This window comes from Panthera leo, chromosome D1, assembly GCF_018350215.1.
Source record: "Panthera leo isolate Ple1 chromosome D1, P.leo_Ple1_pat1.1, whole genome shotgun sequence".
NCBI classification, from domain to species: Eukaryota; Metazoa; Chordata; class Mammalia; order Carnivora; family Felidae; genus Panthera; species Panthera leo.
The window spans coordinates 11753845-12042202 of NC_056688.1; the positions used below are offsets into that span (position 1 = coordinate 11753845).

The following is a 288358-nucleotide window of genomic DNA, read 5'->3' on the forward strand; positions in this document are numbered from 1 at the left end:
TCATGCTCTGTCTCTCTCTCCCCCTCTCTCTCAAAAATAAACATTAGGAAAAATAAATGTACTTAAGTCAATTTAGAAATATGAACTGTTGAGCAAAAGTTCAGAGTCACGTAGGCCCAAGGGTATGAAGCAACACTGGGATTTGGGAAACCCAAGGCCATGGGTGGAGGTGGGAGAGAGGAGCACCGAGTGTATGTGAGTGTGTGCGTGTGTGTGAGAGAGCGTGCACGTGGGTACTTGCGTGAGCACTGGGTGAGTGTGTGCGTGTGTTTCTGTGTGTGTGTGTGTGTGTGTGTGTGTGTGTGTGTGTGTGCTGGTGAGCACGCACATGCACATGCACGCTGGGGGGGCTTGCTCTTCGAGGGCAGGTGCTGTAAAGAAGCAGCCCTGGAGCCCGGACACCAGGTTCGGGAAGCATGTGCCGTGTGACCTTGTAGAGCATCCCTCTCCTCACTAAGTGTCACTGTCCTTGTCTGTATATACCTGTCTCATCTACCTGTCAGGGTTGTTATGAGAGTTGAAGGAAAGACATCTGGAAAACCATGTAGCATGTCACGCTGTGGCATGGGGACGGGGGAGGGGCGGTCTGTTGGTAGATAGAGCAGCCAGGAGCTCCGCTGGGGACTTGGAGGCAAGTCCCGCTTGCAGCCCAGCTGCGAAAAGGGCCAGAACCTTTGTCCCCAAAAGCGCCTGCGCAAGCCTGGGTGAAGCTGAGGTCCAGGAGATGGCAGAGCTCATCCGATGAACTGAGTGTGTTAAGGTTTACAGCGCTGGGCGGGAACTCAGAAGGGAGCTCACCTCTCAGGCGTCCCAGGGCCTGCCCCGCTCCCTCCACGGCCCGCAGCCTGTTCGTTCCTGGACGGTGCCTCACCTGAGAAGTTGAGCGGTGTCCGGAGATGGAGGAGGGCGACGTCGTAGTCGTGATTCTGGGTGCTGTAGAGGGGGTGAGGGATGATCCTCTCTACCACAGCCCCCTGGTGCAGCCTGACGGCACTGTGGCTCACCAGCCCCGTGTACACCCGCCAGCTGGACAGCCGGGACAGCCTAAAACTACACACAGGAGCCGTGCTGAGCCCAGGGAAGGGAGGGGCAGAAGAGCCTGACATAAGCATGCCGGCGGATGGAGGAAGCTGGCCGGAGAAACCATTAATGGAAGCCCCCATCACCAGGCTGGCCACTCGCAGGACCCAGGGGCTAGGCCTCTTAGTATCGTCGCAGCAGCTGGCAAGATACTGGGCACAAAGTAGGCGCTTAATAAATATGCAGAACGGCCAGAGACATGAGACACTAGGGGTCATCTGCAACCCCCCAGCCCCTCTGTCCTGAATGAGTCCCCTCCACATTTTGTAACGAACATCAAAGGGGCTTGTGTGACCTCCTAACTCTGAGTCAGAAAAAGTTCTGGGAGTCCTGCCTCTCCACTTACTACCTGTGACCATGGGGAAGACACCTCACCTCTCCCAGCCTCAGTTTCCTCATTGTGAAGTGAGGAGTGCGCTACTGCCCTGCCCGCCGCCAAAAGAAGAGGTCCAAAGAGCTCATTTGCTCATCATTCATCCCTTCCTTGCTCCAACCAGTATTTATTACGCACCTATTGTATTTCAGGACTGTTCTAGGCCATGGGGACATGGCCGTGGACAAATCAAGAAAGAGACCCAGGGGTAAACAAGACTGAGAGTCCCTGTTCCTGGGGAGCTTCCAGTCTAAAGGGGAGGAGAGACATTAAGCAAATAATTACCCGGAAGGTGATTTAATGACACTTGTGCTAAACATTAAGAAGCACAGAGCGCTGTGAATATGAAAGTATTTTGAAAACTTCAAAACTGAGCCAGCACAGAGAACCAGTCTTTGTCTTACTGCTGCTACTCATGCAAATTGTTCTTGGCACTGAACGGGGAGAGCACTTCGCAATCCGTGCCCCTGAGGACGCACATGGGGAGGCAGACTGTTCGACGTGGACTTTTTTTTTTAATTTTTATGTTTGTATTTATTTTTGAGAGAGAGAAAGACAGAGTGCGAGTGGGGAGGGGCAGAGAGAGAGGGAGACACAGAACCCGAAGCAGGCTCCGGGCTCCGAGCTGTCAGCACAGAGCCCGACGAGAGGCTCGAACCCAAGAACCATGAGATCATGACCTGAGCCACCCAGGCGCCCTCGACATGGACATACCAACGGCCAAACGGAAAAGGCAACTGAGGCCGTGTCCTCCCCAGCAGCCCCCGAGACTTGCCTGTGCATGCAGTGTGCGGCCGTCATCACCCAGCGTGGGGCCAGCACAGAGCCCCCACACGTGTGCCGGGAGCCCAGGGCCACACTGGCCTGCCAGGGCCAGCGCCCGGGAGCCACGGTCTGACCGCCAACTATCCGGGAAGCCAGGGGCCTCGTCCCACACTCTGCAAACAGGAAAGCATGAGTGAGATGGTGACTAGGGAAGAGAGGTGGGTGATAGATTGGTCCTAAATCTCGGGGAGCACGGTCCAGTGTGGACAGCTCTGATTTATTTCTCCCGACCCTGAATTGGGGGTATGAGAAGGCAGAAATCAGTCTGCGAGCTCATGGAGGCCCACACTCAGGCCTGCATTGTGTGCAGAGCCCCGACACCTAACCAAATGCCTGTCCCACAGGAGGGGTCAGAATGTTGGTGTGTAGAGGGATGCATGCAACAGGAGAGGTGAAGACACAGACGGATGACTGGGGTCACACGCAAGGAGCTCTGCAGACTGTCTCCCATGCAGCCCCTGGTTTACCACCTTCCTTAGTCTCCTAAAGTTGCTAACCGGTTAACGGCCTATAGTAATCCCCCTAGGGGCTCTCCAGAGGAAAGCGGGAAGGAGCCTCAGAAGTGAAGACAGATAGTGCTAGGAAGAGAAGCAAGATCATCCAACCAGATCGGTGGCTGGTGGGGGACACGACAGAGGAGTGGACGGGGCTCTGTTGAGATGGAACTGTGTCTGCAAGAAGGTGACCGGCAGGCAGAGGGGAAGGTGGGCAAGGAACCCCATCCCACACCCACTCTGTGTGGCTCTCCACACTCAGGACAGTGGGGAGACCCTTTCCTCCCACTGCCGCCTTCCTGGACTGGACACATGACTCACCAGAGCATCTGAGGGAAACGATTTGACCAGAAGCGCAGCTGTCCCTGCAAAATGGAGATGGCAGCAAGAAGCTGGACAGGGGCCCACCCGAGGGCATGGAGGCCAGGTGGAGACAGAGGAGGCCTCCGGTGCAGCCCCCCTCTGTTTCCCACCCCCGCCCCAAGCTCCAGGCCCCTCCTCATTCACAGGCCCCCAGGACAGCACTGCTACCCTGGCCCATTGCCCCACCCCGGGGTACCAGCGGAGGTCATGGCCCTTGAGGGTTGTCCTAGACAGGGCCCCAAGTTACAGACAAGAAAGTCCAACTGTGCCCGCTAAGAGCCCCCAAATGGACGTGTTTTCGGTGGATGAGCGGATAAGGGACTGAAGGAAGAACAGGGAGCTTTGTACCATGCCCCTCCTGGGCTTACTCTCTCTTCTCTATCCCCCGCCCTTTGCTCTCCTCTCCCCCTCCTCCTTCTTAGCAAACCTCCATTCCTGATGGACCAAAGCCCTCTTCTCTCACCTGCTCTTACTGGCCCCAGCAGCCTAATGCCTCGATCGTTCTAGTGTCTCAAACCCACAGCATCCCGGCTCTCCTGGCAGAGTGAATCCCCACTCATGGGAACGGAGTTTGTGATTTCAGACTGGGAAATGTTCCTCTGTGTCCTATATCATACGGCCAATGTCTTTGCTACCAGCCTCCCATGACAGGAAGATTTCTGCCGGACTGTTCACCAGGAAGTAAGGGACCCCACTCAATCTCCTCAGAAGCCCTACCTGGGCTGCCACACTTCCTCCAGGAAGCCTCCCAGACCTGGAGAGAGCTGAGCAAACCCCTGGGAGCTGTTGAGCTGGATGTCAGACAGGTTCACTCCCTTGTAGTGAGTGAGTCTTGGCAGAAGAGGGGAACAGAACGGGAGGAAATCGGTTTACACTGTAGCACAGGAGATGGCAGTTAATCATGACCGGGATATACGTGATATACAATCCACCCAACAGTACCCTCACTGAGCAAGACTTTGACAATGACTTCTGGGATTTATATTTGTTAAAAAGCAGTATTGCTCAAAGGAGAGAAACAGGCTGGGGTACCATCGTGTCCAGAGGCCAGAAGATGGCCAAAGTGACCTCTTGCCAGTTCCTGAGCACTTTGATGGGGACGGGCAGATAGAGGTCTCCAACTCCCCCTTTCCTACCACCAGCCTGCAACCCTCCCCGGGCCCCTAGCCTGGCCCCAGTTACCTGAGATGTCCCAGGCTCTGGCAGATCCGCAGCCCCAGGGCAGAGCTCCAGCCCTCGTGGCAGACCAGGAGCCAGTCTGGCCGAGCCCTCACCTGTACTGCCAGCAAGAAGCCCTCAGGGTTGATTCTGAAAGATACTGAAGGCACAGCATAAAAGTCACATCCTACCTGCTGAGGGGTAGAGGGGCAGAGTGGCCAGGGGGAGCTGGACCTGGCCGTGCGGGGACCCAAAGAGGCCTTAATGACCCCTGTCTGTGCCTCGGCTAGAGGTCAAAACAGTCCCCAGGGTGTGCTGGATGCTCCGAACCAGAGATCCACTTTTTGAGGCTGGACCATGCCACTCCCTTCCCACCAGAGGAGGAGACCCGGATGCAGGCAGTGGATTCATGGCCTTCCATTTTGGTCCTCTTTGCCCCTGGCCAGAAGTGGGGAGCCCAGAGCTCTGAAGGGGCTCAGGGCTGAGAAGAGGGCAGTCTTGCTGCCTTGGGGGTGTGGCCCACCTGTTCTGGGAAGCGAAGGGAGCAGGGCTTCCTCACCACTGGCCTCTGAGCAGCTCAAAGGCATCTCCTCATCCTGCAAGTTCCCGGGAGATGGCTGAGAGGCGGCTGGCCACAGATACAGCACTTCAGAGGACAAGGACAGGGAGAGGTCACAGAGAAGAGGCTAGGAGAAGGGAGGGATTCCCAAGGAGAGGGCCAAGGGGCAGAACAAGACCCCTGCAACAGAGGGAGACAAAAGCAGCTGCCTGGGGACTCACGTACCACCCAGCCTTAGGCGGGTCCCCCAACTAACACCCCGAGGAGAGCACACTCTGTCTGTCCCTGTCTCCGTCTCTCTCTGACTGGGAATGATTTCTAGAAAACGTCTGCCCTGGGCCTCCCCGGGTCATCCATTCAAGTACCTTACACTTCTCGCTGTAGGACTAAAACATTCTTTACGCGGAGCCTAAATCCCTCCAGCTGCAAATCCATCCCTTCTCCCTTGCTGTCAGCTCTGGGTAGATCAGAAAGACGCTCTTCCCGACTGCCCTTTACACCCGCTTGTGTCTTGCAACAAGGATCCCCCAGATCCTGTTCTCTAGCCCTCCCCAGAGCACCGAAGGGCCCCAGCACTGACCGAGAAGCCATGAGCCGACGCTCACACCAGCCAGCAGCGCCAGGGCGCCCAGCCCCACGCAGCCGCGCCGCCTTGAGCACCAGCGCCCCGCCCGAGAGGCTGTGGGAGAGGGCAGAGGAGTCTGGGTGCCCCGCTCCTGCCTGCCAGCCTCACTCTGCCCTGAGGCACCTCCACGGGGCACGGCAGCCACTGGGCTGTGGCGGGAGTTTGCTCCCACTGTCCCTGCCCACCTCCCCCTGCCCCATCACCACAGAGCCCACTCAGTCCCCAAACTGGGAAACGGCCAAAGCGGTTCCGGGAGGAGCAGTGAGGCTGCCTCTCGCCATCGGTAATTTGGGACTGGCCCATGAAGGGTCTGGGGAATGTGGACAGCTTATCCACTCACTGTCTCCACCCTATCATTCCCCATAGCCCAATTTCGCCTACTGGGCTGCTGCTGGGCCTCAGGCCTCCTCAGTGGGTCTCCTGGCTCTGCTCTGAAGATCCCAGGTCCTGGACCCTCCTCTGCATACTGAGGCTCCATGTGGGCTTGGCCATCCGGCATCAGGCTCTGGGAAAATAACTGTCGGTCACTCAGGATCCCCACACCACGGTAAGAAGTCACAGCCCACTACGAGCCCCCACTCTCTAACCTCGGCTGTGCACTCACTGCCTTTTCTTCATCTTAGACACTCTCTCTGTCTTCCCACCAATGCCGATGCCCCTCCAGGCCTTCTCCGCTCCCCTGGATCCCCTAACCTCACCCACCTTATTCTTACAAGGCCAGTAAGCATCAGAGCGGGTATTCAAACCCAGACTGGGCTGACTCTGAAACCCAGACTCCTCACCACCCACTCCCCTTGCCTCCCACAGCTATCAAGGGCATCCACTGAGTCTCTCCACATCCCTCCTCAGGCCTCCAGACCCCAGCCTTCTTCTTCCCCTCCTGTGTCAGAGTAGGAAGTGCCCCTGCACAATGCACCATATTTAGCCCAAGTGGATAGGCCACAATGGGGGACACTGTAGGGAATTCAAAATCAACCAACATGGAACACTCCCCAGCTGCCCCCAAAGAATCTGCAGTGGAGTCCTGACAATAGGTCATGTAAAAAAAGCAGAACATGTTAAGTGACAGAAGGGAAGTTCAGTTTCACCACCATTGGCATTCAGAAGCAGAGCTTACTTCTCACCGGGGAGATCAAAAAAGGCTTCCCAGAAAAGGCAGCCTGAGACAGGCCCTCGGAGACGCACGGGGCCTACATGGACATATATGGGCATTGGGTGTTCTAGGCGACTGAAGAGGCAAAAGCATGAGGGTGGAAAAGCACAGAGCAGAGTAAGTTATATGTTTGCCTGAAGTTCATGTGCCGTGAAGAAGAGTAATGGAAAATAAGATCTTAGGGGAAATACTGGAACAGCAGTTCAAAGCTAGGTCTGCAGCCTAACACCTCTCCAAACTTCAGTTTTCTCATTTGTAAAATAAGAGTGATCACCATTACTACCCAACAAGTAATCTCCCTCCTCTAGTTCTTGTCTCCATTCATTCTCCATGTCAGAGCAATCCTAAAATTCAAACATGAGCAAGTTAATCTCATCTTTAAAGGACCCAATGAGAGGCGTCTGAGTGGCTCTGTTGGCTGAACGTCCGACTCTTGATTTCAGCTCAGGTCATGATTCCAGGTCATGGGATCGAGCCCTGCTCAATCATGGGCTCCTCCCTGAGTGTGGAGCCTGCTTAAGATTCTCTCTCTCTCCCTCTGCCCCTCTCCCCCCACCCTCTAAAATAATAATAATAATAATAATAATAGTAATAATAATAATAAAGTACCAAATGAATCTCTGTAGTCTGATAAATCCTAAGTCCTAAGACATGGTTCACAAAATCCCCTGTGATCTCACCCTTCCTCACCTCTCCATCCCCAGCTGCCAGCATGACTCCCTCCTCAGTGGAATTCAGGATCATACTAACACACATGCCAGTCCTCCAGGCCTTCACGTGCTCTCACACCACAGAGACTTTGCACTTGCTGTCCTTTCTCCCATGTAGCTGACTCCTAGGACCCTTTAAGACATAGCTAGACATCACTGCTCTAAGAAGTTTCCTTCAACCCATAAGGCACCTGTTTTGGCCCTATATTGTGCTCATTTACCTCTCTCTCTCTCTCTCTGCCTTTCCTCACTGGTCTAGGCATCCCTAGATGCCCTGTGGGAGAGAGAGAGAGAGAGAGAGAGAGAGAGAGAGAGAGAGAGAGAGACCAGGTCAGGGATAGCACAGATGTAGGTACAGCCTTACCATTTGGGTCAGTGGCACCAATGTAAAGCCTCAGGGTCTGCTAGTCAGGTTTCTGCTCCTGTTCTTGGATCAGCATTGATTAAATAGCCCAGCCAACTTGGTTGGAGGGTGAGGTTTCCCTAGTTCACATAGGGCCCCTCCCTTTATCCTCCCCCCACTACACACACACACACACACACACACACACACACGTGCGCGCACGCGCGTGCCAAAGAGACAATAAATCTGCTCAGAAACCATGAATAGACCCCTTGTTGCAGGGAAAGGGGCCAAGGGCTGGGCTGGGCTGGGCAGCCTCAGGCCCTCCCATCTGCTAACTAGAAGCTTAGAAACAGAGAAAAAGGTTATAGGGAGGAGGGGAGGCCAGCTACTGTTGCTTAGCAACCAGGTCCCTTGTGCCAAACAGTGTGCCCCGTGCATGCTAGCACATTCCCCCTTCCTGCTGACAGGGCTGTATTGGAAAGACTGATATTAGCATTTGTTGAAATGTTTCTGAGCCCTCTGGATTACATCTCATCTCTGTGTGGGTTGGCTTTCCCAGCAGTGTGGGGCTGTCACCATGTTGGAATTGGGATGATAATGAGGAATCTTAGTCGTTTCTCTCCTCAGGGCTACACCTGTCACCCCAATGCTGAGGTAATGGGGCCTCTCCCCCCAGCTGCCCTGGGGACCAGTTACTACAGGAGCCCCCAGTGCTATCTTGCTTCAAAGCACAAAGCGGCCCGGCTGAGCTGAGCACGCCTGGGAACCACAGCTCTTCAGAGAGGCAGAACAGGTCCCAAGGAAGAAAAAAGACTTGTGTGGCTTCCCCTGTTCCAAATGCTTCCCACGGACCCCTCAGATAGAACAGTTAGGAATACGGGCTTTCACCTAACCCCAGATCTGCCACTTCCCTTACTGTCTCACCTGTAAAATAAGGAAATAGTACCCACCTCATGGGACTGATGTTTGAAATGAAGGAGATACTGAATGTAAAGCTCCTAGCCTGATATCTAGCATAGAATCTACTCAGTAACTATTAGCTGCTATCACTATTATGATTATTACTGTTGAACCTCATCCACACAGCCTTTATTTTTGCTATTTTCCTCTTACATTCAGTGTGTCCACTCTGAGCTTATGGTAGTCACACACAGCACCCCACACTTCTAATACAATGAAGAGACAGAGGTCAGCTATGAATCACAGAAGGAGGAGGAAAGAACTGGTGGCGGGTGCTGAGAATTCCCTGGCTAGGCTCTGAGATCCCCTAAAACAAATACCCCTCTGCCTACATAGATGAATAGTTACTGTGTGTCTGGAATTAGTTTGGGCATGGAGAATGAATACGTCACAAACTAGGAAACTGCAGGCTGAGGGAAGACACAGGAACAGGTATAAATAATTGTTATTTGTGAAAAGTGAAATAACAGGGGCATCAACATAGATGTATAGGAAGATAAAGAAATAACCGAGTCCTTTGCCCAGAGGACACAGAAAAGGCTTTATAATAGAGGAGACATTTGAGCTGTGTTTTAAGAAATGAGAAGGCAATCACAGAGAAGGGCATTTCAAATATGTTACAGGTGATGTCAGTGAAAATGCCAGAGTAAAGCCCTCTGAAAATTCTCTTCTTCACAAAAGCAAGGAGAAAACTGACAAAAAATTATCAGAATCAACTTCCTCAAAAGTCTGGAAATTAACCAAGGGCTTAATATGGAAAGTGTTTATTCAAGAAAAAGGACACAATCTTGGTAAGAACAGTGAGCCTTTATGGCATTTTAATGTTTATTTACTTTTGAGACAGAGAGACAGAGAGACAGAGAGAGACAGAGTGTGAGCAGGGGAGGGGCAGGGAGAGATGGAGACACAGAATCCAACGCAGGCTCCAGGCTCTGAGTTGTCAGCACAGAGCCCGACGTGGCGTTCGAACCCACAAGACGTGAGATCATGACCTGAGCCAAAGTCGGACGCTTAACCGACTGAGCCGCCCAGGCGCCCTGCTTTATGGCATTTTAATTTGCTCTGATTCCATCACCCTCTCTCCAGCGCTGAAGTAGCCTTAGGAACCAACATCCCATGATCACAGGGAAAATCAGCAGCTTGGTAGTCACAGGTAGAAGAGGGTTGGAGCTCCTTCAAAAAGCCTCATTTCCAGAGAGCAGTCATTATTTGAAGTGTCTGGAAGATCCCTTTTGCAAGGCCATCTTACTTTGACTGGACTCTGAGCTTGCCCAGGATGAAGAGCTTTCCCTAAGGAGGTCTGTTGAAAACAATCAAAGACAATCGTGGGCCTTTATGGCTGCCTGAGGCAATGGATAACAGTTGGGGCAAACAATAAGCTAATCAAAAACCTTAAAATAAAAAGCTGGGGAATAAGGTGTCCATAAGGGGATTTTGAAATATTCCAGAGAATCTAGAAAGCATGCATATGCATAGGAATGTGCGCGTACCCAGGGCTGTGTACTTATTTAGGAAAGACTTCAGGAAGGTCCTAAGCTCTCATCTCTGGTTAACCTTGATGCTCTAAAAAAGTAGGAAGTGAAGGCTAAGGCAGAGTTGTAAACTTCCTGGCTGATTGTTGAAGGCCTGCCCCAACATGCCCCTAGAGCCTCTGCAAAGACTGACAGACTTATTGGTTCTAGGCATCTAAAGCAAATCTCTGTCCAGTCTTTAGCTGACTACTAAGCTGACTGAGCAGAGACTTCAGTGGCCACACATGACAAAGAATACATAGACATTACAGAATTTGTTCAGAAAAGTCACTAAACAAACAACATCAACAATAAACACCAGGGAAGAGGGAGAATCTGATTTCCAGAGTTGATGTGTTATATCATTTAAAATCCAGTTTCCAACAACAAATGGTGAGGCATGCACACACACACACACACACACACACACACACACACACACACACACAATAAGAAAGTATGGCCCATATTCAGGGGGTAGGGAAGCAATCAATAAAGGGGTTCTGGTTCAAGATGATGATATACAAAAAGCTCCTGAACTCACTTCTTTCCACAGACACAGCAAACCTACAGCTACACACAGAGCAATGGAGCTCATTTCCAAGTTCCTTCCATGGAAGGCCTGAGCATCTTGTTCACCTTACAACTCATGTAAGTTATAATACAGTGACTGTAGTTTATAACACTGAAACGTATGATTAGATTTTGCTAAGAGTATATAACTTAAATGTTCTCACCAAAAAGTAAGTAAACAAATATGTCTACAAGTAAGTAAACAAATATGTCTAAAACAGGTGATAGATGTGTTAATAAACTAGACGAGAGGAACCCTTTCACAATGCACATAGACATCAACATCATTAAGATGCACACTTTAATTTTACAATCACAAGTTTGTCAATCATAAGCCTCCATAAAACTGAAAAAAAAAAGTGTGGGTTTTAGATTACACTGAGACCGGCCTCTTCCTGGCCATCCTTCTCTGCTCTGCTACCTAAGAAGGCTCCCTTCTCTTTCTCTCTGCTACTCCTTCCTTCCCAGATGAGCTATTCTGAGGGCCCTGGCTGTTTCCCTGGTTTGGACAGAATACCACCACCAGGGTAAGGCAGCAGGAGCCTACGGTTCAAAGTGTAAGGAGGTAGTCACTAGCAAGCGGAGTGTTAGTACCTGACTACTCTAAGAGTGATGCCTCCTTAAATTTTGTGCCATAGGGTGAGCCATCTGAAAACCAGCTGAAGCGTGACCCCTCTGCACGAAGGCCCCGGGATCTCTATTTTTACCATGGTGATTCAAATACAGCCTCATCCTAGTTCTGACCCTGCTCCTCTACTTTCTTCCCCCTGACAACTCCCTGACTCCCAGGACCATGTCTATGGATAAGCCTTAACTCATGAACCTTGAAATTTTGCTTTCTCTCCTCCTTCAGTCACTATTCTCAAAAATATCGGCTGTCCTTCAGAGGGGCCCTGGCACTTTCAGACAGAGAAAAAATACCTAAGTTCAAGTTATACAGAATTCTCGGACTTACAAACTTTGTTGAAAGAATCTACCATTGAATCTACCATTACTGCTACAGGAAACTGGAGGTGGCCCAAGCCCAGGTCTCCTGACGTCTGGTCCAGGGTTTCCCCCCACTCCTACCACATACATGCCCCACACGTCATGTCTTCACAGAACATGTGGGCTCAGCGAGAAGAAGGTCCCCCTGTGGACCACAGCTCTGGCCAGCGCCTATGGAGTTCTATCCTGCTCCTGATGTCCCCTTCCTGTCTACCGGTGGGTGACAGCTTCAGCTTTTGTTTGTGAATTTAAGCCTGCCTATGATCTTCTGTTCCAGACTGCCTGCCCTACCGATTTCAGACTTGCTGAGATGGCCCCCATAATCACTCTCTTTCTTTCCCAGAGGAAGAAAGTCTGGCGCTCTCAGTGTAGGTCATGAGAGCACACATGGGGGGAAATGCAGGATCAAGATTTCGAGAGGCTCTGTACGTCCCCTTCAGTGTCATCTCATGCCCTTCTGTTGCTTCATCTGTACCAGGAATGCCTCTCTCGCTCTCATCCAGCCTCTATCTGTTCATGATCCATCTGTATCTACAATATCCCCAGATCCCCTTAAACAACTCCCACCCCCTCCCAGTTCAGTTTGGCTCATCCCACTGGGGTTAGTTCAAGCCATCGGACCCTCTAATGCCATCCCACAGTCTAACGAGGCCCAAGGGCATACCTCCTTCCACCCAACCCTCTGCAGAGTAATTTTCTCAATGAAGAAATTAATGATACCTAAATCTAATAAAAGAAAGCTTTAGTGAGTGAAAATTGGGAAAATGTGAGATCCAGTTAACTTATTCTAGACCATTACTGCATATTAATAGGCAGCCAAGAAACCCTGACTGTTGCCACTTTGCTTGCATTGAATACAAAGAAATGGATAAAAGTATATTTAGAAGGAAAAGAATAGCTATGTGATCTCATATAGTAATCGGTTGTTTATTCATTAGCACACTGCTTTCTGAGTACTCTCTTACATCTTGTTACTCTGACCAAAATCTAAAGTAAGGGATGCCTGGGGCACCTGGGTGACTCAGTCTGTTAAACGTCTGATTCTTGATTTTGGCTCAGGTCATGATCTCACAGTTGGTGAGTTTGAGCCCACATTGGGTTCTGCACTGACAGTACAGAGTCTGCTTGGGATTCTCTTTCTCTCTCTCTCTCTCTCTCTGCTGCTCTCTCTCTCTCTCTCAAAATAAATAAATAAAGTTAAAAGAAAAAGACCTAAGTTAAATGTCCCTCCACCTCCTCCAACAGCCTCCACATTGGATAGCCCCCTCTTGTAGTTCATGCATCACATGCATATGGGACATGGCTGAGGGCTAATTGGTGGTAAGCCCTCAAGACCAGGGACACTGTCTCTTCTTCTTCGTCTTTTCAGTTGCACACAGTGACTGGCATGTGGCAAGTGCTCAGTAAAGTCTGTTGACGCAATCAATCAACATGTGCACTTGCCAGTCTGTTTTATTTCCTCTCTTCTACCATCCTGTCCAGTCAGGGACGTTTCACCCCCCTGCCTTAGTTCAGACTCCTATCATCTCTTGCTTTCTAAACAATCTCCCTGCCTTTCTTCTCAGCCCCACATAGCACATCCTCCACATGGCTATCAGGATTCCTCCTCTTTTTGGCCTCATGTTTCATTGCATCCTCCCCCTCCATACACACACCCCGTAAACTATATTCCAACTATAGTCAAATTTCTAGAATATTCCTCAAGTGGATGCCATTTCCACTCTTCACTTAGGCTGTGCTCTCAGGCTAGAATGTCCTTCCCTCATGTTTTCATAATTAGAAAGCTTCTGATGCTTCAAGATATGGCTCAGCTGTCAACCCATCGCAAAACTTCTCACTGCATCCCCCAAATCCAAAATTACTGGCTTCTTTTTGTACAGGCGCACCCTGGAGGCATTGCTGGTTCAGTCCTAGGCCACAGCAATAAAGTAAATATTACAATAAAGTGAGTCAGATGAATCTTTTGGTTTCCTAGGGCATATAAAAGTTATGTTCACACTATACTGTAGTCTAGTAAGTGTGCAATGACAGCATTATGTCTAAAAAGGCAATATACATGCCTTAATTTTAAAATACTGTATTGCGCAGGGCGCCTGGGTGGCTCAGTCGGCTAAGCCTCTGACTTCAGCTCAGGTCATGATCTCACTGCTCATGGGTTTGAGCCCCATTTCAGGCTTTGTGCTGATGGCTTGGACCCTGGAGCCTGCTTCAGATTCTGTGTCTCCCTCTCTTTCTGCCCCTCCCCCCCCATTCATGTTCGGTCTCTCCCTCTCTCTCTCTCTCAAATAAATAAACATTTAAAAAATACTGTATTGCTAAAATATGCTAACAATCAACTGAGATTTCAGCAAGCTGCAATCACTGATCACAGGTCCCCCTAACAAATACAATCATAATGAAGAAGTTAGAAATATTGCAAGAATTACCAAAATGTGACATTACAAACATGAAGTGAACAAATGTTGTTAGAAAAATGGTGTCACAGACTTGCTTGATGCAACGTTACCACAAATCTTTAATTTGTAAACAAAACAAAACAAAACAAAAAACACAGTCTGCAAATCACAATAAAGCGAAGTGCAATAAAACAAGGTATGTCTGTCTGCATAGAGTTATTCCTAGTACTTTGCCCAGTAAGCAGCACATCATAGTTCCCAAATTAGAAAAAAAAAAAAAAATTAGCTCCATTCTGTCCTGCCCTGCACTCCTGTTGCATCAGCCACTAAGGCAGCCATAAAAAGTGGGAAGGACAAAAAAAAAAAAAAAAAAAACAACCAAAAAACAAAAACAACTCTCTCGTCCCCACACAGGAGCATGCATTCCCAAGAGGATAGGGAAACAAGGCCTCCCTTGTTCAAATATTCAGACAAAAACTTACCCAAGTTGTATTCTAGGAAATGATTTCTAAGCCTACAAGGAACTATATCCATGGTTTCTGGACGACTTCTCAAGCTCAGGGATAAAATATGAAGTTTATAATTTACATACCATAAATAAAAATACCACCCCAAATTGTTCATTTTGTTAAGCAACTACGTTTTCCTTTTTTAACTTTGTTTAAAAGCCGTTTACTTTGGGCGTGCCTAGGTGGCTCATTCGGGTAAGCATCCATCTTTGGCTCAGACCATGATCCTGTAGTTCACCTGTTCGAGCCCCGCGTCGGGATCTGTGCTGACAGCTCAGAGCCTGGAGCCTGCATCGGACTCTGTCTCCCTCTGTCTCTACCCCTCCCCTGCTTGCGCTCTGTCTGTCTCAAGGAAAAAAAAAAAAAAAAAAAAGGTCAACTTTGGGAGTCATTCAAATTTCTAAAGACAAGTTTGTGGAATACTCAGTCAAACATAGACTACGAGGAGATTTCCCCACATGGTGAATCAGTGGTGTCACTATTGGACACAAAGGGCATTTTTCACCTGCTTTAATTAAGACAAAAAGGAGTAGCAAAAGATATCAATCATGTGGTTGATTAAAAATAACTTCCCAAACATCTGCTCTAGTTCAGCAATAGCCACCTGACATTTTAAATCAGTATCTAACAACTGATATGACTGTAAAATCTTTGTGACCCAGAGAAAATCAGTCACTCTCTCCATGTGCAATCTTCTCAGATACCCACTTTGTCATCCACTGGTCTTTCCTTTCTTCTCCAAGACTTGCTCTCATCAGTCACCCAAAGCCCATTCGTGCCTGTCAGTATATGGTGCAGGGTCGGGCACTGCACAAGGTGCTCTGCTTTCTGGGAACTCAGTCCAGGTCAGACACACACATGCAGAACACAGAGACCACACCATGACCCCGGTAATACGGCGGATGGTAAAATCAACATAAGCAAAGTGAGAGTTTTGTTTTCACATCAGCTTGTGTAGGGGCAGTGTCTTTGATGTTTATTCTGTCTTCACGACCATCCCAGAAGGTGAGCAACACAGGAATTTCTATCTCTGGTAAGTGACCAGGCATAGAGAGCAGAGGAGGTAACTGTTTTGCCCAAGTTCACACGGCTAGGCCAAGTGACAGGAGCAAGGAGAAAATCATGTCTTCTGATTTTACATCAGCGCTCTCTGCCCACCCCCACACCTCCAGGGCTGCCCCCTGCAGATCTGGGAAGACCAGTGAGAGACTGCCAAGGTCAGTGGTCCCTGGAGCGAGAGGCAAGCCGAAGACTGGGGTTGAGGTGGGGGAGACAGGGAGAGGTTTGAGGAACCATGCCAGCTCGGACAGGTGGGGTGGAAGCAGCTGACAAAACCAGCATTAGCCCGTGAAGTTTCCGTGGCGGCGATTTTCAGAAACCCTCCAAATTATGGGAGAACTGACTTGGTATGTGGCAAGATGAGGAAGGAGGGGCACGAAACCACAAGGGTCTTTCCTTTTATTCTGGTTCTCATTCAGTTTTAAAAGATATACCCAGGCTAGAAAAATGCTAATGCCACTTCAGCTCCCCTCTCTTTTCCTGCCGGAACAGAAGCAAAGTTCCGAGGGCCCTGGGGCCGCATCAGGGATGCCTGGAATCAACAATGAGCTCTGCCAGTCTTGTCTCTGTCCTCTGCCAGTCTGCGAACCAGGGTTACAAAGCAGCTGCCACAGTAACTTGACTAATTAAATTAGAGCCCACTGAATGCTTTATTGACCTGAGACTCACTCCAGTGAGCAGGCCCACTTCAAAGGTGACTATGTTCATGGCTGTTAGTTAACAGATTAAATAAAATAGACAAAGACAATGATGGGCAATAGGAAAAGTCCTGTTCCTGTAAACAAAGCGTCTAAAGCACAGCTGCTAGAGTGTGTGACCTGCTATGGGGAGAGTTGTGTGTTCTCTCTACCCAGATACACATGTTGAAGCCTTAACTCAGAACGTGACCGTATTTATGGGGGTGCCTGGGTGGCTCAGTCGGTTAAGTGTCTGACTCTTGGTTTCGGTTCAGGTCGTGGTCTCACGTTTCATGAGTTCAATCCCCGCATTGGGCTCTGTGCCAATGGTGCAGAGCCTACTTGGGATTCTCTCTCTCTCCCTCTCTCTCTGTACCTCCCTACCTTGTTCTCTCTGTCTCTCTCGAAATGAATAAACTTTAAAAAAATTTTTTAAATAAAATAAAATAAAAGTAACTGTATTTAGAGACAGGGTCTTCATGGAGGTATTCAAGTTCAAAGAAGGTCATTAGGATGGGCCCTAATCCAATATGACTGGTGTCCTTGAAAATAGGGGAAATCTGGACAGAGACGCAGAGAGAAAAGATGATACAAAGAGACAAAGAGAAGACGGCCGTCTACAAGCCAAGGAGACAGGACTGGAACAGACCTGATCTTGGACTTCCAGCCTCCAAAACTGAGACAATACATCTGTGCTGTTGAAGCCTCCCAGTTTGAGGTACTCTGTTTTAGCAGCTCTGGCCAACTAATACCTCTGGACACATATGAGAGGCAGGAAGACCCCTGGGGGAAAGGACTTTTCATGAGAACAGTAAAAACAGCACCAGCTCTGGACTCAAAACAAACCTGGGTTGGGACCCTGACTTTGTATTACCCACTGTGTGTATCTAGGCAAGACAGTTGACCTGTCCGTGCCTTGACGCCTCGTCTGCAAAAGGGACACATATCTTCTTCAAAGGAGCGGTTTTAGGAGTAAATGTGGAAACACACTCTTTGGCTTATCCAGGTCCAGGCTGCACAGATCCAGCCCCTCAACAAGTAGGCAGAGCCGCCAGTGGAACTTCTGACCACCCAGCAAATACTGACGGTGATGACCACAAGGCGCTTTTGTAAAGTACCTGCAAAGTGCACAGTCACCTGATTATTACCACACCATCTGTGGGATTCTGTCAACATTATGATGAATGTTTCCCTTCACTCGGTTCCTTCTGCCCCACTGAATTTATTGCACACTTGCTCTTTGTCTCTCCAACAGGGGACTTCAGCTCTCTGCTTAAAAGTCCCCTCCTGCATGGGGCGCCTGGGTGGCTCAGTCGGTTGGGCGTCCGACTTCGGCTCAGGTCAAGATTTCACAGTCCGTGAGTTCGAGCCCAGCGTCGGGCTCTGTGCTGACAGCTCAGAGCCTGAAGACTGCTTCGGATTCTGTGTCTCCCTCTCTCTCTGACCCTCTCCCATTCATGCTCTGTCTCTCTCTGTCTCAAAAATAAATAAACATTAAAAAAAAAAAATTAAAAAAAAAAAAAAGTCCCCTCCTGCATTTCTGGTGGCAGCCTTGGAACAGAAGGGGAGTGTATTCAGCCCCCAAGGCCTCCCTCTCTCTTATCGCCTCCCTCTCATGCTCACTCCTGGAGACAGCCATATAGACTTCGGGGGGAAAAAAAAAAAGCTTCTTACTTAAATCATCCCACCTCCACCCAAAAATAATCATCATAACAAAACCAAATGGAAAACCACTTCCAGTAGCATTTCATATAATAAAGCCCTATCTGTACAGAATTATTGGCAAATTGGCTGTTTTGGTTAACTGCCTCTGCTATTTAAAAGCCACCCCATGAAGAATTAGATGTCAATCATGTATGCTAAACTCCAAGTGCATTGGGATGGTTTGATCCTCACCAGTTTGAAAGTCTTACAGAATTTGGCAGTGTTTCAGGGACTCTGTCAGGGCTATAGTTGGTGCTGAAGACTCTTGATAACAAGAACTGAAGACAATTTGTGTCTCTAGGTTATATAAATTGTAAACATGTTTTAAACATATACATAAATACAAATATCCACACATAGCCAAGGGAAGAAGTTCCCCTGGGTCCCCAGATCAATTCCTTCCCATGTTAGAGGCCTCACAGGTTACTTACAAGGACACTCCAGCGGGTGTCTGGGTGGCTCAGTTGGTTAAGCATCCTGACTTTGGCTCAGGTCATGATCTCTGTTTGTGGGAGCAAGCCCCATGTTGGACTCTGCTGACAGCTCGTAGCCTAGAACCTTCTTTGGATTCTGTGTCTCCCTCTCTCTGCCCCTCTTTCGTTTGTTCCTTCTCTCTCTCAAAAATAAATAAAATAAAAACTTTAAAGAAAAAAAAATGACACTCCAGCTCACACAGCAAAGGTGCCTCCCCACCCCCCCTCCCCTGCTACTCTCTTCAGGTGGCTTACAATGTCACACATCGTGTGGGGCTGACTTCAAACCACTGCGTGAATATTCAGCCTTACTCTGCCCAGCTCCATATCAAGAAAAGCATTAGACACCATTCTTGCCCTCAAAGGAGTTCCAGTTTAGTTGGGGAACTGCCTACAAAATTAAATCCTAAATTGGGTGCATTGAGTTCAAAGCACTGAACACTGGAATTAACAGGTCTGTGATCACTATTCGGGGCCAGGTCCTGTGCTGTGTACTTTGCATAGATTAAGTCACTTCATCTTTTTCGCAAGCCCGTGAGCTCAGTCACACGATTGTCCCCACTTTACAAATTCTGAGTCAGAGAAAATACATAATTCGTGCAAGGTCACAGAGCTGAGAAAGTGCAGCCCTGGGTCCCTGTGACCCCGCAGCCTGTGCTAGCCCTCCACCCTCCAACCAGGCCCCTTCCACCCTTCCTTCCTCCCAAGGCCAGCTGGCCCAGCTGGCCACCGAGAAGATCTTCCAAAGGACCAGAATGGAGTCCCTTTCAGTCTTTCTTCCCTGCCCTTTTTGTCCCCATAGTTCCTGCTAGTCTTTCCCAAGATAAGATGATGAAACCAAACACCAGAAATCTCAGCCCGGAGGCTTTCTCAGGAGCCCCTTTCTTTTGCTCTAAAGCAAACTCCAAGGCAAAACACACTTGAATACAAATTTTCAAAGATGTTTACTTGTCTTCGCTTCGTGTTAGAATAGCATTGCTTTCCTAATGAGACTGTGGCTTTGCCTTTATGAAAAGAAAGCTGTCATATAGGTCTGCTTCTCCTCTAACTGAACTATTCTTTCCTTCTTACTGTTTTGCTGGCAGAAATTGGTAAGAGACAAACAACAGCCAAAAGTTAAGATTCTGTGGAGTTCTCAGGGGCCCCAAGTTAAATTATCATAGGTTGATAAAGTGAACGTTAAGCAACGAGGCACGTGAGGTAAAGGGAAGCAGAAAAAGAATAAGTAACATTGCTGCCCCCAGCCAGATGGAAGAGGTGGCTGGTATTCTTCTAAAATGAACAAGAAGTTGACACAGGGCGGTAGGGGATTTCAACTCTCCCGTAAGACTCCCAGAAGCCCCACTCTGCTAAAACCCAGAATGCCCAGTGTTTTGTTTTGTTTTTAACTATTAGCATTGCTAATAATTGCTCTTCAGAAAGTCAAAGAAGCAAACAGGCACTTTTTATCCAAAACGTCAGAAAGAGGACAATTGCAAATTTCACATCAGGCGAGGAAGAAACGATGTGGTCTAGGCATGGGCCCTGGCTTTAGGGAAGCGTATTTCAGAGATCACAGACAGTTGCCAGAAATGATCTCACGGCCAAAGACTTTAAAAGAAAGACATCACACTATGGATGAAAGAGGAGGAGGAGGGAGTTCGAAAGTGAAAATCTGACAATATAATAAAATATGATGATATCACAAAAAAAAAAGCAGCAGTTTGGCTGCAAATGGAAACCAGCAATGAGTTCTACAAAACAACAACAAACAGGGGCGCCTGGGTGGCTCAGTCGGTTGAGTGTCCGACTTTGGCTCAGGTCATGATCTCGCGGTTCGTGAGTTCGAGCCCCGCATCAGGGTCTGTGCTGACAGCTCAGAGCCTGGAGCCTGCTTCGGATTCTGTGTCTTCCTCTCTCTCTGCCCCTCCCCCACTCATGCTCTGTCCCTGTCTCAGAAATAAATAAACATTAAAAATTTAAAAACAACAACAAACAGGCCCTTCATAAGCAAAAGTATCAGAATGGCCTGGACACAGAAAAACAGCTTCAGAAAGATCAAAGCCCAGAATGTGCTGAAGTTTATAAGAAACATTATTTCAAGGAGCTTGGGGTGGGGGGGGGGGGGGCGGGGAGGAAGTATAGTCCTTGAAAGGAAAGAACCGAAAGAGCTCAGCTCCACTGGGAGCTGATGGTGTGATGTTGAAAACCATTCCAACACTGTTATGCTTCCATATTCCCTATCAAGGAGAATGATCTTCGGCCTGGAAAGGATAGAACAGACATCGTTGAAAGGAAAATGAAGCCAAAGACAGGTGAGAAGACAGAAAAAGCAAAGCTGGGTTTCCAGTGAGCTCATAATTTCAGACTCGGATGAATTCTACCCCCACGGGACTTAAAAATGAAAGTGCACATGTAATCCCAAACCCATGCTATTATTTGTGAGCAACAGCAAGGGCCCCAACTTTGAAAAAGGAGGCAAAAGATCTACTGCTACTTTGGACCAATGCCATCGAAGTTAATTTTACAAAAGATCCCAGGACACCTTACTAGATAGTTGGTGAGCAAGAAGTCCTAATTTTTTCATTTCAAGTAATAATAATACAGATACAGATGTGGCAAACGATTTAGGCTTTACATTTAGGAACACAGCTTGGTGTTGAAATGAAATTAAATTTATAACAAAGTTAATCTGACATACTTAATGTCATGCATCATTTTTATCATCTTCCATGTTAATCAAGCATAAATGGAGCCCTTCGTGCAAACGAAAACAATTACTATTCTTTTAAAGTCAGAGAACGGGAATGGGAGACAGAAACCTGGCAGTGGCCACTCTACACCCCACACTCCACCAGGCAGACCTTAGGGAAGAGGGTTGCCCTGCCTTAAACCAAACCAGTTGCAGACTCCAGCCAATACCCCGTCCTTGGACCCAATAGCTGGAGCTACGTCACCATGTCTGTGAAGACAATCTCTGTGGAAGAAACCCAGGAAAATCCGGCTCTAAGAGGGTTCTAAAATCTGGTTCATCAGAGGATATCCTCTCTGATGAAACAATCAACAAGTGGAAGGTCTTTGCTGGGCACCCTTAGAACCCAGAAACTACAGGATTAGGTTAGCTGGAGCAAGCGGCCAGGGCAGAGAGGAGGCTCAAAAGGGAAGTGATGGCATGAGTCAGCCGTCAGGCGCAGTTAGGTGTTCATCTCACAGCCAGTGTTCAGGGAACAGGAGGAGCCTGAGTGGAGAAGTAAGGTTGGGGAAGCAGGGAGGGTGGCAGGCAGGTGCGGGATCCGCCTGCCGGCAGAGGAGACGGGGAATGAGGAGAGGCGAAGGATGCAAACAAGAAAAAGCTTCAAAGGAAACAAGAGTCAGACTTTACATAGAAATGAGCCCTGGGTTTGAAATGAGAGGCTGCCTGGCATTTGCTTCCACATTCAGTGTGTTTGTGGGAGCAGGGAGGATGGAGGGGTACAGATGATCAGAGCTGTTGCGTTGCCTGGGTGACCACAATTGTTGAAGATGGGTGATGGGTACCTAGGGGTGTAATATTTTCTATACTTTTATAATTTGTTCCCCCTTTTTTTTTTTTTTGAAGCTACTAAAACTTTTCCATTTACTAAGTTAAAAAGGGGGAGGGGAACCACCCAAATCCTTATAATAATGGCCAACACAATCTTACCTTCTCCTGTTACTTTGCTAACCTCCCCGCCTCCTACTCTCTCCCCCCTCTGCTATTCCTTGAGTTCACCAGGCACGCTTCTCCCACCTTAGGGCTCTGCAAGGGCTGCTCTCTCTGCTTAGAACTACCTGCATCTTGTAGCCACACAGCTTACTTACCGTCTCAAGGAGACTTGCTCTGACCACTCTATTTGGAATGGCAGCTCACTCCCCTTTCCCCCCTTCTCTGGATCTCCAGTGGAGTTTACATTTTTCACTCTACGTGTATTCTTTACACAGCACTTAAAATCTTCAGACATATTGCCTAATTTACTTTGTTTCTCACCCGTCTTTGTCACTAGAATTTAAATCGCCAGAGGGACAGGGCATTTTTGTTTGGTGGGGGGAGGTTGTTCAGTGACTAGGGCAATGCTTGACACCCAATAAATGTATGAGTTTTAGAACTGCACAGAGGGCTGAGACCAGGGAGGGGGCAGGTGTCTCTCTCTGGTCTTGGTACCAGTCCCCCATGGTGCTCTTCCCCACCAAACAAGAAATCTAGGGCACCCGATTTCTGAGGAGGAGTGAAGAACTCATACATAGCTCATCAGGTTTATTGCCCTCCTCCCAACCTCCAGGCAGATGTTTCATAACTTGGTTTCTAAGGCTATTCCCGGGTTGTATCACGTGCCATCGCAAAATCCTTAACCAAACTCCTCATGACAAAGTGAGGAATTCGGTCTAAACCGTATGATCATTGAACAACTCAAAATTGGGGCTTTGTAGCTTTCAGGAGATTTTAGGCTGTTAGCACGATGAGTATTTTTAGGAGGGAGTCATCACAAAACAAATGTTCAAAAATCAAGTCTATGATTAGGAAGAATGTGGGCACCAAAACCCAATTTTAAAGGAAGAGTGCTTTGATAATCTCCAATAGCTTTATCCACTTCCGGCATGTAGAACTATCTCCCTTTACAAGGCAGTTACTCCTATACACAGCTTCACATATCCATGGCACAAAGTAGCTGTGGAGCTGGGGCAAACATCTTTGGGCTGGTTTTCTTATGACAAAACTATGGTGTGTGTGTGTGTGTGTGTGTGTGTGTGTACACGTCATAACTTTCAGTGGACAGAATCTTGGGAAATCAAATAAGCAACACAATGAAACCCCAAAAAAGGCTGGGAATCATGGCCTTAAGTGACAGCGTAAGTATCCACCAGCATGAGAAGTCAATTATCCACATCTTCCTTAACAATGGTATTGATCAAAGAAAATACCGTTTGATCTATTCACGAGTGATCGCTTGGCGACATTTTGCAGCTTACAGGACAGATGCTGTTCACAGTCTGGATGACCTTCGTGGGCTAACCCAGGCCAGGACACAAGCGCAGGGCAAAATTTCCACAGACCAGACCTAGCTGCCTTGCGATGCTCGCAGGCATGAGGTGACAGTGCCATCTGGAGGATCTCCCTTTGAAAGAGAAACCCTTGTGCAAAACTGACATGGAGCAAGTCCCCAACAATTCAGGATCCAAGTGGGGACAGAAGCCACGATCAAGTGGATTCAAGCTGTCTGCAGTCTTGCCTTTTTAACAAAAACTTTCCTTTTTCCTAAAAGCCTGGGGACCCTTTTATGAGTGTCATTCTTAGGAGTCATTTGGATAGTTCTGATTGTTATGTGGGAAGAGGTTCCTTCTGGGGGGCCCACGGAGCCCATTAAACGAGTCCTCAAGTTCCCTTCCTCCCATCACCTGCGTGCTCTCTCCAAAAGAAGGTTCTACTCACTTCCAGCTCAGGTTCCCAATCAGAACAGGTACCTTCAAGGTCCCTGCAAGAGCTGCCAGACAACCCCAGCTCCCACGTGCCTGATCAAATGGCTCAGCTCTCACCAAAATGGACATGCACTTCATCATCCACCAACCCCAGCCCTGGCCAGGGAGGAAGATGGACTGTGCCTGCTCTGTGTGCCACGGTCTTCAAACTATTCATGAGGGGACACAGTCCTGACACCGTCTACACAGCCTCAGGAGAACTATAATGCGATTTTCTGTGTTATTGAGGAGAGGGAAAGAGTGAGAAGTGCTTTTCAGTTACAAGAGATCCCACCCCCAAATTGCAGTACCTGTCAAGCGACGTAATAGCTTCTACGAACAAAAGAAATCTGCTATTCTGTGTAATAGTCCTGGGATGCATTTATTTCAGTTCTGTCCTTAGTTCCCCATTCTCTCGACTGCGGAGAAAAAAGACTGCTCCCTGAAATTGTACGAAGTTTCCAAAGCAGGTATTTTTTTCACCTGTGAAAATGGCTCCCTCTCTCAGGAGAGACAACTCCTTTGTTCTCAAAAAACTAACATGGGTTCAGGCCATTCCTTTTTCTGTGAGCTCTCATAGTAGGACCTGCTCAGCAAAGACAAACAGCTTATCACTAACCAGCCGATTTCTCTTATTAAGAACAGAAACAGGCTTCTTTCTTATTCATTATCCTGTGACTCTTCTAGTAGGTAAAAGAAACACTACGCAACCAGAATGACGAGGAGCTGAACCAGAAGTGAGGGGGTGAAGGCAGAACACTTGAAGACAGGAGGAAAAACTAATTGTTCTTGTGTGCCAGGGATCAAGGGCTTAAGGCCTCAGGAACCATGCCCAATGGACTGAAAACTTCTTCCAGGCAGCATCTGCTTCAGCAGCACCTAAAAATCACACCCTTCACCCTCTTTTCATAAGAGGAAACAGTATTTCAGTATGAAGAATAGCAAGGACTGCAGAGGCCGAGGATAACTTTGATACGATACCTCCGTCCGATGGCTGAAAAGAGTTAGAAACAGATGAAGCCGAACTGAAGAATTACCTATGTCCAGCAAATAAAGGGCTGGGCTCCAGAGCCCAGAGTTAGATCTCAGGGCATATATACATGCCGAAGGAACATTATCAATTGAAAACCTCTGTCATTTGGTAGGGTACAGAAACAGTGGAGCTTAAGAAGGTGGGGAAAAAAAAAATCCAACCAAGAAAACAGAATTCAGTTGAAATAGCAGAAAGGGTCAAAAACTTATACTGAAAGGAAGTCCTAGGATTTCTACGCCTTCCAAGAAAGAAGCAAGAAGATGATACATCAGGGAGTCCTCTGTGAGGATCATAAATGTCAATAAAAAGAATGGTGTGGAAGACAAAAAAACTTGTTGGTGTCTTTTGTCAAAGCTCACCATGTTATTAAAGACACTCATCCTGAACTCTGAAAAGCATTATTTATTGGAAAGAACTATTAAAGGAAGTCTCCTTAATTCCTCCAAGGACAAACACAGTTCCCGTCTCCCAAAACATACGTACCATTTGCTCACGAGTTCTTTACCCTGACTCATGGAATCCCCTGGATTCTCTGATCCAAGACCAGGCCTTACATTCACAACAGACACAGTCCCCAGAAGGCCCAGAAGCAACATGGATTAGTGCTACCCTACAGCGTCTTATCAAAGGAGGATGGCTAGGAAGCCAACAAGTTGAGGTGCTTCACTTGACAGCTTATCTTAACATCCAGTTCTTCAACAAAGCCTCATACAAGCCAGGAGGTAAGGCGTTCTTAGGTGAAATCAGACTTCCACGATATACTTGGTTCACCAAAACTAACAGATGATTCCAAGAAGTCTTTAAAGGAGTCATTATGCCAAGAGAGGAATCCAAATACTCAAAACACGGCTTTCTTGGGAAGATACAGCTATTTAATCTTAGCAAGGGCAGCTGCTCTTCTTTCTGTGTTCTGGAACAAGGCACGGATTAAAGCTTTTACTTCAGTGGAAGAGAATGCAGCTGCCAGGGGCCCCTTTCCATCTGCCCACCTGCAAAATAAAAGATAAAATTCTATTTCCTGTTATGTCTCTGGATAAGCAAGATTTTAAAACTGCTTACTGGATCCCAAATGCTAGTTGGTTTTAAATGGAAGTAAAACAAATGCTGGCATCCTTCCCCTTCTTTCTGGATCCTCCACTCAATCTCTTTAACTCCCGCTTCTTGGCTGCATTTTGCTATCAGCACAGTCAGATGAAGAGACCAAGTTAGGAAGGTAAGACTCTTCCCCATTATTCTATACTAAGTCCTGTCTGAACTTGAGAATTATGGCCACATCCTCACATGGTTACATGGAGTCTGGGGATCTGTGACTATTTTAAAAAATGAGCCACAGGCAACAAATTTTAACCAACAAAGGATTGGTGTAAAAAATACACAGTGAACTCCCATGAGTCAATAATGAAATCACAAACAACCTCGTAGAATAAAGGGCGAAATGTGAACAGGTCATTTGCGACAACAAAAGAAAAACAAATGATCCATAAAAAGATTCTCAACATCATTAGAATTTAGGGAAATGTAAGTTACAGTGACAATGAACTACCATTTCACACTAACTACAGTAGCAAAACTTCTGAAGTCTGACGATACCAAATACTGGTGAAACCATGAAGCGGCAGGACTCAATAATGAGATATCTGTAAAACAGAACACGCTACAGCTCTGAAGACAAACATGCACGCAGCCCTGTACACAGTCATGAGTCAGCTTCAAAAAAACCCAATATTGACCGAAAGAAGCAACTTACAGACGCTTCCGTTTACAGAAAGTTCAAACACGAGCAAGCCTAAACTTTATACTGTTCAGAGACACATGCAAAAGCGGCAAAACTATGAAGGAAAGCAAAGGAAATAAGGAAGGAACACAAAATTCGAGACAGTGGCTGCCTGCGGGGACAAACATTTGGAGAGGGGAAACACAGGAGTCTTCGCAGGATCGGTAATATTTTTCTTATATTAGGTAACAGGTACATGAACATTTTAGTTGTTTTCTTTTAAGTGTAAATACGTCACATACTGTATTCCTTTGTATGTTTGTTTTATGATTTTAAAGCATTTAAACTACACAATCGGAGGTACATTCTTCAGTAAAAAATGTTCCCAGTTAACTACTATCCTCATGTTTACTGAAACCTCTAGGAGAAAAATTCTTCCTAGGCAGAAAAAAAAGAAGATACACCAGTATTGTGACTGTTTTCAACACAAAGAATTCTTATTAGGCTGCGGCAGCAGAAAGAAACTTTCTTATCTGCTGCCCTCTGGAGTCTTACCTAAAGACATCTTATTACCCACTAAGGACTTGTAAATAACAAATACATTAAATCTTGTATTAATGAGGTTGGAAGTATTTTGATGTGACTTTTTTCAGGTGGAAATGTCACTTTCTTTGTTTTAGAATGAACAATATATGCTGAGAAAAACTCAGACACATCTGGGGTGACTGGTCTAATACAACAGGGCACCTGTAATACACTAAAGAACCAGGCTAAAACAGGCAGACAAGTAGCTATAAGGATGGGGAGAGACCTTGAGGCCTATTCAGGGATTCCCTATGCAAGGTATGCATACTCTGATTATTAATATCTACCAAGACAATAATAAAAGCATCCATGAATGTGTAACTAACCTGTGTCTATCCTTTTTTGTGCAGCATCAATGACCTCTGCATACTAAATATGATACAATAAAGCATACAGTTACCCCACACAGCAATGTTAACTAATGGTGTTTGGTGTCAGGGGGTGGGAAAAACATCATCTGCTACATTTAAGACAAGATGAATCCTCTCTATGTGTATGATGCTTAATCTCTAAAACCACTGTACTCCCTGCAGAAAAACTGCTGGTCCATCAAACAGTGGTTGATGTGGAATATTCCATACAAATAAAAGTCAATTTCTGTTAGCGAATCAAAGCCAATCGTAAAATGTATCCACTGTGGGTTAAAACAGGCAACACTTCCCATCCAGGTATCAGAAGGTTGTACTTCTTACAAATGAAAGACCATCTGTACAGCATGCCAAACAACATGCTGAAGACTAAAATAGTATGAAACAAGAAGTCTTTATGTTATCAAACAGGAGAAGGTGGTAATGGGGAGCCACACGATTAGAGACCATGGCAAGGCTCCAACTACTGTTACTCAACATGAAACTCTTTCCTGAGCAACTGGTTAAGAAACAGAGAAAAGCACTGCTCTCAGTGGCACTCGCACTCTGTAGCTATCTTTGGAGAGACACATGCCTTTGTAAAAGGGTAATACCTACCGATCCCCAATTTCTTGCAGGCTGGCTTGTAACATCATCATCAATTCCTTGAATGGCATCCATTTGGGCACATAGACTGGAACCTCTTCTTGGTATTTCTTGTTCTTGCTTTCTTCAGAGAGAGGTGCAAACACTTGGGGTCCCTCGTCCACCACCGTTTTGCATAAGGAATACAATCTATCACCATCTTCAGTAGAGATGTCCTGGTTTTGCACAGAGGGAACACAAAATAGAATTGGGCCACCTTAGTAGTAAGGAAAGGGCAAATCTTTAGTGCATGCTGTTTAAGCGGTCAGCTGCAGCAAGGTGTTTTCCAAGCAATTTAGCACACCTTATTAGACATGAGATTTCATCAGCTCTGACAATACTCCTGAAGCTAGAATGACACAAAGTATGTTTCAACACATTGTCAATAATTTAGTGTGCCTGCATGAAAGAGCCCATTTATCCAGAAGAATGTTGTACCGCTTGCTGAAAAGCAGGGGATATTTTTATAAACAAGGATTCAGTCAATCAATGCTTTGGAGACATCAGCTGGCAGAGCCTGGGCCCCTTGCCTGTAAACTCACGTATATAATCTCTACTACCACAGTGCGCTGGAAAAGGGGCTCCTGCGGAAGGCTGCGTTTCTCTTTAGTAAGTTACTGAGCTCACTTGCAAATTAAATAAATACATAACTTCATACTTTACAATACATCTAAGGGCTACCCAGTTTCCGGCCTCTTCGTTCATAATCTACACAGATGCTACATGGAGAAGCAGGATCGTCCTACTCTTAGGTACACGTAAAGGAGCGACATTAGCTAGTCACCGGCAAAACAGAATGAAGGCAAAACTAAAAAAAAAAATAACCCTACAATGAGTTAGACAGGAAACATGAACAATTTCTTCTACCATCTATGTTGACTGAAAATGAGATACCAACATCATTTGCTTAGAAGAGCAATAATCGGAGACAGGAATTGCCATCCCAGGCCTGGTGAGGCATCTAACGGTCCTTACCTCGAGAGCAGTGATTCTGCCAATGATCTCAGAAACTGCTGTATTGAGTAAAGTCCCCATAGCCTTACAATATATATTCACTGGCAGGACATCCTGCCACACAATTCCAAGTCTCTTCAGCTGGTGTAGAACCTGTCAGGAGGATACAGCTGTTGACACGAAAGAGAGACTGTCGCAACTCCTATTTTCTACATTCACGTGCATCATTTGTGTGTGTTTGGGAGAAGAGGCATTATGAGAAGCGGAGGTAAAGTGATCACAAATATCAGCTTCTTGACTATTAAACCCTAGTGGATATCCCTGCTCGATGAAAAGCAGAACTTAAGCTGAGGATGGGAAAACCACTGTGAGAAGCTAAACCAGGAGCACGGAGAAATGCACAAAATTGTGGAATTATAATATATTGTACACCTGAAACTGATATAACACTGCATGTTCATTTTTACTTCAATAAATAAAATAAATACATAAAAACCATTTGCTCATTTAAAAAAAAAGGATAAATCATGTAGGAGAGAGGGGCACTGAGGTAAAAGCTAATGTTTCAAATTTCCCAAACTCAAGTTCACGGGTCAAAACCTTGCCATGACAGACTTATTAATAACTAGTCACCTTACTGGGTGGATGGAAAGATAGCCTGCTGCTGGCTTGGTGGGGCAAGGAAAGGGCAAGTCTGTAAACATTCCTGTTGAAGGTATCCATATTTTCCACTGGGGGGGGCGTGGGGATTAATAGAGCTAACTGCTACATGTTCTTTGGTTGTGGGGGAGCAAGGATGGGGGGGGCTCATGTACAAAAGGAGTACAAATCACAGCGCCAGGAGCAGCTGCCCACCTGCCGGACTGCTTTACTTGCTGCAGAGTAATTCTCTTCGTCGTCCATGTTGGAAAAGTTTCTAGCACTAGATAATCTTTCCAGAAGTTCTCCTTTCTGTGCCCGCATCTGGGCCAGGAAACACTCTGTCCCTGGGGTGGAAAAACAGAATAGAGAATTGCCACTGTTGTCCAGTTACACAGTACAAAGCCAGGGTGGAAGGAGAGAGGCAAGCATGAATCACGCATCAGCCTGCTCATTTGAAAACAACTGCTTGCAAGATAACATCATAAAGCTGCTGTGAGGTCACCAGAAATGATAGCTTCTAATACATCAGCCAGTCCCGGCAAACCCAATCTCAGGATAATGTCTTTCCCCATAGTCTGTCCAGGGTCAGATAAGAAACGTCACTTACTCAAGAGCAGCAGCTACTTATTTTTTGACTACATCAACACCACCTAAGGGGAAAGTCAGGAAGTAAAAAACTAAGTGAATCATATGGGTCCTCTGCTTTTCTTAGGCTGTCATTATGGTAAACATATTGACTTCTTCCACATTTCATTTCTTTTCATTTTTAATAACCCCAAGTAAAGCTAGGTGGAAGAGCGGGGAGCTATCTTGAGGTTTTGCAAAAGAACAGGCACTTACGTTAGTAAGCTCTTACCGACAATGCTAACAGAATTATCACAATACAAATCTTATTATGTGTCACTCTACTGACATGACTCTGATTTGGCAAATTCACCGCACACCAGCAATGCAGTTTGGAACTCTGACGTACCATGAAGTCATGTCATGGAAAAGTAACACTTCCACAAAGACTGCATTCACTTTAGCAAATTAAGTGACGGGGAACAACTGCTAACGAAATGCTCTCCCACTTTCCAATACAGCTCAGGACCACCACCTAATTTCTAGCTGCCTTGTTCATGAATTACAAAGATACTAGGCCGAGGGACTGCATAATCAATACGATTTCCTGAAGTTAAGGATTCCGTTACCAAGCCTCCTGAAGCCAGGGACCAGATCCACGAAAGTGGTAGTGCCATCACAAAGAATGGGGGCGAGACGCAGTCTGAACTGATGTCCGAGGGTCAGCAGGTGGTGAGCAATGTACATACAGTTGTTGTGGTGAATGGCGGCCAACTGGGGCAGTTTTTGAAGGTTCTCCCTATGCCAGGAGGAGGGGTAGAAAAAGAAAGAAATCACAAGTTACTGGGATCGAGGTGGAGGAAATGTTACTTCTCTTTTAAGGTACTTCTAGGCTTTAATAACTGTCTCCTGTACAACTGCATAACAAGATGCGGCCTCATCACCCTGACTCTGTTCAGAGTGACAGCGTCCCGCCTGAGTGCAGCCTGATCCAGTAAGACTATCCCAGGGAGTAACAAAAAAGAGCGAGCCAGGGAATCCAGTGTTGACCTGTGTCGACTCTGGATGTAAACCTAGCACACATGTATATAATAATTCCCTTGAAGGACTCACCTGCCCTTCCTCCAAATTCCTTTTTCATCTATGTAATGAAGCACTAAACTCTTTTCTAATGCTCTAGTTTTCAAATTGGCTACAGTTTAGAGTCACCTGGGAAATTTTTAAATATATAGATGTTTAGACTTTTATTAACAAATGACCAATATTCTTTAAACATTTTTTTTTAAATGGCTTACTGCATTTAATTGTGAATTTTAGTAACCAAAATATTTTTGGTGGAAATATAAAATGACTGGTTTTAGTCCAACTTACGGGGGCACTTACTTGTGATATGTTGGCACGACATCATGGAACAAATGGAAGATATTCCTCACTGAGTAGAAAAGCTGAACAGCACTAATAAAAAACAGTTCCAACAGAAATGCATAAGGATAGTGGCAATGAGAAAAGAAAATTCAGGTCAAGTGCACATTAGTCATCACCTAAACACCTGCCTTGGTCACTGTTGAACACACCATTAATCTAGATGCAAATATATTCTCAACCAGTGTTTACTAACTAGATTGCAGTTGTAAAAACCTTGATCTGCTAATAATTTCAAGAAGAACAGCATTAACCCAAAGCCTCTTTCCCATTATCAATCTGCCGGTACCCAGACCATCCCTTCAGTAACAAATGGAGCTAAGCCTCAAGCAAATGTCACCTACTCACGGACGCACTCTGCAAAGGGCAAGGTGTCCATAAAGGCATTCACTTGTTCTCTTAGAATCAGTCTGACTGTCAGCTTTCACCTTTTCTCCTTCTTACTCCAATGCAAGGAGATGAATCAACATTTCTAGGACAGAATCCAACCTCAAATTTTTTTTGCCCTTTAAATCTGGCCTTAGAATACCTAAAGATTATTATTAAAATGCACTTGAGCAAATATAAAGTCTGGACGGCTTACTTCCACATAAGAATATCTTAAACTATGTACCTTGAATACAAAGGAATTCCACAAATATTTAGAAAAACAAGTCATGGTTCCTACACCCCAAAACACGGTTACTACTCGATTACTACAATGACCTGATGAAGTTATGTCATTTCATTTTTGCCCCACGTGTTGCTATTCAAGGTCTGGTAATGGGGAAGTGAGTTGTAATGGAGTTGTGTTTCTGTATGTCCTGTTTAAAACCATTTCTTTTAGAGGAAGCAGTGAGTACACAGACACTCATTGTTTATAGTGTTCTGTATTATCAAAAAACTTAGGAAACACTGCCTTGCAGCTCTAACTTCTGTTTAGTATATTTCATTCATGTGACAGCCATGTGACAAAATAGTTACTCCAAAATTCATTTTGCCAAAAGAGTATGTACTTTTCGTTTGTATTTTTCTTCCTACTTATATTTAGAACCAGATGGACCTGTGAACATCACAATTCATTGAAGTCATGGAAATATCTTAGTCAACATGTTCTTTCTAGAGCAGAATAAAATCAAAGGGTCTGTTTGCACGTGGAGATAAGAAGGAAAACTCTGGAAGCCCACCTGAGATATGGTGTGGCTGAGGCAGGCCCTAACCAGGACTGTTCTCTCCCGTGAGGAGGAGATAAGGCGCCGCTACCCACAGACAAACTAGGAGGCTTCTGCCAGTCTGCTCCGCAGCTCGGGCTCCAGCATGCCGCGTCCTTCTCCATTTAGTAAGAGAGGAGCTCGCGGAGCAGAAAGAGTTCGGTATGAGATGCGGACTCGAGGGTGAGGCACCCCGAATATGGTGTAGGTTAAGAGAAATCACCTACAAAGGGTAAAATGAGATCTTCGAACATTCCATGCTTTTCCTTCTACCTTGGCCTTCCAACAAACTACTACTGCGCTAAAAACAAACATTTAAAGTGTAAATTAATTATAATTAGGGCCTGGATTTCACAAAAGGCAAAACGAATGTTCAGCTAAAAGGCCAGGGCAGGCTGGAGCAGACGGCATAACTACCACTGCTACCACCACCGTCGGTAATAACAGACGTTTGAGTATTGATGATTTTTCAGATAGTATTCGAAGTTCCCTGCAAGTGCTTCCTCACGTAACATCATTCAACTCAAATAAAAAGTAACAAATTAAACAGAAGTTAAAGAGTTTTTTGTAAAAAAGTGATTAACAACTTTAATGCCAAAGAAACTCCATTCGTCCATCCATGCACACGCTTCCATTTCCTAGATATGCTATAAGAAGCATGCGTCATTACAAATAAAAGTTAATTATCGATATAGGTCTCTGTGTTACACTGTTTTTCCAGGAAAAAAAAAACGCTAATGGGATAGGAAAACCCAAAGATAATTTTCTTAATAAACGTCTAGTTTAGATACGCATTTAACCAAGTCACTGCCATTTTCAGAACTCTTACCACTGATCACTGCTGGTTGTGGCCTCTAGTAAAGTCTGATAGGCGAGTTCCATTAACTGCTTCACAGACTCACTGATGCGGCACGTGGGCAAAGAAAAGGAATGTTGGTCCAGTGTATTTTCAGGCTCTAAATTCACCACCTCGTTGTACTGAGTTGTGGACATTTTCTGTACTGCTGACTTGTCATCCTTCTGAGGACTGGGTAAGTCTGGCACACTTATCTTAGAATCAGCAGTAATCTAAGATTGAAACATAAAACACAGAAAAAGCACTGTCCTCAGAACAATTCAAACGAAAGCATCAGAGAAGGGCAACGTGGTTGCTTGCACGATGATAGAGTTGTAGCTCTACAGGGGCTCCCGGGTGGCTCAGTCGGTTAAGCATCCAATGTTGGTTTCCGCTCAGGTCATGATCTCAAGGTTTGTGGGATCAATCCCCGCATCAGGCTCTATGCTGACAGTGCAGAGCCTGCTTGGGATGATCTCTCTCCTTCTCTCTCTGCCCCTCCCGTTTGTGCACTCTCTCTCTCTCTCAAAATCAATAAATAAACATTTTTAAAAATAATAATAATAAAGCTGTGGCTCTACAGTAATCAAAGGATTTGAGGAAATACAGCAGTATTTTAATGACTACTCAATCTTGGGTGAGAGCATGTCATAAGAAATAAAGAATCTCCTTTCCTGTGCAATTCTTCCATTTCTTCTGTGTATTCTTAATCTTGGTGGAAAGAGCAAAGCTCTGAAACTGGCCCAAGATTTCAGGTAAATGAAAGGACCTTAAAAAATCATCTTTCTCAGGGGCACCTGGGTAGCTCAGTCTGTTGGGCATCTGACTTTGGCTCAGGCTGTGATCTCACAGTCCATGAGTTCGGGCCCCACATTCAGCTCTGTGCTGATAGCTCAGAGCCTGCAGCTTGCTTCGGATTCTATCTCTCTTTCTCTCTGCCCCTCCCCTGCTCATGCTCTGTCTCTCTCTGTCACAAAAATAAGAAAAAATATTTAAAAAAAATTTTTTTAAGTCATCTTTCTCAGAGGCACCGGGGTGGCTCAGTCTGTTAAGTATCCGACCCGGCTCAGGTCATGATTTTGCAGTTCATCAGTTTGAGCTCCGCATCAGGCTCGCTGCTGTCAGCACAGAGCCTGCTTTGGATCCTCTGTCCCCCTCTCTCTTGCCCCTCCCTCACTCTTGCTCTCTCTCTCTCTCCCCCAAAAATAAAAATAAATATATTTTTTTAAAAAATCATCTTTCTCAGACTAAACTCTTAGATTATTGCAGACCTGTATAATTTTGTGTTCCGTTGTCTTAAATTATTTCCACCAAGAACACGTGTTGGCTTAGTCAAAGAAATAACCGATTCAGGCTAGCATATCCTCCGGTAAACAAAACAAAACAACATTTATACAGAATGAAAACTCCTAGTCTCATCAAGACTAAATGAAAGAGCACTAGGCTGCTAGTCTGGAAACATCAGTAACATTTTTTTACCCTAACTTTTAACAAAACCATTTAACCTCTCTGGACCTCAATTTTCTCATTGTAAAATGAAGGAATTATACTACAATAATGGTCTTCAAACCCTGCTTCCCAAAGATGCCACAGGGGCCAAAACATAATGAAGTTCCACGGCAAGAGCAGCGGTCCTGCTCCACACACACTGGGTTTCCACACCGCACTGCTCACAGGAAAAGCTCTGAGTCTCATACAAACGTTTAAACACCAATTGTGCCCTCCTAATCTATACACCGGTATATAATATTATCTACCTCAGAGGGCGATAATGAAGTTTAAACGAGAATACAAATGTCAGGGAACTCGCAGTCAAATTTATGACTAAGATCAGAAAGTAGAAGAAAAATATAAAGATGATTTAAAAATGCTGATGTTTGTCTGAAAAATAATGGGCCCAAAATACACAGGACTCAAAAAAACGTTGACTTCTTGAGGAGAGTGAGAGAACCCCAGACAGAAGTATGGAAGATCTAATCTGGTAACCGGTCAGGTCAAAATGTTCAAACAGAACCAACGTCAGCAACAAAATGCATCTTTGGGGAAAATAGTGGGTACACACAAGCAGTTGTCTAGAGACAATTTAGATGAAGCCCATGAAAGGCAATTAAGCTGAAAATGGTTTTTAGAAAAAGAAAGAGGATCTTTTTAAAGTTGGGCAGTTTAGAAGATCTAATCCCACGGCCTAGATGCCCAGGGAAAGAACCAGGATAGAGTCTAGACCAGTGGTTCACAGGTAGGGACAATTTTGCCCTCGGGGGAACATCCGGCAATGTCTGGAGACATTTTTCGAGTCACAACGGGAAGACAGGCATCTAGTGGGCAGAGGCTACTACTAAGCATCCTACAAAAGAGCCCCCCACAGCAAAGAATGACCTGGTCCCAAATGTCAACAGTGCCACTACTGAGAAACCCTGACCTAGAGGAAGCCACCACTAGGATTTGAGTTCCTGAAGATAATGCAGTCTTTTTAAAATTTTTTAAATGTTTATTTATTTTTGAGAGAGAGAGAGATTCAGAGTATGAGTGGGGAGGGGCAGAGAGAGAGAAGGAGGCACAGAATCCGAAGCAGGCTCCAGGCTCTGAGCTGTCAGTAGAGAGACCGATGCGGGGCTCAAGCTCACAAACCGTGAGATACCTGAGCCGAAGTTGGCTGCTTAACCAACTAAGCCACCCAGGCGCCCTGAAGATAATGCAGTCTTACAGGATGTCAGAACGAGCTGAGTAGGGAGCTCAGAGATCAGCTGGTTCAATTCTGTCACATGACAGAAGAGGAAAATGAGGTCCAACAAGGTTAAAAGATTTAGCCTGGAGTCACAGAGCAATCCACTGACAATCCTATTTACATCAAGGAGTTAGGAGACAGGAAAGTGGGACACATATTAACGCATTTGCCAAATATTTACTGAGCACTAAGTACACAGTACCATGTGCGGGTATCTTCTTGATGTTGGAGATACAGCAGTAGTCAGAAGAGGGGGGAGGGGAAAAAAAAGTCCACATGGAGCTAATTTTTTAGAGAGAAAAAAAATAAATAATTCATACGGAATGTTTGTTGATAATAATACGAAGAAAAATAAAGAAGGAAAGGGTGAAGGAATAGGAGGAAGTTACAATTTTAATAAGACTTGCCAGGAAACACAACAAGTCATGTAGGTATCTATGGTAAAAATGTTCCCAGGGGTATCTGGGTGGCTCAGTCGGTTAAGTGATCGTAAGTCGGTTAAGCTCAGGTCGTGATCTCGCAGTCCATGAGTTCGAGCCCCGCGTCAGGCTCTGTGCTGACAGCTCAGAGCCTAGAGCCTGCTTCTGTCTCCTTCTCTCTCTATTTCTCTCAAAAATAAACATTAAAAAAAAAAAAAAAAAAAGATTTAAAAAATGTCCCCAGCAGAGGGAACAAGAGATTCAAAGGCTCTGCCACAAGGAGACGGGGAGAGAAGGCAATGTCAGGGCAAACCCTGCATGATCTTGGAGGCGGCTGTGAGACTATAGGGTCTCATTCTATAGGAGATGGGAAGCCACTTGGTTTGGGGCAGGAGTTACATAATCAAGTGATATTTATGTAAAAAAGTAAATAAGACCCCACAGCACAGTTCCTGGGACCGAGTGAATTGCAGCTCCTTAACAATCCAAAATACCTCAAACTGTGTTAAAATCTGTGCACCTCTAATGGCTAATTAACTGTTTTTCTCAGTGGACACACTGAGTGGACTACCCCCAAGGAAAAGGGAGGATGGTAAAAGGAGAAACAGAGGGAGGGAGAGCCTAATCCCTACCACTGTGACAGGAGAAAACTGGCTGAGGAATTTTCCATCAAGGGACTACTTTCATTTACGTTTTACTTTAATCTAAGTAATACCTTCCAATTACCAAATATTATTTTATATGTGTAAAATATGAAAAAAAAAAAACAGAAAAGAAAATACACAAAATTATCTAAGGTCAAAGGGGTAAATTACCCCTTTATGCAAATTAAAGAGTCCACTGACTGCGGATAATTGTCGATGCCCTAAAAAGATTCTTTCTTGTTTGTTTTATTATCTTGACTTCAAAACTAGGGCCGCTGGTAGCCTCACAGATGAAGTCAACATGTTCACAACAGGGTATAATCTCTGGACATAATGAAGCCCAATTACATGTGTCACAAAATTGTGTACTAAAATCTCAAGTAATAAAGTTAAGAAAAATCTACATGGGTTGATATACTGTCTAATTTCAACAAAGGTAATTAATCTACACGGGCTTTTCCATGTATACAATGCTTTCGGGTGCACTACTTATTTGGGCCTCACAGCATTCCATGAGAGGGGCAGAGAGCAGGACCACTTGAAAGATGAGAACTAATGTCAGAAGATGAGTAACTTCTCCCAGGGAGCTCAGCAACTGTCGTGCTCTGTTCCACTCTGCCAAATTTCTCTCAAAAATGAGCGGCTTCCTAAATACAATGTAATACAAGATAGCCCCAGTACCTTCACAGTGTTGTGAATTTCAGAGGTCATTAGATTTCTAGCTGCCACGATCACATCCTGACATTTCTTGTTAGCAAAATGAGAATTGATGTTACGGGCATATTTCAGCAAATCAGTAGTATCTCCTTTCAAAAACCTCATCTCCTTTAGGGCATTTTCAAATTCTTCAGTGGACTGTATGATCTGAGAAAGAGAGACATGGGGGAAAAAAGAATTATATACACATATTCCATTCCAATATTAAAATTTCAAATCCAATGTACAAAAAGTAACAAGGACAGGCTGGTCATTTAAGTTTTAGAGCAGACCAGCACTTAGCAGGTATACATATATCATATATTTTTCCAGCCTTAAATTCACTAAGAATAGTACCTTCAATATAAATTTCTTACTCTACTTAGTAAAAGAGCAAAGATCTCTAAAACAAATACACTTATTTTAGTGTTCACAGAAACACTAAAAAGAAGCAAAAAGGTACAGTGTCACATAAGAGCTACTAGAGCTGATCCAAGTATAAAAGAACAATTGTTTTTCAAAAGTATCTCACTAAGAAAATATACCTAAAAAGAAAACCCACTTCCCAGTCGAAAGGTAGAAAGCCCGGAGAGAAATGAAGTAACAAGAAAAGCTGCTTCCACCTCGTATTATAATTTCCTTAAAGATGTCTCTGAAGAGCAAAAAGTCTCTAAGGAATTACGAAAGACACCGACAGGCACCTACAGTCTCTGAAAACCTTGTGTGACGTCTCTGTACTTACCTCCTCGTACTGCTGTAACTTGCTGCTATTAGTTGGGATAGAATAAACCAAACAGTTTTTAATGAGGCACTCAGACAAGTCTTCCCAGATCATGTCACCGAGCAGCTCAGCCAATATGATCTCAGATGGTTTTTCATTTTCTAGATCAGTATCAAGAGGTAAATCTGCATCATAAGAAAAAGTTTTAAACAAGAAGCCACTCACAGTCCAGATTATTCTCAAGTTCCCTCGTTTTCTAGAATTCTTTCATTTTAGGATGAGGGGGAAGAAAACAGCACAGATAATCCTACAGCCATCTCAACTGCCTACGTGGGACACAGCATGGCATACAATTATTACTTTACTTCCACTGCTCAACTGGACAGTCTGCACTGTATTACTGCCTGTACTCCACAACAGTAAAGTATTCAGCCATCTACATTATACAGTAACCATCTACTGCTAATCTACTGATCTGATTACATGACAAGCACTCAGAAGTTCTGCGTATCAAAGTTGAAACTCATTTAGAATAAAATCCCAGGCCCTTAATAATGAATAAACATCCTCTGTCATCTCTGCCTAGGATCTGCGTGTTTGTCCTAAGTAAAATATCAGCAAATGCCTTACATTACAGCGTAATATCTAGCCTAGCAAACAGAATACCTCAATACCTCTCTGAAGTGTATCGTGGGGGTTTTAATGGGGTTGTATTTAAAATAAACTATTAATTAATTAAATAATAGTGAAGAATCAGGAACCAATGTAGAGAGAAGAGGAACCAGAAAAGAGACCAGCTATTTTTAACCTAGTTCTGATTCACCAAGGAAGACCTTAGGGGATAAGAACCTTAAAAGAAAGTGAGCATATTATCTTAGAGCCTTGAGAACCTTACAATGTCTAAAGTCTAGGCCTGTACTGCCCAATATGATAGCCACCAGCCACACTTTGCTGCTGAGCACTTGAATGGTGGTGTGACTGAGGAAATAATTTTTTTTTTAATTGATTTCAATTTCAGCTTAAAAATGGAAGCAAGGGTGTGTCATTATAAAGGGGTCGCCCAGAGCAGCCTGTGGCAAAAGCAGAGTGCCGTATCTTGATTGTGGGGGTGGCTACGTGGATCCACACGTGATAAGACTGCACAGAACTATACACACATACAAATGACTACAGGTGAAAACCGGTGAAATGTGAGTCAGCTCTGTGAATCGGACCACAGTCAATTTGCTGGTTTTGATATTGTACTACAGGTATACAAGATGTTAACACCAGGGAAGATGGTGGAAGGGGACATGGGACCTCTGAACATTGTTTGAACAAAAATTTTAAAGTTAAAAAAAAAAGTGTAGTTTTCCATTAAACACAACTTTGTTGTTTTGCTAAGACTTCATTTCACTTTAACCATTGCACCGCGTCAGCTATTGTCACACTTGCTGTGTCTGTGGCGGGCACACGGATCCCCTCCAGCACCGCACACACACATGACCAATCCACTTGGTGTAAACAGATTCATTCCATTCCAATTATTTGTTGACTATGCACCAATGTGACACCGTAATGTTTATCTGAATATTTATGCATACAGCACAAGTTGCAATGATACCTATATAAATTGTAAAAGGCAATTAAGTCAAAATAACTATTTTAATTATGACATAATTATTTCTCTAAGTTTAAAGGAGATAACTATGGACAAGGTATACTACCGATGCAGGATTAAGTGAAGATGCAAAAGCCAATAGAATCATTGGAACAGTAAAGGGAAAACAAAGAGAGACTGGAGAAAATACGTCACAAATTTCACAATAAATGGTAACTGCAATTCACTAACACAAAGCAAAACAAACGAACCTGCTTTTTTTTGAAGATAATAAAACAGACAAGAGACATTTTCAGCAAATATCATAAATATTTCGCCACACTATTAAAAAGTACTCTATTCTTATTTTACTTAGTTTTTTATTAGGAAAGGGTACTGAATTTTGTCATAATGTTTTCCATATCTAATGATATAATCCCTTTTAATATGCTGATATAATAAACTGGTTGATAGGTTTCTTATGCTAAACTACCTTTGCACTCCTAGAATAAACAATGTGTCCTTTTTAACAGTAATGTTGGCTTTAACTTACTATATTTTGTAAATGTTTGCATTTATAAGCCAAAAGTAAAATCATTTTATAGTGTTTTCTCTACGTGTAAACTATCACCAAATGTACATTTTCGTATTACGTTTATGCTGGCTTTTAAAAAATTAAGTAGGACATAATCATCTTTTTCTATTGACCAAAAGGGCTTGATTAACAGGCATTATCTATAATTTGAAGAATCCACAGAATTTTTAGCCATAAACTTTCTGTGCCTGATGGTAGCCTTTTTAGTGGCAAGTCTTTAACAATCTTTCAAATTTCTTCTATAGTTATTTGTATGTTCAGAGCTTCTGCTCCTTGGTAGAAATCTGTAGTTGACATTTTCTAGAAAATCATCACGGCAAAAGCAAAACTTGCTTATTATGACAAGCCCCAAACCACCAAGGTTTATAAAGAAAAAGCCAAATCTTCCCTCTCCATATCCACAAGCTTCTCTCTCCACACCCAAGTGACCAACATTAAGTTTGGTTTGTCTTCTTCCTCCCTTACATTCATACTACATATATTTATATATGAGTTGCCAAATACACACACATATATATGAATCAAACACACACACACACACACACACACACACATCTGAATTGCCAAATGCACACACACACAGTTGAAATGGACTGAATTGTACAGAACTGTATACTCTCCCCGTTGATAATTCATATGTTGAAGCCTTAACCCCCAATATGACTGGATTTGGAGATAGGGTCTGGCCTTAAAGAGGTAATTAAGGTTAAATGAGGTCATAAGGGAGGGGTCCTCATCCAGTATGACTAGTGGCCTTATAAGAAGAGAAGAAACACCAGGATGCACACTTACACAGGACAGACCGGTAAGAGGCTGTCTGCAAGGTAGGGAGACAGGGCTCAGGAGAAACCAAATCTGCTAATACCTTGATCTTGGAACTTCTGGCCTCCAAAACTGGGAGAAAATTAATTTCTGTTGTTCAAGCCACACAGCCTGTGGCATTGTGTTAGCAAACTAACACAATCCTCATATAAGGGACTGCTTTCTTTTTTATAAATTGGGTTCATGCCAACAACAACAAAAAAGGATTCATGCCATAGATTTTACACTTAACTTTTTTATGACTTCAAAGTAGACCATGGCCATCTCTTAAGTCAACATATCTAGGTCTCCTTCATTTCTTTTTCATGGCTACATAATGCACCATAGTATGGCTCAACCATTCTTCAAACGATGGGTGCACAGTCCAGTCTGCAAGTATATAATACTACTCACACACACAAAGATATAACCGATTGATATCACTTCCGTAAAGAATTAAAAATTGAAATACAGGGGATGCATTTTTTGGATTTTACTATACATATACTATAATAGAGCTTTGTAATATTTTACAAAGTACTCCAAAAAGCAATGAAGGAGACTACTTTTCCACTTTCTTGTCAGAGTGTTTTACACAGACCTTTTAATGTCAGCCCTACGGATGAAAGTTCTACCTTGGTGGTGTGATTTCCGTCCCCCCACTAGGGAGATTAAGCAACACATTTTTTTATGTTTATTATCAAATTGCACCTTTTCTTCCATGAATTGCCTATTCATATTTTTTGCCTATTTTTCTATTATTATGTTTTCTTTTTCTCTGGAAAAAAGTCCTTATACTAACACCTTGTCTGCCAAACCTATTGCAAGGACTTTCCCCCAACCAGCTACTGTCTTTTGACTTTGTTTATGGTATTGTTTACCACACAGAACTTAACATTTGTATGTAGTCAAATTCATCCATCCTTTCCTTTATGCATTCTGAGCGTCCTCAGACTATTCACATCTCCTAAATTTTCTTCCAACGTTTTTATTGGTTTTGGTTTTTTTCATAAAGGGCTTTAATTCATCTGGAATTTACATCTGTGCGGAGTATGAAGCAGGAATCTAACTTCGTTTTACTGCACAGATAGCCAATTTTGCTAGCACCATTATTAAATGAACTATCTATAGTCCCACAAAACTGAAACGTGACTTTGATCAAACAGCAAGTTCTCATTTATTCTTGGCTCTACTTCTGGACTCTTTTTTATTCCACTGATTTCCTTGTACCAAGAACAGTTTTAATTTTAAAATTCTCCCACTAATGTCTTTTAAATCTTTATTGGCAATCCTCCAAACTATTTTTTTTTAATGTTTATTTCTTTTTGAGAGAGAGACAGACAGAAAGAGTGTGCACAAGCAGGGGAGATACAGAGAGAGGGAGACAGAGGATCCGAAGCAGGCTCCATGCTGACAGGAGAGTACCTTGATGTGGGGCTCAAACTCACAAACCATGAGACGGTGACCTGAGCCAAAGTCAGATGCTTAACCGACTGAGCCACCCAGGCGCCCCCAAATCTATTTATTTTTTAATTTTTTTTTAATATTTATTTTTGAGAAAGAGAGAGAGAAAGAGAGAGAGCATGAGCAGGGGAAGGGCAGAGAGAGAGGGGGAGACACAGAATCTGAAGCAGGTTCCAGGCTTTGAGCTGTTAGCACAGAGCCCAATGTGGGGCTCGAACTCAAACCATGAGATCTTGACCTGAGCTGAAGTCGGCCGCTTAATCAACTGCACCACCCAGACGCCCCCAAATCTATTTTTGATGTAAGCTTTAGAGTTTGTTGAGTTTGAAAACATATAATGGGTATTTGACTGGAAATGTATTAAATTTATACATTATTTGGAATGAACTGACAATTTTATGAGGCTATCTTCTAATCCAAGATAGCCTCCCTTTTATTCAGGTCTTATAATCTCGAAAATTTTATGGTTCTCTTCACATATGTCCTCTCCTTTCTTATTAAGCTTAACTTTAAAAATATTATAGATTTTGTTAGCATTATAAATTTCTTTATATTTAATTTACAAGTGATTATTACTAGTACAGAGAGAAATTATCAATTTTATATCTTCATACTAGTATCTATACAACTATTAAGTTTCATATTAATTATTAAAGTTTTAGTAGTCTTTTGGTTTCCTAGGTATGAGATTATATCATTTATATGTAAAGATAATTTCTTCTAATATACATACTTATTTTCTCTTCTTTGCATTAGCTACAACCCCTAAAACAATACCAAAGAATATTAATGATAATGTGCATTCCTGACTTACAACTGATTTTAATGGAAATAAAGTTTTTTTTTTGTTTTTTTTTTTTGGAAATAAAGTTTTTAATCCTTTAATAGAATGCTTGTTGTTAGCTTTTTAGAAGCAATTAGTTTTAAAACCAATCATTACTTTAAAAAAATTCAATACAATAAACCATACCATAATTATGCAAAGTGATCTACTACATAGCTATATAATTTACTTTGTAATTTCCCTATTCTTCAAGATTTCATTACTTTCCAGTATTTCAGTATTATAAGTAACATTATAATAACCTTATACACAAATATATGGTAATACATACACAAATAGTTTCATATATTTAAAATTATTTCTGCTTCTATTAAGAGGATCATGTAGTTCTTATCCTTTCTTTTATTTACTTAAATATTTTTTTAACATTTATTCATTTTTGAGAGACAGAGAGAGACACAGCATGAGTGGGGAAGGGGCAGAGAGAGAGGGAGACACAGAATCCGAAGCAGACTTCAGGCTGTGAGCTGTTAGCACAGAGGCCGACGTGGGGCTCAAACTCACGAACTGTGAGATCATGACCTGAGCCAAAGTCGGTCGTTTAACCGACTGAGCCACCCAGGCACCCTTTTATCTTTTATTAATGTGATGTATCACACTGATTGATTTGAGGATATTGAACCATCCCTATAGCCCTGAAATAAATCCCACTTGATCATGGTGAATAATTCTTTTAAGGTATTGTTGAATTTGATCTGCTAGTAACTTGTTGAGAATTTTTGCATCCATGTTGGTCAGGGAAATTGGTCTGTAATTCTCCTTTTTAGTGGGGTCTTTGGTTTTGAAGGTAATGCTGGCCTCACAAAATGAGTCTGGAAGTTTTCCTTCCATTTCTATTTTTTGGAACAGCTTCAAAAGAATAGGTATTAACTCTTCTTAAATTTTTTTTTTTTAACGTTTTTATTTATTTTTGAGACAGGGAGAGACAGAGCATGAACAGGGGAGGGTCAGAGAGAGGGAGACACAGAATCTGAAACAGGCTCCAGGCTCTGAGCTGTCAGCACAGAGCCCGATGCGGGGCTCGAACTCACGGACCGAGAGATCATGACCTGAGCTGAAGTCGGCCGCCCAACCGACTGAGCCACCCAGGCACCCCAGATATTAACTCTTCTTTAAATGTTTGGCAGAATCCCCCCTGGGAAGCCATCTGGCCCTGGATTCTTGTTTGTACTGATTCAATTTCTTTACTGGTTATGGGTCTGTTCAAATTTTCTATTTCTTCCTGTTTCAGTTTTGGTAATTTATATATTTCTAGGAATTTATCCATTTCTTCTGGATTGCCTGATTTGTTGGCACATAATTACTCATAATATTCTCTTATTATGGTTTGTGTTTCTGTGGTGTTGACTGTGATCTGTCCTCTTTCATTCATGACTTTATTTATTTGGGTCCTTTTTCTTTTTGATAAATGGAACAGAACAGAGAACCCCAGAAATAGACCCACAAAAGTATAGCCAACTAATCTTTGACAAAGCAGGAAAGAATATCCAATGGAAAAAAGACAGTCTCTTCAGCAAATGGTGCTGGGAAAACTGGACAGCAACACGCAGAAGAATGTACCTGGACCACTTTCTTACAGCATACACAAAAATAAACTCAAAATGGATGAAAAGACCTAAATACAAGATAGGAAACCATTGAAATCCTAGAGAAGAAAACAAGCAACAACTCTCTGAAATCAGCTGAGCAACTTCTTACTAGACACATCACCAAAGGCAAGGAAAACAAAAGCAAAAATGAACTACTGGGACCTCATCAAAATAAAAAGCTTCTGCACAGCAAAGAAAACAATCAACAAAACTAAAAGGCAACCGATGGAATGGGAGAAGATATTTGCAAATGACATATCAGATAAAGGGTTAGTATCTAAAATCTATAAGGAACTTATCAAACTCAACACCCAGAAAACGAATAATCCAGTGAAAAAAGGGGCAGAAGACATGAATGGATACTTCTCCAAAGAAGACATCCAGATGGCTAACAGACACATGAAAAGATGCTCAACATCACTCATCATCAGGGAAATACAAACCAAAACCATGATGAGGTACCACCTCACATCTGTCAGAATGGCTAAAATTCATAACTCAGGAAACAAAGATGTTGGCAAGGATGCATAGAAAGGGGAACCCTCTTGCACTGTTGGTGGGAATGCAAACTGGTGTTGCCACCCTGGAAAACAGTATGAAGGTTCCTCAAAAAGTTAAAAATAGAACTACCCTAAGATCCAGCAATTGCACTCCTGGGTATTTACCCAAAGGATACAAAAATACAGATTTCAAGGGATACCTACACCCTGATGTTTATAGGAGCATTATCAGCAACAGTCAAACTATGGAGAGAGCCCAGATTTCCACCCATTGATAAATAAAGATGTGGTGTGTGTGTGTATGTATGTGTACATATGTATGTATATATGTATGTATGTGTGTGTGTATATATATACATACACACGTATGTGTATACATATATGTATATGTATACATGTATATGTATATATACACACACACACACAATGGAATATGTGCACACACATACACATACACAATGGAATATTACTCAGAATATTCAAAAAGAATGAAATCTTGCCATCTGCAACAATGTGGATGGAGCTACAGTGTATTATGCTAAGTGAAATAAGTCAGTCAGAGAAAGATAAATATATGATTTCACTCATATGTGGAATTTAAGAAACAAAACAGATGAACATATGGTAGGGGGTGGGAAGAGAGGGAAAACAAACCATAAGAGACTAGTAAAAATAGAGAACAATCTGAAGGCTGATGGATGGAGTAGGGTGGGGGATGGGCTAGATGGGTGATGGGTACTAAGGAGGACACTTGTGATGAGCACTGGGTGTTATATGTAAGGGATGAATCAGTGAATTCTACTCCTGAAACTAATATTGCACTGTATGCTCACTAGAATTTAAATAAAATTAATTTCTTAAAAATTAAGAAATAAATGGGGCGCCTGGGTGGCTCAGTCGGTTAAGCGTCCGACTTCGGCTCAGGTCACAATCTCGCGGTCCGTGAGTTCGAGCCCCGCGTCAGGCTCTGGGCTGATGGCTCAGAGCCTGGAGCCTGCTTCCGATTCTGTGTCTCCCTCTCTCTCTGCCCCTCCCCCGTTCATGCTCTGTCTCTCTCTGTCTCAAAAATAAATAAACGTTAAAAAAAAAATTAAGAAATAAAAACAAAAAGGCTATCTTCATAGAAGCATGGAACTGAGAATGAGAGCATGAGTACTGGCAAACTACTCTGAAGTGTTTCACACTATACCTATAATACTTTGTTCTGTTTTGAATACCATACTTTGAATAAGACTATAGAAGAAATGGAATACATTCACAGAAGAGCAATGAAAATAGGAACTTAAAACTATGTGATTCAAAAAACCTAAGGATGTTTATATTGGTGGTAAGATACAGGGGAAATAACAGCTACTGTAAAGAACTTAGAAGTCCATCATGTGTAACAGGAGTTAGACATGTTATATGTAATTCCACACAGTAGAAATGGCATCCATGAAGCAGACATTACAGAGCAATGTATTTTGAACAAATTTGTTAAACGACTACCTTAAAGATTTAATCTGCAAAATGGAGGCTTTGCCAGTAGTATTTACCATAGACATAGAAGATATGATTTTTAAAAAACAAACAAAAACTCCATAAAACTCAAGAGTTTCCCAGAGACTGAACAGAATGTATCAAGAGGAAGTGACCTCGCTCTCACTACCAGTGCTCAGACTGGCTATGTGATCCATGGATGGGAGTGTGAGAGAGGAGACTCAAGCATCAGAGATCTCTGGTTCTTCCCAATCCTTCGATACTTAGTTTACAACTTTGTTTATTGCTATGTATTATCTCCCTAAGTGAAGGAACAAAAGAACTACCTTGGATTTCTGCAGTTTATACAAGTCTTAAGACTTTTCTTCTTCTCTGCTACTGTTAAAACTAGAACCAATTCCTTCCTTGCTTTACACAGAAATTATTTTACATTAATAAACTAAAGGACTGCCAGGAAGGCATTCAAACAACACCAGCATTTTTTTTTATTTTGTCCACATCAAGATTGTTTGATTTGACTATTCAGCCAGACAACTGAAAACAGCATAAAGAAGTCAAATAACTAAAAAACAACAGTATTAATACACCAGAAGAACATGTTATTTTTCACAGTATTACAACTAAAAATAATTATTCAGAGCAATACAGAAAATGGCTATCTCAATCGTGAATGTATAAAGATCTACCCAACTGGTTGAGATGGAATGTACTTTATTTCTTAAATCTAGTTTGTTTCTACCAGATGAATGGGATCTTCCCAATGAAATACGTAAAGCAGTACTTGGTTCATCTCTGCTTCGCCCATAATTAAAGCAAGAGTCCCAATATGTGATGCTACAAGTCTAGTGAGAGAAGCATATCCCAGAATTTAAGTAACTATTACAACCCTTGGTGACCCTACTTTCCATATGGGGAGGAAAATGATCGTAAAGCAGAGCAGGAAACAAGAAGGTAATGACTTTACTCCTATGGCATAATTTACTCACCTCCAATCCTCTATACATTCAACTTGGGGGCATGTTTATCTACCTTAAAATACTATTTACTTTAAAAATAATATTGACTTTTTCCCAAACGTAAAAATATGAGAGCACTACCTTGGGGACACATACCTAGAAGGTGTTTCTGGAGCACTTCCAGTACTAGTCTGATCTTTGCAAAAACTTCAGAAGGTGATGGATGTTCCAAGTCAGTCATCACAGATTCAAAACGAATACTAATGATGTTAGGCTGGCTTTCTACCACAGCATAAAGAGATGGGCAAGATGCCAGAGGCCTAAGGATATACTTCAGCAGCATCTGACCTGAAAAATTTTATGAACGTTCATCAGAAATCACTGGAAGAAACTTTTAAAAAGCAAGCATGCCACACCACCCCAAAAAAAAAAAAAAAAAAAAAAAAATCTTTGAACCTAACAATAAAAATACATATAATGTGAATCACACACCACTCATTATGCATGGCAGGTTTTACCACTGAAGTTTCCCAGAGACTGTCTACAGGTCTTTATTTAAATTATTCAAAACAGTCCAGTAAAATAAATAGCAGTAGCTAGTTTAAAACAAGGAAAAAAGGAAAGACAAGAAAGGATCCAACCCCTTAATAAAAAGGGTTATATTTATGAGAATTCCATTTGATAAATCATGAGGCCAAACCCTACATCTATCATCAATATTATCTAGAGAACAGACTTCTCTAGACTTCTTCTCTAGACTTCTTTGCTATTCCTTAAACACTGAACCTTCTAAGATTTCATGTAAATGAAACAAAGTAGTATGTTTTACCAAATGATTTAAGCCTCATTTGTAGCTCCCCAAGAATAGAAAATGCCAAGAGCACCGAACTGATTGGTGGCCCAGGGGTCTTCTCTTCTTTCTGAGATTGTTCAATGCATAAATGAAGTTCTGTTTGTAGGCAAGATTCCAAGTTGCTGGTATCTAAGAGAAAGGGGAAAAACATCAGCTATCTCAGCAATACAATACATTCCCACTTCTGTTCCTCAGAGCTCATTCACTACTGAGATTCCTCAATATGCGGTTTTATTATAATACACTTCTAATGTAACCAAATTTTATTTTATTTTTTTAATGTTTATTTTTGAGAGAGAGAGAGAGACAGAGCATGAGCAGGGGAGGGGCAGAGAGAGAGGGGACACAGAATCCAAAGCAGGCTCCAGGCTCCATGCTGTCAGCAAAGAGCCTGATGTGGGGCTGGAACTCATGAACCGTGAGATCATGACCTGAGCCGACTTTGGACGCTTAACCGACTGAGCCACCCAGGCACCCCTGTGACCAAATTTTAATTATGACATACATGTCCTTGGCATCACTTTAAAACAGAAAATGACTGTTTTTGGGAAATTCAAAAAATCAAACTAAGTGCAAAAGCAACATGATGTGCCTAATAAATGCTTATTAAATATGAATGGAGTGAAGGTAAGGAATGAAAAGTGAGGTCCTGGTCTCAAGGTATCTTCTTTAATGTTCTTTCTTACCGAGTATAGAGAACAGCCTAACAAGTTTAACAAGAAGGTTGTATTATAACAAAGTATTAACACGCCTGCTATCTTCTCTTAATTTTACATTCTGCTCGGAAATAGAATCCAAAATTTTCTAGATTACTTCCTTCAAAATATGAAATATTTTGTTTGTATAAAATACATATGTGTATGTTTGTGTGTATGTCTATGTACACACATACATATACAGTGAATTTGGAGGCCCCCACGTGGATATGGGCCAGGGGATGGGAGAGACTGTGACCTTTCCCCTGAAACAAACTAAAATTTTCAAGATTCAATACTAGAAAAACATACTAGGGGTAATGGCATGTCGCTTACATCTACTCTCCGAGGTTTTACTTTGTGTAAACAAGACTTCCAAGAAGGCTCACACCTACAAGTGAGCAGAGAGACTGAGAGCCAAACAACATAAATCAAAGCCAGAGCCAAGTAATCCCATTTCTTCATCTTATAAAGCATCCCCTATCGCATAATTTTGCCACTATTTTTTCCCCAAGGACTGAAAAAAATTAAGCCAGACCCCTGTCCCACTGACCCCCTGTCTTCTTTCCTCACCAAGAGAGAAAATGGTAGAACAGCCTTTCAAAGCTTTCTAGTCAAGGTAAACTGTTGGGAGTAGGGCTGCTGGGAATGGGTGTACCTACAATGCAGTGGAAACTCCGTGGGGTTTTAAACCGCTGGGACCTCCTCTACCACACCATCATCACGTGAATCCCACCCATCCAATCATCCTCCTCTTCTGTGCTCCTTCCTCATGATGGGGACAGAGAGAAGGATGTAAGGGAAGTAAAATGAGGACACTTCAGGAATCCAGAGGAGTGAGTCCTAACCAGCATTCTGCTTGATATGAGAATTCAGTGCAGACTCGGAATAATGATAAATGAAACCTCCTCATCCACCAAAATAAAATATTTAGAATATATTCAGAGGCCAAACTGGTTCAGGCAGATTAAGCAAAGCAGTCCACCTGAGGTCAGCAGCACCTTTTGATGGCGGGAACTTCCATACAATCAGCTTCTGCCACTCTTCTCCAAGGTGATAGAGTATGTTCTGTTTCTGTATTGTGAGCTCCATGCTGAGAGATTTCAACATTTTTAAATCAAAGCATTTTCTGGATTTTAGTAACTTCAAGCATTTCTGTGCCTGGCAGTGAAATGGAATCATCGTTAGACATTCCATCTGGACTCAGGGCAATTAGAATCTATTTGTATAATGACAAGGAACACACAGAACACAAAATTTACTGAAAACAAGAAGAGTACTAATTGCTTATACTGTGGAGAAAGAGTTTAATACCTCTTCCAGACACCGAGCAGCAGTAACATACTTCTTCTCTGTTAATGCGCAGTTATATTCTTCAATAGCAGAAGAAAACTGAAAAGATAAGCATGGTTATTAGGTATTTCATTTTATACATCCTATTATTTCAAGTCTGTCTGCTTTTGTTTTTAAAATCTGAAAAAAAAAAAACCCTTAGAACCAGGGGATACACATTTAAAAATGAGACCAACTGAAAACAAATAATTTTCTCGCCCCTGAAACACTGAAGTTTGAGTTGAGTTTTACTGACCTCTTGCAGCTGTTTAAGCAAATTCAGAACTACTGAGTCTCTTTCCAACTGTTGCTTCAAATCTGTAAATTCAGCAGTTGACACATGAAGATCCCGGCGGACCTAATCCACATCAAAGAAAAGTACTTTCAGGCTATATGGTATCTAAGAAACAAGACGTTTGTAGCTAATTCATAAGCTTTCGTAGGCGAACATAATTCATGTTGAAATTTAAATGCTGGTTAAGAGCGGAATAAAAAAAAAACACAGAATGTATGAGGAAGAGATCTTAAGCATCCACTTAGTCCAAACCATTACCCTCTGCAGCAATACCTATTCCCAGCAACATAATAAGCTCAGGTCACCATCTATCCTTAAGTTAAGCAGTATTTTTCATCAGAGAGCTCATCTACCTGGATGACTAGAGCGGTATCCCCGTTGCCAAGTGACAACTCATTCCACAGCTGATAGCTCTATTAGAAGGACTTTATGTTAAATCAGAATCCACCTCCCATCCTGTCCTGCCTTTTCAGGGACTTTGCACTATTAATTATTTCCTCTCTTCTGTACCTTTACCTCTTCCTAATTCATTCTTCGTTTATAAAATATACACTGATTGAATACCCACTAGAGCAAGGCTCCTTCCTTCAGGTTTAAACATGCTGAAATTTCCCCCCTCTTTGAGAAAAAATGTCCTCTACCTCAGCAACCACGTATATTTCTCAGTAGCTACCTTATTTGTCTCCTCCCTCTCATAAAACCAAGCTTCTTTCAAAAGTGAGCCATACTCACAGTCTAGTTTCTCACCTATCGTTCATTCTGTAACTCGCTGAGATCTGGTTTCCATCAAAACTACTGCAAAACAGTGTCCAAAACACCAATCAACTCCTTGTGGCTAAATCCAAAGCATACACCATCAGCGTTTAACTATCTATCAGTACAGTTAACTTCTTTCTCTTAATTCCCTGAAATTATTCTCCACTGACTTTCCTCCTAGTTCTCTGGCCATTCATTTTCTTTGGATCACTTCATTTTCCCTCTGACTACTTCAAACATATTGATACTCCTTTCTCCCTGGCCCTCATCCTACTCTGAACCAGTGGTTCTCAAAAAATAATCTTTTTTTTATTTTTATTTTTTTTGCCCCACTCCCATTCGAGGACATTTGACAATATCTGGAGACATTTTGGGTTGTAACAAATGAAGGAATTCTACTGGCATCTAGTGAGTAGAGGCAGGGGATACTGCTAAATACCCCACAATGCACAGGATAGCCCACCACAACAAACAACTATCCAGCTCCAAGTATCAACTGGGCTGAGGTTGAGAAACCGTGCTCTATACACTCTCTCTGGGCAATCTCATCCATTCCCATGGCTTCAATTTCTAAGGACTACTATCTCAAGTCCATATCATTTTCCTAACCTTCAAACATGTATATGGACAGGTGACATGCAAATCCATTTTCCCATTCTCTCACAGTAGGAGCACGTGGCTACCCAATGAGACTATACGTTCTAGCTTCTCTCAGTGGAGTGTGACCATGTGTCTAAGATCTCACTACTGAAATCGAAGCAGAAGTGACGTGCACCATTTCCAAGTCTGAGTCAGGAAAACACATGTGCCTCCTCCGTGCCCTCTCTTTGCTCTTAACCTCTGAACAAAATGCTCAACCGGCCCACTGCTCTGAGTAATACACTATCCATCTGCCATCCAAGGAGTCTCATGTCTTCTAACAGCATCCATGAAATCGTGGCAGGCTAACTAGCTAACTTGTGTGTAGATTAAAATCCGAGACCCTCTCAAAGTTCTTGACTGTATAGGATCAGCCTGCTAGCCTAAACTACTGTAATTAAAGAGCCATTTGAGCAATTGCATTTCAAGGTCTGTCTCTCTCTTTTCGTTTCTTTTCGAAGTCTAGCCTTTGTTTTAATACACTCCAACTGTGCAGCTCCGTTGGGATATCCCAAAGGCTCCCCACAAAAACCCACTCCTTCTCTAGACCCTCTACTGCAGTGAATGGCACATCAATGACCTGGTTCTTCACTATCCTTGACCCCTCCATCTTTCACTCCCCACCTAATGTCCCAAAGATCCTACCTGTTAAACGTCACTAGGATTCATCCTCACCCTCTCCTCTATTCTCACTGCCAATGACTTCAGAGCTGGCCACTGTCCTTTCTTCCCTGATTAGTTTAACTGCCTCCTTATGCTTTAACTGCCTTCTCATTTCTCGGTCTCGTTTTCCTCAAGTCCTTTCTTCAAATTGCCAGCAGAATGGGATTTCTAAAATTCAAATCCAATGTCACTACTCTGCTTAAAAGCCATGGAGGCATGGCTTCCACAGGGCCATCAAGATAATTTCCATACCGCTTAACCTGATATACAAGGTCCCTGCTTACCTTTCTAGTCTCATCTTGTGTCCCTTTCCACCACACTCTCTAGACATGAGTCACGTGGAATTGCCACAGCTCTCCAAAAGCAACATCTCTCATTACATCTATGCTTCTGCAATGCTATCTCCTACGTCCATCTGAAACACTCCTTCCTCTTTGTCTAATTACCAAGCACTTCAGGTTTTGGTCTGATACTATTTCCTACAAGAAGCCAAGCTGAGCTGTATTTTCCCTCTCTGATTGAATTATTTCTACTTAATGTGTATCATACTACTTTAGTCATCTACATTAAGCATGAGATTCGCATTGTGAAATAAAAAATTGTCTTGTTCAGCAGCTACCACAGTATTTCACACCTAGCAGATGGCTCAATAAATATACCAAATGGCTAAATAAATCTCTATTAATATCTACCTGTTCAACCTAATTCCGCTTCTCCAGCCATAAATTTGAATCTTACTAAGGCTAAATGTCCTTAGTTTCTTTCACTGTTCCAATGATACAATGTTTAGGCATCGACCTTCTCATTCAGACCAGGCACCTTTCAAAATATAACAACCAGAAATGAATAAATTTCACCAACCATAATCTGGCCAGCAAAAGGTACAGACAGTCCATGACCCTCTTGTTCCAGACACTGTATGTCTAATAGTACAATCTAAGACTGCACCACTGACTCGCTGATCAAACAATCAACTAATTATAAATACACCTTGAAAATATGATTTGAACTGTGACAGAGTTGTAAAGTAACAGATTTATGTTTATTAAAACCTCTAATCATCATGGTCGATGAACTGGCGATCGATTTTCCAGGTAACCAGTGGTTTCCCCATTTGTGAATAAAATTTTCTACAGAACTTTTGAAAAATGCTTCTGCTCATTTTCCTTCTTTAGTAATTATCACATAGAGAAAAGACTTGGGTATCTTTCCTTGAGGACCCTGAAAATGCTTCACCAACTTGATTTGGGGTATCAATGAGCCCTGCCCAAGAATTTGGCAATAGATGCAGAAGGCCTCGAAGAGTACACCTGTTTAAACCTCTAGGGTCAGCTTTCCTTCCCTCAAATGACTGTTTCCTAAAAGTAAAATACAGGGAAAAAATTCTGGTGAAATAACATAGGTGAAAAAATGTTTTTAAAATTATAAAGTGGCTATTTTTGTTTGCAGACTGGCTGACTTCTTTTTGTGATGGCAGCACTCCAGCAAACGTGATAAGCATTTCTAAACCCACCAGACCATCATGAAGAAACACAGCAAGCACTGGCCCTACACAGTGATACAGTACGAGATGGGCAAGGATTCTCTCTGCATCCAGAGAGTGACTTTATGACAGGAAGCACAGTGCTTGTAATTGGCAAATCAAGCCTGGGTAGCTCAGTCGGATGACCATCAGACTCTTGATTTCAGCTCAGGTCACAATTGTGACCTGAGTGAGGGTCATTGCACTATGTGGGTCATGGGACTGAGCCCCACGTTGGGCTCCACGCTGAGTGTGGAGCCTGCTTGGGATTCTCTTTCTCCCTCTCCTTCTGCCCCTCTCCCCCGCCCATGCGTACATGCACTCTCTCTCTAAAATAAAAAAAAATTTTTTTAATTAAAAAAAAGAGAGACAGAAACATTTTAAACTAAGAGGAGACAAGAGAAAAGGCCAAATGACCCAGTTCTAAGCTTTATCTGTTTTTATTCTGAAGACAATAAAATTCTGAGATTTTTTTAATTTATAAAGTGCTATTCGAATGCAAGACATTATTATTATAGCTTTAAATTTTTACTATGAAAATCATTTAAATTATAGTTTTGGACAATATTTCTATTTTAAAATTGGCAGTTACCCTAAAATTATTTAATGCCACTTCCTTTAACAATAAGAAAAGTGAAGTCTTGAAAACTTATACACAGAACTGAATTGTCTTAGGAATCAGGAAGCTGAACTACCAGCCTATAAACCTAACCAATATAGGGGCGCCTGGGTGGCTCAGTCGGTTGAGCGTCCGACTTCGGCTAGGTCACGATCTCGCGGTCTGTGAGTTTGAGCCCCGCGTCAGGCTCTGGGCTGATGGCTCAGAGCCTGGAGCCTGCTTCCGATTCTGTGTCTCCCTCTCTCTCTGCCCCTCCCCCGTTCATGCTCTGTCTTTCTCTGTCTCAAAAATAAACATAAACATAAAAAAAAAAAAAAAAATTAAAAAAAAAAACAAACAAACCTAACCAATATAACAAACCATTCTTACCTCACTCTCTATCCTAGATTTCAGCAAGTCAATGTCCTCAGACAGCTTATCCACTTGGGTAACCAGGTCCTGTGCACTTTGCATGCTAGGCAGGAATTCACTATACTTCTTGCTGATCATGGTGCACACCTCACCCTATAAAATAAGACAGAAGAATTACACTGAGATGAGTCGAGAACTCTATTAAATATATACAGCTCATCTTCCATAAGGAATCGTTCATGTTGGAGCCTTCTTGCCAGTTACCCACACTTTTCCTCCCAGCCAATGGGTTTCTTTGAAAAACACATTTCTCTTCACAGAGCTAGAACAATAATCCTAAAATTTGTATGGAAACAGAAAAGACCCCAAATAGCCAAACGATCTTGAAAAAGAAAACCAAAGCAGGAGGCATCACAATCCCAGACTTCAAGCTATACTACAAAGCTGTAATCATCAAGACAGTATGGTACTGGCACAAGAACAGACACTCAGATCAATGGAACAGAATAGAGAACCCAGAAATTGACCCACAAACATATGGCCAACTAATCTTTGACAAAGCAGGAAAGAATATCCAGTGGAATAAAGATAGTCTCTTCAGCAAGTCGTGCTGGGAAAACTGGACAGTGACAGGCAGAAGAATGAACCTGGACCACTTTCTTACACTATACACAAAAATAAACTCAGAATGGATGAAAGATCTCAATGTAAGACAGGAAGCCATCAAAATCCTCGAGGAGAAAGCAGGCAAAAACCTCTTTGATCTTGGCTGCAGCAACTTCTTACTCAACACATCTCCGGAGGCAAGGGAAACAAAAGCAAAAATGAACTATTGGAACCTCATCAAAATAAAACGCTTCTGTACAGCAAAGGAAACAATCAGCAAAACTAAAAGGCAACCGACAGAATGGGAGAAGATATTTGCAAACAACATATCAGATAAAGGATTAGTATCCAAAATCTATAAAGAACTTATCAAACTCAACACCCAAAAAACAAATCATCCAGTGAAGAAATGGGCAAAAGACATGAAGAGACACTTCTCCAAAGAAGACATCCAGATGGCCAACTGACACATGAAAACATGCTCAACATCACTCATCATCAGGGAAATACAAACCAAAACCATGATGAGGTACCACCTCACACCTGTCAGAATGGCTAACATGAACAACTCAGGCAACAACAGATGTTGGTGAGGATGCAGAGAAAGAGGATCTCTTGTGCATTGTTGGTGGGAATGAAAACTGGTGCAGCCACTCTGGAAAACAGGATGGAGGTTCCTCAAAAAACTAAAATAGAACTACCTTATGACCCAGCAATTGCACTACTAGGCATTTATCCAAGGGATACAAGTGTGCTGTTTCGAAGGGACACAGGCACCCCCATGTTTGTAGCAGCACTATCCACAATAGCCAAAGTATGGAAAGAGCCCAAATGTCCATCGATGGAGGAGTGGATAAAGAAGATGTGGTATATACATACAATGGAGTATTACTCGGCAATCAAAAAGAAGGAAATGTTGCCATTTGCAACTATGTAGATGAAACTGGAAGGTATTATGCTAAGTGAAATTAGTCAGACAAAAATCATATGACTTCACTCATATGAGGACTTTAATAGACAAAACAGATGAATATAAGAGAAGGGAAACAAAAATAATATAAAAACAGGGAGGGGAACAAAAGAGAAGAGACTCATAAATATGGAGAACAAACTGAGGGTTACGGAAGGGATTGTGGGAGGGGGGATGGGCTAAATGGGTAAGGGACATTAAGGAATCTACTCCTGAAATCATTGTTGCACTAGATGCTAACTAATTTGGATGTAAATTTTTAAAAATAAAAAATTAAATTAAAAAAAGAAAAAAGAAAAAAAAGAAAAGAAAATCACATTTCTCTCACCCTTAAGGATCCTATAACATTATTAGATCGAAGAAGACAAAAATCACCAAATTCCGCCAGTGCCCAAAAGCTGTACAAATGCTAAAGAAGAAAAGGGGGAGCCAGTTTTCATAGTGAACTAGATTAGCTCAGACTATAGCCAGCAATTTTAATCATACAGTCAACAGAAAAGCAAATAGACAAATTAAATTCACAATCTGTATACTTCAATTTATGAACTTCTATATTCTTGCTTATAAAACTTTAAGGCCTGATCTTAGAAGTCTAACTTAATTTGAGTTTCATCAATAAACAAATTACTGAATACTTTGCACTGAATGCTTTGGAAGATACCAGGGTAAATTATGCCTGCTTAAAAATAACTTATTTTTAAATAGGAAAAATACTATACACTTATGTAACCAGAATACAAAAATGTAATTAAGGAACAAAGTTAATGTCCTCCAGAAACACAAATGAGAAAGAGGTCACTTCTGCTGGAGCAAAATGGGGATATTTTTCATGCAGAAAATTGCATTTGAGATGGAACATAAAAAATGGGTAGAATACTACAAGCAAAGATGGAGAAATGACAACGTAAACAAAATTGGGAACCAAGAAAAATATTGGGTCTGCTTGAAGCACAGAAAGTAATTGTCAGTTGGCTGAGGATTCAAGTTGGTAAAGGAAACCTGGTGAAAGGAGAGTTAGATCCAGAACGGCAGGAGCCTTGAATGCCGTGCTAAGGTAGCTTAATAGTCTTTCCACCATATAAAAAGTGGTGAAAAATGCTACAGTCCTGTAAAAGAAGAGATGCCAGTAACCTGAATGCTTACTGATTTCAGGAAACTATTTTCATAACATCAAGGGTTGCTAGAAAGACCTACTTCTTGTGCCTTTGTGATAAGGTGCCAAACTTGCTCCCTTGAATTCAGACTTCATGCGGGTGCACATAATTTTAAATGAATCCAACAGAGATGTGGGTGAATACTGGCAAGGTAAGGACAGCAGTACCAAGTGAAAACTGTGAATGGCTACGTGCTTTTTGTGTGTGTATCAATCTCAAGACAGCAGGGTCCATAAAGTGCTCTTTACAAGTTTTGTAACACTCAGGACAGCCTCAAAGCACTTGGGGGTGAAGAACAGAGTTTAATAAACATGTTGACAGATTTGAACAACAAAATTTTCAGAGAGGAGAAAGGTACCATTCTCCCAAAGCTATTGTATTCATCAACAAATCGTACAAAAAGGAGTGGGTGGAGGAAATGCCTTGGGGGTCCTGCCTGCATTTCTATCCCTCTCACAAGCTCCCTCCCTAGACACCTCGGGGCTTGCAGTCCCACCTCTCCTGCTGATCTCCTCAGTCTTCCTCCAAATCCCCCGACCCCACCCCGACCCCACCCCAACCCTCCCCAACCTAACCCCACTCCCCAGCCACCGTCTCCTTCTCCCCTTCAAGCCTCCCCCCCCTCCCTAGTCCCCAGCCCCTGTCCGGGCTCGCCTCCGAGCCCTCTCCTCAATCCAAATACTTCCAGCCTTCCCACTTCGCATTCTTCTCACTCAGCCTCCCCACCTGACTCTGCTCACACCCACTCTGTCTGCCCTCAGCCCCCATTCCTTTCCCGGTCCCTCCACAAACAGAGCCGGGTTCCTTTTCAGTCGGTCCCCGGGTGCCGGGCCTTCCTTCACCTTAATCTCCTCCACCCGCCGGGTCAGGCGGCTGATCCGAGTGCCCAGATCCTCCTTCTCCAGCCTCCCCGAGTGTGCCAGAACCTCCGTCACGAACGAAGCCATCGCCACGACGGGAACCAACGCTGACGGGGTCACTCTCCCGTGGCCAGCGCGGCAGTCCCAGTCCCGCCGCCGGCGGCGTTGGCGCGCGGCCTGCCGGGAAACTGAGTCTCGCGAGGCTCAGACCGCCGCTGGGAAGGCGAGGCCGCACTACAACTCCCAGCAGGCACCGCGACTGTCCTAGAGTGGAACTTCCACGGTGTCCCGTAGCTGGCAAACCAAGGGAGACGCGTTTCCCTCCCTAGCTATTTTCAAATAGCTTGTCTCTTCCCGCCTGTTTTTCGCTAGACGAAATGAAGTGTTTTTACTTAAAAATCAGTCCTAAATGAACATTTCTCAACTTCAAAACGCTTACCTGTGACACTTAGCGAGCTGGAATACCGGACGAACCCATCTTGATCTTTTTTCGTTGAATATTCACTTTCAAGGGCTGCAGCGGCCATCAGAGTCTATGTGAGTAGTGCCCTCTGGAGTTGTGCAAACGAAGTGGCGTCACCTCATAACTAAAAGTCTGACTAAATTGCACTATATATATATATTTATGTATTTATTTTTGACAGAGAGAAAGCGCGTGCGAACAGGGGGAGGGCTAGAGAGAGAGGGAGACAGAATCCGAAGCAGCCTCCAGGCTCTGAACACAGAGACCGTCGAGGGGCTCGAACCCATGAACATGAGATCATGACCTGAGCGGAAGTTAGAGGCTTAACTGACTGAGCCACCCAGGCACCCCTAAACTGCACTCTTTTTATGTTGCACAGTTTACAATGCAATCTATGTACATATATTACATCATATAGATCTTTGTTCATATATTACATATATACTATGTCATGTAGCAAATATGTGTTACATCTATGTAATAATACATTACGTATTTATATTGTTTGTATTATTTATGTTACCTAAGTATAAATAACATTAGTACTGTGTGGACTAGAACAAGATACTTAACACTTTTTTTCTTTAAAGTGTATTTATTTTGAGAGAGGGAGGGGCAGAGAGAGAGAGGGAGAGAGAGAGACTCCCAAGCAGCCTCTGTGCTGTTAGCATGAAGCCCGATGCAGGGCTCAAACTTATGAACCATGAGATCATGACCTGAGCTTAAGTCAGACGCCTAAGGGACAGAGCCACCTAGGCGCCTGTTAACGCTTTCTATCAGAGGTTAATAAATCAACTTGATGAAAAATTTTTAAAAAATTGTTTCGGGGCGCCTGGGTGGCTCAGTCGGTTAAGCAGCCGACTTCGGCTCAGGTCATGATTTCGTGGTCCGTGAGTTCGAGCCCCGCGTCGGGCTCTGTGCTGACAGCTCAGAGCCTCGAGCCTGTTTCAGATTCTGTGTCTCCCTCTCTCTGACCCTCCCCTGTTCATGCTCGGTCTCTCTCTGTCTCAAAAATAAATAAACGTTAAAAAAAAAAAATTTAAAAATTGTTTCATTATTTACTGTTACATGCTGAAAGATGTTCACAATATACTATGTACACTATGATTGTTTTTTAAAATAAGTAGATACAGATACATATACTGAGGTAAAGAACATACACCATATTAGTGGCAGACTTATGGGATTTATTCTCTTCTCTATGTTTTCCTGTCTTTCTGTAATAAACATGCACTACTTTAGTTAAAATGTCATCTTTAATTTTTCAAAAAGGTATCTTGTGAGGGTTGACCTCAAGTAGATGCTGATGTTAATTAAGGTCCTTGTCAATTTTAAGTGTCTATATTTTAAGTGTCTGTAGGACAACCCGCTTATCCCAGTGAGGCTAGGGCGGCTTCCTGTGACATGAGCAAAGGACAGGAAACTGGGGTTGAAACAGGAAGTACAAAGGACAGCCTAACATACTGGGAAGGCATCTCTCCCTAGAAAACCAGATCAGCTTCTGTTCAGTAGACCTGTCAGCCTCACTTTGAATTCCAAATGCTGTTACTAGAAAGGTCCAGTGAGAAAGAAGGACCTGCAGATGACCTTCCTGAAAACTTGTATTATATATTTATTGAGCAACTACTGTATGACAGACAATGGACTAGGCTGGGAATCCAAAATCCCAGGAAATATTATCATTGCTATCTTGAGGGTAAATGAGAGATTGATCCAGATTTTGTGGGGCCTAAATCTTATCAGTTGCTGGGAGGGGGAGGGCCCTTTAAGGAAAAGAATATAAAATAAATACAAAATTCGGTACAGGCCTTAGAAGGGGCATGGGCAAGTAACAGGCCCTGAAGCTAAGGTACAGAGGGCAGAGGAAATGTTGGAGGAGGAGCACCCAGGCTCTAATTGAACCGGAAAAGTTTCACAGTAAGGAGGAATCTGAACTGAGAATGGAAGGAGGGGCCACTTGGAGGTTGAGCTTCTGAGATCTTCTCCGGTTAACTAATCCATGGGTCATACCCACAAATGCCACTGCAGGGCTCCACCTGTATCTGGCAGAGAGACCACTGGATTAGTGGCACAGTGTTCCTCAAGTTTTCTGGGAAGACCCAGAGTTAGGTTGAGGAAGGAGAAGAAAGAACATAGGGGATGGAGTGGGGTTGCTACACACAGTCCGTGCATGTGGGCATGAATGAATATTTGAATAAGTAAAAAGAAATCAATAACATGAATGGGTTCTGTTTTCCCTCACCAACCTGACCTCCTACCTGGTTCACACTTATCATGGTTTACATGTCTTCCAACTCACAGATGGCCACAAATGGTCAAGAAAGGGCTCTGAAAAAAAGGCAAGGAAATAAGGAGCAGTATCTGAGAGAATCCGTCCTGAGCTCATACACATGTGACATGCCTGTTTTCAAGAGTCAAAACATCAGACACCAATCTGGATGAACATAGCACAAGCAGGCAGCATTTCCAGGGATCCATAATATTTTGCCATTGTGTTGGTTAGAACACGTGGTTGTTATAAAAGCACCCCGTTTGCTTCAAAATAGTGTGAAGGGAGGGATGTGAATGGTGGATGCAGGTATGGATAAAATAAGATTGGCATGTGGGGATCATTTCTGACGCTGGGTGGTAGGATATGAAATTTCTTTACCCATTTGCTCTACTTGTGTATGTGTTTGAAATTTTCTATAATAAAACATGAAAGAAAAAGAGAGCCTTCAAGAGCCTTCACCTCCCTCCGCCCCCACACCACTGGTAATCTGATCAGGCTGTATTGAGACATCATTCGGATCATGTCAAGGTGGTGTTTCCTTAGATACTCATCCTCACTTCCTGCCCCCAACACCCCTGGTTCCTGGTGCACCACAGGGCAATCAGGAGGTTAAAATATGAATAGGGAAATACATTGGTCAACATTTGTCTTCGTTATAAGAAATCCCAATTTGGGGGCATCTAGGTAGCTTAGTGAATTAAGCGTCTGTCTCTTGGTTTGGGCTCATGTCATGATCTCATGGTTCGTGGGTTCGAGTCCCTCGTCAGGCTCTGCACTGACAGCACAGAGGCTGCTTGGGATTCTCTCTCTCTCCCTCTCTGTCTGCCCCTCCCCCGCTCGCTCTGTCTCTCTCAAAATAAATAAAGACACTTTTAAAAATTTTTTAAATGTTTATTTATTTTTGAGACAGAGAGAGACAGAGCATGAACGGGGGAGGGTCAGAGAGAGGGAGACACAGAATCTGAAACAGGCTCGAGGCTCTGAGCTGTCAGCACAGAGCCCGATGCAGGGCTCAAACTCACGGACCGTGAGATCATGACCTGAGCCGAAGTCGGCCTCTTAACCGACTGAGCCACCCAGGCGCCCCAATAAATACACTTTTAAAAAAAGTCCCAATTTTCTTCTGTGTGTTGCCATAAAGATCAACCTCCTACCCCACATGTTGTGTCACCAGTGTGCGTGCACATTGCGGGAGGTTTCACCGTTGTAGCCTGGAGACAGAAACATGAAGTGTCACAGTCTGAGTCCCCTGGCTCAGGAGTTGGATCTGTTGTTTACCAGCTGGGGGACCTTGGCAAGTTACCCACCATGTATCTCGCAGTGGCGGTGTGAAAATTAAATACGGATAAAGTATCTAGTCAGAAGTCTGGCATGTAGCCATTCTCAGTAAATGCAAATTATCTCCTTTCCTGTCCAAACCTGCCTCTTTGCAGCAGCAAATAGGAGTATGGAAGCTGGTATGACCATCACTCATTATAGCTGCTGTCCTTCAGCAGTAGGAGAATGGGGAGAGAGCGCTTCCCTCCTGGTATATTCTGGGTCTGGATAGGTTCATTGAATGGGGCATTTTCTATTTTTTTCTGCTTACAAAAATATTAAATGGTAAACTTATCAAATGTATAAAGTACAGGGGCGCCTGGGTGGCTCAGTCGGTTAAGCGTCCGACTTCGGCTCAGGTCATGATCTCGCGGTCCGTGGGTTCGAGCCCCGCGTCGGGCTCTGTGCTGACGGCTCAGAGCCTGGAGCCTGTTTCAGATTCTGTGTCTCCTTCTCTCTGTGACCCTCCCCCGTTCATGCTCTGTCTCTCTCTGTCTCAAAAATAAATAAACGTCAAAAAAAATTTTTTTTTAAATGTATAAAGTACATAGACAAGCACAAATAGGGAAATAAAAACTGGTCACTTGCTGGTCTCACTTAGCGAATCAAAAATATTTTTCGTGTCATTGAAGTTTCTTCTACATCACTTTCAAATGGCTACCTAGTACTAACCAAAGTGTGCAATCATTAATAATATTTCAATGGACATTTTCATAAATCTTTGTATATATTCGCAATAAATTGGGGTAAGTTCCTGGAGGTAAGGTGCTGCGTCAAAGTATGTGTATATTTAAAAGTATGAAATTTGGGGAGCCATGGTGGCTCATTCTTTAAGCATCTGACTTCACCTCAGGTCATGATCTCATGGTTCACAGTCTCATGGTTCATGAGTGAGCCTTGCTTCTCTGTCTCTCTGTCTCTGTGTGTGTGTGTCTCTCTCTCCATCTCTCTTTCTCTCTGTCTCTTTCACTCTGCCCCTTCTCTCACTTGTGCTCTCTCTCGCTCTCAAAAAAAAAAAAAAAAAAAGTATGGAATGTGAAGTCATGTTGCCCTCCAGAAAGATCTTATCATTGTATATTCCCCAAACACCATTCTCATCCTCTCGGAACTGGGGAGTGATTTTAACTTCAGGTTTATGAATTTACTCATCAAATCGATACTGATGGCTTACTCTCTAGCTTTTCTTTGCCTCTCATGAGACCCTCCCCCAGAACCCACGCCCACATCCCATCTTGGACACACCCCTAAACCCAGTGTTGCCAAGCTCCTGGCACCTGCCTCAGCTGCTGCCTAAAAACTGAAACAAGAGCCCTCTCCGAATGTGAAAGACCTTCCACTGGGTCTCCCCCAAAGTGCTGCCTGCTCACCGGTCACCCAGCCGCCTGTCCTCACTTTCTAGCTCCGTGGTGGGAGCAACCATGGCCTGGAGTTTCCACGGGAAAGCCCAGCTTGGGGGACTGCTCCTCTCCCTCTTCGGCTGGGTCTGCTCATGTGTCACCACCATCCTGCCCCAGTGGAAGACTCTCAATCTGGAACTGAACGAAATGGAGACCTGGATCATGGGGCTTTGGGAGGTCTGCGTGAATCAGGAGGAAGTTGCCGTGTGCAAGGCCTTTGAGTCCTTCTTGTCTCTGCCCCAGGAGCTCCAGGTATCCCGAATCCTCATGGTAGCCTCCCACGGGCTGGGGCTACTGGGGCTCCTGCTCTCTGGCTGTGGGTCCGAATGCTTCCAGTTTCACAGGATCAGATGGGTATTTAAGAGGCGGCTTTGCCTCCTGGGAGGGACTTTGGAAACATCTGCTTCAGCCACTACCCTCTTTCCAGTCTCCTGGGTAGCCTACGCCACGATCCAAGACTTCCGGGATAACAGCATCCCTGAGATTGTGCCTCGCTGGGAGTTTGGAGATGCCCTCTACCTGGGCTGGGCTGCTGGTATTTTCCTGGCCCTTGGTGGGTTACTCCTCATCTTCTCAGCCTGTCTGGGAAAAGAAGACGTGTCCTCTCTCCAGATGGCTGGCCCTAGAGCCCCGCCGTTCTGTGCCCCAGCAAATGAGTCCAATGACTCCTTCTATCTGACACCAAGACCTAGGAACCTGTTCATCTAGGACCTGCTTCTGCCAAGGAATCTCCGGAATAAAGGAATGTCAGTAGAACCCTTTCCCTTCCTTATTCTTTACCACCTTCTATATATTTTCCTCATTTGGGGGTGGTAGTCGCTGTCCCAACTTGATAAGGATTTGACTGTCATGGTGATATAGTGAGCCTAATTTGAGAATGAAAAATCAAGGCATAGTTTTCTAGCAAACATGTTTCTGACTTAGATTTTACTTGTATAATACGCTTTTAAACTCATAACATTAATTATGTACTTGATTCATTACTAAGGAAAATATATTGCAAAATTGGCTCCATCATAGAAAATCTAGTGTGAATAGCCACTGCAGATATAAATAGAAATGCTAGAGAATATGCCTTGGCAAATGAAAATGAATTATTGGCCCAGGATAGCCTCTTAAGATAGGAAGCTTCCTTGTTTGTGTTCATTTTCTGCCTCTGGCACACAATTTGAAGGGGAGCTTCACAATATATCTTCGTGATTTTGTAGATTCCTTTTTTTTTTTTTTTAAGTTTATTTATTTTGAAGGAGAGAGAGTGCACGAGCTAGGGAGGGGCAGAGAGAATCCTAAGCAGGCTCCAGATTGTCAGTGCAGAGCCCGATGCGGGGCTGGAACCCACGAAACATGAGATTGTTATGCCCAGAATTCGTGATCCCCAAAGACCACCAGGGAGCCAAGTCCGATACAAAAGCAAAGAGCCTTTATTCGAGATAGGTCGAGCTCAATCCCCTACCTGCACTGACGCAGTGGTGAGATACTGGGGAGGGAGGGGGGGAGAGGGAGAGAGGGAGAGAGGGAGGGAGGGAGGGGGAGGGGGAGGGGGAGGGGGAGGGGGAGGGGAGGGGAGGGGAGGGGAGGGGAGGGGGAGGGGGAGGGGGAGGGGGAGGGGGAGGGGGAGGGGGAGGGAGATTCAAAAGCACAAAGGTTTTATAGGGATCATGGCCTTAGCCGATTGGCTGGGGAAGGGTCGTGGCCTCAGCCGATTGGCTGCCAAAGTGTGGTCCCAGGTCAGCAATTATCAGCGTCACCTGGAACTTGTTAAAAATGCAAATGTTGGGCCTGGTGGTCACAGACCCACTGAATCAGAAACTCTGGAGGTGGGGCTCAGCAATCTGTGTTTGAATAAGTCTTCCAGGAGATTCTGATGCACCTGAAGTTTAAGAACCACTGTGTCTGAGGTTAACATGTTTGGCCTCAGTGTATACAGAACGTTTCTCACTGGTCACCTATTAACCATTGGCTGTCAGCCTTGCTGTGCTATATAAATACCTAGCACCAAACACCATCCCCAGAGACTCTGATTTAATTGGTTTGGGGAGGGGTCAGTTATTAAAATGCTCTCAGGTCATTCTAAGCCTGGACAAGGTTGAGGGCTCCTGCCTCTGGCCTCTGAGAGAAGCCCTCCCTCTTCTACTCACACTTTCCATGCCTCTCACACTCCCCTTCCTCCCACCTCAGACTTCGGAAGAATGCATCAATCGGTAGCCTGCTTTCTTAGAAAACATAAGTTACTCAAGGGGGGGGATGCGTGGTCTGAGGTTTGAGCGGGAACTTCTTTCTGCGGCCATGTCGGGGACATAGTCACTAGTCAGCCAGCCTGGGTCTGCTCTTTCAAGATCATGACCTGAGCTGAAGTCGGACGCTTAACCGACTGAGCCACCCAGGTGCCCCAGTTTTGAGGATTCTTAATATCCCAGAGGAAGACATACTCTTGCTTCTGCTACGTTATGGGGCTGTGAGCGGTCAGCTCTGTCTTCTCAGTGTGAAGTTAAGAAATAGTGTGAATGAGTAGTTGGGTGAACAACTATTCTGGTTTGCCTGGGACTGGGCACTTTCAGTGCTAAAGCTAGGAGAGTCCCAGGCAAACCAGGGCAAATTGATTACCCCAGAGTGGCTGTGCCTAAGATCTACCCAATGTGGGCAGGTACGTGGACGGAATTATCAGCTTCTCAGCAATGTCTTCCACTTCCACCATATGCAAAATCACGTTATAAATCCTTCAAAACGGAACCCAAATGTCAGCCGAGCTACCCAAGTTGTGGTTACAAATAAAGTCCCCTTCACAACGACCTGGGTGCCTTTGCTTGTCCCACCTCCACTGGCAGGCCCTCAGCCTCATTACCCACCTCAGGTCTTCCTTAGGCATTCGTGCAAGTCCTCACGGAAGAGCCTCAAGCTTACCCATAAACCTGTCTGTCGGCTGAAAGCACCCTGCACCTGTTCCTCTCACTGCCATCTACAGCCCCCACCCCCGCTCCCCTACTCAGCCTAAAGAGTCCACGATTCCTGCAGAAGAATAACCAAAGGTGCTCACTCCCAGTGTCCGCAAAGAGGTCACTTCCCCAAGCTCAAAGGCACGCGGGATTGCTTGCAAAACTGAGACCCCGCTCCCCAGCGCTGGTGCTGCGCTTTGCCTGCTCAGCTCTGGGGCTGCTTGTGCTCAGACGCCTCCCATTCTGGACAAAATGGCCCTGGCTTCTTGATAGCCGCTGCTCAAGCAAGAACACACACACACACACACACACACACCCCCCAACACAAGTATAAACAAGTTTGCTGGCATAGCCCAGCACAGTTCCCTCCTCAGAAAAGTAACACAGGGTTCGTCGGTTTGTTTTCCTGAGGACATGAGTCAGCCCAGGTGCAACGTCATCTCCAGCAACTTCTTTTTTTTTTTTTTTTTTAATTTATTTTCTTTTTTAATTTTTTTTTTTATTAACGTTTATTTATTTTTGAGACAGAGAGAGACAGAGCGTGAACAGGGGAGGGGCAGAGAGGGAGACACAGAATCTGAAACAGGCTCCAGGCTCTGAGCTGTCAGCACAGAGCCCGACGCGGGGCTTGAACTCACGGACCGCGAGATCATGACCTGAGCCGAAGTCAGACACTTAACCGACTGAGCCACCCAGGCGCCCCTAATTTATTTTCAAGTTAGTTACCATACGGTGTAGTCTTGGCTTCAGGAGTAGAACCCAGTGATTCATCTCTTACATATGACACCCAGTGCTCATCCCAAAAAGGGCCCCCTTAATGCCCGTCAACGTTTACCTTCTTACCCAGAGTGGGGTGCTCTCTGGGAGTCATGGTTTCTCCAGGAGGCTCCTTTCCCTTTTATACGTGTCCTTTTGTGAATGTCCAGTCGATGTACACAAATCCAAATGACTCCTAGGTAAATACATTTCTGAGCATAAAAGGGCAGTTTGCACCAGTTATATTCTGGCTTTGTATGGTTCCAATACCAATTTCACCAACCTGAGGTGAGGTATCAGGTTGAGGGCCTGCCAGTGCAGGTGGGAGAAGCAAAGGCACCCAGGTCATTGTTGTTAAGGGGACTTTATTTTAGCCACAGCCTGGGTAGCTCGGCTGACATTTGGGTTCCGTTTTGAAGGATTTATAACGTGATTTTGCATATGGTGGAAGTGGAAGACATTGCTGAGAAGCTGATAATTCCGTCCACGTACATGCCCACATTGGGTAGATCTTAGGCACAGCCACTCCGGGGTAATCAATTTGCCCTGGTTTGCCTGGGACTCTCCTAGCTTTAGCACTGAAAGTGCCCAGTCCCAGGCAAACCAGAATAGTTGTTCACCCAACTACTCATTCACACTATTTCTTAACTTCATGCTGGGAAGACAGAGCTGACCACTCAGGGGTGAGGCTCAAATATCCACGAGTTATCCTTGGATCTTTACAGGATCTACAAGATGCATCCATCTCTTCATTCATCCATCTGGTCATTTATTCAGTCATTTAACAGATATGCACGGAGCACCTACCATATCCTTGGCATTGTGCTAGGAACCAGGAATAAAAAAGGTAAAAGACAAAATTTATCCCTGCCCCTCGTATAGGCAAATAGGGGAGACAAATACTAATATGAAATCACTTAAAGGGAAATGGTAACCACAACAACCCTTACAAATTTGGAAAGGCATGTGCTTCTATAAGATCACACAACAGGAGAAATTGTAGCCTAGCCGGGGAGTCCCGCATGGATACCCTAAAGAAGCAATAATTGGGTAAAAGCTGAAGGATGGACAGCAGTTCTGGTTGGAGAAGGAAAAATGTAGAAGGCAAGGCGAGTGAGGTAGGAAGCAGCCAGACTTGCAGAGCCTACAGGTCATATTATGGGACACTGTCTCTACCTTCAGGACCACAGGAAGCCAAGCATGTGGCCAAGAGTTGGAACTCAGCCCCCAGGTGACCACAGCTGTACCTGCTCCCTCTCCTCTAACACCTCACCCCCACACAGTTTCCCTGATCACACGATTGTGTAGGGAGTAAGAGTTTACAAAACACTTCCACGTATCTTGGTAGTATTATTAAACACATCTTGAGAGGTTTTTTGGAGGTTGGGAGAGCAGATATTATTTGGTTTGCTAATGAGGAAACTGAGATCCAGAAAATTTAGGCAACATGCCCATGGCGAGTAATTAGCTGGTCAGGACTTGAACCCAGGGCTTCAACATCAGGGCAGTCTTTCTTCACCCCATCCTGTTGCTTCTTAAAGTTGGATTGCTGAGATAACCCACCAGACCAAGGGAAAAATTAGCAATGAAGCAGAAGGAAAAACCAAAGAACTACAAAGAAAAATCTTGTCCTTTGTGCTTTTGTTGAGGCCTAAACATAGGGCTTTTACTGCCAGGTGGCTCACCTGCTCCTTCTGGTGGCTCCCAGCCTTTGTCCCAATCCCATGTTTGCAGGTGCTAATGGGATATTTGTCACCAGCGTGTGATCATGTCCTCCAACGGAAACACACACACACACACACACACACACACACCACACACGCTAAATATTTTTTAAGAAAATATTTTGTCTTCCTAACTTTCCCTATAAAGGACACAGCAGCATTTTTTAAATGGGGATGAGAATTGTTGATTGATTCCCAAATAATCAACAGCATGTCATTCCCAGACAGGGATGTGAATCCACTTTTAGAGGAAGAAGATGCTTTCACTTAAAACTGCCACTGTTTTCATCTACCTACTTTGTAGGGAAAATAATGAGAGATAAAAATAGAACTAATTAAGTCTTGGCTTCAACTCAGCCTTTTCTCATGTAGACTTGTAGCAAATTATTCTAACATGAAAAACACTTCTTTATTGTAGCTACACATGGAGAGGTGTGTTGTCATGTGTATTAGAAACAGCAAAGGACACCAGTCAATCGGAATTTCAAGTCACAAGCTTTTATTATGTGCACACACCGTAAGAAAGAAACTCAGGGACTCACCAGATTTGATGCCTCAGTGCCATCCTCCCCATCAGCCTGCCTTTGGGTCTGAAAACCTCGCCATCAGCAGACAAGGCATTCCAGAAGGTCCCTATTAAAATACTCATCTGGGGCTCAGTCAGTTAAGCATCTGACTTTAGCTCAGGTCATGATCTCACAGCTCGTGGGTTTGAGCCCCACAGCAGGCTCTGTGCTGACAGCTCAGAGCCTGGAGCCTACTTCGGATTCTGTGTCTCCCTCCCCTCTGCCCCTCCCCTGCTCACACTCTCTCTCTCTCTCTCCTTCAAAAAAAATAAACGTTAAAAAAAAATTTTTTTTTTAATACCCATCTGTTACCCTTCTGGGCCTCCAAGACTCCAAGACTCTAGAGGAAGAAGTCCTAAGGGAAGCCAATGTGGGTTAGACACATTTAGGGATGGGAGAGAAGTCAGAAGTAGTTTCATGAGTTTCTGGACAGGAGATGTGTCTTAGCAGCCAGGATGAGAACAAAGGACACTCAGAGTTAGGAAAATGTTTGTAGTCACTGGCCTCAAACATAGAACCAAAGAAGCTGGAGGTCACTTTCCACTCTACTGATTGATGGACTTATTTTTTAAGCCATTCTTGCTATTTCATCCACATTTATTTTTTTATTTTTTTTATTTTTATTTTTTTTTTAATTTTTTTTTCAACGTTTTTTTTTATTTATTTATTTTTGGGACAGAGAGAGACAGAGCATGAACGGGGGAGGGGCAGAGAGAGAGGGAGACACAGAATCGGAAACAGGCTCCAGGCTCCGAGCCATCAGCCCAGAGCCTGACGCGGGGCTCGAACTCACGGACCGCGAGATTGTGACCTGGCTGAAGTCGGACGCTTAACCGACTGCGCCACTCAGGAGCCCCTCATCCACATTTATAGAATGTAGATTAGACTTCTCTGTTGCTCAGAATTTTTAACAAAGCCTCAAAGTCAAGTCCCATGGGTGCTACATGCCCCCAATTCTAAAGACAGGGGCTAAAACACTGCTTCCAAGAAAGGGCCAAGCTGGCCAGCGCCAGACCCAACAGCCTATATAAATGAAGCACACAGATTCATTAGGTGGATTCCTGGAAGGGAATTCTTAACAGTTGGTGGGGGGCGGGTATGGTGATGTTCTCAACCCTTCCATGTGAGAACAGGGTGGAGATGGACCTCGAGAGAACCATGCAGAGATGGGAGTTGTTTCTAGCAGGGCAGACAGTACCTGAAACACACCCACCCCACCCCTGCTGAGCTGCGGAAGCTGTATAGGCCCATGCCTGCTGCCCTCAGGATGGTGCCCAAGAAAGTTGAGAAAACCTGACCTGTGTTGCAGAGGCACAGAGAAGGGTGCCTGGTACCCAGTGAGGGCAGTCTGAATCAGGAGGCTGGCCGGAGCGGGGCATGACGGCAGCACCGGCACTTGGCCTCTGTGGGGCGGGTGGTGAGCTTTCCACAGCCCAAGTGGATGCAGGGGAGCCAGTCTGGGTGACACTGTCCCAGAGCACTGCTGGGAGGGGCGAATGACTTAACCAAGAGCTTAGAAGGTCTGTAAGTCAGCCAGGAAGTCCGAAAGCCACATCAAAGGACAGTGCGGAGGTTTCTACAGGGTTGTCTGGAGAACACATAAAATACCTCACACAAGAGCTAGTAATTGCATTCCTGACCTAACAAAGGACATTTGAGAACCAGAAGAATATTACTGTTTTTTGTTTGTTTTTTAAAGTAGACAACATCCCTTGCCTTCTCCTATAAAGCCTCCTCCCTCAGGCTCTAGGGGAGCCAGGAGTTGGGGGTGAGGAGAGGCACAGAGCAGGGGGGAGAGGAACAACATCCTGTGGCCCCTTCCTTACTGCTAGCTCCTGACCATCAGGCCAAGGCCTGGACTAAGGTGAGGGGAGAAGTGCCCAAAAAACGAATGACCGAACTGGTCTAGATGGGTCTAGACTCTGCAATACATGCAAATCTTTGTTTTAAGGCTCCCACATGACAGTACAGCTATGCAGTCTTCCTGAGATGCTGTCAGGGGCAGGGAAACGGGATCCATAGGATCATAATGGAAGGTGGCAATGGAACCAAAAAGAAAACTATTGACTCCCTGTACTTTACCAGGCTCAAGCTTTTCCATAGCACAATTAAAGAAAAAAAATGTATCTAAAACAAGAGAAGAATCAGGCAGAAGACGCTGTAATGTTTCTAACCAGCATGAGGTCCGATCCCTTCAACATTTCTCTCTGCCAGTCCGATTGGCCAATATGAACACTTCCACTTGCCAGAGACCCATAACCCTCTGGATATCTACGTACGCCCCAATTATTTAGAACCGACCTGTGAGCCCTGCACAGGTCTGGCCAGCCCTTAAAATTCTCATCCTGTGACAAGTTTCCCCATGAGAACTGCATCCAGGGCTCTGCTCACACTGAGTCACTGCTGCATCTATTTTGTCCTTGACTCTTAAAACATTAACTACGAGGTAAGTATTTTCCTGTTTCACAGACCAGGAAAACACGTTCAGCCAGTATTTGAGCTCAGGTGTGTCAGATTCCAGTGTCAATATTCTTTCCATGAAACATCTTCTTAGAAGAGACACCGATTCTGCCGTGATTTGTGAGTCAGGAAAGCTGGAAACCTGTGCAACTCGTGGAGGAGATCCGGGTATTACTTATGCAGGGATAGTCAGGGTGACTTAGTGAACGACGATGCTACTTTCTGGCCATCACTGGGAATTCTGTTCTTGCTATTAAAACCTGCATGCCACCTTGAGAAGACCGTCTTTGGCATGCAAGGACACATCTAGCCCACCATCAGGACTCTAGACAGAAAACGGGCCACACTTCCATGTCTGCTTTAGCACTGGGACCAACATACATTCAGTTTTGAAGAATGACTACTGTTGGTTCCTGGGCACGACTTTCGTGCCGACCTATCAATTCCAAGTCACCTACATTCTATGGAAGGTCTAGCCTCTATTCCTACTCAAAGTTAATATTCCTGTTCGTTGCTTATCATCACAGTTTCTGGTCCACCTGATGTAACAGGAGCAATCAGGCTTATTATCTTATTTTTGACAAGGGGAGACACCAGGTCTCTGTCCTGTAGTACCCATTCACCTGCCTATAAATGGTCCACAGGAGGTCGAGAGGTCATCATAACCTTTGAACAGCCTGATGGGCAGTGTAGCAAGCCACAGTGTTGAAAGGAGGAAGACATGGAAACGGTCCTGAAAATCTCTTAAGCCAGTTCTACTCTTCCTTGCAGTAGATTAATAGTTCAGTTTATTGTCCAACAACTTAGGAAGAATGCGGGAAATTTTTTTTTCAAGGTTCAGAAAAAAGTACTGTAATGACCAAATAGCTGAGAAGCTAAGCCTACGAGCAAACTTTAGGGAACTGATGTGTTTATGGGAATTAAAAGGAAGGTGAATTACAAGAACTATATTTTCAATATCTCTATCAGAGTCGAGTTCAACATGAGGAGTGCCAAAACACATTCATCCAGAAAACATGAAAGCCTGTAAACTCTCACTGAAGGAGGTTCTAGAGCTTTTTTTGTAAGACCAAAGAATTCGGGGTGTGGGCGACAATGTAAAAGCCACTTCCTTAGCAGGCACAGATGTTCTTTGAAGGAGTGGCTCTCAGCTGTGCCTGTACATCAGAATCACCTGTGATGCCCTTCTAAGCACAAGTAACGGGGTCCCAGCCCAAATCTAACAAGTCAGGATCTGCAGGGTTGAAGGCCAGCTGCTGTTGTTTTACTGTGACACGGCTGATCCTGGACTGGCAGCCAAGGTTAAGAACCACTGCTGAAGAGCTTTCCATTAAAAAAGCAGAACCCCCCCCCCTCGGGGCGCCTGGGTGGCTCAGTCAGTTAAGCCTCCGACTTCAGCTCAGGTCACGATCTCACGGTCCGTGAGTTCGAGCCCCGCGTCGGGCTCTGGGCTGATGGCTCGGAGCCTGGAGCCTGCTTCCGATTCTGTGTCTCCCTCTCTCTCTGCCCCTCCCCCATTCATGCTCTGTCTCTCTGTCTCAAAAATAAACGTTAAAAAAAAAAATTAAAAAAAAAAAAAAGCAGACCCCCCCCTCACCCGACCGAAACAAAAAAGAAATGTAAACAAAAGCAAAATATAGTTCCTTGAAAAGACCTAATAAACCCCTGAAAATAGTGACCAGAAAAAAAATACACATCACCCAGTTTCAGCATCACTAGAACATCATAGATCCTAGGGAGGGAGGAAGGAAGGAAAGAAGGGAAGGAAGGAAGGAAAGGAAGGAGGGAAAGAAAGAAAAAGAAAGAGAGGAAAGTGGAGGAAGGAAGGAAAATCATGAGGTATTATGAACTTTCTGCCAGTAAAATATAAATTTTAGATGAAACAGGACAAATTTCTAACAATTTTCCAAAATTCACACAAGAAGAAGTAACCCAAAAAATCCAAAAATGCTGTAGGTATCAAAAACACTGCTTTACCATAATGAAAAGCATGCCTACAAAAACATGTAATTCTAAGCTCAGACGATCTCAGATGAGAGAGCATTTCCCAATTCATTCAATAAGGCCAGAATAATCTTGATACTAAAACCCTGACAAGAATGTAATAAGAAAAGTAAAGGCCAGTTTTTCTCATGAACATACATGCAAAAATCCTTAACAAAATATGAAAAATTCCATGTATATATGAAAATATGATCAGTGTCTTCTGGCAACACATGGTTTAACACTTAAAGTAAATAAACATAATTCACACATGAACAGAATAAAGGAAAAGACCCACGTAATCATTCCAATAGATCTAGAAAAAAACATTTGATAAATTTCAACAGCCATTAATAATTTTTTAAAAAACTCTTTGCAAAACAGGAATAGAAGGAATCTTTCTTTACCTAGTAAATGGAATTTACAAAAAGCCTACAGCATACTTAATGATGAAATATTGAAAACTTTCCCCCCTGATATTAGGGAACAAAGATGCCCAGTATCACCACTTCTATTCAGGATTGTACCAGAGGTCTTAGTAAGTGTGATCAGGCAAGAAAAATAAATGTTGCAAGGACCTGAAATAAAGAAATAAAAGCCATCATTCACAGACAATATAATTGTTCACAGAAAAAAAAATCTTTACAAAAAATTACTGATCAACTATTAGAATTAGCAACTGAACTTATCAATGTCATTAGACACAGAGTAGATATAAAAATATCAATTTCTTTCTCAAATTTGGGTGTCATCCTTGTGCAGAGGCCGTGCTAATCTCGGTATTGTTCTAATTTTAGTATATGTGCTGCTGAAGCAAGCACAAAAACATCGATTTGTTTTTAGATGCCAGCAACAAAACAATTAAAAATGTAATTCCAAAAATGACAACACTTACAATACCTTGAAAAACATCAAAGATCTAGGAATCAATTTATGGAAGATACGGAAGAACTTTATACAGAAATTAAAGAAAACCTACATAACCAGGATATACAATGTTCATAGATTAGAAGATGTCAATTCCAAATGATCTATAGTCACTGTAAACCTAATCAAAATCCCTGCAAATCTGCATGTGTGAAACTGACAAACTGATTCTAAAATGTATATGGAAATACAAAAGATTAAGAATAAACAAGATGATCTTAGGACGTTCAAAACTGGATGATTTATTGTACTGGAAATCAAGATTCATAAAGCTACACTAATTAAGACAGTGTGATATTGCTACGAGTAGACAAACGTACCAATGGAACAGGTAAAAGAGCCCAGAAACAGAACCCTACATAGACCCGTGGTTTATGACAAAGGCACAGTACTGGGAAAAACAAAGTGAAAGCTACTGGGGTCAGTCAGCTAACTGGGAAAGGTCAAACAGCAAAACTTCTGGGAGATAACACAGAATGTCTTCATCACATAATGATTTCCTCAACAGGGCACAATACCGTTAACTAATCGTGAAGGGAAAGACTAGTAAATTGGACGATGTTAACAGTATAAAAATTTGTTTTCATCAAGCCATCAGGAGCGAAAAACCAGAGTGGCAGAAGACATATGCAACGCATATAAAAAGTTTCCGTAACTGGGTATCTTTTTTTACAATTCTTACACATCAATACGTTAGCAAGACAGTAAATCCAACAAAACAAGGAGGCAAGAGACTTAACTAGGTATTGCACAAAATAGCCAAAGGCCAATAAGCATGTAAAGAGATGCTCAACATCGTTAGTGTGCAAAGGGCAAATTAAAACAGTATCGCACGTCTACCATAATGGCTATAATTAAAAATACTAACAAAACCAAATCTTGACAAGGATACAGGGTAACAGGAGCTCACCAACTACCACGGGAGTTTCAGTTGGCATAATGGCTTTGGGAACTTGTGGGACAGTGCCTAATAAAGACGTAGCCATCTATCCCTGTGACCCTTTGTGACCCACATGCCCTGTGGCCCAGTAATTCCACTCACAGTCCATACCAACAGAAATGCATTCGTGCGTGCATGGAAATACATGCCCATGCATGCTCCTGGCAGTGTTAGATAGTAGCCAAAACCTGGAAACCAAAACGACAACTAGCAGAATAAACTGCAAGATAGGGGCATGCAAAGAAATACAGTAAACCAAGCAATGAAAATGGATAAACTACTGCTACAATGCATTATTCCTTCTATCCCATCTCTGCTCTACCCCAGCCCTTCATTCAGTCCTTGCCTCTGGTTCATTCATTACTTCAACTATTCTATGTACGTACTTCACGCTTCTCTCTTGAAGCAGGTAGGATAAAAATGAGTTCATACACCTTGGAGTTCTGAAAGGAGCTAACAAATGCGAGCAGAGGAGGGCTGCAATTCCAGCTAGCCAAAGAAAGCCTAAACCCAGTCTCAAGGGAATTTATGCTGAGGTCAAGTGCCCTGACCAAACCCTTAAATCGTTTTGGGTAAGGGTCAAATACATTTCTTCCCTCTCTCCTCCCACCACCTTCCTGGCCCTCGTCCTGCTTTTTCACAATCCTTTAAACATGTGAAAACCATTCTTGGCCTGAGGCAGTTTGTGGACCCCTTAAGAAACCAGGCTGTACCCAAAGCACCCAGTGAAAGTGAATTAAAAGACATTACTCCTCAGCACTCCACTGCGTGGTTTGGGTGGCTCCAAATGACAGAAACTACCCCACACCAAACATACAAATGTCCATCTGTTCCTGTCTTGGTCGATTATAGATTCCCAAGAACTGACCAGAAGGTAGCACATGTGGAAAGGTACAAACCAAAAGATTTTTACAAGACCGCCAAGGACAGTTGAATGGTTGTTCAAAGCACAGGCTATGCAGTGAGACTGCCAAAGGTTCGTGTCCTGGCTCCAGTGCCTAAAACATCTATGACCTTAGACAGACCAGTCCCTGTCATCATCCCAGGGCCGTTACAGAAAGTGAAATAATACAACTGGGCACAGGGCTCAATGATGACAGAGATTAAAAAGTGAACAGCAGGGGCGCCTGGGTGGCTCAGTCGGTTGAGCGTCCGACTCCGGCTCAGGTCACGATCTCATGGTCCGTGAGTTCGAGCCCCGAGTGAGGCTCTGGGCTGATGGCTCAGAGCCTGGAGCCTGCTTCCCGATTCTGTGTCTCCCTCTCTCTCTGCCCCTCCCCCATTCATGCTCTGTCTCTCTCTGTCTCAAAAATAAACATTAAAAAAAAATTAAAAAAAAAAGTGAACAGCAAACGGTGGCCCCCAGAATTTTAAACAGTGAAGCAAATTAAAGGGTAAGAAGACGGATCAATTTCCCATGAAACCACGATCCTCGCATTGAGCTCTGAAACACAATCACAGCTCTGAAATTCTGTAAAGGACTGCCTACTGTTAATTTAGTTAAAATGTAAGAAGGCTGGTTTTAAGCGAATTTTTTTTTTAAATGTCTTTTTTTTTTTTAACTTTTATTTATTTTTGAGACAGAGAGAGACAGAGCATGAACTGGGGAGGAGCAGAGAGAGAGGAAGACACAGAATCTGAAGCAGGCTCCAGGCTCTGAACTGTCGGCACAGAGCCCGACGCGGGGCTCGAACCCACGGACCGTGAGATCGTGACCCGAGCCGAAGTCGGACGCCCAACCGACCGAGCCACCCAGGCGCCCCTAAGCGAATAATTTTTTTGCCTTCTAAATTACAAAGTAGATACACTTTGTGCAGTGCAACTAGCAAAGGGGGTGTGGGACACCAGCCACCACTAGGGGGCTGCTCAAGAATCCACAAGATTCTCAACCCTTTCATCTGCTTTTTTTTTCTTTTAAAGAAGAAAAAAATGAAGCACCTGGGTGGTTCAGTCGGTTAAGCGTCCAACTTCGGCTCAGGTTGTGATCTCATGGTTGACGAGTTCGAGCTCCGCTTTGGGTTCTGTGCTGACAGCTCAGAGCCTGGAGCCTCCTTCAGATTCTGTGCCTCCCTCTCTCTCTGTCCCTCCCCAGATCCTGCTCTGTCTCTGCCTCAAAAATAAAATACAAACATTAAAAAGAACCTTTTTTTTTAAAGAAGAAAAACTGGAACGTGACAAATGCTTACTGAGTTCGCTGACTTCCAGAAAATGTGTGCTTAAATGAAGGCCATCCTGGACACCAAAGGTACAACAGATACTTTTATTGCACATTTATAAAATCTGCATAGTTGTATCGAGTGTTCTTCCCGCCCACTATTCCCTCATTAACGTTAAAATTTGGTTAAAACACAATATCCAATCTGGAGCCTTTTAAAAACGGTCAACAGGGGATAGTTCTCTCTCTACATATACATATATATATTCTTTTTTTTTCTTTTTACAAACCCTCATCCCTTATTTTTTTTTCGGAGCACAAAAAGGGAGGGGCATCCAAACGTTCTTTGGGGCCAGCAGCGGCCTCAGACACCTGCTGTTGACAGTTTTCGGATGCCAGAAGCTTTTACTGAAATCCCAACGCTCTCCTGTCTTAGTGACGGTTCACAACGCCGTTCAGTCTAAGGTCCTTACTGCTTTCCTTTCTTTCACTCGGGACTGAGTGTGAGGTTTTCTGGTTTATTTAAAAAATATAAAATGAGAGAGAGAGAGAAGAAAGGAAAGGCAGCTTTCTTTTGACTTTGCAGCCCTTGCTGCCACGTGCCCTTAGGTTTCTACCCACACGTGAAGGGCGGTAGTTCATTAGCAATGCGTTTTGTCTTCTCCCATCAAGAGACGGGCAAGGCTCAGAGCTCTCATCTCTTGCCATTTAGAACTTTGAAATGTCATCTGTATTTGATAAAATAACTAGTAGCTGTTCATCTGGTTCAGGTTCTGATGGATCACCCTTCTATTCCACTGTCAAAAATATTTATGCCTGCAGGATAATTTTAAAAGTGGCAAGAGAGTTACAAAAAAGCTCGAGCATTCGAACACGCGTGTAGGTATGAGAGGCATTTCAGGTCTTGTGACGTAATTCGGTACCTTAATACAATGGTTCTTGTCTTTTGTGATGAAATTGCTTTTATGATTCTGTACCTAAAAAGTGCAATTTTATTTTCAATCCTTCTTTACACGCAGAGCATGGTTGGGGGCTGGATCTGAATCTTACTTTCCCACCTAATTCCTTCCCCAGGGCAAACACTGTGATGACAGACTTCTGTGCAACAGGCAGGCAGCCACGGACCAAAGTGGGCCTTGAACATGTGGGGGCTTACTTCACTGTCACAGTTGACACCCCCTGAATTGACTCCATGACAGCTGCAAATCGGCTACAAAGGTCATAGGGAGAATTGGGTCGAATAGTTGGAGGCTCCTTCAAGACAATGATTTCCGCAGAAGGATCGAGAAGCCTGGGTAGGAACTCCCCTAAGCACAGCTGTAGATTTTCTGTGGAGGGAAAGCAGATGGTTACATATACAGCTAAACAGATCGCTGAGTAAAAACTAGTTAAGTCTGCAACTATATGGGAAGGTCTTCCACAGGGCCCATCCATCACCCAGCCTCGAAGGTCACTGCATTGTGCTGGCCAGCTAACAACAAATAACAATTCCTTTAAGCCAAACCAGGAGCAAAGACTACTTGCCAGATAAACCAAAGAGTTAGGTCACTGCTTTAGGCCGTATGATGTGTGCCAGGATAACACTACCTATTCATTTCCCTGGCAGGCCTTCTTATCTACCATCCTTTTAAAATTTGAAAAACTGGATAGGATACTCTCTACCATAAATAGAATGGTGTATTTTCTTTCGATGATTAAAGCATACCAATGTGCACACATGGCATTAAGTAAAGGTATATATCACACACACACACACACACACACACACGCACACATATATATATAGACATAGTCTAAAGAAAAACCCAAGACGTTAAAAGGAAATTCATATTAATACTGTAAATGTAAACACTTTAATAAGTCAATAGAATATCTTTACATCAGTGAGAAACTAACCAAGAGGCTTCATATTAGAATACATACCAACTTTCTTTCTTTTTTTTTTTTTAAACGTTTATCCATTTTTGAGACAGAGAGAGACAGAGCATGAATGGGGGAGGGTCAGAGAGAGAGGGAGACACAGAATCCGAAACAGGCTCCAGGCTCTGAGCAGTCAGCACAGAGCCTGACGCGGGGCTCGAACTCACGGACCGCGAGATCACGACCTGAGCCGAAGTCGGACGCTTAACCGACTGAGCCACCCAGGCGCCCCCATACCAACTTTCTAAGTCTACCAAACTCACCTAAAAATGACTAGTTTTAAGCTCCCCTCTCCAAAATGCTTTGGACAAGCAAGACTATTTCATTTGCTATCCTACTAATCTCAAGGGCATCACAGTTAATAGTGGGTGTTCTGTCTTACAACTTCTAGTCACAGGAAAATTGAGTTATGGCACCATCAGGTAATCAAAGTGCAAAAACATTTTGATTTTTAAACTGTAAAATTAGAGTTCAGATTTTGACAGATGAAGAAGTAATGGAAGTCTGACATCCCTGGAGAGGAGAAAATTTTTTAACAGGACTTCTGGGCTGTTTGTGAAGTCTTCAGCAGCCACAGAGGAGGTGAAGGAAGGTTAAGAGGGACAGAGGCCTAGGATCCTGTCCCTTGTTTCAGTAGAGCAGAGCCACTTCCAACCAACTTCGATGTTTCAATGATCCTTTAAAAAGGTTTGATAACCAGTGCTATTGAGTAAAAGCACTGTAATTTCTAAAAGTCTCAAGAGCCTTAGAAATTATTGCAAGTGAGGGGGCGCTTGGGTGGCTCAGTCAGTGAGTGTCCGACTCTTGATCTGGGCTCAGGTCATGATCTCACAGTTGTGGGAGTTCAAGCCCTGCATGGGGCTCTATACTGACAGCAAGAAGCCTGCTTGAGACTCTCCCTCTCTCTCTGCCCTGCCCTGTTTGCACTCTCTCTGTCTCTCTCAAAATAAATAAATAAACTTAAAAAAAAAAAAAAAAAAAAAGAAGAAATAATTTATTCCAAGTGCTAACAACAACATACCCGCAATATCTTGTCCAAGGTAAGAGCACCAATGGTTTCTCATGATCTCAATGGCATGTAGGTCATCCTTGGAGATGTCATTATTAATGATAAGGTGAATGCAGGGAATGATCAGCTCATTCATCACATTAATGCCCTCTGTTACAGAGTGGTCGTCGTTTGTTTCAAAGAGAGAAGCTGCCTTGGCATTCAGCTCCTATAGATAAAAGGCAGAGTGGGGGAGGGGTGTCTGAAAAGGATAAATACCTATTTTAGAAGAGCCTAAACAAACGATTCCCAAACTTTACTGCATATTGGAATTTCCCGGGAATTTTAAAAACTACTGATGCCCCATCCTAGATACGCTGATTTGACTGGTATGCAGGTGACTGGGGCACTGGGATTTTTAAAAGCTCCCAAGGCGATTCTAATGTAGCAAAGTCTGTGACCCACTTACCTAAACTTACAAGTCCAGGTCTTGCTTAACACATGCTTCGACTAAAAGGCCTATTCAATGGCTCTCGATCTCCACTGAGCACCACAATCACCTGCAGAAGACATGCTGATGCCCTGGGCCCCTCCCCAGAGCCTCTGGTTTGACAGTCCAAGGAGGGAACGCTCCCTATGTCATTGTGATGCCTGCTGAATGCTGAGAGCCAGTGATGGAAAGAACCCAACTCACTGTTACCACCCACCTGCAGAAGCTGAGTAGGACATGCAAACTGTATTTGGTGATTTCAAACATAAAAGCATGGCTCTAATAAAATTCAGATCCATCAAATCTACAAGGCCCTTCTTTTAGCTTCAAAATGCCCTGCCACAACCTATAACTGATACAGAAATCCAGGTATAAATCAGAAAATGAAAATCTTGAGATGAATATACATCATGACTGAATCTCCTCCATCTGGTAGTAACAAGGCAGTGGCAGGAATGCTGGCCCAGCTCTTCCCGGGAAGGGCAATCCTGCTGGGTGTCAGGAAGACAAATGCAAGCTCACAATCAGAAGGCAAGCCACCCCTCTACACATCTCTGAAGGACGAGCACTATATAAACCCTTGGATAGGCAGAGGGGATATGGGTCTGCCATTCCCCATGACTGCCAAATGCAAAACAGGCCAGGTTAGATCTTCAGTGTTGTATGACAGTGATATTAACAGAACAGCAGGACTAATTTTTTTTTTTTTTTTTTTTTTTTTAAGTAGACTTCGTGCCCAGCACAGAGCCCAACATGGGGCTTGAACTCACAACCCTGAGATCAAGAGTCAAACAGTTAACTGACTGAGCCACCCAGGTGCCCCAGCAGGACCAATTCTTATAATGTGTATCTTTAAAAAAAACAAAACAAAACTGCAGTCTCGGGGCACCTGGGTGGCTCAGTGAGTTAAGCGTCCAACTTTGGCTCAGATCATGATTTCACAGCTCATGAGTTTCAGCCCTGCATGGGGCTGTCAGCAAGGAGCCCACTGAGGATCCTCTGTCTCCCTCTCTCTCTGCCCCTCCCCTGCTCATGGTTTCTCTCTCTCAAAAATAAACATAAAAAAAAGGGGGAGAGGGAGGAGGAGTTTCTTAGAAATCACCAAATTCTCATCTTTTAGCTTAGCAGGGAACATAGAAAAAATGCATTTCTTCAAGACACATCTATTACAGTCTTACGATGTGCCAGACACAGAGAAACAGCTGAATAAGAAAAGGATCTGTGAGGGGTGGCTCAGTGGGTAAAGCATGTAACTCTTAATCTCAGGGTTGTGAGTTCAAGCCCCACGTTTGGTGGGGAGATCACTTAAAAAAAATAAAATCTTTACAATAAAACACACAAAAAGAAATAAGAAAAGGGTCTGTGTTCAAGGAACTCACAATCCACTAGAGAAGCAATGCAGTAAACCGTGTAATGCAGGTGTGCATAGAGGGCACAGAAAAAAGGATAACCGATTGTCATCCTAGCTTCTCTTGGGGGTTGAAGAAGAATTATATTCATTTAAAGTGACCTAAAATAATCTGGTTCAATGTACAACTACTCCTAAGAGTTTAGAAAAATCTACAACCTACCCAAGGTTATTTTGTTTTTTAAGTCGTATTTCTTCACGGCTTCAAGGAGCAGAGGTAAAGACAAGAAAATAATAAAAATCATAAGGCTTTACACAAACAGTACAAACCAGAAGGCACTTTCGTCGGTACAAAGCGATGACAGATTCCTTCACCCCCCGGCGGGGCCCCTTGGTCAGCAGGGCGGCATTGCTCTGGTAGGCATATACCAGGTAGGAGAGTGCCTCTTGGTACCTTAGAAAGTGGTGGATAAATGACAGCTGAGTGCTCCTTCTTTCTCCAAAATCTAGGGCTCAGGCCTCTCTGTTCCCCAGCACAAAAATTTCTGTAGCTCCAATTATGGAAAAATAACTGTCCTAAAGACAGAGGCAGCGTGGGATACTCTGACTGCAGCCAGTCTCTGCCCTTCTACAGACTGGCCAAGAGACCCAAGGCCAATCGTGAAACCTCCCTGGCTTTCCATTTTCTTCAACTCTAAACCAGAGAAGGGGACTGCATGCTGACTAAGGTCCGTGACAACTCTAAACTTCATTTTCTGAGTTCATCTTTATCACAGAGAAAATCTGGCCATTACGTCTTTTCACCAATGTATCTATCACCACGTAAAGGATGAAGAACCACATGTGATGGTTAGTAAAACAGTGGGAAAAGCAGAGGTGCCCTGCCACGTGGGACAAGGGAGGGAACACATGGCTATGGCTCTCTCTGTTCCCGGGTGGCCATCAGCAGGTAACAGTGCCCTGACCAACAATCCGAGAGACATAAAAGGCCAACATACTTTCCTTTTTGGTAGAGTTCCAGACCCGTGAGGAGATACACAGACACCTTTCGAAACAAACTATAATCCTCATGCCACTTCTGCAAAGGAATGACTACCGTTAGCGATGATGGGCACCAGGAACTTTCTCTACACTTCCCACCACACTAAGTTTTAAACTCTATACAAATATTTATTGAGCACGCATGGCCAGGCACAAACACAACAAACACAAAAGCTTTTTGATAATGATGTGTCCAACATTTACAACAAAAGCCCACTGCTGACCTTCATTTTCAGTGAGCTATTACTTCCCGAGGAACAGAAATATTTATTTCACAGGAGCTTTAGAGTTTATTATTCTCATTTCCAACACCCCTGTCAAAGTCCTGCAGTTCTGGTTTCAACAGATGCCTCTCAGGTTCTGACAAAACCGTGAATGTGCAGGGGACACGGAAGGACAAGGCTGTTCCAGTCATTCAGAAGAGCACTTGAGCTCAGTGGGGTGCAGTGGGACCCCGTTAGGTGTCACAGAACACTGTTTTCCTTCTAACACACTGCTTTTTTGGGAAATTTGCAGTTATGTGTGCATTTTTATGCACAGAAGTTTCATTTGGAATACAGAAATATTAGCCAACAGTATTATTTTACAAGAAACCAAACCATGAATCAAGAATTTTACTGCCCAGGTCCAAGGCTGGAGTAGGTATTAAACGGGAAGGAAGCATTAATTTACTCCAATAGAAGAATCGAACAAAGAAACCGGCTACTCTGAGGGTTAGAGCTCATTTATCCATTGGCACCCAATTGTGGGTGTTTTGGGGGGAGCGGGTGGAGGCTAGTCAGTCTGTGATAACACAAAATTGTTACGTTTTGCCTCAAGAGTTGATGTTTTTGTTTAGCACACTTAAAGAGGAGACTTCACCTTGTACTCTTCCATATTCATGTCCTCTGGACCAATCTCCTGCAGCTTGGCCTGCGCCACCTTCATGATGCTGATGGACCTGGGTGGGCCGGGGTCAGAGAGTGGTGAGAGGCGCGGCCTTCCCGGCAGGGGTGGGAGGGGCTCGCGCCGGAAGCAAGCGGTGGGTGGTGCGCCTGCGCGGTTCCCTCCTCACCTTTCATCGTAGCTGAGATTTTTATCTGCAAACTGTTCCAGGAGGGTCCGCTCCACCACCCTCTTGGGCGCCTCATTTTGGAAAAAGTAGACAAGCACGTGCTGGAGCCGAGGGTCGCTGTGGGCCGTGGGCGTCTCCTTGGCCAGCTGGTAGAGCCTGGAGTACTCTTCGTGGAATGCCTGTTGACGACAAGGTCGGCTGTGAGCAGGGGGGGGCGCTGTGGCCTTCCGCTCGCACAACCCGATGCCTACGTTAGAGAGGTGTTGCAGAACTCCAAGAGGACTTGAAGGAGCTCCTATTGGGGAATTACAGAGGCAAGTGCGGAACCTGGGACTTGTCTGCCTGTCACGACGGCTAAAACTCGCCGTGGCACCGCAGACGCACTGGGCTCGTAAGAAATTTGTCTCTCGCATAAAATTCTAAGGAAAACAAGTATTTCGTTCTAATGAGTTTGGGCGTATCCTGGAGTTCCAAGGACCTGAATTTTAAAAATTCACATGAATGCAATTTATTCAAGTACCTTATGTTTTATTCAGGTACCTTAAAAAGCAGGGCCTGCTTTCTTAGATCATCTTCTATCATGGCCCTCACACCACAGAGGCAGCTCTATTAATGGAGACCTCCTAAGGACCACGACCGGCCCTCCAGGCTAGTTGTGATCCAGTTGGGCACAGCTTGCCAAGGCTGCGTTCACCCGGAGAGGGGGCGCTGTCGGTGGTGCAATACCGGAAGTGGGGTTTTAGGTGTTAAAGAAAAACACACTTCATCCCATTTTTTTTTACCATCTAATAGAATTACGGCTCCATTATTATGATACTTGTGGTGTAAGGGTATTAGATTCAAAAAAAACCAAACAGAGATACCTTAATAAGCCCTGCTTCAGACCCATCTCGGTCAAAGGTCTGACGGGCTTTAGCTATGGCCAGGATGACCCCTTGCATGGCAGGGCTCAGCATCACCTACCACAAGAAGGCACACAACACGGAGAGAAAAAGGAGAGAAGAAAAGTTCAAAAGAAGACTGAGTGACAGAGAGGCGAGTGGGCGGCTGAAGCGAAGCGGGGCAGCGTGCCCGTGGCCGGCCCAGATCTGCGCACCTGCCCCCCCATGCACACCCACAGCCCCGTCCCTGCGCAGCACGTTGGGACTTTGCCCAAGACAGGCTGTTCCTATGTATTCTAATTTTGCTGATGAATTAAGACGGATATCTGAAAATATCTACAAATGGCGACTGCTGAAGAATCAAGTTAAATTACAGGTCTCCCAGGGGAAGTGTCTGCAGTGAGAATTCCAATTTTGTTCTGTAATCTGGGTGTGTGTTCCAGTACACAAATATTCTAGAGTTTAACTAAAAGTGTTTAAATGTTTTACATTTAAGACACTCGAAATTAGGCGATATGCTAATATGACTTTATAAAATCAAACGCTTTCAAAGATTTCGAGGGACAGGGTTCATGACTGCTAATGTGCAGTGACAACTCCAAAGGGGACGAACCATAAATAACGTGGGATCCAAAGATTCTTCCAAAAGCTTTGGAATCAAAAACAACTTCGATTCACATTTGTTTTGCTCACTATACACCATTCCAAGTTTGATATTTGGGCAGAAAAAAATGGGCTAATACTACCAAAGACAAAGCCTCCTAATTGAAAAGCCCTTTTTTTTTTTCCTCATAATACCAAAAGAGGAACTAAACACTACCTTTCTGAGCCACTAGACCCTGCAGGGGCCTCCGTGAGTATATGCCTGGGTAGATACACACCAGGGGCAGCGGACAGCAGGCACAAGGCTCTCTTTTAAAGAACAGTAACTAAGGTCAAAACCAGATAGGCCCTCTTGTTCATTAGTTGTTTCCATTAGGAATATTTGTTTCAATATGAACTACTGCCAAACACCTTAAAATAGTAGATTCGGTCACACGGGAAGGCAACAGAAGAGCAGCGACACACAGCTGAATCCTGCACTCATTCTGTACCTCCTCATCATATCCATCTGCGTCAGCTCTAACCAGAATCCTTCCCACACTGGGAATCTCGACTTCAGAGGCCTCAGAGTCAGGCTGGGCAGCAGACTCTGTGTCACCAGCCTTTGGGGGCTGCTCTGTCTGCCCTGCGGGGTTTGTTTCCGGGGACATGGGCTTCTCGGGCTCAACTTCCTGAAGCCGTGGCAGCAGGATGGGGAGAAAGAGTAAGAGAAAACAGGAGAAATAAAGAGGGGGTGGTTAAACGGAGCAGAGACACAGAATAATGGAAAGGTGGGGAACGGTGGCAATTCTGGCTGGCAGCAGGCGCCATCGACGTCCTCACCTCGTTCAGCGCGGCTTCCACACCGCCCCGCTCATAGGCGTGTGCTGTGTTCGCAATCGCCTGCGCCGTCTGCTCCTTTGCGATCACAGCGTGCTCAGAGGACAAACAGCGGACCCCATGGGAAGAGGCTACTGAGGGCTCTGATAAAGAATGGCACAAAGGAATCAGCATCTGATGATAAGCAATGTCTAGAACACTCTGTAAAAAGGCAAGCAAAACAGACACGGAGTTTCATTTACAGCCCTTCTAATGGGCCTTTAAAAAACTAACCCTGTGCAAATTTCCCCTCGGAACTAGGGACTCGAAGAGGTATCTACTTCAACGAGAGCCCACGGGTGGTTCTGTAGAATTTAATGTGCTCCCAACTTTGTCCTGTTTCTTGATGTCGAGGAGCCTTACCACAAACTGCTGCTGGTTAGAAGAGAATGCCCTTGGAGAACCCTTATTAATCTCATCATACCTTCTCCTACAACCCAGGAAACATGTGAAAACTGAACAGACTGAAAGTACAGGGAGCTGGTCTTTCTGATATTCTTTCTGCTCATCAGGAAAGACATTCTGAAGCCACAAGCTGTTCTGTGAGGTTGTGCAACACCCACGACATGTGAACTATACATCGTGCAGACTGGATGCTACTGGATCACTGGCTTGCGTGCCCTTCACCGATACCTGGGGATGTGGAGAAATCCTGGGACACTGAGCTGCTGGACGATTCCATCTGAGGGATTTTGCAGGACTGTTCTTCTTCCCACTCCTCGACCTCCTGCTCAAACCTCCAGTTATCTTCCTGAATGTAATGCTTCAGTTCAACAGACAGGGCATCCACTTCTCCCAACATCTGATCTGATTCAATTGGGGCCGCCTCTGAGTGAAGAGCAAAGAGAGAGTTAAAAGGGAGTGACATCCAGCAAAAGGTCACCAGGAATCAGAAGGTCCTTTCTAGAAAGAAGGAAAATAAGACACTCGGTCCTTTTTCTTACTCCACGTGAAAAATACATACATACATTCATAATCCAACAGAAGTAAGGACAATATAAAGCCAACAGTCACAGCACACCAATAAGTGTACCTGGAAGATTAACAGGTAGGCATACACTGAATATCTGTTGAATGGATGGATGAATAAGGAGTAAGAATTTGGAATAGAGGCCAATCACTAGCAAAATAGCAGGAACGGACCAAACATTTCTTGGAAATCCAGAAAATCATTAGATCCAATGGAAATTTCAAGCTGAATGGTTTTATCAATGTAAACAGTACAACTATTGTTGATAAGAATATCCATCTATGGGTGCCTAGACACTCAGTCGGTTGAGTGTCTGACTTTGGCTCAGGTCATGATCTCCTAGTTCATGGGTTCGAGCCCCACATCAGGCTCTGTGCTGACAGCTCAGAGCCTGGTACCTGCTTTGGATTCTGTGTCTCCCTCTCTCTCGGTCCCCCTCCCCTACTCACTCACGCTCTGTCTCTCTCTGTCTCTCAAAAATAAATGTTAAAAAAAAATTAAAAAAAAAAAAGAATATCCATCTCAAGATGGTTAGAAGTGAATTCCAAGACATTTATACTGCCTCAAGTTTCACACATGTTAAGTGCTATCAGAAAGCCATGGGACACAATGCTTAGATGGTATATAATACCTAGGGGATAATTAAAGGCTTTGAGGAAAAATGACAAGGATATCAAGGGCATATTAAATTTCATTTCTAATCCTGTGACTAAATCAAAATACAAAAGCCTACAGTAGAACAACACATCTACTTCCTGGTTGCCATTAACTAGCCTTTTCATTAGGAAAATGACAGCTTCTACTTATGTGTTTCTACAGTAGAAGAATGAACCATATGTGTAATAATAACAAGGCTGCCATATATACGACCAACAATAGTCCAGTCATTTGTACGCCCCCCACAAGCAGCTGTTCCCTCTTTCATGTGCAAAGATGCAATTATGAAGATCAGTTGCTGCTAAGTGATCATTCTCTCCATCCCCTGGTCCCCCAGCCACACTGCCAATTGGAAAGACAATGCACTCCCTGGACAAAATGCCTTCTGTGTTTTCTTACTTACTCAACAAAGTACAGTCTGAATATGAAAAGAAAAGGTTTTCCACCATTTTAGATGTGAAATGCTGGTCGCAAGACCTCTTCCAGAAAACGTGAAAGAAAGAAAGAGAGAGTAATGTAAATGGAAGGTGACAGAATTTGGAGTCAGAATTGGATCTGGAATCCTGGGCCTGCCAGCTGCTTACTGGCTGTGTGACTCTGGACGAGCAGAGTACCAAGAACATGCAGGTAATGAGTTCCTACTGTGTCTTTTAGAGTTCTAAGTTATTAGAGAAATAAAGTTTGAAAGATGTAGTAAGGGGTAAAGTTCTAATATAAATGATAATTATGATTGCTCTTAGAATCAGTTGTATTATGAGGGGTATGAAATTATTCAGGCAAATCTACTCATAGAATCTAGCTATTCTCAAAGGACGCAAAACCATGTGCACAAAAGATGGCACTAAAAAAGAAAAAAAATTAGAGACAATGTAAACGTCTATCAGTGGGAAGCTGGCTTAACGAATTATATACATATTTCATGCAATGGAATTATTATGTAGTTGTTAAAAAGAATGAGTTGGTTCTATTTATAAAGATATAGAGATCATTGGGGCGCCTAGGTGTCTCAGTCAGTTAAGTGTCTGACTCTTGGTCTCAGCTCATGTCATGATCACACGGCTGGTGATTTTGAGCCCTGCGTCGGACTCTGCACTGATGGCGTGGAGCCTGCTTGGGATTCTCTCTCCCTCCTCTCCTGCTCATGCTCTCTCTCTTTCTCAAAATAAATAAACTTAAAAAAAAAAAACAAAAACAGAGAGAGATCACTAATACACATGAGTGATGAGAAAGATGCAGGATAGAATGGAAAAATATCCCATGGGGGGGGGGGGGAAATGGGGTGGGGACAGACACTGATAGATAAAATCTAGCATCTGCCTAGATCACTTCCTGAATACTACATAGGAAACCTAAAGAACAGATATATGTTGGGCTCCAGGATAGAAGCAGGAAAGAAAACTTATTTCTTTTCATTCTATTTTGCACTGTATTTTTTAAATGCATTATTACTTTATAGTAAGTTCTAATTCAGGGGCACCTGGGTGGCTTAGTTGGTTAAGCAACCGGCTCTTGGTTTCGGCTCAGGTCATGATCTCATGGTTTTTGAGCTTGAACCCTGAATCGGGCTCTGTGCTGGCAGTGTGGAGCCTGCTTGGGATTTTCTCTCTGTTCTCTCTCTGCCCCTCCCCACCTACTCTTTCTCTCTCTCAAAACTAAATAAATTAGCTTAAACTTTAAAAAAAAAAGTAAGTTCTAGTTTAATTATTTAAAAAAATTTTTTTGATGTTGATTTATTTATGAGAGAGAGAGACAGAGCATGAGCAGGGGAGGGGCAGAGAGAGAGGGAGACACAGAATCTGAAGCAGGCTCCAGGCTTCAAGCTATCAGCACAGAGCCCAACGCAGGGCTTGAATTCATGAACCCAGGAACTGTGAGATCATGACCTGAACCCAGGTCAGACGCTTAACCGACTAAGCCACCCAGGCGCCCCAAGTTCTAGTTTAAAAACAAAAACAAAAAGACTACAAGGTTGTTCCCTTCTGTGAGCAGTACAGATTCTCCCCATCTCGAGCTTCCGCTAGGCTATTTTTACCTGCATTGAAGTGCGGCAGCTTGTCGTTAATGTACATCAGACAGTAAGCACTAACGTTTCTCAGGCCCCCATAAGAATCTCTTTCAAGTTCTTCCCAGGAAGATTCAGTAACAGAGATGTCATTGTACTTGAGCCAGACTTGTCGGGGTTGATTATAGATATAGGCCCAGTAGTGTCCAGCATTGGCTTGTCCTTCATGAACGAGAACTGCGTGCAAGCGATAAGGCACCTGCAGAGCAGAAGGCATATTCTTGAGTTAGGTTAAGCAACGTGAACAAGAAAGTGTAGGCTATTACACTTCAAGCTTACTGCCAACTATGAGACATAAGAAAATCGCCTCTTTATACATGTGTTTGATATGGAGTTAATATCAAAACATCTTGCTGATTCCATAGGAAGCAACAAAACACAGCCTTGGAATTTACCAAATTATGTTTCAACTCATGAAGCTTTAAAACCACATGGCTGAACGAGATGGCATCTTTGATGACTCTTTAAATTCCTAAAATCCCAGAGCTGAAGTCAAAGATAATGCAGACCTATTGATCCTCCCAATTCCAAACTCAGTTTACCTAAAATAGAATCACTTTCACCACTCCTGCTGAGAAAAGGTATACTGCGTTAGGGACATGTGGCAAGTTTAGTACTGGTCTTGCTCTGTGCTGATTTTATTTTGTACCAAATTTCAAATTAGCACACTTCATCATGAATCAGTCATATGGTCCTCATATTTCTTCTTCCAAGGGATCCATCCACCTCTCTGGGGTGAAGACCCTTTCAACGACATACTTATTTGTTTCAATGTTTGAAAAGCATTTGTTCTTTTTCAATATGGAGAACACAGACAGCAATACTTAAGGTGCCAAGTAAATATTGAGGAAAAAGGAAAATAAGCCAGAGAGTCAAGTTAAGCCTGTATTCAATCAGTATTTTGGCATGTTTTTATGGCAGTGAAATTTGTGAAATAATACGGAAGAGCAAATGAAGAAAACCCAAGATTTACATGGTGCGTTCCTACTGTGCCTCCATGAGACCTGGAATCAGACAGAGCTCTCCTCCTCCAACCCTGCACACACGAGCCTCTGGCTGGAGCATCTTTTCCTCTCTGTGCCCACAAGGTTATTCTAAACAAAAGTTCATGTGGACAATAAGAATTTCTGCCCTGGCCACATTCCGTTCTGGAGTTATGAGGGAAATGAAGCTTGAAAGCACACTGCTAAACAAAGCATCACCAAGGACAGGATACTGTGGAAAGGGTGGGTAACCAGTCCCTGCCTGGGGTTTTCCTCACCACATGACTTAAACTACCACTTTATGAGAAATTTTTAACACTTGACAATAAACCTTTCTACTATATGAAAAAATACCATGGGCAAAATCAAAACAAGTATGTGTTAAAATGTAATTGTTAGAAGATATATTCCCTGTTTGGGCCTAAAAATAAACAGCAAAATACCTATTTCTGTCCTAAATCTATTCTTAGGTCTCAGGGAGGCTCCCATTCAGTCTCAAAGAAAACTATCCAATTTTCTTTTTGATCTACCATGAGCACATGAGGACATGCCTTGACTACTTTCCCATCAATTTTCATTCTACCTGACGAAGGAGTGGGTCGCAATACATCTGCTCAATAGTCTGGGTAGTGCTTGCAATACAATTCTTTAAATCTGTTAAAAAAAAAAACACACACACACACACAAAAAAAACTTAGTTAAAATGATTTCGTTCCATACAGCCAACCAAAAAGTACTGCGTCTCTATCCCTGGAGCTCTGGCGATTTCAAATTCTCTCCATGAGCCACAAAAGACTGGATGCTTTCAAAGCAGCTAATGCTTTAGGTTATGAAGGCTTTTAGTTCATCACAATTTGCATTAAGGTTTTAAAAAGTTCTCTCTTATAATTGGCACCAACATTTCCCCCCAAAGAAGCAGTCTCTGTTTAGAAAAAGACCTTAATGGGTCACTTTGGGTGTAAAAATATATGTTCCTCATACGCGACTGGAGAGGAGAAGAAAGAGGTGAGATTTCTGTGATAAGAACTTAGGAGGGATCTGGATTTGATGATTTGATTTAATTTGACCAATGTAATTTGATCTGATTTTTTTTTTTAATGTTTATTTTTGAGAGAGAGAGAGAGAGAGAACGCAAGCGGGGGAGGTGCAGAGAGAGAGGGAGGGGGACAGAGGATCTGAAGCAGGCTCCATGCTGACAGCAGAGAGCCTGATGCAGGGCTTGAACTATGAACAGTGACATTATGACCTGAGCTGAAGTCAGATGCTCAACCGACTGAGCCACCCAGATGTCCCTAATGATGATGATGATGATGATATTCATTCATTCATTCATTCATTCATTCATTCTGCCCTCTAGATAAAAGGAGAAAGGAAGGGGAGGAGGGAAAGTCTGAGCAACAAGATGACAATGCCAAAGGACCTTTAAAAACAGAATGCTGAATGGGGCACCTGGTGGCCCAGTCAGTTAAGTGTCCGACTCTTGATTTTGGTGAGTTTGACTCCCGCATCAGGCTCTATGATGATAGTGCAGAGCCTGCTTGGGATTCTTTGTCTCCCTCTCCCTGCCCCTCCCCTGCTCATGCTCTTTCTCTCTCTCTCTCAAAAAATAAATAAACATTAAAAAAATAGAACAAAAAACATAATGCTGAATAATTCCATTTTACATTGTGTCCACTGCTCATTCTCTGCCTAATTAGCCTTCAGTAAAACGTACTTCATACAAGACTTTTTTTTTCATGTTTATTTATTTTGAGAGAGAGAAAGACGGAGAGTGAGCAGGGACACAGAGAAAGAATCATAAGCAAGCTCATGCACTGTCAGTGCAGAGCCAGAACCCACGAACCGTGAAATATGACTTGAGCTGGTCAGACTCTTAACTAACTGAGCCAGCTAGGTAGCCCTAGACAAGTCTTTAAAAGTGGAAATCTAAGGGAGCTAAATTCTAAGTTTGGGTCAACAAAAGCCAGAGTTCACATGAACTACAGGAACAGAAATCAGCAGATGCGGAAAAATCCCAGCCAAAGGTGATCATGTGCATCTAAGCGTCCCAAGAGTTCCTAGAAATTTTGAGAAGTTTCTAGGAAGAGTCTTTCCACGGCTGTATAATGGGAGGAACCAAAAGTGCAAAAGAAGTCCCAATCCCCACGTCAGAATCATGCCTCTCTCCATCATTTATGCCTAACTTCTGGCAGAAAGGGAAAGAGTAACAGTCTGACAAGTTTTAAAAGAGCCAACCTTGAATATCTTGTTCAATCTCACTCCTCCACCTCTGAAGACAGGTCTTAACAAAGTTTATCTCATCCTCTGTGACAGTTCGAGGAGCCGGCTGTGCAGGCATTTCCATGGAAGACCGGGACGATGTAAATGGCTTATTCATTGCCTTAGACTTGGGTGGAGAATCTTCAGGAGAAGAAAAGGTACCTTCGACATCCTGAGAAGGGCTTTCTTTACTTGTACTGAAAGAGGATAAAAATCACATTCACATGATAATTTCCAAAATATGGCTTGGCCTCAGTTAATGTGCTTCATAATGCTACCTGCTATCTGGAAAAGTACAGCTATAATTTGGTGAATATTTGCTCAGTAAAGGCACTGGGCCAAACCGAGTCTTTATATGCATCGTCTCATTTAACACAACTTGCTGATGAGACAGATACTATTATTATCACCAACTACAACAACTATAACTATCTAAGGTTTAGAAAATTAAGCAATTTACCCAAGCTCCCCCATCTAGTAAATTATGGGATTTAAATCCAGATCTATCTGAGTCTATGGTTCATGCTAACTACTTCTTATAAGAAGGGACAAGGGTAACTATCAGATGATTTCACTCACATGTGGAATTTAAGAAAAAAACAGATGAACATAGTAGAAAGTAAGGAAAAATAAGATAAAAAGAGAGAGGGAGGCAAACCGTAAGAGACTGTATTTAATACAGAGAACTGAGGGTTGCTGGTAGGGTGTTGGGTGGGAAGGTGGGCTAATTGGGTGATGGGCATTAAGGAGGGCACTTGTTGGGATGGGCACTGGGTGTTATATGGAAGTGATGAATCACTAAATTCTACTCCTGAAATCATTATTACACTACATGTTAACTACCTTGGATTTAAATAAAATTTTTTTTTTAAAAACTGGAAACAGAAAAAAAAATATATGTGTGTGTGTGTATATATATATATATATATATATACACACACACACACACACACACATATATATATATATATATATATATATACAAAAAAGGGACAAGGAAGAAGGGTTCAAAGAAGACTGGACTGGGAGAATCAAGCAATCAACTACAGAGTTTCCACGTGCCGATGACTGAGTAAAATATATAGAAACAATAATTATGAAGTATGGACTTTTTTTATTCAATGGCTTCTAGAGATTCTATTAGCCAGGACACATACATCAATCCTGATCTGAGCTGGAAGAGAATCAGAGGGCTCGTGTCACTGGGCCTCCCTGTTCCTGCACTAGGTAAGCCCCTCTGGGCTGTCCTCTTCACTTTCTAGCTGTTTTTTGTTTGTTTGTTTTTCACATGTTTTAATTGTCTACTCAAGAATAAAGCTTTCCCTGAGGTTAACTTGGTTGAGTATCCTTAGCAGATGTGAGAATGAGATGCTCTGGAAGATCAGGGCTGGAGTGGCAGTGAGCTTACAGCTAGTTAAAAACAAGGTAGACCTGGTGGGGCAGGAACACCACTGCAGATGGATCAGAACCCTCTGAAACACCCCACCATCCTGTGGGCAAGACAAGTGAGTGCAGCGCCCTGCTGGCAATCAGGAATACTCCCACCTAAGTAGGAGCAAACTCATCCCTTTAACGACAAAGAACTCACCGCCCTTGAGCTCTAATGGAGTGAGTGTTCACCAGGTGGGAAGATGGTGCACAGTTCAAATTAAACAAGCAAACAAACAAAAAGCCACTTACTATTTCTTTTTCAGTATTTTTTAAAAGATTTTATTTTTAAGTAATCTCCACACCAACTTGGGGCTCGAACTCACAACCTTGAGATCAAGAGTCGCATGCTCCACTGACTGAGCCAACCAGGTGTCCCCTGGCCCTCCCGCCATGTGTACTATGTTAAACATTTGTTTTCATTACCTCTCCTTGGATGCCAGGTCAGAAACTGGGCAGTGCACTGAAGAAAGCGGTAACGTCACGTGGTCACTTTGAGACGTGGAGCTTTCTGAGGCAGGTTTTGTACTGGCAAATTCGATAACGTATTTCAGCATGTCCGGGAGTGGAAACCGAGCTGGGCCTGAGCCGTACTTCACGTACCTAAGATGCAAAGACAATGGTGCTCTGACTGGCCACGTTTGTCTAGTGCTTTGTGGCTTGCTGACAAAAGGTCTGTCACTGTGCAGAGTCCGTGGAAAGAAAGGCTCATTCCTAAATGCTATATGGTATTCAATGCGTCACTCAAACAATCCAGAAGGCAAAAATTCTCTAACTACAAAAGTAGAAACTGGTAACAATCTATGTGATTACACCTGGCAGGAAACATTTCAGATGAGCTCCCAATTTAGGTCTTATCTGTTGTGCGTTCTCTTGATTCCAAACCACATCTAGGATCAGGTCATAAAAGTAAATTCTATGTCTTTAAGAAAAATAGATTTATTACCAGGACTCAGATCCACAGATCCACAAAGAACACTGGTGAACTGGTACCCAAGGGTTTACTCTTTGCTGCCCGTTAGACCCCCTACTGAGAAATTAAGGAAAATGATAGAGAGCCAGCTGGAAATGAAAAGAAGGTGTTGATAAAGGTCAGAGTTTAAGAAAACCGATAAATCTTTCCTCTGCAGGGTCCCCAGCACCCTATTATTCATGCACTCATTCAACAGCATAGGCCAGCCATCAATTGTTGAAAGCTTCTCTGTGATCAGTAATTAATAAATATCTTCATTATATAACCAAAATAATTAACAAATTATTGTAATAATACCTAATATTCTGCCATTACCAGCACATATTAGACCCAACAAAAAGATACACTGTTAAAGTCATAAACTCTATAATTCACTATAGTGGCCAGAATTTAAATGGGACTGGTTGACTGGTTGGTAAAGGCAAACCCTATAATTATGGGCTTCCATTTACAAAGGGATAGAGAGGCACTTCGTATTTTTCTTCTCCAAATAAAGTGAAAGAAAGAAGCAGGTACAGAACTAGGAAGAAAGAAAATTGTGTCCATATCAAAAAGGGCATTTTGAGGGGCACCTGGGTAGCTCAGTCAGTTCAGCGACCGACTTTGGCTCAGGTCATGATCTCACAGCTCGTGAGTTCAAGCCCTGTGTCGGGCTCTGTGCTGACAGCTCACAGCCTGGAGCCTGCTTCAGGTTCTGTGTCTCCCTCTCTCTCTGCCCCTAACCCACTCACATTCTGTCTCCGTCTCTCTCAAAAATAAATAAACTTTTTTTTTTTTTTTTTTTAAAAAGGGCATTTTGAAATGAAATTGCTAGTGGGAAACAAAGTGTAATGCAATTCAAAGCCAAACATATGTTAAAGGGTAGGTAGCAAAGACACTTCATCCTCACTAATTTAAAGAAGGAGAATTAGCATCTGGCTGCCACAGAGACTTGAGGCTTTCACTGAAAAGGATGTCAAATATTCAAACTCAGAGGAACCTTAGAGAACTGTACTATTCTTTAAATTTATTTTCTTGCATTTATTTCGGCTTATCTAAACTCGACTTACCTTTCAAGATCTACTTTCTCTATGAAGTCTTCCTTCCAGCCCCCATCCACCCCCTTCTGAACTTCTACAGGCCAGGACCTAAACTTCTTATCTGTACCACAGACATGGTTAACGTGTGTTCAGAAACACACAGTATTTGTCGAAAGAATTAATTTATGCGTGACTGGCCTGGACCAAAGGAAACATTTTCTTACTGGAAATGCAGCCAAGATATGATATGGCATGGGACTTTAAGTCATCATTTTACACATCATTTAAGTCATCATAAACCTCTTCCCAGGTATGCTGTATTTTAGTAGGGTACTTATACAAAACTTCAGTGAGAATTTTTCTCTAAGAAACTTATCTTCAATTTTCTGACATCATCATTTTCCTGTTTGACTGAATTCCTTTAGACCAACTACTTCATGTAATGCAGCGTCTCTATTAAGCTAGTAAAAGTGGAGCGAAAGTAGTTTCAGAAAAGATGTCTAGGCTTTATGCTGAGGTATCTTAGAGAAGAAAGGGTGGACCTTTTTTTGTTTTGTTTAATGATGTAAGTACTACATGCACCTGGCAAGAAAACTCAAAGACAAAAGAGTGTAAAACAAATTATGAAATTTACCCAGCCCGTCTCGGTTCTACTGCCTACTAGTATCCATTAAAAGTGTCTTGTATTGGGGCGCCTGGGTGGCTCAGTCGGTTGAGCGGCCGACTTCGGCTCAGGTCATGATCTCGCGGTCCGTGAGTTCGAGTCCCGTGCCGGGCTCTGTGCTGACAGCTCAGAGCCTGGAGCCTGTTTCAGATTCTGTGTCTCCCTCTCTCTGACCCTCCCCCGTTCATGCTCTGTCTCAAAAATAAATAAACGTTAAAAAAAAAAAAGTGTCTTGTATTTTTTCCCAGGAGCATGTCACACTTAGGTAAGCAATTAAAAAAAAAAAATTACCCAAATAAAGTTATCTGAGATATTAAAAGTCAGTTATTTATTTTTTTTAAGATTTTTTTTTTTTTAAAGTAATCTCTACACCCAGTGTGGGGCTCAAACCTGTAACTGCAAGATCAAGAGTCACATGCTCCACCGACTGAGCCAGCCATGTGCCCTTTAACAGCCTTTTTATTTTAAGTAGTATCATACTACATAAAATGCTCCTATACTCTGTTTTAAAATCTAAGTAAGTCAGAATGCCCTGTTGGTTACTGGCAAATTGAGTTCTTCTGAGTTATAATACATCAGGTATATTTGGTCTTATAAAAACAAATTTTTCCAGCCTTACAAAGCATCAGTGAAACCTTAGAAGTAACATATAGTCACATGTAGAGTCTTTTAAATCACTTCCAGGACAGTATCTGAGGAATTAATCCTCAGTTTAAGTCTATATTAAGACAAGTAGAAAACTAATCACTCTCATCGTGGACAAGCTCTTCCCAAGTGAGAGAGAGGAAGCTAAAAATGGGGACCTATAGATGCAGGGTCTTGGGCTGGTATGGAGAGCTGGTATGGAAAGTGCTGGAAATGACATTCCATGGGATTTACTTCTTAAATGCTGAATCATTGGGATCTGTCTTTACTAGAAAGGAATTACACTGACTCCTCCTTAAGAAATCATGGGGTGATGCCAAAGAAATAGTCAGTGCAAAACAAATAAACAAAAAGGGAAAGATTCCTCCATAAGAGAAAGGACTTTGTATGTGTCAGAACTATTAGCGCTTTGAACCATTTAGCAATGCTCCAAGTAGAATAGCATTTTGTTTTTGTTTTTATCTTTCCCAGATACTTCCACCTTCCCAAGACAGAGGGACTGGAGTACTGTGACAGTTACCTCTCTCATGTTTGTGAAAAAGATGACAAGGGAAGTAGAAGGAGTAAAGGGCTTTAGTGCACTGCTAATAACTGACTGCCTGACTGAGTCCTGTAAGACCTTGGGACTACTATTTGCCCATAGATACTACCAGTTCATCTTAAACACTGCTTCACACTTTGAATTTTTCTTAGCTATTTTATAAAACACACAAGTTAATACTTCAATTCTGAATTAATTTTTAAATACAAGCAAATTATCTGATTTTAATCTTCTATCTTTTATATTTCTAAGCACGAAGGTATCACGACTCACCTTTCCAGTTTTTGCTGCAGAACTTTTATTTCCTCCTTCAACTTTCGAATACACTCTCTCTTACTTCGAATAAGCTCTTTGCTCTTGTACATGTACCTAAGCAAATGATAACACCACAAACACCATTTACATTTAAAAGCATTGATAGCACACAGTGTCAGCAAACTAGGGATACAAAGGAACTTCCTCAGACAAAGGACATCTATGAAAACACATAACTAACATGATACTTAATGGTGAAAGACTGAAAGCTTTCCCCTTCAGAATAGAAACAATTCAAGGATATCCACTCCTGTCTCTTCCACTAAATGTTTTTATTGGAGGCATGGCCAATGCAATAAGGAAGGAAGGGAAGGAAAGAAGGTAAGAAAGGAAAGAGAGAAAGAAAGAGGGGGAGGGAGGGGAGAAAGGGAGAAAAGGAGGAAGAAAAGAAAAGAGAAAAGAAATCAAGAATAGGCATACAAAGGAAAGCAAAGGAAAAAGTAAAACTGCCTTTTGTTGCAGATGACACATTGTCTACATAAAAAATATCAAAGAATTTACAAAAATGCATCAGAACTAGTGAGTGAATTTAGTAAAGTCAAAAGACATAAAGTCAATTCAAAAACAGAGAGGGAAAAAAATCTACTGCATCTCTGTATGCTTATAAAGAAAAAATGGAAAGTAGAGCTTTTTTAGAAACCACGATAACATCAGAAGCATTAACTGTTTAGGTATAAACTTAATCAGATATATGTAAGACCTGAACACTAAAATTACAAAACTCTGTTGACAGAAATTAATGATTCAAATAAAAGGAGCTATACCATGTTCATGGACTGAAGGATTCAAAATAGTTGAGATGTCAATTTCCCCAAATTGATCTACAGATTCACCATAATGCCAATCAAAATCCCAATAGTTATCGGTAATAACTGACAGGCTCGTTCTAATATTTATCTAGAAATAGGTAAAACCAACCAAAATAAGACCAAAATAGTCAAAACAATTTTGGGAAAAAAAAAAAAAAAAAAAGTTGGGAGATTTACATTATCTGATGACAAATTTACAAAAAGCCACAGTAATCAAGACAATGTGGCACTAGCTTAAGATTAGACAATAGACAAAATAGAGACTCCAGAAATAGACCCACAAATATATGCTTAATTAATTTTTGACAAAAGTACCAAGGTAATTCAATGGGGGAAAGGAGAGTCTTTTCAACAAATGATGCTGGAATAACTGGACATCCACATGCCTCCTTTCCCTCTCCTGCAAAAAACAAAACAAAAACCCCCACACAAAACAACAACAAAAGAACCCTTATCTCATACTATATATAAAAATAAACTCTAAATGGGTAATAGACATGGATGAACATAAGAGCTAAAATTATACAATTTCTAGGAAAAAAATGGAAGAAAATCTTTGTGATCTTGGGTTAGCAAAGATCTTTCAGTTAAAACACAAAAACACAAACTGTAAAAGAGAAACTGATATATTAGACTTCATCAAAACTAAAAACTCCTGGTCTTCTAAATACATTGGTAAGAAAATGAAAGAGACGGCACAGACAAGAAATATGTGGATCTGTATCCAGAATATATAAAGAACTCACTCCTACCACTCAGTATGAACACAACGAAGATACTTCAAAAGTGAACAAAAGATTTGAAAAGACACTTCACCAAAGAAAATATACAAGTGACCATTAATTAAGCACATGAAAAGAAATTCAACATGGTGAGCTATCAGGGAAACATATATCAAAAGAAAAATAAGATATTCCTACAAACCCACTAGAATAGCTAATATTTAAAAGATGGACAATTCTAATTATGGGTGAGGATTTGGAGCAAATGGAACTCTCATATACTGCTGGTAGGAATGCAAAATTATACAGACACTTGAGCAAACAGTTTGGGCATTTCTTACACATTTCAACATATACTTTTCATACAACCCAGCAATCTCACTCCTAGGTGTTTTACCCAGAAGCACTAAAAACCACACCGAGACTCTTAGGCAAATATTCATAGTAGCTTTATTCACAATGGCTTAAAACTGGATATATCTGAAACGTCTGTCAACTGTTAAATGGAAAAAATATTGGATTACTGCTACAGTGGAGTACTACTCAATATGGATGAGCCCCCAAAACATAATCCTGAGTGTAAAAAGATAGCCACAACAGGGAACATACTGAATACTGATGTCACAATGGGACATTCTAGAAATGGCAACACTATAGGGCAAGAAAACAAGTTAAGTGGTTGCTAAGGCCTGGGGATGGGGAAAACGGATTAACTGCAAAGGGGCATGAGGAAACCTTTTGGGGGATGGAAATATGACAGACTGTGCTGGTGGTTACTTGACAATATTATTTTACTAAAACTCATTGGCACATCTAAGAATGTATGATTGTTTTGCATGTAAACCATACACTGATAAACCAGGCCTTAAAAAGATTAAAATCCTATAATGTAAGTCTGTCTAGGATTTTTCTTTTCCAGGAATACAAATGGTATTCAGATTAGAAAGAAATACACTGTGGCTACTTCACACACTGTTCTTCACCCGAGAATTAGCAGGCTTTCACCTGAAGCCTAGCTACTCAAACTGTGGTCCCCAGATCAAAATCATCATTAGCATCACCCCGAGAGCTTCTCAGAAATGCAAACTCTTGGGCCCTACCCTAGATCCAATGAATTCCATTAATCCATATTTTCATATTATCAAAACCTCCAGGGGATTCCTATGCACAATACACTTAGTAAACTCTCCCCTCTCCTTCTGTAATACATCAAGAAGACAGCCCATCACAGAACTCACCTGTCCATATAAATGATCTGAGGAAATTCCAGCTTATTGTGAATTTTCTCTGGCTGACCGAGGGACTGATTGAACTCAAATCTTGAGAGCTCAAAGGTCAACACTGGAGGCAGCTTTGTAAACCAACGCTATGTCAGAAGCAAAAATAAAGAAGTTAATTTGAGGAAATAGCAAAAGCCAGATTTAAACTTTCTTCTTCTGGTATAGAATTTATATTCAAATCAAATTCACCCTGGAGTTTTGTTTTTTTTTTTAATCCCCAATACTAAAATGACCACTTAGAATCATGCCCTCTTAGAGAATATGGCTAAACATTCCTCAAGTTTCCATATTTACAAGCCAGCCAGTCAACATTTTACTCAACTATCATCCTCAGAAATAACCACCCTTAAATGCATGAACTGCACCAAGAATCTACACAACTGATTCACTAAGTCATCAGTATTCAAAAGAGGATCAAAACCTGAAGAAAATGGCTAGCCTAACCAAAGAATTAGAAATTATGACCTAAGCAACATAAAACTAAGGAGACAATTATCTCCATGAAATCAGCTCAAAACACTAATATGAGTGTTTACAAGCTATTCAACATAATTTGAATCCCCTTTATTTCTAAAAAAGAAACTTGAAATGGCCTCGTGATTATGAGGGCTCAAGTTTCTGGAAAAAACCTCTGAATTCTAAGAATTCACGGATGTCTTATAAGGGACCCGGTCAAACTACCTAGATGTTACCTTGAGTTTCAAGGAAAGAAAGCACAGACTTATAAAAAAGATCTCAACTGTTCCTGATCCCAGATGAGGAAACACTAACCCAGGAAAGGCATTCCTGCTCAATTCACCTGTCTGCCAGAGGTCTGCAAGAACAGCTTTACAATGCTCCCTTTACCAAAGGTGCACATGGCTAAGCTCCCTCCACGCACCCTTGTTGGCATGAGGTGAATCCAGACAGCCTGACTACCTCAGGGTCAATCTAAGTAAGGATAAGAGTTTTCTATTTTCTTTTATACCGAGTTCCCATTCTGGAATAAAGGTCTCCAGAGATCTAAGGAGCTGGTAAACACCCCTTCCCTTCTGTAAGAGCACGCATCAGCCGAGCATGCGTGGGACAAATGCTGTGCCTCCCGACCCTGAGTTAGGACTTTCCTTGGAAAGCCGGGAGCCGGCAGCTCTGGCCTAGGTCCCACACTGCCCTATGGCTGCCTAGCGCACTTTGACAAGGCTCATGTCAGGCTCCCGATGTGGATTCAAAAATAGTCAGCAACTGAGTTGGACTCACATAAGCCCACAGCTTCGTTTCAACACACGTGATGAAAGGAGAATGATCCAAGCTGTGTGGTACTGACAGTGATGCTCCAAATTCACTAATTCTTAACCCAACTGGAATCCTGAGGTATTGCTTACCAGTGCTCTCCCTCTAACTCCCCCCCCTTCTTTCCAACCCACAAAAATAAACGAATATTAAACTTGAAAAATGTTAAAAGCAAAGGCAGAATTTACTATGAAGAACAGTAAATATTATAAGAGGGAAAATATTCTAAATGGCATACCATAGGAGTTAATCACTGTACTTTTACCCTCCGAAAATATGGAGGCAGTGGGTTCTCCCTACTCAGGTACAGGTAGGCTTCAACAGAAAAAGAGAAACTTGATCATACTTAAAACATCAGAAGCAGCATACAACCTTTATATGATTAACTCAAATTCACACTTTTGGTAAAGAATTCATTTATCAAACACTAAGACTCACTAATGCATAGCAACTCGTAAGAAACTTCAGACTAGTTCACCATGTGTTAAATGTAAAGTTAGCTACTATCTGATGGGAAGACAGTTTGCCAAAAAGCTCAGTCCCACTTAACTGGCTCTGTCACTGGCACAGCAAATAAAAATGTCCAACTTACCTCTTGTCCATACTTCACCGAATGATCGGAAGGAAGCAGGTCAATGTCCCCCTCCACCATGGCCCCTTCCAAACATTCGTCTAAGTTGCGATAACCATTTACCTGAAGGGGATACTGGCCGAAGGTCTCATTGTTACAAAAGGGCTTTCCTAGGCAAAGAAACAGATTGCTCTTTTAAAGACATCACTGGTATTATCTGAAGCCTGTTTTTCTGGCACCATAGAGACAGGTTATCTTCTTATTTCAGCAACTTGCTGAGAACCGGTTAGAAGTGCACGTAAGCCTGTGCGGCCACCGCCAACGACCAGCAGATCCCGGTACTGGCCACAAACGACTGCCAGGAACTTTCTTTCACAAAAAGAAAGACCACCAGACATTACGTGCCTCCTGATCAAGGACTATCCCATCTCTTGTGAATTCGTCTTGCCAAAAAAAGCCTTACCTGAATCTGGTCAAACTCTAGATCCAACTACCCATTTGTAAAAAGAGGAGTAGAGAGGAGTGTGTTAAACTGTATCATGGGTACGCAAGGGGAGAAATTTCAGACTGTGGGGAATCCCAAAAACAACCTGGTTTCTTAAATTTTTTAAGTTTATTTATCTTGAGAGAGAGCGAGCGAGAGGGCACACAAGGAGGGGAGGGGAAGAGAGAAGGAGAGACAGACTCTCAAGCAGACTCCACGATGTCAGCGCAGAGCCCTATGTGGGGCTCAAACCCACGAACCGTGAGATCATGACCTGAGACAAAATCAAGAGTCAGAGGCTTAACCGACTGTGCCACCCAGGTACCCGAAAACAACCTGGTTGCTTAAAATATACATTTCAAGGAGAAAAAAAAGACGGGGGGGAGAGTGTACGGATTTTGTGACGAGACTTAAAAGATGTATCAACCAAATATAAATGATCCACATTTCGATCCTGATTAAAACAAACTGTAAAAATAAACACTCATTCCCTCCCCCCAAATATATAGAATTATAAAACAACTTGGAAATCTCAACACTGACTAAATATTTGATATTAAGAAATGCTACTTTTTTGGAGTGAATAGTGGTTTTGGATTGTTTTGAAGAGAATATCAGAGGGGTAAGAGAAAAAAACGACTTAGGGAAAGTCTGGCCATGGGCTAATGGTTGCCGAGTTCATGTGGGTTTTTAGACTGCTCTATCTGCGTGTGCTAAAAATTCTCCATAGTTAAAAAAGAATTAAAATTACACACCCAACATGCAGCTTAGATACGCCTCCATAGCAGAGAAACATTTTTTGGCAGTCTAACTCAATAAAGCCTTTTGAGATTAAACATTACATTGAAAAAAACAACACAGAGAAAATTGAGTTGCATCACTGTGACGGACATTAACACTGGACGTAGGCTGTGCAAACATTATACAATTTAATCTAACAATTCTGAGACAGACACTATGTATGCCCATTTTACAGATGAAGAGGCTGAGGGTCCAGGCACTCACACCGTTTGTCTAGGATTACACACACACTAAGAAGGTAGAACCAATATTCAGACCTGGGACTGCCTGACTCGAAAGCCTTTTCGAGTAATACAGATACGGTCACAGGTCTAGAATCAACATTGAGAGGAAAGAATTTACCTTCACGAACCCCTTCAGTGAGGAAAGTCCCGTAGAATAGCTGCACCATTGGGTTTTCAGATTTGTTCCTGGGATTGCTGCTTTTAAAAAAAGGAAACAGTTCTCTATCATTTGGATCAGATAAGCACTGCACTAAGCCTAATCATCATTCAAAAGCGAAAATAGTACATTTTCATCGACCTCCAAAGAGCCAGATATGGTCTAAAATAAGGAACGGGTTAAATCAGTTTAAACAGTCATGGAACAAATATATGGGCCTGATCCCTGGCTGTGAGGAGCTGAAAGTCTAACAGGAGCGTCCCACATGCAGAAAAATACACGTGTCTTTATACAGTTATTATATATAAGAAGTGACAGAGATGTATACGAGTTACAGAACAGGACAGAAGTAAGAATCAACCCTCTTGAGCAGTTTTGCAAATAAACACGAAGTTTTCCCAGGGGCACAACAGAAATGAAGGAAAACAGTTTATTTCTACAAGCCCATCTTAAATGGTTACTATGTAAGCTTCCATGTACAAAGCTGTCCTAGGATGTACAGGTCTTTTACTCAGCATTAAAACAGTTTAGAAAATGTCTCAGCATCTGTGTTCGAAAAGGGATCCTTGTAGTCTTTGCCCGGAATTTCACTTCTGAAATTCGTTTCAGTGACTGAAATGATTAAATTCAATGTATCCATGTGCTACCACCACGCTCACATGTAGGATTGATCTGACTTTTAAATACATTTTGTAACATGGGCTGTGACTTCAACAAAGTGAAGAGTTCTGGCCCTTCGGTAAAAAGCTGCGGGTCAAGATGCTGATCTACATCCTCAGAGACGAAAACCAAAGGCAAGGAGGATACAAAATGACAAGTATCTGAATGGTGACCCTGTGAAGTTTGGCAAAGCCCAGTAATTTCCACTCGAGAAGCAAAACCCTGTCCATTCCCCGCTTCCCCATATTGCAATTCTCCCTGGACCACTGTGAGTAGGAAGGCCGTACAAACGAATCCTCAACACTCACTTAACGTTAACAGCTAGCTGGAATGCGTCCTCCAGCCAATCCAGGAGCTTGTGTGTGAATTCACTCACATCTTGCTATAAGAGAGGCACAAATTGCAGAAGAGTTAGACCCAACACTACAGGAAATGAAAATCTGCCGTTATCCCACCAACGAGTAAGACACCACTGCTGTGAAAGGACTTCTTTACCAAGCAAGGACAGATATCATGAAGCTAGGAGCACTGGAAGGCAGCTCCTGCAGACAGACAGAAGGCAGCTTCTGACTAACTTATGGCCAGAGAGGAAACTGGAAGTTCACCACTTCTGGCCACATCTATTTGTAACCAACCAGCAAACAAATTCTTCCAGGTAGGCCTTAAAAAAAAAAAAAAAAAGTCCACAGAATGGACTACAGTGCTCTAGAATAATATGAGATCTGAACGGAGAAAGGAAAGTTTTATGAAATGTTTTGAGAATTTTGTAGGACTGTAAGACCTTTAGATAAACAGAGGGAAAAATCAATTTTATACAGAAGGTGCTGCTCTAATAGTGACAGCTCTGTTTTTTAACACAAGGCCGGGAAAGGGAAGTCCTAATGTCTCGAAGAGAAAGATGGCTCAGAAAAGCTGCTGAACTTAGGTTTAGATGATATGAAAAACAGGATTTCTATCGGGGCCATCCCAAGGCAAATGTGCAGACAAAGGGCTTTACTTTTGTCAGTGACCCTTTGCTATGATTCGCTGAGATATTTTCCAATCTCCTCCTCTCTCCTCCAACAGCCCCTGTGTACTTGGACCCGGGGCACTTCTGGTCCTTAGTCATGTTCAGGGCTGACTACATGGCTGAACTGGGGCAACATCAGAGTAGTATCCACAAGGCAGGACTTCAAACATCACAGGGTTTGAGGGAAAACACGAGAATCACAGGCTTCTCGCACCTGCTGTTCCTCAGGTGATCGGAATGCTCCCTTTAAGAGATCCAGGGCTGCGGAAGGGTCTACAAATTTGCGATTTGATCCCATCATCAGAGCAAACAAGTACTGAAGCTCTTGCATAAACACGATATTTCTCTTTTCCTGTAGAGGAGACAGCAACGTGTGCTCTTACAACCCTTCACTTGGAAAATTATAACATATGAAAGAGAAGCGTTGTCACTGATCCCTCCCTAATTCATATTTACCTAGATCTAGAGCAGTGGGGACTCAAACTATGTGACCCATACTCTATAAGGTCCGTGTGGGGATTGCCTTACACTGAAGACTATCTATGTGGAAGCCTGAAAGGGAATACTGTCAGAAAGGCAAAAATGTTTACTTTCCTAAGCTGCTGCCCTCCCTCCTGTTAGGAAAATGCATCCCCGAGGTGAAACCCTGGGAAGGGTTAGATCACCGGCAGAAGGCCACGTCGTTTGGCGAGAACCCACCACAGGCTCTTCTAGAAGGATCCAGGCCTCTGGCACCAGGTCACCCATTCTGCATCACTCGGCCCCAGCTGCCAATGAGCAGTGAGGGACCGCTCACACAGAACGAGTGTTTCTGAACCTTCCGCTCAGAAGCAGAAAAGTCAAGGCTACCGGGATGACCGAACGCTTTCTTGGATCCGCTTTTCTAATTTTATTTTTGCTTAACTTTACGTTTTTGCAGACCCTTGTTTCGTGTCACAAGGAAGGCAAAAGGCCATTTGGAAATGAAAACAAATACTAGCACAAGCCGAAAAACATCACAGCTGTCAGCTTTAGCCAAAATTTCAAAGCCTTTGGGACGCAAGGGACCAAGCAAGAGTGAGGATTTCTCCACACCAACTCACCGTGTGACTTGGACAGTTTTCAAGTACATTCTGTGGCAGGCTATAGCTGAGAACGAGTCTTCGAAATTCAGGCAGTTGGAAGAGAGACTGAAATAAAGAAAGAGACTCCTAGCCTTTCTTTCAAAATAACTGCAGCAAAAAGATACTTCTTTTACCTCAGAAGCGCGTATGACTGTCACCTGCTATTTCTACTTCTATGCTTGAGGAAATGATGATGGCTCCGTGTAAAAATCTAGCTGACCAAATGAATCCTTTTAGGGGAAAACCAGAAACAACATGATGGCTAACGACAGAGATAGATTAAATAAGCTATAGCACATGTGCACAATACGCTATTATGTAGTCATTAATATTGTAGAGAAAATGTTTCTGGAACGTGGACTAAGACACGGCAGTGTCTCTGAATGCCTAAGAGCCACAAGATTAACACGGAGAAATCTCAGAGCTATGTTCTGTGGAGGTCGAAGTTCCAGAAAAACAGAGTATGAAATGGTTGATAATAAGGTTAAATAAATATAAGACAATATGGCACATTGTTTACGGACCAGGCAGTCCAGGGACTTCTCGGTTTTACTCATTCTTTTACCTCAAGGGCCTAGAAGAGGGCTACATATACAGTGGGTGTTCAACTAACATCTGCTGAGGGAACACAAGCACACCCATTCAGCCCGGGACCCCTTGGCTTTGTGAGCATCTTATGTCTAGGGACACATTCCTCCATTCCATCTCTACGACCACGTCTGAGGTCACACGCAGGATGTATCAATTCCGGAGAAGCGGCCAATTCTCAGATCACAAATTCGGGAAAGCCCGCTCTTGAACCGCAACCTGTCTTCCAGCATTACTGATCCAATTACCCAGAGGACATCTGTTCTTTGACTTTGTCAAAGACCCAAGCCAACGGACTCCCTTCTGTTCTGCCTGACCACCAGTCCCTTCCTGTCTCCAGCTCTGATTCCATGGTCTTTAACCACCCCGCATTAAATCCCCAAACTGCCCTTGGCATCAAACCCAGCAAAGCCCCAACCTAAATAATGTTCAGTTTCCACCTAAGAGTCTCAGAGCGCTGCTAAGAGAAAGTCCCGATAAAACAGGCCATCCTGACGTCAGTACGCATGTAAGGTCAACACCCTGAAGCAGACCTTCACATTCGCAGAAATCCTACTACTATGTTCTGATGCCGACTGGCCTCCACTGTCCACGGCAACCGCCCCTTTAACCCGCCGCCATCCCTTCTCCAGGGACTCAGAAGAGGGCTGCTTACCTCACAGAGACGATGATCTGAAGCCACTTCAGCTGTAATCTGCAATGTGCCTTTCTTCCTTCTCCTCTCCCTTATTACTCCCCTGCCCTTTTCCTACTCGGGGCTGATCCCTCCCTCCAGGCTCTAGATCCTGTCTTCTCGGGCTTTCTCAGAAACCTTACTTTGTGATCCTCTCTGTGCCTTTTTTTTTTTTTTTTAATTTTTTTTTTTTTTTTAATGTTTATTCATTTTCTGAGAGAGAAAGGGACAGCGTGGGCAGGGGAGCGGGAGAGGGAGGGAGAGAGGGAGGATCCAGAGTGGGCTCCGTGCTGACAGCGGAGAGCCCCCTCTACGCCTTTCAATATGCCCACAGGCGAGAAGGCTGAGGAGGGTGGGAGGGCAGGCAGGGTCCTCAGCCTCTCCCCCCTCCTCTCTGAAAGGACTGACTGAGGTCCCGAAGTCCGCATTCCTTCCTACATGCTACCCTCAACACAGATGCCTGCCATCTTCGTGAAATGGAAGCAGATCAGCTCACTTCACTGCTCTAAACCTTCCAATACTTTTGCACTTTCCTAAGTCCTCATCGTGATGCTGAGCACCCCCCGCCTCACCTCCACTACCCTTCTGATATCATCACTGCCTGTTCCCTGCCCATGAGCACTCAGTTCTGCCTTCTTTCTATTTCTCAACACATTAAACAAACTCCTAAACCTGGGTCTTTTCACTTGCTGTTCCCTCTGCCTACCGTGCCCTTTATGTAAGTATAGGGCGCATCCCCTCACCTCCTTCAGGTCTCTGCTCAAATGCCCTCCTTTCCAGAGAGGCCTCCTTCCCTGCCCAGCTCCTCTTACCCTCACTCATCTTTATGGCACTTCTCACCACTTGATATGTATAATTTACTGCCCATCCTGCTTGTTTCAAAGTAAACTCTCTGTTAACGACTTTCCTTTATTCACTGCTGTTTCCCCAGTGCTAACACAGGGCCAGGCACAGGGTAAGCTGCAAGAATCTGGATCCTACGTGTGGAAAGAGAGGCCTCCGTTTTTGGCTGAGCCGCTGGGGAGAGGCCAAGTATCACAAAGGGGAAGACTGGAGGGGCAGGATCAGGTGCCACACTGTGGCCCTATTAAGATGCCTGGGAGGTACTTCCAGAGAGGCAACACTCTCGAGGGGAGAATTCGTCAACTCCGTGGGCTCTATCACCGTGTGTATAAGCCACTGACCCCTACAGTGGCATGTGTAGCCCACATCTTTTTCCTGAACAGCAGATTCAAGTCAGTACCGGTTTATGTGCATCTCCGTGTCGCACCTTAAACTCGGCATGTGTAGAACCGAACTGAGATCCCCCTCTTCACACACACCCGAATATTCCTCTTCCGGCATCTAACCATCCCATCATCCACCTAGTTTCTCAAGCTAGAAAGCCTGGAGTCTTTCTCAGCGGTCTCCTGCATATCCCCTCTATCCAACCTCTCCCCCAGCACCTGTAGATCTGATCTCCTGCATAACTCTAGAAAGCCTTTCTCTCCTTCCACGGCTTATACTGCTTCCCTTTTCCAGGCCGCCATCTTTTCCTGCCTGGGTATCTGTGTCCCAACTGCTGTCTCCTTATTAACTCTGCTGTAATACGTTTTTCAGTCAAAATGCTGATCCAAACCACCTATTCGACATATTTACAAACGAATTTGCAACCACAGGATATTTTGTTTTTAGCATTGTCTAATTTAGACACCAGAGCATCTAGACCCAAACACAGGAGAGCAAAACACAATAATGCCATGCGGGAAAACACCAGTCTTATACCTCTGCTTCCATTTCTCTAAGCTGGGTTTCTCACATTTCAACTCGATAAATGACAAAGTTGTTTCCAGAAGACACAGTTGTTTCTTAAACACATCATACCTGAATAACAGCACTAAACCAACATGTATTGCCAACATTCTTCAGTCCAACTGGCCAACCATCAACTCTCCTCCAGTCGTTGGGATTGGGATTTTCTCCCCAGACTTCACAGCGTTTTCTCTTTGAGCGTTTAGTTTCTGCAGAGGCTGCCTCGCGCATCCTACAGTGTGCCAACATACCACACAACAAAAAAGGAAAAAGTTAAAGAACAATGTATTATATGGAGAATCATGGTCATCTTTCACAGATAATTCGAAATGCCAGATATACTATTTCCTGGGTAATCACTGGGCTATATAGTAGCTATAACATTGTAATCTAAATGAAAAGTAAGGTTTAGACATGGATGCTAATCCTTCCGTAACAGAGATTATTACCAACAAGGTCCATGATGGAACCGAGCTGACACTCAAGACTATTTATGGCTGCCGTATCAAAAGATTCAGATTTCAGCAACAGTGACCTATCTCAGACCTTGCCATTGAGAGGCAAGAGAGACACTCTGCTAGAGATAAGAGCCTTCAAATTGCCTAGCACACAAAACCTGGCCCTATGTTTTCCTGAAACAACTCAGCAGTGTGAGGGAATAAACATGTCCAGAAACTGACAGGCCTCCACTGGAACTAGATGTTTATGAACAATACCAGTCAATCATCAAATTAGTACTAATTCAAAAAAGATATGCGTGGTCACTTCTGAGACGGGGTAGTTGAGCGTTAACTCATTTTCAAAGAGCCAACAACATAACCCTCAATGTGTACGAAGCCTCCAAGTTTATGAAGGGGATACATACTGTCAGATGCTTGTACTAGGATGGGTTTTCTCACCCTCTCAAGTGCAAACTACGAAGGCCTGTAGGCCTCTACTCAAAGACCACATCTACTCTAAGACCTTTGCCATATTTGGCTTTGTCAAAAAGTAAACCAAAAAGTAAGCTAATGGGAATTTAAATTTTCTCCTAAAAAAATTTCATTTGGATACAATTAAAAGAGCTTGGCAGGGGCGCCGGGGTGGCTCAGTTGGTTAAGCAGCCGAATTCGGCTCAGGTCATGATCTCGCGGTCCGTGAGTTCGAGCCCCGCATCGGGCTCTGTGCTGACAGCTCAGAGCCTGGAGCCTGTTTCAGATTCTGTGTCTCCCTCTCGCTGACCCTCTCCTGTTCATGCTCTGTCTCTCTCTGTCTCAAAAATAAATAAAACGTTAAAAAAAAAATTAAAAGAGCTTGGCAGAACTGTCCCTCAGTGGCATCCACAGCTATTACTGCCTCTGACCTACATACTATTGTGAGGAGTAAAGATGATAAATTGCATAAATAACCTGTTCAGATCTCTTCCATCAGCTTGAATGTTGGGGGACTCCAACAGACTCAAAGCAATGGCAGCCTGTAGGTCATCTTTGTTATCATGAGTAAGGTCTATCACTTCTGGAAGATAAACAGAAATTTCATTAGTCTATATGTAGGAAACAACAGCCTTCTGGCTGTACAGTAGGAAAAAAGGCAAAAGCATTCACAAAACTAGATATGCTCCCTAGTTCTCACGACACTGGCTCATCTGTGGAACAACTTTATTACTCCAGGCCAGAGGCAAATGAGTAACTCACAGCTACACGGTAACCTTAAGATTAGCCAAAAGGGCAGGAATGATAAGCTGCTGAGAGGTAATGAATCAAATACCCACTTCTGCAGTCTTATTCCACAGAGTAAAATATACATCCCATATCTGGAGGTTAAATAGTTTATCTGTCATCATAAAACATCAGCTAAATATCAAACACATTCAAGGAGCAGATATTTTCAATCTCACACAAACTCTTCTGGGGAAGAGAAAACATACTCCCCAGGGGCGCCTTGGTGGCTCAGCTGGTTAAGTGTCTGACTCTTGATTTTTGGCTCAGGTCATGATCTTGCAATCCACGGGGTCGGGCTCTGTGCTGACAGCATGAAGCCTACTTGGGATTCTCTCGCTCCCTCCCTCTCTCTGCCCCTCCCCCTCCGCTGCCTCCTTTCTATCTGTCTCAAAATAAATAAACTAAAAAAAAAAAAAAAAAAAAAAAGAAGAAGAAGAAGAAGACATACTCCCCAACTCATTTTATGAGGTCAGCGTAACATCTAGGTATATCCCAAACCAGTCAAGAATAGTGAGAAAGGAAAAGCAACAAACATAAACACAGATGTAAAAAAAGAAAGAAGATATTAGCAAATAAAATCCAGTAATCTACCCCCCAAAATCAAATAGTAACACCACGCTGAGTTCATTGCAGAATGAAATACTGAGTTAACATTAGAAAATTACCATCAAAATACACTTAAAGGAATAATCATCTTAATAGATACGGAAAAAGTACTTAATAACATTCAACTCTATTCAAGAATAAAAACCCCAAGCCAACTAGAACAAAAGAGAATATTCTTAGGCTGAGAAAGAGTACCCATGAAAAGCCCACAGCAAACTTTATACTTAATTGTGAAATGTAAAACACTTTTATTTTGTTTTATTTTATTAGTATTTTTTAAAATGTTTTATTTATTTTTGAGCAGGGTGGAGGGGGCAGAGAGAGAGGGAGACACAGAATCGGAAGCAGGCTCCAGGCTCTGAGCTGTCAGCACAGAGCCCAACGCAGGGCTCGAACCCACAAACTGCACGAGATCATAACCTGAGCCAAAGTTGGACGTCCAACCAACTGAGCCACCCAGGCACCCCTTGGCGCAACAGTTCTTAACTGGGGGTGAATCTGCACCCTTCCCCTCCTAGGGACACCTGCCTACACCTGGAGATGTGTCTTCAGATGCCAGTACCTGGGGGAGGGGGTGCTACTGGCATCCAGCAGGTAGAGGCCAGGGATACTGCTCTGCTCAACATGCAACAATACACAGGATGGCCCTGTTCAACAAAGAATTATCTGGTCCCAAACGTCAGTAGCCCAAACATCAGAAACACTATTCTCTGGGAAAGCAACAGAGAGTAAACAAACTAAAAAAGTCAACTAAAAGGTAGACTGGAAGGCGGGAAGGGCTATGGATGAAAAGTTGAGCCAGGCCAGGATGCCAGGACGACGATGGAGGAGGTGAGAAGCGGTCGGATTTACTGAAGATCCTTTGGGAGGCAGGAGAGGAAGCAAGGAGCCAGACAGAGATGAAGCTTTGAGCCTGAGCAGCTGGAAGGATAACTAAGTGGTCCTTCCCAGCGGTCTCTTTATATCCATTCTTAACTGCCCCCTCTGCTCCCCTGCCAATCTCCTCCTTTCTCCACACGGCAGCCAGGACAATCTTTAACTAGAAACTCGGTGCCTCCAGTCCCCTTCTCTGTTCACTCCCAAGGTTCCCAAATGCCTGGTGGGCGCCCACCCTGATCCAAAAGGTTTACGACGACATGACCCTTCTAGTTCCTCTTGCTTCTCCTTCAACCCTACTCACCTCCACCCGCCGGCCACAGTGTACCTGACACACCTCCTCAACACACCAGGCTCTGGCCTCTCTCCCCTAACCACCCTCCACTCCTGTCTGACTCTATTCCTCCTGAAGGCCTCTGTGTAGAGGCCATCTCCTCCAGGAAGTCTTCCTGGACACCCTCTGCTGGGTGAGAGGTCTTCTCTGGGCTTTCACACCACCCTGAAAACACATTTATTTTAAAACCAAGACAAAAATGCCTACCATCAGGACATACATTCACTGTGGTTCTGAACATTCTGGCCAGTTCTTACAATAAGACAATAAAAGGGGAGCTTGGGTGTTTCAGTCCATTAAGCACCCAACTCCTGATCTTGGCTCAGGTCATGATCTCACGGTTCAGGAGTTCAAGCCCTGCATCAGGTTCCAGACAGCAAGTGCAGAGCCTGCTTGAGATTCTCTGTCTCCCCCTCTCTCTCTGCCCCTCTCCTGCTCACACTCTCTCTCTCAAAAAGAAATACATGTTTTTTAAATAAATAAACTCATGCAACTGAATAAAAAAAAAAAAAAACAGGCCAATGTTAAAAACAGGCCAAGAATCTGAATAGACATTTCTCCAAAGAATATCTACAAATGGCCAATAAGCACATGAAAGGATGCCCAACACCATTAGCCATTAAGGAAATGCAAATCAAAACTACAATGTGCTATCACCCCGCACCCACCAGGACGGCTGGTATCATAAACAGACAAAACAGGAAAATAACAAGTGCTGATGAGGATTTGGAGAAATCGGAGCCCTTGTGTGTTAGCTGGAGAGGACACAAAATGGTGCAGCTGCAGTAGAAGTTTGAAGGAAGTGACTCTGGCAGCCCTTCAAAAAGTTAAACATACAAAGCTTTAGGACATTGGACTGAGCAAGGATTTCTTAGGCCACCAAAAGCACAGGGAACAAAAACAAAAATTGGCAAATGGGACAAAAGCAAACTTAAAAAAATTTTTTTGTGCATGAAAGGCTACAATCAATAGAGTAAATGGGGCACTTGGGTGCCTCAGTGGATTAGGTGTCTGACTTCGGCTCAGGTCATGATCTTGCAGTTCGAGGGTTTGGGCCCAGCATCGGGCTCTGTGCTGACAGTACGGAGCCTGCTTAGGAACTTCTGTCCCCCTCTCTCTCTGCCTCTCTCTCCTCCCCCACGTGCGTGCGCACGCTCTTTCCTTCTCTCCCTCAAAAATAAACATAAAAAAAAAAGATGTAAATAGAATAAAAAAGCAACTACTGAATGGGAGAAAATATTTACCAATCACATATTTGATAGAAGGGTTAATATCTAGGGGCGCCTGGGTGGCCCAGTCAGTTAAGCGTCTGACTCTTGGTTTTGGCTCAGGGTCACTGTCTGGGGTTTCATGAGTTCGAGCCTCACGTCGGGTTCCGTGCTGGTGGCATGGAGCCTGCTTGGAATTCTCTCTCTCTGCCCCACCCCCACTTGCACTGTCTCTCAAATAAATAAAGGGTTAATATCTAGAACATATAAAAAACTCCTACAACTCAAACCAAAATAACCCAGTTTGAAAACAGGTGAAGGACCTGAATGGATGTATCTCCAAAGATGACATACAAAGGCCCAACAAGCACATGAAAAGATGTTCAGCATCACTAATTATCAAATAAAATGCAAACCGAAACCACACTAAGGTCTCACCTCAAACTCATCAGGATGACAAGTAAAACAAACAAACAAACAAACAGGAAATAACAAGTGCTGGTGAAGATGTTGTGAAATTGGAAGGCTTGGTGAGACTGTAAAATGGTGCAGCAACTGCTATGGAAAACAGGATAGAGGTTCCTCAAAACAAATAAAAATGGAGCCACCACACGAGCCAGCAATCTCACTGCTGGATATACATGCCAAAAGGACCGAAAGCAGGGTATCGAAGAGATAGCTGCACATCCACGTTCACAGAAGCACTATTCACAACAGCCAAGCAGTGAAAGCAACTCAAATATCCACCGACGAATAAATGGGTAAAGAAAATGCAGTGTATACATACAACAGAGTGTTATTCAGCCTTAAACAGGAAGGAAATTCTAACATAGGCTACAATGTGAACCTTGAAGGAATCATGTGAAGAGAAGTAAGCTAGCCACTGCATGATTCCACTTGAACGAGGTACTCAGAATAGTCAGAATCATAGACAGAAAGGAGAACAGTGGTTGCCAGGAGCTGAAGGGAGGAGGGAATAGGGAGTTATTGTTCAGTGCGTAGAGTTCAGTTTTGCAAGATGAAGAAGTTCTGGAGATCTGCTTCACAATGCTATGAATACATTTAATACTACCAAACCGTATATTTAAAAATGGTTAAGATGGTAGGGGTGCCTGGGTGGCTTAGTCACTTCAGCGTCTGACTTCAGTTCAGGTCATGATCTCCTGGTTTGTGGATTTGAGCCCCATGTTGGGCTCTGCACTGACAGCTCAGAACCTGGAGCCTGCTTCCGATTCTGTGTCTCCCTCTCTCTCTGCCCCTCCCCCACTCACACTCTGCCTCTCTCTCAAAAATAAACATTAAAAAATTTTTTTAAATGTGGGAATGCAAACTGGTACAGCCTCTCTGGAAAACAGGATGGAGGTTCCTCAAAAAACTAAAAATAGAACTACCCTACGACCCAGCAACTGCACTACTAGGTATTTATCCATGGGATACGGGTGTGCTGTTTCGAAGGGACACATGCACCCCCATGTTTATAGCAGCACCATCAACAATAGCCAAAGTACGGAAAAAGCCCAAATGTCCATCGATGGATGAATGGATAAAGAAGATGTGGTATATATACATACAATGGTGTATTACTCGGCAATCAAAAAGAAGGAAATGTTGCCATTTGCGACTACGTAGATGGAACTAGAGGGTATTCTGCTAAGTGAAATTAGTCAGAGAAAGACAAAAATCATATGACTTCACTCATATGAACACTTTGTTTCAGATAAACATAAGGGAAGAAAAGCAAAACTAATATAAAGACAGGGAGGGGGACAAAACATAAGAGACCCATAAATATGGAGAACAAACTGAGGGCTACTGAAGGGGTTCTGGGAGGGTGATGGGCTAAATGGGTAAGAGGCACTAAGGAATCTACTCCTGAAATCATTGTTGCACTAGATGCTAACTAATTTGGATGTCAATTTTAAAAAAATAAAATAAATTAAATAAATAAATGTTTTAATGGTTAAGATGGCAAATTTTATGTTATGTGTTCTTGACCACAACTAAAAAAAAAAAAAGACTTCCAACTAATAAATTATGAAGTATTGATAGAATATTACCATTTCGAAGTCTCCAATAAAGTAAAGCATCTCAGCAATAATCACCAATGAGTGCAGAAGACACTAGGTCGGGGATTTTATAATAAATAACTCAAGCGGATAATCTTCTGAACACACTAACAATTCTAACAACACAAAAAGAGGGCGATCAGATGTTGCTTGCTTCTTCAACATGACAGAACAGAAGATACATTATACACACAATACTACCTGTGACACGGTCGTGCCAGTTAAGCACCTAAGTCTACGGGAAAGACAAGGGACAAAAAACCCATTCAAAGATACTGCAAGATTTGATTTCTTTGGACCTTAAACCGCAAGTAAAAAAGAGAGAGGGGAATTATAAAGAGTATCTTAAAAGACATTTCAAACATATCTAAGGTTTTAATGCCATCTGTATCATTATTTTTGCAAACCAACTGCAAGCGTATTGTTAATGAGATGATTAAGGAAATTTCTACACTGGTCTTTGGGTGACATTAAAGAATTATTAATTTTTAATGTGTGATAATGTTGCAGCTAAGAAAACAGTCCTCTTTTAGAAAAATTAAAACAAGGAAGTTGACACAGAATTGTTACATGACCCAGTAATTCCATTCGTAGGAATGAATTAAAAACAGATCCTCAAAAGAAACAGAATGGGAAACATGAAAATCCAATATAACAGAGAGCTGATAATGCAGACCAGTGGGTAAGTAAAGTCTTTTTTTTAATGTTTATTTATTTTTGACAGAGAGAGAGAAAGAGAGAGAGAGAGAGAGAGAGAGAGAGAGAGAGCAAGCATGAGTGGGAAGGGGCAGAGAAAGAGGGAGACACAGAGTCCAAAGCAGGATCCAGGCTCTGAGCTGTCAGCACAGAGTCCAACGCAGGGCTCGAACTCATGGACTGCGAGATCATGACCTGAGCTGAAGTTGGATACTCAACCGACTGAGTCACCCAGGTGGCCCTAGTAGTCTTTTTAATAAAAGGTACCAGGACAATTGAGTAGCTGTATGGGGCCCAGTGAGTGCCAAGGAATCTAAAACTGTAACCTTACCTTATGCCTTGCCTCCTCCCCGCAAATCCACTTCAGATGGATTAAAGAATGTGAAAAGCAAAACTTTACAATTCTCATATCCTAGGACTGCAGAGTATAAAAGGAGTTCTTAAACAAAAAGCACAAACCACAGGAAAAGACTGACAAATGCAACCACAATAAAATTAAGGTATTTAGCTCACACCATAGGGTAAAAACCCAAGTCACCAACAGGGAAAAGATGTCTGTAATACAAATCCAAAAAAAGTGGGTTAATATCAAATATATATAAAGTCAATATCAGTAAGATATATATCAAGCCTAAGGCTATTATCAATAAGAGAGTATCAGGAATCAATAAGAAAAAAAGCAAACAAATAGAAAAATTGAGGCAGAAAACCCAAAGAGAAATTTCACTCACAGGAAAACGTGAGTGGTCAAAAGGACAAAGTTGCTCAATCTCCTTACCAATGTAAAAAAACGCTCACTGAAAACAAGATATTTTGTAACAAAAATACGGGCAATAATTTTATAATATAACCAGTTTGAGAGCAACGGGTATCCCCAAATCCTGTTAGTGGGAGTTTAATAAATAGGTAAAAAACCTTCTGGAAAATATCATTACCTATAAAGTTGAAGATGAGAGTACCTTACTACTACCAATGACATTCCTGGGTATATGCTAACTACAGAAATTTTGCATACATGCACAAGAAACATGAATCAAACAGCTCACAGCAACCTTGTTTATAATAGCAAAAAAAAGAAAAAAAAAAAAAAAGGAAACAACTCCAGGTCAATAAACAAATATATCACTTTCGGTCTATTCAGACTATGAAAGACTACATACCAGTGAAACTAAAGGAACTGCAGTTATAACCTTCAATATGAACGAGTTTCAAAAAGAAAAATCTTAACTGAAAAGAGTCACTAGTACACTGACATATACAAGAATATTCACAGCAGCACTGTTCACAGTAACTCAAAACCGCAAAAGGCCCAAATATTCATTAACACCATCTGCCCCAGCTGATGGCTCCCTCCTCCAGGAAGCCTTCTTGGCTTCCAGGGTCCCATTTTCCCAGCTCTCCTGGTATTCCTCCAACCTCCCTGGACACTGTCCACCTGCTCCAGCCTCTGAGCACTGGGAGGGTCCATGGCTTAGTCACTGAACCCGTTCCTTTTTGCACACCCCCAACCCCTCGGGAAGCTCGTCCAGTATCCCAACTTCACGGACCATTCACAGGCTCAAGTTTTCTCTCTCTGTAGCCGGATCGCTCCCCTGAGCCGCACGCACACTTGGGTCCCCCCACTGCCTTTCAGACACTGCACTTGATGTCTAGCAGGTGCCTCAAACTCAGCACCGCCCGACGATCTCTTCACCTGCCACCCAGTCTCTGTAGCGGTAGTTACTCCAGCATTTCCGCAGCTCGGGAACAAAACCTGGAGCCCCTTCAAGTCCTCTCTCTCTCTTTCACACACCCCTTATCTCCGCTGTAAGCAAGTCCCCCTCGGCAGGGGCTCCTCACCCCTCCGCCACCACCTCCTGGCCCACACCGCCAGAACCCGCAAAGCCTCGTGACTGCCCTGGGCTCCCTGCTCCGATCCACGCTTACTACCTCACCCCACAGCTCTGTTCTCAACAGAACCATCAGAATGACCTTCAGAAAACGGAAATCAGTTGAGGTCACGCCTCTGCTCCAAACTGTCCCAACGGCTAGCCTCTAGCTAGCGGAAAAGCCAAGCGCGCAAAGGCTCAGCATGATCCGCCTCCTGGTCCATCTACCACCTCACCTCTCACTGCCCGCCGCACTCACGAAGCTTCCGCTCTGGCCTCGAGCAACTGATGTACATCCCTGTCTTAAGGCCTCGTTGACCTGCTCCCTCACCTCCTTTTCACTATCTTTAGTCTTAGCCCATTTAAAATCAAATCCCCAGTGCTCCTTTTTCCATTTCTTTTTTTTTTTAACTTTATTTATTTTGAGAGAGAGGGAGGGAGGGAAAGAAAAAAAGACAGCAGGGTAGGGGCAGAGAGAAGGAGACAGAGAATCTCAAGCAGGCTCCGTACTGACAGCACAGAGCCCGAGGTGGGGCTCGAACTCACAACCTGTGAGATCATGACCTGGGCCGGAATCAGGAGTCAGACACTCAACTGACTGAGCTACCCAGGCACCCTTCCTTTCTCCATTTCTTTCATTCCATCCTTCACTTTTCCCTACAGTGGTTACCACGTTCTGATATGCCACATAATTTACTTACTGACTTGTGGGTTTCCCCCACAAGAAAACAAGCTGCATGAAGGCAGGGATTCTCGTTCTTCTGCTCATCTCCAGTACCTAAAAGAGTGCTTGGCACATAGTAGGTGCCCATTCAGTAAGTGCAGAATGAATGAATGAATGAATGAATGAATCCATGGAATTGCTCAGAATTGTGCCTGGCACACAGTGATGGTTCAATAATTAGCAATTATTAGCATTATTCCCGCAGCGTTGATGTGACTGGTGGGCAACTCATGTACACTCATCTCTTACGTTCTGCTAGTTCAGAGCAGGACGGAGACAGGATACACCTACTTGCTAATACTTCTTTGCTAGCAGCTCTCGCCTCTGCTTCAGATGGTTCCGTAGCAACAGTGTCTTGCCCGGGCTCTTTAACTCTTTCTTCAGTGAGGAGGCTGACCGCCTGGGTGATGTCACCATTACTGGCCTAATGAAAGGGAAAACACGGACATTTCAAAAGTAAAGCATCACAGCATTTAAAATAAATAGTGAGTGAGTTTTTTTGGTTTAACTCCTGACTACCGTGGTGACATTCTGAGTAATTCAAGGCATAAGGTAGAAAGGAGAAGAGAGTATGGCGGAGGACAGCAAGGGTACTACGCTCAAAGCTTGTATCAAATGGTTGGCTCCAGGAAGGGAGCTGCCATGTTCTGACTTCCCACAACACGCAGAGAAGAATGAAATCTTGCTGGAGATTTGTTCTCACTGCTCTGGAAGTTACTGCTCCTGATTTGACAGGCTAGCAAAGGCATGATGTATCAAAAGGGGCTGACAGTTAAAACAGACATTCTAAAAGAAGTCAGCCTCTACAATAAGAATGTTAGGCAGTTACCATATTCGATAGTGGTGACCATACTTCTGTCTGTTTTTAACTTTTTATTAGGAAAACTTTCTAACATACACAACAGTAGAGGGAATGTATAATTGAACCCTATGCACCCGTCACTCAGCTACAACAATTATCAAGTCATGGTCTATCTTGTTTTGCCTAACCTCTCCCAGACACTGTGAAGCAAATCCTAAGCTTTTCTTTTTAATTTTTTTCAACATTTATTTATTTTGAGAGAGAGCACACGTGAGACACAGTGAGAGAGCATGGGGGAAGGGCAGACAGAGGGGGAGAGAATCCCAAGAAGGCTCTGCGCTCGAGTCCGATGCAGGACTAGAACTCACAAACCACGACATCATGACCTGAGCCGAAATCAAGAGTTGGATGCTTAATTGACTGAGCCATCCAGGCGCCCGACAAATCCTAAGCATCTTATCAATACATCAGAATGTATCTTTTCAAAAATATAACCCACAATGCTATTAGCACACCTTAACAGTAACAAGTGTTTTGGGGTGCCTGGGTGGCTCAGTAGGTTAAGCATTCGACTTTGGCTCATGTCATGATCTTGCGATTTGTGAGTTTGAGTCCCATGTTGGGCTCTGTGCTGACAGCTCAAAGCCTGGAGCCTGCTTCGGATTCTGTGTCTCCCTCTCTCTCTCTCACCCACTTACTCTCTTTCTCTCTCTCAAGATTAAATAAACATTTAAAAAAATTTTTTTTAAATAGTAACAAGTGTTTTAATATCATATAACCAGTTCAAACTTACCTGACTCAACGATTTTTGAGTTTGTTTGAGTCACGATCCATATAAAGGCTATAAAACGCAATTGGCAGATGCGTTTCTTAAATCTCTTTTGCTCTGTATGGTTCTTCCCAGTTAAGTCTCCCCCATCCTCAACATCCCCCCACCCTTATAATTCACATAGAGAAGATACTGGGTGATCTGACCCGTAGAGCTTCCGTCCCTGTATGCACTTTCGTTTTGACATAAAAATAGCTTGACTTGACATAACCATGATATGGACAACTATTTTAAAGCCTGTTGACTAACAGCGGTCTTGAAACTAACCTTCAGAGCTTCATGAAGAAAGGAAGGGTCCTGAATGCCTGTGATTTCTCTTAGTTGGTTTAACAGCATTTGGCAGCTCTGTATTTGAGAAACAAACAAAAAAAAAGCCAGAGACAGGTCAGTCAGAAAGTAAACCTGGATACATTTCAAGAATTTAAGTACAAGCATCTTGGATAATCAGGCTTGAGACTTGCATATTTTAGTTTAAGGAACTGACAAACTCCAAGCAACACAGTATTGACTGTCAGACACATTCTAAAATGCCAAATTTATTTCTCTTGTAAAAGGTTAATCATGAAAAATGCTTTTGGCACTGGTGGGAAATAATATTAGTAAACAGTGAAACTATTAACAGTAAAACTATTAAGTACGTACAATATTTAAATGGAGTAGTTAGCCCTCGTAGTAGCTAAAGTGCCTGAGGTTTTTCTTTCTGTGAGTAATACATAACTGGGTCATATAAGGAGTCCAGGGAATTTGCATGGATGTGAAGATGTGCTATTTTAAGCCACACTGCACATGCCATTTTTATGTGTCATTTTTCACTGACAATAAATTTCCAATCGCGTAATTAACAAATGATACCACCAACGTCATGATTTAAAACTTCAGATTTGATTGCTTACAAAGCAGAGACAGAACCAACATTTTCTGAATTGTAAATAAAATTCCAGAGGGAATAAACTGTGGAAGCCTTTGTCTTCATTAATCAGAATCATGGAAAAACCTATCTTGTTAACTCCCAGCTACCACAAGATCAGTTTCTAACTCCTTTACAGCCTTCAAGTCTTCATTGGAACACTTTACCCTGTTTTGCACAAAGACAAAAGTTAACACAAAACACCTATTTTTCACAAGCAAGCTCGCTCTAAAGAACTGGCTCGCCCAATTCTTCTAGATAGATTACTGAAAACGAAATAGTTCAAATTTAATTCAGCGAAAAGAAATCAAATTTATACCATGCCTAAGGTTGTTTTGATATTAAGCCCCAATTCAATATCTGATGCTCCCCATCAACTATCTTTCAGTTAGTAATATGTCTCCAAGAGGCAGTCTACACTCACTGTCAGCTGTAACAGAAATAGTATCCTATGTTTTTCAACAGCTGAGGGCCCAACGCAACACTTAAATATCACACAACTAGAAATAACTAACTGAAACAGACTTGCACAAGTGCTCAGAAAAGCATCAACAGTCTTTCTGCTCTGGTCATGGGCCACAGTCATAGGATAGAAATGGAACCCGATGCTGCTGAGACCAGCACTCTTGGAGGCTATGAGTCTTGTCAAAGGTAGTCACTGCCTGTATACTGGGACAGTGCTATCAGACTAAAAGGGTCTGGATTTAGCCTTGGCAAATGCTAGCATAGGGCTTTTAGAAAAATAAAGTGTTAAAAAGTTTTTTTCCCCAAACTAATTCTTTTTTTTCTTTAATAATTTTTTTAAGTTTATTTATTTTGAGAGAGACAGTGGGGGAGGGGCAGAGAGACAGAAGGAGAGAGAGGATCCCAAGCAGGCTCTGCACTGCCAGCAGGGCCCGATGTGAGGCTCGATCTTGCAAACTGGGAGATCGTGACCTGAGCCGAAATTGAGAGTTGGACACTCAACCAAGTGAGCCACCAAGGCACCCCTCAAAATAATTCTAATTCCATTTTATTTTATGTGTAAAAGTGTGTGAATCTATACATCTCAATCATACACAATTTTCTAAGAAATCAAAATCAATATGCCTCAAAAAGGGTGGAATAATACAGAACTTCATCAAGTTATGACGGAGTTACATGCCAGTAAAGCTATCGTTAGTTGAAAATATCATGAAGTAGAAAATGCAGTTAATAGACCTAACCTCCCCAACATCACAGCTTAGCCTAAGCCTACCTCAGATGTGCTCAGAACACTTACATGGGCCTACAGTGGGGAAAAAAAATCATCCAACACAAAACCTATTTTCTTTTTTTTTTCTTTTTTTTTTTTTTCATTTTAACGTTTATTTATTTTTGAGACAGAGAGAGACAGAGCATGAATGTGGGGAGGGTCAGAGAGAGAGGGAGACACAGAATCGGAAGCAGGCTCCAGGCTACAAGCCGTCAGCACAGAGCCTGATGCGGGGCTCGAACTCATGAACCACGAGTTCATGACCTGAGCCGAAGTCGGACACTTAACCGACTGAGCCGCCCAGGCGCCCCAAAACCTATTTTATAATAAAGCGATGAATATCTCACGCAGTGTATTGAATGCTGTACAGAAAGTGAAAACCAGAATGGTTGTAAATGTATCGGTTGTTGACCCCCCAAGGTAGCGCAGCTGACTGCCCCTGGGCCAGCATCACCAGAGAGGAGCATATCGCATAGTGCCAGCTTGAGGAAAAGATCGAAATTCCAAATTCAAGGTATGGTTCCTACCGGATGCATGCCACACTTACACCAATGTAAAGTTGAACCCTCATACGTCTGTAATTGGGAGGGGGAAACGAGTGGCGGTTATCCCTAAACTGGAATTAACAAGGTAGCAATGGGATTGATAATCACATCTTCACCTCCAATCACCCTGTGTACCAACTGACACTTTGGATTCCCAGAAAATCATGCCAGTCAGAAATAGTAGTTAACGTACGCTGCTGACTGTCAGAAAGGCAATGCTATACATGCTCCGTATGTATTAACTAATTTCAGTTTCACCCTCCTAAGAAAGCTGTGACAGGTATTATGCCGCTGTGACAGAGAACAAGCACAGGGAGGTCCCTGCACCAACACAAGGTTACTAGTAGGAAGGGCTGCTGTGAGATCTGACCCCGGGCTGCCCTGCCACGGGAGTCTGCACCCTACGCCAGGCTGTATCTGAGAAGACAAGGGCAACAGGCAAGAATACCTATTTCAGGGGTGCCTGGGTGGCTCAGTTGGTTGAGCATCCGACTTGGGCTCAGGTCATGATCTCACTGTTCACAGGTTCAAGCCCCGTGTCAGGCCCTGTGCTGACAGCTCAGAGCCTGGAGCCTGCTTCCGATTCTGTGTCTCCCTCTCTCTCTGCCCCTCCCCTGCTTGTGCTCTCTCTCTCTCTCTCTCTCTCTCTCTCAAAAATGAATAAACATTAAAAAAAAAAAAAAGAATACGTATTTAATGCAAACCAATGCAGATAACGAATTCTTGTATTTTGACCTTAGTCTTGCATCTTTGGGAGTTTTCTATCACTATTTTGCCTGCCTTACAAAACCACACCTTTGACTACTTAGACAATCAGTTCTAAAACAGGAAAGTACTGTGTCAGAGGTAAACACTACTTTTGACTGAATCTGAACAGCACACTTACTTTATGCACCACAAAGGAGAAAAAACAGTTGCCACTTAAACCAGGACACAATGCCTTCATGACAGTCCCAGGAGACACGTGAATTGGTCACGCCAGCTTCCTGCAGCCCTAAAATTTCTTATTTATTTCGAGAAATACAGCCATTTCCCCCGCTTCCCCAGGTGCATTGCCTGGCATGGGACAAGCAATTCTTTTGCATGTTTCTCAGCAACAAAACTTAATATACCTAGGGTGGCTTCCTTTCTTAGGTCCCATAAAACACTCGATTGTACCTTTGCAAGAAAATTTGAAACTGCGATCATCCCTCCAGGGACAAATATTTTGCCTCCCATAAAATCATCTGCTGTTCTGTTTCTATGCCTTTCTTCATCCAGTTTTCTTTTTTCATTTAAATGCCAAATCACAGTGTGATCTTTTAATTTTTTTAATGTTTATTTATTTTGGAGAGACAGACAGAGACAGAGCACGAAAAGAGGAGGGGCAGAGAGACAGGGAGACACAGAATCCGAAGCAGGCTCCAGGCTCTGAGCTGTCAGCACGGAGCCCGATGTGGGGCTCAAACCTGTGAACCGTGAGATCATGACCAGAGCCAAAGTTGGACACTTAACCAACTGAGCCACACAGGTGCCCCACACTGTGATCTTTTAAACTGAAAAGTTAACTAACTAAACTAAAAATTCAACTAACCAACAGCACATACACTCAACCGCCAGGACAGTAGGAACAGCTCTGACCAAGCACAAACGTGTGATGATAGTCTAAGTACCTCCTACCTGCTACTTGCAGACAGACAATGTAAGGAACATCTCAACTTCAGAGATCTCAGAATGCCAAATAAATGTGAATCAGTGAAATATGGTAGTCAAGTATTAAATAATTCACCAATCGTCATATTTAGCCATGGATTAAAGCCCCACTCCCCTTTCTCCACTTTGTAAGATAAGCAGTGGACACTAATACATCTAGAATAACACACTCACGAAAGGAAAATAAACTCTGAGTCCCCCCTTTTTAAAAGCTACTGGTCGGTTAAGCGTCTGACTCTGGATTTCAGCTCAGGTCATGATCTCAGGGTTGGTGAGTTCAAGCCCCGGGTCAGGCTCTGTGCTGTCAGTGCAGAAAAAAGTTTCTGGACACAGATGACAACTATGTAAAATCATTTTGTACAACTCCAGGAACAATACACTACATGTTACTTCAAATCCAAACTCCTGATTTTGTTTCTCAAAGGCCGTTATCTGCTTCTACCTTTAACCTGCCCATCATTTTCTCCTACTCAGTCCTTACCTCACAAATGCATCCTCTCTCATGCCTTCTAGTGTTAAACTTCTGTTATCTCCAGGAATGCCCAATTCCATAGTCCAGGGCTATATTCATCCCGTTTTTTTTTTTTTAAGTTTATTTATTTTTGAGAGAGAAAAAGGAAGAATGAGCATGGGAGGGGCAGAGAGAGGGGGAGAGAGAGAGAATCCCAAGCAGGCTCCATGCGGTCAGCACTGATCCCAACGCAGGGCTCAATCCCATGAACCACGAGATCATGGCTTGAGCCAAAGCTGGATGCTTAACCAACTGAGCTACCTGGGCGCCCCAAGGGATAGATTCATCTCACTTCCTCCTTAAAGTCATTCCCAAGAACTCTGGTCCACACTATTCTCTACCTTTCGAATCCCCCATATTGCGGGAACAAATGAGCTTGTGAATGAAAGGGACTAAACGGTCTTTACCCGGTATTTCTCATCATGTGGTTCTCTAACTGTTTTCAAGGGGAAATTCCTGCCTCCATAAAGGCAAGAATCATACAACATAATACCTAATTTGAACCATGCAAAGGACTGTGCTGGTAACAGTTGGGACTATCATGTCAACATCTTCTTTGTGCCCAGAACCTTAGGTGCCTCACACACACGTCATCCTTGTAACAACCCTAAAAGGTAGGAATCGTTATCTTCGTTGTGCAGATTAGGAAACTACGGTTTACAAAATCCATTTTGTCATCAAATGTCTTGAATTAAAAAGGCCAATCAGAGATAACTATTAGGAACCTGAATAACAAATTTTACAAGGATTAAGCCGTGCTCCTGACATACACAAATAACGGCTATATGACTCAGTCTCGGGACTGTTTAGCTAAACCTATGTAATTAGTTAAACAAAGCCCAAATCCTAGGAAGTGTGCTACGTTTCAGGTATTAGTTTAACAGTAACAGACACACTACGCTCATTAGGATCCTACTGTATTAGTAACTCCCAGCTTTTCCGGGCACTCCTCAAGAAGCTGATTTAAATATTAACTTCACCATAACTACGAGGCAATATACACAGCCCACACCCAACGGGAGACAAGACAAAGCCTGTGCTCCAGTCATAATGAAGTCAAATAACTGGCAAGAGCCAACAGGTTTGCATTTCCTTAGCTAAATCCACATTGTTTTCATTAAACAAAAAGTACTCTCTTTTCTTGCCCAGAGGCAGTGAAGAAAGACAGGGACACACAAATCTCTAGAAAGAAGAAACTCAAGCTTTCTGACCTCGGCCACTCAGTGATTTTGGTGCAATCCAGTCCACTTCTCAGAAGTGATGTTTTCTTAAAGCAAAGACAATAATTCATCCCACAATAAGCGATGAAAAGGACTATTCACATAATAAACCCTAACACCTCTAATCCTACTGCAGCTAAATTTGAACTCTCTTTGATCAGATGAGGCAAATTTGTGAAATTAATACTTAAGAGTTTTATCTTTAAAACACCCACTTTAGGAGCACCTGGGTGGCTCAGTCATTTGGGCGTGTGACTTCGGCTCAGGTCACTATCTCACTGTCTGTGGAGTTCAAGCCCCGCGTCTGGCTCTGTGCTGACAGCTCAGAGCCTGGAGCCTGCTTGGGAATCTGTGTCTCCCTCTCTCTCTGCCCCTCCCCTGTCCACGCTCTGTCTCTCTCTGTCTCTCAAAAATAAATATTCGGAAAATTTTTTTTGTTTTAATAAAATAAAACATGCAGTTTAGCATGGTGATGAGGAGCTTTCTAAATTATTCCATTCCTTCATACAGGAATGTTATTGTCATTCAGACATACACGTTTCCTAATCTCAATTGTCTATTCTTCCAAAGACATTTCTAAATTTGAAGCTAAGTGAATAACTGATAAATGTTCTCTTACTCCAAAAAACTACCAAAGTTCTTTGTAAGTATGCCTAATGAAGTCCTCTCCAAAATTAAAGACCTGCTTTTCCAATTTTAAAATGTAACTTAAGGGGCACCTGCGTGGCTCAGTCCAACTCTTGATTTGAGCTCAGGTCATGATCACAGGGTTCTGGAGTTCAAGACCTACACGGGGCTCTGCCTGGGTGGTTCAGAGCTTGCTTGGGATTCTCTCTCTCCCTCTCTCTACCCCTCCCCCACTCGCACTGTGTCTGTCTCCCTCTCTCTCTCTGAAAATAAATAGACTTTAAAATTTTTTTTTACATTTATTTATTTTTGAGAGACAAAGTGAGACAAAGCGAGAGTGGAGGAGGGACAGAGAGGGAGACACAGAATCTGACGCAGACTCCAGGCTCTGAGCTATCGGCACAGAGCCCGATGTGAGGCTTGAACCCACAAACCATGAGATCATGACCTGAGCTGGAGTCAGATGTTCAACCGACTGAGCCACCCAGGTGCCCCTCAAAATAAATAAACCTTAAAAATAAAAATAAATAAAATGAAACTTAAGTACCCAAGGAAAGCAAAAGTATAGCTGTAGGAATCAAAGAAAATATTTAGAGCAACTCCAGAAATCCAGTCTGGACATCAGGGTCTTAGATGCATCCAGAGTCGGCCACTGACCCTCCATATTCCACAAAACAAGGACCTGGCCACAAAAGCCCTGGTGCCTTCTCAGTTCTTCCAGCAACAAGTCCACGTTTATTCCAGCAACCCCTATTTACTCATAACATGTCATGAGGATAAGACTTTCTATCCTTTTTAGTGAACAAAACTAAACTCCCTGAAAGGGGCTACTTCACAACTTACTTCAATGACGCATCAAGTAGGTACGTGATGAAAAGGACGGTTTCAGTTCATCCACTGGCCCATGGCTTTTAAAAAGCATTAAAAGCTTTTAAAATGTAGCCACTCTCGTGTGGCACAGAGGGGGGTTTAAACTCGAATTAAAAACCAGGAAGGAACTAACCATTATTCACTTTTCAATTTTTTTCACCTCTTTTTTTTCAAATGCGCAGAGAAATTCCAACAGTAGAAAAGGATACACAGCGAAAAGGAATTTCTCCCTTCTTTCCATCTCAGTCCCATTTCCCAGGAGTAACCACCATTATCTTTCCAGATAATGGTATCTTTCCAGAAATGGCCAATGCACATGAATATATGTTTTCAACTGGATGTCACGTCCTGCAACTTTCTTCTTTCATACTGTAGAACACATTAAGACAAGGCTTTTTCATTTCTTTGAATACGTGCCCCAATCAAGTACAAGAAATGAGGCCGGGAAACTGTTCCAATAAGGACATACAGAATGCATCTTCCCAAATTAAAGAAAATGCCATATTTAGTAATATATTGCTAAGGTCAATGGGGGAAACCAGGAAGGTAAGGGCAAAGATAGAAGAAATCAAATCCACATGCTTCCAGTTTTAGAAATCTAACAGTGAAATTCGAAGTTATTATTAGGAGGGACTCTGTGTGCAGTTTCTATTTGCGATAAGCAACGGGGACTTGAGAGGTGGTGTGGGACTGGATTAGGAAAGGTTCTCAATGTCAGCATGAGGTTGGACTTGATCTGATGAACAATGGAAAACAGGTCCCTTGGCAGGGAAAAAATAGGAAGGAAAATAAAGGTGCTTTAAGGAGGGTAATCTAGCACAGGTGAACAGCTATTTCAAGGCGAAATGAGACTACGGAAAGAAAGCTACCGATAAAAACAGGTGTGACTGGACAGGGAGGATGCAGGTAGGAGAACGGAGAAGGTGGGATACACAGTGAACAGCTCAAAGAATGGAGAAACGGAGTTTAGTCAAATATTTGAAACTGGACGCCTGAGAGAATCCCGCTGACCATTACAGAAAAGGAGACTAGTGAGAAACCCAACCAATGTAATATACCACACTGACAGAACAAGGGGGAGAAAACACACGGTTCTCTTGACTGATGTTGAAAAAGCATTTGACAAAATTCATCACCTCTTCATGATAAAAACAATCAGAAAACTAGGAATGGAAGGGAATTCCCTCAACATGATAAAAAGGGCCTTTATTAAAAAGCAAAAACAAAAACTCACAGCTAATATCATACTCAGTAGTCAAAGACTAGAAAGCCATCCCAAAATCAGGAATAAGACAAGGATGCCCACTTTCACCACTGCTATTCAACATCATTTTGAAAGTTCTGGCCAGAGCAATTAGGCAAGTAAAAGAAAAGGCATCCAAACTGGAAAGGATCTGCCTCTGTTCACAGATGACAGGATACATAAAACCCCAAAGGAGCTACATCTGCTTGTTTGCTGACTTACAATTCAGCAAAGTTGCTACAAGATCAACACGCAAAAATCAACTGTTTCTGTAGAGCAGCAATGAACAATATGAAAAAGAAATTAAAAAAACAATTCCAGGGGCACCTGGGTGGCTCAGTCCGTTGAGGGTCTGACTTCAGCTCAGGTCATGATCTCGCGGTTCGTTGAGTTCAAGCCCTGTGTCGGGCTCGCTGCTGTCAGCCCACTTGCTTCAGATCCTCTGTTCCCTTGCTCTCTGCCCCTCCCCCGCTTGCACTCCTCCAAAAATAAATAAATAAACGCACACATATATATTTTAATCCCATTTATAATATCCAAAAAAGTAAAATACCTAGGAACAAATTTAGCCAAACAGGTGATAGACTTGTACTCTGAAAAGTATAAAACATTGTAAAAAAAAAAAAAGAAGAAAGTTAAAGAAAACGTAAATGAATGGAAAGATATTCAGGTTGATGCATTGTAAGACTGGATTAGTCATGGTTCTCCAGAGAAAGAAACAAACAACAGGGCGTGTGCGTGCGTGCACGCGCGCGCGTGTGTGTGTGTGTGTGTAAATGAACACTGCTTTCCTAGTTTCCTGTTGGGGAGATGGGTGGGTGAGAAGTAATTTATTATAAGGAATTGGCGCTTGCAATCATGGAGGCTGATAAGTCCCCAGATCTTCAGTTGGCAAGTTGCACATCCAGAAGAGCTGGAGATGTAGTTCCAGTCTCAGGTGGAAAGCCAGAGAACCAGGAGAGCTGACAATGTAAGTTCCAGTCTGAGGGCAGGAGACCAAAGGCCCAGCTGAACAGTCAGGTAGGTGACCTTCCCTCTTCCTCAGCCTTATTTGTTCTATCCAGGTTTTCAATTGATTGGATGAGGCCCACAGACACCAGGGAGAGCAATCTGCTTTACTCCCTCTACAACTCAAATGTTAATCTTATTCAGAAGCACCCTCACAGACATACAATTGACCAAATGTCTGGGCACCTCATTCTCCAGGCAGGCTGACATACAAAATAAACCATCTCAAAAGACTTCATATTGTTAAGATGGCAATATTATGCAAAGTGACCTGCAAATTCAATGCAATCTCTGTCCAAATTCCAACGGCCATTTTTGCAGAAACAGAAAAGTGGAGCCTCAAATTCATAAGGAATTTCAATGGGCCCTGAAGAGCCAAAACAATATTGAAAAAACCAAACAAAACAAAGTTGGAGGACTCACACTTCTGGACTTCAAAAGCTATTAAAAAGCTACAGGAATCATGCCAGTGTAATATGGCAAAGGACTGACATACAGATCAGTGAATTAGACTTGGGAATTTAGACTTGGGAATAGACTTGGGAATTGACCATACATCTATGGTCAATTAATCTCTGACAAAGGTGCCAAGACCATTCGATGGGGAATAATTAGTCTCTTCAAAAACTGATGCTGTCACAAGTACACATTCGCATGCAAAAGAATCAAGTTGGACCCCTACCTCCACCATAAACTAACTCAAAATGGATAAGTAACCTAAATATGAGCGCTAAAATGACAAAACTCTTAAAATATAGAAGTAAATCTTCATGATCTTGGATTTGGCAATGGATTAGATACGGCACCAAAAGCATAAGCAACAACAACAAAAAAAAAGGAGGTAAACAAGACTTCACCAAAATTAAAAACTTTTGTGCATCAAAAAACATTATCAAGAAAATGAAATGACAACCTCCAGGAGGAGAGAAAACATTTCCAAATCATAAATCTGGTAAAAGTCTAGTATCCAGATATATTACAACTCTTATAATTCAAACAACCAAACACAAACAAATGCAATTCGAAAAATGGGCAAAGGACTTGAACAGACATTTCTCCAAAGAAACTACATAAATGGCCAATAAGCACATGAAAAGAGGGTCAACAGTAGCCATCAGGAAAATGCAAATCAAAATTATAATGAGTTACCACTTCACACACATGAGGATGGCTCTTATACAACAAAACAAAGGAAAAACGGAAAATAAATGTTTGGAGAGGATGGAGGTGGAGAAATTAAAACCCTTGTGCACTGCTGGGGGTGGAGGGACATAAAATGTCGCACCTGCTATGGAAAACGGTTTGGCAGTTCCCCAAAAGACTCAAGACAGAATTGCCATATGACCCAGCAATTCTACTTGGAGGAATATATCTAAAAGAATCAGAAACAGGTACTCAAAAATGTTTGCACATGAATGTTCACAGTAGCTCTATTCATAAAAGCCAAAAGGGAGATACAACTCAATTGTCCACCAATGGAAAAATGGATAAAATGTAGTAGATTCACAGAGTGGAATACTACCCAGTCATTAAAATGAATGAAGCACAGATAGATACAAGCTACAATGTGGCTGAAACATGAGAATGTTATACTAAGTAAAAGAAGCCAGACACAAAAGGTTCCATATTGTAGGATTCCATTTATATGGAATATCCAAAATAAGTAAATGGAGAGACAGAAAGCAGATCCGTGTTGCCAGGGGCCCGAGCGAAGGAAGGACTAGGGAGTAACTGCTTAGTGGATACGGGTTTTCTCTTGTGGTTTTCAAAATGTTTTTAGAACTACACGAAGGTGGTGGCTGCACAATATTCGTGAATACATATACTAAAGGTCACTGATTTTGGCTCAGGTCATGCTCTCACAGTTGTGAGATCAAGCCCCGCGTCGGAGTCTGCCCTGAACATGGAGCCTGCTTAGGACTCTCTCCATCTCTCTCCTTCTGTCCCTTCTCGCACTTGTGCATATGCGTGCGTTCTCTCTCTCAAAATAAATTTAAAAGAGTTAATTTTATATTATGTGAATTTCACCTCAATTGAATAAAATCAAGAAAGATTTGTGCTCACACATATACACACACAAAAAAGAAAAAGGACAGCAGGAAAGTAGTAACTTGGACAAGAGTACTAGAGAAAGCAAATATTATTTTCGGATGATTCAAGTTTAAAATGACCATCAGCAGGTGCCTGGGTGGCTCAGTGAGTTAAGCGTCTGACTTCAACTCAGGTCATGATCTCATAGTTTGTGAGTTCGAGGCTCACACCGGGCTCTCTACTGTCAGCAGAGTCTGCTTTAGATCCTCTCTGCCCCTCCCCTGCTTGTTCTGTCTCTCTCTCAAAATAAATAAATAAAATGACTACCAAGCTATCATGTGGCATGCTGCCAGCACCTACTGACGCAGATCTTTAATTGAGCTTTGAATGTCTGGTATTTTGACCTCCCTTTTTATGTAGAAAGCCTAGACAGTGGGAATAGTGCTACACGGTCCAGATTCCACCACATAGTAGCCTCTGGGTAAATCTCAACTTCCCAGGCCATCAATTTCCACATCTGGAAAAAAACGTACCATGAGCTTTGATGGCACTGATGTGACCACCAAATGAAGTAATGCGTACAGGATGTGTTAGTACAACGAGAAAACGAAGAAGAAAACAGAAATGGAAAATATTGTGGCCTACCTGCCCAATGAAACTCATCCAGAGGTTGGGAGAAACGATCTATGCTTTGGTTTTGGTTTGATCGCTTTGCACCGCTTTGCAAATTCTACTTCCTCCTCACACTGAATTTTACTTCGTAAGGTTGCTCTATGGGTTCGATGAGAATACGCCCTAACGTACTTCATACATTACCAAGTGGTAGTTGAAAAGTTTGGTTTGAGAAAGGCATGTGTTCCAGGCAGAAAGCTGGATGGCTTGAGGTCCCAACTCTGCCACTTAGAATTTAATCCCGGGTAAGCCACATTTCCCATCTGCAGCATGGAGCCAAACAGGCTTTGGTTTAAAATCTCATATTGGGCCTTTCTAAGCTACATTAAGATCTGAGTATGACTGTCCTCTCCTGTAATAAGACATAATAATCATACCTTGCAGAGTATGTACAAAAAAGTGCTCAGGGCCGAAAATGGCATAAGGCAGATGCTATTATGACAAGCATATATTCCCATGCCTCATGCACCTGTGGCGAAAGTGGCTATGCAGCAAACGGTCATAGCCAAGGATGCTGATATGCAAGAATTGTTGAACTAGCATTTGCAAATAGGGGAGTAGAAGTCATTTGCAAGTCAGGATTACAAATGCAGATCTGGAAGAAGTTCATAAAAGGAAAGTAACGACCAAGAAAGCTAACAGGTTAGCCCCTAAAAGAGAAGAAAGAGAAGAAGAACCAGAGTGATACAGGTCCAAAATGTTCAAGAGAGAGTGTTCCGGAAGTAAAGCAGCTGGAGCACTGAGGGTACGAACCAGTCACTGAACTGAAGCCTGAGGTCAGGGTTCTGACTTAGACAATGAGATCAATAGTAAATTAACTCTTGAGACCGGTTACTGTATTTGGGGTTTGTTGTTTTTTTGTTTTTTAAATTTTTTTAATGTTTATTTATTTTTGAGAGAGAGAGAGAGAAAATGAGAATGAGTGGGGGAGGGGCAGAGAGAGAGGGAGACACAGAATCCAAAGCAGGCTCTAGGCTCTGAGCTGTCCTGTCTGCACAGAGCCTGATGCAGGGCTTGAACTCACGAACCATGAGATCATGCCCATGAGATCATACCTGAGCCGAAGTCGGACACTCAACTGACTGAGCCACCCAGGCGCCCCGGCCCATTACTGCATTTGTAAGATGAAGAAGGCTGTACGTATTACATAAATTCAAACATCTTTTCTAGGCCTCATTTTCCTAAGAAAGTTGTAAAACGATGTAGCCAGTTCGGAAGTGGGGGTAAACTACAATACTTTAGTCTGTGATAAGACTGTGGCAAATGATTCAAAAAATACACACTGGAAGTTTTTAGGAAAAAAGAAAAAAAAAAACCCCAGAAATGATAATAAGTAGCAATAAAGATAATTGCCAAAATAAATAGCAACCAAAAAGTGGCAATGAGGAATCATCACACATAAAAGCATGAGAAGGGGATTCGAGCTGGTACTTGAATAACCAAAGCAGAATGGCAAAAAGAATTACTTCTGTAAAGCCACGGATTTCACGAAAAGGTGGTTAGTCACCGGTCACCTGCGAGCGATCCATTTCATTCCCAAGCGACAAACAGTAAAAGCCTCCTATCGCTTCCTATCTGGGTTCTCGCTGCTGCTCTGGTGCAGGCTGGGAACCAATTTGCCTTGGTCTGGGGGCTGTGCCTCCAACTGCCAAGAGCTAGTCTTGCCCACAGGGTCAGGCGGGGGAGCGTTTTCCAAGTTTTCCACAGTGAATTGGAATTACAAATGTAATTGAGAAAATGCTCTAGAGAAGAAACAGGTGGATTTAGAAACTCGGTTCAAAAAGTAAACAAAAGGAAGGTGCTGAACAAGGCAAACACTGGACAGGGCAGAAGGCAATTCTGTTGCTATTTTGTTGGAGGACTGGGGACACCTGTACATAACTGAATGGACAATGGGAATTCTGGAGCATCTGGGTGGCTCAGTCGGTTAAGTGTCCAACTTGTGCTTTCGGCTCAGGTCATGATCTCATGGCTCATGGGATCGAGCCTGCTTGGGATTCTCTCTCTCCTGATCTCTCTCAAAAATAAATGAACAAACTTAATAGAACAAGAAGAAAATGAAAGAAAAGAAAGTGGGAATTCTGCGCAGTCGGGCAGAGCTTCTCAAAGTTATCACTCAGGGATGTTGTCAAAAGGCAAACTGTGATTCAACAGGTCTAGGGTGGAGGCCTCAACAGGGGTATGTTGATTTGTGGAGACTGTTGATTTCCTTGGTATAAACACTTCCACCATGAGAACTTCAAGCTACCACCATGAGGTCACTGAACACAGAGTTGGGAAGAGACACACACTTTCAGCTGGAGAGGCAGTACAAGCTGGCTCTAACACATCCAAATCTCTACATTTCCAAGGCACTCCTAGATGATTCAGATGCTGCTGGTCCACAGACCATATTTTCAGTCTCAAGATTATAGAAGACAGTGAAGCTATCTGGGGCTTAGGCTTGAGGCAAGGAAATGTGAGATCATTTAGGAGAGCGAGGAGAGACATCACCTAGATCAGGGTTTCTGAAGCTCAGCATTATTGACATTCTGGACTCTTTGTTTTGGGGGGCTATCTGCACATCATAGGACATTGGGCAGCATCCCTGGCTTCTACCCGCTGAAGCCAGCAGCATCCTCCTCCAGCAATCACAATCAAAAGGCTCTCTAGACGCCATGCATCTAGATTCATCTCTAAAAAAGGAAGGAAGGGAAGGGTGGTAACTCATACCACAAGAAAAGAGATACTGAAGAGCAAAAACAAGAAAGAGAGGAAAAGAAAGAAAGAAAGAAAGAAAGAAAAAAAAAAGAAAGAAAGAAAGAAAGAAATCTCCTTAAACACACACACACACACACACACACACACACACACACACACACCGCTTTAGTTAGCACCAGGCTGAACCAAGTAGAAAAGAAGACTGTATGTATATTTAGAAAGAATGTAGGCAGGATTCAAAGTTTAAAACACGAGGAAAGTTCTGGAGGGTAAAAGAAAGGTACTGACCTACGACAACAGGTCCATTGACTAAGAAGTAGGATCAAGGATATCTTGGGCTCTTAGACTCAAAATTGCTGTGTTCAGTCCTGGCTGTATCGTTTATTAGGTGGGTGATCCTGGGCAAATTATCTGACAAGTAAAAGCCTCCGATATGAAGACTTCATGGAGTTGTCATGAGTACTGAGATAACGTATGTTAATTTCTGAGCACAGGGTCCTGCACATGCTCAATTAATGTTAGCTGCTACTATTACCAGCATCATTATTCTCCTTAAGAAACATATGCTTCACTGGCTACTGTTTAAACTTGTTAGATGAAATGTAACACATGGGAAGATCTTGCCTGGTGAGGCCTTACTTGTCAATTCTTTTTATAAATATTGTACTCATCGTGTGAGCAGAAACTGTAGCTGAAGAGGCATTAAAGTTGGGAAAGCCAGGGCGCCTGGGTGGCTCAGTCGATTGAGCATCTGACTTCAGCTCAGGTCATGATCTCATGGTTGGGGAGTTCGAGCCGCACACAGGGCTCGCTGCTTTCAGTGTGGAGCCTGCGTTGGACCCTCTGTCCCCATCTCTCTCTGCACCCCCACCTCTCTCTCTCCCCCTCTCTCTCTGCACCCCCACCTCTCTCTCTCTCCCTCAAAAAAAAAAAAAAAAAAAGTTGGGAAAGCCAACCACTGACTGATGTTCCAAAAATCACAACTAATGAGACGAGGTAAACGTGAATAAAAAGCCCATAAATCAAGAGGAAGCAAAAAGAACATTAAATTTTCACTGAAACTGGCAGGTTTTCATAGGGCTCCAGTTAGCATCAAGAACATGTGATGAATTCTAGTACAGCTGCCAAGGATGACAGGTTTATAAGAACCAACCTGACTTCAAGTTGTTTATCCTACAACAACAGTAAACTGCGCTGCTGGTTTTTATCCAAGTCGAGAAGTGATTAAAACACAGAAACCTGTTGGGTGCCTGGGTGGCTCAGTTAAGCATCTGACTTCAGCACAGGTCAGGATCTCATGGTTTGTGGGTTTGAGCCTTGCATTGGGCTCTGCGCTGACAGCTCGGAGCCTGGAGTCTGCTTTGGATTCTGTGCCTCCCTCTTTCTCTGCCCCTCCCCTGCTCACGCTCTGTCTCTCCCCAAAATAAACAAACATTAAAAAATTTTCTTAAAAAAATAAGGAAAGAAAAAACACAGAAACCTGCCTGTAAGTAATTTCTATAGATAATTCGAATATCAGTCTGGGGTATTCAGTAATATCACAAAGTATCCTCTTTCAGTCGCTAGTACATACTGAGAACATATTTCAAGAGTACTACATTTTTCTCACTAAAATTCTTGGGAGGCTATGAAGGGTTCTGTCTGTCCCATGCACAACTGACCAATAAGGGAAGGGAAGCATTCTAGGTTTTAAATAGCTTCTGAGTGTCAGGACAGGATAACTGTTCCCAACTAGAACAATTGAGGACCCTTTAAGGGAAATGTAGAATTCTTCAGAGAATCCAAAATAGAGCCATTCTAACATGAAACTCATCAAGAGGAGGAAGTTATTAAAACCTTTCCTCTGAGATGTGAAAAGTAGTTTCCCTGTATAGAATTCCTTCAACCCAGCCTGCTAATTTCAAGCATCTTCATTAGCAAAAACAAAGAGGGCAAACATTATCGAGCATTCCAAGCTTATCATTTGTCTGTATGGGGCGAATCACTGGGAAGAACACTGAATGTCATCACTCTGCAGATGGCCAGGAGTCAGGGTACTACTCCAGCCAGCCACAGCCAACGGGACTTCCAAGTTTTCCAAAAATAGCTATGACTTACATACAAGTGCTCATCAAACACCTCACATACAAACTTGTAGGGAATGCTGATAGTGGCCACTGTGGCAGAGGTAAATGAAGATGCCTTTGATTAACAGGCACATGGTCCCCAACAAATTTAAGCATGACTTACTCTCCCTTAAAATAGCCTCTTCCCTAAAATCAACCCAACGGTCTCAAAACTAAGATGTTTCCCACCTGTTTTGAAGTCACTGTCCTAAATGAAATAGAAACGATCTGTGAAACCAGAGAAAATCCTGACTCAGATTCCAATGGGCATTTGTGAACACCTAACAATAGCATCCCCATTAGAAATCAGCACATGAAATACATCCACATTACTTTCATTTTGGAGCCCAGGACCAGGAGGTATCTCTTACTACAGGAGTTCAAAAAGGAAGTGTGTTCACTTCCACAATACTGCTCTCCTGTGCGCAGGAACACAATAAAGAGCCATAACCGGTTTCCCACGTGGAGGTATCTGACAGCTTTGTATTGTAAATGTTTATGAAATTCCTCATTTCCGAACTCTCATTTGCATCCCTGGCACACGTTTCCCATTCGGTCTCCAAAAAGCACAGTAGTTGAGGGGTGAGGAGGTAATGTTGTTACAGCATTCCAAAGCAACCTTAGAAGACGTTCTCAAATTGCCTACTTCCCAAGTTTCTTCACACGGGCATTATCGGCCTTTTGATTTGCTCCCAAACCAGTGTTCCACTCTCACCCACTTAGCCCAGAAATCCCTGTATCGGTTTCAATCTTCTCAGATAATAGGAATGGGAAGGCACTTGTGAGCATACCTTGTATTCCTCGCGCTGTTCCTCCTCCCTCCTTAAAAATCCAGGGATGAATGCACTGGGGAGGTTGCTTTATTTAAAAAAAAAAAAAAAAAAAAAAAAAAAAGCGAGGGTGGCAGGGGTAAGGGAAGGGAGGGAGGGAGTGGTAACCAGGACCCCTGGTCTTTTTTACAAGGTGTTGATAAATCCCTCCTTTAAGTCAGCTAAGTTCGGTCTGCTTAGACACTTCAAAACACTACTGTATAAAAGGGACTTAAAAATGAAAACAAACAACAAAACCCACCTAAGCTGCCACCTTCGGAAGTTTCTCATCCAGGTCAGGGCCCACGAGCGCTCCCCCGAAAAAGCCCTGATGCACACAACCCCAAGTCCTGCCCTTTATACCTACTCCCCTCCCAGCATGAGCTCGCCGCGGACTCGAAGGGCGTCCCCGATCCCTGCGACCCGAGCCCTGCAAAGACTTCAGCCCCTTCGCCGGCGCACTGCCCTCGCCCCCGCCCGGCCAGCGCCCGCGCCCTCCGTAGCCCCCTCCCGCCCCTAGCCCCGCAGCCCCGCAGGCCCGCCCGGGCCCGCGCCGCTCCGGCCCGCGCCCCGCAGCCCCCTCCCCTCCCGGGACCCCGTGCCTCCCCCGGCCCCCGCTCGCTGCCGCGGGGCCCACCGAGCCGCGCCGGTCCGCTGCTCCGGCCGCGTCGTCCTGCTGCAGCTCCGCAGTCATGGCCGAGGCGCCCCTCCGCGGGTCATCCGGCTCCCGCCGCCGCCGCCAGCCCAGCCTCTCAGGAGGTGGAGGAGGAGGAGGAGGAGGAGGAGGAGGAGGTGGTGGTAGTGGTGGAGGAGGTGGAGGCGGAGGAGGCGGAGGAGGCGGGGGAGACGGAGGAGGAGGAGAAGGTAGCTATGCCCCGCCCCGCCTTCCACCCCTCTTCGGCCCCGCCTCCGCCTCGAGCCCGCCGGAGGCTCGTCCCACACGCCCCGCCCCCCGGCCTTTGCGCGCACGCAAGGCGCGCGGCCCGGGGCCGAGCGGCTCTGCGTGCTCCCGCGCACGCAGGGTTCTGACCCGGCGCGGGTCACGTGACTCAGGCCCCGCCCGCGGCTAACGGTCAGCGGCGCCGGCGTTCCGGGGCTGTTGGCGCCCAGGAAATGGTTGGGAAGCGTGGACGACTCGCTCCCGCCCCAGGCCGTCTCGCGGAAGAGTTCAAGCTGCTCTCGGCGTCGGGAAGCTGTCTGGAGCCCGCGCTCTGGACGGTTTCCCACCTGGCAGTAGAGTCGCTTGGGAGTCCAGGCGCTGGAGGGGTTACCCGTCGTCTGTAGGGAGAGGCGGAGGCTGAGCGCCCTGGTCTGGCCAGAGCTACCCAGACGGACCAGACCCCCTCATCCCTGCTGCCCAGCACCCGCACACACCTGGGCGTGGGGAGTGAGTTGGCGCGTTGTCCCCTTTGCGGTTTTCTGGAGTTCAAACTAGAATTGCAATCTATTTGGTTAAGCCCGAGCCAGCTGCTCCTGACGGCGTATTAAGAACTCGGTGCCTCCCCCGATCTGAAATTGCATTTTCAACAGTTAGATGGAAATCCTAACTACTAACCATGTTTCACATTATTCACGTGTTATCACTGACCGCCGTTCGGTTGGCACCCATTTGGCTGTCCCAAATCTCAGTAGAGGCCTGGTGTGGAAGAGCCCTTTTTTAGCGGTGTGGTTATGCCATTTTCCTGATCTGGGCCTCTGGCGGTATCTTGGGTGTGAATTTGGTGTGGATCGTGGCCTTTCACCCTGTGCTCCTGGCGTTGTTGCCCATGTGATTGTGATGTTTCACCTGCAGGCCTTTCTAGTCTGCCGGTGAGCCCAGCTTGTGGCACCAGGAAACAGGTGCAGAACAGGAGCAGTTGCCGTCCGAAACCTGGCTACTCACAGGACCCGGGGCCATGACTGCTGCTGGTTTTCACCTGGAGACACAGAGGTTCCCTTTTCCCTGCCAGGTAAAGTGACAGAGTGATCAGAATCTTCCACGTGCAACAGGCCGACTGTGTGTGTGTGTCTGATGGTTGCAGGACTTTTATGGTTATGCCTTTGCCTTTTTTTTTTCCCCCATGAGTTCCACACCTGAGGCTCATGGCCTCAACCCTGGAGTCACTGCAAAACAAGTTGATTTCTCAGTATGATTTATTTACAGCTTCGCATATTTCTAAGTTACCAGAAAGCTCTATTTCTGTGTGTCTTGACCATGTCTCTGCAACAACTCTTGTTTGTCTTTGCACATTCATTTTAGGAAATTGCTTGTTTAATGGGAGTAAATGGGGTGGAAAACCTGTAACTTATTCATGAACACTTCCTTGAAAAACTACCAGACACCTCCTATACTCGTATTTCTGGGGGAAAAAAAGTGTATACAGGCCATTTGGTAAATAATAGGCCCCTGAATTTTGACTGAGCATCTTTCTGCTGTGTGGATCTAAACAGAACTCCAGATCTAATAAATTCGATATAATCAGTTTGAGGGCTCTAGATTGACAAATCTTCTTCGCCTCCTTGTGTTTAACTACCACCTGATCTTGGACACGGTAGTCAGCTAGAGACACCCTGTCCAAACAAGAGTATTTAATGAAGAGTCTGCGTCAGTGCTTGGCCATCAGTTGGCAAGTTTCATGGTGATCAAATATCAAAAATGGACATCATGGAACATGCGCTGTCACCACAGAAAATCTTTTCTTATTCCTTCTTGAAACCCATACGTGAAGGCTCCAGAATAATTACATTATTAGTTGATAATCCTTTCAAGAGTGTTCAGGAAAAAAAAATAAGGGGCAATAGCAAGTAATTGGCATATTTCAAAGGGGAATAATAGTTTTGGGGCTGTTTTCCTGAAGGAGAAATTGAATTTTTTTTCTTTCCCTGAAAACTGTTTGCCCCCATGCTAAGTTACTTTCTCTGAATCAATGGATTTATATTTCTGTTGGTGACTTACTTCAAACCCAAAACAGAATTTGTATTGTAATAAAATGATCCCATTTTGTGTTATTGAATACTTGTGTGGAGCTTGTGGGATAAAAGAATGAAGGGAACGTGTTAGGAAAAGAAAAAAGGAGAAAGACGGAAATGCATACTTCTATTTCTTCTCTGTTTCACTCTGTAAATAGTTTCTGCTCCTGTCTTTGGAGCAACTGGAACTGAGAGCTGAAGGCTGAGGCTGATTGACAGGTATGACTGTTCTCTGAGCAGTGGATTCCTTTCCAGGAACAATCTAGTCAGAAATGTCCTTACAGGCCAGCTTCTTAGCAGTTAGGAAAATGGCCTTTCTCACTGTTTTGGAAACAGTATGGATATTTCTGTTATAACCCCTAGATTAAATAATTAGATGAATTACAAGGTTAAATTATAGGTGTTCTGAAAGTGTCTCCGAAAAGGCTCTCTTTGGCTACTTGAAAAACGAATTTCTGGCCTTCCTGAAATGTGTACTGTAGGCAAATGTAGTTTGTTACCCATTCAGTCAGGTGAATGAGTTCATTTTCATTTTCAAGGTATTTGGCCTTAGTATGCAAAATAACAACCTCGTATCTCCTTGTTTTTGTTTCTCTAGAAAACAAACACTAAAAAAGAAAAAAACATAAAACAAACATCTTAAATCTGTTTTCTTCAGAATTCATGAAAGCCTTTAACCTGTGGGATTCAATTTTCCTTTTATAAGAAGGTGAATATAACTTTAGCTTCCAGATTGAGAGGTGATAATAAAGAACCAGAAATAAGCGTACTTCTGCAAACTTGATTTTTGACAAACCAGCATTGTAGACCAGTGGGCGTCAGATGGACTTTTCATAAATGGTACTCAGACAACTAGTTATCCGTATAAAAAATTAATTTGGGACTCTTAGCTTACATCATAAGTAGAAACCAGTTTTAGGTGGATTAAAGACTTTGAAAAAGCAAAATTAAAAAAATTTTAAACATCCAGTTGGAGATTATACTTTGAGGATAGGAGAACTTCTTTTAATCAGATACAAAAGTACAAACCATAAAAGAAAAGTTGGTAACTTTAATGCTAAAATTAAGAATTTCTCAGGGCGCCTGGGTGGCTCAGTCAGTTAAGTTTCCGATTTCGGCTCAGGTCATGATCTCATGGTTCGTGGGTTCAAGCCTGGCGTCGGGCTCTGTGCTGACAGCTCAAAGCCTGGAGCCAGATTCTGTGTCTCTGTCTCTCTCTGCTCCTCCCCCACTCACGCTCTGTCTCTCTCCTTCTCTCAAAAATAAATAAACATTGAAAAAAAATTAACAAAAGATTAAGAATTTCTCTTCGTTAAAAGGTACCATGAGAAAAAAATATCCACAAACTGAGAGAAAATAATTGTAACAATGTAACTGATAACATATTAGTATCCAGAACAAAATTTCCAAACCTTGGCACTGTTAACATGTTGGGGCCAGATACCTCTTTGTTTTGAGGCCTGTCCAATGCACTGTAGGATGTTTTGGCATCATCTCTGGCCTCTCTCTACTAGATGCCAGTAGCTCTCTGCTGCCTACCTATGACCATCATAAATGTCTCCAGACATTGCAAAATGTTCCCTAAGGGGCATATTCTCCAGTTGAGAACCAATGATCTAGACCAGGTGAAAAACCTTTACAAAAGAGACAGTGTAATAGAAGGAACAGCCAAACGCTGTGCAGATGCTGGATAGAAAAGGAAACCCAAGCAGTTGAAAGATGCTGAACTCACTGATAATGAGGAACACAGGAATTAAGACCACAAAGATGCCATGTCATGCATCCAGTTGGCAAAAATTTTTAAATACCACAATTACAAGTGTGGTCAAGAATGTGGAGCAATGGGAGAACACTTACACACTCGCTGGTAGTGTAAATTAGCACAGCCACTTTGGAAAAATTTGGCATCTGGTACTAAAATTTGAAGTTGTGTGTGCCTCACATTCAGCATGTCCTAAGTATGTATCCTAGAACAATTCTTAGTGTTAGTTAGGATATATGTGTAAGATGTTCTTAACACTTTTAATGGCAGATGAAGCAGGGATCAACCTAAATATATCAACGGTAAAACTGATCAATTGTTTTGTGTTGTCATTCGATGGAACTTTATAGAGCAGTTAAAATGAGTGAATTACAGCTATGCAATATCATGGATGAATCTTAGGAACATAGTACTGTAGGGGATCAAGCAAATCACAGAAGATGGCACATAATGTAATTCCATTTGTATGAATTACAAAAACCATCAAATAATATGTCATCTAGGGAGATAAACATATGGTTAAACTACAAATGAAAGCCTGAATATTATAAACACAAAATTTGAACTAGAAGCTCTGAAGGAAGGGATGGGAAGGGAAGGGATAGACAAGGGAAGGGAAGGGATAGGGAACGGGCATATAAGGGAATTTACAGGTACTCCTAATGTTCTGGTTTCATAAATCAAGTGGTATTTACATGAGGGTTCATTCTATCATTTTACATAAATTTTATTAACTACTCAGTAATACAAAAGTTTAAAAGAACATTAAACTTAAAATGAAAAGCCTATCAATCCTTGCTCTAATGATGTTTCCGTGCCCTCAAAAAATATTGAGAAAAGTCTCTGTAGTTTGCAGGTTACCCTTTTGAATGCCGGCTGATGCATGAGGCAGAAATTTAACATTCTCTGAAATTAGGGGCCCCTGCGTGGCTCCGTCAGTTAAGCATCCCACTTTGGCTCAGGTCATGATCTCGCGGTCTGTGAGTTTGAGCCCCGAGTCAGGCTCTGTGCTGGAGCTCAGAGTCTGGAGCCTGTTTCAGATTCTGTGTCTCCCTCTCACGCTCTCTGTCCCTCCCCTGCTCACACTCTGTGTGTGTGTGTGTGTGTGTGTGTGTGTTTGTGTGTGTGTGTGTGTGTCAAAAAAATAAACATTAAAAAAATTCTCTGGAATTATAATTTGAACTATCATCAAGATAAATGAAAAATATTACCATTCCATTTTATGCAGAGTGTGCCCCAAATCCATATTTTAGATGATGTCCAATGAGCTAGAAATTCTATTTTATAAAACATTTTCCTCTTTAGCTTCAAGATTTGGGGAAAGACTTCTATGTCAAAGTTGTGGCCTCCTACAGAAACCGAAAATATCATTTAAGATAAAAACCAGAAAGCTACCCAGGAAAAAAAAAAATAGAAGTTTGTATAATGCAGCAAGTATTAGAAGCATAAATTGGAACTTAAGGTGACTTAATTTTTTCACCCAGGGCCCCATTGAAGTGAAAAGTTTTCCTCCTCAAAATATCAGAATTTGAAAAAATAGATGAGGCCAGAGTAACTAATACAAACTTGCCTTCGGAAATGCAGATGTTTTTACTGATCTGATAAGTTGACCTTGGAAGAAAACAGAACATTTTTAGAGGAAGTAATAACTTCACTGAGCACTTATAGGCTAGGTGGTGTCCTGAGTGCTTTGCATGTATGAACTAATCCTCACGAGACCCTATGAAGTGCTGTTATTATTAATACCTCCTTTACAAATGAGGAGAAAGGTAAAGTACTTTACCCAAGACTTTTCTCCTATAAAGACGGGAGCCATGATTCTAAGCTAAGCAGTCTAGCTCTCTTTCTATAGGCTGAGGTAAAATATAAGATTCTGGCTTAAAGAAACTCAGGAAAGATGAATCATTAGAAGAAACAGCCTGTAAAGATTTCTCGGAGGAGGTGTTACCTGAACTGAGTTGACAGAGAAAGCAGAGAGTAAGACAATGGGAGTCTTGGCAGGCCATTAAAGACTAGTTATAGGTGGAGTTAACCACAGGTCCCAGTTTGCCTGGGGCAATTACGGTTTACCACCTGTTTTCCCGGAATGATTTTTGGTAGCTTTTCCTTCCTCTAACTTCTAGGATTGGATGTTAAATTGTCTGGTCATCCTACTACAGAGCAGTTTATCTTGAAAGTAAGCAATTCCTAGAGAATCTCACCGTAGTATAACCCAAAGTCTTTCAGATATAACTAAAATGCAAATCTCTAGCCCTGTCTAAGTATGTATCATTAGTAAGAACTGGTTCATCTGTTTCTAAAGAACATAGCCAGAGGGAGTAGAGGGCACCCCATTGAAGGTGGGTGGGATCACTGCCTGGAGACCCTTGCCCTTAAGGGACTGGGTAGCTTTTTCAGTTTTGTAAGCCATTCTCTGTGGCATTTAAGGCCTAGAGGTGCCTGAGAGCCATCCCGGAAGAGAAAGGCGACAATGTGGAGTTAAAAGGGGGGAAAATATTTGATGGTCTCTGCCAGAGGGGGGCAGAAGTTGAATGGGTTTTTGTTTTTGCTTTTGTGGGATTTTTTTCTTCCCATGAGAGAAGAGAGTTTTAGAATTTTATTTAGACCTGGAATGTTGAAGGGAACAACTTTAAAATTTGGAAACAGTGGTTTGTTGGAGTATTTATTGTCTCTTCCACTTCTCCAGAGTAACCAGAAAGTGAAAACCAAAGGAAGACAGTGTCCTGAATAGAGTGGACTCTTGAGCCATTTTTGTGAGGAGACGCCACTCCATAGAAGGGACATCAGTTGTGTTCAGGAGGACAGGTACGTAGTGCGTGCTTTGGGCTGGCAGTTCAGAGAGCTGGTCTGTGCAAATCACGATTCTCTAGTACCAAGGAGTAAAAAGATGTGGAAAAGTTACTTAGCTCAAAATTACTAGTCATGTTATTTGAAGTAGAGGATTCTCAAATTTGGTTCCCTTAACTTTATGGAAAGAGGAACAGTGATCCCCACAATTATTGTCATATGTTAAAGCTCATTATTTCATTGGCAAGACAAAGAGAATGGAATAGCAGCCAGACCAACACTCTGGCTTGATCATGGTGAGCAGGTCCATGATCTGGTGGTGACCTCGCTGGGAGAACGTGATGAAAATACTTTCCGCATTATGAAGTGACACTTAAATAAGTTTTGATTTTTATAAAAACAAAATTTGCATTGCTCAAACTGAATAAGGTCAAGAGCCCCTTTCTGTCACTTTGTGGACATTACCAAGGAAGCCTGCCTGTTCAGAGCCAGTGCTAGAGGTTCCTGGTTGGGGAAGGAGCACTTATTGAAGCAAAAGTTTAACAAAAGTGATGTTTTTGTTTCTTTTCTTGTCTAGGAATTCATTCTTAGTATTTAACCATACTAGAAAAGCCATATATGGTATATATTTTGGCTTCCCCCCCACCACGGACACACATTATTTGGGAATCTCTGTCTTGGTTATCATAAAGACTAAAAATCTGAAGCTTTGGTGTTGTAAGCCCTTACCTTTTTTTTTTTTTTTTAAATTTAAATTCAAGTTAGTGTAGTGTTGGTTTCAGGAGTAGAGCCCAGTGATTCATCACTCCCATATAACACCCAGCGCTCATCCCAACAAGTGCCCTCCTTAATGCCCATAACCCATTTAGCCCATCCCCCCCCCCACCAACCTCCCCTCCAGCAACCCTCAGTTTATTATCTGTACTTAAGAGTCTTTTATGGTTTGCCTCCCTCTCTGTTTTTATTTTTCCTTCCCTTCCCCTATGCTCATCTGTTTTGTTTCTTAAATTCCACATGTGCGTGAAATCATATGGTATTTGTCTTTCTCTGACTGAATTAATTTGCTTAGCATAATAATACTTTAGTTCCATCCACATTGCAAATGGCAAAATTTTATTCTTTTTGATCACTGAGTAATATTCCATTGCATATAAGATAAAAAGCTTCTGCACAGCAAAGGAAACAATCAGTAGAACTAAAAGGCAACAGACAGAATGGGAGAAGATATCTGCAAAGGCTATATTGGATAAAGCGTTGGTATCCAAAATCTATAAAGAACATATCAAGCTCAACAACCCAAAACCACATTATCCGGTGAAGAAATGGGTGGAAGACATGAATAGATACTTTTCCAAAGAAGACATCCGGGTGGCCAACAGACACATGAAAAGATGCTCAACATCACTCATCATCAGAGAAATGTAAATCAAAGCCACAATGAGGTACCACCTCACACTGGTCACAATGGCTAAACTGAACAACTCAGGAAACAACAGGTGTTGGCAAGGATGTGGAGAAAGGGGAACACTTTTGCACTGTTGATGGGAATGCAAACTGGTGCAGCCACTCTGGAAAACAGTATGGAGGTTCCTCAAAGAATTAAAAATAGAACTATCCTATGACCCAGTAATTGCACTACTAGGTATTTATCCAAAGGATGGAAAAATGCTGATTCGAAAGGGCACACGTACCCCAATATTTATAGCAACACTATCAACAATAGTCAAATTATGGAAAGAGCCCAAATGTCCATTGAACAATGACTAAAGAAGATGTGGTATGTATATACAATGTAAGCCCTTATCTTGGTATTTAACAGCTACTAGAACTCATTTTCCCTCTTATAAATGACAGACTGAAAATACTTTCATTTTTTTTACAGAAGTTATGTGATTCATTGTTACTTGTAGTTCTTATTTATTTTTCTTCATACTTGAAAACTTAGTAATTAATAATTGTGATTTTGATGATTACGTTCAGTCCATAACAAGTTATATTTATTTTCTTTTTATGTTGCTGAGATAGTATTGCCTTTTTTTAAGTTTATTTATTTTAAGAGAGAAAAAGTTAGCATATGTGCATGCACAGGGAAGGAGCCGAGAGAGAGGAGAGAGAGAGAATCCAAAGCATGCTCCACACCATCAACATGGAGCCCGACGTGGGACTTGAACTCGTGAACCATGAGATCATGACCTGAGCTGAAATCAAGAGTTCGACACCCAACTGACTGAGCCACCCAGGCACCCCACTGTGTTGCTTTTTAAAATAAATTAATCAAGTGGCACCTGGGTGGCTCAGCCCATTAAGTGTCCGACTTCAGCTCAGGTCATGATCTCACAGTTTGTGAGTTCGGGCCTCGCATCGGGCTCTGTGCTGACAGCTCAGAGCCTGGAGCCTGCTTCGGATTCTGTGTCTCCCTCTCTCCCTGCCCCTCCCCTACTTGTGCACTCTCTCTCCGTCTCTTTCTCAAATATAAACATTAAAAAAATTTTTTTTTTAATTTATAAAATAAATTAATCAAGAATGTTGCTTTTGGTATGGAGGATTAAGGTCTTATCAAATCTGCTGTCTAACAGATAACAGTTACAAAGTCTGGACAAAATAAAAAGTACCTGAAGTATCTGGAGCTTGAATAGAGGTTTCAAGAGGGAGTCGTACCGTGGCAGAAAGGTCCGAAGAGGGGTGTGTGCCCCAGTATTTCAGCTTTACTCAGATAACGGACCATAGTCACAGCATGACACGCGGTGGTTGAAGTGCTAGTGGAAAACCAACCAGGCTTCTGGCCTGAGGAACCAAAAACTAGAGTTTAGGACAAACATGGCAACCCAAAAGAAAGGGAGGGAATTGTGAAGAGGAGAAAGGTAGAGAAAAAGATCCCCAGGCTTTTGTGCAGAGTCTAACCACGTCTCTGGCTGACCCTTCCACCAGCCACAAAGCACCTCAAAAAGGACAGAAGAAATCAGATGAGCTTTGAGCTGTTGCCTGTGTCCAAAAGAGACAGTTTGCAGTTTGAGTCTCACCAAATTAATTCACTGCCAAAGCACAAAAACATCAACATTCATTGGAGAAAGAGGTTACACACACACACACACACACACACACACACACACACACACACACACAAACACCCTCTCCATCCTTTAGACAGAGAATTGAGAGTCTCGGTAAAACATAATATATAAGGGGGCACCTGGGTGGCTCAGTTGGTTAAACGTCTGACTTCAGGTCAGGTCATGATGTCACAGTTCATGGGTTCAAGCCCTGCATCGGGCTCTGTGCTGACAGCTTGGAGCCTGGAGCCTGCTTCCAATTCTGTGTCTCCCTCTCTCTATATCCCAACCCTCCCTCTCTCTTGCTCTCTCTCTCTTTCTCAAAAAAATAAAAAAACATTAAAAACAAACATAATATGTAGGAATACAATCCCAAATTACTCGATATATAAAGAACCAGGAAAATATGACCTCTTACCAAGAGAAAAGACAGGCCAGATGAAGATGTTAGAATCCATTAGACAAGAACATTAAAGTGTCTGTGATAACTAAGCTCTGTGAAGTAAAGGAAACCATACTTGTAGTAAGCAAAATGGAAGAACCTCCACAGATAATTATAAAACATAATAACAAAATGAAAAAAAAATCAAGCTTAAACATTCAGTATTTGAAATGAAAAAGTCATTGACTTGGCTTTATAGTAGGGTACGTATTGTGTAAAGGAAAAGTATTTAGATGTAACACATGACACAACGGAGCATGGTGATGGCAGGGGCCAGTAAATGGAACCAAATGATTGCATGGTAACTACATTTGATGGGAAAGTGCTGTAGTAACTTGAAAAGTAGACTGTGTGAACAATGTTTATTTTAATTTCTAGTATAACCACTAAAAAAAGTTGTGCAAAAAGTATAGCTCAAAAGCCAATAGGTAATCTTTATTAAAAACCAAAAAAATCCAGGGGTGCCTGGGTGGCCTATTCGGTTAAGCATCCAACTTCAGCTCAGGTCATGATCTCATGGTTTGTGAGTTTGAGACCTGTGTCAGGTTCTGTGCTGATAGCTTGGAGCCTGGAGCCTGCTTCAGATTCTTTGTCGCCCATTCTGCCCTCCCTCCCTTGCTCATGCTCTGTCTCTCTCTCTATATATCTATTTAAAGAATAAATAAACATTTAAAATTTTTAAAAAGTTAAAATCCAAAAGTAGGCAGAAAAGGAGGAGTTTTTTTTTAAAAAAAGAATATAAAATACAAATAATAAAATGGGTAACTTAAATCCAAACGTATCAAAAACTACTTTAAATATTAGTGGATCAAATATTCCAATTAAAAGGCAGAAATTAACAAAATGAAATGAAAAAGAAGACCCAAATATGCTATATGTAAGAGATGTGCTTTAAATATAAACACACATGTAGGCTGAAAGCAAGTAGATGGAAAGAGAAGACATACCATGTGCCATGGACTGAATGTTTGTTTCCACCACCCCCCCCCCATTCATATATTGAAATCTTAACCCCCAATTAGGAAGTGAGGCCTTCTGGGGGGTGATTAGGTCATGAAGGTGGAGCCCTCATGATGAAATTAATGCCCTTATTATATATTATGGCCCCAGAGAGTTCTCTAGTCCCCTTTCCATTATATGAGGATACAAGAAGCCAGCAACCTGCAACCCTGAAGAGGTCCCTCACCAGAACTTGATCATGCTTACACCCTGACCTTAGACTTCCAGCCCCGAGAATGGTGAGAAATAAGTTCCTGTTATTTTTAAGCCAACCAGTCTGTGGTATTCTGTTAAAGCACGTAAATAAGCATAGAAAGGCCACAGTGGTTATTAATACCAGACAAAACAGACCTGTGGCAAAGAGTATTATCAGAAACGGGGCCATTTTATAATGATGGATACATGGCTTCATCAAGAAGACGTGATATTCGTAAATGTGGGTCAATGTGTATGTGCCTAATAACAGAGCTCCTAAAATGCATGAAGCAAAAATTGAAAGGATAAAAAGAAGAAATGGACAATTCCACAATGGTAGTAGGAGGTTTTAACACCCCACAGGAAGTGGTGCAACAAGAGACAGAAAAGAACCGTAAAAATATAACCCAAACAACACTATCTACCACCTTGATCTAATTGTTATTCACAGAATGTTACATCCAACGATGTCAGACTGCACCTTCCTTTCAGTACACACGGTGCTTTTACAACAAATCATATGCTAACCCACAAAACAGCTCTCAATCAAAATAAGATTATTGAAATCGTCGAATATGTTCTTTTACCACAACAAAATTAAATTGCAAGTCAAGAACAGTACGGATGGTCCCCAACTTTTGAAGATCCCACTTACAATTTTTCAACCTCACAATGGTGCAAAAGTGATACACATTCATTAGAAACCACTATGAATTTTGAATTTTGATCTTTTCCTGAGCTGCTGCTGTACAGTATGGTTCTCTGTTGTGACACTGGGCAGCAGCTTTGTGCCACCGTGCCCAGTCAGCCACATGGTCGCCAGGGTCGACGATTGATCCACCTACAACCATTCTATACCCATGCAACCATTCTGGTTTCGGGTTTTCACTTTCAGTATAGTATTGAGTAAATTATATGAGAGATTAAACTTTATTATAAAATAGGCTTTGCGCTAGATGAATTTCTCCCACTGTAGGCTAATGTAAGTGTTGTGAGCCCAGCTAAGGTCAGGTAGGCTAAGCTATGATGTTTGGTAAGTTAGGTGTATTAAATGCATTTTCTGCTTAATGATATTTTCAACTTATGATGGGTTCATGGGGATGTAACCTCATCATAAGTCGAGGAAGATCGTACAATATCTAGAAAGACATCCCAAATTTTAAAATAAACAACTTACTTCTAAATAATCTGTGGGGCAAGAAAAATCATGAGAGGTTAGGAAATATTTAAGACAGAAAAGTAATGAATATACAATATATCAAAATTTGTGTAATGCCCCTAACCTAGTGCTTAGAGAAAATGCATGGTTTTATTTTATGTTTTATTTAAGTATAATAGACACACAATGTTACATTAGTTTCATATGTGCAACATAGTGATACAAGAAGTTTATATGTTATGCTGTGTTCACAAGTGTGGCTACTGGTCTGTCCTGATACATCGCTATTACAATACCATTGACTATGTTCCTTATGCTGTGCCTTTTTTTCTGGTGGCTTATTCACTCCATAACTGGAAGCCTGTATCTCCCACTCCTCTTCACCTATTTTGCCCAACCCCCAAACCCACCCCTCTGGCGACCATCAGTTCTCTGTATTTACAAGTCTGATTCTGAAATGGCTACATACTGTATGATTCTAACTATATGACATTCTAGAAAAGGTAGACCTTTATAACATTAAAATTCTTTATTAGTTTTGGGGCTCCTAGGTGGTTCAGTTGGTTGAGCATCCAACTTTGGCTCAGGTCATGATCTCAGGGTTCATGGGTTCAAGTCCTGCATCAGGCTCTTTGCTGACAGCTCAGAGCCTGGAGCCTGCTGCAGATTCTGTGTGTCCCTCTCTCTCTGTCCCTCCCCCATTCACACTCTGTCACTTTCTCTCAAAAAATAAATAAACACTAAAAAATTTTTAAACTCATCTGTTATCTTTTTAATGTTTATTTTTGAGGGAGGGAGGGAGGGAGGGAGGGAGGGAGGGATGGAGAGAGAGAGAGAGAGAGAGAGAGAGAGAGAGAGAGAGAATGCATGGGGGAGGGGCAGAGACAGAGAGAGGGAGACACAGAATTGGAAGCAGGCTCCAGGCTCTGAGCTGTCAGCACAGAGCCCGACATGGGGCTCGAACCCACAAACCATGAGATCATGACCTGAGCTGAAGTTGGACGCTCCACTAACTGAGACACCCAGACGCCCTTATATGGTTTTTAATAATACTTTTTATAACATTTCAGAAGTGGAGAGCCAAGGCTTTCTTTATTTCCACTCTTAGGGAGAAAGAGAAACTACCTCTTCAAACATCACTGAATCACTGGGAAACTTGGGTGCTCCTGGGACCAAGAGTTTGGAGAAGGAAGAGTAAGGAAGTAAGCAAAGAGGAATTTGTTGACAGTTGCAAGCAAAGTAGAAATAGATTAGATGAATTGGTGTTGGGGAACCTGGAGAGGAATGTTTAGAGCAAAGAAGACAAGAGGCATGAATAGAGGCATGGCATGACTTTCAAGCTGTGGAAACGTGAACACTAAAGTACAACGGACAATAGGTTGGATGGATGTTCCCTGGAGCTGCAGGTGCAATGGCTGCCACAAGGCGGTGCTCTGACTGCATCTACTTTGGCTTCCACTGTGCTTTTCATTTTCCCACTCCTCTCTCCTCTTTAAGGGCTCTAACTAGAGGTCTGTCACACTCCAGCCATAGTCAGCCAGCCTGTTATTAGTGCCAAGCCATCCTCCTGGAGCAATGACAGTGTAAATTTCAGCAGTGGCAGAAAGGGGACAAATACAGCTGTTGTGCATTTTAGAATAATTGCCACAGACCATTTAGAGACAGCTTTATAATAACGGCACTTATACAGACTCATACAATATTTCCCTTTTCTGTTTTATTCCTCCCTCAACACTTTGCAACATCAATGTGTTAATCCGCTCATCTTGTGAGTCTAGAATTATCTGCTCCCTAATTTTCTTTTCTTTTACTTTATTTCATGTGTTTATGTTTAAAGCAACTGGCCTTTCTTTGGGCAATTAGGATGGTTCAGGTAGAAACCTGTGTTCTGTCTGCTCCCCAGTTTTACAAAAGGAGGCTTGCAGTCCCAGGGAAGGTACCATTCGGCCTTTTCCTACCTTATTCCTTCTGCTGGGAGTTCCACTCTTCCTGCCCTCACCTTTTCCCGACACAAATGCTATTTGTGAAACACCTCTTCTCACCCCACCCCAAGTCTGGCTCCTCTTTTTGCTTCCAATGTCCCGAGTTCACTTACCAGCTAGCTAGTGTTTATCTCATTGTGTGCTCAGTGTTTCTTATCCATCACCTCTATTCCAGGTTCCTTGAACTTTCTTTATATTCCCCAATGTCCACCACAACTCCCCACATAGTGAGAACATGGATGGCTGGATAAATAAAACAGGCTCCAGCAGGTCAAAGCCCTTGCCCCATCTTGAGTCCGCAGCAGAGTTGGAAATGTCCAGAAATTTAGACCCGAACCAGAATATCTTACTGGCTGCTGTGGTTGACTGTGGTCTCTCCACAGAAAAGTTCTAAATGGGCCTAAATGGAGAAGTCCTGGGTCCTGCAGTGCGCCACAGATCCGGGGAGATGCCCAGAGCTGGCACAGCAAGACTTCAAGGCCCATAATGTGTGCAGAAGGCCTGGACGATGCAGATTACTAAGACCACCTGCCTTACATGGCAGTTGAAGCAGCATCCTGGAACCGATGTCTCAGAGACATGACAAGAAGCAGCAAACCATGTGATCCCGTGTTCCTCTAGTTTTTTTTTGGGCGGGGGGACAGACATCTCTCTCCAGGTAACTGTGAGACCCCTGAGTTTTAGCACCCTCTGAGTGAATCAAAGAGGCATGAACTCCCTGTGTCTGGATCCAGTGTGTATCCTTTGCATGGCTTGCTGGCTGGCTCTGGACCAAACCCACCAAAAACGATCTTGCTCTGAACCCGAGTCATCGTTCCCGCCCATCCTTTCTGAGATGGCGGAGGAAGGACAGCATATTGGGTATGGTTGTGAAAAAGCTCATCCCTTTTGGTGTGTCCTCTTTCTTGCATAAACCAAACTTCTTTTCTGCCCGTCTGTTAATTCTTCCCTCCCTCTCTTTGTTCCATCCTTCTTATGTATTTAATGAGTACTCACTAGGTGCCAAGCTCTGTGCTGGAGACACAAAGATGAATTAGGTACAGTGCTCTACCTTCAAAGAATTCACAGGATTCTGGAAGAGACAGGAAGGTCACAATATACTTGCATAAATGCCATAATGTAGGAGGTATCTGTGAGACCCTGGAAGTGCAAGGGAGTGGGCCATAGCACACTAGCAGGTGTTTGGTAGCCAGCTGGTGGGAGGAGCCCTGACTGGTAGTGTTTGCCGATGTCCGACGTCCGTGTGGCAGACATTCCCATCATGGCTGCTCTCAAGCTACTAACCTGATGTCACTGAACAGAGTTGGGAAGGGACGTACACAGTTGGCTCTTTTGTTTTTTTTTTTTTTAATTTTTTTTTTAACATTTATTTATTTTTGAGACAGAGAGAGACAGAGCATGAACGGGAGAGGGGCAGAGAGAGAGGGAGACGCAGAATCCGAAACAGGCTCCAGGCTCTGAACTGTCAGCACAGAGCCCGATGTGGGGCTCGAAGTCACAGACTGTGAGATCATGACCTGAGCCGAAGTCAGATGCTCAACCGACTGAGCCACCCAGGCGCCCCACAGTTGGCTCTTTTGATGCAGTAAGAGCCATTTCTAGTATACCACCATGACTTCCCCCTCTAAGACCCTGAGCAGAGAACCCATTCAAGCTGTACCTGGGTTTCTGACTTACAGAACCATGAGCTCACAAACGAGTTTGGTTTTAAGCTGCTAAGTGTGTAGGAATTTGTTTTGTTGCCATAGAAAACTAAACAGAGCCTATGACACCCTTTTTATAGATGTGAAAACTGAAGCTTAAAAACAGTAAGCAATTTGACCACGGCCATGAGCATCTAGCAAGTGGGGGCTGGGAGGGCAACTGAGATGTGTCAGATTCCAAAGCCTGGGAAACTGACTCCTGTGTTCCATGACTTCCCATAGAAAACCATGTCACATAGCCAGGAAGGGCCAGGGTCATGGGGGATACTGTTCCTCTGTTCCTTCGTTCATTCATTCGTTCATTCACTCATTCATTCATTCATTTTTAAGGACCAGGAGAAAATGTGCGTTATTATTAAAAATGAAATTCTGAGCCAGAAGAAAATCAAATGTTGAGTGCGGCTTTGTACTTGAAGTGGTGTCCCAGTGGCTACCTTGATATTTATTTCAGAGGATAATGCTATAGAGTAAAAGAAGTTTCACATGGGGCTGTACTCATTAAATATTTGATTTCGGCTAGAGTGTCCATTTCTACTTTTCTGCTCCAGCCTGACCAGATGTGCTCAGAAAATGTGGTTTCCCCTGAATATGTACATCTGTCAAAATTCCTGTCAATGTTAGCACAACTGCCAAGAGAGTGAACAAAGAGAGTTAGCGATTAACTTCAAAGAATTTTGTTGGAGAGGAATAAAGATATTTAAGGTCTGTTTTGTGAACTAATTGCATTTGCATATTTATGGGATTTACTGATATAGCAGTAATTAAAAACTATTTAGTAGTCTTAAAGGACACATAACTCAGTTGCTGTTTGCATAATAAACACTTCTTATTATGTTTGCATAATAAAACCTCTCCCCCTCCTTCTTCCAAAAGACACTGGTCCAGCTAAGAGGTGTTGTATCTTACTTGGAAATAATGGAGAGACAAAGTGCAAGGGCTCCTGGGAATGTGGAGACGGGACTTCTGAAAGAAATACATCTCTAGGTAGCCTCTTAGTGACAGGCCTGACCCTAGACTGCATTCAAGAAACAACAGATTCAAACCTCAGATTACTAAGTCTTTTTCTTAGCTGATATTTTAAGAAGGCTGAATGCTTAGCTTCTGACAATTCCATTTTTTTCATTTTAATACACTGATCTGCTTGAAAGGCCTGAACGGGGTTCACCTCACATTCATCCTTCCTAAATAGCTTAGAGGGGTGTGGTGAGATCTTTGAGTAATGGATAAAAAGTACTGTATTAATGAGTGAGAAGAGACCATTTTCCTGAAAAATTTCATGAAAAATTAAATTTTCATGAAAAAAAAAAATGAACAGGGAAGAGATACCAAATCTAAAGGCACCAAGTAAACAAACTAAATCCAGACAGGACAGTAAGATTGGAAAAACAAATATCTGAGCCATTTGGTGATACAGAGCAAGGCGATCAAGGAAAGATGGGGAAGCGTCTGTGTATAAACTATTTTGAAAACAAGTCAGTCACACAAAACCGTTCCCATCTTGGCAGAATTCATCAGCCAATAAAGAGCTGTAATGGGCAGGATCACCAGACTGTTGTTAAATTAGCTAATGAAGGTTGTAATGTACCTGTATTACACATCATTAGCAGTGGCCTTCCAGTAACAGATGGGTACATGAGGAAGTGAGAAGAAAAGGGAGGGGAAAGCATATCCCAGAAGGTCTGACTTACCATGGCTTGCTAAAATAAAATGTGTGGCAAGAATGTAATGCCGATCATCATCGCGATTAAACCTTTGCATAAAGGGAAGCTTCTGTGTCACCTTCCCATAAAAAGTGCTAGGTACATAGATATGTCTGTCTGCAGCTTGCTTGTCTCCTCATGGAAAGTGCTGGGACTTTGGTGGCCAGATCAGTCTTTGGTGATCGTATCTCTTGATAAACCCCATTTATCTGGCCATCCTCTTTCAAGGATGTTTCTAAACTTTCCATAAGTTTGTATCAAATTTTCACTACCAGGTTACATTTCTTTTTTTTTTTTTTTTTTTTTTTTTTTTTTTCTGAAATATTTTCAAATACACAGCAAGACTGGGAGAATAGTAAAATGAATCCCGCCCCCAAGCGTTTGAGAGTAGTTTGCCAACATGATGCTCTGTCGCCTGTGAGTGCTCAGAATGTGATCCTTACGAACAAGAACATTACATGATCTCAATTCCATCAAAATCGGGAGTCTCTAGGCCCCACCTTGGGTTTTGCGGAGTCTCCCCAAGATGTTCTTTGTAACAAAAGGATCCAATCCAGAGTGACACATTGCACCCAGTTGTCATGTCTCCTTAATGGGCTTTATGGGACACGGTTTCTCCGTCTTTCCTCAGCTTCCCTAACCTTGACACTTTTGAAGATTATAAGCTGTTTTGTAGCGTGTCCCACAGTATGGGGTTATCTGGTGTCTCCTTCCAGATGGATCCAAGTTTTGAATTTTTGGCAGGATGATCACAGAAGTGCAGCTGTGTCTTCTCAGTCCCTCCTATCTCATGGCACACAACTCCCGTGATTGGTAACGTTAATTTTCATCATTTGATTAACGTGTTGTCTGCCAGATTTCTCCACGGAAAGTTTTGGTTTTTTTTTTGGTTTTTTTTTTTTACTCATTCTGATTAATAAGTATGTTGTGTAAGTGTCCTGTTTTTCATCAAACTTTCGCCAGCTAGGTTTTATCAGCCACTGATGTTTTTTGAGTGAATTATGACTATGAAGATTCTGACATTCCTTCTACATGTATTAGTTGGCATTCTAACTTAAGGAAAAGTCTTCATTTCATTCATTTATTTAAATCAGCATGGACTTGTGGATTCTTTTTTTTTTTTAATTTTTTAATGTTTATTTTTGAGAGAGAGAGAGAGAGAGAGAGAGAGAGAGAGAGAATGAGCGGGGGAGGGGCAGAGAGAGAGGGAGACACAGAATCTGAAGCAGGCTCCAGGCTCCGAGCTGTCAGCACAGAGCCTGACGTGGGGCTCAAACCTGCCGATCACAAGATCATGACCTGAGCTGAAGTCAGACGCTTAACTGACTGAGCCTCTCAAGCACCCTGTGGATTTGTATTTTATTTTGGGAGATCCTTCAACTAACTATGCCCTTTTAACATGTCTCTATCATTCTTTTATTTTTTAATTATTTTTTAATGTTTATTTTTGAGCGAGAGAGGGAGACGCAGAATCTGAAACAGCTCCAGGCTCCGAGCTGTCAGCACAGAGCCCGACGCGGGGCTCGAACCCACAAACCACGAGATCATGACCTGAGCCCAAGACGGATGCTCAACCGACTGAGCCATCCAGGTGCCCCTCCTTGTCATTCTTTTAACACTTCTTTACTTTGTGACGCAACAAGATGTTCTTGGGTCTTCTCACACATCCCCTGTTCAGCTCCATGTCTTCCTTTTAGGTAAGTGTGTTATTTAGAAACTAAGATCGGGGTGTCGGGTATACTCATTGCTACTGGGGTGTCCTGGCTCCCAGACTCACCAGTGCACAGAGCTTGGGATACAAGTATGTATTAACATCTGTACACACACATTGACATCTGTGTTTATTTTTATATGTAGCCACATGTATTGAAAACCACAAGTTCACACTGATGCCTCCAAAACCAACTCAACGCCTCAGGGTTCATCCTAGTTTCCTCCCTTTCCATATTTGTAACTCCTGTCACCAACAGTAGGGAGTCAGTCGGGCTACGTTTTATTGGTAGATGAAAATTAAGGAGACAGCTTCACAGATTGTAAACAAAGGGACTAGATAAATTAGCAGAACAGGGATCAGGTATGTATTTCTCCCCTCGGTTTGCTCGGTGAAACTCATCTCAATCCTATGCCTCTACAATCCCACTCGTAGTAAAAAGCAGATAGATGTTGGAAATGGTATGAAATTCAGTTTTGTTTCTAGAGCATCTAGGGGTCTACCAGTGGCAGATAGAATCATATGGAATTAGGTCTCTTTCTCCTTCATAATGAAGAGTATGGGTGCTCAGTGAAAAGATGAAAGAAAAAATTTATCACATGATGTCCAGCTTTCGTAGCCCTCATCTTCAATCAGCCTAGAAGGATCCTCTCATACATGGTTTACTTTCTGGATTGTATACTCAGTGACAATTTAAGAAGCACCCCCATTTATCAAACATCAACGTTTCTTTTAATTAAAGGAGCTCAGGAAAGACAGAGTGCACTTTCCCCACTGTATTGTTAGCAGCTGTTCTTGATTAGGCAATAACAGGGTTCCATTAGCTTTGTGTGATTCAAGAGTCCAATAGCCATTGTCAAATGCTGAAGATGCTCCTGCATAAGTCTGGTTTAGAACAGCTATTTAGGTCTCAATTATTAATGAAATTAGTGTCCTGAATGTCAGCAAGATCATCGCCTTAGGTAAAGGCTGTAAAGGAAACCATATTAGTGTGGAATGTCCCCTCAGGGGCTCCTCTTAGATTACATTTTTCACTTAGCTATCTCTTGTCAGGGAAATTGAAATGTTGGCCACGATCTGATGCTGGGGCAGAACCAAATGGAGAAGTTAAGGGGTATTGCTGTGGCATCAATTCTGAAACATTGTGTGGTGCTGGCGGCGCCTTTGGTCCTGTTCAATGTTTACAAAATAGCACCGGCGAGGACAGCATAAACTGGCAAACAGCAAAGAACGGAGTGAAGAGGGGCCCCTTTGGGAAAAATTGAGTGGTATTCCGTCCCATAGGCAAGTCTACGTTTCTTCTCTTTGGGATGTGCCCGGGAACAACGGCAGGTGCAATGGCTCCTCTGTGGAGCCATTCATCCCGGTGGCTGCCTCAGGTGGGTCCTTGTAATGATTTTATTTAAGGCATTGAGTATTAACTCTTAGGAGCGAGAGATGATATTTGTCTACATTGTGCTGTATAACTCTTTTCAAGTGTTTGTTTTTATTTATCATCTGTACAACGCCTAGTCCTCTGAAGCTACATGGAGACCTACGATGATAGATATGTATATGTATATGTGTATGTATACGTATATGTATATGTATATCCACATCTGTATCTTTATCTACATGTATACATACACACAGAGGCCCACAGTGGGGCTTTGTACAGGCAGCTTTAATATGCTCTGAAATGTTAAAACTGTTTGATAAGCCCCTGTTTCTCTAGAAATCAGGCTTTCTTGGCAGCAATTTACATTGATAGTCTGGGGCATTCTTTTTCAGATTTGCTTTTATGTCTGAATAATACATTTTTATTATCCAAAATGGTCTTGGCTTCATTGTAAGCTTTTAGTAGACCACAGAAAGAGTCTCTTGGATCCAGCATGGCTATAGATGCCCGGATATCATTTTGATATTAAGGGTTTCATCCAGCTGTACAAAGTCTGTATAGATAATGAGTATATCTCAAAAGACAAACACTATGAACTTGCGTGTTTTAAGTGTACAGTTCCCCTTAAAATGCTTTAGAAACTAAAATATTTTTCCATATTTCTGGAACCGAACTACACTTTTATGGTTCCAGTATTAACAACACTGAATTGGGCCATTAGAGTTCGGATACAATGGATTCTTAAAGACACATACAGATCAAGCAGATCACTTAGGCTGGTGTTTCCCAACACCCCACTTTTTTGAGGGGTCTTGTGGAACTCACATCTAGGAATTTCCATGTTTTAAAATATAACTGGAAGTGGAATCCGTCATTTATGGCAATGAGGAAGGAATTTGGTAGCAAAGCAGCTGGAAATGAGTGTTTCTTGGGTAGAGAAGAAAAATAGCCACTTAGCCTTAAAGTATAAAAATCCTGAATGTTGAACTTCAAGGATAAAATAATTATTTAATTATAAAAATGAAAATAGGAAATTTCATTAAATGCCAGATGAGTTTCTTAGCAGAAAATAATTGTAAACATTAAGCTAAGTAAGATAGAAGGATAGAAGGTAAGGAAAAGAAAGAAATTGTTCTTAACGATATCTCTTTCTAATGTGTAGTATTATGCTTGATTTTTGTTCTAAATGTGACAGAAAATGTGTTTTAATGGTGTCTAGTAATCCGTACTTGACTAAAAATCATACTGGGAACATGTGTTGCAGAAAAATCTGCCCTTTGGAATCTTTGCTGGGTTAATATCAAGATGATTTGTAAATGCAAGAGCACTGAACCAACCACCAATTCAAGGCCACTGCCTGGAGGTGATGTGTGCTGGGGTAAGAGGCCCAGGTTAGGAGACCTGTTTGGTTCCTACTCCACTACTCACCAGCCATGTAACTCTGAAGAAGCCAGTTAGTCTCTTAGAGATTCAGTTTTCCTGTAAGTTAAATGTTTCTCTTGTATATTTGTGAAGATCTAATAAGATAACATTGTGAAATTGTAGGGTGCAATGCAAATGTAAGATACTTTTGACCTAAACACACACACACACACACACACACACACACACACACACACAGAAAATAACAGCGGGCTGTTTCTACCCGGTCATGCACACCATGCAACATGTCAGTCTTCCTTTTGAAGGGTTACTCACTGCTATCCCTAATATTTTGGGGGAGTCAGGTCAGTGTAGTGTCATGCTTAAGAGCTTGGGCTTTGGATCCAGATAACTTGTGCTTAAATTCCAACCTCTTCATTTGCAAGCTGTGGGACTTTGGGTGGTACTAACCTCACTGAGCCTGTAGTCCCTTACCTGTAGCAAAGTGACTCTGCATCGGGCTGTAGGGTACCTATGTCATAAGGCTGCTGTAAAAGCCAAATGAGATAATCCATGTCAATTGCTCTTAGCACAGTGCCTGGCATATGGCACATATTCAGTCAGATTTGGGAATTCAACAGACCACACACCTAAATCTGAATTTCCTTGTAACCCCTCAGATAGATGTATAACTCTTTTCTTTTTTAATAATCCTAGACATGACATCCTCACTAAAGCAAGAACATCCCTTTTCATCAGAGTGCCCAGAACACTTTAAGATAGGTGTGAGAGTAATTTGTTAAAACAAGGAAAACGAATAATTCTATTGTATTCTTACCTTAAAAAAAAATCTCTCTTCACCTAAAAGTGCTTCATAGCTCAGTCCCCTAACACATTCTACTTTCCAGAAATCTTACAAATAAATTATTAGCATCCACAGAGGCAGTGCTAACAAGGAATCTTTCCTGGGTCTGTGGATCATTTCCACCAGCTCTGTTGAAACATCACTGAACTGAGTCATTTAGTGCTTGTGTGAATGTCACATTAGCTTTCAAGGGGGCATAATTTACTGTTAATTAATGGTCACTTAAATCCTTAATCTCTCTCTTGTAATTGATCTTTCTCCTCAGGCAAATTTGCATTCATAGTAGAAATGTAATTTATTATTTCTTCCTGTTTTGAACAAAGAACTCTGCCCTTATAGTTTATTTCAGCATATTTTCATTTCCTTCTTATTTTTCTTCCTATCATTGCTTGTTTCTCTATTGTTCCTAGTTCTAGATTCCAGAACTTTCTCTGTTTACCCAAAGACTTTGACATGTTCTGGAAACTTATGTTATTCTATAGGGTATCTATGGATTGTTTCCTAGAAAAGATAGCAGAGGGAAAATTTGGGTCTTTATGGGCAGAGGGTGTAGGGAAAACACATTCATTTCTCAGAATTATGCTTTCACTCTATCTCCGATAGTTTCCTGTATTGGAACACGCACATTTCAGTACTTCCCCGACTGGGACTTGAATTGGGAGCTTCCAAGCGAGGTGAAAGTGAAGTTGCCCAAAGCAAAGTTCACGGGAAAAGCGCCAAACCAGCTTTGCTTTTATGCACCTGACTTCTCTCCCCTGGGGTACAACAGCAAGAAATGGTCTCAGGTGGAGAGGTTCACAGCACATTTTTTTGACAATCACAGTTCACAAAAACCTTAAAAATGACGCCTGATGCAAGCCACCTGCCTTAGTCCTGCATGCCTGAATAGCTGATGCCATTTTAGGCGTCTTCCTGGGTGAACTGTTAGGAAGTTAAACTGCTCATTAGCTTTGCAGCTCTGGTGGTAATGAAAGTGAATATTCCACTGCCCACAACGAGTCTGCAGTTGCACCCCCAGCATCGTTGTTAGCATTTTGGTCACACTGACATTGATAAATCATAGAAATTGCTGCCCATGGCGGCGAGTGACACGACATCATTCATAAAGAAACGGGTAGAAACAGGACTGTCGCACAGAGAGAAGAGATCTCATTTACAGTTTCCTGCTGGACCCTGCACACCTTCAGCGGCTCATCAAAATAACCATCAAAACCACTGAGAGGCGAGGTGAATTCACGCACAGGACACGACAGATAGATTTCACTCACGCACTGTGGCAGGAGGTGTGCAATTTGCTTCAGTCCAATGACTTAGCGAAGCTTTGAATCCCCCAGGAGCTGGCAGAGCTTGTGAGCAAAATATCTTTTTGCAATTCAGAGGAAGCCCTCGCAAATTTGTCACTTCCAATTGTTGGTGCTCGCTTCCCGGGCTTCCTTTCCCCTGGCCTCCCCTGCCTCAACACCAATCACTGCTCCTCTGCAAATCAGGATTCCCAGGTCATAGAAAATGGTTGTTCTCTGGAACCAGAAAGAATTTTTTCCCAAAGCAGAGATCTCATTTTCTGACAAGCATGTTTTATAGACAGTTGAGTGCAAAAAGAGATTTTTTTTTTTTTTGAGAAGAAAGGTGTGAATTATAATCTCATTTATCCCATTATTGAGGAATCCACACAGATCTTTGGGTCCATTGGTTTGTCCATGTTCCTGCTTGGATTTTCTACTTAACCGTTGAATTGTGAATGGAAAATCAAAAGAAAAACCCAATTAGGACATAACTTGTGGCTGAGTGTATAGGAAGGTTTTTTTCTATGTAGGTGTAGGTGGGGGTGATACAGAAATAAAGGATTCTGTCTCCAAGACGCAAGACTGCTGTGAAAACAATTGTAGGTGAAGTTCAGATCCTTGGAGATCAGGTTGGTGTATTTATCTTTACAGTGAGATTTCTCTACTGGGCAGTTAGACCATCAGCTTGCTTTAAATAAGTGTCTGCCAGAAAGCCCACCAGCTGGCTATGAATTTAAGCAGATTGGGGTAAGCTGAAAACTATGTTCTGTTAGGAACCACCAAGTCCTGAACTGTCTGAAATCTTGTAAAGATGCTAAGATGCTAAGTTTTGTTTTTCAGAAATCCTAGTCACAGATACACCTCATCCCAGGAATTCTACTCTATATCGTCTTACCAAGCAGCTATTACAGAAATATCACAAGAAAGTGAGACCAGTTCATGATCAGACTAAGGCCACCACGGTATACCTGGATGTATTTGTCCATGCCGTATTGGATGTGGTAAGGACCATCTTACCCTTTCTGATTCATGTTACCCTTTAGTAAAACTACCTGCTATTTACGCAGGAGTCTAGGAGATGTTTTATTCTTAAGACTCCAGTTGAGGGGTGCCTGGGTGGCGCAGTCGGTTAAGCGTCCGACTTCAGCCAGGTCACGATCTCACGGTCCGTGAGTTCGAGCCCCGCGTCAGGCTCTGGGCTGATGGCTCAGAGCCTGGAGCCTGTTTCCGATTCTGTGTCTCCCTCTCTCTCTGTCCCTCCCCCGTTCATGCTCTGTCTCTCTCTGTCCCACAAATAAATAAAAAAACGTTGAAAAAAAAATTTAAAAAAAAAAAAAAAAAAAAAAGACTCCAGTTGAGCTGGTAGGGAAGTTGCACTAGACTCATGTTAGCAGTAAGTGTGAGATAAAATACTTATTAGACACATGCTTTCTAGTCCCCAACTTGCAAGCTGAGACGCAGATAGTCTAGAAATAGGAGTTTCATGGAATTAAGAGTTTTGTTTTAATTTTTGTAATGTTTATTTATTTTTGAGAGAGAGAGAGACAGAGTGTGAGTTGGGAGGGACAGAGAAAGGGAGGCACAGAATCCAAAGCAGGCTCCAGGCTCTAAGCTGTCAGCACAGAACCCAACGTAGTGCTTGAACTCACAAACGGTGAGGTCATGACCTGAGCTGAAGTCAAACACTTGACTGAGCCACGTAGGCGCCCCAAGAGGTTTTAAGAATTATAGTCATACAATAGCCAAAGTATGGAAAGAACTCAAATGTCCACTGACGGATGAATGGATAAAGAAGATGTGGTATATATATACAATGGAGTATTACTCGGAAATCAAAAAGAATGAAATCTTGCCATTTGCAACTACGTGGATGGAACTAGAGGGTATTATGCTAAGCAAAATTAGTCAGAGAAAGACAAATATCATATGACTTCACTTGTGTGTGGAATTTAAGATACAAAACAGATGACCATAAGGGAAGGGAAGCAAAAATAATATAAAAACAAGGAGGGGGACAAAATGTAAGAGACTCTTGAATACAGAGAACAAACTGAGGGTTGCTGGAGGGGTTGTGGGTGGGGGATGGGCTAAATGGGCAAGGGGCATTAAGGAAGACACTTGTTGGCATGAGCCCTGAGTGTTATACATAGGAGATGAATCACTGAAATCTACTTCTGAAATCACTATTGCACTATATGCTAACTAACTTTGGTGTGGATTAATTAATTAAATTAAAAAAAAAAGAATGGTGGTCATAGATCAGTGTACATATTTTATGAGTTTGCTGACACCAAAAATAGTAATAGGTATGTTTTTTTCCCATGGCTCATGTTTTTTAGTGACCGTGGTAGATTTAAGAAAACATCTACCACTTATTTAAAAGAAAATTTTAATGTTACTTTTGAGAGAGAGAGAGCACGAGTGGGAGAGGGGCAGAGAGAGAGGGAGACACAGAATTCGAAGCAGTCTTCACGCTCTGAGCTGTCAGCACAGAGCCCAATGAGAGGCTTGAACTCACAAACTGTGAGATCATGACCTGAGCCGAAGTCGGACGTCTAACTGAGCCACCCAGGCTCCCCTACATCTACCACTTATTGGCTGAAATTGAGGAAAAGAAAAAAGTGCCCTGGTGTCTTGAGTTTATACCTAACGTGTTTGATAAGGATGGTGACGGAAGTTTGTGTATAAAACTGTCTCTCCTTCTATATCTAAAGAGTGGGTTGTTGCAGGAATCAAATGAGAGAATTCATGGAAAGCAGTTAGCAGAGGTCTCAGTACACCCTCAGTAAATGGTGGCTTACCCCTGCTCCTCTCTCTTCTTAATTACAAAATTTCCATTATCAATAGGTCCCAGATTTATTTTGATTTTTCTTATGAGCAGACCTTACTGAGCTTGTTTGTTAATATAGTTTAATATTTTTTTCAAGTTACTGCTCAAACTTTTTTTCTAATTAAGGTATGACATACATATGTGGAAATGCACGGATCTTAAGTGCACAGTCCAATGAGTTCTGGTAATTGGGTGTACCCAAAGAATCCACACCCCTGTCAATATAACAAACCTTTCCATCGCCCCAGGAGGGTCCCTCATTGCCTGCCTGCCCAGTCAGTTCCCATCCCCTCTACCCACAGAGACAACTGCTGTTCTGATTTCTTTCACCAGAGATTATTTTTGCCAGTTCTAGAATTTCGTTGCATGAAATTTTATTGTGTTGTCCTCTATTGTGTCTGGAGTTTTTCACTCGGCATCATGTTTTTGAGGTTCACTCATGTTGTGTATATCAGTAGTTTTTCTCTTCTTCTTTCGTTTTTTTAAAATTTTGTTATTTACTTTTGAGAGAGGTAGTGCAAGAGGACACCAGAGGATCCGAAGCAATGTCTGCGCAGTCTGACAACAAGCAGTGAGCCCGAGGTGGGGCTGGAACTCAAAAATTGTGAGATCATGACCTGAGCCGAAACGAAGAGTGGGGCACTTAACTGACTGAGCCACCCAGGTGCCCCTAATGGAGTCCATTTTAAACCAGCTCGTTAGGGGGCGCCTGGGTGGCTCGGTTGGTTGAGCGTCCGACTTCGGCTCGGGTCATGATCTCATGGTTCGTGAGTTTGAGCCCCGCGTCAGGCTCTGTGCTGACGGCTTGGAGCCTGGAGCCAGCTTCGGATTCTGTGTCTCCCTCTCTCTTCCCCGCTCATGCTCTGTCTCTCAAAAATGAATAAACGTTAAAAAAAAATTAAAAAAAAAAATAAACCAGCTCGTTAGTTGTGGTTAGTGCTTTCTAGGTCCTAGGACGTCTTCGCTACTCCAAGTTCACAGACATCATTTTCCTGTATTTCCTGTCAGAAGATTTACAGCTCCTTACCTTTAGTTCTGTGATCTATTAAGAATTAATCTTTGTGATGGTGTATGATATCGATCAAGGTTTTTATCATTGTTTTTGTGTTTTGGTTTGGTTTGGGTTTTTGCATTTAAACAGGAGTTGTTTCAGCCTTGTTTTTTCCCCCATTGAATTGCTCGATGCCTTGATTGAAAATTAAATTGACTGATAAGTGTCAGGCTCTTTCTCTTGAAATCAGGCAGTGTAAGTCCTTGGACTTTGTTCTTCATTTCTGAGATAGCTTTTTTAGGACCTTTGCATTTCTACATAAATTTTATACTCAGCTCGTCAGTTTCTATTTTTTAAAAAAACTGCTGGGAGTTTGTTTAGAATGATATGGCATCTACAGAGTAATTTATGGAAGAATTAACATTTTAATAATATTAAATATTATTCTAGTCCTTGAATATATTATGTTGTTCCATTTATTTGGGTCTTCAACAGTGTTTTATAATTTTCAGTGTAGAACCTTTACACATACTTCTATTAAATGTATCCCAAAGTATTTTTGATGCTGCTATAAATGTTACTTGAAATTTTTTAATTTTCTATTTGTTATTATAGAGAAATAGGAATTTTGCATGTTGACTTTGTATGCCTTACTAAATTTACTTATTCTAGTAGTTTTTTTGTAGATTAATGTTGTCTACATACACAATCATGTCATCTGCACATGGTTTTACTTCTTCCTTTCTGATCTGTTTATGCTCTTTATTTTTTCATTGCCAAATTGTACTGCCTAAGACTTCTACAACATTAACAGAAACGGTGAGAGCAGACATCCTTGTTTATTCCCATTCTCAGGGGAAAATTTTTCACCATTAGGTATGATGTTATTAGCTATAGCTTTTTCATAGATGTTCATTATCAGGTTGAGGAAGTTCCTTCCTATTTCTTGTACACTGAGAGTTTTGTTTTGTTTTTTTTAATCATGACTACATATTGAATTACATCAAATGTTTTTTCTCCATCTATTTGGAGAGCAGATAACTTTTCTGTTTTATGCAGTTACTAGGGTAAATTATTTCGATTTTCAAATGTTAATCATCCTTGCATTCCTAGGATAAACCCCATTTAATCTTGATATGTTATCCTTTTTCTATATTTCTGGATTTAAATTCCTACTTAATATAGGTTGTGTCTATGTTAATGAGGAGTATTGGGCAGCAGTTTTTATTTCTTGTAATGTGCATGTCTGGTTTTGATACCAGGGTTATGTTGGCCTTAAAAAAACTAGTTAAAAAATGTTTCTGCTTCAATTTTCTGAAGGAGTTGTTTAATGTGGATATTTTTCTTTCTTTTAAAAAAATTTTTTTGAGTTTATTTATTCAAGAGAGAACAAGTGCAAGCAGGGGAGGAATAGAGAGAGAGGGAGAGAGAGAGAATCAGAAGCAGGCTCCACTCCCTGTCAGTGTGGAGCCTGATGTGGGGCTCGATCCCACCAACCATGAGATCATGACCTGAGCTGAAATCAAGAGTCTGCTGCTTAACCGATTAAGCCCCTCAGGTGCCCGTATGTTTTTCTTTCTTAATGTTTGATAGAATTCACCAGTAAAACCATCTAGGATTGGAATTTTCTTTGTGAGAAGATATTGAAATGTGAATTCGTGGGTGCCTGGATGGCTCAGTTGACTGAGTCTCGGACTCTTGATTTCAGCTCAGATCATGATCCCACGGTCATGGGATTGAACCCTGATTCAGGCTCCTCACTGAGCATGGAGACTGCTTAAGATTCTCTCTCTTTCACTCTGCCCCGCCCCCCACTCTCGCTTGCTCCCTCCCTCCCTCTCTCTCTCAAAAACAAGTGTGAGTTCAATTTAGTTAACATATGTAAGAATGTTTATATTTCCTATTTCTTCTTGTGTGACTTTTAGTAGTTTGTATTTTTAAAGGGATTTATTTTATCCAAGTTGTCATATTCATTCGTTTACAATATTGCCTTTTTCATTCCTCATGTTGGTAATTTGTGTTTTCTTTTATTTTCCCTTAATCAATATTGTGAAAACTTTATCAGTTTTACTTATTTTTTTTTTCAAAGAACCAAATATTGGCTTTGAATTTTATCTATTGTTTTTTATTTCATTGATATCTGCTCTTTATTTGTTTTCTTTCTTCTACTTACATTTAATTTGTTTTTCTTTACTTAGTTTCTTAAAGTGGAAGCTTAGAGCTTTGATTTTAAACCTTTTTTCTTTTTAATTTTAGTAATTGTGGCCGTAAATTTCCCTCTAAGCACTGCTTTAACTGTATTGTACAAGATTTTGAGCATCTTAAAATTGAGATATAAGTTACATAAAATGAAACATCTTTTTATTTTTTTATTTTTTTTAAGTGTTTATTTATTTTTGAGAGACAGCAAGCACACATGAGCACACATGAGCTGAGGAGGGGCAGAGAGAGAGGGAGACACAGAATCCGAAGCAGGTTCCAGGCTCTGAGCTGTCGGCACAGAACCTGACGCAGGGCTCAAATTCACAAACTGTGAGATCATGACTTGAGCCAAAATTGGACATTGAACCGACTGAGCCACCCAGGCACTCTGAAACACCTTTTATTTTTTATTTTATTTTAATTTTTTTTAACGTTTATTTATTTTTGAGACAGAGAGAGACAGAGCATGAACAGGGGAGGGTCAGAGAGAGAGGGAGACACAGAATCTGAAATAGGCTCCAGGCTCTGAGCTGTCAGCACAGAGCCCGATGCGGGGCTCGAACTCACGGACCGTGAGATCATGACCTGAGCCGAAGTTGGACGTTTAACCGACCAAGCCACCCAGGTGCCCCTGAAACACCTTTTAAAACACCACTCACTTCCCCCTAACCCCAATACCTGGCAACCAGTGATCTTACCTTTTTCACTACAGTTTTGCCTTTCCAGAAAGCCATATAAATGGAATCATGATATTTTACACTTTGTTTTGGCTTCTTCCATGTGGCATGCTGCCTTGGAGACCACCCACGTTTTGCTGTGGAGTCAGTAGCATTCTGTTGTGCGAGTGTCCTGCAGTTGGTTTATCTGTTTACCAGTTTTTGGACATGTGGGTTATTTCCAGTGTGGGGAAATTATGAGTAAAGCCACTATACACATTTGCATATGTTTTCACTTCTCTTGGATAAATACTTAGATGTAGGATTGTGAGTTGTATGATAAGCTCGTGTTTAACTTTGTAAGATACTGCCATACTGTGTCCCAAAGTGGCTGTATCATTTTGCATTCCACCTGCAATGTGTGAGAGTTTCAGTTCCTCCACATGATTGCTAGCACTTGATATTGTCAATCTTTGTAAACGTTAACCATTCTGGTAGATTTGTGGTGATAGCTCACTGTGTTTTTTTAACTTTCATTTCAGTAAAGACTAATGACCTTGAATATCTTTTTGAGCTCTAATTTGCCAATTGATATCTCTTTTGGTAAAGTGCTCAGATCTTTTACCCAGTTTTAAATAGTGTTGCTTCTTATGTTATTGAATTCCAGGAGTTCTTTATATATTTTGAGTCTATTTCTAGACTCTGTTCTGTCCAACTAATCAGTGTTTCTCCCTCTATCAGTACACTGTCTCAAGTACTGCAGCATTACAGAAAACTTGAAAGCAGAGCATGTTTTCCAACCTTGTTCTTTTGTTTGAAAATCATTTTGACTCTTATAGGTCCTTTGCACTTTCATGCAAACTTTAGAGTCAATTTCTATTTAAAAAACTGCTGGAATTTTTGTTGAGATTGCATTAAATCTATAGGTCAATTTGAGGAGAAGCAACATCTTTAACAATAGTCTTGCAATCCGTGAGCCCATTTTGTCTCTCCATTTATTTAGTCCTTTCATTTCTCCTCGTAATATTTTGTAGTTTTTAGTGCTTTACACATAATTGTTAAGGTGTATCCCTATTTCACATTTTTTGTTATTCTATAAGTGGTATTTAAAAATGAATCTCTGCCTAGCATACAAAAATACAGTTGATTTATATGTATTGGCCTTGAATCCTGTGGCCTTACGATACCTTATTAGTTTTAGAGGCTTTTTTTGTAGATTCTTTCAGATTTTCTATGTAGAAGATCATGTTGTCTATGAATAAAGACAGTGTTTCTTCTTTATTCCCACTCTTTATACCTGTATTTCCTTTTATTGCCTGTTGCACTGTCTCGAACCTACAGTACAATGTTGAATAGAAGGGTTTACTATCCCATAAATATCAATTTGATAAAAGTATTCGATAGTATTATTAAAATCTTCTCTAACTTTTTAAATTTTTGTTGCTTTATTAATTTCATAGTGAGGAGTGTTAAAATCCCCAACTATAACTGTGCTTTATTTCTCTGCTCTGTTGTTGGGTGAGTATACATTTAGAATTACATGCCCTCCTGATGAACAGATCCTTGTATCATTATGAAATGCCCCTCTTCATATCTAGTAATACTCTTTTTCTTGAAGTTTTTCTCATGCTTACTTTTTGCATGGCGTGTGTCTTGCCATCCTCTTATTTTCCATCTCTCCGCGTGACATTGTATTCAAAGTCATTTCTTGGAGACAACATATAGTTGGGTCTTGCTTTTTTTTTTTTTTTTTTTTGGTCAACTTTTATTTTGAAATAATTATAAATTTACAGGAAGTTGCAAATAAATTTATAGGGAGGTTCTGTGCACCCTTTACCCAACATCCCCCAATGTTAACATCTTAGGCAAATAGAGTATCGGTACTAGAAATTGACATTGGTTCAATCCACAGAGTTTATTCAGATTTCTCCAGTTTTACATATATTCATTTGTCTCTGTGTGTGTGTGTGAGCTTCTATGCAACTTTATCATGTGTGTAACTTTGTGTGACCACCACTACCACACATTAAGCAACACAGTCATCACCATGGGGCTACCTGGTTCTGCTCCTTTATAGCCACATCCTGTCCCTGCCCCCTATTCCTAACCACTGGCAACCAATAAATCTCTCTTCCATCTTTGTATTTATGTTACTTTAAGAATATCACACAGGGGAGCCTTGGTGGCTTAGTTGGTCAGGCGTCAGACTCTTGATTTCAGCTCAGGTCATGATCTCACAGTTCATGGGTTCAAGCTCCCCATCAGGCTCTGGGCCCACAGCACGGAGCCTGCTTGGGATTCTCTCTCTCCCTCTCTCTCTCTTTTTGCCCCTCCCCCACGCACTTTCTCTGTCTCTCTCTCAAAATAAATAAACTTTAAAAAAAAGAATATAAATTCAAAGATACAGTATGTAACCCTTCGAGATAGGGTTTTCATTCAGTGTAATTCCCTTCAGGTTCATCCAGGTTGTCCATAATCTTCAGTTCATTGTGTTTGTTGCTGAGTAGTACCCCAGGGCATTGCTTTTTTTGACCTATCTGTGCATTTTAACTGAAGCATTTCATCCATTTACCAATACTGTCTTTCTATTTGTTCTCTAGTTGGGCCATCTGTTTTTGTTGTTCTCTTTCTTCTTTCCTTCCTCTCCTGCCTTCTTTTAAGTAAAGAAAATATATTTTTAATATTTGATTTTAGTTCTTCTATTGGCTTTTTAGCCTGCCTCTGAATCATTTTTTTTTAGCTTTTTTTAGGGATTCCCATTTCCATCATTCATTTAATACAGTTTACTTAGAATTAATGTTATTATCCTTCACATACATTGTACAAATCTTGCAATAGTAACATTCCATTTACCTGCTCCACTGACTTTTTTACTATTTTTGCCTTCAACTTTACATTTACATACATAATGTACCCCACAATACAATGTTAGTATTTTAATGTACTTTGTTAAAATCACTTAGTTATTTCTCTTTATTTAAATAGAGGTAGTTTTCTATGTTAATATCTTAGTGCTGTGCTGGGAGTCATAGACTGATTTTTTTGTGACTGAGAATTAGGCATTGTAATTGATGAAAAACATAATTTGAAACTGAAAGTATAATCAATATAACAGGGTTTAAATTATTTTTTTTTGTCTGATGCAAGATATTTTAGCATAATTTTCCTCCAGCTTAGATAAATCCCCAGTCATTATTTCTTTGCAAACAGAAACATTTAAATGATACACACACACACAAATCTCAGTTTTAGCAAAAGTACCAGATCTAAGATCCTAGAAAATATTATTTAATACATGCCAGGAAATATCCACCCCTCCTCCAAAGGCCTAGTCTTACAGAAAGCTCCAACAGAAAACTCCCTTAAATGTTCTCTGTAATTGGATATTGAACTAAAATTCTTGAGACTTAATTTCCTGGGGCTATATTTTCACCTACTTAAGAAATGTCAGTCTTTGCTGGTTGTCTGTGAGCTATTATGACTGCGTCGTTTACCAGACATTGTACAGTGGGAATAGCATGATTTGAATTGAGTAAAGACACATGAGATGAACCATGTCATGTGAAACCCTGGGACAGATGTATAATCAGCCTTGAGTAAGGGAGTAAGAGAGGCCTTCTAGGTCCCTCCACATCCTCCCACTTTTTATTTCATATTGATTTAGATAAAGTAGAATTGCTCAGGCTTTCCTTTAGAGGCTTATTAGGAGATAAATATAGAAAAGGAGTTAAGTTCTATATTCATATTTTCCCTTAGAACAACTGTATCAAATTGGATTTTTTTTTTTTTACCTAATTCTTTCTTTCTATCCCGATAAAAGCAAATAAAACCAGATTCCTCATGGTAGTTAAGGAGAACACCATTACTTTTTCAAAGATATGTTTTTCTCCACTGTTGTGGAATATACTAATTTTTTACTAGAATACATTAGACATACCCCTGTTACTGGATAAGACAGACTTTCCTTAGAAATTTGGAAAAATATTATATTCTATCCCTCTAGTTTTATCCCTGTCTACTGTCTTAGCCTTATCTCCTCAATACTACAATGAAATCAACTCCTTGTTGTTTCCTGCCTGTATGCTGTTTCCTCCACTAAATGGCTTTGTCTTCCTTCTCCATCTGTAAAATATTCTAGTCCTTCAAATCTCCACTTCTGAGAAAGATTTCCCTCAATTCTGCAAGCTGACAGCAATATCTCCTCCCTTTAAATCCACAGAAGTCTGTGTATATTTTTTAAATTTTTTAAATATTTATTTATTTTTGAGAAAGAGGCAGAGCGTAAGTGAAGGAGGGGTAGAGAGAGACAGAGACACAGAATCCGAAGCAGTCTCCAGGCTCTGAGCTGTCAGCACAGAGCCCAATGCGGGGCTCGGACTCAACGAACCGCGGGATCATGACCTGAGCCGAAGTTGGACGCTTACCCGATTGAGCCACCCAGGTGCCCCAAGTCTGTATATTTCTTAACACACATAGTGATTTGTTAAAATGTCACATACCCTAATTTATTAATAAGCTTCTTGAGGGAAGGACTTGCTTACTCATATTCATATTTCCCATGTTATGCAGCACAGCATATCTTGCTTCAAAGATACTGGATAGATATTTGTCAAGCAGTTAATTAATCAAAATACATTAAGTGCCAATTTTAGTACCGTCATTATGAATGGTTTCATCTAATAGGCTTTGCGAACGTCTCTATTACATTCAGCAGGGCCAAGCCTAGAGTCCATCCTGGAGGCAGGGCCTGTTTGGAAGGACTTGATGACATGGCACACAGATTCAGCCAAGGACACCCCCAGTGTGAATAGATAACTTGTTGGGTGCATCTGGCGGCAGCTGAGCTGCTGGCAACTTTTGTTTGGCGTGAAGAGCTTTCAGCCCAGCTCTCATTGTGGCACCTCGCTTCCATTATGTTTTGCCTCCTGTTTTGTTTATATGAAAGACTACAGTCTTGTCTTAGAATTTCTGGGTATTATGAGTACCTTAGGGAAATCTGATTATAGAGATAATCTACTCAACAGTGAAGAGTTTCAATTTGTTTCTATTGAGTTTTGTCAATTCCGAATCCCAGATACCTTTGTCTTCCAGCCCATTGACTAGAGCCTCCCAGCCAGACGTTGAGGCATCTGTTTCTATAGTCTTACGAACTGGGAAAGATAAATAAGAATGTGCGGGAATTATCTGTGTATTTGCTAACCACCAATTTAGATCTAAATAGACTCCCTCTGTTAGGAAGACTAATGAATTCCAATTCTCTGAAATATCCTTTGCTTTTAACAAGCAAGATGGAAGGTAGCTAAAGAAAAAAGAGAGGGAGAGAGAGAGAGAGAGATACACAGAGGGAAGAGCTGTGAATAATGCCACCAGAGAACCAATTATGTTCACCAGCTGGCATTGAGAAACTTGTTTCCTGTGACAAAAAAAAAAAAAAAGATTTCAGTTTTAGCCTCAGACTCCTTTTTGACATTGTGTTCTTTAGGGCTGAATGACAAATGCTCCCAGATACCCCCTAATATATTAGAAAAAAATTCTTCACACTTGTTACATGTAACATGACAGAGCAATGGGTGGGAAGAGAAGGGCCAGCAGAGGCATCAATATGGCAGTCAATACGAATCGATGGGATAAAATGCTGGTCTCCCCAGCCACATAACTGACTTAGTGATACGTTCATGACTTGGCGAGACGGGGATTTAAAAAAACACTTGGTCAGGACATTTCATAGATGTAAGACTAGATTTGTTGTGAAAGAAGAGTGAAAAAGCTGTGTTTTCCAGTAATACAAAGTGCATTTTGAACTTGGGTTATTTTTTCCCCTGTTTGTGATGGCAGCGAAACCCAGAACTGAGCCTTTATGTGCTTTAGTGGGGGACAGCCCAGATCTTAGAATGTCAGTAAATCAAAGCCCAGTTCTACAGTATGACAGTTCAGAGGAAGAAAGTCAGATGTAAATAATACTGACTTTAAAAACAGTATCTATTTCAGAATCTCTCAGCTGGTAAAACTTGGAAGGAAGCGGTGTCACCTCAAGGTTCATTCATGTTGTAGCATGTGCCAGAATTTCCTTCCTTTTTAAAGCTGAATAATATTACGTTGTATGCATATATCATGCTTATGCGTTCCTCTTTGATTGACACTTGGGTTGCTTCCACCCCTCGGCTACTGTGAATAATGGTGCTGTGAACATGGGTGTACAAATAACTGAGTCTCTGCTTTCAGTTCTTTTTGGATTTATACCAAAGAATGGAATTGCTAGACCATATGGTAATTCTATTTTTAATTTTTTAGGAGCTGCCACTGTTTTCCATAGCAGCTGTACCATTTTACATTCCCACTAATAGTGCATGAGGATGTCAATTTCTTTATATCCTCACCAACACTTATTTTATGTTTTTGTTTTATTTTGTTTTGTTTTAGTAGCCATCTAATGAGAGTGAAGCGGTATTTCACTGTGGTTTTGATTTGCACTTCCCTTACGGTTAGTGATTGTATTGGTGAGCATGGACTGCCATAACAAAGACCATCAACTCTGTTTCCTACAGTTCCAGAGGCTGGGAAGTCCAAGATCAAAGTTCTAGCCAGTTAGGTTCCTGGTGAGAGCTCTTCCTGGCTTGCTAATGCCTGCCTTCTTCTCCATACCCACATGGAGGAGACAGAGAGATCATTCTCTCTACCTCTTCTTCTAAAGCCACCAATCCTAGTAGATAGTGCCCTCATTTAACCTTAGTTACCTTTTAAAAGTCCTGTCTCCAAATTTAGTCACATATGAGTTTTGGAAGGACATAATTTGGTCCTTGGCAGTGATGTTGAGCTTCTTTTCATGTGCTTATTAGCCATTTGTATATCCACTTTGGAAAACTGTCTATTTAAATCCCTTGTCCATTTTTAAATGGGGTTATTGTTTTGTTTGGGTTTGTAGAAATTCTTTACGTATTCTGGATATTAACTCCTCATCAGGTATATGATCTGCAGGTATCGTCTCCATTCTGAGGGTTGTCTTTTTACTTCTTGATGGTGTCCTTTAAAGCGCAAAAGTTTTTCACTTTGATGAAGTCCCATTTACTTTTCCTTTGGCTGCCTGTGGTTGTGGCCTCATATGCAAGAGACCATTGTCTTAGTCAGAGTCATGAAGATTTACTCCTATGTTTGCTTCTAAGAGTTTTACGGTTTTAGCCATTATGTTTAGGTTTATGTTAATTTTGAGTTAATGTTTGTACATGGTGTGAGATATCCCTCTTAGTTCCTAAGACCATAGTAGTTTTAGAATGCTCATTACTAGAACAGATATGAAAAAAATTGGTAAGGAGTGTTTTGTTTTTGTTTCGTGGTTTTTCTTTTCTTTTCTTTTCTTTTTCTTTTTCTTTTTTTTTTTTTTGGTTGTTATTCTTAAGGGTCTTCTCCAAAACAATTACTTACTTATTGCAGACATGGGTAAATCACATCTACTTATATCATCAAAAATATACTTCATTTACATTAAGCTCATTCAGTCTGATAACCAGAGAAATCCAAACATAAGGTAACCTAACAAGAATGGCTGCCAGTAGCAGTTGAGATTAACAGTCATTGAAATGTTGTGAATAATATCTTGATTATAAATAAAAGCTTGGCCTCATCTTTGTACCCAGAATTGGCTAAGACTACATGTCATTTTTAATTTTGATTAATGGCAGAGTAACTAATTAGGGTGGGAAAGGGATTAGAAAATCATTCAAGATGTCGGTGTAGTCCTCGTGCCATTTTGTCATGGATGCTATAGTCAAGTTCACAGTGACAGGCACATGTAATAACTAGGAGCTGAGAATAGTTAGATTTGAAGAGTCAAGGCAGTGCTTTTTTTTTTTTTTTTTTTTTTTAATTTTTTTTTTTCAACGTTTTTTATTTATTTTTGGGACAGAGAGAGACAGAGCATGAACGGGGGAGGGGCAGAGAGAGAGGGAGACACAGAATCGGAAACAGGCTCCAGGCTCCGAGCCGTCAGCCCAGAGCCTGACGCGGGGCTCGAACTCACGGACCACGAGATCGTGACCTGGCTGAAGTCGGACGCTTAACCGACTGCGCCACCCAGGCGCCCCAAGGCAGTGCTTTTAAAATCAGCATTTTCAGTTAGATTTGGTTTTCTTTCTCTGAATTATTATGCTGTTGAATTGGGCTTTGATTTATTGACATTCTGAGATTTGGTACAGATTTTCTTTTTGCTTTGCAGGATGCACAGAATCAAAAATTAAAGACCAGTATATGGTACTATGAGGTAAGTGCTGTTTCCTTCCATGCATGCTGGATTTCTGATTTTTATAGTGGTGCCTGGGTGGCTCAGCCAGTTAAGCGTCCGACTTTGGCTCAGGTCATATCTCGTGGTTCATGAATTCGAACCCTGCATCGGGCTCTCTGCTGAGAGCTCAGAGCCTGGAGCCTGCTCCTGCTCCTCATTCTGTGTCTCCTCTCTCTGCTCCTTCCCCACTAGCACTCTGTCTCTATCTCTCTCTCTCTCAAGAATAAATAAACATTAAAAAAAAATTAAATCTGTTGCAAAATATAATTATTCTAAGGAATAGATATTTTCTTTGTGTTTGCAATTTAGTTTCTTAGACCTGCAGCAGATCTAATTTATTAGAATCTGTGTAAGATATATGGCCATGGTTTCTGGTTGGGGCACCATCTTTAGGGGTTAGCAGGGAAGTCCTCTCCCTTAACAGTACCAGCAAGCAGATCAGTTGGGTTATTCATCCAAATCGCTCTTCAGTTCTTTGGGGAGATTAGCATTGCCCCTTTTTGATACATTTCTTTTCTAGCTTCTCCTAACAGGTTTGGGATGACGAATTTTTATCCTGGAGCCCCACCATGTTTAATGGGATTAGGGAGATCTCTCTACCTCTAAACGCCATCTGGGCCCCTGATATCATCATCAGTGAGTTGTAAGTGTGCTGGGGTGTATTTCTATGGGGCTTAAACTGCTTGGACTACTTATGCCAGTTGTCACTTTCAGTCACTGTTGCTGTCTTTTGTTTCTTAACCTAAAGAGGATCATAGTGTTGGGAATATTCCAGGTAGAAGTACCATGAGTTGACATCATTTAAGATACAGATTTAATTACAAATGCTTGAGGTTACTCATGGGTTATGTCCGTTGCAAAAGTAGCAAGTGAATTATCTTTTGAGGCTGTCATTACTGAATCCATCTTTGCCAGGGTAAATGACGTCATGGGAAATGTGATTCTGTCGTTGCACTTCTAGACTAATCCTGAGTGTCACAGCCACTACCATCGCATAATCAGTTCTGTTCATGTATTGAAATGACTAAGGCCTTCTCTGTAACAGCGAGGTCTTCTTGTGTTTCATATAGTGTGGACATTGAATGATCACCCGGCCTCCCCTATGTCTATGTGAACTCATCTGGGACCATTAAGAACGCTAAGCCTATCCAGGTGGTTTCCACATGCAATTTAGAGACATAACGCTTTTCCATTTGATATGCAGAACTGCAGCCTAACTTTCAGTAGCATCCTGCACACGGGTAAACCGTGAGTGGCATAGTGTGCCAATGGGAAAACACTCTTGTGCTGGGTTGGCGCACTTGGGTGAAATTGTATCATGCTGTCTGTGAGGTTTATTTTGTTCTTGCACATAGTTTTTACAAATCGAAATCTTTTCTTACAGCTATTTGGCTACCATTGTAATTTGGACTGAGTACAGTGTTGTGCCCAGATATATTGCTCACTGCTGCTCTAGGTTTGGGAATACACTATTAGGCCTCCTCTGCCACTGAGAAGGTTATAGAAGTGGTAGGACCAGTGGCGTCTGGGTGGCGCAGTCGGTTAAGCATCCGACTTCAGCCAGGTCACGATCTCGCGGTCCGTGAGTTCGAGCCCCGCGTCAGGCTCTGTGCTGACAGCTCGGAGCCCGGAGCCTGTTTCAGATTCTGTGTCTCCCTCTCTCTCTGCCCCTCCCCCGTTCATGCTCTGTCTCTCTCTGTCCCAAAAATTAAAAAAAAACAAAAAAAAACGTTGAAAAAAAAAAAAAAGAAGTGGTAGGACCAGGTCCATCATTCTATGGATAATGGAGTACAAACTATAAATTCACAGTTGGTTGTTTGTTTGTTTTTTTCACTGAGAGGGAGACTCTATTCCACATCCCTATCCCTAATTCAAAATGGTTATACTGAGCCCCATCTCAGTAAGAATGTACATGTGGGGGCAAGAGTGAAAGGAATAATTTGAGTTGGGAGTTGGAAAAGCGGGTGGTTATTGGGGCCTCTGTGTGTGGGGAAGTCCATTGTTTCTCTTGTTTTCAGTGGAAGATGTAGACCTGGCCTTCCTGAGGAGCAGAGAAGACATTAAGCCTGACAAAAAGGAATTTTTGAAGGACAGTGAGTGGGAGCTTCTTTCTGTGTCCTCAACATACAACATCCTGCAGAGCAACACTGGAGATTTTGCACAGATTCATTTTAACGTAGGTCCTTCCTGTTCCTGTTGCCTACTTCTCTGCAGTCGCAAGCCTTCTCTGCTGGGCTCAAGGATCTCTGCTCTGTCGTGTATTCTCATTCATTATCATCATCCAAAAACTGATGATTCAGGTGGCTCTGGACACCCCTTGCATTACAGCATTTCACAGACCAGAGATTCAGTCCCAGATCCTGGACTCCTACTGTAAGGATTCCATATGTGAGTAAAAAGAGAATGGTTTCAGGCACCTGAACCACCCACCTTAGCAGGCATCCTCAAGCCTCTCGGTGCATACTAACATCCCCACTCCCAATTGCTGCTGAGAGGAGGGGGAAACAAAAAAAAGAAAAGAAAGAAAACCCACATACAGCAACAGCAACAGAGTGGGAGAAGAGCGTCTCTTTAACGTTACTGTCCTGTTTTTAACTGAGTAAATTATTAATTAATTCCAGAAACAAATGCATAAAGCTATCATTATTAATTTGACTATCTTGAGCAATTAGCTAACAAATCACCTACAGGATCCTCAGAGACTCCTGGTGGTTTCTGGATCAGAGAGAACAGCTGCTCTGAAGGGATTCGATGAGAACCCAAGCTTCTCGGAAGCACCACCAGGATGCTCTTGGCTGCATTGTCATGGGGCAGTTTGTTCAGCAGGGGCCTGAGGGGTGGGGTGCAGGACAGCAAAACTGCTGTTTTGCACTCCAGAAGCAGCCATTCTCCCTTCCCTGGCCCTTCTGGCAAACTGTCCTGATAAGTGGTTTGTAGCAAGTTCATGCAACTGGTAGATCCACAGTCAGTATTCATTTCTGCTTTTCTGCGCAAAGTCAGCTAATAGTGTTGATAGCTGGGTGGGGAGGAGTTCTTCATGCCAGGTAATGTCTGTGATTGACAAATAGAGACTACAGACAGGTCAGGATGACACACGACATGAATTCTCTTGGAAACAATCCTTTTGGATAAGAAGGAAAATTCAGACTAGCCTAGGTGCTATGGTTATGCTGGATAATCATACGCTAAGAGGGGGTGGTATCAAAATAAGCTATTATTGAGGGCACAGATGCCCCTCCATTGGTCAAAAGATGTTCCATGCAGCTTTCCAGCAAAGCTCTGGTTAAATCAGGGCCTCCTAGAAATAGCTGTGGCTTGAACGTGACTAATGTATAACTAACTCATCACAACTCATACTTTCCTGGTGGTGGAGTCTGGGTGTTTGCCTGTTCTGCTTGGTTTTTAGCAAAGCTAGCGTCGTGGCTTATTTGTCCACTTTTTTTTTTTTTTTTTTTTTTTTTTAAGTGAGAGAAAGGGAGGGGAACAAAGAAAGCTTTTTTAATTTCAATGAGTTTCTTGGCTAAGAGTAAACACCTCATTAATTTTAAAGATATCAGCCCACAAACATTATTAATGCAGCCCGAATAATGGCGAGCATTAAAGGGAAATGTGAGGGAGGAGCCCGTGCGAGGTGGAACACAGTCACCTACCAAGCGCTCCGGAGAACGCTGCACACACCATTACCTACACTGCACGAAGGAGACAAACAAAGGCAAGAGGCAGGGCCGATAAACAGGAGTGCGCACGCACACACTCACACACACATACACTCATACTCTTTCCATAAAGCAGCCATTATTTGTAGTTACACGTCACCCTTTACCCTGAATATTAATTTGTCTTCCCAGTCGTGGCGAAAGGCTTTCTGTGTAGTAGGTCCATTTTTAAATATGATGGACAGAGGCGTAAAACAGTGCTTACGGAAGGAGAAGCTTCCCTGTGTCTCGGGAACAGTGATCCCATCCCTTTGCCCTGTTCACCGCCATGCTTCCTCTGCATTTACAGTGTTTACATTGAGGTATGCCAGAGGTGGGCATCGATAGCACTGTATGCTTTTGGAGCTGTTCCCTGCATCTCTTTGCCCTGGGGGCTGCTTTCCACCCTCGCCCTCTGGAACAGAGTAGGGAGAGAACCCTGAGTAGTCACAGATCATGTTTCATAGACAGGGAGCCACGCCCAGAAGCAGTTATACAACTTTGGAAAGACTTAAAGTAGATTCAGTGGCTATCCTAGGTCTCTTGTCTCCCTTGGCCTCTCTCAGCCCCCATGCCTCCGCACACCTGCTATGTGCCCTGATGGGCTCATGATCTCTTACTCCATACCAGTCATCCTGCTCTGAAGTTAACAACTGAGGCATCCTGGTGACCTTCGGTAGCCTTTGGGCAATCATGTGAAATTGAGAGCCCGGTTCTCTGCCAGCACTGGTCTGCCAGGGTCCTGACAGCAAAGGGCCATCTTCCTCCTGATCTAATCACCTGCAGTGTCCCTGTCCAGGCTGCCCAGTGTGGGGGTGGAGACAAGTGGGGCAGACAGGAGGAAAGATGATCTAAATATCTTGCCCCTCTGGGCCTGATGTACATTGCTGCCATTACTACTAAATCAAGTGCTCAGGATTCGTGGTTAGCTCGAGCTAATGTGCAGTCATATCTGCTGGCTCTAGAACACGTTTTGTTTATCAGAGGGCACTGCTAACACATTGGAGTCAGGCTACATTCCACAGGGGGCTCAGAGCATGGGCACCTTTTGCCTGCAAGGAGGTCTGTGTGCAGCCTGGCACCTGCTCCAACAGCCATAGGGGGGAAGATTCCCTCCAATACATTATCAGACATAATGCTTCCAGAAACAGAAGGGTGATCATTCCATGTCTACATGGCAGCTTTTTGTTTTTTTGTTGTTTAAAAAAAAAAAAAAAAAACAAAACGAGGGTGGAAGTGGGAGGAGGTAGGAATAAAATGTGAGAATTCATTTTGGATGGAAAAGGGTGGACAGCTGTTGGAAGAACTAAAGTGAGCCCAACACGCACATATCCTCACAATGAGTGAGATGTTCGTGCAGGCAGGGCTGGGAGCCTTCCCGGGCACCCCTGGAAAAATGCAGAGGGGCAATTGAGAAAGCAAGGTGCCCCATCTTTTCCTCTTTTTCTGGCATAGTTTTCCTTTATAGATTAGGTTAGAGTAGTTTTGTTGAGATATCCATTGAGTGCAGCTCATGAACTTGAGAGAAGTTCCTTCTGAGCTCCACCAGATCGGGAGGGAGAGTGAGAGAATGAGAATTTAGAGCCCTAGAAATCATTCCAGGGTCATTCAAGCACCCTGACATCATGGACTTTGTGCTAACCCAGCCTGACCCATGGTCCAGATCCAACTCCGAGTCCGGAAGCTCTCGCTCCTATGCAGAGATCTTACTTAAATGGCAGCAACTTTCCCATTCTTTCTGAATTGGGAATGGTGGGAGGGGCTTGGGAGAGGAGGAAAATGGGCTTCTGTATGAAGCGTGAGTCTGGGCGTCAAAAATTCCAACTATGTCATAAAGACGGTCATGCAAAATTGAGTACTGGTGGGGTCTACCATCAAGGAGGCAATTAGAGGCTAACCTTGGGGCCTATTCCATCTCCAAGGAGCTCTCCACACACACATTCTGAATTAGATTGATCTCTTTCATTAACATCAATAGGCTCCAAATACCTTTGTGTACTTATTATTACCTGGCTTTAATGGATAATGAAATTGTGGCATAATATTGCTAACACCTGAAGGGTGTCTAATGGAGAACACGGACTGAAACTAAAGTGCTTTTTCTTCCCTTTCTGTGGAATTTAAAGGCACCAGCTCCTTTAGTCCGTTAGAAATGATGGGCTCTAGGTAGGGGCAGTTCCACGGAGAGTGGTCTCACTGAGCTGGTGACATCCCTTCCCCCCCTAGCATCAGCCATCAGCTGGAGTCCCTTACTGTCTCTGGAATGACCTGCAGAGAGGTAGCCCTCAGGGGATGGATCTCAATAGGAGAGGCCCCATCTGGGCTAACTCCACGCTCCCACCTTCTTGGAACTAAAAGTAACATTACTAATAAGACTCCAGTACAACGCAACGAACATCTCTTGAGCCCTTGTCATGTGCCAGGCTCAGTGGCCCCACTGAGGACACAAGCATGGGTAGAGCGGGGCTTCTGCTATCCATCATGGGCCTGAGATGTTGCCCAGGGAGACATTGTGACAGGGACCACAAAACCCAGCATTTACTTGACCCTGGGCACCATTTTAAGTTTGCACATGTAATCCTCACATCTCTATGAGATGGGTACTCTGAGTATCTGCATTTTTACAAATGGATGGATCGGGGTACAGAGAAGTTAACTTGCCCAAGTTTAAGTAACTTGCCCAAGGTTACAGGGTAACTGTGGAGCCTGACCTTGAGCCCCCAGTCAGTCTGACTCCAGAGACTATGTGCTAATCCTCTTTGATGCTGACACGCAACTCGGCTTGACATGGTCTATTCTAGTCCATTCTTTGGTGTTCATCCAACTGTGTGTTACTGGGCAAGTCACCTGTGCTCGTTTCCTAGGGCTTCCATAACAAAGTACCACAAACCAGGTGGCTTAAAACAACAGAAATTCATTCTCTCAGCTCTGGAGGCTGGAAATCAGGGTGTGAGCATGATTACTTCCTTCTGGGAGCTCCAGAAACAATCTGTTCCGTGCCTCTCTCTTAGCTTTTGGTGGCTGACAGCAACCCTGGGCTTGTAGGTATATCAGTCCAGGATCTGCCTCCACCCTCATGTGGCATTCTCCTTTGTGCGTCTCTCTTCTTCTCATAAGGACCCCAGTTGTGTTGGCCCACCCCACTGCAGTCAGCCCTCATCTTAACTAATTATATGTGCGGTGATCCCATTTCCAAATAAGGTCACATTCTTACCTTCCAAGAAGGACATTAATTCTTGGGGCCATTATTCAACCTGGACAGTCCACTGCCCTCTCTGGCTCCCCCAAATTCATGTCCATCACCTATGCAAAATACCCACCCTCTCCCAACATCCCTAAATGTCTTACCCCATTTCAGCATCAACTCTGAGACCAAAATAACATCTAAATATAAACTCAGAAAGTCCCAAATCACATCGTCTAAATCAGGTACAGACTCTGGATATGGTCCATTCTGGGGCAAATTCCCTTTCCATCTTCAGAGCCTGGTTGCTGATCCCCTGGGATGGACAGAAGCCTGTCCTATTAACTCTTCTAATTCCAATATTTAAAAAAAGTGCCTGACACTGTGTTTATGGTCAGTTAATGTTCCTTCAACAAGAGAGTAAAGAGATTTGAAGATCAAATGAGATCATGAAAACAAACCATTTCTGAAAACTGTGATAAAATTAGAATTTCTTTAGGCTGCACTGGACTTGCAGAGAAAATTAGTCCATAAGTACATGCTCCTAAATCAACCTGAAGAAAAAGGAAGGCCCTTTGTTCTTGAAGAAAACCAAAGACAGGGCCTATGTAGCTTTATAGTGTTATAAGCCAAACATAGGTGGCAGGATTTCTGCTTTAAGTTACAGGACAGCTAATTGTCTGCCTTGTAGCCACCATGTTTCCCTTGCACTTCCGGCTGCTGGCACTATCCAGTGACAAATATTCTCCTGACAGGACTGGCTACATACTTGGTGGGGTCCGGTGCAAAGGGAAAATGTGGGACCCCTGTTCATAAATTATGAGTTTCAAAATGGCACCAGCAGAGCCTGAAACCAAACAAGCCCTTGTAAGTGCCAGGACCCGGGAAGTTTCCCAAGCCTCATGCCCATGAAGCCCGCCTACCTCGCAGCCTCTTGGCCCCTGCCACACCTCTCCCCTGGCACCGTGGGGGACACGTGTTCTGACAAAACTGAGGAGCCGTCTTTGGTTCTGGCCCAGATTTATGTTCACTCTCTGCACCAGCCTCTGGGTGGAGAGGAACCATCTCAGCATGTGTTATTTACACGGGGGCTTTATTTAAAGAGACAACAGCCAATCTCAAATGTACCCAACATGTTCAGCAAGCAAAAGTGAAGTGCATTTTAAAAAAAGAAAAATCAGGGGGCAGGCACCTGGGTGGCTGAGTCGGTTAAGCATCAGACTCTTGATTTCGGCTCAGGTCATGATCTCACAGTATGTCGGTTTAAATCCTGCCTCAGAGTCTGTGCTGGCAGCACAGAGCCTGCTTGGGATTCTCTCTCCTCTCTCTTTATCCCTCCCCTCCCCTTCTCTCTCAAAATAAACAAACATTAAAAAAAAAAGAAAAGAAAATCAAGGCATGCACCTGGGAGCACTTAAACTAGGACATGTAGGCACTTAGAATCCAGGGACTCTGCAACTCTATTCCCTTGACTCTAAGCCTAGGCTCTTCCTGCTTAGGCAGCTGCCTGCTTGTACTTCCTTTAGGGCAGGGTTCTTACACTTACTGTTCATGTCATATCTGCCATGAGGTCTGGGGGGTGGAGGTGGTCTTCCCACTTCTACCCTCTAGAGACAACAGGCTTGGTTGCCCCCCACCACCCCACATAGCCTAGGTCAGGCACACAACACAAGACCCCTGTGGACTCTGACCACGTGGCTCCCTTTCTGTGGCTCCCTTCCTACGGCCCCCAGCTAACCACTGCCTGGTGGGTCATGTCACAGCATGACCAAGAGAGCTGGAGACACACAGGTTGGTGACAGTTCATTTTGTTGTGGTTTTTCTTGTAGACTGTGCTTTGATAGAAATGTGTTTTAACCATATCATTACAAAGCATGAGTGTGGCTCTCATTTAGATATCTGCAGCCCATTATACTTCATGTGAAAGACAACAGCCAGACTGCAATCCTCCAAATGGCTCTGGCCTGCCAACCTCCACTGAGTCGGGATATGCTCCCAGACCCAAACGCTGGGGGACCCCTGTTATCTCCTGCAAGGTGGTAGGTATCTGGTCTCCCCCAGCCAAGCTCTTCCCCACCTCCATCTCCTCCATTCGCGGCCTCTGCCTTGGCTTTCAGGTATCATTCCCATGCCACCCCCCTCCTCCAAATCCAACAGCAAAGAGCTCAGAACGTGCATTTGTTTGGCAAACTGATTGAATACCCATCGTAAGATAGGTATTATCTTTGGCCCCATGAGGAATGTCTTAAAAGTTGCTGCTTTTGCCCCCAAAGGGTCACAGAAAGCAGTCCTATCGTTCCCTGATGGAAATAGTTTGTGTTTATTAAAGACACTTCCTGTCACCGCCCCCAGAGAAGCGAGGTCTACGAAAATGGCAATGACAGAACAACTTTCTGAGTCTCAAATTCCCAGCTACAGAGCCCCGGCAGGAGCTCCGGATGCTCAGCCATCCTGCGGGGTGTCTTCAGTTATCCCCCCAACTTAGACCCACTTTGCCCCTTCTCCTCCTGCTCTGTGCCCCTGGAGACGAACCACAGTCTCTCTGACCAATAGGAAGAGGGGATGGAGTGGCAGGAGATTGGAGAGAAGGGGAGAGTGAGGAGGGTGCAGATGAGCACTCCATTTTTCTCCCGGTGGAGTCAGTTACCACGAGGCTGGCTGTGCCCCTAAGGGGAAGCCACAGCTCCTGCTTGGTGGCCTTCTCCACCCAGCTTTCTCTCAGATTCTGCTCACGTTCTCAGCCCTTGCCCCCTTCAGGACTAAGGACAGAAGCAGCTCACCCAGTCCTCCCAAGTATCTGGGGCACTGCCCCCCTTCTTGTGGTTTCCCTCTGCCCTGCTCCTTGTAAACGGTCTCCTTGCCAAGAGCTCCACAGATTTCCCAGTGGTGCTATTTGTTCCTGCCCAGACTCTGACACATACACAGGTGCTAAGGTACTCACGTTCCACATAGGAAGACGGGCTAAACCAAAAATAGTACAAGATGTTGCCTACACACTGTCCGAAGAAAAATGTTGGTGTAAGACCTCAATTTAAAACAGCTTCTCACTCACCAGCTGTGTGAGTTTGAAAAAGAAATTTAATGTCTGTGTACCTCGGTTTCTTTGTCTGGAGACGATAATACCCAGCCTTTAGTGTTGGTGTGAGGGTTTGAATAAGAGCATAGGAAACACAGCCAAGTGCCTGGCATACAGCAAGTGGTAAATAAATAGAGGCTTCTTCTTATAATTATTAGTAATATTAATACTAGTTCTACATAAAAGCTTAAAGGTTTTTTTTTTTCTATTTTCCAAAACACAAAATAATCTCCGTTCTCGAAACTACATAGTGATTTCACATTATGTAGAACTGTTGGGACTTCGGGGATCTCTTGGCCGTGGGTTTGGCCAAACATTAGTCCATCAGCTCATACCCTGTCTTCAGTAGACTCCATGGACCCGGCCAGGTGGTGATTCGCAGGTGCCCACTGTTCTACGTCATGAGCCTGCTGATTCCCAGCATCTTCCTCGTGCTCATGGATCTGGGAGGCTTTTACCTACCACCCACCTGCCGAGCCAGGATTGTGTTCAAGACCAACGTGCTGGTGGGCTACACCGTCTTCAGGGTCAACATGTCTGATGAGATGCCAAGGAGCGCAGCGAGCACCCCTCTGATTGGTAAGCAGCTTTGGGGACACCAGACCTCCATGTTACGGGACTCCCATCAGAGATGAGATGCTGCATTTCAGACGGGGGGGGGGGGGGGGGGGGGGGGCGGGGGAGGGAGAGGCTCCAGAGACTCTAGCTGATGACACCTCATTTGGTTCCTTCCACCAGGAGTCTTCTTCACAATTTGCCTGGCCTTCTTGGTTCTCGGCTTATTTAAGTCCATCCTATTGGTCACATTCCTCCATGATGAGTGCAGCAGTGAGCAAGAGTGGCCCCTCTCATGCCTTCAAGGGGACATTGACGCTGACGGGCCTAGAAGAGGTCCCCAAGCCCAGCCTGCTGGGGTGACAGGTTTGTGAGAAGCCTCAAGGCCCCTACCCTATCTTGCTTTATCACTCTCCACCCTAGTTTCCGTTGGTGGAGCGCCAGGCCAGTGTCCCGCTGGGTGAAAAGTGTGAAACACTTGCTTCTTAACCTCTGTGCTGCATCTGATATTACCGCTCTGGAGATCGAAGGCTGTCTACCACCTGCTGGCTTTCCAGAAGGCCTCCTTTTAGCTTAGAGGTCAGGCCCTCATTTGGCTTTCCTTGTTTTTTTTGTGTTTTCCATTGCTTCTCGGCCTTTTGGCTGAGATCAAGTGTTTGTGTTTTCCAGTTTTAACCAGTACCTAAAGTGACTGAGCCTCTGACTCTAGAATAATAGAGCACACATGCACAGTTTGTATGTATTTGGGTTCCTATCGCTTAATCTGAAAAAGTGTATGAATGATCTCAGGGCTCACTTTGGCCCCACATATACTAAAACTGGAACAATACAGAGGTTAGCATGGCCCCATGCGAAGATGATATGCCAACTTATGAGGCTATTTGTACTGTTCGCTTGAAAATTGCTAGGTGGGGCCCCTGGGTGGCTCAGTCGGTTAAGCATCCGACTTCAGCTCAGGTCATGATCTCACAGTTTGTGAGTTTGAGCCCCGCGTCGAGCTCTGTGCTGACAGCTTGGAGCCTGGAGCCTCCTTTGGATTCTGTGTCTTCCTCTCTCTGCCCCTCCCCTGCTTGCACTCTGTCTCTGTCTCTCTCAAAAATAATAAACATTTAAAAAAAAATAAAAAGAAAGTTGCTAGAGAGAGTATACCCTAAAAGCTCTGATCATGAGAAAAAAAATATGTGATTATGCATGGTGATGGATGTCAACCAGACTTACTCTGGTCATCATTTTGATATAAATATCTCAAATTACTATGCTGTACACCTGAAACTAATATGTTATATGTAAATTATATCTCAATTAAACAAAAAAGAATCATCCCAGCCTCTAAAACTCCAACTGAGTCAGTGGGGCTGGCCCCTCCCTCTCTCAGGAAACCTCCTGGGTGGATCCAGCCTAGATAGCCTTCCTCACAACACAGCTCTGCCGTGTTCTCCAGGGCTTCTTTCGGCACAGCCTCACCTGCCCTGAGCAGGCAGGAGAGAGTCCCCAACCCAATACACTGCCCTGTACCCCCTACAGACCTTCCTTGTAGTATGAGGCCGTCAGCTCCAGTGGGAAGTCCAGGGGCCACGGAAGCCCATTCTCCCCTCTCATGCAGAGCCCTCGGTCTGTCGAGAACACCAGGCCCAGTCAGAGACCCTGAAGGAAGTCTCGTTCCAGCTTAAGTCCATCAGCACCTACTTCCAAACCTGGGACCAGGAGGACCGACAAGAGGTTAAGTGGCTGGCCTTCCTGGAACGTTTTGACCGACTGCTCTTTAAAGCGTGCCTCGTCGTGCTGGGGCTCTATGCCGTGAGCCTGTGCTCCCTCTGGGCGCTGGGGAGCAGCTTGTGAAGACTGGAGGCTGTTGGTCTCACCAAACATTCGCTTTCTCGGTACTTGGGGAAGGCTGTAAAGTTTTGTGGGGAGGTTGGAGGGGGGCATGGCAGGTTAAAAAGCTCCCCTCTTGCTGCCTCTTTTCATTCAGTGCAGGTACTCACACCTAATGAGGTACTGAATGGCCCAGGGCTAGTGCATTCATGGCGAACACGTCTGGCCGTCTCCAGGTACACAGTGAAAAGGAAGCCCGCCTTCTCATTCCGGGCCACTCCCCAAAGGTGACACCATTAGCCATCTCTTTCAGAAATTTTCTGGGTACATACATACTTGTATGTTTTTGGGTGTTTGTTTGTTTGTTTGTTTTTGTTTTTAGTGTAAGATTCCTTCATCTCCCTGTTTTATCTTAGTCACTCAGGCAGCCGTTCAAAACCTTTACTGAGTGTCAGTTAAGTCCTAAGCGTTATGTTAGGACGTGACAGAACACAGAATAAGTCAGTCACAGATCATTCTTCACTGGAATGATTCCCGAGGTCAACCTTGTACAAAGCGGAATGCAAAATTGTCACCATGTCTGTATCCTGAAGCTCTTGTTCCCACTGGCTCCGACGAGCGCCTCTTCCCCAGTACCTCACCACAGTTGGACAGAAGCCGGGCTCCAAACCTTCCAGACCCAATCTAGCACAACCTGTAGTCAACGCAGACCATGTATAAGGCACTGAGCTGGGGGATGGGCTTCATGCATGCCCCCTGTAGAATCAGCTAGGGCCGCCATAACAAAACACCACAGACTTTGTGGCTTAAACAGAAATTTATTTTCTCCCTGCTCTGGAGGCTGGAACTTTTCTTTGAGGCCTCTCTCCTTGGCCCATAGATGGCTGTCTTCTCCCCGTGTCCTCAATGGTCTTTCCTCTGCATGTACGTGTCTGTGTCCAAATTTCCTCTTCTTATAAGGACACCAATTATATTGGATTAGGGCGTACCTTAACAACCTCATTTAACCTGAATGGCCTCTTTAAGGGCCCTGCCTCCACATACACATGCTGAGGTATGTTAGGTATGTTAGGGCGTTAGGACTTCACCATATGAATTTGGGGGGCAGGGTGAACACAATTCAGTCTATAGCACTCACATGATGGTGGACGCTTGGCAAGTCAAAACTGCACGTAAGCTGGAAGTCCAGGACCCAGGGAATAGTTGTAGTTTGAGTCCAAAGGGGTGGGAGGTGTCTGCTGGCAGAATTCCCACTTATTCCAGGGGCATCAGTGTTCTTCTGCCGAGGCGTCCGACTGATTGGATGAGGCCCATCTGTACTCTGGAGGGTACTCTATTTCACCCAAGTCGACTGATTTAAATGTTAATCTCCTCTAAAAAATACCTACACAGAAACACCTAGGGTAATGTTTGACCAAACATCTGGGTCCTGTGGCCTAGCCAAGTTAACACACAAAACTAACCATCACAGTCCCAATGGCCCCTTCGCCTCCCATCTGTGCCCACAGTTACTTGTCCAGACAGAAGAGCCCTGAACACATGGAACTGGGGTAACTGGTCAACTTCTGGCTCTTACTCTCCAGTGGCCCGGTCTGCCATGAGTATAGCTCACCTTCTGGCAGTTCCATGGCCTCACAACCTGAATTCTAAGGTGGAAGTGCAGGTCTTCCACAAAATTTCCTTCCTCCTATTTTGACTTTCTTCATTTCTCATGGCTTCTTATTACAGTCTTCTGTCTAGCCAGACTAACCTGCCTGCCGTTTCCGTCTAAGCCTCTACTGTGAGTTGACATATTCTTTTGTTTCTCCAGTCTGTGTGCCATTGCGTCTGAGGAACCTGCTCAAAACAGCCTCCCTCACCTTCTTCCCCTGAGCACCTCGTGACGGTCCCCTTTCTCTATCTTTACTCTTACCTTATTCTGTGTCCTTCCCCCTTTGAACATTTTAGGGCCTTGTGTGTGTGTGTACATAGGTGTGTGGTGTGGTATATGTGTACAGGTGTGTGGGTGTGTGCATATGTGGGATGTGGGGTGTGTGTGCACATGTGTTTGTGTGGTGTGTGCACATGTGTGGGTGTGTATACGTGTGTGTACATAGGTATATGGTGTGTGTGTGCGTGTGCACGTATGTGTGGTGTATGTGCACACATGTGTGGTGTGTGTGGTGTACATGTGTGTGCACATCACTCATCACACAGACCACATACTCCTAGAATAGCCATCCCGTTTTCTAGTTCTAGTTCATCCCCATCTCGGCCCGGGTCCACACAGAGCTTCACTCATGGCGATTCTGCGCTAATTGTTGCAGAGCAACGCATTCTAGCTCGCTGCTGACGTTGGACACATTTCTAGTGTGTTTTTCCAGGTCTGAGGGGGAAAATCTACCCGAGGTCAGACTCCCAGCCCCTCGGCATCCCTCTGCCCTCTGCCAGGGCAGCCATCGGGAGGTTGGCGGGCAGACCACGGTTGGCTGAGAGTCAACTCTCCTAACACTGCCAGCAGAGGACACGAAAGTCCAAAGCTGTTTGCTAGGAACTTTTTGCGGCACGAAAATTGTCTTTTAAAAACCCTGCTCCCCCATCCCCCTAAAGAAAAAGAATTTAAATTCAAACAGCCTTTACCTGCATCCTCCCTCTCTCATTACCTCCCAGTTAGTGCTCAACGCCAATTGTCCATGAAATTCCGCTGCTGCTGCTAATGAAATGAAGAACATAAGAAGTTTGTGAACAGGAAGTGTCCGTGCAAACCTCCACCTGTTTCCCTCCTCACTTCCTCCTCTGCCTCCGCCTGCTCAGTTAGCTTCTTGATCGATCCCTAGATGTCTCTTCACTTCCTCCGCTGTCACGGGGGAAAAGGCTTGCAGTGAACTCCCCGCTACGTTGTCTCCTTCCTTTCCAGTTGTCCTTGGGGAAAGCGTCTGGTTTTGGTCCCAGCTCCATCACTGTCCAACCAGGAGACCTTGAGCGTGATTTCTCAGAGCTTCGACTATGCGACACAGGTTGCTTATACTTACTCTACCAAATCACAGAACTTTGAGGATTGGAATGAAGCAATGTATTTAACAGCACTTTCAAAAGTAACTAATACATCACAAAATAAAAAGAAGACCTGCCTGCTGTCCACAGATGGATTGTACTCTTCAGGCTTTGGTGTGAGGTCTTTCTTCCTCTGCCTCGATCAGAATCCACTTACGAGCTCTGGTTCTCCCCAGAAGTGCCTTTATTCTAGGATCCAAGGGCCAAAGCCTGAAGCCATCACCTGCCTTCTGGCCAGGGACTTGGGTGGTGGGGCTGCCCAAGGGACGTCCCATTCCACTTTCCATGCAGCCTTCTTTCACTTCCTCCCTAGAGAGCATCTCCTCGGTCCTCCTCCAAGAGGCAGCCTTTCAGGAGCGAGGCCTGACCACTAAGCTGGGCCCCAGTGTGGACCACCTCCGTCCAAGTGCCAAGGGGCCCTGATCTCAACGTGGCAGCCAGGGATGCGTTTGAAGCCCCAGGGTCAGGTCTGCGTCCTGAAGCAGTGCCATTATTAACAAATGACATGGGACCCCTCCCCCTGGAAGAGAGTCCCTGTGCTGTGGGAGGAAGATAGGGCACCAGCAGCCTTTATTTACAGAACAGCTTTAGCTCAGCTCCTCCAAATGTTTAGAAGTTTCACGATTCCTGTGTCACAGAGGAAGGAAACTGAGGAACAGAGCAAAAATGGGATTTTCCCAGCTGTGACTGCTCCGACCATCTGCTGTTTCCCAGAATCTAAGGTAGTTTCGGAGCTCACCAAGAAATCACAGCTCCAATTTGGGGGACTTCACTGACGTCTAGAAGAAAGACTTAGCTAAGCACAGCCCCAGGCTAGACAGGCAGCCCTCCGTTTTTATGTCATTCTATCTCAGAATAGCTTCCAAGTCCGGCTGCTGTGGTCTCCCGTAGCCTGTGCGGTCTGGTGTAGGGCCAATAATCAGGCCGTGGAGGGTCTTGCTCCCCTCCCAAGACACCTCCAATCCCCTCCCTGCTTGTCCTAGAGGGGAGGAGCTGTTGCGGTTAAGGAAGCTGACCCCCTCACCCTTAGTCTCTGTGACCCAGCTTTGAACCTGGACAGGTCAGACCGGGAAGCAAACCAAAGAACTCACAGCTCCCATCCTGGGCACAGGCAGCATGGAGCAGCACCTGGCGGGATTAGACCCACCTCCGTGCAGCCTGGAGGGCCCCCGGGTCCTCTAACTTCTCAGGGATCTAAGTATACATATAAGGGCAAGGTTAGCAAAAGGAGGTGGAACTGAAATTTTTCGCCTATCGTGTGGCTCTGAGGTTTCTAGAAAATTTCAGATTTTGTACTCCAGGTAGGGGATTCCTCCACCAGTTCCTGGATGTTGGCTGATCATCCCAAGGTAGAGACCCCAGGTCCCCTGGTCCCCCCAGGAAGGAAGGCTATGCCTCCCTCCCTGCAACTCCCATCAGTGCCCTGGGCCCATCGCAAGCGTCTCCCCCGTCTTCGTCCTCCTCCCTGGCTCACACTCCATCTCAGCAGCCAGAACCTCTCAGTCCTGAGTTATTTACCTGCTGAGACAGTAAGAGCTTCATAATTAGCTGAGCAACAGCATGGAGGCTTTTATGAGCAGCCAGGCCCCCCACCACACTCTGGTGTCCATAATTGAAATGACCCACGCCAGTGATTAGATTAGGGGGCTGAAGCAGCCCAGTGTGCCACCCCCACCCCCCTCCCCTGTCCTGTTGGGGGGGTGATGTAGTTAAGTTTGTGCTTCATTTGGCAGAGGCCATAAAGCAGGCATTGCAGCGAGGCTTTCTGCAGGGCTGGGGAGGCACTGCTGGGCCGTGGGCGGGCTCTGTGGCTGGCGACAGATTCCAGATCCGAGGGGGGAGCCCCTCACTTGCCCTTTGCCTCGCTCTCTCTGCATCTCCCCCAGCCTAGTGCCAGGCTCCAAAGACCTGGGCCTAGCGGGATTACCAGCCCTGCTCAGTGTCCCTAGGGTCCAGGGCTGCGTGTGGGCAGGCAGCCCCCGATGGGACTCCGCTCCTGGTCACCCTGCTCATCCTCCAGGATGAGAGCTCCAGGCCAAGAGCAAGAGGGTCAAGGTGCTGTCAGCATTCCCTTTTCTCCCCACCTCCCTGCCTAATCTCGGTTTCGCAGCTCTTTCCTGTACAAGCCTTCTTCAGCACCCCTGTCTCCTAACCTTACTGCTTCCCCCCACCCCGGGGAGCGGGTGTGGACACCACGGGGCTTTGGAGTCAGAAACATTTGTTTGTTCTACTAGAGCATGGTTACCCAGAGTTGGCATGGATTTGGTCTCAGTGCAAACCTGAAGGTCTGGTGGAGGCTGCCGGGAGCGCTGTCACGAGACAGGTTTGGGGGCCCTAGGTGGGCTCTGTGGGAAAGATTGCTGTGATCAGTTGTGATGTCTGCCCCAGGAGAGGGAGGGAAGGAGGAGAGGGGCACTAGGGGGCCCAGCCGGTTGAGTATCTGACTTCACCTCAGGTCAAGATCTCATGGTTCATACGTTCTCCCGGGTCGGGCTCTGTGCTGGTGCGTGGAGCCTGGAGTTCTGTGTCTCCCTCTCTCTCTGCCTCTCCCCTGCCCCTGCTCATCCTCTGTCTCTCTCTCTCTCTCAAAAATAAACATTAAAAAATTTGTTTTTAAAAAGGAGGAGAAGCAGAGCTAACGTTTACTGAGGGTTTTGTCATGTGCCAAGGAGGGTTCTGGGTGCATGGGTGGTAATATTCTAGGACCCCAAGAATGTCAGCCCCGGTGGGGCAGGGAGTATATCGTGTTCGCTGGTACGTCTCCAGTGCCTGTGGCTGCGCCAAACACGTAAGAATCAATCAATACGGCGATATGGGTTGAGTGAACCTCACCAGGTTCAAATTCCACTCCGCCACCGATTAGCCATGTGATTTGGGGAAGTCATTGAAACTCTGTGCCTCGGTTTCCCCATCTATAAAATATGATTAATATTAAACCTAGCTTACAGCGTTCTTAAGAGAATTAAATGAGTTACTATATGTAAAGTGCTTAGAACAGTGTGCCGCACACGCTAAGTACTCAGTTATGTAATAATTTTTATTGTTAAAGTCAATACCCCCATTTCACAAGTGGTCACCATCACGTATACCTGTGCCAGACGCTCTCTAACTGATCTCTGTAGGTAGTCACATTAGATAGATAGATAGATAGATAGATAGATAGATAGATAGATAGATAGATAATACTAGGGCTATTCAGATAGATAGATAATACTAGGGCTATTATGAAGATTGTATGTACTATAAGATATGTATATATATGATGAGACCTCGTGGTGTATCTAGTCCTCATAGTCACCCTACTATTATCATTTGCACTTCACAGTCACACGGGGAGGTTAAGTACATTGCCCCAAATCACTAAGCTAGCAAGTGACAAAGCTAGGGTTCAAATCTAAGCAGTGTGGCTCCAGACTCCATGCTCTTGGGGAGCCTCCTGTGCTCAGGCACACTCTGGCTCCAGAGATTTAACCCTTGACTCTTACTTCTTCCCCCCCCCCCAACCCCTGACTCTCAACCATCACTTCTTAAAAGAGGCTCCTATTTTCTAACTTTAGATGTGGCTACTGTAGAAGATAGGAGTTTGAATTCTAACTCTACCACTCATTAGGTTTACGACCTGGGGCAAGTAACTGAGTTAGCTCAGAATGTCAGGGCTGTTTTTCTTATCTGTAAATTCTGACAAAGGGCTCTTTCACTGAGGTGTTGTGAGGACTGAGTGAGTTAAGATTTATGCACAGTACCTGGCATTAGAGGCATTGAGAATGAAAGCAATTATTATTATTATTATTATTATTATTATTATTATTATTCACCACCTTCCCACTGGGCTGTTCCCAGAGCCCAGAGAGGTTATACATATAAGCTATGTAAAGTCTAAACATTTCCTACTCGACGTATAGTCTCTGGATCAGCAGCAGCAGCACGGGAACTGTTAGAAATGCAGAATCTTGGGTCCTCAGACCTACTGAATCAGGATCTGAATTCTGACCTCATCCCAGAGGATTCGTTTGCACACTGCAGTGACAGAAGCGTGGATCTAAAGAATGATGATGGTAAAGGGGGACCGGGGTCCCTGGGAGGGAGGCCTCATGGCAGGCCTGGGAGCTGGGGTTCAGGGGCAGCTGAATATCACGCAGAGCCCGCCTCTGCTCCCCAGGCAGCTGGGCCCGCGGGGCACCTGCCAATCACCCCGCTCACTCAGCAATCTGCCCTCCCCACAATCAGAGCAGTCAAGCACCCCCGTGCAGCTGGGCGGCTGAATTATAGGCTGTGGGCAGATGGCGGGGATGGCTCTGTGTGCCATCCAAGGGGAGAAGGGAGTGAAGGGAAAGGAAGGTGCCTTCCACTGCCCTCCTTCCCCTGACAGCAGACACCCTGTTTTCTGGAGAGCCAGTAATGGGACGACCCCTCTCCCCCACGGGGCAAACCACTGAGCCCCCTTGCCTGGCGGTGTCATGGCCACAGTATCTCAAGGGGCCTCAGCTATGTGAATCCCTCTTCTCAGGGAGGAGCCTCCTCTCACTAACTAGCCTCTGACGATGTAGCCCTTTCACTGACCCAAAGCTCTGCCTCTCCCCCAGAGCCGTGACTCATCAGCACACCAGGCAGAGGTAGACCTGAGACCGGAGGGGCCACCGCACAGTCATCTTTCCTGCGTCCAGAACAAACCCGACACAGAGCACAGGCACCGAGGGTGCTAGGTGGGGAACATGGACTGCCCCCCTGAAAGCCGAGCTGCAGCGGGTTGAAGCCTTTGTCATCTTCTGGTATCAAAGCACCAGGGATGAGGATGGGGGAAGGACTCCAGGTGACAGGTAAGCCATGCTGCTGTCCCTGCTCCTTCCCTGTGCCTCCCAGAGGTGCTGGGAGGAGGCATCCCTCGAGCAGAGCCTACGCTCTGTCTTCCCACCCACATCCCAAGGCTGCATGTGGTCTGCTCACTCCGCCACCGTGTCTCAGCCCTGGTTCCTGGGAGGTTTGAAAGCTCTGTTTCCCGGACCTTCCCTCACTGGTGATAATTCAAACATCCATTAGGTTTTATGGGGCACTGCTTCCAGAGCTGCAGGAGATGGCTCTGGGGCTTCACTCTAGGCCTTAGGACTCCCTATGGCCTGCAGATCCTTCTGGCCACTTAGCCCATCTCCCCTGAACACCCTGCCCTCTCACCTTTCAGCCACCATAGCACTCTCCCTGAACTTGACGCTGAGGATACCAGGGCAGAACCCAGGCTTGTCATTGTAGCCCAGGCTTGAGGCCCCTTGTTCTGCTTCTTTGGGCAGCATTGCGGATGTGTGTGTGTGTGTGTGTGTGTGTGTGTGTGCGTGTGCGTGTGCATGGGTTTACATGCCTATATGTACCTGCATGTGTGCATATGTGTTTGAGGTGGTCACTCAAAGTTGGAGGAGAACCAGACCAGCTCGTTCAAAGCTCTCATTTTTCAGATGAGGCTGGGAGAGGATAATAATAACAAACCCTAGATAATGATAAAGGTGATAGTAATGAGGCTGATTAAAGATAGCCACTCCCTATGGGACACTCACTGTGTGTCACATGACCAATGAGGACTTCCCATAGGGTGTCTAATGTAGTCCTTATGGTAGGATAAATTCATGAATACAGAAACTGAGGCCCAGAGAGGTTAAGTGACTTGCCTAATGCCACACAATGAGTAGGTAAAGACTAGAATTTGAACTCAAGGCGATCTGACGGAGCACCTAGAAGCTTTAGTATCTGGTGTTTGGTATCTAGTGTTTGGAGAGATGGTGGAGGCAGCGGGTGGCCTCCCTATCACAGGAGCAGTGGCAGAATTAAGTGAGCTCCTGGGGGTGGAAGTTGCAAAGACAAGGGACTGTTTTCTCAGTGCAGAGCCCAGACGAGAGCTGCAGTTCTTCTTTCCCAAAGCAGTGAGCTTCCCTGGAGGTCTTATCCCGCTGGGAGACAGGCCCCTGCCCCAGTGCCCTGGGGTTAGAAGGTACACACAGTGTCTTAGGCTAGACTCCTAAGAACCCCGCGTGCTCCCCTACCCGGGCAAAGAGAAGCAGGTGAAGGATCAGGGGCGGGGTCCAAAATGAGGCTGGAGAAGGTTGGCATGTCGGAGCCCATGACAATCTGTGCTGATCTGGAAAAGTGATAGGGCTGGCTGGAGGCTAGAGTGGAGGACGTGGGGTTTAGTGGGGGGATCGTGTGCCCAGCACTGGAGGAATTCTCTCTCCTTTTTTTTTTTTAAGTTCTTATTTAAATTCTAGTTAGTTAACATACAGTGTAAATTTAGCTTCGGGTGTCCAATATACTGACTTAACACTTCCATACATCACCCAGTGCTCATCACAACAAGTGCCCTCCTTAATCCCCATCACCTATATGGCCCTTCCCCCCACCAGCCTCCCTTCTGGTAACCAGCAGTTTTGTTTTCTATAGTTAAGAGTCTATTTCTAGGTTTCTCTCTCTCTCTTTCCCCTTGCTTGTTTGTTTCTTAAATTCCACATATCAATGAAATCATTTGGTATTTGTCTTTCTCTGACTGACTTGTTTTGTTTGGCATAATACTCTCTAGCTCCATCCATGGCACTGCAAATGGCAAGATTTCATTTTTTTTTACGGCTGAATAATATTCCACTGGATATATATACCACCTCTTCTTTATCCATTCGTCAATTGGTGGACACCTGGGCTCTTTCTATAATTTAGCTATAGTAAATAATGCTGCCATAAACATCGAGGTGCATGTATCCCTTTGAATTAGTATTTTTGTATTCTTTGGGTAAATACCTAGTAGCACAATTGCTAGATCGTAGGGTAGTTCTATTTTTAATTTTGGGGGGAACCTCCATACTGTTTTCCACAGTGGCCACATAAGTTTGCATTCCCACCAACCCAGCAAGAGCATGGGGGAATTCTCTTTTAAGGAAGGTAAAGAAGATGTTGGGGAGAGAGTCACCCAAGCATAAATTCAAATCTTGGCTCCACCACTTAATGGCTTCGTGATGCTGGACAAGTCAAATAATTCTCTGAGCCTGAGTTTGTTCATCTGTAAAATAGGGATTATAAGGTCCAATACCCAGCATGAGGACTTGTGAAGTATTTAAGACTTGTCATAGATGCTCAAAAATATGGTCCCTTCCTCTTCCCACACCCTACCAACCACTTCCCACTAAGAGACTCTGGACAATTTCCTTTATAATAATAACAGTAGTAACAAAAGTGACTACAACTCCATTTACTGAGCACTTACTGTGTGACAGACATAACATGAAGCATCCTACTCATATTATCTCATTAACTTCTCCCTAAAACTCTATGCTAGATGCCATCCATCCATGCTGCCAAGCCCTGGAGAGGTTGACTGACTCATCCAAGGCCCCGGAGCTAGAAAATAGCAGAGCTGACATTCGATCTGAGTCTAGGTTATACTGTGGTGACACATGACCCCCAAGTCTCAGTGGCTTACAGCATGTTGTGTGCCCACTGCCGGCCAGTTCTGGTTCTGGACCATGTCCTCCCTCTGAGACCCAGGCCGGTGGAGCAGCGTCCATCTGGGACATTGTTGGTCACCTTGGCAGAAGGAAACCGACAGGGCCTGGAAGACATCTCTGTCTCTTCTGCTCACAATTAACTCATTGTCCCATTGTCCTCCTCATGCACCCACTCAACAGCCATGTTGCCAGAAGGGCAATCTGTCCAAGAACCCAGAAGAGGGGACAGCCAGAATATTTGGAGCGTAACATTAATGACCACCATACCCAGTTTCTAATCCCTACCCTTGATGGGTTCCCACAGTAGAGTGAGCCTCGATTTCCTCATCTGTAAGGAAGGAATAATAATTCTACCTTTCAGGATGGTCATGCTGACTCTGTGACCTGGTACACAAGAAACCCAAGCCTGGAAAGACTGAATCATGGAGATTGCGTGTGGGGTTCAGAAATACTCTCGACTGGTCGGTTTAACCTTTATTTGGTGGAATGGCAAATGGTGCTGCGGAATTCAGAGGTTCCCGTGAGACAAGGGACTTGCTTTGGAAAGTGCTGCTGCTCTCAGAGCTCATGAAACCACCTTCAGGGGAGCCAGAAGGGAAGGAACGTTTCCAGGATGTCGATCAGAGGCAACAGCAAATGTGATTATGTCAGCAAATGTGCAAAAGTGCTGTACGCTTTTGGAGGACTCTTCATTTAGGACTAATTAAATACTTGGAAGCAGGAAGATTGAAAGGGTCCTCTCTGGGAAGCTACTTAGGCCAGCAAGACACTTCAGGGTCTATTTGCAGCATTTGGAGAGCTCCAGAGGAGGGGGAAGTGGGCGGCTCAACTGGGAACAACACTCAGGAGGAGGAACACGAGGCTATCAGGGACACTGCAGCATGCCCCCACCCCCACCCCAACCTTGGTCTCCCAGGATCTGAGGTTTGGGTGATGTGAAAAACAGACCTGGGGTTTATGCTGGTTGTTGTGAAGGGGGTTGGGGGGTGCCTGTAGAATGGTGTGTATCAATTTCCTGTTGCTGCTCTAGAGAATTACCCCAAACTTAATAACTTAAAACAACACAGATTTGTTCTCTTATAGCTCTGCAGGTCAGAAGTCCGAGATCAGTTTCACTGGGTGAAAGTCAAGGTGAAGGCTTCCAGCGGCCACCTGCGCACCTGGGCTCATGGCTCCATCCTCTACCTTCCAATATCATCTCTGGTTTCTGCCTCTGCCTCCACATGGCTTTCTCCTATCCTGTCATCACACCTCCTCTGCCTCCTTCTTAGAAGGACGCTCATGCTTTTACATGTAGGGCCAACCAGGGTGATTCAGGATAATCTCTCCATCTCAAGATCCTTAACACAATCATATCTACAAACTCCCTTTTGCAAACACTCACAGGTTCCAGGAATTAGGACCTGAGTATCTTCAGGGCCATTACCCAGCCTACCACATGACACATCCGAGATGGGTTGGGAAGCAAAAGGGCAACCATGATCCAGCTGCACCCCACAGATCTCCCATGGGGTCTGAGATAGGGGTATCCTCTAGGTCATGGTGGGACCTCTGTGGCAATCCCAGGAGAGCCCATGACACATCTCTCTTCAGCCATGAGGCAGCACATGATACACAGTGCTACTGAGCAGCAAAGACATGTTATATAATCAGTTAATCCATGTATTAACAAACATGTGTTCAACACCTACTGTGTTCCATTGGGGGCGATTCAGACCTAGGGCCCTCCTGGGTTTTCCAACTAGGAGATTCATTCAACAAATACTTATTGAGTCCCAGCTAGGTGTCAGGCACTGTTCTGGGTACTTGGGATATATCAGTAGACAAAACCCCCAAAGCTCCCCGCCCTCAAGGTACTGACATTCTACCAGTGGAGATGGACAATTAGGAATCATCATAAGTCAATCACATAGTATGTTAGGAGGTGATGGGGCTGTGGAACAAAAGACAAAGTGGGGCCAGGTAAGAGGGGTCAGGTGTGCCCAGGTGGGGACAGGGAGGAGAGGGTAGTAAGAAGATTAGTCAGGATAGACCTCATTGAACAGGTGAGGTTTAGGCAAAGACCTGAGGGGGAATTAGCCAAGTGGACATCTGGGAAGAGAGAGCTCCTGGGAGAGCAAAGAGCTAGAGCGAAGGTTCTAAGGTGGAGTGGACAAAGTGATGGGAAGGTCATAGCAGGTGAACACAGGGAACAGGAGCTCAGCGGGCTACCTCTGTGGAGCCAGCCAGGCCAAACCTAAAGAGAAGAGAAGACGGCGTAAAACAAGGTCTCTAAACCCGCTGGTATGGAACTCGGGAAAATCCTCTGAACTGGGAGCTAGCTCTGGGGTTGGGAGTTGCATGGCCTTGCTGAAGTCACTTAGCCTCCCTGAGATTCACTTTCCTCACTTACAGACTGAGAAGCTTGCGTGGATTCTCTCACTCCTCCATTCATTCAGCGGACTCCTTCAAGCACAGAGGAGGAGGCCCCAGGCAGATGGGAGACACTGCAGATCCTAAGGTGAGCCTGCTCTCCCTGTCTAGGTCCTTTCTGCTCTACTCTGTGCTGACAGAAGTGAGGGGCTTGGCCTGTAGATGAGAAAGTATAATGGTGGCAGGCCTTGGTATCAATTTCTGAATGTCCTAAAGAATAGCACTGGGTGGGTGGAAACGTTAGAGAAACACATCTGAGGAGCAAAATAAGAAATATCTCAGCAGAAATGAAATGGTTCTGAAAGGTCTCCTCCTTTGCTTGGAGGTGTGCAAGTAAAAGCTGAGAGCCGTTGGCTGGGGACGCCATAGAGATTTGGGTGCCAGATGGAGGCTGGATTAGATGGTTTCAAAGGCCAAAGGGAGCTCTCTCTGATGTCTCCAACTCTAGAGAATGTTCATACCAAGGCAGGCGTGTCTGCTGGGACGTGTTGAAGACCTTGCTCTAGGCTGATTGCTCTCTCATAAGTGCAAAGTGAGTGAGACAGTGGCCCCTGAAGCAGGAGGGCCATGTGACCTCCTTACCGGGTCCTGCGTCTCCACTGGGTGCCGTGGGAAGAGGCCTCCATAGCATAGACCTCCTGTGGGGTCTCACTGCCTCTCTCTTATTGGGAGTGAAGCTGGGATTTCTGCTATGCCTGTCCTCTCCCCATTGTCTCATCTGTCTATTGGCTCACACAGGACTACAGTCTCTGTCACAGAGTCTTTTCTCTCTCCAGTTAGTGGCAGGTCAGGGAGCCCAAATGTTCTCCACTCTAAGACATACATTACTTTACAAGCCACCCAGTGGCCAGCTAAGACCCCCTGGTTCACTGCCCAAGAAAGTAACAGACCAGAGCTATGACAGCAGTGGGGCCGTGGCAGTCTGCTCCATGTGTCCCCAGAACCAGGGGAGGGAGCCAAGGATCCCAATGCCGGGCCTGGCAGCATCCTTACTACCTCAGTTGACAGCCACACCCCCAAGGAGGTCAGGAGAGCTCCAGAGCACAGGTGAATTTTGCTAAACAGCCTCATTTTCTTCCCTTTCACTACTGCCGTTCATTCGTTTACCCAACAAATATTTATTGAGCATCTATTATGTGATAGGCACTCTCCTAGTTTCAGGGAATTCAACAATCAACAAAACAAATAAAAATCTCTGCCTCTAAAGGACAGTCTCTTCAATAAGTGGTGTTAGAAAAACTTGGGGCGCCGGGGTGGCTCAGTCGGTTAAGCATCCGATTTCTGCTCAGGTCATGATCTTGCGGTTTGTGAGTTCAAGCCCCACATCGGGCTCTGTGCTGATAGCTCAGAGCCTGGAGCCTGCTTCAGATTCTGTGTCTCCCTCTCTCTCTGCTCCTCCCCCTCTCACACTCTGTCTCCCTCTCTTTCTCTCTCAAAAATAAATAAATGAACATTAAAAAGAAGAAGAAGAAAATATAGGGAAGAGCTCTTTGACATTGGTCTTGGCAGTTATTTTTTGGATATAACACCAAAAGCACAATCAACAAAAGCCAAACTAAACAAGCAGAGGTACATTAAACTACAAAGCTTCTGTACAGAAAAGGAAACCATTGACAAAATGAAAGGCAACCAACAAAATGGGAGAAAACACCTGCAAACCATATGTCTGATAAGGTTTTCACGTATAAGATAGATAAGGAACTCATGCAACTCAATAGCAAGAAATAATAATAATCTGATTTAAAAATGGGCAAAACACCTGAATAGACATTTCCCCCAAAAAGATATTCAAATGATCAGCAGATACATGAAAAGGTTTTCAACATCACTAATCATCAGAGAAATGCAAGTCTAAACTACAATGAGGTATCACTCCAGGACTGTTAGAATGGCTATTACCAAAAAGACAAAAAAAAAAAAAAAAAAAAAGAAAGAAAGAAAGATTTGTGAGAGTGTGGATGAAAGGAAACCCTTTCCTGCAAATTGGTGTAATCATTATGGAAAACAGTATGGAGGTTCCTCAAAACATTAAACATAAAACTACCTATGTCCCACTCCTGAGTGTGTATCTAAAGGAAGTGAAATCACTACATGAAGAGATATCTGCACTCCCATGTTGCTTGCGGCATTATGCACAATGACCAAGATTGGAAACAACATAAGTGTCCATCAGTGGATGAATGGATAAAGAAAATATGATCAATACATACACTAAAGTATTTGTTATTCAGCCATTAAAAGAGGAAATCCTGCCATTTTGCAATGTGATGAACTTAGAGGGCATTATGATAAGTGAAATAAGCCAGATGGGGAAAGACAAATACTGTATGGTATCACTATATATAGGATTTAAAAAAAAAAGTCAAATTCATGAAGCAGAGAGTACATTGGATGGTGGCTGCCAGGGGCTGGGAGGGCGGGCGGGGAGTGGGGAGACGTTGATCAAAGGTCCAAACTTTCAGTTATAAGATGACTATGTTCTGGCACGTGTGGGTGGCTCAGTTGATTAAGTGTACGACTTCGTCTCTGGTCATGATCTCTCGGTTCATGAGTTTGGGTCCCAAGTCAGGCTCTGTGCTGATGACTCAGAGCCTGGAGCCTGCTTCAGATTCTGTGTGTGTGTGTCTCTCTCTGCCCCTTCCCTGCTTGCAGTCTGTCTCTGTCTGTCTCTCTGTTTCTCTCAAAAATAAATAAACATTAAAAAATTTTATTAAAAAAATGACAAATAAGTTCTGAGGATCTTGCACAGAGCATGGTGATTACAGATAACCATACTGTATTGTATACCTGAAGTTTGCTAAGAGAGTGGGTCTTAAGCATTTTCACACAAAGAAAAAGGTAACTATGTGAGGGGTTGGATATGTTCATTAACTTGATCGTGGTAATCATTTCACAATGCATATGTATATCCAATCAGCACTCTGTACACTTTAAATGTACACAATTTTATTTCTCAATTATACCTCAGTAAAGCTGAGAGAGGAAAAATCCCCTCCCTTGTGGAGCTCACATTCTAGCAGGGGAAACAGATAATAAACAAGATAAATAAACTGAGCATGCAGCATGTGAGAAGTGTGCGGAAGGAATATAGGGAGCAAGGGGGGTGTATGTGAGACAAGGTGGTCAGAGAAGGTCTCGCCGGGAAGGTGACGTGGGAGGCAGGTGAGGGCAGCCAGGCTCACACACAAGCTATTGCTCTCTGATTCTCCCCTCCCCTCTTCCCAGGCTGGTGGCAAGCTGCTGGGAACCCACCCCTTTCAGTTTCTATTGCTGTATTTAACTCTTTTAGGGTGTTCACAAGCCATTACCTCTTTTATTTATTAATTCTATTGATCCCTTTTGTTGTAATGGGAAGGAAACTAATAGCTTCTGAGCCTATGCTGTGTCCTGGGCCCTGGGCTGCATGCTGAGCTGTGCGGCCCTCAGCCCGTTGAATCCTCATGACCCCTGGGGGGCACGCGTGCTTATGCCCACTCTAGACATGAGAAAACTGAGGTGACCTGCTTTAGGTGTCTGGGCCAGGGTTGAAGGACTAGTAAGCTGAGCAACTGAGATTTGAGGTCAAGTCTGACTCCAGAGTCTGTGCTTTTTTCATAACACATGAATTGCGATTTTCATAATTGTTGGGAGAGGCAGGGAGGGAGCGGGTCTCAGATTATCTGGGAAGGCGTGTGCTTAATTTGAACCATATGATGCTGGCATCGCCTTCCCCATTCCAGAGTAATAATTACTGAACTATACTATTCTCAAAAAGAGTCCTTGAATTTGGTAGGCAGAGCAACTATTCCTTTATTCTCATTTGATAGGTGATAAGACCTAGGCACAGACGATTTAGTTGGTTCGCCCACAGCCACACTTGGAGTATTTGATGGAAGCAAGGCTAGAGTCGCCTGGTATTCCATTCTTCCTCTTGCTTCCTTTTAAATACCCATCTAGTTTCTTTTCAGTGAGATGGTACATGTACACGGGACAAAACTTAAAGGCGTAACAGGGTAGATAAAGAAAATGTCTCCCTCCCCACCCTGTCCCTGGATCTGCATCTCACCGCCCCTGAGGCAACAACCATACAGCCTGCTGTTCCTTCCTCTCCGTTCCTTCCCCCAGTGGAAACGGCAGAGGAGAGAATCAGATCTTCTCTTGGCTTAGGGTTTTAAACCAGGCTCGGCCACCTGTTTGCTGAGTGACCTTGGGCAAGTTGCTACATGTCTCAGAGCAGGAGTTCTCCAGCTATAAAATGGGGACAAGGTCCCTACCTCAGAGAGCTCTCCTGAGTATCGAAGTGAAAGGGGAGCATGCAGGAAAGTGCATTGTAAACCATGCAGAGCCTCACGAAGGTTGCTAAATATTTTTATTCTCTGCCTCTGGAAGAGCCCAGAAATGACCACCAGGTTCTCACCCTCTCAGAGACAATGGAGAGGATGAATAGGAGATGGAACTCATTTCCACAGGATGAAAGGAAATGATTCCAATTGTACCAAGTGCAATTAAAATTTAATAGTACAGGAAACTTTGCTTTGGAATCCCAAAGGGGCTTCTGAGTTTTCCTTCTTTGAAAAGTTTTTGGAAAATACTAATAACAATATATTAAGACACTAATCTTCCAAGAGGCAAGGGAATGGATAAAAAGGCCTCTCTAGTCCCTTCCTTTCTAGAAATTAGAATTCAAGTAGAAGAGAAATTTAAACCAAACCTTCTGTCCCTGGCCCAGCTCTGGGGTGACCAGATGGGCTAATGACACATTGCCAGCCACACTCATGCCTGGCCTTTGCTACCAGCTTGTTGACTCTAGGTGCACTTTCCAGGTTGACCTTCTACTCTGGAGACCACCCTGGAGTTGGTTCTGTTGTTTGTGGCCAACAAACAGAATTTGATGGATATGTGGGGATTGGGGTAGAAGGGGAGCTTCATCTTATAGGAAGGAGACATTCTCCAGAAGCTGGAGCATCCTGGTCTTGGCTACTTGTAAGGACCCAGAGCAATATGGCCACCCTCCTGTGCCAGGAAGGAGGGGAGGGGAAAAGAAGGGTGGGCCTGCCTCTCTGCTGCACATGGCCTGCATGAAGGATTGCCACCACCCTTATGAAAACAAGTCCCCGGATCTCCAGAGTTTCGCTGCAGGAAGATCTCTAGGAAGGTGGGGCAGTGGGGCCCCTAGGGTTTCACTTTGCTTGGGTGCTTCTCTCTCTCAGACAGTTGCTGCTGCCACCTCACTGGCCAATCAGGAACAAAGTCCTCCTCCTCCTCCACCCCTTAGTGTGGCAGATGAAGGTTGGGGATTCCCACATGAACACCTATTAAGGGAAGAGAAAGGACAAGGAGGCAAAGGAGTATTCGCCGACCGAAATACTCGGTCTTGTAGGGCACAGGGTGCTGGGTCATCCCAGGCCTGTCGAATACCTCCCTGCAGCCCCACAATGCTCTAGAGAGTCCCAAAGGAGAAGCATGACTTCATGAGGCCCCTTTCTTGGGGCTTCTTCACCTCTACTTCTTGCCTGTCTGCATGTGGACGGTGGTGCCTTAAAACGAACTCAACCATCTTGACCTTTGAGGTCAATATCGACAGAAAAAGCCCCACTGTGCCACCTGCTTCAGGATTTCCATCCCTTCTGCTTGGAGGACTAGAAAAGACTTCCTCTCCAGGTGACAGATGACAAGGAAGCCCCACCCCATGCACCCAGACTCAATAGAATAATATTATAGTCCAGAGATTCTAGCATCACTTCCATCCCATGACGAGGGGTTGCAGAAGGTCACTGGTCCCAAGTTTACTGTGAAGCCCCATACCTAGCGTTTGCAGAAACTGGCTATATTGGGGCCAGGATGGGAAAGAGCAGTATTTCTGAATCCAGTCTGTATTGGGGAAAACAATAAATGCAATGGTCCCTAAAGTTATCATATATTCTTATGACTATTCTTTAATAAAAATATCTTTAATTTGCAGGCTTATGTAGGGCCAACCCAATGAGCCTGCCCTTTCAATAAGAGCAGTCAAGGCAGGAATGGGGGACTCCCATCCATACTAGGGATCGGAGCCAGAGTCCAGTCAGCCTGGGCCTCAATCCTACAGAATGCTCTGGACTCATTGTAATCAGGAGGTTATGAGCCCAGGCTTTCAAGTTTGTAGGACCTAACACCACACCCTCCATTTATCAGCCCTGGAATTCTGCACGGGCTGCTTGACTACTCTGTGCCTTCCTTTTTATTTTATTTTATTTTATTTTATTTTATTTTATTTTATTTTATTTTATTATTTTTTTAATTTTATTTTTAATTTTTTAAAATTTACATCCAAATTAGTTAGCATATAGTGGAACAATGATTTCAGGAGTAGATTCCTTAGTGCCCCTTACCCATTTAGCCCATCCCCCCTCCCACAACCTCTCCAGTAACCCTCAGTTTGTTCTCCATATTTATAAGTCTCTTCTGTTTTATCCTCCTCCCTGGTTTTATATTATTTTTGTTACCCTTCCCTTATGTTCATCTGTTTTGTCTCTTAAAGTCCTCATATGAGTGAAGTCATATGATTTTTGTCTTTCTCTAATTTCACTTAGCATAATACCCTCCAGTGCCATCCACGTAGTTGCAAATGGCAAGATTTCATTCTTTGTGATTGCTGAGTAATACTCCATTGTATATATATATGCCACATCTTCTTTATCCATTCATCCATCGATGGACATTTGGACTCTGTCCATACTTTGGCTATTGTGGATAGTACTGCTATAAACATTGGGGTGCACATGTCCCTTCGAAACAGCATACCCGTATCTCTTGGATAAATGCCTAGTAGTGCAATTGCTGTGTCCTAGGGTTGTTCTATTTTTAGTTTTTTGAGGAACCTCCATCCCGTTTTCCAGAGTGGCTGCACCAGCTTGCATTCCCACCAGCAGTGTAAAAGAGATCCTCTTTCTCTGCATCCTCACCAACATCTGTTGTTGCCTGAGTTGTTAATGGTGCTATTCTGACAGGTGTAAGGTGGTATCTCATTGTGGTTTTGATTTGTATTTCCCTGATGATGAGTGATGTTGAGCATTTTTCATGTGTCGGTTGGCCATCTGGTTGTCTTCTTTGGAGAAGTGTCTATTCATGTCTTTTGCCCATTTCTTCACTGGATGATTTGTTTTTTGGGTGTGGAGTTTGATAAGTTCTTTATAGATTTTAGATACTAACCCTTTATCTGATATGTCCTTTGCAAATATCTTCTCCCATTCTGTCGGTTGCCTTTTAGTTTTGTTGATTGTTTCCTTTGCTGTGCAGAAGCATTTTATTTTGATGAGGTCCCAGTAGTTCATTTTTGCTTTTGTTTCCCTTGCCTCTGGAGACGTGTTGAGTAAGAAGTTGCTGCGGCCAAGATCAAAGAGGTTTTTGCCTGTTTTCTCCTTGAGGATTTTGATGGCTTCCTGTCTTACATTTAGGTCTTTCGTCCATATTGAGTTTATTTTTGTGTATGGTGTAAGTAAGTGGCATTCTTCTGCATGTCGCTGTCCAGTTTTCCCAGCACCACTTGCTGCAGAGACTGTCTTTGTTCCACTGGATATTCTTTCCTGCTTTGTCAAAGATTAGTTGGCCATACATTTGTGGGTCCATTTCTGGGTTCTCTATTCTGTTCCATTGATTAAGTGTCTGTTCTTGTGCCATCTCTGCCTTCCTTTTCTCATCTGCAGTATGGGAATAATCATATCTTCTTCATAGGAAATAGAAGTTAAATATGATAAAGAGCTTAGCACAGTGCCTGGCACACAGTGTGCTTGCTAAATGGCAGGTACTGTTGTGAAGTGGTGCAGAAGCAGGCCATTCCAAGGAGCAGGGCCTTGACAGAGAAAAGGTCAAGATGGGACATGATGGGGGCATCAAGGAAAGAAAAGGCCAGGAGGGAAGAGACTGCTCCTCTTCTCTCCTCTCCATAAAGGCCACTGCTGCCGCTGTGGGCAGGGAAACTAGGAAGTCTGAGTCAGGCCTCTTCCCATCTCCCTGGCTTCCATCTTCCCCATGGGGAGATGACCTAAATCTTTCAACCTCCATGACAGGATGTGTCAGGTGCCTGGAACTGGTGGAAGAAGGGCTCCCCTGTCTGCCCCTGTGCCCTTCCCAGAGCTGAGGGGTAGAGCCCGCAGGGATTCCGTGAGCAAGTGCCGAGCATGGGTAGCATGCAGCCAGTAGGGCCCGTGGACCCCTCTCCTCAAGGTGCCGTGGGAGAGTGGAGCTGCATCCCCCACTCGGAACCCTTCCCCAGCAGGTGGGCGCCTGGTGGGGCCAGATGCTATGACAGATTGCAGAAGTTTTTCTAAGTTTATAGGTTTTAAAAGGTCAGGCTCTTTGGTGGTAAAATTTTCAGAGACCAGTAAAATTTACTGGAGGAGACAGGAGACACGACTGAAAGTAAAAGGCTGCAGCCAGGAGTCTAAGGGATCTCAGCTCCATCCCCTAACGGGCTGTGGGAACAGAGGCAAGGCACAGAGGCTCTCTGGGCTCTGTGTTTTAACCTGGAAAATGGGAGCAAGCACCGTGGTAAGGGGCAGGAGGGTGTGCGCCCCCATGAGCCTGGGCTCTTCACCGCCTGATTACACCGAGTCCCAGAGCCCTCTGTAGGATTTAAACCCAGGTTGATTGATTGAATTCTGGAAAGTGCCAAGCACAGGCGTGACTACAGTCCTCCTGGGCACGGTGTTGGGAGCAGCTGGACACAAAGCCAAGGCACAGGCCTACAGGTCCTGCATCCTCAGGGCTTTTCATTACCCACCCTGGGCCGCTGCCGTCTGCGTGTCTGCCTCTGCGCCCCCGGAGGAGCCCGGCCGTCTGCAGGCAGAGCTCCGGAATCAAATTAGCTAGGCCTCTGCTACTTCCCTCGTCCCCGCCGGCCACGGCGAGTTCATCAAGGCCGCTCACTAATTTTTATCTTGTTTAAAAGGGACAAAAGTGACTCCACAGTTTCATCGGAGGCAATTTACACCCCGCCACTGGCCACAGCTCCAACTACCCCCTGTCTGCTGTGCCATCAAATCCATTAATAGGAAATTTCTTTGGGGGAAACTTGACTGATGCTCCATCAGAGAGGCACAGAGGCAATACATCTCCATTCGAGGCCGTGGCCTGCCCGGCTCGCTATAATCCTATTACCTAAGAAGCTAATTCCCTAATGCACACACTGTACCAAGACATTCTCTTCCCTCCCCAGCACAGTTGGGCAGTCCCAGAGGATTCCAGGAGCTCAGAGCAGAAGTGAAGGCTTGGGGCTCAGAGGACAGGGTCTCCAGGCTTTTTGGTTGCTCCCTGCCCGGGGCTTGGCATGTGGCCTTGGCTGGCCCTCCATTCCACAGCACTGGAGGGTCAGTCACATTCAAGCCACCCCAACTCCACGGCTCTGCCTCTCCTGAAGCCTTCTTTTCTTTTCCTCCCTCTATTTCCCTTTTTTTTTCCTCCTTGCCTTTTACTGCTAGCTTCCTTTTCTTTTCCATTTCCTGCCAATGTTTTCTTTTCTCATCTTCCTTTTCCTCTTCCTTTTACTTTTGCCTTCTCTCCCTTCTTCTCCAGATCCCTCTTTTCCTGTAGTTTTACCTTCTGTTTCTTTGCACCATCTTCTTGCCCCCCTCTCCCCCACTGCTTGGGCACCATGCCCGCACAAGTTCAGTGCCCAGTGCTTCTTCCTGCTGTCTGTCTCCAGGTGGCTTGGCTCTGTGGAAGGAATGGGCTCCAGGCCACACTGGTCGTGGCTTGGGGCAACAGGTGAGGGAGTGCCTTGTGGGTATGCGCAGGGAGCCCCAGGGAGGACAAAATGGGGCATTCGGAGGCAGTGGTTCGGACATGGAGGGGAGCGGCTAAGTGTTGTTTGTTCTTTAATGATGCAGCAACTGTAATGGAAACCCCAGTGGGTTACTGCTAAGCACCAAACCTGGTAACGGCCATACGAAGGTGCCCCGTCAGTGAATGGTATAATGCTTGTTGTAGATTTTATAACGCACATAAACAAGATGAAACATCCTTCTAGAAATTTACAGCAGATTTCTCAGTGACAATGAGAAATGAGCGTGAGCCTAAGAATCTTTGTGTATCACTCCAGATGCTGGGCTTGAAGATGGATTTAGGAATCCACAAATGCCCTTCCTGAGTTTGAGCCCCTTCAAGACCTCAGCCTGGACGCCTGGGGACAGCCTGGTTCTTCTTGCCTTGTCCTGCTGTCAAGCCTGGATGTACTCATTCTGGAGTGGAGGTGCCTAGTTTCTTCTATTGTACCGCGTGTCCTCATCTCCATTCCTCCAAAAGGAATTCCTGGAGATGATTTTCCGTGTTTTATCTGGATTGTGCAGTGAGGAAGCACATGACTTCACAGAAGGGTAGCCCAATCTCCTTGAGCTGGACCAAGCACTCCAGGACCAAACTCTGGCTAATAGCCATCCAAAGGGACTCCATCAATGAGTGTTAAATGCTGATGCAGATTTCATCATGCACACGAATAAGGGGGGAAATCCAGACAAAACCAAAAAGGACTCGGCCCTGACCAAGGTGATTTTTTTTTTAACCATGACAACTGAGAAAATTCTTCTTTCCCACAGTGTTCCCAGCCTATGCCACACTTAAATCCAACTGGAAATGGAATTGAAAGGAATAAATATATTTGTGGTTGAAGCTTGCCATGATTTGATACAGGTGTATCTTGCTTTTCACACACTCGAGGCAAAGAAGTCTGCTTCTACCCAAATGGTAAAGTGGGAGTGAGATTCACTCAAACAGAAATTCCAAGCCACACTCTTCTCTGACAGTTTTTTTGGCACACAGCTGGGTGTCTGAGGGATAGATCCTTTCCTATTCGACTGACAAAGGAAAAAGAAACCCTTGTTTCAAGAAAACGTTTAAAAGCAAAGTGTTGATGGGGCACCTGCGTGGCTCAGTTGGTTGAGCATCTGACATCAGCTCACGTCATGATCTCATGGTTTGTGAGTTCAAGCCCCACATCAGCCTCACTGCTGTCGGCACAGAGCCTGCTTCAGATCTTCTGTCCCCCTCTCCCTCTGCCCCTCCCCTGCTCAGCCTCTCTCTCTCAAAAATAAATAAACATTAAAAACGTTCTTAAAAGGAAAGTGTTGACAATGTTCATGAAATGGTATTAATAAGCAAAGGACAGGATGGGATGCAAATTATATGTACAGTGTATTTACTTCATCGTACACATTATAACAGAAAATTATAGAGGAATATATATCAAAATATTAACAGTGGATGTTTCTGGGTAGTGAGTAAGCCCATGGATGATTTTAATGTTTCTTCATATTTTTCTATAATAAGCATGTATTATTGCATTCTTTTTTAATTAAAAAACTTTTTTAATGTTTATTTATTTGTGAGAGAGAGAGAGAGACAGAGAGACAGAGCACAAGTGGGGAAGGGATAGAGAGAGAGGGAGACACAGAATCTGAAGCAAGATCCAAGCTCTGAGCTGTCAGCACAGAGCCTGATGCGGGGCTTGAACCCACAAACCGTAACATCATGACCTGAGCTGAAGTCAGATGTTTTACTGATTGAGCCACCCAGGCACCCTTATTATATTTTCATAATACATGCTATGGGGGTGCCTGGGTGGCTCAGTCAGTTTAGCGTCCAACTCTTGATTTCGGCTCAGGTCACGATCTCATGGTTCGTGGGTTTGAGCCCTACATCAGACTATGTGCTGTCAGTGCTTGGAGCCCGCTTGGGATTCTCTCTTCCTCTTTCTCTGCCCCTGCTCCCCTTGTGCTCTCTCTCTCTCAAAAATAAATAAACTTAATAATAATAATAATACATATTATGTATATGAAACAATATATAAATATATTTGCTTAGTATAAATTACATATACAGGTTACTACTTAAATATTTAAATTTAAATATTTTGATGAGGACAAAAGGACAGAGGTAACCCCATGTGGTAACCCCAGGTCCCCTTCCTCTGTGTGCAGAGATGCCCGGCCCCTGCTTAGGAAGGGGAGTGAACGAATGCCCCCCCCGCTCCCGCCGCACCTCCCCCTGCCCCAGCCCCATGCTACCCAAGCGCACTAGCCATGGGACATAAATGAAGGTAGCAGCCCAGGGCCACTCCCAGCAGACAGGCTGCACCCTTGCTCCAGGAGCCCCTGCAGCGGCCCCCAACCCCACAGCCCCCCACCCCAAGTTACTCCTTGGAGCATTTGGCCGGGCCACCTGGCTGAAGGGGCGGACTAAGTCCTGCCCCATGACATCAGCTGGGCGGCCTCCCCTCTCACTGGCTCCCTCTCCTTCCTTCCCGCCCTGAAACCTGATCCGGCTGAGGGACTGATTGCAGGAACTTGGCGACTGTCCAGCGCTGGTGGCCCCTCAGCAGTGGGAGGCTGCAGCCTCAGAGGTGTGGAAGGCGGCCCTGAGGAGGCAGGCCGGCTGGGACATGAAGCCGGCAGAGTGTGGGCAGCCTGCTTCTCAGCACGTCTTACCCTGAGGCCACTCCAAGGCAGCTCACGCCCGGGGAAAGTCACCATGCTGTCGTGGGTGCCACGGGTCCTGCTGGCCTTGCTTCTGCCCACACTCCTGGCACATGGACAAGGTAAGGGGATGGTGGGAAAAGATACGGGACATGGCTGGCCACCTGCAGAGGTCGGGTAGGGGATGTTTGATTCCCCCAGGGGTTGAGGGAGGGAGGTTTTCAGAGTGGGTGCTGCTTTGGGAAAGTCAGGGATCTTGCCACATCCGAGCACAAGAATTTGAAGGCATTATGGTCCAGCTCAAAAGCAGGGGTGGTGGAGTGCCAGGTGAGGGCAGGGCTTGCCGAGAGGGGCTCCTGTCTTCTTTGCCCTGCTCCCAAACTCACGGAACTGTAGCTGCAAGGGACCTTGGACTTCATTTGGTCTACTCCTTCTTGTTATAAATGGGAATGCTGTGTCCAGAGAGGGGGAATAATTCACTCAAGGTCACACAGCACATTAGCAACAGAGTGGCGACCAGAACCAACCTCAGCTTCCCTGGTCTTGTTGCATGGGCTCCCTGGGCCTCCTTTCCTCAAGTTCCCTTCCAGAGCTAAACTCTAATAACCCCAAACTTCTCTGCATTCCCCTACCCTTTCCTCCTGCTTTCCTGGGATATGAGGTGTTTGGGTCACAAAAGGATTTGTTTCCTTTTGCCACAAACAATATTTATTTCCTGTTTTGGAAGGTTTTCTCCCCATGCAGAGCTAGGTTGGGAGAGCTGGGGCACAATTAGGATGCCGTCCCGGGGCTGAACAGAGAGGAAGAACTGACATGCATGTGCGTGCTGGCTTTCCTCCCTTGAGCTGTCCCTGTGGAAGCTCGGCAGGACCAACAGACCCAGGCTTCATGTTAAGGCTGTGGCTCGGAGCTTTCTTGGCTGAGGAGAATTACTGTCCAGTCTGGCTCCCTGCACACCGGTCCATTTCCCAACAATAGACTCAGGGCTATTGCTTCCATAGTGAAGACAGAGAGATTTGGATTTGAATCTCATTTCCCCCACTTGCGGGGCACAGTCTCCACCTTTCTGAGCCTTGGGGACTCTTATCTGGAAACTGTGCCGTCATGACAGCCACCCCCATGGGCTGCTCGAAGATTGAAATGAAGAATGTGTTAACTGTTATTATTCCACAGGAGGCACTCAGTAAGTGGTCTCTTGTCCTCCCCCTCTCTCTGCTCTTCTCTGTCCTTTGGAGGGAAGCTGAAAGTTTATCAGGGAAGGTGAGTGGGGAGCAGGAAGGGGGATCTGTAGCAGAAATTTGCCCACATTATATAGACAAGATGCGAGAAGAGGCAGCCTTGTTTGGAGAAAGTCAGGCCCACTGGCACCTGGTCTGTGGAAGACCCCAGAGGCACCCTGCTAGTCCCCTAACAGCTTTGCCCCCTGTGCCCTGGTCCTCTAGGGTTCTCGAATTCCCTACCCTATGACTTTCACCTTCTTTTTCTTGGCATCTTTCAGAAAGTGCTTCCGCTATTTCCCAGAGGGGTAACAGGTGCACGTGAAACCCCCGTAGAATGGAGTGAGGACCTCAGAGTTAGGTTTTCTCATCGCCATTTTGTCCTTATAGGTCTCCTGCTCTGGGAACAATTCAGTTTCTCCTCACTTCCTGTAACCTCACGTCTAACCCTCTTCCCAACCCACCAAATCTACCCATAAATCAACCCTCTGGAGGAGACCCGCCTCCAGGAGTTTGTGCGTGCATGACTCAGAGGGGAGGATTTTGCAGGAAGGAATGGCAGCTTTCACGGGATGCCTCCTTTCTTTCTTTGTTAATAGGAGGCTGGGGTCAAGGAGCCGACGAGGATCTGGCCAGACGCTGAGGTCTGACCTTGACTGAGGCAAACCTTCATGCAGACCTTTGGGCTTAGAGATGGTGTACTTGGGGCCACCTTTCCTTGCAGCCCCCTCTCCTTCCAGTACCCATCCCGAGGGCCACTCCTCCTTAGCTCCCCAGCTCCCCTCCTCTGTCTCCTGTAGACCACCTCCTCTGGGCAGGTACCTGCTCAACCTTTCTCAGCCGCTGGCCCACTTAGACCTCACCTGTCTTAATTCACCTACGTTTACAGCCCAGCTCCCCTGTCTCATGGAAATGAGTGTGTAGGTTACCCTTAGGAGACAATACCTTCAGATTTGGGCAGGAATCTCTGTGGACAAAACATTCCAGTGACGGGACTTTCAGCCTGTGGAAGTATCTGGGACTCTGGGGTGAAAATAGTGGAGGCATTTTCCTTTCAATAGCCTTCAAACCAGGCCAAAAGATGGGGGAAGCCTCAGGCTCTGATGCCCACTTTGCCCTGTTCTTCCTAGCCAGGCGCAGGGAGCACCCCCAGGCTCAGAACACCTCTAGGCCCGCTCTGCTGAGGCTGTCAGATTACCTCCTGGCCAACTACCAGAAGGGCGTGCGGCCTGTGCGGGACTGGAGGAAGCCAACCACCGTGTCCATCGATGTCATTGTCTATGCCATCCTCAGCGTGGTGAGCACTAGGCCCCAATCTGCCCCACTCAGAGGTGGGCCTTTTGGGGTGGAAGACCATGTAAGGCCGGGTCACTCCCTGGGCAGCACAGGGGACATTCAAGTACCCAGAGTACCTGTGATCTGGCACAGACCCGTGCCAGGCTGGACAACAGCACCGACCGTCTACAGAGCTGCCCAAACCAGAAAACCAGGGTCACTTCTGTGGCTGCCTCTCTCAACCCCTATTCCTAGAGGGCCACTTACCACATGTGGTTCTTCATGCATTGTATCATGGTAACCATGTCCCCACATAAGCTGTCCTGTTCATCTGTCCTATTCATTTCTAGGCCCTTGGTGTCTGACACGGGCCCCTGATACATGACAGGTGTTGCTAAATGATTGTTGAACAATGAATCCTAAACCAATTAATAAATCAATTCCTTCATCAATGACTGTAGTAGGGCGGGGTGCACTGCCTGGTGAGGAGGTCAGACGTTGTGCAGAGATAAACAAGAGAGCAGTTGCAGAGATGGAGAGCACCAGAGCAAGCAGGACCTGACCTCACAGTCTCTACTGCAGCCCGTGTGGCTGTTTCGGGAAGCAAAGCTGGGAATTAGTTGGGAATGAGGGACAGTGATGAATTTTGGACTGTGTGTTTTTGCATTTCTTTTTTAAAATTTTTTTTTTCAACGTTTTTTATTTATTTTTGGGACAGAGAGAGACAGAGCATGAACGGGGGAGGGGCAGAGAGAGAGGGAGACACAGAATCGGAAACAGGCTCCAGGCTCCGAGCCATCAGCCCAGAGCCTGACGCGGGGCTCGAACTCACGGACCGCGAGATCGTGACCTGGCTGAAGTCGGACGCTTAACCGACTGCGCCACCCAGGCGCCCCATGTTTTTGCATTTCTTGACTGCATACTAGGATGGGAGGGAGATACAGATGTAGATATACAGGCATACAAATATGTAAAAGTGTATAGATATAGGGGCATCTGGGTGGCTCAATCAGTTGAGCATCTGACTCTTGATTTCGGCTCAGGTCATGAACTCACGATTTGTGGGATTGAGCCCCATGTTGGGTTCCTTACTGACAGCACAGAACCTGCTTGGGATTCTCTCTCTCTCTCTCTCTCTCTCTCTCTGCCCCTTGCCCACTGGTATGCATATGTGTACTCTCTCTCTCAAAATAAATAAACATCTGGGGCGCCTGGGTGGCGCAGTCGGTTAAGCGTCTGACTTCAGCCAGGTCACGATCTCGCGGTCTGTGAGTTCGAGCCCCGCGTCAGGCTCTGGGCTGATGGCTCGGAGCCTGGAGCCTGTTTCCGATTCTGTGTCTCCCTCTCTCTCTGCCCCTCCCCCGTTCATGCTCTGTCTCTCTCTGTCCCAAAAATAAATAAAAAAGTTGAAAAAAAAATTTAAAAAAAATAAATAAAAATAAATAAACATCTAAAAAATACAGATAGATAAAATATTTTCTATATGTCTTCTCTTTTTTAAAAAAAAATATTTATTTTGAGAGAGAGAGAGCACGAGCAGGGGAGGGGCAGAGAGAGAGAGGAAGAGAGAGAATCCCAAGCAGGCTCCACACTGTCAGCACAGAGCCTGACTCAGGGCTCGATCCCACTATCCATGTGATCATGACCTAAGCCAAAATCAGAAGTCAGACACTTAACTGACTGAGCCTCCCAGGCACCCCCTTTATGTTTTCCCTTATCTTATATGTTACGTATATTATATATGTAAAATATATGTAGCATAGAGACATATATATATATAACATAATAGAAAATAGTAAAAGATGATTGATAGATAGATAGATAGATAGATAGATAGATAGATAGGAAATTAAAAAAGAAACAGTTGTATTTCTTCCTAGATGTGTCCTAGTCAAAGACCAACCAACTCTTCCTGGTTGGCCCTTTTCTCTTTTTCTTCACTACCTCTTCCCGAAGGAATAGGGACACAAAGCAACAGCTCCTCTTGGGGTACATGTGCAAGGTGGACGTCCGCCCACGGGGCACTGACGCTGAGCCCTCTTTCCTTTCACAGGATGAAAAGAACCAGGTCCTGACCACCTACATCTGGTACCGGCAGGTGAGCGCCCACTCCCATTTCCTGGGATGGGATCTTCCCCTTCTAGGAAGGATTCCTCAAAAGGGTCAGGAATGTCAGAGACCTTGGTGAGGGGAGGGGGGAAGAGGCTCAGAGACAGACTCAGGAGACCCGGGAGTCTGGGCCCCTCTCCTCTCAGGACTGGAGATGGAAGGAAGCTCCGTGCTCAGCAGAGGAGAAATCCTCCAAACCCCCTCTGGTTTCCGAGTGGTTTCACAGCATCTCGAACAACTTGTCTGGTCTCTGTTGATAAACACCTCCAGTGCCCAGTTGCTCAGCGGGAAGCTACCGCACTTTTAAACAACTCTAATTGCTAGAAAGTTCTTCCTTCTATTAAGCCAAGGGTGATGACAATCAAATTGGGTGATTGACACAGGGCAGTCCCATCCACCGAGTCCTCACACCCTCAGCCACCTCCTGACTCTCCGAGCTTCTGAGGGACATCACTCAGCCACTGCTGAGAACGTCTCTGAGGCCTTCAAGGCCTTCATGTGGCCCTTCTGGCAGCGAGCTGGTGGGGAGCTGGGGGGGGCGAGCTGGTAGAGAGCTGATGGGGAGCTGGCAGGGAGCTTGCGGGGAGCTGGCTGGGAGCTGGTGGGGAGCTGATGGGGAGCTGGCAGGGAGCTGGAGGGGAGCTGGGGGAGAGCTGGTGGGGAGCTGGTAGAGAGCTGATGGGTAGCTAGCTGGGAGCTTGGAGGGAGCTGGCTGGGAGCTGGTGGGGAGCTGATGGGGAACTGGCAGGGAGCTTGCGGGGAGCTGGCAGGGAGCTTGGGGGGAGCTGGCAGGGAACTGGTGGGGAGCTGATGGGGGAGCGGGGGGAGAGCTGGGGGGAAACTGGTAGGGAGCTGGTGAGGAGCTAGGGGGGAGAGCGGGCAGGTAGTGGGGACTGCTGTCCACAGGCTGGTCCTGGGCTGGCAGGCCCTGAGCTGCAGAGCAGATGTGAGAGTAGAAGGGAACCAGAGGAGCTGGCGAGAGGGGGCGGGAGGATGGGGCCAGGTCGCAGAGGTCAGAGCTTAGAGGGGCTCTGTCTGGAGACATGCCAGGCATGTGCAGGTCTCTGTTACATCCCTCCACTGCTCGTGAGTGCTTCCCACTACCACCAGCATGCGGGGCAGAGGGTGGGGTGGAGGCAGAAGCCAGATGCTGATTCCTGCCAGACTGCTCTCTTCTGCCCTAGAAAAATCTCTTAATATAGAGCACTCCCTGCGTCAAAGGAAGGGATGCACAAGAAGAGGCAGCCCAGGGCTCCTTTCCTGGGACATCTGGCCTAGGTCCCACCTGTGGACCTCTAGGGTCACTTGTGTGCCCAGCAGTAACGGGATGCCAACCTACTGTCCCAAGGGACCGGAATTAGAGACACGAATGAGACTCAGGCCCTGCCTGCAGTGAGCTCACAGACTAGGGGAGGCCACAGACACATGAACAGACAGTTGAATGTAGCAAGATTTCCAGTGAGGCAAGAATGAGATACCAACCATGAGGGCACAGAGGGGGTACATGAAAATCCAGCCTGGGGAGTGGGGGGGCACGGAAGGTTCCCAGAGAAGGGAGCAGACAGATGCTCTGAGTCTGGAGGGACACAGAAGACCTCCCTCAGGGGAGAAGACAGGGATTGCGGTGTGGGAGAGCGCAGGTATGCAGAGACGTGGGGTGTTTGCATGCAGTGGAAAGGACACTCCATAGAGAAGATGGCAAAAACCATGAGGCTCGAGAGGGGAGCCCGGGTGGCTTAGTCGGTGGAGCTTCAGACTTTGATTTCGGCTCAGGTCATGATCTCACAGTTCAAGGGTTTGAGCCCTGCGTCAGGCTCTGCACTGACAGTGCAGAGCCTGCTCGGGATTTTCTCCCTCTCCCTCTGTCTCTGCCCCTCTCTGACACACACTTTCCCTCTCTCAAAATAAACGAATAAATCTAAAAAAATAATGAGAATAGAGAGATAGCTGGAGGTCAGATTGTGCAGGCCTTTGCTGGCCATGAAGTTGAACTCTATCCCAAGTGCAAGAGGCATCCCTAGAGTTTTAAGCAAGGGAATGACATAATTACGTTGACTTTTTAGATCAGTCATTCTGACAGGATAGTGAGGAATGTGTTGATCACAACTTAACAGTAACCATCTCTACCCTGTCAGATGCATCTTATTGTCCCAATTTGCATATGAGCAGACCAAGACCCAAGAAGCTATGTGTCCAAGATCCCGCAGTTGGTGGATGGGATAGTCAGAAGGGAGAAATGACCGCAGGGCAAGGCGTCATTTTTCTGGGTCATAGTTGCATGCCGGGAGAGTGTGAGCACAGCGATGGGGGGACTCTCGGTACTGCTGAGTGATTCCCCCAAGAAGATGCCCGTCTGTTGCCTGGGCACTGAGCGGTGAGGTCATCCCGAGGGGTGGCCGCCTGTGACCATCCCCTGCTCTTCCCCTAGTACTGGACAGATGAGTTTCTCCAGTGGAACCCTGAGGACTTCGACAACATCACCAAGCTGTCCATCCCCACTGAGAGCATCTGGGTCCCAGACATTCTCATCAACGAGTTGTGAGTGCTGTCATTTGATGCTGGGTGGCTGGGTGGTTCCGGGGCTGTGGAAAGATGGGGCTGGGGGCAAGACTCTGCTGTGGCATGAGAGGTCCCACCCAGGCTTGCAGAACTGTAGGTAAAGTTGGCTTGGGCCCAAATTCCCCTTTGGTTTCTTTCTCTTTTTTTTTTCTTTTTCTCTTTTTAAAACTCCTCTTTTTCTATGCCTGATGTGGAAACCCTGTACTTCTTGGTCCAAGGGCCCCCTTCCCAGGGAAGGGAAGCCAAGGAATGAATTTGCCCTGTCATAATAGCTGAATGAAGGACAGCTGTGGTTTTCAAGGGGACAGTGAGATTACCAATAGGGATGAAGCTCCAGCAGTGGTCCCAGGGGTGATTTGGAGACACTCACACCTCTCAAGTCATACACATGCCTGGCTGGCTCCCGATCGCACCCCCAATGTGAAGTGGGTACCACCATCCTTGATTCCCAACAGCTGACAGCCCCGGCCAACATGCCCTCCCCCCATCCTTCAGGTTGTTCAGGCTCCACTGCCTGGGCTTCTCAATGCCAGGCGGTGGAAGATGGCTGGGGGACACAGATGGAAGGAGGAGGTGGCCCGGGGCCAGTTGCCCTCCGCCGGTACCCACCACATTGCCCAATGACATGGCTGCCACTCAAAGTGCTTTTCAGGGGAGACAGTTGACCTAGACCTCGGGCTGGAGGGATCCCAGTTCCTGGCTGGATCTCCAGGTTAGACTGAAGTAGCCTGGATCTTAGTTTCTTATCTCTTGGCCTGATTCCACAGAAGGCTGCAGGCGCAGGACCCTAAGCTCAGGCCACTCTGTGCCACAGTGGTCACTTGGGAGAGCCTAGGGGTTGGGGATCTGCTGAGAGAGAGTGACAAAGTCCACCTTGCCTCTTTTCTTCTCAAGGATTTCTCTAGTTCCTTTTCGTCCTGGGAAGATTATTCTCATGTCACAGGACCTCTAGGCAAAGAGAAGCCCAGGTCAGGATGGATCCCCAGGATGGATCGCCCAACGAAGTTTGCCCATTGCCACTGGGCTGCTGATCCCGGGAGCTGAGCTCTGCCCAGCTGGGTGGGTGGTGGAGTAGGGGCAGCTGGACATGCTCATGACAGCAAGTGGCTTTGAGGTACCTGGATTCCTCACCTGCCTTTTGTGGCCAGGTTGCCGGGGGAATGAAGGAGCAATGCCCTTTCCTGCTTGGAAAGTAGCCTTGACAATGGTAGGTAATCTTGAGCCCCCAAACTGCCCCTGTTCCCTGGCCAGTGTGGACGTGGGGAAGTCTCCAAGTATCCCGTACGTGTACGTCGGGCACCATGGCGAGGTCCAGAACTACAAGCCCCTCCAGGTGGTGACCGCCTGTAGCCTGGACATTTACAACTTCCCCTTCGACGTGCAGAACTGCTCGTTGACGTTCACCAGCTGGCTGCACACCAGTGAGTACCGCACACAAGCTTTGGGAGGTGGGGGTGCAGGTTGGAGGGTCCCCGAAACCCCTACTTGAGGAGCGCACCCTAGCAGGCAGTCTTCTTTATTCAAGTTACTTACTGCTTATTTCATAATGCCGCTGAGCCTCTGTTTCCTCAACCTCCAAACGGGACTCTGTTGTTCTTGCCATCTCCCCAGTAGTCACAAGGGTTGAATGATCGCCAGGACACCCGGTGAGGGCTAGGATCTGACACTAAGTGTCTCTTACTTGTCTTTTCTCCATGGGTGCACCCTCCCCCTCATCTCTCTGCCCAGCTTTCTGCAGTTACCTCCCCAATGGTCCCCCTCTCTTTCATGCTCCTCAGAGCCAGCAGGAAGAGCTCATTAAATGCAAACCTGGCCTTGCCCCTCTCTGCCTAAAAGCCTCAGTGGCTTCCCTGCACTCCTGAGACAAAACCCAAACCCTTCACCTGGCCGACAGGGGCTGCCCATAGTCACCACTCCAGCCTCAGCCCACGCATGTTCCCCTGAGTCCTGCCCCAACCCAGCTGCCTTCCTTCCAAGGCCCCAAAGCCCTTGTTCTCTCCCTTTCTCACAGGCTGCTTCCTCTCCTGGGCCACCCTGCACCCTCCTCCTGCCCCCCACCACTCCTAGTTCAGCCAAGTCTCCTACTCACCTAATCACAGCACTGGCATCAGTGCCTCGGGGAAACTCCTCTCATCCCCAGACTAGCCATCCCCCTTGTCCAATTTTTAGCACCCTGATCTTCTCCCCCCTTCTATTGCACTTGTAGGTGTTTGTTCAATGTCTGCTCCTCGATCAGATATAAATTCACAGAGGGTAGGACCATGACTTCCGGCCCACCATTAGGTCCCCAGTACAGTGCCTACAAAGGAAGGTGCTTGGCAACTTTTATTTAATGGATGACTACGAGGTTCTCACTAAAGTCTACAAAGTGAGCATCACCCTCTGGCAAGAAGGCATCCTCCACTTCTATTTGATTTCGTCACATTAACTGTAAATTACAAACATAATACAGAACTTCCTTGGACAAAAACCAGAATTGCAAATTATCTTTGACTTTTGACCTCTACCTTCAATCCCGAACTCTTCACCAGCAACTGCACACACCAAGACTTAACAGCTTTTATCAGTATAAGCCTCATATGGTATGTTCTTCCAGATCCTTCTCTATCCTTTGCATATACACATACATACTCCTCTATGGAAAGTACATGAAAATTATTTCTTAAGTTGTTATTTTACTAAATGTATCATTCATGCCACTGCTACCTGATTCTCTTTACAAACGACAAGAAGTATTGGACATCTTTCCGAGTTAGTGTGTATTTAGATCTTTACCCTACATGTTGACTGCCGTAGGATAGCTCAGGGTTGGGATGCATCATAGTTGATTAAGCAAGCACTTTCCCGATTGGTGGACATGTAGATCTTTCCCTATACCTTGCTGTAACAGACGCTGCTGGCTTTCTATATATCTAATGTCTCTAGTGTAGATGCAGAGAAGTAAAACCGCTTTTCTCTAAGTGAAGATTTTGCATATTTCCCTAATTCACCTTTGAGGACAGTCAGCCCTATGAAGGCAAACATGAAGAATGTTGACTTTTGTTCATTTCCTAAAGGGGGGACCCTAATGGAAACCTAGAAGAGGTGTGCGTGAGAGAGAGAGGGAGGGAGGGAGAGGGAGAGGGAGAGGGAGGAAGGGAGGGAGAGAAAGAGAGAGAGAGAGAGAGGAAGAGAGGAGAGAGAAGGAGAGAAGGGGCTTTCTAATAGTTTGGTTCTGGTAGATACAGTGTGCGTTATCACTTCATTTTACGGCTGAGGACACGGAGGCTGAAGGCTAAGAGCTGAGTCCACCTGAGTCCTGCCTGTGTGGCCCACTGCGGGCCCCACCCTCACAGGGCCTGGCACAGCCTCCTGGCCCTGGACTCCAGAGCTGGCTCGGTGTCTTCCCTCCCAGTCCAGGACATCAACATCTCCCTGTGGCGCTTGCCAGAAAAGGTGAAGCTTGACAAGACTATCTTCATGAACCAGGGCGAGTGGGAGCTCCTGGGGGTGCTGAGCCAGTTTCGCGAGTTCAGCATGGAAAGCAGTGGCTGTTACGCAGAGATGAAGTTCTTCGTGAGTGGCCCCGGGGACAGACACGGGGGAAATGATAGCTAGAACTGCTGGGCGTCGTCCCCAGGGAGACTTCAGGAGGCGTGTGGGGAAGGCCATCTGTAGCCCTTCTCCCAGCTCCAGGTCACACACACGCATGGGGCCTTCGGGGCAGCAGATGGGGAAGCTCAGGGCAATTGTCCCTTCCTCGTCCTCTGCAGCCACCGGCCTCAATCCAGAGGCCGGATGTTAGGTCTGTCCGGTTCTTCCTCTTCCAGCAGGGCCAGGCCGGAAGCTCCATGAAGCGAGAGGTCCGTGAGGGGCTGGGGGTCCTGGATGCAGGGCCTGTGTGCCCCGGGTTTCCCCCAGCTCCCGTCCTGGTCCTAGGTGGTCATCCGCCGGAGGCCCCTGTTCTACACAGTCAGCCTGCTGCTGCCCAGCATCTTCCTCATGTTCATGGACATCGTGGGCTTCTACCTGCCTCCAGACAGTGGCGAGAGGGTCTCCTTTAAGATCACACTCCTCCTGGGCTATTCTGTCTTCCTGATCATCGTGTCGGACACACTGCCGGCCACAGCCATTGGCACTCCCCTCATTGGTAAAGCCCGCTCCAGGGGAAGAGCACAGTGTGGTTGGGGGTGGGGGTGGGCGGGGGCTCAAGAACCGGCGCCCTCCCACCTGCTGTGTGTCCCCCGACCTTCCCCGCGTGCACAGGTGTCTACTTCGTCGTGTGCATGGCGCTGCTGGTGGTGAGCTTGGCTGAGACCATCCTCATCGTGCGGCTGGTACACAAGCAAGACCTGCAGCAGCCCGTACCCGCCTGGCTGCGGCACCTGGTCCTGGAGCGGGTGGCCCTGCTCCTTTGCCTAGGGGAGCAAACAGCTTCCCGACGGCCCCCGGCCACCCCCCAAGCCTCCAAGACCGATGACTGCTCAGGTGAAGAGGGAAAGGGGGCATCCCATACGGAGGGCCTGGGGGTGCGGACGTGGTGGAGAGTCTCTGGCCGGCGAGTCTGACCGGGGCTGGGATCTGAGTGCCACCCTGCACCTGGCACCCCGTGCCGGGTCTCACTGGGAGGCAGCAGAGTTCAGTCAAAGTCATCAGTGGACCCTTTCTGCACCTTCACCTCCCCTCATCAGTCCGGGTGTGGAGAGAGACGGGGCGAAGTGAGAGGCCGAGCCTGTCAGGAGCTCGGAAGGACTTGCCTTTCTCTGAGATGGACCCAAAAGGGGGTCAGACAGATGCCTCTCCAGCAGTTATGGGTCCCCTTACCTCGCATGGCTAAGTGTGCAGCCGGGGTTTCTAAAGCTCTGCATTCAGTCAGCCCAGAGACCAAGTCCCCTTCAAATTTCAAACACCTATGACAGAGAGACAGGGGTGCAGGGGACAGTAAACGTGAAGCTCGTTCTCCCTGACAAATTGTTTCAGCTACATTCGTTGCTGGTGGTGGTGGTAGTTGTGATTTGTTGATGTATTTGTTGAGCACTTTGAGGCAGGCACGTGCGCTTTCTGTGCGTGATCCCAGGCCATCCACAGGCCCCGTAATAGGATTGTCATCCTCATTTGTCAAGTGAGGAAACAGGCATAAGGCCAACTAGCTTGCCTTAAGTCACAGAGCCAAGGTACTGGTGGACTGGTCTGAACCCAGGCCCAGCTGACGCTCTGCTTGTATTTTTCACCACCCCTCTTTGTCCTCCCTTCTGGCGAGAGCTAGGCCTTTTACAGGAGATGCATGGTTAATCTAAGACCACCTCATCGTGAACTGATGAATGAGTACTCCAGCCTAATGCCCAATTTCCCTGCTCACCTATGAGGTAGCCATAGCTGAAGGTGTATTTTCTGGTACAAAGGGACTTGGACTGGAGTCAAGGAGAGGGCAGCAAGGCCATATGGCATAGTGGAGACAGCAGTGGAGTCACAGTCCACATACCTTCAGCCTTGGTGGCCTCACTTTTAGATGATGCTCCAGCTGTGTGACCACAGGCTAGTCACTTAACCTCTCTGAGCTTTAGCACTTCCATATAAAGAGTCCAAATAGTAATCACTCCTACTCTGCCTTTCTCGTGGGGCTATTGTGAGGCTCAAGTGAAATAATAGATATCAAATTGCTGCGGGAAGCCCCGGTGTTTAAAAAAATGCGTGGGAAAAATAAACACCAAATTCATATCTTAGTGACCTGGGGACAGGTTGGAGGATGTGACTAAGGAGGGGTATGCAGGAATCTTCAACCGTGTTGCTTTCTTTGTTCGCTCAAGTCAGACGTTGGGTACACAAATAGGTAAGTTCACATCTATACTGTTTATGTCTGGAATTCATAATAACAATTTCTGCAAGCCACAGGCACAGAAGGGACAGTGGTCGTGCCATTCTGCCAGGCTTCCCTCCTCTGCCAATGCTGTGCCCTTTTTCCAGATGTGGGGAACCACTGCAGCCATTTGAGAGGACCCCAGGACTTGGAGAATACCCCAAGGGGCCGAGGCAGCCCCCCACCACCACCACGGGAGGCCTCCCTGGCAGTGTGCGGGCTGCTGCAGGAGCTGTCCTCCATCAGGCATTTCCTGGAGAAGAGGGACGAGAGCCGAGAGGTGGCCCGGGAATGGCTGCATGTGGGCTCCGTGCTGGACGGGTTGCTCTTCCGCATCTACCTGGTGGCAGTGCTGGCCTACAGCATCACCCTGGTTACTCTGTGGTCCATCTGGCAGTATTCTTGAGTAGGCACAGCCCAGTTGGGGTGTTTTGAGGGAGGGGTAGTAAGGCACTGGTTAGAATGGGGATTGAGGATTTCAGGGCCCAGCAGATGCCAGGGATGTTTTCAAGACCCTGTCCAATGCCAGTAATTCTGAAGCAGGGCCTTAACTCTTCCCAAAAAGCTTGATGTTCAAGATGCTTGTACCCCACCCCACCCCCCACCCAACTTATCATGGCTTTAAAACATGCTGTCTTTGATCTAGAAAAACCCATGCATTCCCTAACTTCATTCTATTTATCTGTGTATCAAGCCTTGATTTCCCCATTGTCACTTCCCTGAATAAGGCACTTTGAAATTCTGCTCCTCCCCCTTTAGCCTTGTTTTTAGATACAAAGCAAACCAACTCTCTACTGCACATGGCTGGTAACACTGCATTAGGTTTATTCAACCGTAATGTTCTCCTTCTTCACCTCACCTGTAGCCACTTCCCTGAACACTCATGTTCCATTGGATGATGGTGGGGTAGGGGGCGGGTGGGGGTAATAAAATACAATGAAGCCTAAACTCTCTTCTTAACCATTTGTCAGCAGCTGGGTGGGTGGAAGAAGAAGTTAAACGTTGCTGGTGGAAATGAGGTAGGGGTATTACCTGTGGTTTCAGTATTTGGTGCTTCCTAGCCCAGGGAATTGGGAGGTGACCACATAGTGGCTGTTATGAAGACCTAATTGGAGGTGGAATTCAAGGTGGGAGGGTAAGGATCATGAACACTTAGCAATGCTCTGCTCTGTTAACCCCCAGGAAGATGCTGGAAGAGTCCTCACAGTCTTGTTACCATTCTGTGCTCATGGTCTGTCAGTGAAGCTGAGAGCGAGCTCTCTCCCTGCCAGAGGATCCTGCAGTGGAGGCCAAGACATCAGCACCACGGTCAGCACCCACTGGTCTGGTCTTTGGAAGACAGAGGAAAGCCAAGGCTTGAGTTTAACTATCTCCTTTGGGAACTCTTAGCAGCCATCCCCTGGCACATTCACCCAAGAGAGCAGGACCATGAAAGAGGCAGAGTCAGGAGCCTGCTCTTCAATGTTACTTTTCATATCCTGGTCCCCTGTCCCAAACACCAGGGTTTAAGACATGCTCAGGAGCACTCTATCACTCCATCACTCCATCCATCTAACAAGCGTTCAGAGGAAAGGAATGCCAGAACCCACCCAGAGTGACCTTAGTGTCACAATGTTTTGCCTGAGGCTTTCTCTGGTTCTCCCTTTCTCATTCCAGCCTTATCCTTCTCCCCGTCTTGGGCTTCCTGTCACTCAGAGGAAGGCATGCTGGAAATGCACTAAATGCTGCCAGTCTAAAGGGAAAGGACCCCAAAGGAATCTTTGATCTATGATTGGGCTGGCCAATCATAAGGGCTTCAGTAGGGAACATGTGAAGTTACACCTTTTCACGACCCCACACTGCAGTTCTAATTTGTAGACCACCCTGCGAAGCTGTATGGAGGGTAGCCCTTGAGCCCTTGGGAGCTTCAAGAATGAGATATCCTAGAGACTGAGGAAGGGGACTCATCTCTTTTAGCTTCCTTCAGCTTCTTCATACCCTGTGCTCCCCAGCATGCGAAGTGAACTCATTAAATATTGTCTAACCAGCTGCTGGCTCCTAAGGTGAACTAGAATGAGATTTCACCTGCTTCTTCCATTCCAGACATATGGGCTTTTGCTATTAAATAGGGATTTTATATTTACCTTTGTTTTGTTGATGGGTGGATATCAGGGTCCCCCAGCAAAAATCAAGAGGCTGTGGGGCTGGGGATTGGCCCCATTCACAGTTGTTGCCTCATGCTGAGCAGAGATTGGGCTACAGGTGGTCGTTGTCCACCCCAACTCTTTCAGGACGGTTCTGGAAGCTCATACTTTGGAGCCTGGTCTTGGGACCAAAAGCTGCCCCACCCCACCAGGATTTGCTGGGGCTGGTCAGGCTACTGGCGGAGTCTCATGCCTCCGGCCAGAGAGAGAGAAAGGGGGACAGTCTGGCACTGTCAGTGCACCACTGGTCAGTAAGTGGGTGGCTATTGACAAAGTGTCCAACCGGAAAGCTAGCAAGACACTAATCAACCTATTGATTCCTCATCTCCCCCCCCCCCACCCTTCACCCACAATCAATGGGGCAACAGAGCCCAGCATTGAGGCAGCCAATTAACCACCTTGAGAAAGAGCCGCCACGTGTAACATCTTCTGCTCCACTAGCCACAGCCAATCAGCTCATCGATCCGGCATCCAAACTGTGCCACCCAGGGACAGGAAACTGAGGCTCAGGGCCAGAGAACACCCAGTGTACTGCCTCTCATCGATCAGTACTGATCTTGATCTTCTCCCAAGGAGACCTTTGCCCCGTGCGGGATATGAGAACGCTCAGAATTTCCTTCCCACCTGTTATGTCTCCCAGAACCTGCTCCCTTCCTTCCTCCTGCCACTTCAGCTCATTTCCTCATCAGACATCCAGAGAGAGAGAACCAGAAACCACCTGTGTCCTTGTAAGTGTTTGTGAGAAGCCTGCCGGTTCTCTGTCTTCTCCCTGCTCCTCTCCTGCAGCCTCCCCTCGTCACCTACAACACTTCAGTCCTCACCTTCCCTTCCCACCCACGCTGCTTTCCAAACCTATCATGTCTATGCAAAAGATCCCACTGCAGGTCTTGAGTGCCCGGCATGAACCCTTCCAACCCCCTGTGGATTCACGGCCCATACTGCTCAAGTTGTGGGGCCCACTGCCACCATCCCATCTAGGAGGCTGCCTTTCTATCTGGTCAGCCGCAGCCTGGGCTCCGTGACCTCAGGGTTCCCGACAGGAGTGGACCTTCCCTGGCCTCCAGGATAGTCCAGGGAGAGGAGCTAAACTCAGAGCCAGGATATGGGAGATTTCCCCAAGAGAACAGGAGAGAGAAAAAGTTGCCCAGGGTGGGGTGGGGGGAGGTGCAGCGGGGGAGGGAGAGCATGTGGAGAGGTGGGGTTCAGCAATCACTAGCCAGATTCTCCTCCCTCCCCCACCTCCCCCCAGCCTCTGAATCAATACATTTTGAATCTAATCTAATAACAGAGATTTAACGAGGGGATAATGCTCGTGGAGCGGCCAGGCGCTTTGTCTCTTCTTTCATGTGGCAGCTGGGGCCCATTATCCGGGGACAATGCCCCATGCTAATCACTCCTCCTCTTCTCCGAGTGTTTGGGGAGGGGTGGTGGGCAAAGAGGGCAGCTCCTCCCTGATTGGAGGGGAGTGGAGGGGCGGAAGAGGGGGGAAGAAGTCGAGAACCGGCCGGATGGGCCCCTCACAATTGTCTTGACCTGATACGAACTCATTGGCCCTCTCCCCCAGTGCACACGCCGTTCACGTCCACGCTGACCGCTCAGGGTCGGGGAGCCCTAACAGTGCGCACAAACAGCAGATAATTACCTATCAGCTGCAAGTCCCCGTGGCTGGGAGTTGGGTGGGTTTTTTTTTTTTTCTTTTCTTTTCTCTAACTTGGTCCTCTATAATTTAAGCTCCCCCATTAATGCTTGTGATTGGCCAGCCCTGACTGTCATGGTTAGAGAATTAAACCCTGCTTTTAGAGACCAAGAATACCCCTCTCTGAAACACAGCCACATCTTCTGTCTCTTCTCTCTGGGACCTTGCAAAGGTGCTTGGCCTGCAGGAAGAGGTGTGGAGGTTAGACTATAGCAGGAACTTCTGGACAGTCATATTGACATGAATTAGATTGAGAGTCTGAAAGGGAAGGAATGGAATCTTATTTTTGAGAAGACTTGGAAGAAAGAGAGCTCTGTATCTGCGTTGGGAAGGGACAGACCAGGGAGGAAGATCTGCCTCAGTCTCCACCGCCAGAGCCCAAGTTGGATGGAACCTAGAACTGGGGCATCTGCAGTGGCCACCCCCATTTCCTTATACAACACAGTTATTGGGGGCACCTTGGGTGCGGGTGGCTACCCCAGATTTGCATCTTGGCCCCATCACATGCCAGCTGTGAAACCTTGGACAAGTACTTAACTCCTCTGTGCCTCAACATTCTCATCTGCAAAGTGGGGGGTCATATCAGTACCTGGCTCATTGGGCACGTGTCTCCCAATATGGGGTAAAAGCCCAGGGAAGCATGAGGCTGGAGTCGAGAGGTGTCTCGGGGCGTATCAGCCCTTCCTCAGTGTGCTCACATCACATTCGGAATGGGTGAGAACGTCCTCCGGGAGAGTAGAGGCCTTTATCCTTCTCATCCCCATTTCAGAGACAGGAAGGCTAAGCAAGCTTGGTCACTCATCATAAGGCCAACGGGGGCTCAACTTCCCGTTCCCACCGGGTTGGATTCAGACCTCTGTGCCCCATCCCTTTGTGTCCCCCTTTCTCCCAGTACTCCCCCTTGTCTCACCCTGCACATTCCCAGCTCCTTTGCACAGAATTCCTGCCTAAAACATCTTGGAGCCCCTGCACTGGGAAGGTGTGTGCATACTGGCACAACATGGGTGGCCTACCCCGATCCTGGCTGGGTTTCTCCTATTCCGTTCCACTTCCAGTGTCCCTGTCTGCAAAGAGAATGAAACTTTTGGCAGAGGGCCACACCATGAGGATGACACTTGGGACTCTGGAAGCCTAGGGAGTCCCTTCCATGTATCTGGGAGCGGACCCCCGACACTCACACCATCTTTCCCACCCTCAACCCCAAGACTTAGAAAGATCTAGCCTAAGGCATGAAATAAGATGTCAATCTTTGTCCCAGAAGAGCCACAACCCTGTCTTTCTGAAGTCTGTCCACAAGGTGGCAGCAAAGTCCAAATGTTCTACGGAGAGGCCGGAAACCTTTGATCATCCCCGTGGCTTCTTCCCCAGGAGCCTCTGAAGCCCTCTTCCTTCAGGGCCAGAGTGTTTCATGCCCTGTTTTGATACTCTGGGCAGAGGCTGTCCCTCTGACCCCTTCCCCTGTCACACAGCTGTGTCCATGCTGAACCCTGGGCAACTGGCCCTCTTCTGTGCTCAGAGCTGGACTCCACACAAAGCCACACACCTAGCTGCTCTTTTGGTTTCTGCTTCTGCGATGCAGGTATCGATGCCTGATGGTGCCGAAGCTGCTGTACCCAAACCTGTACACATACAGGCCCACGGAGGACTCTCAGCCTTTTTCTGCTGCCCATGTCTCCAGGGCGCCAACCCTAGGCCGTCCTGGGCTGGCTGAGATGGTTCTCAGTGATCCCAGGAAAATAAGGTGGGAGAAAGGTACTGGGCAGAGCAGGAGCTGGTGGGGGTCAGTAGTCAGACAGGGGCGGTGGGACATAGAGATAGCTGTCCAAGAGCTCTGGGATCAGTGTTGAAGAGGTGCAGTTGGTCCCAAACACGGTGAGCGAAAGGACTGTTTTCCCAGCACAGAGCCTGTATCTTTGCTGCTGTCACATGCTAGCTGGGGACAGTGGTCGCCTGCTGCTGCTGTAACAAATTACGAATCTAAAAACACAAGTTTATTATCTTGCAGTTCTGAAGGTCAGAAGTCCAAAATGGACCAGCAGGGATGTGTTCTTTCCAGGATGTCTAGCGGAGGATCTGCGTCTTTGTCTTTTTCTGATTCTAGAGGCCACCTCTAGTCCTTGGCCTGTGGCCCCTTCCCCGTCTTCAAAGCCAGGACTGGAACAGCATCAGATCTCTCTGCTTTGTTGCATCTCCTCTGATGCTTCTGCTTCCTTCTCGTACAAACACTTTGGTGGTTACGGCGGGTCTGCCTGGATAATCCAGAATAATGTCCCCATCTCAAGATCCTGAACTGTACCGCATAGGCAAAGTTCCTTCTACCCCGTAGTATGACCTGATCACAGGTTCTGGGGATTAGGAAGAGGACATCTTTGGGGGAAGGGCACTGTTCTACAACTCTGTGAAATCCTGTGCAAAGTGCTTAACTTCTCTGTGTCTCAGTTTCTTCATCTGTAAAATCCATTCTCTAGCAGGACCTGCCGTACAGGATTGTTACAGGGAATAAAAGAACCAAAACTGGGGTGCCTGGGTGGCTCAGTGGGTTAAGGGCCTGACTCTTGATTTCAGCTCAGGTCATGGTTTCATGGTTCATGAGATCAAGCCCCGATTTGGGCTTTGCACTGACAGCAGGGAGCCTGCTTGGGATTCTCTCTATCCTTCTCTCTCTGACTCTCCCCTGCTCTTCTGCATGCTCTCTCTCTCTCTCAAAATAAGCAAATAAACTTAAAAAAAAAAAAAGGAACCAACACAAGTAAAGGGTTGAGAACAAAGTAAACGCTTGGTAAATTTTAACTACAGTTTTATTATTGCTCTTACTCCCAATTCTAGAAGCTTCCTGCCCGGACACCTGATCAGCAAAATGAGGTGTGGTCCATCTCAGACCCATTTAATCAATACTATATATGAAATACACTTTCTATTAGGCAGCATTCATTTGTGCAATAGTTTATGGTGATGCATCCTGCATTAGTATCACTTAGCAGAAGAGAATATGTAAGCAGAACCCAGGCAGCAATGAGTCCCAGACCCCAGACTGGCAGGCGATACAGGATCGGGTTGAGGCAGGTTCTCTCTCTCCTCTCCTCCCCCTCCCCCAAATCTGTTCATCTTCCCAGTGGGCAGAGGCACTTGACAATGGTAAGGGCTTCTCCAGGTAAGAGGTGTTCAGCACCGGATGGGGTCTGGAATCCCTTCCCTTCTCCTGACCCACCTTCTCTGCCTGAGAAAGTACACAGAGGCAGGGGAATGGACAGCATGGCCTCTAGAGGACCTTCCCAGCTGAAGGTCCAGGAAATTCTGCCTTTCCATCTAGGTGACACTTAATCATGGCTTAGGCTTCAGTTCTTCACTGTGTCCTCTTCTTCTGGCTGACATATCCAACTCCATGGCCCCTTTCACCCAAGGACTCACTTTTCTGGTTCTCACTAATGAAACTCAAATCTGTCTGCCATATGGGTTTGTCCTCGGGCTTCAAATTCCCACCAAGGGCTCACGCCTCCAGAGTCTTGTGAAGGTGAGGGCTGTTTCTCCCACTATGTTAGCCTCAGCCAGCACACGCTCTTCCCACACCCCCGCCAATTTCTTTACAATAATTGTGGTGCACTCATTTCTCGCTGAGTGATTTGCTTTAGCATTTATCCCGGCTCCCAGCCTGTAAGTCCCCGAAGGCAGGTGTTTCTGGTGCTAGTCACCGCTCACATAGTGCCTGAACGCACCCCGTGCTTTGCATTTGGTAAGCAAATCAGTGAATGCATCGCAGTTGGGGAAAGAGACACCTGCTTGCAGAGGGAGACCTTACCTAAAATTTCAATTCTATGCTGCCCTTCAGCCCTCACTGTGGCTACCGGTTTGGGGTGGGGGGCAGGGGCAGGGAGTCCCGTGCTAGAGAAAGACCTGGGCAGCTGCAAGGGTCCTGGGGAACGTGAGGGCAGTCGCCTTGCGGAGGCTGGGTGGCCATTGAAGCTCCTTTGCCACTTGCTCGGCGAATCTTCTCCGAGACCCTTAAGAGAACGAATCCCTTTCTGCCAGGACCTCACACTGAGCCACTGTAGCTGGTCTGGGGCTGTGTCTGCTGAAACGGTGAATGCCCTCCCCCAGCAGGGACTGGCTGCTTCTTACTCAGGTCCACACCTCCAGGGCCAGATGCATGCCTGGCCCAGAGTGGAGGCTCAGGCTTTGTGGAATGAAGGAAGGTGGTAGCGTGGATTCCATTTGAGTCTGTGTCTACTAGGATGACCATAGGATTTTTCATCCAGACCAGAGTATCTTTGCTCCGGAAACGGAGGCAGAATTAATAACAGCACACGGACAGCCTACTCTAGAGTGGGGTTGTCCGGGGCAAACGGGATGTATGGGCACCCTGCGTCTTCAGGGTCTTCCCGGCCCCTTCCATGGCAGAGACCCTGCCAGAGCTGGCCAGCTGGGAGTGCTTCCACTCCCACGAATTCTAGGGACAAGAGGTCTTGGGCTGGGGGAGGGGGAGAGAGGCCTCAGCACTGCCCTTTGTCCACTCTGGGATCATGGTTTTCCTCCTGAGGTTTGCCTCAGAGGTCAGAAGGATTTCCTGTGGGGTCACATTCCTCAGCAGAGCTATGGGGCGGGGGTGGGGGGTCCTGGGCTGGCCTCTGCCCTCCCACCTCTAAGAAGAAGGATGGGCTGATGCTGGAGCAGGAAGCCGTGCAAGGCAGGCCCAGGCAGGCAGAAAGGGGCTCTGAGGGCCCCACCCCCACCATCCAGAGGGCTTGGTTCTGCGAACCCCCTTGACCCCCTTCACCCCCAGAGCAGGAGAGGCTGCCTTGTGCTCACGTGTGGGGTGGTGGGATGCAGTGAGGAGGGGGACTGCTGACAGAGGGGACGTGCCCCGTGGGGTTGAGCATCGGCTAAACGCAGCTGGCTTGACAAGGAATCCTCAGATAAACCATTGCCTTAAAGGTCTGCTTTTCATTAATAATCTGTTTTTATGGAGGAGGAAACCCATCCGCCCCCCCCCCACCCCACTTCAGAGTAGAGAGAAAGAAAGTACAATTGTGTTGCTAAAGGGGGAAATGGATTTGGATCTCCCCCTAGCTTTCTGACAGCTTCTTGGGGGTTGCCCAGAGTTTGGGAGTGGAACAGAACTCCCCCTGAGGCCAGGCCATATCTGTGCAGTAAAGGGCAAGATATCAGGGAGATGGTGGGAAATGGGGGTGGGTAAGAGGTTCAACCCTGAAGGTCTACTGTGGTGTCTTCTGGGATTTGGGGTCGGCCTCACCATCCCCAACATGCCTCTGGGCACCAGTTTTACAGGGCTGCTCTGTCAAGCTGCACAGGTTGTGCACTGTACAACCCTAGGGGCACCATTTACATGGACCCCAATGTGAACAGAGCCCCTGGAGTTGTGCCACTCAGGAAGCTCTGTCAGGAGCCTTTACACATGCTTGTCCCTCTGCGTAGAATGTCATTCTGGCAAGATCTGGCTTAGATCTCAGCTCCCCTCAGAGTTCTTAGTGCCTCCTTCCTGCGTACCCACCACCCCCACACATGCCTCTGTTCTACATTTACTGCACGGAATTGCAGCGATCTGCCTCAGTGTCTGTCTTCTCCACTCTTCCTCCCTGCTGCCTTCCTAACACAGTGCCTGGGCTGTCGAGGCACCGGGTGAGTAATGTGGCCTGAGCCCTGGAGCTGGCGGGACTGGGGAGATCACTGCGCACTCTTTCATGGCCAGGAAGATGCTGCAAAGTGACTTGTCCACAGTCACTCAGGGGCGTGAACGAGAACGTGATGGACGGGCCGGGGCAGAGAGCTCCCCCTCAGTACTGGAGATGGGGCAGGCTTCTAGGAACGAAACAATGCTCTCTGTTCTGAAAACACCTGGGAACTGGGCCCAGACCCTCTTTCTGGTAGGTCACCCTCACCTGTCCTCTTCCCCTCCCCCCCCACCCCCGCTCTCCAATGGTGGGAATTTTAAAGGCTAGTTTGACTCTCTCTGCTGTAATAAGAAACTAGCAATTAACTATTATAAGCCTGTTTTACAATCGTGTGGAACCCCTTTTATCCACTTTGCTTTAAATGGTTGTATCTTTTATCCCTAGTTTTCAGGAATATAAAACTTAACAGCGTTTGCTGCAAACCTTCATACTTTGCCTTACAGTTTATTGCTCCCTCTGCAGATATATCTTTCACATAAATAAGACTTTCATCCGTACAGTACTGGGCTTGGGCCACCACGGGTCTCCATGCTTTCATCAGTGGGGCTCACCTTGGACACAAGGTGATTCACACGGAGCCACTGGCCTGCCACTGGTCCCTTGTCCTCTGATCGGGGCTGGAGCAGCAGCCCTGCCATGAAGGAGGTCGTGAACCCCAGGGAGAGGGAGACATGATGGGGAATCCCAGAGGGGTGTGCCCCCCCCCCCCCATGCTGCGCCTGTTCTGAGGTTTGTGTCTCCACAGACACCATCCAAGAGTGTTCTGGCTTCTCTAGTCCTTGGGTAGGGCAAGGGAATACCCAGGGAGTATATACCCAGGGTATACCCAGTGAGAATACCCAGGGAGAAGCAGCAGTGAGCTTTGCCGGAGCTCACCGATGGCATGCCTGCAGCAGAGCATAAACCAAGTTCACGGGCAGCCACTGCCCTGGACTTCCCGAGGCATCAGCCTGAGGGCCTCTCTGGGCAGGGGCTCCATCTGGAACAGCCGTGGCGGCCAGGAGGACCACACAGGCAACTCTATCCCCAGGTGAATTCCCCACGTTTGCACTGATTTTCTGGTTTTCGGCGTGGAGTGTTTCTATCACACGCACACATGGATGGCACCTCATATGGTGGCCTGGAGAGCCCCACTCCCGGACCCCCAAGTGCAGTGAGTAATCAGTCAAGGGCTCCAGCTGCCACACTGACGTCCAGGGCTGCCCTTGTGTCCAGGCCACGCCGCTGGGGGGCTGCTCCTGGCCATGGCCAGGGACTGAGTGGGGCAGGGGACTGAGAGACCAGGGCTTCCCTCAGGGCCAGCTGGCTGGAGGACTCCTCAACAGCCCCGTCAAATCTTTCTTACGCTGCATGGCAGTCTGGGAAGATTCCTCTCTTTTCACGCACTCTCGCAGAGCGCGGTCTGACAGCAACCCCGGCCTCAGCCTGCCCTGCTCACTCACCATTTTCCCCCGCAGACATTTCCCCTAATAAAATCCTGTGCATTTAATCCCATATTGGCATCTGATTCTCAGAGGACCCGGATTTGCACGCCTCTCGGCCGCAAAAGGAGAGACAGCTGTCCACATGGGTGTTGCTGGCAGAGAGTTGTTTATGTAGACAGCTGCTGGGAAGACAGAACATACTTATATGCAATGCTAGAAACAAATGCATATGTATTTCTAGGTAGAGATGTGTAGGTGGGTATAAGTGGATAGATATAAATGTGCCTTGAAAAAAAACTTTCTTGGGGCGCCTGGTGGCTCAGTCAGTTAAGTGGCCGACTTTGGCTCAGGTCATGATCTCACAGTCCGTGAGTTCGAGCCCCGCGTCGGGCTCTGTGCTGACAGCTCAGAGCCTGGAGCCTGTTTAGGATTCTGTGTCTCCCTCTCTCTCTGACCCTCCCCTGTTCATGTTCTGTCTCTCTCTGTCTCAAAAATAAGTAAACGTTAAAAAAAATTTTTTAATAAAAATTAAAAAGACTTTCTTGGGGCACCTGGTGTCTCAGGTAGTTAAGCGGCCAACTTGGGCTCAGGTCATGATCTCATGGTTCGTGAGTTTGAGCCCCATGTTGGGCTCTATGCTGACAGCTCAGAGCCTGGAGTCTGCTTCCGATTCTGTGTCTCCCTCTCTCTCTCTGCCTCTCCCCCGCTGGCACTCTGTTTCTTTCTCTCCTCTCAAAAATAAATAAACATTAAACAAATTTTAAAAAGATTTTCTTATATTAGGGCAATTTTAGATTCACAGCAAAATTAAGTGTAAGGTACAGAGACTTCCCATATACCCCCTACCCCACCCCCACACATAGCCTCCTTCATTAGCAACACCCCCCACCATTGTCATAATCGACGAACCTATACTGACACATCATAATAAGCCAGAGCTCCTAGATTTCATTAGGGTTCACTCGTGGAGTTGTGCATTCTGTGGGTTTGGACAGATGTACGATGATGTGCACTTGTCATTACAGGGTTCTCCAGAATAGTTTCACTGCCCTAAAAATCCCCTGTGCTCCACCCATCCCTCCCGCACCCCCAACTCCTAGAAATCACTGATCTTTCTAATGTCTCCATAGTTTTGTCTTTTCCAGGACGTCACATGGAGTCATATAGTATAAATACACTTTTTAAATTGTACTCATGCTACACTTAGGAGCCAACTGCTAGTTAGCTGGTGATGTTAATGTGTGGAGAGGGTGATGGATGTGTAGCCATAACAATATTATCTTGCATACATACACATTTTAATTACTTTATTTTTTACAAGTTTTTTTTAATGTTTATTTTATTTTCTAGAGAGACAGACAGACAGAGCACGAACAGGGGAGGGGCAGAGAGAAAGAGAGAGGGGGACACAGAGTCTGAAGCAGGCTCCAGGCTCTGAGCTGTCAGCACAGAGCCCAACACGGGGCTCGAACTCCAGAATGGTGAGATCGTGACTTGAGCCAAAGTTGGGTGCTTAACTGACTGAGCCACCCAGGTGCCCCACATTTTTATTGACACGCATGATCTCAGTTAATTCTCAATTCTACAAGAGAGGTAATTATTTAAAAAAAAATTTTAATGTTTATTTATCTTTGACACAGAGAGAGAGACAGAGCATGAGTGGGGGAGAGACAGAGAGCAAAGGAGACACAGAATCTGAAGCAGGCTCCAGGCTCTGAGCTGTCTGCACAGAGCCTGACACAGGGCTCAAACTCACAGACCTCGAGATCAAGACCTGAGCCGAAGTCAGACGCTCAACTGACTGAGCCACCCAGGTGTCCCAAGAGAGGTAATTATTATCTCTATTTTCACAGATGTGAAACTGGAGGCCAGGAGAGCTATTCCAGCAGCCACTGGTGGGATCTGGACTTGTCTGTCGATAACTCCGCATGTCTGTGAAGCGAGATGATAGGCGTGCATAGAGGAGGAGGCGGGACTGGATGGGTAAGTAGACATCACTGAACATATGTGGAGACAGATGTGTGCTCTGGCAAACGGATGGAGATGTGCAAACCTTTCCCCCACAACCAAGACCTCTTGTCTGTAACTCAGGACTCAGGCTGGGTTTAAACTGGAGCTCAGAACAGAGTTCTTCCTCCGTAAACTTAACCTCACTGCTCAGCAGTAAGTCAAACCCCACTCCTGGTTGCCAGGAAAGCCCATCCCTACTCTAGAAATTAGTCCTAGCACTTGGCATGGGCAGCAGATAGTGAGACGTATAGAATTTTGTATTTTGTTTAACTGTCCCCGTGGCTCGTTTTCAGAACAGAACTGCTCTTCTGTTTCAGTAAAGACCTCCTACTTGTCAAAGCCAATGATCCTATTTCACCACTTGCCGTGACCACTTTCTCCCTGAATCTCTTCTCCATGCCTCCCTGGATACACTCTGTTCTGCTGTCTGGACACAGTCCTTCTCAATTTCTTCCAGGTTGTTCTTTGGCTGCTCCACAGCAGACACTACCAGTTGACTACCCAACAGCGGTCTCCCCTAGTGTTCTAGTTTTCTCCTAGACACTGATGGAACCCTCAGTTTGTCTGGTATCCTCCTTCCTCTTGAGCGGCACTGTGTTTTCTAGGAGTTGAGCCCAACCGTCACAGATGAGTCTTGATTAATCTAATCCACTGCTTCTCAAAGGATGATCCCAGGACTAGCAGCATCGGCCTCGCCTGGGAACGCATCAAAAATTCATCCAAAATTCAAATTGTCAGACTTGACTCCAGACCCACTGAACTGGAAGCCCCTGGGTTGGGGCCCAGCCCATCTGCATTTGAACAAGCCCTTTCCTTATAAGGACACCAGTCATACTGGATTAGGGCCCACCTTACTCCGATATGACCTTATCATAACTTGATTTCATCCGCAAAGACTCTATGGGGACATCAGTTTACGTTCTGGGGCCTGGGAGTTAGGATTTCAACATATCTTGGGGGGAGGCACAATTCAATTTATAATAATGTTTTCAAAATTTATTTTATTTTAATGCACTTATATAAAAAATGCAAAAAGCCAAGAACATCTTGTAAGAAGAATAACAGAATTGGAAGATTTACATGTACTGGTTATCAAGACTTTGTACATAATTATAGTAATCAAGACAGGTTGAAATAGGGGCAAACACAAATATACCGAGGGAACCAAGTAGAAAGTCCAGAAATAAAGTCAAGCTTATATAGATACTTCGTTTATGGCAAGGTTACACTCCACCACAATGGTAAAAGGATGGCCCTTTTGACATGATGGGTGTCTGTACTTCACATGTATCACAATCATCCATTCGAGATAGATTGTAGACCTCAAAATGAAAGGTAATCAGTAAAACTTTTAAAGGAAAACATAGAGTGTCTTTACGATCCTGTAGTCAGTGATTTTGTAAGCTGGACGCGGAAAGCATTAACTGTTGTGGAAGTCTGTTACTCTGGTGGACCCCAACGAACGCACCTGACTGTATTCATACCTCTGTGTGGTCTCTTCCCCCGGAACGGGGCTGGGCTTGAGAGTTTACTTGATCAACAGAATGTGACAGAAATGATGTGATGCCAGGTTCCAGCTACAGGAAGTGCTGTCATCCAGAATTCAGCTAAGGATTCAGGACTCCAGAGGGAACTCTTTTTTTTTGTTTGTTTTTTTTAATGTTCATTTATTTCTTTTGAGAGAGTGTGTGTGTAAGAGGGGGAGAGGGGGGCAGAGAGAGGGAGAGATCATCTCAAGCCGGCTCGATATGGGGCTCGATCTCATGGACCGTGAGATCATGACCTGAGCCAAAATCAAGAGCTGGGTGCTTAACAGACTGAGCCACCCAGGCACCCCTCCAGAGGGAACTCTTACCACATTTGTCTGGGATTCCTCATGGTAATGGTAGCATTCCAGCCGACCTCACATCCCTACTTACTTAGGAAGCTCTAAAGACCATGCCTCCTGGGTGATTCATCATTGGTGCACCACCCCCCAAATCTCTGGTCAGTCTCCACTAAGCTGACCCATTTCCCAGAGCCCCCAAACCCTTTCGTCTCTCCTCCGGGGCTTCCAATCTATAAGCCGCTCACTCCCTTCTATCTCCACATCTGTCCTCTGAGGACACAGTCCCCCCTTACAGTCCTCTTACGTAGTTCTGGGGTGAGGCCCCCAAACTGCATGTATGACAAGTTCCCACTGATGCTGACACTGCTGGCCAGGGAATCACACCTGGAAAACCACCGCCATTGTCCTTATTAAATCGCTGTTCTGCGCACATCCTCAGCTCTCTGCCGGCTCCCTCGCTGCTACAAAGCCAGCAAAGCCTCCACCCAATGTGGGCCCAACTACCCACATTCCCTGCTCCTGTGGCTGAGTCGCTGAACATTCTTGGAGAAAATCACACTGATGGGATTTACTATAAATCTATGGCCTCAAGACACGATGGGCACTCGATGCCCCTCTGGCAAACCTATATTTCTCTTTTAGCTTTGATTTCTTGCTCTCCAAATAATTATTTTATTACTTCCTGTTTTTTTTTTTTCTATTTTTCCCCCTCTCTTTTTTTCAAACCTCCCACACATCTTCCACGCTGCTTCTTGTTCAGACCTCATTCTTTCATTCATTGAGAAGATGGGAGCCATCAGAAAGGGACCCCTTCATCTCACCAGCACCAAGGCCATAGATTAACTGGACCTGTACCCCGGTTCTCACAGGTTAAAGGGCAGGGAGAGCGGGATGCTTTTAAAGGCCACCCCATCTCGTGCTGAGTTCCGCCCTCATCCCTTTCTCAAGGGCTTTGCTTCTGAAGTTACTTCTTGGCATAGCCAAAGCAACCATGTCTACTGGAACATTCTCAGGAACAAACGTATCCAGTGCCTCCTATCATTAAGAAGACACAAAAACAGGGGCGCCTGGGTGGCTCAGTCGGTTAAGCGGTCGACTTCAGCTCAGGTCATGATCTCGCAGTCCGTGAGTTCGAGCCCCGCGTCAGGCTCTGTGCTGACAGCTCAGAGCCTGGAACCTGCTTCAGGTTCTGTGTCCCCCTCTCTCTCTCTGCCCCTCCCCTGCTCATGCTCTGTCTCTCTCTGTCTCAGAAATAAATAAACATTAAAAAACATTAAAAAGAAAAGAAGACACAAAAAGAAACTTTCCTTGAAACTGCTCCAAAAAGAAACCTCTCAAATAGTTTTCGTATCTCCTTTTCTTACTTCCTTACTTTCAATTCTCTCTTTAACTCAGCTGGCCTCAACAGCCATCACTCCCGTGAATCTTGTCGAATTTACCAATAGCCGTATACAAATGGCCAATATGCACGTGCAGTAGTCATCCGGGAAATGCAAATTGAAACCACAATGAGATACTATGTCATACTCTCTAGGATGGCTGAAATAAAAAAGACAGACAAGAACAAGTGAAGGTGAGGCTGTGATGAAATCAGAACCCTCAACGTGGTGCTGAGGATATAAAGTGGTGCAGCCACTTTGGAAAACAGTTTGGCATTGTCTCAAAATGTGAAACACAGTGATCATATGACCAAGCAATTCCACTCTAGGTGTGGACCCAGGAGGAATGAAAATGTACGTCCAAAGAAAAACTTAACATCCAGATGGTCATAGCAACATTGTTCATAAGAGCTTTCAGAAAATAGACACAACCCATGAGATTCAAACTGACGCATGAGAATGAAAAGGTAGCATATCGAGGGGTGCCTGGGTGGCTCAGGTGGTTAAGCGTCAGACTCTTGATTTCAGCTCAGGTCATGATCTCATGGTCGGTCATGATATCACAGTCGTGAGACTGAGTCTCACACTGGGCTCTGTGCTGACAGCCTGGAGCACACTTGGCATTCTCCCTCTTCCTCTCTCTGTCTCTCTCAAAACTAATAAGTAAACTTTTTAAAAAATTGTAAAGGTAGCCTATCCAGACAATGGCCTATTATTCAGTCGTAAAAAAGGAATGAAGTCCTGATACATGTTGCGACATAGTTGGAACTTAGAGACATTATACTCAGCCCTAGGGGCCACATACAAAAGGCTACAGACTGCATGGTTCTGTTTACAGGAAATGTCCAGAATCGGCAGATCTATAGAGAAAAGAAGTACCTTAGTGGCCGTCTGGAGCTGGGATTGGCTAGGGAGAAAGGAGAAAGAGGAGTGACTGCTGTTGGTGCTTTGCTGACTCCCCCTCTCCCACCCAGGCTCCAAAGGCGGGGGCGCCCAAGGCAACCCTCTTGCCATCTCTGTTGATACTTTATTACCCTGAGGGTTTATCCAGTCCTATCCCAAGACTTTAAATACCATCTTCTATGCCGGTGACTCCACATAAATTGGGACCTCTCTCTCTCCCTTAGTCTCAGATTTCCCCGTCTAACTGCTTATTCAATGTCTCTCTTTAGTGATCTTGAAGTTAGGTCAGACTTGATATGTTGATATGTGAGCTTTCTCTCCTCAGTCACTGCAGCCCCCCACCAAACCTATTTCTCCCCTGGTTTTCCTGGCCCAGTTAATGGCTCACACGATTGCCCAAGCCAACCTTGATTTATGGATTTTCCTCCTACCCTATACCTGATCACTCATCATGTCCTGTATTTTCCTTGCAAAATGCATCCCAAACCCACCCACTCTTTTTCATGTTTTTGCCACTAAGCACAAGCCACCACCGTCTTCCATCTGCAACAGCCTCCTAACGGTTCTCTGTTTCTACTTGCAATATTCCTTTTCCAATAAAGACGCTTCATTGATGTCCCATGATACGCTAAGCCCTCACCTGCCTCAGGGCGTTTGAATGTGCTGTCCCTCTGCCTGAAGAGCTTTCCTTCAACTTTCAATGGAGATGGTCCATTTTCTACCTTTCTCTCTCAGCTCTTATCACCTCCTCAGAGAAGCCTTCCCTGCAGACCTATCTACGTTCTTCCCTCATCTCAATCACTCTCTAACACATCATGCAGTCTTTTGCTTTGTTCCACTTCCCATAATCTATAATTACCCTCCGTATTTTATTTCCGCTGGCTAATTAATGTGATAAAAATTTATTGTGTCTCCTCTGTACCAGGCACTGTGTTAGATGCTAGGGATAAAATCATAATCAAATAGACAAGGTCCCTGGTCCAAGGAAGAATCTATTCAGTGGAAGATACAGATATTAATCAAATGATCATACAAATAAAAATATAATGACAAACTCTGGCAAGTTCTTGAATGAAAAGCTGTTAGAGAATAAATATCTAACATTTACTGCATGCTTATCAAGTTCTCTTTTTTTTTTTTCCAGTAGGCTCCATGGCCAATGTGGAGCCCAGTGTGGGGCTCAAATTCACAACCTTGAGATCAAGACCTGAGCTGAGATCGAGAGTCAGAGGCTTAACCAAAGGAGCCACCCAGGCACCCCCACACTTATCATGTTCTAGATACAGAACTAAGTTACAGCCGGTCAAGGTAGGGACTCGTTTCAGCCCAGTTTGCTGGTGAGAACACCGAGCCTGAGTGCAAATAAGAAACTCAAAAGTCACGGAACTCACTGGTGGCTGAGCCGAGGTTCGACTCAGGTGCGTTTGACTTGAGAGCCAGGGTTCTGCACCAACACACCCCTGTTCCACCCTGCTATCGCCTTTCTTGTTTTCCCTCCTGCCTTCATAACCACTTGGTTTCCCATCTCCCTACATTCTGGTGCTTCTCCTATTTCTATTCTCAGGTGTCTCGGCCCCTGGTGTCCCAGCTGGGCTGGACCTGAAATTTATACATTCCTCACAGAGGCAAATTTTGGACAACAATGCAGCCCTACTTACATGAATGACAACCTGGCAATTCTCCTCCTGACATCCCAAAGCAATTCTCACAGCGGCCCTGAGGTTCCTTGAACGAGAACCACTGTGGCATTTCCCGTGATGAGGTAAGGCTGGGCAGCCCAGCATCCTCAGCGGGTGGGGGCATCGACGTATGTGGTGGTTGCCCAGCATGGAGCATTATGCATCCATTAGAAGCAACAGAATTGTTGGGCACCTGGGTGGCTCAGTCAGTTAAGCATCTGACTTCAGCTCAGGTCATGATCTCACAGCTTGTGGGTTTGAGCCCCGCATCGGGCTCTGGGCTAACAGCTTGGAGCCTGGAGCCTGCTTCAGATTCTGTGTCTCCCTCTCTCTCTGCCCCTCCCCTGCTTGTGCTCTGTCTCTGTCTCTTTCACAAATATGAAAAATAAAACTTAAAAAAATTTTTTTAAAGAAATAAAATCTTTAAAATAAAAACACACACAAACTAAACAATATAGAATAGTCACTTAGAGGGTCACAGGAATGGACATAAAGTCCAGGCAGGGTGACCACGTGCCCTGGTTTACATCTGTGGTCCCAGCACAGTAATTATTAACATGCTTCTCTCTCTTCTTACAAGGGTTCTTGCTTGTATGATAAAACATTTGGTCACTCTAGGTATGGAAATAAGAGGACTAAATAATAAGAACAAGACCTTGCACAGATCTTGCAGAGGTAACACAAAACGAGGACTATGGTTCACTCAACACTACACCTGAGATCTGAAAATAAAACAGCAAACAACCACAACAAAAGTTAGCAAACCAAAACACAAAATCCAGACCGAAAACACTTCATAACTACTCCAAGATGCGAACAATACTCACATCTTCATGGTCTGTTTACACGCACTCACGCACTTGGCCCGAGGGTCATTTGTGTTTGGCACTCTAAGTATCCACATTTGGGTTCCAGGCACATAAAGGCACATCAGGTGCACCAGGAGGGGCGGACTGGGAGACTGGGGGGTAGCTGGCAGAGGTCAGATTATCAGAACTTCCGGGCCCTTGGCAGAGAATTCACCACAGAGAGACAACTGGTTTGATAAGGTTCCTCTGCTGAGAGTGAGTGGTACTCAAGGCGGAGTGGGGGTGGTGCAGTGATCTAGGTGTCCCTGGAGGTCCTGCAGCACAGCTGGTCTGGAGAAGCCCTCAGGATTTAGTGGATGGCAGGTATGCACCCTGGAAACAGTGCTCTGAGCTGGGGTTGCTAAGGGATCTCACTGTAAACGGCTGTAGGGTTTATGATGGCCTCGTAGCTGGGGGAGGGACTGCGCACCTCTGACCTCCCCACAGGTGAGCTCATGCGCATGGGCTGTTACCTGCCGCTTCTGCTCACCTGGGCAGAGCTCCGCTCGGCTGTTGATGGCAGTGAGAGGGTCGGGCACAGTGCACCTCTGGCTTGGCACAACCTCAGTTCTGCAAAGATAGCATCCACGAATAATGACTCAGGTTGATTCATGAATGCTGGTAAGACTTTAAAAAATTTTTTTTAAGTTTATTTCTTTTTGAGAGAGAGAGACAGAGCATGAGCGGGAGAGGAACAAAGAGAGAGGGAAACACAGAATCGGAAGCAGGCTCCAGGCTCTGAGCTGTCAGCACAGAGCCCGACGCAGGGCTTGAACTCACCAACTGTGAGATCCTGATCATCATCTGAGTTGAAGTCGGACGCTTAACTGATTCAGCCACCCAGGCGCCTCTATTGGTAAGACTTTTAAGATGCTGGGAGCTCTTTTTTTTTTTTTTTTTAATGTTTTAAAATTTATTTTTGAAGGAGAGAGAGAGACAGAGCATGAGTGGGGGAGGAGCAGAGACAGAGTGAGACACAGAATTTGAAGCAGGCTCCAGGCTCTATGATGTCAGCACAGAGCCCGACGTGAACCCGCACAGAGTTCGACGTGAACCCCCACAGAGCCCGAACTCACGAACCGCGAGACCACGACCTGAGCCGAAGTCGGACGCTCAACCGACTGACCCACCCAGGTACCCCAAGATGCTGGGAGCTCTTTAAGAAAACTTGGCAAGGATCTGTAGGTGGAGCTTTGAGCTAGGGAAATTGATATTTAACTGCAATGTGATAACATTTGTCCCCATGAACTGATGAAACTAAGGGACAGCCAGATGACACGCCCGCAGTGAAAAAGAACCGTCTCCCACTTCATCTCCCGCAACCCAAACCTAGGGGTTATCATAGACTCTCTCTCCCTCATCTTCCCAAACTAATAGGTCACCAAACCCTGTTCAAGCTTTTGATAGTTTGCTCGTCTGGAACTTCCTCTGCATTACTCCGGCCACTCTTCTTGTTCAAGCCACTGTCATTTCTCCCTTGTGTGATGGTTGATCTTATGTGTCAACTTGACTGAGCCACAGTGATGCCCAGATAGTTGGTCAAGCATTATCCTGAGCTGCCTGTAAGGATGTTTCAGGATGAGATTAACATTTGAATTGTAGGGACGCCTGGGTGGTTCAGTCCGTTAAGCATCCATGTCTTGATTTCGGTTCAGGTCATGATCCCACGGTTTGTGGGTTTGAGCCCCACTTGGGTCTCTGCGCTGACAGCATGGAGCCTGTTTGGGATTCTCTCTCTCCCTCGCTCTCTCTGCCACTTCCTCTCTCTCTCTCTCTCTCTCTCTCTCTCTCAAAAATATATAAATAAACTTAAAAAAATATTTGAATTGTAGACTGAGTAAAGCAGATTGCCTCCTGCATGTGGGTGGGCCTCATTCAATCAGTTGAAGGCTTGAAGAGACCAAAATGCTGACTTTTTTGCTAGTAAGGGGGTTCTCCTCCTGCCTGATTATTTCAGCTGGGACATAGTTTTTTTCTGGCCTTTGGATTCAAATGGAAACATCAGCTCTTGCTGGGTCTTGAGCCTGCTGGCTTTCCAACTAGAACTATACCTTGATTTTCTGGGGTCTCTAGCTGGGCAACTGCAGATCTTGGGAATTCTCAGCCTCCAGAATCCCACAAGCCAATTCTTTATAGTAAATCTCTTTATAGAGAGAGAGTTTACATAGCGAGAGTGTTCTCTGGAGAATCCTGATTAATGCACGTGATTACCGCAGTAACCTCCTGAATGTTCTCACTGTGTTACTAAGCCACCTTGACCTTCCACACTGGTTTCAGGGTGGTCTCCCCAAAACATAATCTGCATATTCCTTTTACCTATTTAGCTTTCTCCAATGACCTCCCATTGCTTTCAGGATAAAATTAAAACTCTCTAGCGCTTGTACAAAATTCTTCACGAGTGGCCCCTTCCCTACCTCTCCGTACCCTTATCTCTGCCCACATGCATCTCCTCTAGCCTCCCTGAGGCACCAGCTGTCCTTCAAGAGGGCCTCACCATCTCGCCTCTTCCCCGGGTCTTTGCACCAGCTGTCCCTCCTGCAGCCACACACGTGGTATGCCCATGCCGGACAGGCCCCGCAGCTGGTCTGAGGGCTTGACAGCCTGATTCAGACTTGCCGGCTGTCTGACTCTCATTCCGTTTCTACACACCGAGTTCAGGAATGCGCATGACCAGGCTGTGCTGCGGAGTCTGAACCAGGTTTTGATTCTGCCTTAATGTGCTATGGACACACTGTAGCCACTGTGCTCTGAGATGGCCATGCACTTGGCCCAGGCGAGGGGGTCTCTGGCCAGAAGACTGTAAAATTACGTGCAGGATGCCCTAGCCTCGTGTCTGGATGTGACTATGTGTTTGTGTGTATAAACCGAAGCAGACTTGCCAGAAACTAGGCTTCAGGACCCCTTATCTGGACAAGGTGCTAGAAAGATGAATGTTTGCTGCATTTATTAGTTTTTTGAAATGTGATTCACTCCCATTTCTTTTTTTCACTTTATTCACTTTGTACCTGTATGTTCCTAATTTTATTATTTTTCTTAGGGAGTGTCTTTTCAATTTGTTTAAGCTTCGCGCTGACAACACCTCGGAAAATGTTCTTGCCTAGAAGGAAACAGGCTTCCAAAAAATCTAATGTGACCCTCATTTACTCAGAAGTCCTGGGGGAGGCTGGGGGTCCCACGTGTCCTGACGTGCCTCCCAGTCGGCAGGTAAGGAAACACAGTCTGATGCACACGGTGTTTCCCTCAGTCCGGACCTGACACGGTCACACCACTGTCACCTGCTTCTTTCACTGGGCTGATGCCTTCTTATCCTTGAGAATTCAGTTCAGGGACTGGTCTCCGGGAAGCCTTCCTTCCTTCCTGCCCCAGCCCAAGCTGGGCGCCCACATAGAGCAGACTTTCTGTAAAACTGTTGGCTGAATGAATGAAGCTGATCCATCAAATGAGTCCCCTCTGCTCCTGGAAAAACGCAATCTTTCTGGTTGGTTCCAGTGGACTCCTGAGTTCCATCTGAAGCAACACCCTTTCTCCCCCGACTCCTAGGCTGTCCCTTTCACAGGATCCTGTATCTCCCACTTCTGATACCTTCAGACAAAAGTAGTTCCTTTCAAAATTTTCTTTCTTGGGGCGCCTGGGTGGCTCAGTGGGTTAGGCGTCTGACTTCGGCTCAGGTCATGATCTTGTGGTTTGTGGGTTCGAGCCCTGCCTCGGGCCCTATACTGACAGCTCAGAGCCTGGAGCCTGCTCCAGATTCTTTGTCTCTCTCTCTCTGCTCCTCCCCTGCTTGCACTCTCTCTCAAAAATAAGTAAATAAACATTAAAAAAAAAAAGAATTAAAATGTCCTTCCCTGACCTACAATGCCTTCTGATTCCTGATCTTTGTGTACCACCCACTGTGGGAAGAGCCTTCACCTACAGTCTATCACTTAGTCCCCCAGAATTTCTGTAGGGGGCAGCATCCTAGGGCCTCCATAGCAAAGCATCACAGGCTTGGGGGCCCAGACAACCCAGATTTACTTCCTCATAGTCCCAGAGGCTAGAAACCCAAGACAAAGGTGTCAGGGGGCGGGAGGGCATTTCTTCTGAGGTCTGTGTCCTTGGTTTGTGGATGGCTGTCTCGTCCGCGTCCTCACGTGTCTTCCCTCTGTGTTTGTCTGTGTCCTCACCTCCTCGTCTCATAAGGACACCAGCCATGTTGGACTAGGCCCCATTCAAATGACCTCATTTTGCTGTAATTACCTCTTTGAAGGCCCTGTCTCCAAACACGGTCACATTCAGAAGTACTGGGGTTAGAGCTTCAACATATGAATTTTGGGGGGATGCAATTCAGCTCATAGCTTTATGTATGTATATATGTATACATATACATATATGTATATGTGTGTATATATGCACGTATGTGTGCAGTCGTTTTATATATAAGGAAACTGATACCCAAAGGGGTTAAGCAGCTTGCTGTCTTCGTCTGTTGGGGCTGCTCTAACAAGACTACCCCAGATTGGAGGTCTTAAACAACAAACATTTATTTTTCACAGTTCTGGAGACTGCAAAGCCCAAGGTCAAGGTGCCAGCAGAGCTGGTGTCTGGTGAGAACCCGCTTCCTGGCTTGTAGACAGCTGCTTCCTTGGTCAGATCCCCCATGGTGCCGAGAGAGACCGTGTCTCTCATGTCTGTGTCTATAGGGGCACTAATCCCATTCACGGGGGCTCTACCCTCATGACTTAATCAGCTCCTAGAGGCCCCACCTCTAGGTACCATCACATGGGGAATTAGGTTTCAACATAGGAATCGGGGGAACGGTGGTGGAGGGACACAAGTCGGTCTAAAGCACTTGCCCACTTCACTCAGGTAGCCGGTTGGAGAGCCAGGCCTTCCGACTCCAAATCCTGGGGCTTTCACTACATCCCACAGTGTCCAGGGCTCTGCCCTGCTCCCTGCTCCCCCCCCCCCCCAGTAGCTCTCTGACCTTGCTGTCATCTTCCTGCCGTTTCATTCCCTGCAAAATAACATCTCTGCCTGCCATGTGAACGCTGGTGATCACAATCACGTAATTGGAAGGTATGGGGTTGGGAGTTTCTAGAACAGTCCAGGCAGCTGCAGTGGTAGGCAGGGGCTGGGGGTGGGCTGCAGTATAAAGGAGAGGTGAAGCGTGCATATTTTGAAACCAAAGCACCCAGGTTCAAACCCTAGCTCACTCGTCTTCTAAGTTATTTAACCCCCCAGTGCCTCCATTTTCCCATCTGTAAAATGGAATTGATAACAGTACCCAAGTTGTGGTTTATAGAGACGATTAAACGGATCAGTATGTGCACAGTGGCCAGCGTTTAGTACGCCCTGAACGAGTGCCAGTGGTAATTACTATAGTAATAGTGATACTATCAGATTCTAGGGATGGGATTCGTTCATCTCCGCATTCTCACTGTTCCTGTGAGTTAAAATTCTTTGAAGCAGGAGTAGTCTTGGATTCCTGGGGGGGGGGGGGGGCAGGGAGGGGGGGTGGCAGGGGGCGGCGCTCATAGGAGGGAAAGAACAGGCAACTGTGGGTGGATGGGCCTCTAAACAATCTCAAGGTCAATGATGATTGCCTCCACCTTTGGATCGGGAAGTTCAAGAAGATACAGCATCCTTGGGATTTCGGGCTAGCGGTGTCCTGGAGAGATCTCTGCGGATGTTCATCTCCGGCCCTTCTCTATATCCTCTGCTAGTACGAGGCCCTGAAGAGCTGGGTGGCAGCATGTGGCTGACAAGAAGCTTTATGGTGCTTCATGCTAGCTCTGACTTCTATTTCGGGACCCACAAAGGTCAAAGTCAGTCCCTGCCTGCAGGAATGGTGAGGTACGTGCCAGGAGCAGCTGGGTTCCCCAAGCCTCCCGGGTCCCACTAACCCGGAGGCGTGAACCTCGAACCCATCAAGCACAGGAGCTGACATAAACTCCAGCACTGAGCCCCGAGGGGCTGCTCAGTACACAATCCCCAGTGAGCCCAAAAACGCAGAGAAATACACCTTCTCACGGCTCATTCTGGAGCTCGCCTCCTTTCCCTTCTCTTGTTCCCTCCACCAATGGAGTAGCTTGCTTCACGATTAAATACAGTAGCCATTTAAAACTGGCCTGCGGTCTAGTCCCCACCAGCTGAATCTCTCCCTGCCTGCCCAGACTGCTGTTTATTTTGGCAAAGCTGAGCCCCTCACCCCGCCCGGGCGCTGGCACTGAAAACTTGCCCATAAAACACCCTGTAAAAGGAGCTCTAGGGGCCAGTGAGCGAGCTTTGTGCCTGGGGCCTCCCATCCTCAGACCTTTTCTTCTTGCACTGACCAGGGTACACGGTGTCTTTTGCTTCACCCGCTTTCCCAGAGGCCTTGTATATTCACGGGTGACCATAGCCCATCTTACGACTTCCAGGTGGAGGGATTTTAGGGCATTTGTGGAGATCCCACCCAGGCACTCTGTTCGGGAAAGGACAGACACTAGGATTTAGGGGGGAAGCCGTGGGTGCCAGTGCTAGCCGTGACCCCGGAAGGACCCCTAGGGTCCTCTGAGTCTGACCACCCTCCCCCCTCAGCAACGGCATCCACCTCATTCAGGAGCTCGCTGGGATGCCTCACCCCCCCACCTACCAAATCAGGAAGCAAGCTGGAGCCCAGAAACCTGCATCCTAACAAGCCCTCCAGGTGATTCTGATACCTGCTAAGGCTCCAAACACCTGTCTTACATCACTTCCCTTGTGTCTGAGACTCACTTTCCTCATCAGGAAAACGGAGAGGAAGAACTTGTTTCATGGGGTGGCTGCATGAAGAGACTCCATACAGGAAAGTGCCCGGCCCCACTGCTGTCCCACAAAAGCTGCCCCCCGCCCCCCGCATCGTTGCACCGGAGAGCTGAGGGGGCCCGACACTCTGGGCCCTGCCCCTGAGGGACTCTGAAGCCAGATCTCATCTGACAGTCAGAGAGGCTGAGCGGGCAGGGGCCGCCAGCCCTCTGACTACGCTACAGGCTGGAGAACAAAAGGCAGAAGAGGAAACACAGGCAGCGGGAGAGCAACAGACACGGTCGTGGTGAGTGTGAAATGCCACCATCTCTTGGTTGGCTCTGACGCCGATGGTCTCCTGCTCGGGAAAACATTTGTGGTCGTGGGGTTGTCCCGGGGAGAGAGGCCTCTTGTCCGTGGTCCGTGTGGCTGGTTCCAGACACACAGTCCCCAATGCAACCAGCTGCAGATTCCCATCTTGCCTGCCCTTGGGGAAAACACCCTTGTCTTCACCTTCCTCAGCAGCAGCAAGGGTTCAGGGTGCCAGCTATATATGTGTGTGTATACTTTTTAATTGTTTTAACTGTTTTATTTATTTTCGAGAGAGAGAGCGGGAGCAGGAGAGGGACAAAGAGGGCAACAGAAGATCTGAAGCGGGCTCTGTGCTGTCAGCAGGGAGCCCGATGCGGGACTCGAACTCACAAACTATAAGGTCGTGACCTGAGCTGATGTTGAGCGCTCATCCAACTGAGCCACACAGGCACCCCCATATACCTTATTAATTAACTAATTAATTAATTAATTTTTTAATATATGAAATTTATTGTCAAATTGGTTTCCATACAACACCCAGTGCTCATCCCAAAAGGTGCCCTCTTCAATGCCCATCACCTACCCTTCCCTCCCTCCCACCCCCCCATCAACCCTCAGTTTGTTCTCAGTTTTTAAGAGTCTCTTATGCTTTGGCTCTCTCCCACTCTAACCTCATTTTTTTTTCCTTCCCCTCCCCCATGGGTTTCTGTTAAGTTTCTCAGGATCCACATAAGAGTGAAAACATATGGTATCTGTCTTTCTCTCCCCATATACCTTTTTTAAAGGGAGGGGACACATGCTTTGGCTGCTAAGTTATTACTCTCTGGGTACTTGGGAAGAAAAGTGTGTTTGGGCACCTGAGTCAGCCCATATCTCTTACTAGAAACCACGCTGGCTGCTGAGTATCTGTTGATAACGGGTGTGGTCCTGTGTGGTTCTCTTCACATGCTCGTGAGAGAGACAATGAGAGAGAGGAAGAGAGAAGCAGGTGCAGACCCCACATCTAGAATTCTCTGCCAAGTCTGCTCATCTGACACTTGAGCACCCGGCTTCCGCAGGCATCAGGAAACAACCACACCTCACAGACAGAGGGGGTCCAGAATGCTCGATCCCCAGGCTGGCTTGTGCCTTAAGTCTTCACCTTTCCCTCCTCCTGCCTCTGGGTAGGACTGTCCTCAAATAATCCTCCAAGTTAAACTGTCCATCTCCTTTGCTAATGTTCTCCACAACCTTCTGAGTCTGAGCAGTTCAAATTACTAAAAGCAATCGTAAAAGTGACCACTATTTATCGTCTACTTCACGCCAGGCACTGTGCTAGCCAGTGTCGAGCACTCATTGCTTTCCACCACAGCACTGGAGTACAGCTGTTCATCTTTGTTTCTATTAGTGAGAAAACCCAAGGCTGAATGAGGTCCGTTGACTCGGTCACGGGCTCACGGAAGGAGCAGATCAAGAGTGTGAACCCAGTCCTAACTCCGGTGGTCCTTCCACAACATTACCCAGCTATTAAAGTTTCCTCTGGGGGCACCTGGGTAGCTCAGTAGATTGAGCATCTGACTCTTGATTTCGGCCCAGGTCATGAAATGGAGTCCACACTGGGCTCAGTGCTGAGCGTGGAGCCTGCTTAGGATTTTCTCTCTCCCTCTCTCTGTTCCTCTCCCCCACTCATGCGCACACACACACACACACACACACACACACACACACACACACACTCTCTCTCTCTCTCTCTCTCTCTCTAAAATAAGATACAGGTTTCTCCTGTATCTACTACTCACTCCTTCAGCTAACATATATTTTTGAGCACCTACTAAGTGCCAAGCACTGTGCTGGGCACAATAGCTAAATGGAGTTCCTTCTGTTTCCATATAAGTCAGCTCTTTCTCATCCTTATTATTAGGGGAAAAGAGGCAAGTTGATCAGTGTTTGATTATTTGGGGGGGTTGAGTCAAACACAGGAACATAAAATTTCTGAAAAAAGTTGCTTCCGTTCTTTAATTCTCTTTGGTTTGTTAATCCCTTGCATCTCTCTCCACCAGGTTGGGAGAAAGATCAGAGATGTCTGGGATCCAAGGGAAGGCCTTCAAGGGCTGGGGTGAGAGGGTATCATATAGGGCGCACTCCTCGTGTTGGAAGATGTGTGAGATGAAAAAAAATTTTAATGTTTTTTTTTTTATTTTTGAGGGAGAGGGAGAGACAGAGCATGAATGGGGTAAGGGCAGAGAGAGGGACACAGAATCTGAAGCAGGCTCCAGGCTCTGAGTTGTCAGCACAGAGCCTGATGCGGGGCTTGAACTCACAAACTGTGAGATCATGACCTGAGCTGAAGTCAGATGCTCAACCGACTGAGCCCCCCAGGAGACCCATGTGAGATGAAATTTTACCTAAGTTTGTCTAAATATTCCTCAACTAGTGGGTGTTGCCTATCCCTTCCCTCCCTCTCTTCTGCACCAGAAAGAAAGAAAGAAAGAAAGAAAGAAAGAAAGAAAGAAAAGGAAAAGAAGAGAGAGAGAGAAAGGAATAAAGAAAGAATGTTCTGAGATGGCCTGGGGTTCCAACAAGGGCCATCAATATTGGCCTGGAAGTCCTAGTCCTTTGGTGCTGGGGACATGTGACAGTTTCATCCTGTTAACTGCCATTAATCCAAGTTTTACAATCCTCTTCCTCTGGCACCGCCCCCTAAGGGCTGCCATTGGCCTTTAAGATCCTCTAAGGTCTTCCAGATCACTTGGGGTAAAAATAAGGAAGTCAATAAGGAACAAAATGGCAGATCTGTCCCCCTCGATAAAACAAAACTATAAAAACAGGCCTTGTTAAAGAAGACTCCAAATGGGTCATTGTTATGGAAGCAGGCTGGCTTGCCATGGGGCTGTTCTACAGGCTATTGGAGTTGGCCTGAGAAGCGGGTACTATGAGCCCCAGTGCTTGCTGCCGGGGCTGGCTTCCCTCCATGCTAGATGAGCCCAGGAGGGGAGAAGTTAATGACCCTTCTGGTGACTGGCAGTCCACCAACCCTAAGCTGCCTGCCTCCCAAGTTAAAGGGACAAATTTGCTCAGGACCCCAGTTATGGGTAAAAAGCCTTCTTTCCTTCTTGCAGATCAATAACAAACCTCCCCTAAACTTCTAGATTGTAAATTCAAAGGGAGCTGGGTCGAGCTACTGGCTGCCGTGACTATGCCGGAAAGGGAAGCATTGAAGGAAAAACAGCATTACCAGAGGCATTAATAGAGGTCCCTCTCTCTGGAGGACGAAGGTCAGAACCTCACATTGGAAGAAGCCCTTGGTAGGCCCCTTTAAAATGTCTGTTGGTGTAAGTGGCAGATTCTAGACACCTTGGAAGCTGAGAAAAGATCAAAGACTGTGGTTGGTTGTATGCGGACACTGGTTGCAAGGACTTTGGTCTGTGCCCTGGGCACCGGAATCCATTCATTTATTAAATAATAGCCTCTTAGGAGGCACCTAATTCATGTCCCTAAAATAGTCCTTGCCTCAGGCTCTGACAGACACATGTAAACTTTCTCCAGGAAGAGGGACTTGGGCACCTCTGTCTAACCCCATTCTCCCTCTGGGTCTGCACGTTTATGCCGATCCCTGATCCCTCTCCGGATACCTAGGGGAACTGGCGAGATTAGAATAAAATGTTGTTCGGTTAATAGCACCGTTCCAGGATGAACGTCCCGGTGTTGATGACTGTCATGGTTATGTAAACTGGTAACCGCAGGGTGAGCGGTACGTGGGCATTCTCTGTCCTATTTTTTTCCCAGCTTTTCTGTAAGTCTAAAATTAGCTCAAAATAAGAAGTTACAAGAAAGGAAGTCTCACTAGGAGTTTCATTGACTCTCTGGCTGCTTTTCCATCTCTTCGTCCCTATCATTCTGTGTCTTTCTATAATCCTTTTAACAGGGGCACCTGGGCGGCTCAGTCGGTTAAGTGAGCATCCAACCTCGGCTCAGGTCACGATCTCACAGTTTGTGAGTTCAAGCCCCACATCGAGCTGTCTGCTATGAGCACAGAGCCTACTTCAGATCCTCTATCGCCCCCCCCCCCCGTCTCTCTCTGCCCCTCCCCTGCTTGTGCTCTCTCTCAAAAGTAAATAAAAAATTAAAAAACTCTTTAAACAGCTCCTTGCCGTCTCCATTCCCTGCCTATCCCCCTTTCTCAGTCTCCGTCCTTCATTTCTCCTTCCCATAGGCACCTGCTCTCCTCAGGGATGTTTCCTCCCCGTCCCTCCCACCCCCCCCCCCCCCCCCATCAGCCACCACATTCTGTTGATTGAACTTCCTGAATATCCATCAGCAATTCCCTCCTCTCCAGTGCCACTTTCAGAGCTCCTGGCTCATCACCCAGGCTGTCCAATCAGCCCAGGACTCCAGGGACCCCCTCGCTGGGCTCCGAGGCTGCAGCTCTGCCCAGGTCCGGCCCCGGTTCACACCATCCCCATATCTGTGCTACCCACTGAGGAAAGCCTGGCCAAGCTTCCTCACGCTCTGTTCCCTATTTCCCCAGCTTGCACTCGTCACCAGTGGTGCGGCTGTCTCCACGGAGTCCCCAAGCAAAGTGTGTAACAGAACAGTGCTTCTTTCTTCTGAAAGGCAGTGAAGGTGGGGGTTTTATAGGCAAAGTTGAGGTTCCCCGGCTGGGTGTGGAGGAGAGAGGAGGCGAGGCACAGAGGGAGGAGAGACAGGTTTTCATTTCAGTATTGGCAGGGAAGCCTAGAGAGAAGAAAAGAAAAGGGAGGAGACTCAAGCCTTCTAACGCGGTGTCCGTGGGCTTGGGCACTGCTGTGCCAAAACATGACAAGAACTGCCAGGGTAGCCAGGTGGATGTGACAACGGACGGGTCCAAGCAGAAACTGTGGCCCCATCCTGCCACACCTGTCCCCCCGCCCATCCAGCCTCCAACTTTTAGCTGCGCCACCCCAGCCTGTCATTGGACTGAGCTCCATCAGGGGCACCTGGGGGGTTCAGTCGGTTAAGCGTCCAACTTCGGCTCAGGTCATGATCTCGCGGTCCGTGAGTTCGAGCCCCGTGTCAGGCTCTGTGCTGACAGCTCAGAGCCTGGATCCTGCTTCGGATTCTGTGTCTCCCTCTTTCTCTGTCTCTCCCCTGCTCATGCTCTGTCTTTCTCTTTCTCTCTCAAGAATAAATAAACATTAAAAAAAATTAAGGGGCGCCCGGGTGGCTCAGTTGGTTAAGCGGCCGACTTCAGCGCAGGTCATGACCTCACAGTGAGGTCATGTGAGTTTGAGCCCCACACGGGGCTCTACCCTGAGGGCGTGAAGCCTGCTTGGGATTCTCTCTAGGTCTCTCTGCCCCTGGTCCACTTGTGCTCTCTCTCTCTCAAAATAAATAAATAAATAAATAAACAAACAAACAAACTTAAAAAAAATTAATGCTAAACTTTAAAAAAATTTAAAAAGAAAAGAACAAACGAACGAATGAACTCAATCAGACCCTGGGCAATGCAGCAGGATATATTCCCAGTTTTAGAACCACCTACCCCCTTCCTCAATATTTTATGTTTCAGCAACACCAAAATATCACAGCGCAGTCGTAGCCACTGGGGGCAAGGGAGCTGGAGTGTTTATAGGTTTGTATCCATCAGTCAGTGGCTACGTCCCCCCGCCCCGCCCCCCCCCTCCACACACACTGGGGACGAGAGTGGGGCGATACCTTCGGCACATCCCCACCCCACGCCCCATAAAGGAGGCTCCTGCAGGCAGCTCGAAGGCAGGCCTCCTAAAACCAGACACGGTTGTTAGCTGCTGGGGATGGCCACACCCCGGGCAGCCGCGCACACCGACACCCTGAGGGATCTGAGAGGATACTGACGGAGCAGGACAGCATCTGCTACCGAAAGGGGGTTGCAGCGGTTTTAGATGGGGGCCACCGGGAGGGCCTCACTGAGAACACGACACCGGAATTAAAACCTGCAGGGAGTGCAAGCAAACTATGCGTGTCTCCCTGATGGCCACGCCAGCGCCCGGCAGGTGCAGCCGCCCGGTGTGGAGTCGTGACTGAGTGGCCGAACCATGAGCCGGGCCCTGTGAGCGCGCACGGGAGGGCCCTGGTCCCTGCACCCCCTACCCCCCACCCCACCCCACCGCAACTCCGGGCCTGGCTCCCGCACCCAGCCGGCCCGGCCTCTCCTGCTGACCACCCGGAGCCATGAGAGTAGCGGGCACCCCCAGCCCCGCAGCATCCTGGCGAAGAAAATTCTCGGCGCGCGGGAGAGTCGCAAACTTGCCGGGTGCGTGCACGCCTGCCTCGGGAGCCACAAATGAGCCTGTGCAGATGGCGCGGAGATAAACGGCGCCGTCTTTCTACTGTAGCGGTACGGTCGTAATTCTCCGGAGACATTTACGAGGCGGCATCTCCCTTCTGCAGGATGGCGCTGTGGCTGGCGCCCGGGGCCGCTGCCGGCAAGGTGGGGTGCGGGACCCGGGGCGACCGCGAGGCGGCCGCCCGCGTCTCCCTCGTGCCTCTCCTCGCGTCCGCGCGTCTGACGATTTACAGGCTGGCCCGATGCTCCGAGAGCGGGGTCTCTGCAGTCTTATATATTCTCTGTAAGTGTTCCCTGCTGTGGCGGATTCTAAGAGAACTCCATCAAATAATTATCTTCCCTTGTATTTATCCTCCTTTTTTTCATTTGATCTGCATCGCTGTAAAATATTCGGTGGGTCTCCTTTGAGCAGAAAGCCTCCTCAGTGATTGCAGAGCGTATTTATGTACGGCGTTAAATTCACACCCGGTAGCCTTTCATCTCGGCACTTGCTGGACCTGACACGGCAGCGGAGCAGCACTGGGTTCCCACCACCTTCCCTGGGGAAGGGGAGGCCACTGTCTCAGCCCACAGGCCCCAGTGTCCTGGGGAAGCCAGCTCAAGAGCCCACGCCCAGCTGCACCTCAACAACCCCCACCTTGACCTCTCTGCTCAGGATCCCCAGGGAGCCCCCTTTGCCACAAGGAGTCTTGATCTGACTTGGTCAAACTTTCCCCACTTCTCAGAATCTAGAAAACGTGAGGGATCACTGGGAACCCACAGCCCTGCGTGTCCGGGTCCCACAGCTGGGATGGGGGCCTGCTGGCTGTGGCATCCCCAGGCCTTTTCTGTGCATGTGGCTGCCTCCCCACCTCGACCGGAAGCTCCATTCAGACAGACACAATGTCTTTGACCTTCCTGGATGTTCCCAAAGCCTTTAGCACAGAGCTGGGTGATCAATTCACAGGGAATAGTGAGCACCTATCACTTTGATGCCCCTTTGATGCCCCTTCCAGGAAGCATCCCCTGGTTAGGTCCTTCATTCCATGACCCTTGTGCTCAGATTAACTTGTTTGCTTATTTATTTGTTTGTTTGTTTGTTTATGAGTGCAAGCGGGGTAGGGGCAGAAAGAGAGGGAGAGAATCCCAAGCAGGCTCCATGCTGTCAGCACAGGGCCCAACATGGGGCTCAGTCCCAAGACCCTGGGATCATGACCTGAGCTGAAATCAAGAGTTGGATGCTCAACCAACTGAGCCACCCAGGCACCCCTAACTTGCATATTTAAAATGTGGCTTTATACTTTTCTAAGAATCTCTCTAAATAGATGACCCCCTCCAGCAGCATCTTATACGCTCAGAACCAAAAACTTCCTCAGGGGTCCCTCCGTCTCTCTCCTATCTGATGCACAAATATGAATCCTGGATTTTCTTTTGTTCTTGTTTCTTCTTTCCAGGGGCTAGATCACACAACTGGAAGGAAGAAAAAGCTGACTGTTCTAGAAAGAGCACATACTTAGAACTAAGACACCTGGATTCTGGTAAGTCCTAATATGCTGCCCATCTAAGGCTCATAGAATTTTCTGGACTCCACTTTCCTCATCTATAAAATATGGAAAATACTTACAAGGTTACAGAAGCCAAAGATCTTTTTTTTTTTAAGTTTACTTATTTTGAGAGAGACAGACACAGTGTGGGTGGGGGGATGGGCAGAGAGAGAATTCCAAGCAGGTCCCATGCTGCCAGCACAGAGCCTGACGCAGGGCTTGAACCCATGAAGCTGTGAGATCATGACCTGAGCTGAAACCAAGAGTCAGACGCTTAGCCAACTGAGCCACCCAGGCACCCCACAAAAGCCAAAGATCTAAAGGCCATTTGATTCATCCCTCTCCCTCCAGATGTGAATCTGTCTAATCTGGAAAGGCTGTCATAGGCGGAAATTCAAATTTTGCCTATGCCCTTGACCCAGGGGTTAACCAGCTAGAGCTGAAAATGCCTCCCTTTTGCCTCTTCATCTTGCTTGTAGATTAAGCAAGAATCTCAGTGTTCTCTCACCTGCTTACCAGGGAGACTATAGGTATGTCTCCTTCCACAGTCTGGAGCAGAGTGGGGAGGTTAGAGTTGGGGCCAGGATGGGGTATGCAACTCCCCAGGGAACTAGTTCTCTATCTGATTCCCCATCAGGACCACCTTTACAACTTTAAACAAACTGCATGACGGGGCACCTGGGTGGCTCAGTCAGTTAAGTGTCCAACTCCGACTCAGGTCATGATCTCACGGTTCATAGGTTTGAGCCCCGCGTCAGGCTCTGTGCTGACAGCTCAGAGCCTGGAGTCTGCTTTGGATTCTGTGGCTCCCTCTCTCTTTTTCTGCCCCTCCCCTGCTTGTGCTCTGTCCCTCTCTGTCTCTCACAACTAAATAAACATTAAAAAAATTAGAAATGAATCAATAAGTAAACTGCATGGACCACGGGGATGCCTTGGATCTGTTGGATCAGAGTTTCTGGGGTGTGGGCTTCTGCATCTGTGGTTTGCTGTTGATTCTCAGATTCATCAGAGTCCAAGAGGGCCTGTGGGGGTCCTGTGGCCCTTCCTCCTCTCCCAGGGGCTGGAAAAACCTTTGGGGTCTCAGCTTCTCCTGTCACTGAGCTGTGGAGGCAGGACTGACAGACAAGGTGTATGACAGCATCCACTTCAGGACCACAGCCACATGTGAGCATCAGAGCCTGGAGACGAGTACAGGGCGGCAGGGACGGTCCTGCAGCAGGAATGGGGCCGGGCGGGAGACTGGCCCCTACGCCCCCAGCAGACCATGGCGATCCCACCCTCTGCCTGGGGGAACCGTCACCCACACTGACTGCCTGCTGGCTTGGGTCGACCCAGAGGCTGACGTGCTTCCTCTCCTGGTCATCTGTGGAGTTGACTCTTCTGATATCCATCTCATTCAAGTTCCTGAGTGCAAACAGGCTAGATCAGATCAGCGAGATAAGATCAGATAGGTTTCCTGCCTGTAAGAAGCTTCACACCTATAGGGGTGCCTCATCGTCCATCCTACCCCTGGCTTCAGACTCTGCAATATGCACAGAACTTCCCATGCCAGGCCTCATGATGCCTCTGTCCTGTAAACCCTATGGCTGGGACCTCAGAGTCTACCCCAAATCCCAAATGAGGCTGGGCTGGCCCCAGTGCACAGCAGCGAAAGGGCTGAAATCTCTGGAATTTGTCCTGAAATCTCTGGAAAGGAGCCATATGGCCGTACATGGTCACCCCTTGCAGGGTCTCCCATCTTGGGTCAGGGCCTCCCTCTATACCTTCCTCTGCTTCCTGCCTGCTCTCTGTTCTCTGCACATTTTTGACTTTGCTGGATTCTCAGGCCTGAGCTGCTTCCAGTGTCTTCCTGACTTAGGGAAAGATTCCTTGTTTCCAATACCCACTCCCCACTCTCAACCTGCCCTACTCGCCTCTGAATGCAGGAGGGCTGAGCCCAGGCCTCGTGAGGTTTTCCATCTCCTTCAGAGTGCTCTTCTGGAAAGGACATTTCTGAGCTCTCCAAGCCACAGCCTGGACTTCACCATGGGACGAGAGGCGCTCTGGGCGGGGGTCTTTGCCTCTTCGGAGAGTTCCCCAGCCCGGGAGCACTGCCTCCTCCCAGGAGGCTCTTTCCACGGCCAGCCGTTCTCATCCGTCTTGGCCAGGGCTGAAGGGTAAGAGAAGCCACTGCAAGCTCCGAGAAGAGGTGGGCAGAAACACCTTCCCCCTGGCACCTCTCCCCCCTGTTGTGGTGTGCTTCTCTTGCCCAGGGAAACTTCCAGACACCACTGATAGTTCAGAGGCAGCTGTTCAGCATTTACATTTTACACAGTGCAAGGTTATTTGACTGCCACGATCTGATCTTCTCTAGTTAATAACCTTGACTTATGGAGTAAGTTGCTCGGTTTCTTTTCCTGCCAGGGATGCCTGCTGCTTGGGTGAGCACAAATCCCTCTCTCCAACACCCTCTGTCTTCTTATCCCATAGCTCAGGGGACCCTGCAGGACGAGGGAAGGCCAACGGGCTAAGCCTGTGCTCAGAGCCTTCTCTCACTATGACCCCGACTTCTTCTCCTTGCAGAGCAGGACCCCTGGCTCCGGATCCCTTCTGGGCACCACCCCTTTACCTCCTCGGGTTGTCCTCTGCGGTCCACGGCCACAGGTAGGATGGCTTCAGTGTTCCTCCCTCTCCTCTCCCGGAGTCCTCCCTGGCAAGGGTTAACTGTGTGTATAAAATTGATTGCGATTTTAGTAATTCGGTATAATCACAGTCTACCAGCAGGTTGCTTTTCCAGCAGGAGGGTTTGGAATTATTTTCTGGAGTTTGCAATATAGAACTTAAATTAAGCCTCAGAAGTCAGGGGAGCTCCGCAGCATCCCTAATGTGGTGCTAAATTCTCAGCAGCACAGTCTCCGTATTAAAGCCTTTGCTGGCAATTAGGTTCATTAACTATCACAATACCTTATTTATTACTCGTCCTGCCATATGGTTTCCCAGCTAAAGAATGGCGCCCGTTCTCCTACAGACCATTTGGCATCATAAAAATGTTAACAAATAATATTATGGCTCTCGGGGGCACAGGGCCTTGCTGGGTTCTGGGTCTGAGCGGCGGGAGAGAATATGAAAACATTTTTCTTCTATGGCGAAATAAAAAATTCCTCAAGACAGAAGTATTCAAAGAATATAGCACTTGCATAACAGAAATGGGAGTTTTATTTACTCTCGTAATGGTTATGTCAATATTTGCATCAGCTAGGAGTTTCCACTCATCTTCCTCTCCGCTCTCTTTTGGGTTGTTTTCACGTTCATCCTTCCCCCTCTTACTTTCTACCTCTGTGATGAGAGGCACCACGCAAGGCCTGGGGCCGGCTGCCGCTGGGGTGGGGGCCACGCTTGGGCTCTCCCGCCTCCGTGCACCTGGCCACCTGCTCCCCTGCTCCAATCCCGCCCTGGGCGTTCAGGTCCCACTTCTATCTCCAGCCAGTGTTCTTTTTTTTTTTTTTTTTTAATTTTTTTAATGTTTATTTATTTTTGAGACAGAAAGAGACAGAGCGTGAACAGGGGAGGGGCAGAGAGAGAGAGAGACACAGAATCTGAAACAGGCTCCAGGCTCTGAGCAATCAGCACAGAGCCCGACGCGGGGCTCAAACTCATGGACCATGAGATCATGACCTGAGCCGAAGTCGGATGCTTAACTGACCGAGCCACCCAGGCGCCCCCTCCCGCCAGTGTTCTTAGCAGAAATTGGCAAGTGCCGCCTGTGCCCGTGCCCGGCGTCACCCTGTGATGAGCAGGCGTCGTGCTGCCCAGGCTTCACCAGGCCTCGCGCCGTGGAGCGTGGGCATGGGGTGGTGGGGGGTTGGTCTGCAGGAGCCAGAGGTGACACCTCAGGAGGATGGGAGAGACTGCATTTCAAGGGCTCCGTTGGAGAAAGCCATCTCCTCCAAGGACAAAGCACCTCCCTGCTCCTTATCACCTGGATGCGGAGGTGCAACCCTAATGCCTGGGGACTGGGTGGGGGAGGGAGGGCTGCCAGCAGGTCCAAACTAGGGGAGAAGTTCTCTGCCAGGTCCCCAGCATCCAACAAGCAGGTCTTCCCGCCAGCTGTGAGGCCGCCCCTGTCTGCCCCACCAGGGCCTTCCTCTGAAATGGAGGGGCTGCCTGGGCAGTGTTTCAGTGCGGGATCCACCCTTTCCCAAATGAGTCTCTAGACCTGGATGGGGACACTCCTTGGAAAACAATAGAATATAAAGGTGAGAATAGTGAACACTGGAGCTAGACCTCCAGTTTCAAATGCTACTCTTGCCAGCTGCCAGCTGTGTGACGTGTTCATGGCTCAGTGTCTTCATCTGTAAAATGGGGATAATAGTAGCCACCCTGGGAGGGTTGTTTCAAGGCCTAAATGAGTTAGCCTCTCTACGAGCCTCAGCCAGGAGCTGGTGCAAAGCACGTGCTATGCCAGGGGACAGCTGGGACTGGGCCGGTTCTCTGGCCGTGCCTCTTCTTCGCTCCGGCTTTTCCTCTTATCCCTTTGAGGCATTTGGGAGCATGGACCACTCCCCACGTCACAACCACACTGCCCCTGAATCCTGATTCTGACCCTGAAATAAAGCCACGTGTGCAGTGGCACAGCCAGGACGACATTTGCCCTCATTCACCCATTTCCTCTGCCGTGACGACACACGGTCCAGTGCAGTGACCATGGTGGGCCACAGCCGACAGAGACCAACCAGACTGAAACCGGATGAGACCTTAGAGATGACTGCAGGGTGGTACTGTGGCCACAGTCATACAGCCAGGAAAGGGCAGACGCAAGGCTCGGTCCCCACCCCCAGGTCCCCTCAGCAGATCAGGGAGGAGGAGAACTCAAAATTAAATTCCATTCAGTGTCACCTATGTACAAAGCATCACTGCCATCGTGGGCAGGTGAGGTTTTGGGATGAGAGGACTCCGGCGTGGAGAATGGTCCCCCATGCTCCCAGGGAGGGGCCCCAGAGGCCCCAGAAAGAAATGGGCTCATCCAGGAGAGGGCAGTGTCATAGCAAGCCCGTTCCCATTCCCATGAGCCTCTTCAAAACTCGAGGTGTGGTTGACCGACTGCCCCACCCTGTGGGCCCGGCTGCTTCCCTGGGAATCTCTCTGTCCAAAGGCACCCGGCTTGCCTTCCTGCTGGTTTTCGCTACTAGTTCCAGAGATTAGTTTGTTTCTCTTTTGCTTCTCTAAGAGGTGGCCCCTTTGGGAAAACTCTTCCAGGAGGGGAAACGCGGGGCCTGGGACTACACGGTGACAACGTGCAAAGATGTGCATATGTTCCCACATCACAGACGTTAAGCGAACACCATGCCTAAGTTAGTATGTGCTCAGCCCTGCGGTACATTCTCTGAGGACACGGCACCAGATTTCCAGAGATCACTTGTTTTTTTAAGTTTGTTTGTTTGTTTATTTATTTAGAGACAGAGCACAAGCATGCGTTCGCAAGTGGGGGAGGAGCAGAGAGAGAGAGGTGGGGGGAGAGAGAGAGAGAGAGAGAGAGAGAGAGTCCCAAGCAGGCCCTGCACTGTCAGCACAGAGGCTGATGCAGGGCTCGAACACATGAACCACAAGACCATGACCTGAGCCAAAGTTGGATGCTCAATTGACTGGGTCACCCAGGTGCCCCCAGAGCTCATTTTTTACTTTCCAGATGTCCTTGGACACGTCCCCTGATATCTGTCTACCTCATGTTCCCATTTGTAAGTGGGGACGATAAAAAGATTCACCTCAGAGCATTGGCGTGATAATTACATAACAGGTGAAGGATGCTTAAAACGTCATCCTGTCCGTCATCCGGTAACGTGCACTCAGTCAGTGCTCTTACTGTCCTCGGTAACGTTACGGATGATCACCTACCATGGGAGGGTCTACCCATCATCTGTGTGTTGTGGAGATATTTTTTCTGTACATCATCTCACCTAGTCTTCATGACAACCTGTATGATAGACCACCTCTTCCCCATTTCACAGAAGGCAAGACGAAGGCTCGGGGAACAGACATGCTGGCTACGGGAAGCACAGGCTTTGAGCCTGCATCCTCGCCCCCAAGTCTGGCTCCCACTGTAACCTACAGTATTGCCTTTCCTCTGCCCCCTGGGAGGGCCCGCATGGGGAGCGCAAGGCTCCAGGTCACCTGGGGACCCCGTGAGGGCTGAGGCACCCTGACAGCCCGTCCCACTGCTGAGGGCCGTGCTGCTCCCTGAGGTTGGCCCTGCCCAGCCCCCTCGGCAAGTCTGGCAGGGAGAGGGTCAGGCTGCTCAGACGTGGGGTCCGTCTCTCCAGGGCTGTGCTCTCCCCCAGCCAACGAGCTGAGGGTAACGAAAGGCAGAGCAATCGGGAATAAATTTACCAAAAGCTGTGACCATGAGGGAAGAGAAACATGTAGAAGGAGAGGATCAGGAGATTGTTTTCAGGAACATTAGACAGAGACCGGGGAGAAGTGGGTAATTTTAATCCCACGCAGCTGCTGGAAATTAATTTAATTGTGCTGTCTCTGGCTCTTCTCCCTTCCAACCCATTCCATCGATGCCTGATGGGGTCCTGCACCTGAAGGAGACAGCCCAGCCCCTCCAGGCAGCCTTGGGGACTGCAGCCGCAGGCAGGGTGACCAATCCTACCTGCGACCAGAGCTGAGGGGCGAGCCGGCACTCGTTCAGCCTAGACTCTTCTCGGGGCACCTGGGTGGCTGAGTGGGAAGAGCGTCCCACTCTTGATCTTGAGGTCCTGGGTTTGAGCCCTATGATGGGTGTACAGATTACTTAAATGAGTAAATAAAAGCTTTAAAAAAATCTAGACTCTTCTTGAGAGGGGCTCGAGTGAGAGACAACAGGAAGAACTTCCCAGGAACAAAGAATGTGACCAGTGGGAACGGGGAAAGGGGCTGTAAAACCAGCTGCTTGGAGCCTTAAGGACACAAGATATTGACAGGACCTTTTGCTTCTTGAATCTGTGCCTAGGGCGTGAGTTCCATCGCAGCTCCCTTCCTTCCCCCATTCAGCCACCTGCTGAAGCTCAGGACCCCCTTACAGCCACACCTGAGGCAGACACAGCGTCAAACACATGCTATTGGTGGGTCCAAAAGCCAAGACAGTGGTGCCCAGACACTGGACTGGGGCCCACATGAGGACAGACATACTCAGCCATATTCACACACTCACATCACCTCCGCCGACTCTCCCACGAGCGCATCAGACGTGGGCAAATGCCTGCTTTGGACAGCAAGAGCTGTCAGTCGTGGCAGCTGCATGGCACAATTACCTGGGGGGCTTAACAAAATACCGATGCCAACGTCCCACCGTGGGAGCCTTTGACTTAACTGCCCTGCGGTGGGGCCTGGACAAGGGGCGGGGGGAGGGGGGGCGTGTTTTCAAAGCTCCAGGTGATTCTAATGTGCAAACAGGGCAGGCGAGGACCGCGCAGGTGAGACAGACCTTGCTTCCCACTCTGGCCCGGCGTCCTGTTCAGTTCCACCTGGTGACCACTAGAGGTCAGCAGGGCTTGGAGGAAGGGGCCGCGCGTGGCCCAGGGGTGCGCTGAGGCCTGGGGCGGCTGGAGGTCAGGCGCGGAGGAGCCAGGAGGGAGAGCGGACACCGCGAGGGGGCGGAGGCGGCCCGCTAGCGGGACGAAGGCCTGTGAGCCGCACAAAGTCAACTTCACTTAACCAGACTTTTAAAAACTATCCCCTGTTAAAACATCCCAAAGTGATGCCCCCCTCCCCCGCCGCTGCAGCCAGCACCTCCGTGCACCACGATGGTCCCACCCGGTCACTGTCCGGTCCTGTGCGCAGGTGGGCGGGCGCGCGCTGAACGTGCGCACACAGCCGTGTCCCGCATCCTGCGGGCCTCCATCAACACAGAGGAGAAATATTTTGCTTTTCCGGAGGAGGAGCCAGCGTTTGGATTCCAAAGGTTGTTTATTTTGACTCACTGCTGTTTTTGCTGGAGAAGAGTAAAGCAGAAAGTTCCTTTACTTTGGCCAAGATGAGGCACGCAGAGCCACACGGAGCCCAAGTTTCAGATGAGCAAATAGAAGTGAACCAGTTGTCCGTCTCCTTTCATCATCTCCAAGAAGGATAACGTCCAAGAGGCAGGGGAGGCTTCCCTGCATTGTGGTTTAAGAGAAATGAAAGCTAGGGCATAGTCTGTCTTCTATGGACAATACTGGACCTTAAAAATGGAAAAATGCCTAGGCTTCCCTGTTCCACTTCAGGCTCCTCCTTCCTGGTTCCTCTTTCCTGGTTCCAGGTTCCAGCCCTTGGACACCTCTTTGGCACATTGCACATGCATGCTGCTAGCTCTTTACAAAGTAGCTTTCCCTCTAAACTGGGAGGCAGCTTGCTGGCTGAACGAGTTCCTAGCACACGCTAGGTATACAATACACATTTGTCAAACCAAAATGTTTTGTTGCCCATCTTGTCTTGATCTAATTTGCATACGTTTAAAATCAACCGAGTTTTTTTTCTAGATCCTTTTCTAAGACCCTTCCATTCTTAACCTTCAAACATTTCCAGGTTATCTGCTTAAAATACAGGTTCCTGGGGCACCTCGGTGGCTTAGTGGGTTAAGCCTTTTTGACTCTTGATTTCGGCTCAGGTCACGATCTCAAGGTTTGTGGGATCCAGCCCTGTGTCAGGCTCCACGCAGGCAGCGTGGAATCTGCTTGGGATCCTGCGTCTCCCTCCCTCTCTGCACTTCCCCTGTTCGTGTTCTCTCTCTGTGTCTCTCAAAAATAATTAAAGAAATACAGGTTCCTGAGCCTCATACTCCTAAAAACAGTGATTGGGTAGGTTTTAGGTTGGAGATCAGGAACATGCATTTTCCACCAATGGCTCAGGTGATTCTAGAATAGGAATCTAGGATGAGACCTCCCCTCACCCCCACCCCACAATTCCTGGATGGGCTCTTTAACCAGCCTGGGCTTCAGCCTGATCCAGGGAGATAGGCCAGGGTGGTTTCTGATGATCCCCCAGGGCCTGCAGACTTTGCTGGCCCATAAGAGTGCTGTGAATTGCTCTGTTGGCCTACAGCAGGGAGGATTCAGGATTATTTTCTAGGTTCTGCCTAGTCTGGTTCACTCCCCACCATGCAGCTTCTTTCTTTCCTCCTCCTGTGATGCTGCCCCTTTCCTTGGTTCCTCCTACCAATCCCAGCATCTGGGGCAGGAGGAACATAGCAGGCCCCCATCCCAGGAGGAGAGTATTGCGAGGGGTCCTGAAATTACACTTGGGGGCTGAACTTGGGGGCCCTCGTGCATGTGCTTCTGGGTCTCAGCCTGGCCCTCAGTGGAATACCGGGATTTAAGGTAGCCGGAGGAGAGAGGGAGCTGAGGGCCTGGAGTTTAACCAGCAGCCCAGTCCTCTCCTGTCCACTGCTTGGACTTCCATCAAAACCGTCTTCATAGCCACTCAAGAGACAGGATTATGATGAGTTCTACAGCCCATTCTTCCTTCTCACAAAGACACTGTCAACAAGGCCACCCTGCAGGGAGCCATCTCTGTGAGTCCAACTAGGTTGGCGGGGGTGGGGGGGGGGGAACTATGATAAAAAACAGCTACAATTATTGAGCACTTACTACATTGCAGACATGAACCAGGCACCTTACACGTTATATTAAAACTCACCGATTTTGAAATGTAGCCACGCATAAACATTACCCTCTCCATTTCACAGATGAGACGAGGCTTAAACAATTTGCCCCAGACACAGCTAGTAAGTGGCAGAGGCAGGATTTGAACTTTGATCTGTCTGGCCAAGGCTCTAAAACTCAACCTCAAAAACTGAAGAAAGAGTAAAGCCTCGCACATCCCACCCAGGGCTGTTGTATATGCAGGCATTCAAGGCAAAGCGCATAGGACCGGCAAGGTCTGTGAAAACCAAGGCACCTGAAAACACACAGACTCTAAAATACAGAAAGGAAGTGACAAAATAGAAATGCTTAAACACATTTACATGACAACAAACTTTATGATGAGTAGTTAGCCACAGCTCATATGTTTGCTAGATTTTTATGCAAATGATATGTAATTTGCACAATCTGATAAAACGGGGTAGCTCCTGAAGGAGGAGGGCTTGTGGACTACCATCCCCACTCCCCACTGCCACTAAAACCTTATCCCCACTACCCATCCGTCGCCACTGTGCCCTGCCCCAGGCGCCTATGACAGAATCTTGAAGGCCCAAATAAAACCATCTTTTGAAAAGCATGAAGTCCCACAGTCTCTCCAAAGAGCCTGGATTGTGAAGGATGAGAATCTCTCAGAATAAAAGATACAGACAGGCTCCAGTCAAAACGGGGAACAGGAGTGCCTGGGTGGCTCAGTCAGTTAAGCATCCAGTTGTGAATCAGGTCATGATCTTGTGGTTCATGAGTTCCAGCCCCATGTCCGGCTCTGTGCTGACAGCTCAGAGCCTGGAACCTGCTTCAGATTCTGTGTCTCCTTCTCTCTCTGCCCTTCTCCCGCTCACACTCTGTCTCTCTCTCACTCAAAAATAAACAAACATTTAAAAAAAATTTTTTTAGGGGCGCCTGGGTGGCTCAGTTGGTTGAGCATCCGACTTCGGCTCAGGTCACGATCTTGCGGTCCGTGAGTTCGAGCCCCGCGTCAGGCTCTGGGCTGATGGCCCAGAGCCTGGAGCCTGCTTCCAATTCTGTGTCTCCCTCTCTCTCTGCCCCTCCCCCGTCCATGTTCTGTCTCTCTCTGTCTCAAAAATAAATAAATGTTAAAAAAAAAAATTAAAAAAAAATTTTTTTTTTTACATGAGGAACATATAAATCATTCCCAGTGTCTTGTGTTAATTCTGTTCTCCCCCAGATCTCATGGGGTTTCACCTTCCATAAGCATGATTACTAACTTACATAACGCATCACCTTGTGTGTCCCATTCAGCCATGCTAAACATCTTGTAAAGCAGGCAGGAGTAGATCTCCTCACTTCCCTGGCACAGATGCAATTTAACTGAGACACAGAGATGGAAAGGGACTTATTCGGGGTCTCCCAAATAGTTACGAGCTGAAGTCTGGAAGACCAATCTGGACACGAGCCCTCTTCATTCGTGCTTTGCCGTTGGGCCTCTTTTGTAACTCCCTGAGCCTCAATTTTCTCATTTGGAAATGGGTAACAGAACCGTCTTCAAAGGGGACATGTAGCAGTCATGACTAGAAGGTTAAATGAGAAAAAGTATGAAAAATCACTCAGAACAGCTACTCCAGAGTGCCTAGCACTTACTTACTTATCTGTCTATCTATCTATCGCTTTAGTTCTTCTCACAGCATGCTTCTCTAAGCCTCTCCCAAACCAGCGCATACACACATGCATTAGCTTTCTTTCCAGGAATAAAGACTTCAGATCTGAGCTCCTTGGGGAGACCCGGCCAAAATGTCAGCCTGACTTTGGCTGGCTTCTCAAGATCGTGCAAAGACAGAAAAGTGAGACACAGAGGAGGAAGAAAAACAGATGGGTGAGAGCTGAGACCACAAGCGGTGAAGAGGAGATCCAGGCAAAAGGCTAGGCTGTGCAGGGCCTGCATTGGAAAGCCACACATGCCTGACCTCGGCGGTTCTGGAAGTCTGATGCCAAAGTGCAAAGTCTGCACATAGGCCCTGGGTGGGCAGAGAGGCCCCAGGATACTGGGGAACCTGATTCCATTTCATTACCAACAACTTGGATCCACACTAAACAAGTCCGTTCAAAGGCTGGAGTCACTCAGCCCGGCTATAAAGTTAGCACCCCCCAGACTCTCCCTGCACGTACCGCATTAGTGAGAGAAGGGAGGGAGCCCTGGGAGCCCTCTACCTAGCACTAACCTCCTAGATCTGGCTACCCCTCTGGCCGCCGGTGGTGAGCTGGTTCATAGCGGCTTTGCTCTAACTCTTGAGCCATCCTGACCATGGGTGACCTTGGAATTAGGCTTTGAAGGGTACGTGATTCTGGTCCAGAAGGACAGAGAAGGCTACCTCTGACAGAAGGCACAGCCTGTCCAAAGCCATGGAAACATGACAAGGTTCATGAGGCAGCACAGTGCCAACTCGTAAAGGTCTTAAAGGCCATGCCAAGGAGCTTAGGCCTTTTATTACTATTATTAAAAAAAAGTTAATGTTTGTTTCTGGGAGAGAGAAAGAAAGGGAGTACACAAGCAGGGGAGAGGCAGAAAAAAGGGAGACACAGAATCCGAAGCAGTCTCCAGGCCCCGAGCTGTCAGTACAGAGCCAGACATGGGGCTCAAACCCACAAACCGTGAAATAATGACCTGAGCCGAAGCCAGCACTTAACCTACTGAGCCACCCAGGCGCCCCCTTATTATGATTATTTTTTAACGTTTATTTATTTTTGAGAGAGAGAGGACAGAGCGTGAGCAGGGGAGGGACAGAGAAAGAGGGAAACACAGAATCTGAGGCAGGCTCCAGGCTCTGGGCTGTCACCACAGAGCCCGAAGTGGGGCTCAAACCCACGAACCACCAGATCATGACCTGAGCTGAAGCTGGACGCTTAACCGACTGAGCCACCCAGGCGCCCCTATTATTTTTAAAAATACAGACCATGAGAAGAGTCTCTGAAGAGTTTCCACTTAGAAGAGTGACAAATCTGTCCTTTTGAAAAAATAATTCCAGTTGCCTTTTGGAGGAGAGGTTGCCAAGAAGTGGAAGGAAGGAAGGGAGGGAGGTTGAAAGCTAAGTGAGACAAATCCTCCCCAAGATACAACTACCCTCTAATTATTTTGAAGGCATTTCTAGACAAAGACGTATCCTGTGACATGATAGAAAAGAACAGAAAACGTGCAGAAAGCTCCAACAAGCCGGGCCAGGACTAGCGGGGACAAGCAGGGTACCTGGGATGCGGAAGGTTGGAGGCTTCACTCAGAATCATGCAAATGCCCTGAGGGTGAGGCTTCCTCGAGCCCGGTGCCCTAAGTGCCTCCCTGCCTCAAGTCCCCGCCAGCCAGCCCAGCTGGCAGTCAAATGTGACCTATCACAGGGGAGCCAGCACACCAGGCTTCATCTGTAGAATGTTTACATGCAAAGGCAGGTGCGCCAGCTGTGGGCGGACGTGGACCCAAGTCCCGATCTTGTTGAGCTCAGTCATCAAAGTCATTTTCGTTTATAAAATGGAGAAATGATGTGAAGGTACTGGGTTCAGGGCTATACAAGTTCCAGGCATTGTCACTCACCTGCCTTCTCCTTGGCTGGCACACCCTTAGAGAGCAGGGTTATCACGCTGCAGGAGGACATTTCTTTCAGAAGCAGGATAAGTAAAAATAGCTGCAGAACGATCAGCATGGCTACCTTGGAGCTTGTGGAAGGACACAGACGCGCTCCTCTCACTTCCTCCGTTGCTAATTATTTGGACCTGAAACCCTCCTTCTCAGGAACACGCTGGCCTGTTTGTTTCAAAAGTCTTCCTGGGGAGAGAGGGGGAAAAAAAAGGCTGTAGAGTTCTTGTTTTGTTTTCGAGTCTTTGAACAAACATTTTTTAGGAGCCTACACAACCAAGCATTGTTCTGGTGCATTGGATACAACCACCTGAATGAAAGAGCCCAGCCCTCTCTGCCCTCAGGAAGCTTACATTAGCAAGGGGAGCTCTAGGGAGGCTCCAGGGAGGGGAGCCAGGAAATAAACAAGCAGTCCAGTATACAAAGGAAACAATTTCCAGTAGTAACAAGTGCTGTGAAAACAATAAAGCAGGGCAGAGGGCCTGAGGGCGCAGGAGGCTGCTGCAGATAATGCCCTAGTAGGGAGGATTTCTCTAGGGAAGTGCTTTTTGAGTGTGATGGAGGGAGAGATTTGCATAGGAGGATGGGGGAAGAGGGGGTAGACATCAAGTGCAAAGGCCCTGTGGTGGGAAGTAGCAACCTTTAGTTATGCCATCTGCTTTGAGTTGGGTGTATAGAGTTTGGGCATGGTTTCTAAACTGGAGAGGAACAAATGTGTTTCTGGCCCTGATTCAAAGTAGCATATCTGTATCTGTATCTATATCTAATTTTCCATCCCCCTCTCTGTACCAAGGACACCTTATTTAGGTCACAGCTAAACACTCCTGTAACGACAGCTGCCCAGCCCCCATCCCCCGCTCCTTCCTCTATGACCTGGCCATGGCTTCACCACTGATATTTCCTTTCCTTTCTAGAAACCACCAAGAGCCATCACTGACAGAGGCACCTTACCATTTCCTGCCCCGGGCAAAGCCTGGCTTGCGGTCTCCTCCTTTGCCCATTCCTTTGTGGAGGTAGGCGACTCCCAACACCTTGCTTCCCTCGTCATGAGAATCAAAACTGTAAGGAGGGACCTCTTCCTTTAGACACACGCCCTTTATACCTTCTTTCAGTCAGAAGGTGCTGGCACCTAATTTCAGTGTATCTGACATAGTTTACAGAGTATCCTAGAATTTCATAACAAGAGTGGGCTTGGCAAGAAAACCGGTCTAATATTTTCATACAATCCACAAGGAACCTGGGGCCCCAAGGAGGGAAAGTAACTTGCTCACCAAGAGATGGTAAATTAGGAAGAGGTCTCACGGCTCTTCTCAAAGAACAGGACAAATGCTTTAAAACGGTCAAGGCATTTTCCATATAAGATCCCCATTTTTTGCAGGAGAGCCCATTGAAGCACAGAGAGGTTAAGTGACTTGCCCAGGGTTGCACAGAAGTGTTTGGCATAGCTGGCCTTGAATCCAAGCCTTCTGATTGGAATTCCAGTGTTCTTATAATTTCACCATGTTCTCTCCAATCTGCCTAACAAACAAACAAACAAAAATCAATAAGTAAACATTCCAGAACATGCCGAAGAGATGTGGAGGGAGAAAAAAAAAAAATTATCATCCTCCATGATTCCTTTTATTTTTTTCCTTGTTACTGAAGGCACTCGATAGGCAGTAAACTCAATAGAAGGAAAAGTCTCTTTCTGAGAAAATGGGATATTATTAAGTCTTTGAAAAGAGCTTCCACACAGATATCGGTGCAGTTTATTTGCGGTCTTTCCCCTGAAAGAAAATCCCCTCAGATGACTGGGAGCTCCTATATATTGGGGCTTTAATAAACCAGAGAAATCCTAGTCTTGCAGTAGAGTCTGTAGTCAATTTATAGTCTTTCCTGATCTTCACCAAATTTCTCTTCCTGGCAATATTTTTGGCATTTTAATTTTAGACCTGGGTGAGGGAGTGGGGGAGAACTTTGTTTTAAAGCTTCAGTCTGACATACATACCACTAGAATCATATCTGATTTAACCTATTTGCTCCTTGCACACACAGAAGAGATGGCTTTAAAAAGAAAAGGTTGGGCAAGTTATGGGCCTCCCTCCAATCTGGACGACCACCTTCCTCAGAGGGAAGAGTCCTCTGCTTCTGTAAGCATGGGGGACAGGCAGGGAGTGCCCGAAAGAGGGGTGGCTTGGGGAATGTGATAGACCCACATTTATGTCCCAGCTCTGCCCCTCACAAACTGTGGGATTGTGGCCAAGTTCATTAGCTTCTTTGAGGTAACAGACCTCAGGGCTCAAGTTAAGAAATCTGCAAAATTTTATATCGCTATTAAATGACAGGTCTGGGTTTGACAACCACGTTAGTCTGATTCCAAAGCCCAGATGGTAAGGCACACTGCTTCTTTGTAGGATTATCACCATTGCTAACCCCCAAAAGAACACGCTCATGGATTTTGCCTGTGGGAATCATGACTACGAAGCACCAGGATCAATTTTAAACTAGCATGTCAGAATGTGTGTGTGTGTGTGTGTGTGTGTGTAAGTATTTATATGTATACCCATGCACATATATATAAAGAGATACAGATAGATAATATATCTCCAAATGTATATGACATGCTTCACACTGGCCACAAGGGGAAAGCCGATACACTTTTTACAACTCTATTGCTATTATTGCTAGGTTATGAGCCACAGGAGAATCTCAGCCTCCTGTTGTCCTGTCCCACCAGTTTTGACCTCAAATTTTATTATCCAGCTTCATCACCCCCTTGTGCTTGTTTTGAAAATCAAATCTTTCCTCTATGGGCAAGATATGCCACAGCTGGAGACTTGGCAAAGATTCATGCTATGTATGTACATACTTCGCAGGTAGTTTCACAAGATTTCCAAGAATGACGGGCTGACTTCAGGGACAGCCTCAGGATGGCTCCCAAAGGGCTCTGGTCCCAAGTCCTGGCTCGAAGTGGCCTATGGCTTGGGGAACACCGTACTGCCTCTCTGTTCTGCTTCCTCTCTGACCAAATGGGGAGATTGGGCTAGATGATGTTTTAAGTTCCTTTCGGTTTGGAATCTATGAAGCGTTTTGAAGAGGGCAACCCTTCTTGGTTGTCTAAGCTCTAGTGTGCTCATTGGAAAGTTAACTGCCTTGCTTTCCAGTCATGCCTAATGTATATAAGGGGGCACAAGGGCCTGGGGGTCCTCGTTTGGCGATTAATTCAAGAGCTCTACCAGCCTATCCATTTTTCATATTAATCTCCTGCTTCGATTTTTTCCCTTCAACCTAGAGGCCCCAGGGTGTGAAAGACAGACATTGCAATGCCCCATCTTCCTGCAACCAACATATTCAGGGCCTTTACCTCTTTCCTGGACTGGGCTCTCTTCTCACGATTCCTGACATGTTACACTAGCACTGTGAATATCTTTCCCTAAATTCCGTCACTACAAAGGATGTCCCTCGGTAAAGCTTTTCCTCACCATTTCCTCTACTGCTTCCCCTAGTGGGTTAAGCTGAAAACTTAACTTTTCCCTCATCATTTGTAGGGAATTGTGAAGAAACTCAGGCCACAGGGGAATCCTGTTCCAGACTTACACTCTTGGCCCCCTAGCAATTGCTTTGGGGAGAGGGGGCAGTCCTCAGTGTTCAATCCCCAGGAAAACAGACCCCCACCCCCCGCAACAGAGCCCAAACCCAAGGGGTTGGATTTGAGAGTGTGGGTGTTGGCTGCCCCTCTTCTTAGCTATGTGGCTAAGGTTGCTTCATCTCTCTGCCTCAGTTTCTTGAGCTGTAGTAGGAATAAGGGCAGTGACCACTTCATGGAGTTGTCTGGAGGAGTAAATGGCCAGAGCCCTTGAGTAATTCCTCACTGTGTGTTAGTAAGCAGTAAGCAGTATTCAGTACGGGGCATGGCAGAAATAAGTTGGAGGCATGACTTAAATTTTTTAAGCCTATCAAATCAATATTCGTTCTACATAAACTACAGAGTTTATCAATCTGTGGGCAGGGGCCTCTCCAAGAGACTGGGAAGGAGCTTAACAAAATCAGAGGAAATGGAGAGGTCAGATTTGGGCTTCTTTGATTACTTTGTTATTTTTAATCCCAAACAGGTTCCTGTGGGGGGGGGTGGGGGGGGTGGGGGGGAGGCTGGGTACCTATGAACCCAAGCACCTTCTCACCCCTTCTCCCCCCAACTTTTATTTTGGACAACAAGGAAGCAACAGTACAGCCCCCACATGCTCACCATCTGCACTTGGAGATTCCAGCCTTGCTTATGAGACAGTAACCTTCCAAGGGCCAAATTATGTTTGCTTTGTCTGCATCCTGTGCTCAGTGTGCCACAACAGGTATACTTGGCTATTTAACAAAGAAGCAACAACAACACCCCTAAGCAATGGGGAGGGAGGGGCTGGGGGGTGGGTCGTTCCTTCCCAGAGATTTTTGCAGATACCAAAATGTTGAGAAAAGCAAAACAAGCTGCCTGCATTCAGGGAATGCCACCTCTGATTTCTGATTAGTCAACAAGGAAGCACTTCTTTGGGGAAAGAAATAGGGAATGGAAGACAGAAAGCCAGGAGGGCTATGGATTTGGGATGGAGAGAGCTTGCTGAACACTCTATAGCAGCCCTGCGACCCTCTGACTCTTGGTCCCCAGCACAATTATGATCCGTGTGAACCAGCTAGCAACTAGGAGGTAGCCACTGTCCCTGCAAGTTTCAGATGGATAACTTTGCCTCTGGCTAATAAATATATGGCAAAAAGAAATAAATCACAGCTGGCAAATGACTTTTGAGTATCAAAGCACCCAGCTTTCTGCAACTTTCCCAGTTTTCCCAAAACCCCCCTTCCTGTCCCCAGCCAAACAGAACAGAGGACGTCCAACACTGTGCCCTTCCCCAGCGCAAGGGGTCACTCACCCCAGGCGGGTGGGCTGGAGCCTCCCTGCAAGGCCAAAGTGAACACGTACGTGCCTGTGGACTGGGCAGAGGCTGGTGGGTGGGAGTCTGAGGTCTTCAGCCTCACCCTGGGCTTCTCCTCAGACCCCCTGGTCTTGTGAGCATAATCCTAGAGGTTAATAATAATCACAACAGGCAGCCCATCATTGCCTCCTTGTCTGGCTGAGAGGTTTACAACTTAAACTCATGGCAGAGGGAGAAATTGGCTCAATCACTTGGAGTAATGGTACATGGAGAGCCAGTTGGGCATGACTGCTATTTAACTCAGGGAAAACCAGCTGCTGCGTTTAACGTATGTACACACTAATAAACACGTCATGCTAGGGGGTGGAAATCGACGTGCCACCCCCCTCCACTCCCCACCTTGCTCTCCATTTGCCTGTTGTGCCTCACCCAACCTAATCAACGGGACAAGACTGGGAGAATGGGGACGCAGACAGACGTGCGTGGCTATGGTGACATCAATGCTCCCAGGTCACCGCTCCCTCTTTAATGTGATTTAAAGTTTATCTATCACACACTTTACCCCAGATAGTTATACGAAGGCATTTTGTAGGGGAGGGTGGAAAGAGCGGTGACCTGACGTCATCGTCAGGAAGCGTGCACATTTTCAGATCTTCCTTTCACTGTGGGTCAAGCACCCCTTGGGTCTCCTTCCTAAGAGGCTCTGGCGAGGCGAGGATCATTGTTGTCCCAGTTTACAGCTAAGGACAACTGCAAGTCAGGGAGGTTAAATAATTGACCCGAGATCACCCAGGACCCAAGAGGTGGGAGGTGGTATTTGAACACAGGCTCGTGAGAGTAAATCAGAGCCCACGCTCCCAGGCTTTATGCTGCCCTGGGTATTTGCGGGACAGAGGAGGGAGTTGTGGAGGCCATCACTGACCTGACCGTGTT

At 45.2% G+C, this 288358-nt stretch overlaps 6 protein-coding genes, 2 long non-coding RNA genes and 1 other non-coding gene across 29 annotated transcripts in view; 4 read left to right on the forward strand and 5 right to left on the reverse strand.

The window, feature by feature from the left end:
* TMPRSS5 (transmembrane serine protease 5) overlaps positions 1-7374 on the reverse strand; it is a 9450-nt gene extending 2076 nt beyond the window's left edge. Inside the window, exons 1-9 of the mRNA XM_042905956.1 lie at positions 7321-7374; positions 5859-6042; positions 5433-5531; positions 4817-4939; positions 4318-4453; positions 3853-3966; positions 3094-3137; positions 2229-2391; positions 872-1050 (exon numbers count right to left, since the gene is read on the reverse strand). Of these exons, the coding sequence (XP_042761890.1) occupies positions 872-1050; positions 2229-2391; positions 3094-3137; positions 3853-3966; positions 4318-4453; positions 4817-4939; positions 5433-5531; positions 5859-6042; positions 7321-7374 (1096 nt within the window). The remainder of the gene's footprint in view (positions 1-871; positions 1051-2228; positions 2392-3093; positions 3138-3852; positions 3967-4317; positions 4454-4816; positions 4940-5432; positions 5532-5858; positions 6043-7320) is intronic.
* An 18029-nt stretch (positions 7375-25403) lies between these two features.
* ZW10 (zw10 kinetochore protein) lies at positions 25404-60414 on the reverse strand. The gene is made up of 16 exons (XM_042906273.1): positions 60227-60414; positions 56673-56807; positions 52066-52167; positions 51792-51869; positions 51479-51638; positions 49759-49911; positions 49086-49277; positions 39144-39307; positions 38387-38569; positions 33912-34150; positions 31854-31925; positions 31100-31269; positions 30120-30250; positions 29286-29417; positions 28284-28486; positions 25404-26008 (listed from the first exon to the last, which is right to left on the reverse strand). Exons 1-16 carry the CDS (start codon positions 60329-60331, stop codon positions 25888-25890), a joined length of 2340 nt encoding a protein of 779 aa, XP_042762207.1. The 5' UTR covers positions 60332-60414; the 3' UTR covers positions 25404-25887.
* A 5300-nt stretch (positions 60415-65714) lies between these two features.
* CLDN25 (claudin 25) lies at positions 65715-66401 on the forward strand. Its single transcript, XM_042907336.1, has one exon. The coding sequence runs from the start codon at positions 65715-65717 to the stop codon at positions 66399-66401; it is 687 nt and encodes a 228-aa protein (XP_042763270.1).
* Positions 66402-76832: 10431 nt separating this feature from the next.
* Positions 76833-76936, reverse strand: LOC122201481. The gene has a single exon (XR_006194191.1). It is a non-coding gene; the product is annotated as a U6 spliceosomal RNA (small nuclear RNA).
* Positions 76937-80228: 3292 nt separating this feature from the next.
* Positions 80229-145515, reverse strand: USP28 (ubiquitin specific peptidase 28). 19 transcript variants are annotated; one of them, XM_042903968.1, is made up of 26 exons: positions 145416-145515; positions 125954-126031; positions 124344-124479; positions 115366-115471; positions 114050-114209; positions 110905-110991; positions 110037-110174; positions 109122-109195; positions 108115-108194; positions 106509-106657; positions 104606-104733; positions 101795-101890; positions 98106-98282; positions 96228-96448; positions 94576-94646; positions 92980-93208; positions 89954-90148; positions 89285-89424; positions 88954-89133; positions 87842-87937; positions 86979-87157; positions 86786-86864; positions 85882-85961; positions 85214-85337; positions 83079-83274; positions 80229-81465 (listed from the first exon to the last, which is right to left on the reverse strand). In XM_042903968.1, the coding sequence occupies exons 1-26, from the start codon at positions 145416-145418 to the stop codon at positions 81290-81292; spliced, it is 3378 nt and encodes a 1125-aa protein (XP_042759902.1). In that variant the 5' UTR covers positions 145419-145515; the 3' UTR covers positions 80229-81289. The 19 variants fall into 19 exon arrangements, with proteins under 19 accessions (XP_042759902.1, XP_042759905.1, XP_042759901.1 ...); XM_042903971.1 differs by lacking the exon at positions 145416-145515 and adding an exon at positions 145235-145289; XM_042903967.1 differs by lacking the exon at positions 145416-145515 and adding an exon at positions 144498-144651.
* A 92-nt stretch (positions 145516-145607) lies between these two features.
* On the forward strand, positions 145608-160507 carry LOC122199182. Its single transcript, XR_006193398.1, has 5 exons — positions 145608-145809; positions 146968-147028; positions 151258-151376; positions 158312-158405; positions 159569-160507. It is a non-coding gene; the product is annotated as an uncharacterized LOC122199182 (long non-coding RNA).
* A 3624-nt stretch (positions 160508-164131) lies between these two features.
* On the forward strand, positions 164132-201942 carry HTR3B (5-hydroxytryptamine receptor 3B). Its single transcript, XM_042903982.1, is given in 14 exon segments — positions 164132-164285; positions 165584-165678; positions 166942-167055; positions 170028-170188; positions 184076-184120; positions 184675-184784; positions 185212-185320; positions 185322-185382; positions 186160-186317; positions 194465-194675; positions 194835-195017; positions 196255-196531; positions 196624-196790; positions 199116-201942. Coding segments are annotated over 12 exon segments (1614 nt in total). The 5' UTR covers positions 164132-164154; the 3' UTR covers positions 196491-196531; positions 196624-196790; positions 199116-201942.
* A 5143-nt stretch (positions 201943-207085) lies between these two features.
* On the forward strand, positions 207086-235691 carry HTR3A (5-hydroxytryptamine receptor 3A). The gene is made up of 11 exons (XM_042906290.1): positions 207086-208105; positions 209369-209474; positions 221679-221933; positions 224159-224325; positions 226357-226401; positions 228841-228950; positions 230223-230392; positions 232366-232526; positions 232890-233100; positions 233217-233438; positions 234915-235691. Exons 3-11 carry the CDS (start codon positions 221867-221869, stop codon positions 235211-235213), a joined length of 1452 nt encoding a protein of 483 aa, XP_042762224.1. The 5' UTR covers positions 207086-208105; positions 209369-209474; positions 221679-221866; the 3' UTR covers positions 235214-235691.
* Positions 235692-271376: 35685 nt separating this feature from the next.
* LOC122201391 lies at positions 271377-284035 on the reverse strand. 3 transcript variants are annotated; one of them, XR_006194129.1, is made up of 4 exons: positions 283796-284035; positions 282483-282713; positions 271915-272009; positions 271377-271455 (listed from the first exon to the last, which is right to left on the reverse strand). It is a non-coding gene; the product is annotated as an uncharacterized LOC122201391 (long non-coding RNA). The 3 variants fall into 3 exon arrangements; XR_006194128.1 differs by lacking the exon at positions 283796-284035 and adding an exon at positions 283476-283551; XR_006194127.1 differs by lacking the exon at positions 283796-284035 and having other exon boundaries at positions 282483-283399.
* Between the last annotated feature and the right edge of the window lie 4323 nt (positions 284036-288358).

Excerpts from the sequence above, each read along its gene's own strand:
- ZW10 (XM_042906273.1), bottom strand. The coding sequence starts at position 60,331 with ATGGCTTCGTTCGTGACGGAGGTTCTGGCACACTCGGGGAGGCTGGAG. Across the intron at positions 30,251-31,099 it reads CCCTGGCTTCAGGAGGCTTG|GGACAGAGTGTTTCCTGGCC; the intron begins GTAACGGAATCC and ends TTTCCACCCCAG. Across the intron at positions 29,418-30,119 it reads CAAGTAAAGCAGTCCGGCAG|GTTCTACACCAGCTGAAGAG; the intron begins GTGGGCAGCTGC and ends TCCTCCTGACAG.
- HTR3A (XM_042906290.1), top strand. The coding sequence starts at position 221,867 with ATGCTGTCGTGGGTGCCACGGGTCCTGCTGGCCTTGCTTCTGCCCACA. Across the intron at positions 228,951-230,222 it reads GACATTCTCATCAACGAGTT|TGTGGACGTGGGGAAGTCTC; the intron begins GTGAGTGCTGTC and ends TTCCCTGGCCAG. Across the intron at positions 233,439-234,914 it reads CAAGACCGATGACTGCTCAG|ATGTGGGGAACCACTGCAGC; the intron begins GTGAAGAGGGAA and ends CCCTTTTTCCAG.
- USP28 (XM_042903967.1), bottom strand. The coding sequence starts at position 144,554 with ATGACTGCGGAGCTGCAGCAGGACGACGCGGCCGGAGCAGCGGACCGG. Across the intron at positions 110,175-110,904 it reads AAAACTGTCCAAGTCACACG|GAAAAGAGAAATATCGTGTT; the intron begins GTGAGTTGGTGT and ends TCTCCTCTACAG. Across the intron at positions 109,196-110,036 it reads GATCACCTGAGGAACAGCAG|CAAGATGTGAGTGAATTCAC; the intron begins GTGCGAGAAGCC and ends CCTCTCTTATAG.
- CLDN25 (XM_042907336.1), top strand. The coding sequence starts at position 65,715 with ATGGCCTGGAGTTTCCACGGGAAAGCCCAGCTTGGGGGACTGCTCCTC.